The following is a 247,762-nucleotide window of genomic DNA, read 5'->3' as shown; positions in this document are numbered from 1 at the left end:
ACCTAAACCTAACTACACGAGTGTTTTTGTCATGCGTCCCCATCGGAATGAGGTCGCCCAAGTCGGGAAACGCACCCGCAACCTCGTTCTCGGCAGCGCAACGTCATGGCAGCCGAGGCACACGGCCACGTCTACGACACGATGCCTGACACTGCCTGTGTTTATTGCCACCGTAGAAAGTTTAATGACGTCGTCGCACCTAATATCATACCTAATGAGACATAACCATGCCATCCAAGAATGCCGCACCTGTTTCCCTATTTACGGTAAAGGGCACCGCGCAGTAATAAAATGCGAAAATATCCACCTCTATGTAGCGAAAATTTTGTTAATAGAAAAGCAGAGAAGTAGTAATGCTGCTATGGGGGTCTATATAGTTTGACAAGGGGGCGCGCGAACTCGCAACTTTAAAATTTAATGTCGGCTATCTTAAGCCTTTGCAGTCTAACATGCTGCGCTCCGAACTGGGAAAGGCCTGGGAAAGAAGACAACGAAATGGGGATGGATGATGACGAAAACAGTAGTTTTTTCCTGTGTTATTTATTTATTATCCAATTTATTTTATTTATTGAATCATATTACCACCCGATTCGTGGCCTATCCCCCACAGTGGGTTTGTGCCATTTGTTGAGGATTCATCATCATCATCATCAGTAGCGCGGTGAAGGCTGGATAGTATAGCTCCGGATCAGTTGTCACCACGTATCGTGAACCGCTTAGGGAACATTGAACTCTAGAAAAATGATCTAACTACACGAGGCTTTCACTGCTGCAGCAGTTAAGGGCTCGAGACTGGGTTTGCCGAGTCCGTTCTCTCCGCTACGCTGTCGTAGTGCATTTCTTCGTCGTGTCAGGTCAGCTCCTCATTGCCAGTTTAGGTGTAAAAAAAAAGACAGAGGGAAACCAGCTTCGTTCACCACCGTCACAAGAGATCAAGGTAATGGCAGTGCCGTAGCTAGCTGGGCTAGTCGGTGCATCTGCATTATTATCACTAACAGCACGCACTAAAAACACGCACGAAGAAAGGAGACGAAGCAGTAGCGCTGACTCACGGCTAAAAGTTTACTGCATCCAAACAGCCACATAAATAGGAAAACTAACCACATGCGTACACCCGCGCACCGTACATTCCCTCAATCAAAAGCGAAAGAAGACAGGCGAGCGCTAGAGTAAGAATTTCGATAACTTTAACGATTAGATGCTTCTAAAAAACCACTTTTCCTTGTTGCGCAGTGCAAGTGACGCTTGGCTTGCCCACCTGTCACCACAATTATTGATCAGGCAGGCGCCTGAAATTAGGCGGGCCTTTTCATTTCGATTTGTCCAGACTATGCAAGTGGGATCAAAAATGGGCTTGCAGTTGCAGGCCCATGTGGTGAATGCGTATGTGCTTCGGAGTGCACAGCAGTGAATCGCGCATAGCGATTATCGCTGCTGAGATATATTGTTTGGGACAACTTACGTACCATGTGCCAATGTATGTTCAGCCACCCGCATTTTTAACTACATCGCGCCAGCCCACCGTATGAAAGGGGTGTGCGTCGTCCTGAAGGGAACAGCGTGGACGCTTACACCGGAGAGTGCTTTGTGTGTCTGTGGGCACTTCTGCCGGTCTCGCTGACTATAGCTGTTGTAAGGGTGACAAAATGCGCGTGATCAATGCTCGCGTGATAAAGTTCGAAAAAACGGAGATGCTGTACTTGTCGAAATATGACATTTGTCTGTACTACCACACGTCAGCGATGCGTCTGATTCACTTCGCAAAAGTAAGTGAACATTTCAAAATGGCCGCGGCCGGCCCCGGAAAAGAACATGTCTTCCCTCCTCTCCCCGGAAGCTAATACTCGGTACGGTTATGAATGTAGGTTGCTCTTGAGAATATGGCGGTGATGTGTGTTGTGACTGACGGGCTGCTGCTATCGCGATGAAAAAAAAAAAGGAAGAAACATAAGAGCACAGTGTTTGACTCATGCGGGAGGCACTGCAAAGCGTGATGTTGTATCGATAGCAATTACCTCTACTATAGAACGGTAGGACTATAACAGGACACTTAGGACAATGGAGTAGTTAGGCAAAAAAATCGTGCGGTAGCGTACACCTGGTCCAATAGCTGAGCGGTTATTGTGCGAAGGTTGTTCAGTAAAGACGTGAGACTGAAGCGCTGAAACATTTATTTATCAAAATTACTGATCGGCCCTTTTTATCTCTTTCTATATGGTCCTCAGTAAGCGAAATACTCGAGCTCCAACGGTTCTACCGAGCCTATAGATAGCACGAGTCTTTTGGCACCTACTTACAAATTTCCCCCAATGTCTTAACTACGCCTTGTTCTCTATCAGACTTCCGCCCATTTTCATTGCGATGGAGGTAGTGCCATCGGGTCTGTAAGATGGGAAACAGGATCGTTGTGATGCTTCGGGATGATGGTCAAGAAAGATGGCATTGCTTTGACACGGAACAAGACATGGAAGCAGGGAGGCGTAATTACCATACTGGAGATTTTTTTTGTTTTCTTCTTTTAGAAAGGGCGCAAAAGATGGCTTGACTCATGTGTTCTGAGCGTGGTAGAAATATGGAGACGTGCGTATTTCACTAAAATGGGGCCATATAGAAAGAGATAAAAGTGGCGATTAATAATTTTTATAAATAAGGATTTCGGAGTACAAGTCTCAGCCTTTAGGGAACCCGCCCGTTTATAGAGTTCTGCTGCTTGCTCGAAGTAGCGTGTTCGAATCCAGACGGGGCCGACCGCATGCGCTGCGATGGCAGGCGGAATGCAAAAACGATTGGTCGCGTGTTCAATTAAGTGGATGCGTTAAACAACTCATTAACAACATAGTGTAGGATTCAGATAGCTTTGAAATATTGATTCAGATATGACTATAATCCGAGTAGTAAGACGGGACAGGATTAATCCGGATAGAAAAAGGCAGAAGATATCTCTAGGTGCAGTTAAAAGAGCACTGACGTGACATTTTCGGCTTTTCGTAGTTGCATGTGCCCTAAATGAAGGATCCTCCACCTTAAATCCGTAGTAATATACCGGCATCCCTGAGAGCACCTTAGATAACTTATTACAACAGTTTTTCTGCACCCAGTTTCGGTTTCATTTTTCCGGATAACGTATGTGTCGTGATTGTAGGTGGCCACGGGGAAAAAAGGAGATCGCGACGTTTTCGCTTACTCACTCGATATTCTTCTACTTCGGGCCTCGCAACAAAGTAGTAACATTGCAGACCACCGAGAAAGCCTGAACGAGTGTCACAACGTCACGATGTCCTACCCACAGGAGACCACCCCCTGTGTCATGACGTCACAGAATATAGACCCCCCCGCTGGGAAACGAAACCAAGACTGACTGTAGGAAAGCAATTATAGTAAATTAACTAGGGCGCTCTGGGGCTTGCTAATATATGTTACTAGGGTATTGAGATCCAGGATGCCTATATTAAGGCTAGAAAGGAATAGTCGAAAATATCATTTTGACAGTCCTTTAAGAGCCAAGAAACAGCCGTCGCTTTCAGACATCACAGCCTCTGTTTTCTGACCTGAAATTAAGCCAGTCGGCAGAAAGCTTAATGTGTCCTTTCAGACGCTATGCATATTATTTGTCGTAGAACAGTAACAAAATGTCAGACTAGCAATCAGTAATGGCAGCCATCTTTCTTTCAGCTAAGCAATTTCCTTCGCAGTGCGCCTACTTGGAGCTTCGGAGACGGACGTGGAGCTGTCATCCCGTTTGCTTTAGTCAAAAATTCAGCGGAAACCATCCCGCTATGACTGTGGACGGTAATGCGCCTATCATTGAAACGACACGGCGACACAACGCATTGCCACCGCCTAAACAGTACATGCGTGGGGCATGTACTGCAGCGAGACTCCACTCTCGGGCTTCGCCATGAACACTCCGCGCCATCTAGCGGTGGCGCCGCGAAGCCTGCGTGCGGCCTCCTAAATGCACGGCGCGCCGGTGCAGAAATGCGTCATGCGGCAGCGGGGCTCCTACCTCTCGCGCTTTTTTTCTGGACACGCTGCGCCATCTAGTGGTGCTGCCGAGAAGTCCGCGGTGGCCTCCGAGACTAGATGCGCGGTGTGCCGGTGCGTGCGAACGCTGAGAATGGTTCATCCTCTGGCCGCGCACACCAAGTTTTACACACTCGGTCACCCAAGTTGGCGACAGGTTCACTGAGGAGCGGCACATGCCACTGCATTCACGGCGGAAATCGCTAAAGCATTACGACCCCGTAACGATTGCATAGTCAAGGAAGTTGGCGTTAAGTGCGTTCGTTGAAGAATGGCACACCCCTACTGGAGCGTGCCCAGTGAGCCAAATTGGTTATCAAAGAGGTTGAAAGGCATTGAAGGGCAGCACAGATAGGGTGGCACATACGCAGTGCTCCTAGTCAGCGTGAAAAAGATTCATTGAAGCGCGGTATACATACCCATGCCACATACCCGGTCCCGCATTCCCAGTGACACCATGTCGGCATCAAGGAAGTTCGCTGAAGAGTGCTACACAGGTAAGCAGTGCAACATAACCAGTGACCCAAGTTAGTGTGACGGCCGGTTTCGAACCATGGTCTCGGCACAGCAGCCCGACGCGCTACCCATCCGACCCTGGACAACCCAGAGACTCAGGCTTGCGGGAAAACGGTTGGAGATATAGATAGATAGATAGATAGATAGATAGATAGATAGATAGATAGATAGATAGATAGATAGATAGATAGATAGATAGATAGATAGATAGATAGATAGATAGATAGATAGATAGATAGATAGATAGATAGATAGATAGATAGATAGATAGATAGATAGATAGATAGATACACAGTTAGCCCCCGGAAAGTGCGTGAAGTACCCTAAAAATGCTAATCGCATTATTAATCCGGTAGCACATGGTTAAAATAACGTCATTACGGCACCAGTTCTGGCTCAATCGATAAGCAACACTCATACATATTTCCGCTCGTGTGCATGTTTGCTCTGTCACAATGCCTTGACGTAAGGCGGCAAAGCGACCTTGTAAGTTGTCTTGTAGTGCGGCCAAGCCAGCATATACAACCAGAAATATTGGACTAGCTCTCCTGCTGCTGAAAAACTACTGTTCATGATAACAATAAATAAATAAATAAATAAATAAATAAATAAATAAATAAATAAATAAATAAATAGCAAGCTAGCCTCATTAGAAATAGTTCATGGTGAACCGTACCAAACGCTTTCTTTAGGTCTAAAAATATGACAACAGCTGTTTCTTTGTTACGCAAAGCATTATATATCGTGTTTGCAATAGATGTAATGGCTGCGTTCATTGACCTGCTCGACAGGAATCCGTGCTGATTCGGTACTAAGATGTTGTATTTTAATAAAACGCTTAGCATTCGTCTTTGGCTAAGAGTTTCTCAAATAATGGAATTATTGTAGAAAAAGCCGATATTGGCCGGTAATTATCTGAGATCAGGATTTCCGCACCTTTAAACACAGAGAACCCCCTTGCCTTTTTAAGAATAACAGGGTACGTACGGGAGTGATAAGCGATGTTCAATATCTCCTCTAGAAATGGGCAAAACATGTCTACATTCAATTTTAGATGTAACAGCGTCACAACCGGCTGCTTTACCGGTGGACAACGAGAGAAACAAAGACTTAATTTCGGTGGCTGTTATATTAAAGGATACAAATTAATGCCCATCACTAAGAGGAGATCTGAAACGACTGACCTGGGGGATTCGCAGGGCAAGATTACGGCCAAAATGAATAAGATACTCATTAAAATCATTTGCCAGCTTCCGTGTTGGATATTCATACGGAGAAATACAAATTAATGCCCATCACTAAGAGGAGATCTGAAACGACTGACCTGGGGGATTCGCAGGGCAAGATTACGGCCAAAATGAATAAGATACTCATTAAAATCATTTGCCAGCTTCCGTGTTGGACATTCATACGGAGAATAAATAACACGGGAGTTTCGGTAGGTGCGTTTTCCCCCTTGATGACTGAGTTAATTGTCTGCCGTAGCTTTCTCGAGCTTTGTTGGTTATTCAAAATCACTAGATTGTAGTGCGCCTTTCTGCTACTGCGTGACACCTCTACTAGTTCATTGCTGAAAAAAAAAACTAGTATTGATTTCTCTAAAAGCGGTTTACGTTGTTTCGTTTGTGCTTCTTGTACTAGTAATCTTTCTTTTTACTGGAAATATTTAAAGTGTTTCGCGTTACATATGGCTGAATCGAATGCTCATTCTTTTTTTTTTACGGAATGGCGTGGTTATTATAGATTGCGAAATAGCATTGCCAAAGCAAACATACATGTTCTTTACTTAACTGTCCCTATCCAAATGCAGTGAAGTTGTCGCGCAGCAAGTTGTAGTCAAAACGGATAACCGAGCGATATGCAGATTTCGCTACACTATATAAGAAGGAAGCCAACAAAAAAAAAATTGGAAGGACGATCGGTTATGTCGATATCTATTACTCCGAAAATTGTCCGAGTTGAAAATGCATGAAATGTGGTCAATAAGTGTGGCAGATTTGTCATTAACGCGAGTAGGGTGTGTAATGGCATTAGAAAAGCCGTAAGAACCAATCAGTGTTTTATAAGCATAATTAGTGCTTCCAAGTAAATCTAAATTAATGTCACCGCATACGATAAATGTGATATTCTTTAGCAATAGCTGTTCAAGAACGGTTTCCAAGCAATCAAGAAATGTGGTTACGTTAGAACAGGCAGGCCGGTGCAATACTGCGATATTGATTACATTGGCTAGCTCAATCAATAACTTGTCATGTTCCTGTCGTATGTGATTGCTCATTGGGGAAAACGTTCTATATGCAAGTTCTTTTTTTTTATCTATAACAACACTCCCCTTATCTATGTTTGCCAAGGCGAGGAGTCGAGACCACGTTTTATCCAGTTGTGTTAATGTGTTCGTTTGGTTTTAACCACGTTTCTGTTAAAGCGAGAACATCGTATGGAAATTTACGTTCAGTCAATAATAAAGGCATGCTATTTACATTTCTATTAATGCTACGAATGTTACAATGTAAGAGCTTGTAGACATGGGTCACTGTACGAAAGTTATTTCTTGTACTGGGAACGTTTGAAGGTTCATTTTTTAGGTTAAAGCTTACCCGATTTTCGTGAGGTCATTCTCTCGTGAAATGCGAATCACAGAAGACGTTTCTGCCTTGCGAACGAGAATCTTGCCCGGCGAGACCCACGAAAATTTCCTCTTTTTTTTTCCTTTGCGAAGTTTTCCAGACAAAGCTGTTGATTTGTGTAGACAGCGTTTGCGCCCTCGAAGCCAAAATCAGCGGTATTTATCCTTTTCTTTGCTGCCTGGAGCACCCTGTCGCAAAAAGAACGAATGACAAACCAGACGATAACATCGCTCTTTTATTTTTATTTTGTAGGCACCCTGTGGACGACATCAATTTCGTAGGTTTTAATCTCGGTCTCCAGTTTCTCACCAAAAACTACTGCGATGGGCCTCAGGGCACTATGATAGATCATGTGGCAGCCCTTTAATTTCAATATTGTTCTGCCTGCTGTACTGTTCGAGCTCGATCAGGTCTGCTCTAGCATCAGCCATTTCCCTCTTCAGCAGCTCTTCGTTTTCTTCTTTAAGCGCAATATGATCCTTCTGTAGGTTCTTGAGTTCTGCGCAGACTTCAGTAAGTCTCGGCTGAATATTATCAAATTTACCACTCATACACTGGATTGATGTTTTAACATCTTTAACATCCTCGCCCAGCGTTCCAACGTTAGCCGTAAGCTCATTTATGACCTTAGCAAGCTCTTTGATTGTGGCAGGGATCCCCACCAGCCGATTTTGGTTGCTAACCAAAATCGGCTCCACAGCAGCGTGCGACTCAGCTTTACAGCAGTATGCAAGTAAAAAAAAAACTACGCACCTATAAGTATACACTCAGGTAGAAGTTCACAGTTGACGCGCCTTAGTCGCCCGTTACTATGATTAGGAGTGCGGCGCCGCTTCTTCTTATACAGTCTTTGTCGCCGCCATGCCTCCTTGAGGATCGGTCTGTCGCAGGCCCCTTGTGTCGGTGGCTGTCAGATACCGTGCGATTGACCTCAGCAAGTAGGTGTAGCACGCTGACTCGGCTGTTTTACTTTCTGCAGGTACACACGTTGCGGTCAGGTAAAAGTTCGCTGTTCACGCGCCTGAGTCGCCCGCTGCTATCAAAACCATTTGATCGAGTGAACCACGTCGCCCCTTTTAAACTCTTAGAATACGGTAATGTTGGCGCCGTTGTTTACAAGGGTGTTCGCATGTGCTGCACTAACTGTTCTACCAGCATCGTTGTTAATGGTAACCTGTCCGAGCCGGTGTCTATTCTTTCCTCTGTAAAACACGGCTGTCCGGTTCGCCACTTCTATTTACCCTTTACATAAAGCCATTCTGTGTAAACATTCCAAAGTTCAGCGGCATTCACGGTTTTAGCATTTTCGGCAACGTGCTGAAAGTACTGGCTTACGCAGATGATCATGCCTTTTTATGCTCACACAAAGCGAGCATCGACAAAGTTCTATCAATGACAGGAAGAAACTTGGAAGACGCTTAAGAGGAAGCTTTAGCTCGGGACCGACTTTGACGCGGCCTATTCAAATACATGTAAAGCGCAAAAACTTTTTCTGAGATAACCCCTCGGTCGATTTTAATGAAATTTATTGCATTTGAGAAAGAAATTTTAATTCTAGTGACTGTTGGAAGCGGAATTACGCTTTAGGTCCTGTATTTTGTTAAAAATATTTTTAATGATTCAAAAGCGTGAAAAAAATAGAAGCACGAAGTTTACAAATCCATAGCTCTGCATCAAGAACAGATATCGCGGTTCTGTAAACGGCATCCATTAGATCACTGAAAGCGGACAAATTCGCTGCGTGATTTTATATCTTACGTGATGTTGTTACGTTGTGTACAAGGGTTCTGAAAAAGCTTTATTTCCATATTACTGAATCTTCGGAGATTCATGTGTAACATATCAATTTTGTGCGCTTTCGATGCACTATTAGATGCAATGCACAGCATTGTATTATCATCTTTCCTTGCTTAGTTATAGAGTTGTAAACTTGATAGTTATGTTTTTTTGACAATTTTCGATGTTTGATAACTTTTAATAAAAACTTGACAACCTAAATCGAAAATTCGAAACCAGCAGTCACTAGATCTTAAGGTTTTCTAAATGCAACAAACCTCGTAAAATTTGGTGCAGTGGTTGCCGAGAAAAATGATTTCTCATTTTACATGTATTTAGACAGGAGCGCCCGAGCTGACAGTGACTCACCAGTCTCTCACATCCCCCGTAAACAAGGAAAATGGGGTTTGCGTTTGAGTTTCCGCGTAGCAGAAGTAGGTTTTGTCGTCCATCAAAATTTTTTTTCCTCGAGTATTCGAATTACAATCCGACGCTACCATGTCTGTAGATTGCGTGTAAGTCGGATTTAACGAATTTCCTGACGCATTTTACTTTGAGAAATTCAATTAGTTGAGCAACGCCTGTGCGCCCCGCGAAGGGCCTGCGTGGTTGTGGTTCGGGATGATTTTTTTTTCTCACGGACAACGCCACCGACACCGGGTTTTCTGCCACACGGAGCCCTTAACGCTATCGCGCTAAAATTTGGCATGGCTTCTAGTGCCCAGATGAATAGCTCAAAAATCTCAGGCCGTTTCTATGGCGATGCGCACCGACTCACTATGCTGGTATAAAACGGACAACCATACAACCTAAATACCTTGGTGTCATTTTTTTTTTATGCATGTAAGCTTAGCGCACATTTCTGGCAAGAACGCGTCCCGCCACTTCAAGGCCATGCGGTTACTTTTACGCCACACCGCCTTTCTATGTTTCCTAGGGCGGTGGCTTGTAACTTCTCCCTGGCTACGAAAATATTTTACATACTGCACATGCTTCATTGTGCCCGGACTTACATTCAACGTTTTCATAGACTATTCGCTACTTTTGTGTTGTCTTCTACCTATGAGCCTAGGAGACCCTATGAGGCCCGTATGAGACCCGTATGAAACCCGTATGAGACCCGTATGAAACCCGTATGAGACCCGTATATGAGACCCGTATGTGCTGGTGGACTTGGTGTGGCGCATCTATATGTATCTACAGGTTCGAGACTCACCACCGCTAACGTATTTCCTTTGGAATTGATTCTGTTCGTCTTTACGGAGCACCCCGTGTTGCGCGTTAATGACGTACATATTTCCTGGATGAGCCGCCTAAGAACGCTTAGCCATTATAAACCCAGCGTTCCTCCACATCAGTATGAAGCAACGATGAGTGAAGCGACATAGGCATGTCTGTATAGGGAAGGCTCATTGAAGCTTGAGACACACATAAACTAGAAATGAAACATGTCGAAAGGTACTGTTGCGCCTGTGGAGTACGAAATCACGTTTTCGAAGGGGTTGCGCCTGGTTGCGCGCACTGCAGGGCAAAGGCCTCTCCCATACTTCTCCAACTACCCCGGTCATGTACTAATTGTGGCCATGTTATCCCTGCAAACTTCTTAATCTCATCTGCCCGCCTAACTTTCTGCCGCCCCCTGCTACGCTTCCCTTCCCTTGGAATCCAGTCCGTAACCCTTAATGACCATCGGTTATCTTCCCTCCACATTACATGTCCTGTCCATGCCCATTTCTTTTTCTTGATTTCAACTAAGAAGTCACTAACTCGAGTTTGTTGGCTCACCCAATCTGCTCTTTTCTTGTCCCTTAACGTTACACCTATCATTCTTCTTTCCATAGCTCGTTGCGTCGTCCTCAATTTAAGTAGAACACTTTTTGTAAGCCTGTTTCTGCCCCGTACGTGAGTACTTAAGACGAAGCTGTTATGCACTTTTCTCTTGAGGGATAATGGCAACCTGCTGTTCATGATCTGAGAATGCCTGCCAAACGCACTCCAGCCCATTCTTATTCTTCTGATCATTCGGTGAGGAGTAAGGTAGGCCAAATCTATGTAGCTTACTTAGCCTCCCTCATCCGTTCGATTAATAGAGTTGTCACTCAGTCACTTCCGGCGGGCAGGCGGGTGTTGTTACACGTCCTTTTATGCCTGTTACACCGAAATATTTCGGAACGGGAAGGGGGCACGTGCCCGGTGCGCATTCCCCGGCTACGCCCCCGTGTTAGGCTGTTTCTTGTGTCCCGTTCTTACAAACGGTGTCAGGGCACACGAATTTTCGCCCTTCCTTTTCTGATGCCGTTTGTAACTTAGAACGACGGGGTGGGCTTGTGAGCCATGCGCGCCCAACAATTCGTGTTCTGAGTACTACGTATCTTTTGTGCGTTGTTGTCACGTGGCGACATAAACTTCAGGAAAACACGTGTTACGAACAAATGCAGTTGATAGCGCACGCATCGTGTAACATGTGCGCCTCGTTTCGACTCAAGCAACGCAATTCGAACGCAAGCTACACGGTTGCAGTGCGCTTCCAAGCCCAGACAGAGGCTATCAAATGTGCCACGTTGTCAGTGCGTCCTCCTGATGTGTAGCCGTTGATCGGCGTGTTCATTTAGCGCGTGTGTGTGTTAACGCCACCTGGTGGCGTACACCGTTGCGCTCAGTTATATTGCGTCATTGTTTTAACACAGAAGCGTTTCGCGGGTATACGGCCTCCAAAGCAAGCTTTGTCTCGAACACGCGTAAAGGAGCTGGCGTCAGAGTTGGTGCATACTTAATTTGCTGTACTTGTTGCGAAAGTATGATAGCTAACCACTATCAAACTATGCCTTCGGCCGCCACGAAAATGGCTGAATAGGCGCCGGGTACATCAGATATAGTGATAAACTTTTTTTTTTTCGGAATCAGTCGCTTTCGCACTGTCAAAATCCGAAAGTTAGATATCTATACGTGGAGCATGCTCAATGGCGCATACATGAGGTGCGCATATCGGACGGTCATTTATTTCAATAGGACGCCCCTGCAAACAAGCAGGCTCCGTTTCAGTTGCCCTTACGTTGGTAGCTGGGAACTTTTCTTCGCGTGCGCTCTGAAGGCGTTCCTAAGCAGACACCAGCAAAGCGACAACCGTCTAAAGCGTGTGACGAACGAGGACGTCGTCTCGCCGGAAAAAATCCCGACAAACATGGATACGGGAGGTCCACCGAAGCCAGTGGACGACACTGACATGACTGAAGACGATGCCGAGATGGAATGCGTTTCGGACGAAGAAGGAATACCTGGAGGCGCAGGCGCTTCGAGCACTTCGGGCACAGCCACGACCGAGGCAGATATGGAAGAGTCCGTTGAGTCTTCCGAACCAGTGGCTGAGACCGAAGTCGAGATGAAAGACTCCGCCGAAACTTCACCGCGGACGGCCGAGACCGAAGCCGAGATGAAAGATTCCGCCGAAACTTCGAATTTGACGGTCGAGACCGAAGCCGAGATGAAAGATTCCACCGAAACTTCAAAGCTGACGGTCGAGACCGAAGCCGAGATGAAAGACTCCGTCGAAGCTTCACAGCGGACGGTCGAGACCGAAGCCGAGATGAAAGATTCCGCTGAAACTTCACAGCCGACAGCAGAGAAGAAAGACTCCGCTGAAACTTCACAGCCGACGGCAGAGAAGAAAGACTCCGCTGAAACTTTACAGCTGACGGCTGAAACCAAAGCCGAGATGGAAGACCTTCCCGATACTTCCCTGTCAGCGGCCGTTGCCGGTCCTTCACGTACCAAGCAAGTGGCAGAGTCATCGTCATCGGACGCAGAAACAACAGAGCAACGCTCTAGCGACGAGGGCAGGATGGTCGTATCTCCGTCGCAGCCATCCACGTCGCGGGGTCTGGGGGCCGCAACACGCCCGCTCGATTTGCCGTTGAAGTCACGTCGTCGCAAGCACCCCGTGACGCCGGACGAAGAGCGTCAAAGTGCAAGCTCCACCTCCGTTTCTCCAGCAGCCAAGCAGCCCAGGCACTCGACGTCCTCGGACACCGAAGATGGACCGACGCCGGCGGAGAGAGCTCTGGCGGAGGCGTGCGCCCTAGAGCGTCCGAGCGCGAATGCCGAACTTTCCTACTCTGACTTGTCTTCCAGCGGCTCGGCGAGGCCGCGACCTTTGTCGCCTCCGTCGCTCGCCGCGAATAGCACGCCCGATGTTAGCTCGGGTATCTACAGCGATATGTCCACGCCCTCGAACGTTCCTGACGAGGAAGAGGGGGGCGAGGAAGCTCCAGCGATCCGACCGGATACCCCGAGTGAAGGCGAAGGCATGGCAGCAGGCGAAGGCATGGAAGTAGGCTCCGCATCCAGCAGCAGCGATGGTAGCGCTCGACAACCCGGGGACCCGAGGCCCGAGGAATCGCCACACCAAGACTCACCGGTGCCGTTCGCCGAAGGCAGCAGCGCGCTCCAAGCGTCCTCATGTGAGTCCCTCGGGAAACCGATAGCGAGGAGGCCCGTCCTGCTGTGTCCCGACAGCAGCACCACGACTAGCAGCGTCTCCTCACCTTCGGACAGCAACGCGGGAGGAGGGGTTGGAGTCTTGTCCAGGACCACCTCGTTCCAAGAACCTAGAACGTCGCAGCCCGAGCCTGCAGAAGACCTACCCAGATCTGAGACTTTCGCGGGACCCCTGTCGTTGCCGACAAGCCCTGACGGAAGCAAATCGCCTGCTTCTTGGACCTTGCCGCCGGCAGAGATCTTGGGCCGAGCACCCGACAGCGACGAGGCCCAGCAGCAGCAGGAGGGCACGTCTACGTCCATTTCGCCTCGTTTACGTAGTTCCCAGCAGGAAAGCAAGCAGCACCCCAGGACTTCGTCGTCTTCAGACCCACACTCGCCGGGACCGTCCCGTGGCCGGGTTCTTGAAAAAGAAATGTCTTCCCCGACGGCCGGGCCATCTGGGGAGGCAGGAACGTCCGGCCACGGAGCCCTTTCCGGGCCTTCCTCTCGGGAAGAAGGTAGGGGCCAACAGGAAGGGACCACCGCTTCTACCATTAGTGGACAGGCGTTCGGTTCGTCCACAGGGAGTGGTCAGTCACCCCAGCCTATGCCCATGGAGGAGGAGTCTGAGGATTCCGAGGCGCACCTCCGCCGCTACAAGCAACAAGCTTCCGTGTTCAGCCGCGAACTAGTGACGCCCTTCAGGGACCCACAGTCCCAGCGCACTATGACTGTTGAAGAGTGGGACGCCGCGAAGCGTTCTACTGGCAGTACTAGCGGCCAGACTTCGCAAGAGCACCAACCGGGACACTCCACCGGGCAGCCAGGTGACGACAGCAATTCCTGAGCCTTGCTCTCCAAGTGCCGCTGCCCATTACGCTACATTTAGCACTCGTTTATCAGTTTGTATGGCTGGCGTTTTAGAAGCAATAAAGACAAGCATGCCTGGGTTTATATATGCTCGCCACAAATTTCACAGCGTATGCCTAACGCTCCTTTCTGGAGACTCGCTCTGCAACGTAGAAATAGCTGTGCAATAGTGGACGCAGGATAGCGTTCGGCGTCTTACTACCGCATGATCTGCGACGACTATGGCGTAACAACGTGTCGTCGTAATTTGAATGGAGACAAATAGTTGTCCGAAATTTTCTCGCGGCTTGTGTGTCCTAGTAAGCATGCCTAGTATAAATCTGGCCGCCACTTGCAAAACCGAGCATTGAAAACAAGACTAAGCCAATACTTCAAGTTGCTAACTTTCATTACGTGGTAGCATACTTCGAATGTGATGCTCGTACCATAGAGAAAGATGGTCGTACCGTCCAGACAGCTATGCGCCCGTATACGTCACGGCCGGGCGTACTTGTACTCCCGCTTATCAGAGCGACGTCTTTGTACTTCGTATCTCTTGCGATTTCGTTGACGTTCTCGCCCACCACAGCCCGAGTTTTCTGTCAGATGCAGCTTGTAGGGCAACTCACCCGGTTTTGCCAATTTAAACAAGGGCAGTGTATACGGTTGCGTCTGCGAAGTATTACAGCGCTGCGCCAAGAATTGGAGGGCGCGTAAGCTTCGCCTTTAATAAGAGCGGAACGCGATAGCATTCAATGATCCCTGACTGCTACTCGCGTTTCCCGGCAACTGCAGCTTATGTAAGCGTGATGTTTACCGAGAAACACCGGCGGCGTATGTTACGCGCGAAGCGAGCTTCCTGCAGTAGAAACGCGGCCTCTTGTGTGGACCGATCCCGGAGGTAGTGCTCAGCCGTGCCAAAGAAAGGTATATCATTTCCAGGTTTTTGTTATTGCTTCGCACTTTTAATGTTGAAGTCTGAGAAGATTTAACATGAAAGGCATGCGCTGTCAGTGTTTTGTTTCGTGGCACTTGTTTGTCGCCTGTCATTCTCGAAATTCCGAGGAATAACTTTGTCAAGAACGCGAGACAAGTTATGAGCAACCTCACCGATAGAAAGGTGTAGCAATTTATTCCGCATGTAAGTCATGTGCAGCGGTGGCGTAGAGGTAGAACACCCGCCTCGCGTGCAAGAGGTCCGTGGTTCGAATCCCGGTGCCGCGCAATTTTCCACCGGATTAAAAAAAAAAAATCCGCGTGTTGATAAAATTGCATAAAGAGGCCTGGAGTGTGGCCTGATGCCGGTGACCAGAACCGGCAACACACTCCCTCACCAGAGCAGGATTGGCCACCCTGGTGCAGCACTTGGCCACAACCTCCTATATGAACACAACAATCAAACCCCGGCCCTCAGTTCCCAGCAGCTGCGAAGCAACTGACCACGGCGGCGGTCAGACCTGCGACGCTGCAGAGGGTGCTAAGAATCCCTGGCTCCGGACAGGCCGCCATTGGAATATGAACCTGGCAACGTTTAACGCAAGAACATTATCTAGTGAGGCGAGTCTAGCAGTGCTATTGGAAGAATTAGAGGGCAGTAAATGGGATATAATAGGGCTCAGCGAAGTTAGGAGGCCAAAAGAAGCATATACAGTGTTAAGGAGCGGGCACGTCCTGTGCTACCGGGGCTTAGCGGAGAGACGAGAACTAGGAGTCGGATTCCTGATTAATTCCTGATTCCTGATAAGAATATAGCTGGTAACATACAGGAACTCTATAGCATTAACGAGAGGGTGGCATGTCTTGTTGTGAAACTTAATAAGAGGTACAAAATGAAGGTTGTACATGTCTACGCCCCTACATCCAGTCATGATGACCAGGAAGTCGAAAGCTTCTACGAAGACGTGGAATAGGCGATGGGTAGAGTGAAAACAAAATACACTATACTGATGGGCGATTTCAATGCCAAGGTAGGCAAGAAGCATGCTGGAGACAAGGCAGTGGGGGAATATGGCATAGGCACTAGGAATAGCAGGGGGGAGGTATTAGTAGAGTTTGCAGAACAGAATCATATGAGGATAATGAATACCTTCTTCCGCAAGCGGAATAACCGAAAGTGGACATGGAGGAGCCCGAACGGCGAGACTAGAAATGAAATAGATTTCATACTCTGCGCTAACCCTGGCATCATACAAGATGTGGACGTGCTCGGTAAGGTGTGCTGCAGTGACCACAGGATGGTAAGAACTCGAATTAGCCTAGACCTGAGGAGGGAACGGAGGAAACTGGTACATAAGAAGCCGATCAATGAGTTAGCGCTAAGAGAGAAAATAGGGGAATTCCAGATCAAGCTACAGAACAGGTATTCGGCCTTAAGTCACGAAGAGGATCTTAGTGTTGAAGCAATGAACGACAATCTTGTGGGCATCATTAAGGAGTGTGCAATAGAAGTCGGTGGTAACTCCGTTAGACAGGATACCAGTAAGCTAACGCAGGAGACGAAAGATCTGATCAAGAAACGCCAATGTATGAAAGCCTCTAACCCTACAGCTAGAATAGAACTGGCAGAACTTTCGAAGTTAATCAACAAGCGTAAGACAGCTGACATAAGGAAGTATAACATGGATAGAATTGAACAAGCTCTCAGGAACGGAGGAAGCCTAAAAGCAGTGAAGAAGAAACTAGGAATTGGCAAGAATCAGATGTATGCGCTAAGAGACAAAGCCGGCAATATCATTACTAATATGGATGAGATAGTTCAAGTGGCTGAGGAGTTCTATAGAGATTTATACAGTACGAGTGGCACCCACGATGATAATGGAAGAGAGAATAATCTAGAGGAATTCGATATCCCAGAAGTAACGCCGGAAGAAGTAAAGAAAGCCTTGGGAGCTATACAAAGGGGGAAGGCCGCTGGGGAGGATCAGGTAACAGCAGATTTGCTGAAGGATGGTGGGCAGATAGTTCTAGAAAAACTGGCCACCCTGTATACACAATGCCTCAAGACCTCGAGCGTACCGGAATCTTGGAAGAACGCTAACATAATCCTAATCCATAAGAAAGGCGACGCCAAAGACTTGAAAAATTATAGACCGATCAGCTTACTGTCCGTTGCCTACAAAGTATTTACTAAGGTAATTGCAAATAGAATCCGGAACACCTTAGACTTCCGTCAACCAAAGGACCAGGCAAGATTCCGTAAAGGCTACTCAACAATAGATCATATTCACACTATCAATGAGGTGATAGAGAAATGTGCGGAATATAACCAACCATTATATATAGCTTTCATTGATTACGAGAAAGCGTTTGATTCAGTCGAAACCTCAGCAGTCATGGAGGCATTGCGGAATCAGGGTGTAGACGAGCCGTATGTAAAAATACTGAAAGATATCTATAGCGGCTCCACAGCCACTGTACTCCTCCATAAAGAAAGCAACAAAATCCCAATAAAGAAAGGCGTCAGGCAGGGAGATACGATCTCTCCAATGCTATTCACAGCGTGTTTACAGGAGGTATTCAGAGACCTGGATTGGGAAGAATTGGGGATAAGAGTAAATGGAGAATACCTTAGTAACTTGCGCTTCGCTGATGATATTGCCTTGCTTAGTAACTCAGGGGGCCAACTGCAATGCATGCTCACTGATCTGGAGAGGCAGAGCAGAAGGGTGGGACTAAAAATGAATCTGCAGAAAACTAAAGTAATGTTTAACAGTCTCGGAAGGGAACAGCAGTTTACGATAGGTAGCGAGGCACTGGAAGTGGTAAGAGAATACATCTACTTAGGACAGGTAGTGACTGCTGATCCAGATCATGAGAGTGAAATAATCAGAAGAATAAGAATGGGCTGGGGTGCGTTTGGCAGGCATTCGCAGATCATGAACAGCAGGTTGCCATTATCCCTCAAGAGAAAAGTGTATAACAGCTGTGTCTTACCAGTACTCACGTACGGGGCAGAAACCTGGAGGCTTACGAAAAGGGTTCTACTTAAATTGAGGACGACGCAACGAGCTATGGAAAGAAAAATGATAGGTGTAACGTTAAGGGATAAGAAAAGAGCAGATTGGGTGAGGGAACAAACGCGCGTTAATGACATCTTAGTTGAAATCAAGAAAAAGAAATGGGCATGGGCAGGACATGTAATGAGGAGGGAAGATAACCGATGGTCATTAAGGGTTACGGACTGGATTCCGAGGGAAGGGAAGCGTAGCAGGGGGCGACAGAAAGTTAGGTGGGCAGATGAGATTAGGAAGTTTGGAGGGTCAACATGGCCACAATTAGTACATGACCGGGGTAGTTGGAGAAGTATGGGAGAGGCCTTTGCCCTGCAGTGGGCGTAATCAGGCTGATGATGATGATGATGAAGTCATGTCATATAGCAAGGCTTTGCATATACAGGTACCTAAATATATGAGCAAATTTTCGCTCACGGCGACGCCGGACGCCGACGCCGACACTGGGTTTTCTGCGACACGGGGCCCGTAACGCCATCGCACACGTCTTCCGAAGGGAGCAGGGCTCTCAGCCACAGACTCGAGGTCAAACGCACAAGTGAGCTTGCGTAATTCGCGTTGCTGAACCGGCATTCACCATGACGCGTGACCTCGAGAATTATTCAAGGCTAGAGCAGTTATTTGTTCGATCTGTTGCATCCCTATAGACGATTTAAAGTTTAAAGCAATGATAAAACCTACAAACCGAATATCTGCGTCTGCGAGTCTCAGTTTTACTCTGTGCCTTACAAATAGAGACGTAGTTAAGTTTTCGTCTGCATGTTCCCACGTCGTGTGGTCGCGTGCGCAGAAAACGAAACTATCTGCCGTTTTCTGCCAGGTTCCAGTGCGCGATCGTGCTCGTTGATCCGCTTGCGTCTGCCTCAGTGCTCGCGCGGCGCTGACTTGTACCGCCAGCCAGGTGTTCCCGTGCACAGCGCTCAAAATCGTGCGCTGCGCGAAACGAGAAGAACGCAACAATTAGCACGCGACACCGCCAGTGGAAATGTGCCGCGTAGCAAAAATGCAAGAGAAAAAAAAGACATTAGGCAGATCCTACGCACTTGTGGGACTTGATGTAGGTGAAGCTTTCCGACGATGTTCTACAGTGTAGCTTTTTAATGTGAAGCTTACTTCGCCTCTTTTCCCGACTTTTCGGGCGCTGCTGCTGCTGCTGCTGCTGCTGCTGCTGTGGTCTTGCTCGTGCGCGCCGCTGGGTTTCTTGCAACACAACCAGATGGCGCTCGCCTCCGAGAATCCCGGCCGGCGCTGACACGGCAGCGTTTCGCAGTTTGTGCGTATGGCGCGTGCTGTGCTTGATTTGCTATGTGACAAAAACGCGGGTGGTGAACTGTCGAGGGGCGCGTACTGGACTATGATAGTGTAAACATTACAGTCGTCCATAGCCCGAAGAAAGCGCTTGGAGCTGCCGTCTAAACAGCGAGCTGCCCATGTACGCAGAAAGAGCACGTGAACGCGCCATCAAAATGGCTCCAAAGTGTGTACTCAGCGTCGAGGGCACCCAGGCCGGAAAGAAGTGTCGCGCGGAACAGGATCACTCTCGCTACGCAGCGGAACGTGGCGCATACCGCGAATGTATGCGTACAATGGATACATACAATTATAGTAGTTCATGGAATTACGTACAGCCCCATAATTCAATTAAGGTTTGACACTTCTGCCACGATGCTATGAGCCATTTGAGGCAATGATAACGCTCAATCCTCTCAGAGATTATGAACAATGTCGCACAAAAACACCTCAAGCAAACACGTCTCCCTGTGTGTTCCGTGGACTACGCAGACAAACTGCAGTGGCGCACGCAAGGTAACGTTTACCATCAACTCGCCCCTCTCGTACTAAACGCTGAAGAAATTACACATTCGCCACCAACATCACTCCTAATTATTGTCAATAAAAGTAAACAGCATACAAATCTTCACTTACGCCGATTAGCACACTGCGTGGGACCCGCCCATCTTTATTACGATAGCAACTACATGGACACTCCAAGCCAACTTAAAAAAAATTATATTCACAATATTTGGCAGTGATGCGTCGTTAAATGCTACCTTGCGTGCACTACCTTTGTTTTTCTACGTAGTACACAGCGTTCAGAGTGAGACATGTTTGCTCGAGGCGTTGTTGTGTGCAGTTGTTCGTAGCCCGCGAAAACGTAATCGCTGTCATTCCCTCACACGGCGCATCGCATCGTAGGTGAAGTGTTGGTTTGATGGACGGCCGCTTGCCTATAGACCTCGCCTTGGGTACGTCACACAGCGCCGGCGCCGTCATAGCATGACGTCACCGGCGCACGTGCAGTGGCTCTTGGTTGGCAAAACGCCACCTCCGCAAGCTCTCGGCAGGGTGCATTCGCTCAGTGCTTGGTGCCCTTGTGTGCCATGTGTAGGCGTTTTCTTTTACAGGGCGCAGGTCATAGGCGCCCGTTCCCGCGGCGAGCGTCGGCGTTGTCCCTCGGCGTAACCGAGGGAACGAACACGGCGAAAAATGAAAGAGCGAATGCGGAGCGCTGCGGGCGATGAAAGACGTCCGCGCATGCGCAGCGCCGGCCGAGCGGGGGGGGGGGGGGGGGAAGAAAAAAAAAGCAGAAAGCTCGCCTTTCTTTCTTGTTTTTATGCTAACCTTTACGATGCGAAATATATGCTGTGATGATGCGCGCAAGCAGGCAAAAGTGGATGTCCTAAAGTTGAAACCAACAACGGGAGGCCTCAGGCACAGCGAAGTTAACGCGCAAGGAAATATGTATTATTTGTATACGCTTCGTGCATTCGCATTGCGAGGACTAATAGGTAAAGTTATTTATAATGTGGGGTTTAACATCTCTAATGAGCAGAGTGGCTTGATCTCAGAATTAATCTTGAACCCTTGGAGGTTTTTCACCGTGCGCCTAAAGCACGGTAAAGACTGTTCTTGCATTTCGCCCCCATGGGAATTTAGGCGCCATCACTGGGTATGGCTGATAGTTGTAGACGAAGTTAATCTTTTATATCGTTTAACAATTGCAGTAAGTGTACGCAAACAAAGTACCTTCGCGTCAATGCAATGCATTTTTTTTCCGAAGACCAGTATTTAAAGGGACACTAAAGTGAAAAATGATTTCTTCTGCATCAGTAAATTACCGTTCTACCACACCAAAAACACCACTCTTACAACGATAAGACGTTTGGTAAGCCAGAAAAAGTGCAAGAACGAAATACGGGTGGCTACGCCTACTTAAGTTCCCGCACCTGGGGGATGTGACGTCTTGGATTTTGATGGCATCTTCTAGGGCCTACTAATTATTTATAGCGGTACAGATTCACTACATTGTGTTCTAAAGGGACCAAATATTAAACTTGGCAAGTTCCGGGAACCTTTATGCAGCCAACGCGGCCCAAATGCGTAAACATACTTTGGAATCCCTGACGTCATGCTAACGTACCGGCGCTGGGGTTTCGGTGAGAAATTCAAATACTGATACTTGGACCTTCATTTTCTCATCTAACAATCAAACTATCTTTTTGAAATGGCTGCCTGCAGGGTTCTCAAACAATGCTTCATTAGTCTAAACTGATTTATTGTTTCGCTTTAGTGTCCCTGTAAGCAAAGTGTCGTTTCGGCACCGGGAAAATGTCCATCTTCTGTGGTAATAAAATCGGTTTCAAAAAAATAATGACATTTTTGTGGCGGTTTCATCTATGGAAGAGTAATTTCTGACAAAATCGTCATATGCTGACTTTAAGGCGCCTTGCGCTTGGCAACAAGCCTACGTGGTTGTGCTAGTATATCGAGGATGGTTAATTTCAGAGCACAATTCGCAGATTCTGTCAATTCGCGAAATATCTTGATGCAGAAATTGTGATCGAGGCAATTTGGATACAAGCATCGCTGCCATACAGAGAGATGCGGCCGGCTGAACGATGACGATTTATTGGCATCGCTTTCGAGACGGAGCGGTGACAAATAGTCACCCAGCCTGCTTGGTTTAAGCGGGTGTACTAACTGTACATGTGTTTCATTCTAGCATTTTTTTTATGCATCTCCATAACCTTTTTCCTTCTCAAATCTTCTCTATCCACCTTTTATCGCTATGTATGCCTGTAAGGGATCCGGTCGTATCAATCTCTTCAATGCTTTATTTTTTTTTTCCACCATTGCTCTAAACGTCTCTTGCTTATCTCGACTGCTTACCGGATGATGCTTCCATCCACTTTAAACCCAAGCGATTCTGGAAGGTGTACGTTATCTACGATTATCTCTGGGTGAATTCCTTCTCATTCCATCACGATGCGTTGAGTGGTATCCGGATTTTCGCTGCAGCACACACACGCCTCATCTTGTTGCGAATATTTGCTCCGGTAGATTTGTGCCCTTCGGCCACCCGATCGAGCCTCAAATAGCAGGGCACTGCCCTTTGTGTTATCGTACAGATTTTCCATTCTAATTTCTTCCTTCTCATTCTTGTAAATCTTCGTGGTCTTTATCGTTTCCATTATTTGCATCCAATTCGCTCTCTCTCTTTCTCTCGCTTTCTTTCTGATGACTCCTGGTGCATTCGTTTTTTCCCGACGTTCGTCGTGGTGGTGCAACATTTTTCTTTTTTTTTTTCAACCAGCGCCCACTTCGGAGGAGCGGCGCAGATGGGAGGGGCACTTTCAGTGACGTCATGCTGTTTGCAAAGAGGGTTTTGACTCTGATGTATTTAAATGCGGCTTCGCATTTGACGCGCGCCCTGCGTCAGTTGTCCGAATGGACGAACGTTGTACGGCTCTTATTTTTCAAAAATAGCGGGAACGTGCCGTAGCGCACCTTGAATTGAATGTTTACAGTTTGTCTTCGACTGGTTGCGATGGCTATAGCAGCGTTTTTTTTTTCTTTTTTCTATTTTATTGACGAGACCGAGAAATTAAGCATATGTTTATTCATGGCGCCTTTCTCTTCTCACGTGATCCTCCCATGTATGCACGCTGCGGCGAGCGAAAAGTAGCAAAGCTATTATTCACTCATTTCGGCATGGCGTTGGCTTTACGCATTCTCTTTCTCCTCTTTCTACCCTGACACCTCCCCTCTGGGTTGTTGCGCGTGAAGGTAAACGCTGCAGCTTCTGCAATGCTTTAGCTTGGGTCCCACACAAAATCACAACCGTCCGACATTGTGTCGACGCCCAGGAAGTTCCAGAAGGCATTGTGGTAACGGTCAAGTAGCTCCATCGGGCGTTGTGGCAACGGCCCGGTAGCTACAGAGGGCATTGTGGCAACGGTTACGGAGTTCTCGTTGAAAAGATCTCGTAGACACCTCTCCGTTGCTCCGGCTATGTGCATTGTACACCTTCTCAGCTACCTCCCGACGCTGCGTGCAATACAACAGCAGCAGCAGTGCAAAAGTCGAAGGAAGAGGCAAAGAAAGCCTCGCTTTAAATCTGTTACGTATGCATATAAAGCCGTTACGTATGTGCCACGCGATCCTCCAGCTTCGGCATGGGAGAATTCAGGGAAGGACAATCATGAGGACCCTACTGTGACGCGCTCGGCAAGGTGCGCTGTAGTGACCATAGGATGGTAAGAACTCGAATTAGCCTAGACTTGAGGAGGGAACAGAAGAAACTGGTATATAAGAAGCCGATCAATGAGTTAGCGGTAAGAGGGATAACAGAGGAATTCCGGATAAAGCTACAGAACAGGTATTCGGTTTAAACTCAGGAAGAGGACCTTGGAGTTGAAGCAATAAACGACAATCTTATGGGCATCATTAAGGAGTGTGCAGTAGAATTCGGTGGTAACTTCGTTAGACAGGACGAGTACTGTATATGGACGAAATGAGTACGATAGCAGAAGGATGAAGGCATGATGGCGACGGTACGATAACAGTGAAATGACGACGGAGGTCGTGATTACGAGAACGGTGAAACTACCACAAGATCATGACGACGGTATGACCACGAATGTATGCCGACGACGCAGTTGACGACAATGAGACGTCCACACCGCAATGGCGACGGTGGGTTGACGACGATGGAACCAACACGCAGGCACGACGACGACGACGAAATGAAGCCGTTGTCGTGACAATGGGATGCCGGCAGTGCAATGACTACGATAGAATGTCGACAATGGAACGGCCGGGACGGCACGACGACTTTAAGATGAAAGAGCGTAAGTTTGGGCATGTTGGTATTCCATAACTTTTACGGTTTTAGCGCACGAAAAGGGACTAGAGACAGAAGAAGTGCGACGCGGACACAGCGCTGTGTCCGCGTTGTACTTCTGTCTCCCGTCCCTTTTCGTGCGCTAAAACCGTAAAAGTTACTGTAAGATGACGATGGCATGAAGACGAAGAAGTGATGAAAATGACGACGACAGCGGCATGACGACGATGAAATGATGACGGCAGCGTGACGACAGTGGGATGACGAGGCTGGAATGATGATGGAACGATCGTGGGGGCATTACGACTACGGTATGACCACGAGCGCATGACGACGACGCAACGAAGAATCGAAACATGATGACGACGGCATGATTACGGCGGCGTAATGAAGACGACTGTATACGACGGTGATGGAGTGATGACAGCGGCATAATGACGACACAATGATGATGACTGGCTGACAACGGAGGCGAGATCACGACGAAGCGACAACGCAGTAACGACAGAGTGAAGGCTGCGGAACGATGACGGCTGCATGAAAAGAATTATTTGATCAAATAATGGGGTTTTACGTGCCAAAACCACAATCTGATTATGAGGAACGCCGCAGTGAGGAACCCCGGAATCATTTCGACCACCAGAGGTTCTTTAACGTGCACCTTAAGTAAGCACACGAGTGTTTTTGCATTTCGCCCCCCCTCTAAATGCGGCCGCCGCGGTCGGGATTTGATCCCGCGACCTCGTTTTCAGCAGCCCAACGCATAGCAACTAAGCAACCACGGCGGGCGAAACGAATGAATGATAGCAACATAATGTAGGCGATGAAATTACGACCACGGCATGACGACGACGGGTCGACGGCGTGCTTGTGTGCTCACGTTCGCGAGTACGTATACATCACCTGCCGCTCCGGGCCACCTCAGTTTGCATTACATCGAAAGCCGATTTGCAATATGTGCGATACCAGTCAATCGTACTGGAATTTTTATATATATATATATATATATATATATATATATATATATATATATATATCAGCGACAAACTGAGAGCCATGCCAAACCCGGGAAGATAGGAAAAGACTAGTGGCAACGCCGCCGTGAAGTTCGCCACTGATCGCCACTGCTCTCGCCACTGCTCTGCCACTGATCGCGCGTTCGCGCAGTTACGCCGAGGGACGCAGACGCTCAATCCAGGAACGGGCGCCTGAGAGCTGCGGCCTTTTTTTGTCCACGCTGTGGCAGCAGTGCATTCATTACCCCAGAAAACATTCGGTCATGCATTTCTGACAGTCGAGTTAGGCAAGAAAAGGGAAGTATATTGCGCATAGTTTACTGTAGGCCCACATTCTTGATGAGTTCAGATATAAAGAAAGTGCGGCATGTGTCGATCTCACGTACGGGCTTTTTTTTTGTTGCACTGAACAATAAAATTCACTTGCAGAACATTCCAACTTCACAGCAAAGCTGATGCCAGCTTGAGGGTTCTGTACATTTATAGGCTATTATAAATTGTGCCGTTCTGGTGGGCTTAACCGTAAGTTCTTTGGGGAGGCCTGTTTGTAAGCATGAAAAGGGTCTTAAATAGAGAAGAAAATGCACACGCTACCGCAATGCAGCGCGATTCAGTTTTCAGAGTCGGCCAATCAAGCTACAAGTTCTTGCGTATCGGAGCTATGCGTTTAGAGCCCTGTGCTAATTTGAACCTTGTCCAGACCAGCGTCCTCGGACTCTCTCCTCTGTGAAGGGGCAGTTTGTCAGGCACGGTGGAGAACGCTTTCATTACCGCAGTGTAGTGGGGACAATCACAGAGGAGGTGTTTGATCGTCTCTTCGCAGCCACAGTTGTCGCAAGCAGGACTGTGTGCCGTCCCAACGCGGAACGAGTGGACATTCGTGGATACCACGCCGAGGCACAGGCGACACAGAAGCGTTTCGTGAGCTCGTGGTATCTCTGGTGGAAGACAGAGTTCCAGGCGTGGATCTAAACTGTGGAGTCGTGCGTTGGAAAATTCGTTTGAGTTCCACTGAACCAGTGTAGCTCGCGCCCGCTGACATAGTGTAAGCATCTGAACTCGACAGTGGTACATTGATGTACAGTTGACGCCATCGCGAAGCTCATCGGGCAGCTTCATCCACACTGTCGTTACCAGAAGTTTCGCAGTGACCCGGTATTCCCTGGTAGAAAATGTTGCGTCCCTTGTCGGTTGCGTGGTGGTGAAGTAGTCGGATGTCTGCGACTAGCTGTTTGTTTTAGGTCGGTGATGGAACGGTGACAGAAGACACTGGAGAGCTGCCTTCGAGTCAGAGAAGATTGGCCGTAACTCTAAGGATCCCTGAACAATGAACGCCAGAGCAGCGAACATAGCTGCAAGTTTGGCAGCCATCGATGACGCAATATGAGGCGTCTTGAAGTGGATAACGATAGATTTCACAGCAACTACGCCGCTACATCAGCTGAGCTTTTAGGAGGAAACGGAACGATCCGTGTGAATGCGGAGGCGTCCACTGTGCTTTCAATGCCGGAACGAAAGTACGGTTTGTTTGAGGGAGAAAGATGACGTCTACGCTTTCTTTCCGATGCCAGCTAAGAATGTAGAGAATTGTTTGAAGCGGGTGCAGGCACCACGTGTAGCGGTAGAGATGGCCTTTCTACAGGCCTAACTTTCGATGGCAATGTTCCCCGGTTGACAGAAATAATTCTGCTAAATCCTGAACGTGGTCTTGCCGCAGGAATGGAGGCGAGGTGAAGTCGGGCGAAGTGCTTGATGTGCATTCTAAAGCTGTCTACTTGAATATACGCAGTGAATCTAATGGTGGGAGGATCGTGGCGCGATGGATAATTGTTGCTGTCGTGGATGCACACCTGGAAGGACCAAGACGTGTTCTTCTTAGAGCATGGGCTTACACTCACTGGAGGGCACGGATGTTAGTCCTATGCATAGCCTACCCAGTACAGGCAAGCTGTAGCTTAGGAGACCCAGGTAGAGTGCGTTGTCGAGTTGGAACATCGCTTTCACAGACGCAGCCCCCCCCCCCCCCCGACTTTCCCGCGAACAAAGGTTCACTGATGGACGGCCCGTACGCCATGACCAAAGTTGGCGTGAGAAAGGTTCATTGAGGAGTAGCACAAACCGAATACCCAGTGACCTAAGTTGGTCCGACGGTTGGTTTCGAACCCGGCTCCCTCAGTACAGCAGAGCATTATTTCATGGATTACCCAGTGACCCAAGTTGGCTCGACGGTTGGTCTTGAAGCCGGTTCCCTCAGCGCAGCATGTCATTATTTCATGGACTACCCAGTGACTCGACGGTTGGTTTCGAACCCGGCTCCCTCAGCACAACAGGTGATTATTTCATGGATTACCCAGTGACCCAAGTTGGCTCGAGGGTTGGTTTTGAAGCCGGTTCCCTCAGCGCAGCATGTCATTATTTCATGGACTACCCAGTGACTCGACGGTTGGTTTCGAACCCGGCTACCTCAGCACAACAGGTGATTATTTCATGGATTACCCAGTGACCCAAGTTGGCTCGACGGTTGGTTTTGAACCCGGTTCCCTCAGCGTAGCAGGACATTATTTCATGGACTACCCAGTCACCCAAGTTGGCTCGAGGGTTGGTTTTGAACCCGGTTCCCTCAGCGCAGCAGGTCATTATTTCGTGGACTACCCAGTCACCCTAGTGCCAAATACCCAGTGATTTAAGTTGGTCCGACGGTTGGTTTCGAAACCGGTTGCCTCAGCTCAGCAGCCCATTTTACCACGGACTATCCAACAACCCAAGTTGGTGGTAAAACGGATGGCGTGGACAAACGGACCGACTTCCGCAAACTGGGTTTGGTTCGCAAGGAATTCTAATCGCATTAAAAAATTATGCAGATTCAACTGCAGTTTACATGTACGAAAGGCAAAGCTTGTTTAGTTTGGAAGACAATGACTGTTTTGACTCATATACGCTTATATAAAGCCAGATGTTTTGAACAGCCAAAACACACAACACATGTAATGCACTGCAAGTACAGAACAGGATTATACATATTGCCTAAAAGTTGCGATTACCACATAAACCAATTGTGAACCACGAACAACGTTTGTGTTACTCATTTAGCGTATTCGGATCATCTGATACCTAATATTTTCCCAAAATGTTGGTGTCCTCTAAAGACTTTTTCAGAGCAAGAAACGCTCTTTGTTGAAGGCCCGCAGTTGGCCATGGGCCAAGTATCTTTTTTAGAGTGAATGGTCTTCTGTCTAATATAAACAAATTAGCTTGCAGTACCGTTCTTTGTGTATCGTATTTCGTGCGCTCGAGAAGAAGATGATGCACATCTTCGTCTGAATGGCCACAAGAACACTGCGGACTAGAGACACGTTTTATCCTGTACGAGAAGTGTTTTGTAAATGCAGTACCAAGACGCAGGCGGTGTACCAATGTTTCAAATTTTCTGTTGTCTCTTAGATTTTCCGGCATTGATAAGTTTATACATGGGTCTATAGAGTATAACTCCGAGTTATTAGTTTGCTGATCAAACCAGGTAGTTTTGCTGAGGCGACAAGAAAGCTGTCTCAGGAGCAGACGCGTTCTTTTTCTCGACGGCGTCTCGAGGCTCACTGCACAGAAGAGGTGGCATGCATACAACTGCTTGCAAATTTTCAAGCCAATCTTCGTGCTAGGTAAGATGAGCAATGCCACGACAGAAAATTCGAAAGGCTGAAGTAGTACCGTACAACATGCCCGCCAAATGCCCCAAAAAAACCCTGTGTACAGCTTGTCCTCATACCAGCCTGACGGCTACGAGATGGCAGTTCTAAATATCGGTCTCAACTTCAACACGGTACCTGCCACGGACACGAAGAAAATAATATGTGCCGCTGAGCGCGCTGTGAACTTGGTCGACCGATCCCGCCGTGACGAGACTCGCATACGCGCGTTGTAAACGTATTGTCGAAGTTGTGCGCCCAACCCACAGTGGACACCTTGTGCAAGCAAGAACGTGATGCCGTCGAGAGGCTGCAGGAGAATCGGGATATTGTCGTGCTTTGGAACGCTATCGTCCATCTAGACAGGAGTAAATACATCGAAAAAATGTGCTTGCTATTGAGTGATGTTCACACGTACGCCGGCGTCGCAAGAGACCCGACACCCAAGCTTCAGAGGGACCTGCAGAAGCTGCTGGCCGACGTCTTCCGTGTGATGCCGCCTCAACACAAGTTGCACTGCGCGGAACGACATGGAAATTAAAATTAAATTATGGGCTTTTACGTGCCCAAAACACGATCTGATTATGAGGCACGCCGTACTGGGGGACTGCAGAATAAGTTGGACCGCCAGGGGTTCTTTAAGGTGCGCCTAAACATAAGAACACGGGTGCATACCACCCCCAACGAAATGCGGTCGCCGTCGCCGGGATTCCATCCCGCTACCTCGTGCTTAGCAGCCCAGCACCATAGCCACTAAGCAACCACGGCGGGTACGAGCTGCAACACCAGCTAGACCAGTCTCATCATACCCTGCGTGAAGCACCTGGTGTCGTGAGGCACCTGGTGCGAATGACTTTGGTTTGGGCGCTTTTTGCAGCTAAATGCACTCCCGCGTCTCTTTAAAGGCACCGGGCGTCCTTGGTAAGGCGCCAGCAACGCGTCAGCGATGCATGGATGGATGGACATTATGAGCGTCCCCTTTGGAACGGGGCGATGGGTTGCGCCACCAAGCTCTTGCTATTATACTGCCTAATGCCCTACCTAGGTTAAAAAACAAAAAGAAAAGGAAAATAAAGAAAAACCCCACGATGAATTTATAACCAAATTTTCTGACCCCTTATTGTGAACTTTGTTTTTGTACGTCTCCGTTTTTTGTCTTTTCCCTTCTTCCACAAATCTTCCAATCGCCTCTTACTAATCTTTACTGCGGACATATTTACTTTCCCCCTGCTCTCGCTGAACGCAAGGGCTTCAAGGAGGCCAGTGGTGTCTAAATCGACCGCTGGGCAGGTATCTTCACGTTCCAATAAAACATGCTCCATCGTTTCCCTAGCTTTACCGCAGCAAGCACATGCTTCTTCTTCCTTCTTATATTTCGCTGTATAGGTGCGTGTTCTAGGGTATCCCGATCTCGCTTCCAAAATTAATGAGCTTCCCTTTGAGTTATCATAAGTTGTTTCTTTCCTGATTTCGTTTCTTCCTCTTAAGTAGTTACTCATGTCAGGTTTCTTTTCCATTGCCGCCACCCATGAGATTATTGCAGCCTCCCTGACTTTCCGCTTGACGTTCTTTGTTGCTGTGTTGCTCACCCTACAGGCCGCATACTTGCTTGTAAGCTCCCTTGTTCTTTTCCTTCACTCTGAGTCAATGTTCTTCCTTTATAAATACACCACACTGGCCCGGCATTGACTAGTTCTTTTTTATGGTCATGTAATATTCACATTGTACTTTCTTTTGCCAAGCCGGTAATAATAATAAAGAAACTCGTGGCTGAGTGGTAGCGTCTCCGCCTCACACTCCGGAGTCCCTTGTTCGATTCCCACCCAGCCCATCTTGCAAGTTGTTTTTTATTTATGAAGTGCCTCCCGGGATTTATCGCTCACGGCCAACGCCGCCGACACAGACGCCGACGACAACAGCTTTTTTCTGCGACACGAGCTCCTTAACGCTGTCGCGTTAAAATGTGTAAAATACATACCGCTGGGTACGTATCCATGAGGTCGCTGAGTGTGTGCCACTGGGTGTGTATGTGCCCCAGGGGCCAACTGGCATCTGCCGCTTTTCAATAAATCATTCTTGACGTCAACTTTGGTCACTCCAATTATCACAGCAGCATTACATCTACACAGTGACCTCACGTAATGCGATTTTTCTTACAAATGAGGGTTGGCGTCAACGTTATGGTTCTTTCCGGCACTAAAAAAAAGCGCGTTCTTGCCAAATACTACCCTCAACATTGCGTTTGTGCTCTTTAAGGGCTTTGAATGAGAGATGATGAGATAAGAGGCTTTCGCTGCTACCGAAGCGGTTTATGAAGACTTTTTGGTTTTCTCGTTAATCATATATAATGAAGAAGTATTTGTCAGAAGAATACAAAGGTCACCAGAGCGACTGTGGTGGTTATGAACGATAACGCGCAGGCTTTTGCGTGTTTTCTGCGGATCCAATAGCTAACACAGAATTCGTTAGGCAATCTTTCTCTCATGGGCACAGCAGTACGATGTTCAAACCGAACGCTGGCTTCTCTCATGCCGACGCCAAGTGCCGTCGAGCACCTCTAGAGCGGAATGATCTGTATAATGAAGCACTCGTGAGTAATCTGGTATTTCATATATGGATGGATCGAACACATGACACCGCAGGCACAGCAGCGCGATGTTCAAACCGTACGCTGGCTTCTCTCATGCCGACGCCAAATGCAGTCGAGCGCCTCTAGAACGGAATTATCTGTATAATGAAGCACTCGTGTGCACGCTGGTATTTCATATATGGTTGAATCGAACCCCTGACACCGCAGGCACAACAGCACGATGTTCAAACAGTACGCTGGCTTCTCTCATGCCGACGCCAAGTGCAGTCGAACACCTCTAGAACGGAATGATCTGTATAATGAAGCACTCGTGTGCACTCTAGCTTCCATTCGGCCACTCTAATTACTTTCGTCCTTGCGTTACGAGTGGAAGCGTGTCAGTTTGTCCCATTCTCGCCTCGTGGCAGATAATGCTTTGGGACGCTGGGTTAAGCTGCACCCCTGCCTTCGTGGTTGGCTCTCATTTCCCAGTCATTTTCTCGTAGCTGAACGCTACGAAGGCGATGTGAGACATTGTACCCATTTCGGCACTGGCCCAGGTTGTACCGTTTCTTTCTAGAGTAAACAATTCCCCGACGATTACGATATTCCCTAATGCGAAATCTACAGGTGTTTTCGCAATTATTCACTGGCGCTGACAATCTGTCTCGTGCGGAACACTGCAAACGGAGCGAAGTGTGGCCCGACTAGTCCGCTAATCGGGAGATCGCGAGATGCAGCGCGTGGGTAACGCGTGGGCGCGACTGACAGCAGCCGCCACAGACAGACCTCCGCTCATACAGCGCTTTGTTTCTACATATGGTATCGGTGGACGCACTCTCCGCATGCCGTCGGTGAACAAACGACGGCACCCTTCTCTGGCGCCATCTCGTAGCGGTCGTCGCCGCAGAGCCCGTCTTTTCTTCTACTCTCTTCTTCTCACGCTTTCGCTATACCCTCCTCATCCGCTTTGCTCCTCCCGCTCTCTTCGCTATCGCCGTCTTTCATGCCCCGCTGCGCTCCGCGTTCGCTCTTTTGTCCTTCGCAGTGCTCGTTCGCTCGGTTACGCCAACGCCAACGCAGGAACGGGCGCCTAAGTGCTGCGCTCTAAAATTATGAACAAAAAAGGGGGGAGGTACGTCTCCCTTTTTGTTTCTTGAGTTGTTTCGCCGATCGCACATGTGTCGGTAAGTTCGCGTTCTTCGTCTGTTGTAATTATTTGTATCTGTGCGATGCTTCGTCATTCTTAAAGGCACCCTGAAACGATTTTGTACAAACGTACTCAGTCGTTAGAGTAGGTCCTTTTCATCATTAATTGATGCATCTATGTGCTCCGCGTAAAGCGTGTAATTTAGTATAAGGTTTAAAAAATGTACATCGCTGCCGATCGTAGCACACTGCTCGGCGGAATATTCAGCCGCCCCTATCCATAAGACGTAAATCACCCAATTGACGTCAGTAGGGCCGGCTAGCCTATTGGATGCCCAGGGCGCGTCATCGATAACTTTACCATCTTTATGGTGAACAAATGAGGTTAGTGATAGTTGGAATGTTAGTTAATTTGTTTCTATAAAAAGAAAGTAACAGAAAGACAATGCGCAAGAAGAATTTTTCACTACGCTTAAGAACTTCCGGCACACAGCAAGCGTCGTCTGCTTGTGTTAAAACGTGCTCCATGATGACGAGAGCTCAGCGGTCAGAGTCGGTCTCAATCGTTTCGCAAGCACTATGATTCGACTTTGTTGCGTTGTGGGCTGCAAACGTAGCGACTGGCAATATGTCATGCTGCGACATCGTGTCCCTCTGCAAGGACAGCCGACGAGCGGATTGGCTGAAGTTCATCGGTCTGCCGCTACCCGATCGGCGCCAGGATTTGCACGTTTGCGGCCGTCACTTTACACCGGAAGATTACTAACGTAATAGCGCTTCTCGAGTCCGGTATTAGGGTAAATGCAAGCGCAAGGGACAGGGCCTGGCCGTTTCACCGTGTCGTTTCACGGGATGAGCAGAAGCGCAAATGTGAATGGTCTGCATGGTGCAGCCACCTGGTGGCACAGAGCTAAACCACACACAGTAACAGTTTCGCTATATTGCTTATGGTCCGACAATGAGAAATGCAGTCTGCAGCTCAGGTGTAAACATTATTAGTACACATAAATCAACTGGATAAAAAAGAATGATTATGAACTTTGTTTGCAGTAATGGCATTTGTTATTTTCGTTCATCTGCCACGTTTGCTTTTCAGCACACACTCAAACGGCCTTATTTCTTTTGATATTGCTTAATGCGATTGCAGTGTGCATAAACGAATACTTTGAAGCACGAGCTTGCAATCTTTTATTGCAGGTGAAAAGGCAGCGACCACCGCCGAAACCCAGAGGCTCAGAGGCCGCTGCAAACATTGAAGACATCAATGGCATGGAAGAGCCAGTGTCACATTCGCCTACAAAGCAACAGTACAAACAACTGCTACATTCATCTGATGAAAAACTGGCGCATCTATAGAAGCGAGTGAAAACTCTGCAGCAGAGCAAACGATGGCTGACGAAGAGCATCGAGACAGCCCAAGAAATAGTGGAATCAATCAAAGAACAGAAGCTATTGTTTGAGGAGGGCTCTCAAGTATTGGACGCAACTTTCTCTCCTCATATTGAAGAGCTGCTCTGCAGGGTAAAGACAAAAAAAGGAGGCCAGTACCGTCCGGAACTACGTGCTTTCGCCCTAACTCTCCACTTCTACTTTCCGGCTGCCTACGAATATGCCCGGTCGAAATTCAACGACGCTCTACCAGCGACTAGGACATGGAGAGAGTGGTACAGATATGTTGATGGAAACCCAGGCTTGACGGTTGAGGCGTTCTCCTTTTTAGAAAAGCTTGCCAAAAGTCGGGATGAAAGGCTGCTCTGTGCTCTGATAGTGGACGACATGGCAATCAGGAAACATGTTGAGCTTGTCGGCTATGTGGACTTTGGGACAGGCGTACAAGGCGACAGCTTTCCTGAGGTTAAAAACGCACGTGCATACATGCTAGTTGGATTGAACATGCGGTTGAAGTGTCCTGTTGGCTACTCTTTTATTGACTCTCTCACGGGAGCAGAGAGGGCTGAGCTTACTGGGCAATGTATTGATAGGTTGGCATCCATTGGAATTGAAGTAGTCTCTCTGACATTCGACGGTGCTGCATCCAATTTTACCATGGCTAAATGTCTAGGTGCAGAGCTGCGCCATAGCTCTGGGCCTTTTTCAGCAAGTTTCAAGAACCCAAGTGACTTGTCCAAAAGAGTGCACATTATTTTAGATGCCTGTCACATGGTGAAACTGATCCGCAACTCGTTAGCAACCACAAGTCACTTGGTTGATAATGACGGCAACTTCGTGAAGTGGGCGTACATAAAGGCGTTTGATGCCTTGCAGCGCGAGAAATGGCTGCGGTTTGGTAATAAGCTGACCAATGCCCATGTTCAATGGGAAAAACAAAAAATGAAGGTACGGCTTGCTGTGCAGGCACTGAGCGCATCAGTAGCTGATGCCTTAGACTTTTGCGAGGACGTGCTGAAATTGCCACAATTCAAGGGAGCACGAGCTACTGCAAGGTTTATCAGGATTTTCGATCAGCTGTTCGATATTCTAAACTCCCGAAACCCTCTAGCCAAATCTTTTAAGGCGCCAATGCGGAAGCAAAATGAGGCTTGCTGGAAGTCGTTCTTCTCCAGGGCTCGGACATACGTAACGTCACTGAAGGATCCAACTGGTCGGCTCATCATAGAAGGACCAAGGAAAACAGGATTCGTCGGTTTCCTCGTTTGCATGGAAAGTGCTGGAAATATATTTGAACAGCTCGTGAACCAGGGGCCTCTAAACTACATATTGACGCATAAGATGAGCCAAGACCATATTGAGACATTTTTTTGTTGTTGTTGTGTGCGAGGTCGAGGAGGATTCAACAATAATCCAACTGCATCTCAGTTTATGGCCTCGTATAAGCGCCTTCTTGTGCAAACGGAAGTGAGATCTTCAAGTTCTGGTAATTGTATGCAAGACTTTGTCTCCCTCCTCAGCGGGTCAGTCATCGCTCAGGAAAGTGTCGACCAAGCCATCACTGTGGAGAGACGGTCGGTTATTCAGCCAGAAGACCACGATTACACGCACCGCATATAATTTCCTGAAAGTATCTCAGTGTTTACAAATTCGGTAGTGCCCTATATTGCTGGCTTTGTTTCCAGAAAGGATGCGGCAGGGTTTTCTTGCGAAGAGTGTGTGATGGCCCTCCAGTCAGAAAAACAACCACCTTTTGCGAGACAAAAAAGCCGCGGCGGGCTTGTTTCACCATCACAGGACGTGCTATCGATTTGCACAGCGGCAGAAAAAGGGCTGCGCCGGCTTCAGGCTGAATGCAGGAACTTCAAGGCTATCGACTCGAAGTCTAAACATTTAGTATTGGAAGTGGCAAGCCAGGCTTCATATAAGAAGTGGTTCTCTGAGCTAGATAATCACATCCTTGACTGCGATGCCCTGGACAACGACATCTACGACCTGTGCAAGAAGGTAGTGGAATTGTACATTAATATCAGGCTACACCACACGATGAATGAAAAAAAAAAAACGAGCAATATGTGCAGAAAAAGTCAGGCCCGTTCTTTCAAGGCTAATAATATTCAAGAACCAACGAGAACGAATGGCATACTTGGTAGAGCCGCACACGCGGGAGAGAGCTGAAATAAACTACATTTTCTCACAAGTGTACAAAACTGGGCTTGTAAGTTAAAATCATAGCGCAAATAAGTGAGACAAGCACGGCGTTGTGTGTGCGTTTGTCTTTTTCGTCCTTGACTGCTTTGCGCTATGATTCTGAGGTGAATGTTTGTGTCTCCCTTGACAGCGTAAAACCATGACTGTGAAGGATTTAGCGAGGGAGCGGCCGCCCCCAAGCGAGGAATCTTGTCTAAAAACTACAGAAAAGCCCACATAATCTAACATGGAAAGTAAGGCATGTATTGCGCAAATAAGACAGTCTATCGCCCCTTCCAAAAGTCGCTCATAAATCCGCTCCAGATCTGCAAGTACGACGGCTGAAAGAATCTGCCAGTGCGCTGGATAGCCTTTCTTGCCCATGGCAAGATGGCCGCCGCAAGCTTTACCTGCGCGGGTACGCTGGTATAGGCAGCCTCTACTCCAGCAAATCTATATATAACCTCCTTGGTAAGAGGCGCTTGGGAGATTGGTGGAAGTAAGAAAACGACAGAAAACGGAGACGTACAAAAGCAAAGTTCGCAATAGGTGGTCAGAAAATTTGGTTATGGTAGTTCAGAATGTTTTTCTTTCTTTTTTAACCTAGGTAGGTCATTAGGCAGTATAATAGCAAGAGCTTGGTGGCGCAACTCACCGCCCCGTTCCAAAGGGGACGCTTATTACATCCATCCACCCATCCATCCATCCATCCATCCAGCAGGTTGCCACAATTGTGGCTGTTGCACCTCAGCTACAGTGTACTAGAATCCTCAGCAGACGACAACGTGCTCTGCCGGTGTTGCTGTGTAAAGACATCTTGTTTTATCGCGTATTGTTCCGCTTCGACAATAAAACTAGTATTAAATGTTTCACTGCATGTGCTTTGTGAACGTGCGATATAGTGAGCTTGGTGAAGTAGGTGTGAGCTTCGCGTAAATATGTCAATCGATCTCCGAGTATACCCACCGTGGTTGCTCAGTGGCTATGGTGCTGGGCTCTGAGCACGAGTTCGCGGGATCGAATACCGGCCACGGCGGCCGCATTTCGATGGGGGCGAAATGCGAAAACACCTGTGTACTTAGATTTAGGTGCACGTTAAAAAACCCCAGATGGTCAAAATTTCCGGAGTCCTCCGCTACGGCGTGCCTCATAATCAGAAAGTGGTTTTGGCACGTAAAACCCCATAGTTTGATCTCCCAGTATGCCCTTGTGGGTCCGGACGCATTAGCAGTGCATGGTGTAGTTCACGCGCTTGTTCTAGCAGTTCAAAACCTAAGCCAGAGCCAGGGCGTGTTGTAGGCCCGGGCCCGGACTTTCGGGTAAGCCCTGGCTCGTGCAGTGCTCCACCGTATGCGCTCGGCGGGCGCATGAGGCCTTGTCCAGGCGACGAAGCCTTGGCTCGGGCCCCTTGTCAGCGGCGCACGCTCCTCATCGAAATGCGCGCATTCGCAGAAAATCCGGCGGCAGCGTCCGGCGTCGAACGTCGCTTCGTCAAAAAAGAATCTCGAACCACGCATACCCAATCACGCAGGCCCTCCATGTGGCGCAAGGAAATTACTGAACTGATTGGATTTCTCAAGGTAAAACGCGTAGAAAAATCGCAGAGTACGACTTACGCACAACCTACAGGCATGATAGCGTCGCATTGTAATTTGAATATACGAGAAAACATAACACTGTTACGCGGAAACTCAAACGCAAAGCCTTTTTAACGCGAGAGCGTTTTCCAGCTGCCGTTCGAGGCGTCTTCGTAGGAGCGGCGCGGCCCCCTCGGTTCATTGCACACCATCAAAAAAAAAAAAGGAACCACAATCTCGCCTTCGCCTTCGCGCATAGCGTTCGCCTCCAGTGTTTCCCGGTGAACAGTACGGTTACGTAAGCAGCAGTTGGCGGGAAGCGTGAGAAGCACTCGGGTATCTTTGAATGCTATCGCGTTCCACTATCAAAAGGCGAAGCTTTAGCGTGCTCCAAATTTTTGTCTCTTCAGTTTGTGTGCGGAAAGTAAATACAGTCGCTGACTGACTTTCTCGGACATCAACTGGGTCGCACAAATGTCCGATAACAGGGCAGGCCTGAAACAAAAAAAAGAAAGAACCAATGTTCACGGTAAAATTAACTCGCTTTTTTTTACATAACTCCATCATCGCGGAAAGATCATTTACAGGATTTCGCTCTTACAGAATTTCGTAACGGTCGAGGCCGCGTTTCGCGTTCGCCCCGTCACGATTCAGACATTGCGCAGATTTTTAAAAATCTATTTATTTAGTACATACTGAAGTCCGAAGACCAAGCGAGGACCATCGTGCGTAGCGTACGACTTTCTGGCTCCACGGCGCTGTCAATTTAAGCTGTATTCCGCAAATTCAGTTCGGATCGTCGCTTCCAGACGAGGGCTTTTGTTCGCCTTTCCTATGCCAGCACGCGCACATACAAATTTGCCATATGCGTTCACGGTATAGTTGGCGGCTGATCACCGGGGAACCCCAACTCCTCGTTACGCGCGCTCTACCGTCATTCAGCTCTTGCGCTTGATCACATACCCGATCTCTATGTGGGTACGAAAATACCGAGGGCAAGCTCACCGCAACGGCATGCCGGCCGACACGCCCACCGGCTAGGCCTAACCGACTAGGCCTAACCAGCTAGGCCTGACCGACTAGGCCTAACCGGCGCCGGTTCATCGGGAGTCGGCGAACGAAGTTGCCGGTTTGGTGCCGAGTCACCGAAAACGCTTCGCAGTGGCAGTACGGCCCTCCGAAAGCGGCAGGGGAACGACCTCGACAACGAAAGTGAGCACACGGGCAGCACTTGAACGGCGGCCGCTTGCTTAGCGCAGTCGCTATGCTTTTGGCATCGCGCCCGCGGATCAGTCCGAAAAGTTGAATCGATGGTTCGACGATAATTCGTCTGGTTGGCAGGAGGCAAAAATAAAAGGGTAAACAGCGAAACGCAGACCAAAAATGAAACAGTTTAAACAGCGAAAAATCAACTTCAAGACGTTTCGGCTTCCTGCAATGCTCAACAAACTTGGTAACAAAGAACCTGTTAACCTGCGAACAAAGAAGAACAAGTCTTGTTAACAAGAAACAAGGCTTCCTTATGAAAGCTGAAATGTCTTGAAGTTTGAACAATTCTGGGCTGTCCAGCAGGCTCACGATGTGGCCGTGAGGCTTGGCCTTCCGGTCCCGACGTGGGAGCGGCCCGCTTAGTGATTAATTATCACTACTTGCAGGACCAAATAAAGTTTTCCTTCCTTCCTTCCTTCCCATTTGTTTAAGCCATTCCATTTTCGGTCGGGGTTTCTCTGTTTTCCTTTCCATTATACCTTCTTTTGTGTGATTACGTGAGGAAACTTAGACATTCTTTTTTCATAAATTACTTTATTTGCAGCGAGTACTTAAGCACCTCAAAATAAAATGAGATCCCTGCCCCACCTATTGTCAAGCAGAAGCACATTCTCATGTTGCATACACAACTGTGCTCCCTAGGCCACACTTGGAAAGTGTCCTTCACATGATAATCTATAGCAGAAGTTTAGCTCGACCAGTAATAGAGTTGTATGCTGACATTGTGGCAAAGTAAAACAATTATTCATTTCCAAGACATAGCTGCTGGAGGAAAAGGAAAGAAAAAGTACAACACATGACATCAAAAACATGACAACTTTCATGTAGAACACATGCCATCCATTCACACAGACCTATCGACACCGTCGCTGCCACATATGTGAATCACAGGCCTTGTAGAAATGTGCAAACTTGTATAACATGCTTATCCAAAATCTCCACCCTCTTACCCTTTACACATTAGACGATAGCTTTACTATCACCCATGCCTGGCAAAGAATACAAACAGTAAACTATTTAAAGTACCTGTGACGTTGGGAATCATCAGCCTAAACTCAAACGTGAAGAAGAACAGGCTGTCAGAACAAGCAATATGTGCAATTACCTCGTGTAACTAGTTCCTATAAGCATGGTGCATCCCGAATGTAAACCTACATTTTACAATTAGAATTGGCTAAATTTTGGAAGTCGACCGAGCCAAATGCAGGTGAACCTGGGGATGCAATAATGAATTCCAGGTTTTTTCCGAGTTGTTAATGTTTGACTTTATACTCGTAATACAAATGATCCTTGTAGACATGGAAGGATAGTTTTTCTTATCTTTGAAGGGTCCCTAAACCACTTGACCTTAAAGATTTTGTATATAGTGGCATCTATGTATCAGCTTACAATGAACACACAACCTCAACAATCTTACAATGTTTCATGACAAAAAGTTAACTAAGCCCGAGACTAGTTAACTAGGCTCACAATTCATGATGTAGTGAAAACTTGAAAGCAATGTTGCCAACTGTCATTCATTCTTGTGGAATTTATGGTTTATGAAACCACTCCTGACAGTAAGAGTGGCTTTTTTATATTATAAAAGAGTAATTAACCAATACATCTCAAATTATTTTTCATCTTAGTGTCCCTTGAATTAGGTCTCGAGCTAGGTATCATTTAAATATATTACTCTGATCTGATCCATCAACCTGAATAAAGCTCTAAAGTTAGAATGCAACCCTCAATCACTCTTAAACCTTGTACAGTCTTGTTTCTAAGCCAGGGTAGATAGCTAGTTACTGTTAAAGCTTTTGGTGCTGCTGGGAGGCTCAGCAAAGGTTGATTCCAAATTCACTTTGAGTGTCCACAGCACATAGGACATTACATCTCAAAGTAGCAACACATTACAACAACATGGCTGCCAGATGTAGCAAGAAATGCTGATTCAGCATGCTAACAATGCCGAAACTTGGTATATAATGTATGACTGTGTTGCATAGCAATAAATAGGCAAGAAATCCAATGGCAAGCTAACAGATTAAAAAAAGGAAGCTTTGCATGAACACGATATCTCCTTGCAAGCACAGCATTCATCAAAGCACTTCATTCTGCAAGGAACCAAATTGCACCAATTCACCCTTCTTTCACTTAAAGGACCCTGGGTTTGATACCATATCACACAGGTCGCCAAAGAAGCCGCATGAAAGATGGAAAAGGCACAAGAGTGTGGACAAAGTTAATAATAATACAGGACCTTCCAACCCAGACTTAACTTTACCATTTGCATTAAATGGTAAAAAAAAAAGAAGAGTGTCACTCTTTGAGTAATAGGGACACAAATTCTCAAGGTTTTATCCAGCAAGAAACCAGTACACCTCTTGAGTAATTCAGGAAAAAGCACAACAGCTTAAAAGGCAGACACCCTTATGATGAGATGTAACTGAGCAACAGATTCTTTTGTCAACATAAAATGAACAACACAACAGAGCCGCAACACCAAGCTTCCAGTTTTCAACACGCAGAGCCAAGAGTCACGAAAAAAAAGCCGGCAGTGCCTTCGCCGCAAACTTCTCGCACGTCAGATCACCGCAGAAGAAACGTTGCTGAACTTTCACCATTCCCTCAGCACTTGCACGACACAGTTTGGCAAAAGGAGCTGTGTTTTGAGGCCGAAGACAGAGGTGCACGCGGAAGGTGAAGCGGACGCATCTTTGGTCCTCGGAGAGGGAAGTCTTTTCAAGCTGACTTGCTTGACAGGGCCTGCCAAGCCTGGTCTGACCAGTCTGGAATGTGCCGGTTGTTGGTGATGAACTGGTCCTTGGTGATACAGTGCACGTTCACTGCATCCGTAGAGCCATAGATGGAAGCTGCAAAGATACATGACATGTTTGTGCAACAAACGATTTCTTTTAGGAATGAAAACACATACCTTTTTAGATATAATTCCACTTGGCATTCTGCCTTAAAACTGGGTTTCCTAACAGTTCATGACTTTATGCAAGTAAAAAAAAAACGAGAGTATGTATGCAAGTATGCAGATGTGCCACAAGAAATTAAATCCAAAGAAAAGCCGAATCGCCTAGAGGGGCAATTTAATAATCAATATTAAACCAAAAAACACACATATGGCACCCTTTCTTTTTGTGAAAGTTAAATGAAGAATTTGAAAGAGAGCAGAGAAAACATATAAGAACAAGAATAAACTGAACCTCTCTACACCAATAGCACAGTCTGTGTACAGCAATATTAACTGCACTTCTTCTAAATGACTTTTCTTACTTTAGCAGCACTGCAGTTACCAAACACATGCAGCTGTAGTGCGCATCTAAAACTACAACAAAAACATATCTATTATAGAAGGGAAAAGAGAAAACAGATTCAAGTGACTCCTTGATTCCCTTAACTCAATTACTGCAAACATCAGTGCGAAACTCATAGTAATTACATGTACGATATACAATAAGCGTCGGTGATCGACGCAGTGCCACCCACCAACTCGCACCTGAAAACTGTGGAGACACTGAAACTTCTTGCATCTCCTCATATTTACACTGCGTGGCTCATGTCTCCTGGCATCCAGCTTCCTCGCATAGCACACGCACGGCGGAGGGAGTCGTAGTTACACAGCACGACAAGAGATGGTGCGAGTCTTCCGATGCTAGCGCCACATGATGGCATGGATACTCAGGTGCGAGGGGAACTTGCTTCCTCTTCTTTGTCACGTCGTGCACGTTTCCGACCGACCGCTTGTTAATCTATTCTGTGGGACCAAACCCTGGAGGGAGGCCTGATGGCTCAAAATGGTGCACTGTTCACGAGACTGCATTTGCAAACCACTTGCACATCAGTGTCCGGCACGGGCAAACACTATTCGCTCATTATGCTTGTACGGCGAGTCAGACCCCCTCGATTTCTCAGCGCGTTTCATTTCTTGTGTGTAGATCGACTAGCTGGAATTCTTGCATGAAGGGGCAATAAATGCTTTTTTTTTTCTGTTTCCAGTACAGGGTATTGTCATTCCTTTGTTTCCAAGCCCGCAAAACACATTAATTCCTCAAGCTGCCAATGAACTTCCACAGTATTTAACAAATGCTTTTGATAGTCACACTCGGTGCACTTCCAAGCTCATAACTGGCACTTATTTCAGAACTTTTGCAATTGCAACACCTTCTGACACGTTTTCAAAGAGAACACATCCGCTTTCACCCTGCTCTTCAATGAACTGTTCATGAACTTCACTGAAGTTCATGAACTGTTCTGAAACCTTTTCACTCTTTCTGCTGCTGTGCCTTGTTCTGCACAGCCTGCACTTGTGGACTTGAATATCTGTAAAATATCTTGCACACATGACAACAAAACGTGGGGGGAGGGGCAATTATAATGATGATGATAATAAGCAGTTTCCATTTTAATGGTGCAGCAGCCGTTCCAGCTATGATGCACCAGGGCTGATTTTCGCATGCTCTAAATATGAGACACGAAATACGAGAGGCTTCAAACATGGGACAGGAAGCCCCTCATTTCTTTCAACTTTAGCCTGAGCACACACTATGTGACGGCAGCACAGGTGATGAGTGTTACCGAATAGACTAACAACCAAAATACACATTCAGTGCATTCCCTAACACGTAACTGCTGTTCGCAGCAAAAGCCAGTGAGGTAACACAGTTTCGCCCACGTTACCTCCAAGCCACGCAGTGTAGTTCTCCTTGCTGGGCGGGCTGTGGAACTTGAACGTGTTCATGTTCATCTTCCGCGAGTACGCTGGGTCCTGGACCAAGCTCTTCAGCTCCTGGAGGAGGCGGTGCTTGAAACCCGGCATCATGGAGCTCCCGCCCATGACCACAATGTTCTGAGCCAGGACCTTCCGCGAATCCATTGGAGCCTGGAACAGAACCACAAAATTACAAGTGATATACCTGCTTTGACTTTCTCTCTTCAGGACCTTGCAATTTTTGTTTAACCCCACATAGTTGAATGTATCATTTGTTATACGCTTAGTTTGACACATCAAAATGCTGATTTAAACATGGGAAACTTAACACAAAATGCATAGTAGTGTTTTTGACATGCTGAAGCAAAGTATCAGTAGTGAACAGCTCAGCAAACAAATTGCTAATACAGTTACTATATTAGCATACTAATATATAATTTAGTTAACTACTATACTTGTTATCTTAAACTCAAATAAAAATCATTTCATTGTTTTAGTGTAGATATATGCTCTGTGGTCAAAAATCAAGGTGATCAAGTTGTTTTAACTTTTTTTTTCTTTAGTGTGGAAAGGCGCTTGGACTTTCTGTGACACAGTGGTGGTCCAGTGACACAGGCTGAATGACAAGAATGCGCATCGAACGTCTCGTAGTTCAAGCTTGATAACAAGCGAGTCAGTGAATGGCTGAGGGACAAATATGTTGACCTCATTTTTGGGTAGGATTCCAAGGAATCATTAAATGGGTTTGGCACTGAATAAGAAGACAAAGATCACAAGGAAACAACCTTCAGAAATCAGTTTTGTTAATACGGTGCCGACTGGACTGTGTACTTTTAGTGGCCGCTATTATACTTAGCCGCCATACTGAATATTGATGTCGAATCGAGGAAGGGAGGCCCCATATTTGGTTGAGTTATCCGGTAAGTAGGAGGGGGCACTTCATAATGAACTGTCAAAGTTGAAAGTTGATATAAAAAGCCACTGAAACATTGCTTCCTATCTACATTAAGAAGTGAACAATGTTAACAAGCCAAGAAATTCTGAATGCAATATTGATAACGGCCAACAAAGTAACACATGCTGCAGTTGGCTACGGTCTAATATTTTTTGGTCAGTATTTCACTGTCAAGAGTAAGCATTTCCGCATGCAGACCTTCTCTCGCACCATTCAATATTACGTAAGTTGCTGTCCAAACTAGCCCTTATTAAAGACTGCTAATTTCAGAGTCGAACGGAACACAAACTAGCTATGGCTTCAATCAGCATTCACGAGTGTTTCATGTATGAATGACACACAACAAATTCACTTCCATCAGCAAAGTGAGGCAACTGACGACCTTGTGGCATCCACAAGGACTTCACTTACCTTTAAAATGGAATCCAGAAGTAGTGTTGCTATGGACTTCATGTCGCCATCCAATTCAAACAGAGCTTCAGCTGCATATTCTCTGTAGAGAACAGCAAGAGAGGGAAAAAAAAAACTGCAATAAGTATTCACTACACTTTTTTACCTTCGTGCAGTCCAGACATCAAAACATACAGTAGCTTTTTCTTAAAATCAAATTCTAAGGTTTAACATCCCAAAGCACTCGCAAGCTATGATGAGGGATGATGGGGGGGGGGGGGGGGAAAGCGCTATGAATGGGTTGTTTTGACGACCCGGGTTTTTTTGGCACGCACCTAAATCTAAGCACACGGGCATCTTTGCATTGCACCCCATCTGAATGTGGCTGTGGTGGCCGAGAGTCAAACCCGCAACCTCGTGCTGAGCAGCGCAACGCCACATCCACTAAGCAATGGTCAACTCATCCCAGTGCCTATGAGTGCTTGTGGGGGAGTTCACGGTAAAAGTGAACGAACGTTCTTGGAGACAAAGCCATTCCCTTCCCGCTCCATTCGCACACAACTGGGTACCATTACATTTCCATTCAATTTCTCGCTTTCAATGACATAAGCAAGTCATGTGTGACATGAAAATACCTTCGTTATATCCAATATTCATTATAGGCAGGCATTCATTACATGCTTATGTTGGCAAGAAGTGTTTTAGATTTACTTAGGCATATCCAATAAGTCATTATATCTTCGTTTGTTATACCGAGGTTAGACTAACTGAAACGAATATGGAATAAATCTAGTTCCAGCCCTGTTGCCCACATAAAACTTTAAAGCTGTCATGTCTTGAAAAATCGTTCACCTTAGCGTCCCCGGAATGGTGATGATCTTGTCGCCGTCCAAAGGATATTTGACCTCTGGTGGCGGGGGAGGAGGATCCTGACGAAAGGCAGAAGTGCACCGAGTCATGATGACAGACAGGCAGTAAAACATGCATTAAAACACATGCATAAAAAAGGTGAGAAGGTCACAGGAGCTTCTCAAGAATTGCTACGATCCATGGCACAATCCTTTTAATGCATCATGTCTATGAATGTAGATGCCAAGATTAAACAGGCGACTAAAGAATAACTTACTCTCAGCAAGTAAAGTATTTCTTGAAAGGTTCATTCTCATTTATTTGGTGGAAAGAGCTGCGAGATTACTATTGACTAGAATGAAGGTCAAACTTTTCTTTCATGGATTTCAAGCCAAAGCCTCAATGGGGGCACGTCAGTGTGATCCCACAAATTTCATAGCATTTTTTTGTAGCTGAGCTGTTTCGCCACATGAAATTTGTCCGCCTTGAGAGGAGGTGGACAAACCCAGCCGTAGCACGAAGTTACAAAAGAAATCCAATATTGGTTTGCCAGAAAGAAAGCTTTACAGTTTAAGGAAAATTTGTCCTGCTCCGGAGATCGAACTCAGGACCAAACGCCTTTCTGGGGCAGTCGCTCTACCATGTGAGCTTAACCAGGAGGCTAGTAGGTTGTAGGGCGAGGGCCAATTAATCGACAACTCAAAGAAGAGGGACACTTAACAAGTCAAATCAGTTCTGTAGAAGTCTGCAGGGTGGACGAAAGTTCATGGGAGAGAAATTGACCATTGTCATATTTAAACAAGAAAACACACAAGATATAGAAGAATGATGCCTACCGGAATGACTTCAGCATTGTTGCTCCTTGCGAATCCCCAAACCTGCAGCTTTAGCGCCCTCTCGCGGGTAGTCACAAAACAAGTGCGGACTGCCAAGAAAAACAAAACGAAAATAAAATTAAACATTTTATTTTTGTTTTCCTTCTTTCCATTAGGATAATGAAAATTTTCAGCCTCAATGTAAAAGCTGTGCTGACACAACACAGTCGGGCCCCAGTATGCATGTTTTTTTAAAGTGAATAGCTTTCTTTGGCTCTCATGCCCGTTTTAGTGATCAGTGGCCACAGATGGACTGGCTAACAGCTCTGTTCTCTAAGGAATTACGCAATAAAACAACAAATGCTACCTACATAGTATCTTCACTACAACAAATATATGTTGTCAAAGGCAACACTCTAAAAAAGCGAATAGCTTTCCGGAAGCATTCGGCTATTTGCTTACATTGACAATCATCGTCGATGGTTTGTGCAAAACTTTTCTCGGTGCTTCTAGAATTCCAGGATGGAAGTGCAAATGGCAATGCCGGTTGTGAAATCTGATGATGCTGTGCTCAAACAGCAATGTGCTTTAATGTGCTGATGGGCAACGATTTTTGGCGGACAAAGGTATTCGCAGTACAGTTGACTTCCATCAATTTGACCTCAACTAGACAGACAGAATCGCTCAAATTACCTGGCCAGTCAAATTAAAATAAAACACAGAAAAAATATCCAAACGCACCATTGCTTCATTGGGTAGTATTTATCCAATTCTAACACATTCTGTTTTTGAGGGTTCAGAGTAGAAAACAATACGCATCAAAGTCTAATAGGCATATAATTTCATACCACAAAAAATGCAGCCAATTCTGGCAATCAGAAATGAAATTAAACCTGCCAAGTTTACCTTCACTGACTAAAAATTTATTCGCACCTAATGTCAATTGTCAACAACCTTAGACAACATGTCACTGCTATCGCACAACATATCACCCTGACTGCAGCCAATCCATTGTTCTTGGTGCTACTATTCTGCATCGCCTGACTCACTCCCCTACAATTGCAAACAGGATGGTGGCCCATGCCTAGAGCAACCATTTTGCCACTTCATCCGTCAATGTCTCCAGCACTCTGGACACATTAAACACTTCAGAGTGCTAAAAACACATATTATTGTTACTCCACTGTTGTTAATTAAACTAGAATGTGAAATAACAACTGTTGAATTAGCTTTTGCAATTAAAGACTGAAAGCGGCACATCATTGTCGCCATGGTAGACATAAATTTTTTCAGCTGCCATCATGTGAAGTCAGTGGCTTTGACAGTAGGATGTCACTAACGCCAGGAATATGGTTCTGGTTTCGTCTCAGACTTCAACTCTCAAGCAATTTACCAGGGATAGCATTCTCAGACTATAAGTGTTGGGGATGCTTTCACAAGTTTTTGCGTGACTAACACAGGAGGTTTTGGCATACACAGGTAACAGTGTTCCTTCCACTGTGCTAAGACAGTGTGCTTGGCACTGCACCACGAATGATGCCGCTTGTAGATGCCAACGCGTCTAGTGACAGTCACGTGAAATCTAGCGAAAGGGAAAGTATCCTTGTATGTGATCGTTCCTACAATATGGCCCCAGAAGTTTGCCTACTCTTTCGATGTCTACCAGAGCGAGCGCTTTGGAATCGTACGGACAAATTGGCCACCGTCAGCATTTTGATGAACCTCAAAAACACACACCTTATTTACTTCATTCTTCTATACAAAAACAAACACAACAAAACATGCATTCTTACCTTTTATGTCTTCTAGAACAGATTCCCTGATAGGATCTGCGCAACAAAAAAAAAAAATGAGAGAAAGGTATAAGGTATAGATGTAATAGTTGACACGATAAGTACAGTTCACTGAACGTTTTTATCACTGTTTAGAAACCCTACATTTGGTGAGGATTGCAGCATTGCATGCTTTCACAACAGCATTCAGTTAATGTGAAAGCATTAGCTAATTCGTTATTAGCATTCATGCCAAAACAGTGCTAAGGACACGGGCAAAATGAAGCAACACAGAAAAAAAGGCGTATGTGTTGTTTTTCTATGTGCCTTCTTTTTGTACCGTGTTCTAGTGCGCTTCCCCAATAAAAGCATTCAGTTTAGCACAACCAGCGCATAGACACAGAGAAGCAACAGAATTGCATGCACAGGATTACACAAACACAAAGTGCTGTGTGCGTTTGTGTCCGTGCCGCTGGTTGCACATTAAATGCTTTTGTGATTACACACAAATGGCCCCGAATTACAACACTGATTGCATGCTGTTTTGAAGTTGCAAAGAGGGCAGCGAAAGCGGTTATACATCCTGACACAAACGCTGATGTTTAGAAAAAAAAACCTGTCACTTCTTGAAATTCCTGAAAAATACATGTAGGCCCATAGCGCCAGTTCATAATGACATGTTTTTGTTGGCAACTGTGTGTGCAGCTCGTTATGCACTGGAACTTGTGTAGTCTGTAAGAAACTCATGTATATGTGAACAGAGGCATGTCTTGGGACTTGGCTTGGATACCAGGCCCACTATTTCGACGGAGGCAAGGCTTAGACTTTTTCCAGAGGACTATACTCACTGGTTAACGTACAACAGTTTTGCAAAGCCACTGTATGCAGTACAATCAAGCATCAATATAATGATCACGGACTTAATAAATGGATGGAAACGGATAAATCCGGAAACGGATAAATCAACAAATATGCAATGAAGTACATACGAAATGTTCCTCACCCATATCAGCATGTAACAAATGCATGCTCAAAACAAACGTCAGGCATAATGAAGATATTTTCGTGTTCGATACAAGTTCGATGTATTGAGATTCCCACATGTTTATTTCATGGCTTTCCTTTCGACTTCTTTTGGTACATATGTAGAGTGGCAAATCCTCGAACTTAAAGACAGGAATTCCAACATTCTGTTCCAAATAAAAGCATGTTAAACACCTTTGTGACCTTTCCTGGTGTTCTACAAACATTGATAACTGAATGAGCAAGTGGCTGTGGCTCACAACTTAAAAAAAATTCTAATAAGAGAAACTCACTCACCAGTAAGCACCTCTGCAAGCGAAAACTCGCCGTCAGATGAACCTCGCACTGTTGCCAGCTCCATGAGCTCAGACTCTATCCGCCTGGATGTGTTAAAGAGACAAAAACACAAAATAAACTGCAGGCATGCTTAACATTGCACTGCTGGGGCAGCTAGTTCATATTCAGCAGCGCATGGCTGCATGCAATCCACAACATGAGAAGAGGAGGAGGCAGCCTAGAGACCCTGACATCAAAATAAATTCATCTCCGCCCCATCGTTGGGGAAACGAATTACCATAATTGCCTGGTACACCTACACAAATCCTTTTTGAGTTGGACTGCAGTGTAGTATTTGCCACTCTTCAAATATACTACAAACTCTGTACCTCAATGGCCTTCTCTCTAACACAAACTTTACGCAACAAAAACCAGATGTCAATGTCTACACTCACCAGTGTTTGCAGTTTAGAAGGTTAAATAGGAATACAGCATGAAGCAACAAGCTCACCTGTGAATGGCGAGTCCCCCAAGGGGAATGGCCTGCCAGGCACTGAGGATGCAGACTCCTTCATAAACGTGAACATGACGCTAGTTAAGAAATTCAGACCAAATGAACACCTTACAGCTGCAGACCGAACTGCAAGAGACATGAGCCTTTCAACGATGTCTGCTACATTTATTTCGATGCAGACATTGAGGAACGCCAGACGTTAGAGGGTGTCAGCTACTCCGTAAATGGTAATGCATTTACGAATTACCGGGTTACCGGACAGGCGTGGGGCAGCAGCAATGTCGGTAGCGACATCTGGTGACACTGAATTTAACGTGAGAGTACACAAAGCTAATATATTGCAGTGGCCTATTACATTCTGCTCAGCTGCTGGTGCATTCACCGTACCAGCAGTCCGTTTATGCTTTACCCTCGATGAGAACACTCAAGCAACAGAAATTTTTTTCCGATGCATTGTAGCTGGACAAAGCGTCCCAAGGTGTCGATGCCACTGCTGTCCACAGCTCCAGTAACCTGGTAATCTGTAAACAGCAAAAAGCTTAAAGGGACGCTACAACTCTCTAGTGAGAAACGCTGAGATTGGCCAATCACCGTCACAAACGATAAACAGAATAGAAATGCCTTGATGGTGCTACAGAGCAGCGGGTATGTCGAAGAAATGCTCTCTCTCACCGAAAATGGACATTTTTGCCATGCGGCAGAATCTTAAACCAAAATGGCAGCCGACATTGAATCTTGCTATATTTACCCGATTCTAATGTGCATCATTTTTTCCAAGCAGACCAATCCAAAAATTGCTCACGCATTACAACTGGATACGAAACCAAATCCTCATTCACAACTGCGGCAAGTCTGTCAGAACCACTGAAATCACCACTCTCACAACAAGGTGGTGACAGAACAAGTTTTCCTTAGATACAGTAGCATAGGTTGGCCTCAACATTACAACACACTGCTTCAATTACGAAAGCTCACTCATGAAAGAAGTTATTTTACGTGTTAAGCTAGCAGCAATGAAGCCGTGTCACATGTTATCAGCACGTCAGAGCCTTGCGTCCAAGATGAAACTGGCAAAATATTTAGTTTAGGTATGGGCCACTATTCTACTTACAATGGTTGTGGAGTTGTTCAAGAAACAAGTCGAATATACGAACAATGACATGCTGTGGCCTGCAGCAAAGAGCTATCTGAGAGTGACAGCAATGAAAATTAAGCGTAAATAATACATTTTCATACTGTGAAGATAAGCTCAAGAGGTTGATGAGGTTGATGATGAGCCACAGTTACAGTAACAGCAAAGCTAAAATTCGCTAAAGAAATTTCGCTAACTTATCCCCAAGCTGTTGAGGAATTCCTTCCTCCTGAAAAAACAAGCGCCATGTAAAAGGATATCGGCAGTGAGATACTCTCGTAGTATCCGCAGTCGAGGACAAGTGCAGAGTTGATCCCAAGGGTGTACAAGGCCATGAGATGTGACGGCACGAAAACTATGGCTGGAACCTGCACAGTTTATTTGTTTTGTTTTTTTCATTCGTGACAACGAATGCGGGATGGAGAAACAATTCACAGTCATATACAAAGTGCAAGGCAGTAACAGCAATAGCCTGTGCAACTCTGGAGACCTGCCTCTTGTGAACCTCCCCATTTTATTTTCCTCAATTTGATTCCACTTTGCCATCGAGTTTCTAACATCCCCTAGGCTCTGCTTACTACATAACAAGCGACACTACGAAAGACTACTTTCTAGTGTCTGTAGAGTACAGAGGCCACCAGAATTGGCGTGCGTCTCCTAGCGGCCGCTATGCCAACATGGAAACGCCGTGATATGGAAGATAGTATAGCTGCAAACCTGGCATGGCCTAAAAGCTATCTTAGCTGCACGTTAAGCAAGCAAGCTGCGTGACAAAGTGTTCTTAGAATAAAATATTCATAAATTGTCTCAGTTCTCCCATATTTATCTTGCATTGCCGTTTACTCACATACTGTATAACTCATAAATGAAGAAATCTAAAACATACAAATGGATCTGATGTACAGTGAGCATGGACCTTCATGTCTTCTGAGCAGCTTAGGTATCCTGCTGGCGGCACTGTTCCCATTCATTATAACTGTATGGGTGCCTATGCTCTAAGGAAAAAAATTTCTTCAATCATAAAACAGAAACAAAAACGTGTTATGTTCCTTTTTCAGCAAAGACCCAGCCACTGTGGTAGATGGAACACTTTTCATGAGGTGAGTCTTTAAGGTGCTCTGGCTCTCCAAGGATTAAGCTTATCGAAAGTCCTCAGTTTCTAGTATTCCCACGCATAAATTCATAATAGAACACTAAGCAGCTCAGTACATTTTGCATTTCAACAGTGTCTTGTCCTCCCTATCAATATTTTACAGTGAAGCTGTAAAATTTTAATGGCAAGGGAGAAAATGGGTTTTGCAATGGTTTTTGAGCACCGAATGCCGGCATGTGTCAAAGCCTGAAATTTGCTTTGAGATGTAACAACCAATCTTCTTAAAATAAAACCTACCTTGCATGTATTTCAGGCAAATAGACAATTCATATGCGCAGCTTCTCTTTTTAAAGAAGTAATCTGTCATTTTTGTTTCTCACGTTCGTTATGTCGACTCTACAATAAATGTCAGCTAGGTAATTGTTTTGGCTACGCCGGAGAAAGCGGACGCATGGGTGCTGCAACGCAGCCTGCGTCAGAGCCTTCACTAAGAAAACCCAGCGCCAGCTCATTCGAATGCTGCTGCTGCATTCGAGCGAGGCGGTGAGCCAGCAAATAGCCTCCTTGTACTTCCGAATGGCGTGAGAACTCGCTTATATAGTATATGAGGCTGAGTGGTGCAGCTCAAAGGGGGACAAGGGACACAGCAAAAAACGAGGGCAAGCACTTATACAGCTTTGCTTCCTTTGATGTATCAGCTGTCAGGGTTGGCATACATCTGCGAACGATTTTTCACTTGCTTCAGGATGCCCGAGTGCTTCAACGAGCCGCAGTGCCACTCAAGTGCTAGGCACTGTCAAATAGCCCAGCAGCATGTTAGCACAAAGCCAAAAAAAAAAAGCCAAGCCGTTTCAGCGACAGGAAGGCCAGACGTGCTCAGTCAAACCTCAATTTAATGAACATAGACTTAATGAAGTAAACCTAAAACATTTTGTGTAAACATCAGCATGTAATGTACATATGCTTATAGCATACACACACAGTGAAACATACATAAATGAAAATAGGGCAGCAAAGGCAGCACTGATGCAGCTTATACTGATCAGCAAGAGAATGACGACGTTGCTCTTCCATTCTACAAGCTTGTCCTTGGCAGAGCGTCTCCAAGGGCAAAGAAACAAGAAATGAATAAACTGGCCAGAGTTGGTCAACGCAGACCTACCTCAAAGTGCTCAAAGAGCACCTGCGCAACTGTGTTGCGAAACAGCGTCGGACACAGCACAGACTCGACGACAACCACTCGCCGGTCCTTGGGGTTGACCGAGAGATGCCTGAAACACGGGGAAAAACACAAAAGTGGACATCAAGGTACACATCTGATAAGAGCTGCATTAGTGAGACGTCAACAACCTCACAAATTTGGGAAGGGGAAGTAACTGCTGCAGCTTTTCTGAAAGTGAAAACAACAGAGCACACCTGCATTGATTGCACAGACACTGGCTATTCCTGAAACGCTGTTTGATTTGTCAACCTCTTCAAAGCTAGCATGCCTGCAGCAACAGCCGCCTTCTCTTCGGAGAGCACGTTTCGCAGTAGAGCTGGTTAAACTCCAAGCACCACTTCACTCGTCTGTCCTTTACACATGGACGCACTTAATTGTGGACGCTTTGGTTCACTGGTACGGAATCAAGGTAAATTGCAGCACAGTGACGCACAGAGAGAAAAGAGATGACAGATGTGTCCCATGTTGTTTGTCTTCTTGTCAGTCTGTCTCGTCACTACAATTTGCCATAACCTCTGCAGACCCTGTGTCTACACCTGTGGATAGCAGCTTTCATAATTTCCTAAGTTATCGTATTTATTCGAGTCTAGGCCGATAACTTTTTTCAAATAATCATAAACCAAACTCTAGGGTCGGCTTAGATTTGAGGATTTTGAAAAACGCGCCAGTTTGTAATTGAAAATAATATGGTGCATAGCTAGCACCATCTAGAAAACTTAGTATCGCAGCCGCTATTAGCAGCACCAGTTGCCAATTGAATTTCATGAATGACGTCGCTATTTTGACCTGCATCATATCGCCGTGTGGGTTGGCCCATAGCGTGGCGTTATCGTAATGGCACCAAACAGGTGATGCTGCTTTCAAACGTTCAAGCCGGGCGGGACTTCAGCATCAATGAGAAAAACATCTGTCATGGGAGGGGGCAACAGGAGATGCTTCTTGTGTGTGCCGCAACAAGGAGATGATAGTGCTACGGAATAGTATTACCAATGACGAAGAGGCGAGCAGTAAGAAGATGACGACGATTGGAGGCTAGCGCGGGCTGTTGCCTCTTGGCCAAGTGCAGCGTATTACGTTGTAAATATACTTGTATATAGCTTTTCATCTGCATCTTCTTACGTAACATATCTGGTGAAGGTGGACGTTCTCTGTACCTCGTCACGGAGCTTCGCAGTGGACGGTACGTCGAGCCTAGCTTCATGGCTCCCGGCGATGACAACTCGACTCGGCCGTCTCCGATACCTGCTGCCACTTCGACGACCTATATCACTCTCCCTGCTCCTCGTGATCCTGGCGTATTCTCGGGCAAAGATGGGGAAGACGTCGAGGACTGGATTAGCCTGTACGAACACGTCAGCCGCAATAACAGGTGGGACGCTACTATCATGCTCGCCAACATAGTCTTTTACCTCGGTGGCACACCTCGGGTTTGGTTTCGGACGCACGAAGATGAGCTCACCAGTTGGAATTCGCTCAAGCAAAAGCTCCGAGACTTGTTCGGCAACACCTACGGTCACAAACTTGCCGCGCAGAAGGCGCTTTCCGGCCGTGTGCAGACGTCAACAGAGCCATATGTCACGTACATTCAGGACGTCTTGGCTCTGTGCTGCAAAGTTGATGCACACATGACTGAGTCAGACAAGGTATCCCACATCCTCAAAGGCATTGCCGATGACGCCTTCAACTTGCTCGTATTCAACAACGTCGCGATGGTGGATGCTGTTATAAAAGAGTGCCGCCACCTGGAACTTGCTAAAAGCCGACGTATCGACCAGCAGTTTGCCCGTTTGCCCAACACCCCAGCGACATCTTCCTGTGCCGAGGCTCCTCGTCTCAACAACACTGGCGATATTACCAAGATCGTCCGGCGTGAGATTGAGGCCGCCTATCTGGCTGCCTTCGACTCCAGCCCCACCAACGCACCTGCAGTCACGGTTTCCCTGATCCAGGCAGTTGTCCACCAGGAGTTCGAAAACATGGGCCTTCACACAATCTGCTCGGGCCATCGCCCTGATACCCATCCGGCTTCTTCGATTCCGTCCCGTCCCGCATCTTCTTATCCACCACGTTTCCGCAACCCATCTGAATGGCGCACTGCTGACGACAAGCCCATTTGTTTTCACTGCCGTCGCATCGGGCACATTTCTCGGCACTGTCGAAGTCGCTGGGCTTCCCCGACCCTGTCTGCTTATACTGCCTACTCTCGCCCCTCAGGTGGCCCTCCTCGTCCCTATGCCGCACGCTCCGATAATGCCGCCACTGACTCTCCTGCGCCGAACCGCCCCGATTCTCGTTCACCTTCGCCCCAACGACGACAATCTCGCTCTCCCCAGCCCCGTCGCTCCTTTTCGCCGACTCCCTTCGGATGCCGCTCCCAGCCGGAAAACTAGATGATGCAGCGCCTCGAGGTGACGCTGCATTGCTCCCTATCCTCTACTCACGTTGCCCACTCATCTGAACCTTCTTGACGTGCAAGTCGACGGTGTTCCTGTATCTGCTCTTATAGACACTGGGGCGCATTTGTCGGTAATGAGCGCTGACCTTCCTACCCGCCTGAAAAAAAATAATCACGCCCGCCACAACGCATGTTGTCCGTGTCGCCGATGGGGGAACAGCCCCCGTAATTGGTATGTGTGCCGCCCGTGTCTCCTTCGCCGATCGCTCCACAATTGTGCTATTCACAGTCATCGCTCACTGTCCCCACGACATCATCCTCGGCTTAGACTTCCTCTCCGCACATTCTGCTCTCATCGATTGTTCCGCCAGTACTCTCCGCCTTGGCCTGCCTGTTCTGGATCCCGCTGAACCACACCCCAGTCGCCTCAGTTCCGTCGACTTCGTTCGCTTGCCACCTTCGGCACTGACTTACGTTGACCTAGTGTCATCCCCACCAGTGCCCGACGGTCACTATATTGCGGCTCCTATGCAAGACGTCCTCCTTACACACGGGATCACGGTACCTCATGCCGTTTTATCTATTACGGCGAATTGCGTCTGCCTGCCAGTGGTCAATTTTGGCTTGACGACACAAGTGCTGCCACGCGGGATGTCTCTGGCCCAGCTTTGCTCATTCGAGGATCACTCAATAGCATCTATTGAGGTAGACGACAATTAAGCCGATCCTCCTCTACCATCGCCGTCGACTACTTGTACCATCGCCGACTTAAAGAAAATGATTGCACCCGACATGCCGTCCGAGCACGCTCGTGAGCTCTACCGAGTTCTGTTTTCCTACAACGATATTTTTTACTTTAACGATCGTCCTTTGGCCCAAACTACAGCTGTTAAACATCGCATTAATACCGGCGATGCCCCTCCTACTCATCGCCGCCCGTATCGAGTGTCACCGGCTGAGCGTCAAGTTATTCACGCAGAAGTTCGCAAAATGCTTGCCAAGAACATCATAGAACCGTCATGTAGTCCATGGGCATCACCTGTTGTACTGGTAAAAAAGAAGGATGGCTCATGGCGCTTTTGCGTGGATTATCGGCACCTTAACAGGGTTACCAAAAAGGAAGTGTATTCCCTACCTCGGATCGATGACGCCCTTGACTGCCTCCATGGTGCTCACTACTTCTCCTCTATTGACCTCCGCTCCGGCTACTGGCAGATTGCCGTGGACGATCTCGACCGCGAGAAGACTGCTTTTGTAACTCCGGTCGGTCTTTATCAATTCAAAGTGATGCCTTCGGTCTATGTAACGCTCCTGCCACTTTTGAACGCATGATGGACTCCCTTCTTCACGGTTTCAAATGGTCCACATGCCTGTGCTACTTGGACGACGTTATAGTATTCTCACCAACGTTCGCCACGCACCTCGAGCACCTCTCGGCAGTCCTGGACGTTTTTCGTCGCGCCGGTCTGCAACTGAACGCATTGAAGTGCCAATTCGGCTGTCGCCAGATTACCGTCCTTGGGCATCTCGATGACGCGAACGGAGTGCAACCGGACCTAGGCAAGATCCATGCTGTTACACACTTCCCTGTTCCGAAGTGTGTCAAGGATGTGCGCAGCTTCATCGGCCTTTGTTCCTACTTCCGCCGTTTCGTGAAAAATTTTGCGGCCATAGCACAACCACTAACCGAGCTTTTGAAGAAAGACGCCCCTTTCCAGTGGGGCGATAACAAGGCCTCTGCATTCTCGCATCTAATCGACGTTCTCGCAACGCCTCCCGTTCTGGCCCATTTCGATACTTCTGCGCCTACCGAAGTCCGTACTGATGCCAGCGGTCACGGAATTGGTGCAGTACTGGCACAACACCAGCGCGGCAACGACCGTGTTATCGCTTACGCCAGCAGGCTCCTCTCACCCTCCGAGCGCAACTATTCCATCACTGAGCGTGAGTGTCTGGCCCTAGTTTGGGCGGTTGCGAAGTTCCGCCCATACTTATATGGCCGACCCTTTTCCGTTGTCACAGACCATCCCGCGCTTTGCTGGTTATGCTCACTGAAAGATCCTACAGGAAGACTTGGTCGCTGGGCCTTACGCCTCCAAGAATATTCATATACTGTCACCTACAAATCTGGCCGACTACACAAGGACGCTGACTGCTTGTCTCGTTACCCGGTAGACGAGCCTGACGACGCCGACAGTAGTACCGCCAGCGGCATTTTCTCTGTGTCTGCCTTCGCTAACATCGCCGATGAGCAGTACCGAGACCTACCGCTGCGAGCACTCATCGAGCGTCTGCGCTCTACACCTACCGACACGTCCGTTCGCCGATATGTCCTCCAGGGCAGCATTCTGTACCGAAGGAACTTCCTCCCTGACGGATCTGATCTTCTTCTTGTCGTGCCAAAACATCTACGACAGACTGTGCTCTTTGAGATGCATGACGCACCTACTGCAGGACATCTTGGCGTAACCCGCACGTACGACCGCGTCCGCTTCTATTGGCCTGGTCTCGCTCGCTCCGTCCGACGCTATGTTGCTGCCTGTGATACCTGCCAGCGTCGGAAAACACCTCAGGTGCTACCTGCCGGTCATCTCCAGCCGATCACTGTCCCCGTGGAACCGTTCTTTCGTGTTGGATTAGACTTCCTCGGTCCCTTTCCCATGTCATCCTCTGGGAACAAATGGGTAGCCGTCGCAACTGATTACGCCACCCGATACGCTATCACGCAGGCTCTCGCTACCAGTTGCGCCACTGACGTCGCGGACTTTCTCTTGCGTGACATTATCTTACTTCATGGCGCCCCGCGACAGCTGCTCACTGACCGTGGTCGTAACTTCCTCTCGGAAGTTATCGCAGACATTGTACGTGCCTGCTCCACTCAACACAAGCTGACTACCTCATACCATCCTCAAACCAATGGCCTGACAGAGCGGTTAAACCGTACTCTTACTGATATGCTGTCCAAGTACGTTTCCAAGGACCACCACGACTGGGACATTGCCCTTCCTTACGTCACATTTGCTTATAATCCTTCCCGGCACGACACCGCCGGATTTTCTCCCTTTTATCTACTCTACGGTCGCGAACCGACCTTGCCCCTTGACACGACACTTCCTCCTGCTTCGATCTCAACAAGCGAGTATGCGCGCGGCGCCATCGCCCTCACCGACCATGCCCGCCAGCTTGCCCGTGCTCGACTGATGGACTCGCAAACCACTCAGCAGCGTCAGTACAACGCCCGCCACCGTGACGTACAGTTTTCGCCTGGTGCGCTCGTGCTCTTGTGGTCGCCCTCTCGTCACGTCGGACTTTCAGAAAAGCTCCTTTCGCAATACACAGGGCCCTACCGCGTGCTGCGCCAGGTGACGCCTGTGACGTACGAAATTGCTCCTGTGAGCTTAACCTCGTCATCTACTCTGGCATCAGGTGATGTCGTGCACGTCAGTAGGCTCAAAGTCTACTACACTGCTTCCGAGTCCAGCCTTTAGTCGCTCCGGGATGGCGCTTTTGCCGCCGGGGGTAGTGCTACGGAATAGTATTACCAATGACGGAGAGGCGAGCAGTAAGAAGACGATGACGACGATTGGAGGCTAGCGCGGGCTGTTGCCTCTTGGCCAAGTGCGGCGTATTACATTGTAAATATACTTGTATATAGCTTTTCATCCGCGTCTTCTTACGTAACAATAGTAATAAGGAAAATAAGCACGTGATAACAGAGAGGAACTGTTCACCGAGATCGCACCATGTTTCGATGTGTGCGAGCCGTGCCGCACTGTCTGCGCATGTATGGGTACGCGTCCGCAAGCATGCGTGTGGCCTGGGCTATATCGACGAGGCTAGCAGCAATAATAACATAGAGTGTGCTCAGCATGTTCATATTAAATAAATACTGTTTTCATTCTGTGAACGCAGTCCTCACTTTTTTTTTCGGCCTAGATTCTATGTAAGTTTTTTTATTTTTTTCTGGCGTCGGACATCTGGAGGTCGGCGCAGAGTCGGGGCCGGCCTAGATTCGAGTAAATACGGTAAGTCAGGAATGATAAGCTAAAATATTCTGGTGCAACAAATAGCTAGATGCAGGTGACCCCATATGTCAAGCATGCAATAATTTTGTTGCTGCTGGTTCTCGAAGGAATCGACATCTCTTGCAAGACATATCGCTGTACTGTCTCCGGCAATGAAAAATAAATTTGTTGTACATTTCAAATGACACCAGATGACGGAGTATACCAAGATGAAAAGTGAAGGTGAGAAACTGCCATGTAACGTTAACTAAGGGTGTGCGAACACAGAATACAGGCTGTCTACCAAGTTCACATTTCCAAATTCTCTGAGTTTTCCAGGTTTTCCCTAAGTACCTTTGCAAAGTTCCCTGAATGAACCAGAACTTTGTTTTATGTCAAGACAGGCTGACACCATGTTGCCCAATGCTGTCACTCTCTAGTAAACATGCTGAAACAAAAAGAAGTCTTAATACAGTCTGAATAATAAGGAGTAGTATCTATTTTATTTAAAATGAAAACAGAAGGAAGGTGTTAGTAAAATGCGCCGCGAAAAAACTTGTAGAACCCATTCCAAATTGAGTTGAACATTTTCAGATACGAATGAAAAGGAGATGCATACATAAGTAAATATTTTTGAATATGAACTATTTCTATCAACTGATAGCAACTTTGTCACAACTAAGATTCTCTCTCAGCAGCTGGGAAGTCAACCTCAACTGTCCTGACATACTCTCAGCCCGTACACAACATCTCAATGTTGGGTTTCACTGCTTTAAAGCGTTTATTTTGGTTTGGGTGAGGGACACCTGCATCTAGCCGTCAGCGAACACTGTTTTTTGAGCTCAAGCTCCTTCAAAGAGGCGGCGGCACGCTTGCTGTTAATTCCTCAGTGCATCGGTCATTTCTGTTCTCATCCTCCTTCTGCCACGCTTTCACCGCATGGATCATTTGAAGCATCCTTTTAGTAAGTTGTATAGTCAACGTCCGATTTGTCGGACTCCCTAGGGGCCGCAAAAACATCCGAAATATTGGGCAGTCCGAAAGAAATGAATGCATGTCTTTAACTGCCCTTAAGGGCTAAAATTGCCACAGGCACGCCCGAAAAAGCTCTTAAGGCCTGCCAGCACACTTATTAGGCACATCGGTGCTCGTACTATGACAGGAGACGGGGGCGCACGCGTGTATAATTAAGGAATACATATTGTGTCCCGTGACAATTGCCCCTTCCCATGCTTGTTATGCTTCACCGCCTAACACTGCTGTACTGAGGCGAAGCTAACTTTCGGAAACTGGCATTACGCAACGCGCGGTGCTCTGCGAGCTTCGAAGCCAATCGCGAGGATTACAAAGGCGGAGTCGGCACCATTGCTGACAGCGGCGAATTCTTTCAATGAAAAACACGGCACCGCAAGACAAGAAGCTTAACAGCGAACGTAGAAGCAGCTAGGCCTAACGTTGCTGCGGTGGTGGCTACGGCTGCCAGCAGATCTGAGTGCGAGAGTGCCGGTTCGAGGCGGCGAGATAATCAAAATGGTGGCGGTGGTGGCTTTGATTAATGCCATTTCAGACCTGCAGTCAGGGCAATATATATTGACTATATACGTTGTGGTGCCGCAAAGCCGCGCGAATTATCGGGCATGTCTGGAAAATCGGTCGTTAACTACTCTGGCAATACATCGTGCCGATGACACGGCGTAAATGACCATTCGTCGCGATTCCTCTGTTACTGGAGCCAGCATTAACACGACATTCGTTCCCTTTCAAGAAAGTTACAGTTAATGTTCCCTGATAGAAGCACAAGTTCCCTGAGTTTTCCCTGAGTATTTCCAGACCATTAAAATTCCGGGAATTCCCGGTTTTCCCAGTTGGTAGACACCCTTGAACATAAGCCCCATTCGTGATCGGTCACTGTACCAATATCGTGCCAACCACATTAACGAGTGGCAGACACTCTAAAACCAACTAACAAGAAGTTGCGGACGTGGGGAGGAAAAATTTTGTGAATACTGGACTGGTTAACGGCCAGTGATCATGACACCAAGCATGCACGAAGAAGATAAACTAAGAGAGAGTATGATGTCATGCAGCCAGCCTTCCCGAGCCACCCCCTTCATGAAGCCCTCCCCTTCAATTTTTCTCCCTCAAAAAGTCGGCCCAACACATGGCCCTGTGCTCGGCAGAATCTGTGCGTGTGAATGGTTCTCGGTAGGTTTTATTCTACACGCACTTATTCGGGTGCTCTGAAAACTGCTCTGTGCCTATTTTCTCTCAATATGGTTGTCCAACTTGAGTCGTTTATTGCAACGCATGCGTCTGTCATCTCTGTTGCAACGCGCTAGTGCAGCAGCTGTGCCAATTGACATTTCAAAGATCAAGACGTTGGAATACATTAAAACTTACCGTAGCATAATCATGTGTTGGGTCAACTATTTTTGGCTTCAATTTCATTGCATTACACTGCATCTTAGCTCAAGCTCTCCAGTACGTGTTAATCAACTTTTGCCCGCCGTAGTCTGAAGTTACAAACAATGTGTGCGAAAATAATTGCCTAGTGGTTTCATAACCTTAATGTCGATCAATTGCGTGATGTGATCAATGTAGTACACCACTTAGGCCTCATGAGATATGGCCTACAATAATGCTGGATAAGACTACGCACACCTCAATTATGTTGACGGGCTTACAGTTTTGCCCTTGTTGGTAAGCCATCCTGAAGAATGCTCAAATGCAATAAAAGATATAGATTAAGTAAGTTGACAGGCACAAGCACAAAGCGTGATAGAGGACATGGATGAAGTGCTTCCACATATCTCCACTTGCTCCATCTCTGTCCTCCATCGAACTTGAGCGCGCAATATACTGCCTCCATTCATTCAGAATTAGCATCCATAGCAACCCACCTGAAGTACAGGGTGTACATGAATTCCTTGAGCATGGTGGTGAGGTCATCCTGGGCCCAGTAGTTCCAGATGGGCTGCATCTGTGGAGGAGGCAAAGGAGGCTTGACGCGCATTTCCTTTTCTAGCTTCCACAGGCTCACACTAGCTCCATGCCGGCTAGCTGAGAAATTGCCAAGTGCCGCAAATGGTGCCACTCAAGACTTTTAATTAGCAAGACTGCACTCATTACTTGCTGGTCTGACAGGGGTCAGGTACCATATGAAGCAAGCCTGCAGCCCCTTCAGTGGGCTTGGCATTACCAAGCTCCACAAACATGATGTAACATTTACGAGAGTACCGACACACATTTTCGAAGTTGCACAAACTCGTCACATGCTTCTCGTACATAAAAAGGTGAGACTCATCAAGCACGAAGGTTAGGAAACAGTCATATTTTAATTTTATTTTAATAAGCTGTTACAAGAAAGATTAAGAGATGGCATCACCATTCCCCACCCCTTCTGAATCCTCCACTCCCCCTTGGCAACCTGCCTCCTCTATGAACTTGGAGAAGACAAAAGCATCAAGTTGCGTCTGGCCCTCCATGTAACCACACCCTTTCCTCTGTATTTCGTGCTTAATAAATCCAGTTAACACCTGTTGACAAAAGTCCAGTGTTCTATCATCCGCTATACGAGACACAACAAAACAAGCTAGAGAAAGGGTGGGGGGAGAGAGGGCTGGGTTGCCTTTTATGAAACTTCCTCCAGCTTGAAAAATGATTTGCAATACTTTAGCAAGACTTAACATGCTGCCCTGTTATCGACAACATTATCATTACGTTGCAATGGAAAGAAAAATTTTCCTAAGTCATGTAGCGATCTAAGGCTAGGCACATTTCTTCTGGCTGTGCTTGGGTGTGCCAGCTGCAGCAATCGCAGAAATGGAGCGAACCAATGTATCATGGTGTCATGAAGTATCTACCTCTGTCTACTTCCTGGGTACTAAAGATCAAACTGGTCCGTAGAAAAAGCTATTACAGTAAATTATGTGGGGCGCTCAAAGGCTTGCCAGTATTTTTTCTTGAAATTGGAGGCTTTGAACGTTCAGCCTATGCAAGATAAAAAAAATTAAAAGTTGGAATTGTCACGTCAGCACTCCTTTAAAGGGCATGTGAAGTGTTGGTAAACACTGTCGCGTGTTCCAGACGTGGTGCTTTGTAAGTGGTGCATAAAACACTGTTCCCAAGTTTTTCCTAACTAGTCAAAGGGTTATATTTGAGGTGCTCGTAAGATTCTCTTGCTACGTCACTTTACAGTCAGGATGAACGTTTCCACTGAAAAATAATAATTCAATACCTGGTTGTTACGACCCAATGGAACGCTGCTTGGTATGATCCATCGGGGGCTCGGTTCACGCGCGAAACCACACCTGGAAGAATAACCGACCAGTTTCACAAGCTGTATCCGCCAACATTAAGTGTGGGACAAACCATCACGCCACACAACGACAACGAAGTATGCTACACCGTGACAAGACATTGACACCAGAAGGCCATGCAAACACAGACGCTATCACCGTATAAAAGCGGCAACATTTCATCAATGTGGTGTTGATCTGCGGGCACATTCGACGTCGACATTCTCTTGTGGCATGGCACGTCTCGCGTTTGATGTCGTGCCTTAGTTCGAATTAGATGGCATGCATTATCAACATCACGGCGGGTATAAACAATAAGGACAACGCAATACGCTCGGCAGCACACACACGATTGAACTCCCAGCGTTCAAAAACCACGCCGGTGAAGGGTGCGACAAACCAACAACAGACGCTAGCCTTTTTTTTTTAACCATCGCTATAGTTCAAAGGTGCAGATGAACTAGCATGCCTTCGCAGCGCAAACTGCACCACCGCAAACTTCGGCTAAATAATTCAGATCGTGGGTTACATTAGGAACGCCCACAGGGAATCATTCCTCACTTTGTGTAGGCGCGTCCGAAGTCAAACACCACCGAGTTTTTTTCGGCCACCATGCCTATTCCTTCATAGATCGGCATCTTGCTTGGCGCTTACAAAACCCTGAAGGCTATGATGAGCAAGTTAACATGACCGCGAGACGGAACACATTTCAGCAATGATACACGCCCCAAAGAGTCTACGCGAGTCTACGTAAGGAACCGAAAGAACATTTCGTCGATAAGGCAGCCGACATATTGCAACGAGTGCATAGACATACAATAGCATTCTCTAAGTGGTAGAGGGTATGGTAGAGGTAACCTGTTTCTTGTGCTTGAAGAGTAGTGTTAAGCATTGACGCAGCGCCACATTTTTGCTTAGTGTCAACTGTCAGAACTACTTTGTCGTCTGCTTCAAAAAACAAAAATCTGATTTTTATGTTGAGTGAGTTTGAGCAATCTATTATTTCAAATGTACCCCGAAATCTTGATCTCAATAAAAACAAGTTGCAACCGCCGGGAAGACTCCGCTTAGCATCAAGAAAGTGTTAATAAGGAGCAGGAAATCTTTATCTTGTTTAAACAAACGAAGTAGAAAAGCAGCTGGTCAAGCCGGTGACGCATGTGAATCATGGCGGCCAAATGATATCAGACGCGAGCTGCGTCTCTCGCTGGGTTCGATGTAAACGATACGCTTCGTGCACTACATGGCGTCGGAATCGACGAAGCTAGAGCAACTGAAGGCCGTACTGGCGAAAGCAAAAAGATCCGCTGCAAGTGGAGTTAGCTCGCCTAATCAACACACCACAAATGCCAGCGATATCATCGGTTCGCCGCCGGTAAGGAAGTATATAAATGCAATCAGCCGTGTCGGAGAACATGCGGAACATGTGCGGGTGTTTGGGCATGCGAGACGTAAACACGGATGTTGATGTCGTTTAGCTGAAGCTGTCGGTTGATTGTCGCTTTTTCGATCGCGCGTGCGCTTTGTTTGCGAGACAGCGTGTTTGCTGTGAATAGCTTCATTCTCGTTGACCAACGACAGCAAACTTTGTTGGAGTTGCATAAAATGTGACCGCGCTATTGATGCTGCGTTGCTGATAGCTCTTTTTTTTTTTCCAGCTTTATCGGTAAGTTACCCAATTCCCTTTTTCATCTTTTTCAATTGATTCAATGATGCGTTTTTTCACTGTCCCTTGCATGCCTCTGTATAAGGTCAACGTTGTCGTTTGCGCTTATTTATTCTGCGAACGTAACTATATTACGATCAACTTTCTAGCATTCGTTCTTTAATTGACAATCGATCGATGGTCTAACGGACTACGTCCGTACAAAAAAAAAATAATAATGGAGATCCCAGGCATTGTGGGAATCGATGTAAGCGGAGCTTTCTGTGCTGTTTGCTCTGATTAGCGGTGATGTTGACGACGAATGTTTCGTTTCTTGAACGTTTAGTCCAACACGAGAGTGGCGAGTTGATGTTAAACGTTCCCTTGCGTGCACCACTGCTGTTAGTCTGCGTAGTTGCTGTCGGAACACACAGGGAGAGGTGTTTCCTTGGGCAGAGTTCTGACTGGTGTGGTTTAAACCTGTTGCCAGCTTTGCGGGTCAATGTTGCCAGACTGCCTGCCAAATTTGACGGGAAAAAACACCGTCAAATGTAGCGAATGCAACACGCCGTTTTCGAAGCGCACAGAGTTACGAGATCACACGCGCGCAGGCTCCCAGCTCCCGACAGTACCGGAAAGCTGCTGCATAACCCGCGCGCTTTCGAATCGCTTGCTTGTTGTGGGCCCTGTTCTCCGACGGTACGAAGCGCTTTCTTTCGCTGCACACGCTTTGGCTGGTCCGCGCGTGACGAGGCTTTCGCTGGATCTGAAACTGAAACGCGTCGCATAACGATATATCGCTGCGCGCTCTCGCTACAACGTTAGAAAAGGGTTGCATCGCCTTGATTTGCACAGGCAGTCTCCTGACGGTTACGCTGCTCGCAATAGACTTCTCTGGAACTGACACGCGTCGCATAACACTTGGGGCGCGATATATCGCTGCGCGCTCTCGCTACAACGTTAGAAAAGGGTTGGATCGCCTTCATTTGCAACAGGCAATCTCCTAACGATTACCCTGCTCGCAATACTCTGTTCGGAAACGGAGACGCGTCGCATAACTCTTGGTGCACGATATATCGCTGCGCGCTCTCGCTACAATGTTAGAAAAGGGTTGGATCGCCTTCATTTGCAACGGGCAATCTCCTGACGATTACGCTGCTCGCAATAAAGACTCTTCTGGAACTGACACGCGTCGCATAACACTTGGGGCGCGATATATCGCTGTGCGCTCTCGCTACAACGTTAGAAAAGGGTTGGATCGCCTTGATTTGCAACAGGCAGTCTCCTGACGATTACGATGCTCGCAATATTCTGTTCGGAAACGGAGACGCGTCGCTCTTGGTGCATATTAAACTCTTGGTGCAAGAGTTATGCGACGCGTCTCCGTTTCCGAACAGAATATTGCGAGCAGCGTAATCGTCAGGAGACTGCCTGTTGCAAATCAAGGCGATCCAACCCTTTTCTAGCGTTGTAGCGAGAGCGCGCAGCGATATATCGCGCCCCAAGTGTTATGCGACGCGTACGTGTCAGTTCCAGAAAAGTCTATTGCGAGCAGCGTAACCGTCAGGACACTGCCTATGCAAATCAAGGCGATCCAACCCTTTTCTAACGTTGTAGCGAGAGCGCGCAGCGATATATCGTGCACCAAGAGTTATGCGACGCGTCTCCGTTTCCGAACAGAGTATTGCGAGCAGCGTAATCGTCAGGAGATTGCCTGTTGCAAATGACGGCGATCCAACCCTTTTCTAACGTTGTAGCGAGAGCGCGCAGCGATATATCGCGCCCCAAGTGTTATGCGACGCGTACGTGTCAGTTCCAGAAAAGTCTATTGCGAGCAGCGTAACCGTCAGGACACTGCCTATGCAAATCAAGGCGATCCAACCCTTTTCTAACGTTGTAGCGAGAGCGCGCAGCGATATATCGTGCACCAAGAGTTATGCGACGCGTCTCCGTTTCCGAACAGAGTATTGCGAGCAGCGTAATCGTCAGGAGATTGCCTGTTGCAAATGAAGGCGATCCAACCATTTTCTAACGTTGTAGCGAGAGCGCGCAGCAATATATCGTGCCCCAAGTGTTATGCGACGCGTGTCAGTTCCAGAAAAGTCTATTGCGAGCAGCGTAACTGTCAGGACACTGCCTATGCAAATCAAGGCGATCCAACCCTTTTCTAACGTTGTAGCGAGAGCGCGCAGCGATATATCGTGCACCAAGAGTTATGCGACGCGTCTCCGTTTCCCAACAGAGTATTGCGAGCAGCGTAATCGTCAGGAGATTGTTTGTTGCAAATGACGGCGATCCAACCCTTTTCTAACGTTGTAGCGAGAGCGCGCAGCGATATATCGCGCCCCAAGTGTTATGCGACGCGTACGTGTCAGTTCCAGAAAAGTCTATTGCGAGCAGCGTAACCGTCAGGACACTGCCTATGCAAATCAAGGCGATCCAACCCTTTTCTAACGTTGTAGCGAGAGCGCGCAGCGATATATCGTGCACCAAGAGTTATGCGACGCGTCTCCGTTTCCGAACAGAGTATTGCGAGCAGCGTAATCGTCAGGAGATTGCCTGTTGCAAATGAAGGCGATCCAACCATTTTCTAACGTTGTAGCGAGAGCGCGCAGCGATATATCGTGCCCCAAGTGTTATGCGACGCGTGTCAGTTCCAGAAAAGTCTATTGCGAGCAGCGTAACTGTCGGGACACTGCCTATGCAAATCAAGGCGATCCAACCCTTTTCTAACGTTGTAGCGAGAGCGCGCAGCGATATATCGTGCACCAAGAGTTATGCGACGCGTCTCCGTTTCCCAACAGAGTATTGCGAGCAGCGTAATCGTCAGGAGATTGCCTGTTGCAAATGAAGGCGATCCAACCCTTTTCTAACGTTGTAGCGAGAGCGCGCAGCGATATATCGCGCCCCAAGTGTTATGCGACGCGTCAGTTCCAGAAAAGTCTATTGCGAGCAGCGTAACTGTCAGGACACTGCCTATGCAAATCAAGGCGATCCAACCCTTTTCTAACGTTGTAGCGAGAGCGCGCAGCGATATATCGTGCACCAAGAGTTATGCGACGCGTCTCCGTTTCCGAACAGAGTATTGCGAGCAGCGTAATCGTCAGGAGACTGCCTGTTGCAAATCAAGGCGATCCAACCCTTTTCTAACGTTGTAGCGAGAGCGCGCAGCGATATATCGCGCCCCAAGTGTTATGCCACGCGTGTCAGTTCCAGAAAAGTCTTTATTGCGAGCAGCGTAACCGTCAGGAGACTGCCTGTGCAAATCAAGGCGATGCAACCCTTTTCTAACGTTGTAGCGAGAGCGCGCAGCGATATATCGTTATGCGACGCGTTTCAGTTTCAGATCCAGCTAAAGCCTCGTCCCACGCGGACCAGCCAAAGCGTGTGCAGCGAAAGAAAGCGCTTCGTACCGTCGGAGAACAGGGCCCACAACAAGCAAGCGATTCGAAAGCGCGCGGGTTATGCAGCAGCTTTCCGGTACTGTCGGGAGCTGGGAGCCTGCGCGCGTGATCTCGTAACTCTGTGCGCTTCGAAAACGGCGTGTTGCATTCGCTACATTTGACGGTGTTTTTTCCTGTCAAATTTGGCAGGCAGTCTGGCAACATTGACCCGCAAAGCTGGCAACAGGTTTAAACCACACCAGTCAGAACTCTGCCTTTCCTTGAGGCGTTGTTGTGCGCCACATTTCATAATCTCTGAGAAGGTTGAGCATTGTCTTTGCCTCGCATGACACATCGCATCGTGGGAAAAGTATTGAGAGCGTAAACTTTTATTTTCAAATAAAAAAGATTGGAGTCCGGCGTCTTTTGAACTTTAATTGAATTATGGGGCTGTACGTGCCCAACCACAAGCGCATTACGAGGCACGTCGTAGTGGCGGACTCCGGATGAATTCTGACGCCATGGTGTCCTTTAACGTGTCCCTAAATCTAAGTGCTTGAACCTTCTTTATTTCGCCCCCGTCTAAATGTGGTCAAATCCGCGACCACAAGCCGCAAAGCTACCGCGGTGGGCACAGAAGTCTTGATTTGACGTAAGACCGCTTCCGTAGTGTCACCTAGACTCTGCGGTGCGCTTTAATTAATGCGGCAAAGAAAGCAAGCTGTGCGCTGTCTGTTTAACCTGTTTAGACCGACAGATCTTCAGCGCAGACATAAGTGGTTCTCAGCCATATTTGTTAGACGTGCCGACAGGTGCATGTTGTCATCGGCATTGCCCGTAATTTGCACGTAATGACACATTCCGTGATCAGGCGAGAGTAGGATGTGTAAAACCCAGGAGCAAGGCAGAAAAATAATTATGTGGATCCCCCAATAAGGTTGTTTACTACTACTACTACTACTACTACTACTACTACTACTACTACTACTACTACTACTACTACTACTACTACTATTTGGATCCCATGCACTGTGGCAACTGATGTAAGCGATCGCAGTTTTCTATGCCATTTGCGTCAATTGACGATAATTGGCGGTGCTGTTACTGTGAATGTTTACGTTCTTCGGTGTTCAATGCAATATGAGAGAAACTGAAACTACCAGCGCTTTTCGCACCCAGGACCGGCAGCATACAAAGCTGTCAACCGATAGAATCCAGGCTGTCGCAAACAGACAGTGCAGGGGAACACGACCAGCGGCAAGAGACAATGCGCGAACTCTCGAACACTGAGCAGGGTGGCGGCCTCAGCAAGCTCGACCGGCTCAAAGCCGTGCTCGAGGAAAGCAGGAGGAAGAAGGCGGCTAGCCCACAGGACGTACCGCCACCTCTGATGCCGGCTGCCCTGCAAGGTGCTTCCTGCAAAGAGGTATGTTGTGTATGGCCTACCTTCGTTTCATTCCAGTTCCTTTAAAGGCCAACTGCAATAAAATTTTTGGGTGCCTAAAAAGCTTAGTTTCAGATAGCATAGATATAAGGCACCCTCTGTTTAAATTTTTACGTTTGATATGCAAGTAGATGAGTCGCATAAGGATTGCAGAAATAGGAGTCTTTTTTTGTACCGAAAAGAAAAAAAAGTACCGCCATTACTGCTTGCTGGAAGTGATGCACGACTCGGAATGCACAGCTCTTTGGCATGGCCTCTGAGATCGGGGTGCCTGAGGTGTACTGAAAAATCGAGGAGGCAACGTGCTGGTGGAACTTGCATGTCATATCTGCTGACCACCAGGTGCACGCATCGTATGTTGAGGCACTATTGAAAGGCTACTATACTAGGAAAATTAAACAATTACCAGCCTGGCAGCTTTGCCAAGATTTCTTCAGTATTATATATTGCACATTTATAACCAATTTAGCCAAAGCGAAATTTCATCGCAGTTTGCCTTTCAGTCCTATGTCAACATAAAATGCTTAATTCTATCCAGGCACTGCCAAACTGTGCCGTACCAGTGGCCAGCAACAACTGCAGTGAAAAGGACGCAGTTCACAATATACCAGTCAGAACTACATCACCAGAACAGACATCGGAAAAAGCAAAGGTCAGTGGTGTCATATCTGTGGTAACTTGGATTTCTTGTCAAACTGCATATGGTAGTTTATCGTTGCTTGCAACTGGCAGTTTAGTCGCTTTTCATTAGCCACCTGTTAACACTGTGTGCACAGAACTTTTGGGGGCTACCTAAACCGTTCGCCTTCAGCGTAGTAATGGTAAAATGTTACTTTACTGTCGTACGCCAAGTTTTACAGTGTTGGCTTATTTGTTGAGCTGAACACTTGCGGATCAATGGTGTTTTAAAGTACTGTACTAACTCGGGATACAGGGATACGCAAAATACTGCAAATACGCTTGAGGTTTCTTTCGCGAGATTTCTCAAGACTTGGCATTAAACATATGTGCACAAGGACTGAGGAAATACAAGGCACTCGTTCGCTCTTGTAAGTGAAAGTGAAACGATCGCCGAAAGTGATCGCCCAAGGATACCGCCCCAGCTGTATTAAAAAATTTTGGCAGTCGTTATCGTCGCATATGGCCGAGCTTACCATACCTAGCGACGTGAGAATTCAGTACAAGCTCTGCCCCTCAAACCACAGTGAAACTTCACCGTGTGCCTCTGCCCGAAGCATAATTTCTGACAGACAATGATGTTGAAAGAAATTCGCCTCCACTACGACACGTCTAGACAGACCGTTGGAGCCAGACAGCACTGTTATTTTTGTCGCTGCGTTCATAGGTGGTCACAGAGAATAGATACCTTCATTCTGACAGTCTTTTGACATTTCTTTTCCTTGGCGCTTCTGTTCATACACAATCCAATAAGAAAATGCTGCAGAATTAGCTTTCATTAAGTTGTTGTTTCTTTCGTTTCTTATATATATTTGTTTGGTGCAACCTGACAGCGGCTAAAGGAATTGCTTGAAAGGCAAGCCCGAAAGAAAGCAACCATGCATTTGCTAAGCTCGCCAACACCCCCGGTTCTGGACCAGGTCTCGGAGCATGGTGAAAAGGTAACACTCTTTTATTTCTTTTAGCCTGAGCAGCAGTCATGGCTTAGGAAATGACTGGTAGTCATTTACTAGGTCATGACTGTACGTAAAGCTTTCTCTTGAGAAGCTTTACTTCAGGAGCTACTGTCTAAATACATAGAAATGAAGAAATCGTTTATCTCTGCATCCACCATACTGAATCAGATGAGGTTTGTTGCACTTAAAATAAGAGGTCACAGCCTACTGATCATAGCAAGCACATTTTTTATTGAGATCATTTTGCAACAATTGTTGAATATTATAAAATTTCATGAGAATAATGCCAATGTTATACTAATTCATAAGGGAGACATTGCAGAATTACAGGCCCATTAGCTTGCTTTCAGTATTGTGCAAGATATTTACCAAGATCGTTTCCAATAGAATCCGGGCAGCACTTGACTTAATCAACTAAGAGAACAGGTTGGCTTCAGGAAGGGATTTTCTAGAATAGATCACGTCCATGTCACCAATCAAGTCATTCAGAAATTTGCAAAGTACAATCAACCTCTTTATGTGGCTTTCATATACTACGAAAAGCCATTTGATTCAGCAGAGATACCAGCACTCGCAGAGGCATTGTTAGGAATACATGAAGCATATGCAAATACAGTAGAACCTCATTCAATAAACTTGAGCTGGTGGGTGTGACGCTGGAATACGATGTCTGCAATGCCACCAGAGTGAAACATTGATCACTTCGCGCTGCCTGCAGCAGGTAATGCTGGTGCATTTCGATTATCGCGTATTCAAAGCACGCAGTACGCTTACAACCGCACTACACCCTATGCGCTGTGAGACAGATGGGTGAAGATGCTCATCGCAATAGTGTTGGCGGCGATAGCAGTGAATGTGGCATGTAACGACCCGGGAGAAGTGTTACTGGTACCGAAATGAGAAAACTGGGTGCGCGCTGGTGTTTACACATTACCCGAGAAGTCGCGTGTATTGTAGGGAAGCTGCTGCAGCGGGTGGCTGTTCAATCACGTGTGCGCCTCGTACCTTTTGTTTGTTTGTTTACATGGGATGTAGCGACCGGAAAACGTATCGTGCAATCACAATCTGGCAATTTACTGAATGATGGCACCGAAAGAGTTTGTGTTTGAGAGACATGCACTATTAAGAAGTGCATGCGCATGGTTTCTCAGATGCATGGTGAATTTTCAAAGGGTGGTGAAAACTCGTCGGTGGCGCTCCCATCCTCGGCGCTGCCCTCGAAGAAGGACAGCGAGTGCAGCATTGGTCAATTTCCGTGTTCAAGGCTTCCACTTGGCACTCGAGTTCCAGTTGTCTTCCTCAGGCTGGGAGAGGGAAAGAAGGTGAGTCCTGTTGCAAGAATTTCTTTCACTTATTGCTTTCCTACTCCAAAGAAAGAGAGCTTCTTTACATATTCCTAGGGGTGGGCAGTGCAACCCAGACGAAGGACAGAAGGAAGTGCACGATACAAGTGCAGTATCGTGCACTTCCTATTGTCCTTCGTCCTGGTTGCGCTACCCACCCGTAGGAATATGCACAGTCACCAACTCGCCCAGCTTGCCGTGTTAATTCAGCGAGCTTCTCTAACCATATAATCTGAGGGGGGGGGGGATTCTTGTGGTTGGGTACTGTCTTTGGTTGGGTATTCTCTTAAACGTTGATAACTGTCCTTCAAGGAACGTTGCGATCTATGCAGGATGTTTTCAAGCATAGTATTGCTTTTCTGCAGAATTTCTATTTGTTTACTATACAACACCTTTATTTGCCCCAAATAGCCAGTCAGGGTCTCAGTGCTATAGCCAATTGAGTTGGGTGATTACAAATGCTGAGTGTTGTTTCTTTGGTCACCTTTACATGTTAGGTAATCTACCTGCAAGAGATGTCGGCTCTGCGGGACCTAGTCAAAATGGTGAAGTGTTTAAACGCTGTGGCCTCCAAGGAGAGCCAACACATCGAGGAGCCCGTTCCAGGTGCCCTCGTTGCCGTTCTGCATGAAAAGGACTCGACATGGTACCGTGGACAAATTGACCCCGTTCAGTGTGACAAAAAGGATCCAGCAAGCGGCGATGGGTACGTTTGGCACTCCAGTCTGTGTAGAATAGAGGGGCAGTATTTCTAGGGATACAGGATATATAGTATTTCTAGGGATACAATCATATTTGCATTACTAAGCACTGGACTTGACAGTATTCTTGGCACACTACCAGGAACGCTTACGCCTATAGAATGCCAACGCATCCAGTGCTAATCGCTCAAAATCCCGTAAAAACATTTTATTCCCTTAAGTTGTCAACCGAGAATACTGTCCCAAAAGATTGTATTGCAAGTGCAGCCGATGGACAGGACATTGAGCGGGCCAGCCTGCATTCGTGGTAAAAGGCGGCATGATTAATAACTTAAACAGTGCTGGTATTTAATATCGTATTTTTGCACACATGACCTATACCTGTGCGTCACCCCACTGATTACAAACCTTGCAATATACAAAAAATTGTAGATCTAAGCCACCCCTATTGACTTGCATCTAATGTGACCAGGTTCCTCTGAAGCCTAAGCAAGATGGCAAGGGGCGGCGAGCTATTGAACAATATTCAACATTTATTCCAATTTTTGTTGATGTGAAGGGAAACTCTTTTTTAAGCTTTTCAGTAAATTTGCACTTGCATTTGGGCATTATTCTATGTGCTTCTAATACCACATGCCTGAAAAGCAAGATCACGAGTTCATCGCACTTTGGCTTGGCTGCTGAATGTATATGACTTTATTACCAGCTGGGCTTGTATTGTGTAATATTAACATGTGCCTTAAAGTGCACGATCAAAAAGTTAATTAGTGGAACTTTGTTAGTTACCTTGAGCATTGTAATGTTCACCTATTCAAGGTGTGATGTGCTCAGAGGGAGGGAATTGGTGATGCCTGCCACAGAAGGCAGTATATGTATGTATTTGTTCGAAGTAAAAAAGCAAGGAGAAGCATTATACATTGTCATTGACACCTTGTCATATCGCAAATGTCGTCACTCGGTTTCTGCACAGGTCAATAAAGAAGGTGCGGGTGTGGTTCATCGACTATGGGCGCTGGGACGACGTACCTCTGGACTGCCTGCGCCCGATGCCAAACACTTTCGAGCGGCTTCCCGGTTTTGCAATTCCGACTACCCTGCACGGTCTGCGCAAGGTCCGGCTACCCAAGGACATCGCTTTCGAAGGGAGTTTTTTCGATGCCGAGGTTGTGACCGACGGTGACCAGCAGTCAGTCCGACTCTACATCCGCAATGACGACCTTTGTCTGAACGATACGCTCGCTGTGTACGCAGAGTCAGCCAGCGGGCCGTCTGCGGCGTGACTGCTATATTCGAGGTCTGCTTAAAAGCTTAACATTGCAACACTTTCAGAATTGTGCTTAGGAGAAGAAAACGCAGTACTGTGAAGAGTCTTAATGCAGTGTAAATTATCTCCTTTGGATTCCTGAAAAGTGGTTGACTGTGTTTTGGTGCATGTTGCATTAACACAGCTTCTTCCTTTTACTTGCAATAGTGAATTTTATACTTAGTGGTTGCACTGGTTTGTAAATATTTTCTGTCAAGTGCCTCTCGGATGTCTAAGCACAATTTATGTTGCGATAATCAATGTTTGCATTTGTTCGTGTCAGCTTGTCTGAAGTCTATATTTTGTCTTGTGTCTAATTGCAAAAAATTAATAGGGGGGGAAATTTACAATGACGGGCACCAAAATCTCGGTGGCAACAGCCATCACTCACAGAATGCATGCAAGATGGCGCCACAGCCGACACAAAGGCTCGCAGCACAAGTTTTACCTTGTGACATCGCGCTTGGCAAACTGTTGCGCTACAAAAAAGAAGTGCCAGCTCACGCTGTCGCAAATTGACAGCTGGTACCATTCCACTTCCTGTAATTGTGTTGTATTGTGCCACTGTTTGTGTTTTAGTTATTGAACCAGGTTTTAGAGCTAGAGTGGCAGAACTAAAAAAAAATCGGGTGAGTATGTCCTGTTTAAAATGCCATAATTCTTGTTCTGGCAAAACACGGGGAAGGCTGTAGATGGAAATTCAAGACGATGAGCGAAACGAGAACAAGGTGAAAGCAGGAGCCAACGTTTCGACAAGTGGACTTGTCTGCTTCAAGGCGACATATGCAAAGCAATATATGTTGCCTTGAAGAAGACAAGTCCACTTGTCGAAACGCTGGCTCCTGCTTTCACCTTGTTCTCGTTTTGCTCATCGTCCATAATTTTTGTTCTGTCACTCTTGTCCTAATATGCCTTTAGTGTAGTATAATTTAAACTTCTTAACTCTTTCTTTACCACTAGAAATGTGCTCATTTTTGGTGCCTTTATGTTTGAAATTTTTATTTCATGACGCAGTTGTTGCAACCTATGCTGCGACACAAATTTATGGCCTGATCATTGGTGTTTTGAATGGATGCGTACCAGTAATAACTTCCCAGACAATTTTTGAGAATCCTTACGCGAAAGTTCAAAGAAGCACCTCAAGGAACACGATTGAAAGTAATAATTTGCTATTTTTAGTACAAATGCTGAGCAAACAAAAAATTGGAAATATGCAAAATGTGCACCTTGTTCCTAGTTCCCGACTTTTGCAAATCTTATCGCTCATTAGAATTCATATGAAGATTTGTTGGCATCTGTACTAGCTGTAGCGATGTCCATGCTATGCGGGCAAGCATTAGCTTCACGAATGTGAAAATGGGCACGTTCCTATTTGTTTTTACTCATAGCATTTGTTTTTATTCATTGCAGCAGGCACCTGCTTTCTTTTGTACTGCATGCTTTAGGCTCGCAAAGCAATGGCTGCCAGATTAAGGAGCATGCAGAAGCCTCATGCTTGATTATTGAGCTCGATCACCTTTTCTGTGTAAGCAGGGTGTTACAGTGCGTTGCACTGGCACTCTGTAAGGTGCCACTGTGTTAGCAAGGTGTTACACTAGTACTGAAGCCTCCCTATGCTCTGTACAGTGCTGTACAGTAATGTGGCACACTGCACAGTACTGTGCAGTAATGAATTCCGCTTTCACATGCAGCATTCAAATTGTAAGAAATCGGACAGCCATTCAAGTGTCAGTCAAGGTTGGTCTGAAATAGACTGAGTGCTGGGACGGATTGCTTGTAGTAACATTTACATACACTGTCAAAGCGCTGATGGATCAAGGTAAGCCATGATGGGGGGGGGAAAAATAGTTGCACTTGATATTGGTCTAACACAGTTATCAAAATAACATGCACTCATGACCATCCACTGTTGTTGAGACATTGTTAAAACAGCCTATATGTTGGATCAGAAAATGCAAAACTGGTAACCCAAGAGAAGTTTCTGTGTATTCACTGCTGCTGTCATTTAAACATTGCTGCTGAGTCAACCAAAGCGCAAGTTTCAGATCTGTTTGTTTGAAAAAGTGCTAGGAGCACTGTAAGCTAGTTTTGACGATACCTCCAGTCGAAACTTTATTTTTCCGGAATCGCCAATGTGCCAAATATTCTCAATTCTGGCAAATAGTAAGAGTTCAGTCATCATTTCAGATGGCGCATAATGTTGCAAGTAGAATAATTCCAATAGAAATGTTTAACAACCCATTGAAAACCTGCATAATATTGATCAATTTCTATAGGCACTGTAACAAAAGAGTTCATTCTTGCTGTTATGCTTATTATGGTGCACGGTTGTTGAGTGGTTTTGCCATTTTGATGATGCATGCTGAATGATGTCAGTGTTGAGTATGATGCATGCCCCTTCTGAGAAATCTACACCTTTTCTTTTCCTATTACATTTTTTTAGATGCATGTTAAATCAGAGTATAATGTGATATACTGTGACTGCTACACATCAATACAAGCACACTGAAGTGACAAGTTGCTATGATCTGATCAACTACTACAATCTGTCTAGCAGTAAAACAGTGCTTTTTAATCGCGTGAAATGGAGTCCAGCCTCTCATCTCGTCATTGCCCATCTTTCGCACTGCCAAGAGTCAATGACTAAACTTCTGACAGTTCACTCATTTCTCATGCAATTAGGAATGCACTGTTTATGCGTAAATGAATCGTATGATTCAACTGCAAAAACTTACCTTCCCAGAAGTAGAAAATTCCAGCATCCTTAAGTGGTGGCGGTGAATGTATAGCATTGGAAATAGTTAAACATATGTGCAATAATAACCGTCCTTCAATGGCTGACCTGCGAGCAGTGTTCCTATTGACATGAGCACACCAAGGCATTTCTTAAAGATACCTAGTACTTTATATTTGTCAGTGGTACTGTTAGTGTTGTTGAATATCCTCGTCCATTTGTACAGTCAGCATGAATCTGTGAATGTAATGTACTAGAACGAATTAAAAAAAAATTGTAGAACTTCTTTCAGCATACTTCCTTTCAGCGAGTAGCAGAAAAGTAGCACAACACTTGTACTGCGTGGAGCCACTGATAATTTCTCACGACGGTGATGTGGATTAATCGATTGCACTTAGAAAACTTGCACAAGGAGACATCAAGCAACAGTGTTTTACCTCTACTAGTAATCTCGTAAATGCCAATGTGAGTGTACACATAAACATGTACAGTGCCATCCACTGCTGTTTAGAGCGCGTGAGCGGCCTGCTTTGCTCTGCAGGGCGACACCTGGCAGCAGTTTCTGGGTCTGAGATAGTGTGCCCAGGAGCATGCACGGCCTAACAGACATGCAGAACTGCTTTTGACGAGTGGCGGCATTGAGAAGCGCCTTTGTTTAGCCCAATCTGCACTCAGTCTGGCGTGCTTGCAAATGCCATAAAATGGGCTGACAACGCGCGCCCGTCTTTCCGCAACAAAAGAAACACGCTCATGGATTGTTCATGATAACGAAGGCGCTTACGAACATGCATGCTGGTTAATGCAATACGCGCAAGTCTGCTTGTTTATTAGGCCGCACATGCTCCTGCGCACGCTTATCACAGGCCCAGCAACCGTCACCAGGTGTCGTCCCACAGAGCAAAGCTGGCTGTTTGCACGCTGTACACAGCAGTGGACGGCACTGTAAACAATATTCCCTTGACAGCAGCATAGCAGGCAATTGAGCAAGCCAGAGCAAGAGCCAAAAGGTCGCGATGCTCTGCTACCTCATGACCACCTTCTGCAGCATTACATGTGGACATCTCTTGGGAAGGTCCGGGACGTTCATGTAATACGAAAATAAAAAAATGGGAAATATAATGTTGGTACTCCATTAAGGTCTGTGGATACAAAGTGGGATATTAAAGTACTTGTGATATGACGAAGTGGTAACACAACTGTACCAAGAGCGACCCTTTGTGCCATCCGACTCAAAAAACTTATTTTAGCGAAACATATAGCCAAGCCTGCGTCAAATGAAACGTAAGAACGAAAGCATCCTGTTGATGCTGCCTCGGTAGTAAAGCAAACCAAAACCTAAAGCATGCCGTCGCAGTCATTATCCTGAAAGTCGCCGGAGCAGCACTAACCTCTATATAGCCAATGGCGTAGCTTCTTAATTTGCTGTTGCACTTTCTATTCAATTTTTCTTCAACAGACATTCTAATGTACTGCCGCTGGACGTTCTTCTTGTTGGTGTCGGTTGTGCTGCAGTTTCAAGGAGGATGCCTGCAGGGTGTTTCACTTGAGCCAAACTTTAAAAATATACATATGCTACGTAGCTGGACACAACCAAAGTAATGTTGTTTGCTGTCGCTCTGAGGTACTCTGAGTATTTCTTGCATCCCGCCTAATTAAATAATTAGCCTCAGTTAATAAACTTCTCAATTATTATAACAACATGAAAAGTGCCAATGAGGAAATTGTGGAGCAACACGAATTCCCGATACAGCTTTCTGGTGCTCGATACGTGCTATATAATTGTTTTTCCGAGCATGAAAGGAGCCCGCGAATACACGCAAAGTGCCTCGAGCGGCTAGTTGCACAGCTTGTGTGTATTCGCTGGTTTACGAGGGCACGAATGTGAGGGCACAGGCCAGCGAGCTTACATGGTGTCAAAAAAGAAACCAATGGTATGCCATAGCGGCCGGCCACCTTCTTGGCATTATCTTTTGAACATAGGGCTCTACATCGATGCTTATCTCTTTTCAGACTGAAATGGCCTCTATATAGATGGTGCCCCTCCTGCATATGTTACCCACTCACAATACATTTTCAAAGGGGCACTGGCTCTACTTTTTTTATTTATTTTAAATGTACACGGCTCTAGTATAATGGACCTAATGTAGCCTAGCAGCATGCTTGAGTTGACTTAGTTGCAATGAAAAGTGACAAAATGTTGAGCTGCCAATTTGAAATCTGCCTTGTATTTATCAGAGTCTAAATGCCTCGTTTAGCAGCGTACAAGGTGCACGAAGACACGACACAGACTGTCACTATACAGCAATTTACTTCCACATAAAATATTTAAATGATCTACCAACTAGTAAACGAATCGTACCTCGAATGAATTGCGTTGAGACACATTCTGACGAACCAGCAAGTTATTGAGAAAAAATTTTGTACACGTAGCATTTTTCCCCACTCTTGTACGATATGTTACGAATGAAGTGTCATGGAAACACAGGCAGATAATCAAACTTAAAACCATTTTGGCTTCACTGAAGCTGTACATGGCTGTGCTGCATCATCTGCAGACGATGCTCTTCAGGTCCAAGAAGCAAGGAGTGGCGGAACCGTCACGTGGACCACGTGGTCAATTCCTAGACGGCTAGTCTTCCACAGAACCATCACGATCGATGCACATCTTGCGCTGCATTATCTATGAATTAGAGTGGCGCTGCAGTGCGCGTGCGTTCTTCAGTACGGCCCTTTTACCGAGGCTCGCGCGATGCAGATCACCATGCAGCATAGCCAAATCAGGAACGGCAGCACAAAAGCGACCACCGGTATGAGCAGCGCGAGCCTCTCTTCGACACTGTACGGCCTCGTCCGGTGATGGCGCCTACGACTGGCGCCGCGCGAGTCGTTGACGAACTTGGCTTCGATCCAGGAGATGCCCCCGTCGAACGTCTGCAGTGCCACCAGCTCGGCCATGGACGCGTCGATGTGGCGGCTCATCACTGGCTGCTGGTGGGACTTGTTATCGCCGCTGCCGCCACTGTGGTAGTGACCGGTGGCGTTGTCCGTCGCGACCAGCTGCAGGAGCCTACCGACGTCCAGGAGGCGCGGCCGTCGCTTGTTGGGTTGTGCCGATGTGCGGTTCACTCTGGTGCCGGCGTCGTCGCTGCGCGCGGCAACTCGGAGGCCCGCGATTGGCCGTCCGCCGTCGTCGTATCCGCCTCCCGGCGGCCGGGCGCGCTTGAAGACCTCTCGCCGGCTTCGAGCGCTCGCAACCCCTACGAAGCACATGCAGCTGGGTAACGCCAGCGGCAGTAGCAGCAAGAGCGCCGCTAGGGTCTGCCATGATGGCGCCTTGGGCATACCCGTGCGCTGGTACCTCTCCGCAAGGGGTGTTGCGAGACGTAGCCGAACACACCGGAGGCAGGCTTACCGGCGCTTACGTCACGTTGGCCTCATGCTCCGCCGCCGCGTACCGCCCGGCGGTTCTGTCACAACGGCGGAAGACGGGGACGCGACAGCGCCGGTGGTGGGGTTGCGACGGGACCAGCCGCGGTTGGAATGTGGCCACGCTGATGGCGATGCTGATGGCATGCCAGATGACATCGTCTGCATGGCACGTGCGGGATGAGCGGAACTGACCAACAAAGCGCGTGACGAGATATAAGCACAGCTGTAGTGGATAGAGAAAATATGTAAGGGAAAGATGAACATTGCCTTTTTGGTGAAGGGAGAAAGCGACAGGAAAGGGGGGTTACTGTTGTGGCCTCAAAATATGGCTCGTGCCAAAGATGCGAATTGGTCTCACAAAATTTGGGACAAGAAGTGCACGAAGTCGTAAAGAACGAAAGATGAAAAAAAGAATTTAGGTGGCACAATGGCAGTAAAATTTGGTTTGACTTAATGCTCAAGAAAAAGTACGCCATTATTTTCACCCCCAGCAGCACAACCTTGCACCAAATGACAGTTGGTTTGAGGTCGATAAAGGTAAACAAATTACATTCATGGTCTATCCGCCAGAGTGGTTTGCGCCATTTCACTAGGGAACAAGGACTTGCCGGTAATACGAGGAACAATTTAAGGATAGAGGGCATAACCTACTATGGGGGATTGGTGAGTCAATTGCACCAGGACATACGCAACTTATGATGTACGCATGAGCTGTAGGCATGATAGCCTCGGCTTGCACGAGTTGACCATATGAGAAAACGTTCTTCTGTCGCCGGGAAACCGAAAGCCAAAGCCTCTGAGAGAACTTTTCACATGTGAGCCGAAAGAAAGATGCAGATACGATACTAATTCTTGAAACGACCTCGATAGGATATCCAAATTTGGATGTCCGGCGGATGTGCTATTTCCCTCCGAAATGGCGCACACATATTAGGACATTATTTAATTGGTTGAAACATGGACGAAGTGCGTCCACTGGGAGAGACTAGTATATGTTTGTCACAGGTCATGCGCTGTATTAAGCATGCTTCTGTTACGTCTCAACAGTCCAAAGACGTCAATTAGACGTTTGCCATTAGGCAAACACCCGCCCATCCATCAGCGCCTATTCAGACGTGCCTATTCAGACGTCCACGCACCGTGGACACCGACTCTTGACAGGTCCAATATAAGCCACCACCCCACCATTACCTGACAGCCTGAACTAAGGATGAAGGGGGGCTCCATCCAATGCTACCGAACAACGACGGTGACCTGGGATTCGCAGTTAATTAAACGTTTGCCATGAGGCAAACCCCCATCCAATGCTACCGAACAACGACGGCGACCTGGGATGCGCAGTTAGACATTTGCCATGAGACAAATCCCCATCCAATGCTACCGAACAACGACGGCGACCTGGGATGCGCAGTTAATTAGACATTTGCCACGTGGCAAACCCCCATCCAATGCTACCGAACAACAACGGCGCCCTGGGATGCACAGGTTGCTATCCTGCCGCATATTCCATACCATCGGGCTTCAGAGCTGGGGTTACTGCGGAGCGTTGTGAGCACGGGCGTGGTGTCACAACGCATTCGACGATTGTGATTTCCTGCTGGACAGTCTTCAGATCCCCTAGTCGACTCGCCTAGGAAAGACGACTGTACTAAAAGCGGAGACTTTTCGAGCAGTGGGACAGAGGGTCCTGATGTGAATTCGGACGTTTAACTTGCTCCTGCATGGAGTGGGCTTCCGTTAGTGGAGCCGTGTAACTAAGCAACTAAACCATTTTTCCTTCATTCGTACAACCGACGTAGCCGTAGATGGGCTTGGTGGATTCCTTGCCCTAACGCCACTCTAAGCCGCAACAATTTCTACACGTTCTAATATGCTTGCAGAATTTTTGTAGTGTTTTTTTCTTCAGTCCTAGCGATTGTGAAACATTTTGATTTTTTTTAATATTGTTCTCTCGTTTAGTGTGATTATTCCCAGGCTGCAACTTTGCAACAGCGGGCTCTTCAATAACCAAACTTTCTGTACTGTCGCTGTTATAAGTAATAAATAACAACAACGACAAATTGAACGAAATATGGACTTGCTTTTTATTATGTGCTGTAGGAGTCGAGCATGCACGTCTTCATATCTACCCGCGTCTTCTTTTCACCTGTATACTGGCTTGTACTCTCTTCCTGCATTGAAAGGAGTCATCATAAAGATATTTCGTTCTCATTTAGAACACGCACTAAGACATTTAAAATGCTCGAGCGCTTATCCTATCCCCAAAAAGCAATCGTCATTCTATCTAGCGCACACTTCCTTTCCTTAACGCTGGTTCCCAGTGCACATTTAGGCCACGAACGACAGGCGCGTATCACCGTCACATGACATTCGTGACAGGAAAGTATCTGGGGTGCACAGCGCTAAAGAGAGGTAGTGGCCGCCGCAGCTTCTGTCTCGCCTTCGGTACCCTCTCTATCCACGAGCTGCTCTCTCCTCCACGTGCACTTCTCTGTACTCCGTCCATGCGGTGGACCTCTTCGGTTTGTCCTCCCGGACTGTCCAGGACTGCCCTGAGACGCTGCGTGCGCAACCCTCATTGGCTGAAAGCACTGCCTGAATGATTGCATGACACACATTTGTATGCCCTCCCCCTTCCCCCCCCCCTAGGTAATGCCCTCCGGGCCCTTAAAGATCAATAAATGAAATGAAATATGTGTCAGTAGCCCTCTCCGCACCGTCGCATCACGGACAGCGTGAGGACTCACGGATGTCGCAGGCTCTTCGGCACTCGTCGAACGTCTCGAATCGGTTGGCGTTGCCGAAGCTGCCGTTGTAGTGGAACTGGCGGCACTTGTTGGACCGTCTGTCCCAGTAGAAGCGCTTCACGCCCGTCAGGCACATGCCCGGGTGGCTGCGGAACGAGCAGTACTTGGGCACCGCGTCACAACCTGCGAGTGCCAGTGCACATATATCGAGAAAGTCGCTCAGTCTGGCGAGTCCTTTTACTAGCCATCTTAGCGACGGCTACTTGTGCCAACTGCTATATAAAGTCGGTGTCGGTTGAGAACGCGTTCCCAAATACTTAGTTGGGCCGCTGACAGCACGGAGACGCAAGCAAGAAACACATCGAAGCGCATGTCCATCGAAGCGCACAGAGTATGATATTGAATTGGAAAGGCTTCGTCGCGTCACGTCGTCGAGATGAAAGGAGGCACAGGCTCATGAAGTCAATTCTCGACCTCAGAGTAGCTACGTGCATTCAAAAGAAGACACAGCGCCATATGGATAAGTTAGAGGGTCGAAGATGTAAATGCTTTTGTTAGTCACTGGAACCTCGCAAGCAACTGGCCCATGCACCGAGAACCCTACGGGGTCTTAATTCGCCCATGTCGCCAGCAACGACACCCATTTGGCGCCCTTGCTCTCTCTCTCTCTCTGCATATACATTAAAACGCGAGATATACGTTGCAGATGAATTTTGTGCGAAAATCGCCCGAGGGACAGTTTTACTCACTGACGTGGTTTTATGCGGCATTCTTGCTCCACGAGAAAAAAGTATAGACGCTCCATTAATCTATGGAAGGAGCTAGAAGCTGCTATGGCGCTCCATAGGCAGTCCTCTTCAGCAGGACCCGACGGAATAACATAACGCCGATTTGCGCAACCTAGGTGAAGAAGCACGTTACGCAACCTAGGTCAAGAAGCACGACGAGAACTGCTAAACCTTTTCAATAGGTCATGGCGAGATAGCGTCGTTCCACAGGAATGGAAACGCAGCCGCCTGGTACCGCTGCTAAAAGCAGGAAGGTCACCGGCGGAACTGGTATGGTATCGACCTACGGCACTCGCCAGCTGCGTCGGGAAGCTCGTGAAACGTATGATCCTCAAACGTCTCGAGTGGTACCTTGAAGAACACGAAGTTTACCCTGATCCCGTGGCAGAATTTCGACGAGGCCGTTCATCGATTAGCAGTGTCATCGATCTAGTGTCATCTGCAGAGCAGCAAAAATCTGGGAAGCGATTATCAGCAGCACTCTTTGTTGACGTAGTGCTTACGACAACGTATGCCCATCAGGCCATCCTATAGACGTACTTTCGGCAATTGAACTATAGGAGGGCGAGTATATCGATGGATCCGAAGTTACTTGACACCAAGGCCGTTGTTTGTACGTACTGAAGAAGGTGCGATTACCGACCACTACACATGCCGTGCCGTTCGCCCAAGGCGGTATACTAAGCCCTATTCTTTTCAACGTCGCGCTTCTTGGCCTGGCCGAATCCCTACCGGAAGCAGTCTGTATCTCAATCCACGCCGATGACACCAGCGTCTGAGCATCAGCAGTGACTCACTTGCAGGTTCGAGCAAGACTACAGAACGCAGCGACGCAGGCATCCGACTACCTTCGCACACAAGGTCTAACCATCTCGACAGAAAAATGGGTGTTAGTCGCTTTCGAGCGAAAAGTGATGACTGGTATGCATAAATGACCAGCTTATCTTCCACAAGAGAAATAATCGGTTTTAGGATGTCATAGTTGACCGGGGCCACTCCTGGAGTCCTCAGATTGCCCACTTGAAGAACAAGCTCACACCTATACTGCCCATGTCTTCAGATTCATCGTCGGCAAAACATGAGGATCATCACTGGGCTCCATGCTATAGTTGTACCGAGCACTTTTTTTCGTATTTCTACGCTATAGCTCTCCCGTTCTTAAAAAAAGAAACTAAAGCTTGCTGTCAAGACTGCAAGCACCTCAGACCGTGCAAGCACAGCCACTGAGCGTTTACCTTGGCCTTCCGCGGAGGGGCTCAACAGCAGGAACAGTTATAATGGATCGCGACCATCCGATCACGACTTACATTACCACCGACACGATGGAGGTGCATATTCGCCACATTTCCCGAATGCAATCAAACCATCCTGCTTTGCCTGTCAGAACGATGACCATGGGCGTCATTCTCCAACGCAGTCAGCACTCATTGTGCTTCACTACCGTCGAGCTTCACGCTCTCGATACGTTGACCGTCAGCCTTACGACGTTTACAACAACCTGACGTGCGCCTTTCCGTTCAAGGAATAAGAAGACTGACCTGCCTACCTTGACCTTGAAGCAATCAACTCTGGATTTTTTGCATACTTTCTGCTTTGACCGAGTACTACGGATGGCTCTTCCACTCAGACCAGCTCCACCGACGCAGTGATTATCCTGTTACGATCAATAATCATCAGACACAATATTTCGGTTCGGAGCTTGTTGCCCTCTGAGGCGCCGTTGATTATATTAACCACCAACTGGCTAATCAGTGGACAATACAGTGCGACTCAAGGCGGCCCTACCATGTCTTTTGTCAGCTCTTCATCGCGGGTCCTGCGAACGATTCATGTCGGAGATATGAGAAATGCACTATTGTGTGATCGCGAAAGGACACAACGTCGTGTCTCAGTGGCTGCCAGGTATTGCGGTATCTCCGGCAACGACCTCGCCGACGGAGCTGCTATATAGGTATGCACACGAAGTAACAAACCTTATTTCTGTACCTCTATCGAAGACTGACGTAGCCCAATACTTACAAGCAGGCTAGGGCACCGTGTGACATTCGAGAAGTACGTGGCACACACCTGCAATTCACTCACCATCCGTTGCATTCTCTCTTTTTGTAACTCTAGCAGGTCAGATCTTTGGCGTTGAAATCTCCTACAATCACTAGGGAGTTTGTTTTGGCTAATTTGCTCGCTCCTGCAAAAAGTTTGCGGAAGTCCGCCTATTTTTGGCTCGGAGGACTATAGAGATTTATGACAGACACTGATGTCTTTTCTTTTCTTTTTTGTAATGATTTCGACAATACCGTTGTCTATGTCTGTATCGGCTATGCTGTCGTGTGCTATGGCGGTGAGGGATTTACTGATTAGTACTACTGTGCGTTCTTTTTTATAGCACGTGTAGCCTTTTAGCGTTGGTGTGGTTTTCCCTTTCTCCTGTAGGGCTATGATATCTGGTGGTGTGAGTTGTGTGTTTATGTATTGTAGGAGTTGTTCTTGTTTTTTTCGATAGCCCCTGCAATTCCATTGCCAAATTTCTATTGTTTCGTGCCTGGACATGATTAGTCCTCGGCGTTAGACGCGTTGTAGTTTTCGAGGCCCTGCCTTCTTAGGTTGAATTTGTCTTTAGCTTAATGTGAGATTTGTTGTTTGCGTTGGTTTCGGATCTCCTGATCCATTATTGCCATTTTGTGTTCTATTGCGTTTGTTTTCTCTTGTATAAGCATCACAAATTTTCTCATTTGGTCTTCGAAAGGTTCTGGTTGCTGTGGTTGTTGTTGCGGTGGAGTCTGCGGTCTAGGGGGACTACCGGTTCTTTGATCCTGCAGGGCTTTAATTAGCTCCTCCACCCGTCTTTCTAGCTGTTCTAGTGCGTTTTCGATATGCTTAGTTTTCCTTTCTAACGTTTTTAAGTTCCTCTCTGTTATTATTACCTTTCGCCGAGTGCGGAGGTGGTGTTTTCGGTGGTTCCCAGCTCACCTTAGCGTTGTCTTGGGTGCTGTTTTGTACGCTTTGCGTAAAATGGTGTCTGCTTCTTGCATTTATTTCCTGTTTGGTGCAGTTGAAGTACGGGAGTGAGTATGCGACCCTGCTGACCACCAGGTTGCCAACCAGCTTAAGTGTGTCTCCTTCTTTCATATTATATCTCTTTTGTGGCACCCGCGTGATCATGCATGCTATTTTGGTTGTTAACTGCTTGAATGTTTTCAGCGTTTGGGTGCAGCGCTGGTTGGATTGCACCCACGTTCCAGGGATCCTGATTTGTTGGCTGTCCGGTATCGGCTGCCCCTTTAGCCGCATGTTAAGGCTTTCTTTGCTTTTCTTGCCCCGTGTAATTCTCAGAAGCTCGGATTTCTCCGTTGAGCACTCAAGGCCTCTTTCCCCGACGTATTCTTCCACGCAAGTGGCTGCTTCTTGCAGATAGCTTTCTTTTTGGCACAGCGAGCCTTTAGTGGCCCAGATGGTGATGTCATCTGCATACATGGCGTGTTGTATGCCTTCGATTTTGCTTAGTTTATTCCCTAGGCCAATCATTGCGATGTTAAAGAGTATCGGGTAAATTACTGAACCTTGAGGTGTCCCCTTGTTTGGCGTGGGGAATTTTTGCGATCGGATCTCTCCCAAACCTATTGTTGCTGTTCTGTTGGAGAGGAAGGCTTTGACGTATCCGTGTACTTTCTTCACGCTGTTAAGGCCTTCCAGGATTGCCGCGTGGCTGACATTGTCAAAAGCTCCTCTTATGTCTAGTGCCATTAAAACGTGTTCTCCGTTGTATGGTATGTTGCTGAGAACCTCATGTTTAATTTGGAGAAGGACATCCTGAGTTGAAAGCTTGGATTGGAGCAAATAAAGTTTTTCCTCCTCCTCTCTCGACCCATCTATGAAACTGCGGCTGTTACCAGGGCTTCCGCAAAGTGGGGAAACAATGCTGTGCCGCTTACGCCTGGGCGTTGCATTCACCAATGCATATTCATTTTTGATTGGAATGGCCGATAGCGCCGAGTGCAATGCTTGCGGTGTCGAGCAGACTCTGAAACACTTCCTGTGCTGCTCCCATCATTTGAAAACGATAGAGAGGACACAGCTCTAAATCAGTTGGACAGAAAACCATTCACCTTGAACAATATCTTGGGACCAGGACCTCGCATATCGCCACAAAAGCGCTGCTGCGATTTCTGAAGGATATACAGGCCTGAGTGACCGACTGTAGTCCGGGCTGGGTGGTCGTCAGTTGACACAGAGCAGAGAACTGTTACTACGTGGGCGATGTCCACAGCGGACTTTCTCTTCTTCTCTCAATCTTTCCCTCCCCTTTCCCTTCCTCCATTGCAGGGTAGCCAACTGGGCTCTGTGCTGATTAACCTCTCTGCCTTTGATTTATCCCTTTCCTCTATCTCTGACAGCACAGTTATCTCATGGCTCGATACTGACAACGTTGGACTACTTGACTACTACTGGGCTCTAATGGGCCATGTGTGTGCTGTGCTATGTGCTCTCTCTCTCTCTCCTTTCCCCATCTTTCATCCCCCCCATCCGGCTCCCATGTGCAGGGTAGCAAACCCTACAGCTAAACTGGTTAACCTCCCTGCCTTTCCTTCTCCACTTTTTCCTTCCTTCCTTGGCGCCGCGAGTGAAGCGCCCTCTACACTGCAAAGCGTCAAGCATGAAGCGATCGAGCGGCGATCGCTTCATGCTCGCCCTACGGTGAGGCGAAAGCGACTCCCGTATGTCTGTCTGAAGCGGGACACGGTTACGTTGTTCGGCAGTTATATTACGGTCTTGTGGGCGAAATTAGCCGCAACTGACGAGAAATTTCAGAAATTATGGCGGCGTCAAATGACTGGTCGCGTATATGGAAGCGATTGTACACTCCTTCTGATGAAGGGTTTCAAGTATTGCATTGGGGTCGGTTGTCTGGTTATTTCTGCTAGTGAGATATTTTTTTCTCGCCTACCTACATCCTTACTTGTGTAATTACTACATCGTGACATTTTAAATTTTATGCATCTGTGATCAAACAATACCGCGGTAAGTGCCTGATTATCACATCTCCAACACCCTGCATTTTAGTTCCTTAATTGGCCGATCATCGATAAAGTTATTTGTACTGCTCCTCTTCCCATGAAGGAGTTTAGTGTTCGGTTCGATCGTTCGAAGGGAGAGGGGGCAGGTTTTTTTCCTCCGAATAATTATTGTGTCGTTCGAAATACCGACATTTTGAAAATTACGAATTCAGTTTTGGCATCCCGAACAGCTCTGCAGTGTTCTTTAGCTGTATCTCTGTAAACAAAGAAACAAAAACAAACAAACATACAAACGAGCAAAGTACTTAAAGGACCCATGATAGAGAGTGCAAGCGCGACTATACGATGACGTAGAAAGAAACAGATACACTGAGAGAGCGCTGTCTCTGTGTATGTTTCTGTCTACCTCCTCATTAAGTCGCGCTTACGTACTCTATCATGGATTCAAACCAACCAGCCCGCCAACGTGTTTTAAATTAAAGGGCGCTTTTGAAGCCTGCACAACCACGCGCTGCAATGTGGCATTTCGACAGATACAAGAAGGTAACAGCACTCACCATGGAGCATAATCAGGAGCACAGTAATTACGGCGGGAAGTATGGTGTTCATCACTAAGTCTTTTAAGGGCAATACCTATCGCCGGCAGTTTAAAATAAGATCGTGATAATCGCGCGAATCGATGGGGATCCGGTGGCCTGCCTGTAAGGCATTTCTCTACAGACACCCTAGTCTTTTCTAGCATCGGGGATCCAGGCTTCTTTGGAAATCACAGCTATTCAGTTACGCACATCAAAGTTCTGAAGCCTAGACACCTGTGTTTTAGCGTAGAATACAACCACATCCCACCCATTCTTCCTTACAAAGACTTCGTTGAAATGCCTCGCCCGTACGTCGTTTCCCGTTTTATGTGTTCTACCTCGCGATCAATTGTTGCAGATCTTTTTTAAAAGGTACGTATGGAACGGTGGGCAGCTGCCAGCTGAAAACACACACACAAACACACACACACACATTTATATATATATATATATATATATATATATATATATATATATATATATATATATATATATATATATATATATATGAGAAGAAAGGGGGTTAACCGAGGGGCCCGATTTTTATTAGTCATATCATAAGAAGCCAACACACACTGACACCAAGGACAACATAGCGGAAATTACTTGTGCTTAATAAATGAAATTAAGAAACGCAAACTTAATGGAAATTAAAGTGGATGAAAAAACAACTTGCCGCAGATGGAAACCGAACCCACAACCTTCACATTTCGCGTGCGATGCTTTACCAATTGAGCTACCGCGGCGCGGTTTCCCCATCCACTTTCTTGGGTATTTATGTGTCCTAGTAGAACCCTGGGTGTGTTAGCCAGCGCCACCACTCACAGACCTTGGCGGCGGACGTGGAACGTCCTTCTTGCCGCAGGCGTCACGAGAACGTGATCTTTTCGGGTGAAGGCAACTGGTCAATAAACCCACAACCTTCGCGAAATGCGAAGGTTGTGCGTTCGGTTCCCACCTGCGGCAAGTTGTTATTTCCTCCACTTTAATTTCCATTAAGCTTGCGTTTCTTAATTTCATTTATTAAGCACAAGTAATTTCCCCTATGTTGTCCTTGGTGTCAGTGTTTGTTGGCTTCTTATGATATGACTAATAAAAATCGGGCCCCTCGGTTAACCCCCTTTCTTCTCGTTTATTACATAACGAGGGTCTCGAATCCGGCAACATTGATGCCTTCAGGTAGCATATGTGGGTTTATTGACCAGTTGCCTTCCCCCGAAAAGATCACGTTCTCGTGACGCCTGCGGCAAGAAGGACGTTCCATCGTCCGCCGCCAAGGTCTGTGAGTGGTGGCGCTGGCTAACACACCCAGGGTTCTACTAGGACACATAAATACCCAAGAAAGTGGATGGGGAAACCGCGCCGCGGTAGCTCAATTGGTAGAGCATCGCACGCGAAATGCGAAGGTTGTGGGTTCGGTTCCCACCTGCGGCAAGTTGTTTTTTCATCCACTTTAATTTCCATTTAGTTTGCGTTCCTAATTTCATTTATTAAGCACAAGTAATTTCCCCTATGTTGTCCTTGGTGTCAGTGTTTGCTGGCTTCTTAAGAAATGACTATATATATATATATATATATATACATATATATATATATATATATATATATATATATATATATGCACTTTAAGGAACTTCGTATGACCTCGAAGAATTGAGCACTGAAGTCACGGCGTTATATGAGTATATACAACACCTCATAGTGGGAGACAGTTCAATTTCACAGCCTGAGTCCTCTCGGTGGTGTAACCTTCCTTCGGGTAATTGTCGCATATGTGGCTATCACTAATACTGCTTCGCCTTTCCCGAGAAACTGCCGGCTCTCTCTCTCCCTCTTTTCTTTTTCTGTAAGTCCGAGTATCAGAGCTGCTGCGCATGACTGCAGTTGATTCTGATTTCGAGTGAATCCGGCTTGGCCTCATTTTGGTTGCTTAGTGAATTATACCCTGTTCCCCCACTATCATGCGCCAAGACTTAAAAAAAGAGCACTTGCGTTACTCGAAGAAAGCCTAGTGCTTATTGGTTCCAGTACAGTGGAGTAGCCGCCAGTAATTATTTCGTTACTGAGAGTTAATACGGTAATTGCAATTAATTAACTCGAGAAGTACTCTCCTAATTTTCAAAGTGTCAGTGATGCATTTGTAGGCACCCAAAACGACATCAAACTGCGGTTTTTTTTTTTTTTTTAGCGACGTACTGGTTGCGTACAATTTTTACAGACTGGCAAAGAAACCTCGCGAAGTACGCAATATACCACGTGAGTGCGCTCCCACCCGCATCATGAAGTAGCGCCCTCAGATACGCTGGTTGAAAGCAACTGCATTGCCTGTCGCAAAACCGAAGAGACAGCGCATCACCTTGATAATGGTACGGAAGGAGCACCAACAGCAGGCTTCGAGGCTTCGAAGCTATTCCTTCCTTCCATTTCTACGTCACATTTATCCGTCTGTCAAGGCCGACTGATCACATTGATAACAAAAGTACCTTAATAACGCGGCCGAAGCGCCGCTCTGACCACGCATGAAATGCGAAAAGAAATGTAATAGGGAGTATTTAAGTGACGCGACGTACGCCATATTGTAGTCCTATTCACAGCTTCCACTGTGCTGCTGGAGATAAGCGGATTTAGATAACACGCAGGCTTTCACCGTGCTCGCTGTACTACAATATGGCGACCTCGATGACGTCAGTGCATACCCCGTATAGGCATAGAATGTTTCAAGATCACGGCTTCACTCGCAACGCACCGAAAGATTTCGCGGGAAGCTATCTTTTTGCGCCAGAAACTTGCTTCGGACCAAAGCCAAATTAAAGTGACCGCTTTATTTTTCATGCAAGTGTATACATGCTGCAAAAACAGGTTCGCGTAAAAAAACAAAAGCGAAATAAACAGACCGGGAAGCGACCCACATGTAGAGAAAAGGCAAAACCGATGTGTTCAAGAAAGTAAATAACTTCTAAATTTGCACCCATCTATTTCCTCTACATTTGCACTTATATTAGTTTCCGCGGGTTTCCGTTTGTACTCCTGTAGATCACGGGCGCGTATTCGCAAATGCTAAATTACAATTATTGCAAGTGCGGCGGTAAAAGGGACATTCAATAGATTCCCCGTGCGACGTGTACAAACAACGTCTGACCGATCGCAGACGCGTGCACTGTAGCTTAAAGGAGGCGCTTTCCAACCATAGGGCAAGGCCGCCTTGCGAGAACGCCTTTCTTACGCGCGCCTCAGCACCATTGTTAGCGGCCCCTCTCCCCTCTCGGAGGATTTGCCCTTCGAGCGAAAGTCCCTACCACGGAATCCTTCTCTCGTTTGGCGCCTCAATCTTGGGCGGCGATTCGGTATCAGTTCCACCTCGTTAGGAATGACTTCTCAGATACGTGAGACAGGCAGCCGAGACCGTGAGCTGTTTGGGGTACCCCCGTCAATATGCGACTAGTAAATTCCCGGTAAGCGCTGAAAAGTTTTGTTTCTCTCATTTATTTTTTTTTCTACACTACGCTTAAGTATTGTTCACGTTCGCCGAAAATGTATCGTATATCTAGCCGCGTTCATGACTGCATGCGTACGGGTGAATCCGAAACCACGATGTTAGAACCATTGAGGAATACTATGCCGTGTCACCTGCTGCGGAGGGAGGAGGGAGGAAAAGAGATAAGAAGAAGGCAGGGAGGTTAACCAGAATCATGTCCGTTTGGCTACCCTACACCGGGGAAAGGGAAAGGGGGAAAACAAAGATAACAGGGAGAGAGAGGAGGGAAGGAAGATCAGCAAAGTCCCTATTGCGCGGATAATTCAAGCATGTTTTCAAGCATTTGAGATATGCGAAAGTGATTTGGACTGACTCGAAGGCGAGCGCATAGTGCACAATATTATTATTTTTAACGCGAGTCGGAGTCGGCTGTATAGTTTTCGCCTATAGCCGAATTCACGATCGCCTGTGCATGTGTTATTGCGCGACTACGAAGCCAGAACCGCTTAGAAATCGTTCTATATCGAGTTACCCATCGCGCTCAGCAAAGCACATCTACAGCGGACATATCAAAGAAGTTTTTAGGCTTGTAGACCCTCTGGGTTTCACTTGTCGACGAGACGATAGCCTCGCCGCCAACGGGATTATCTGACTCAACTATTTCGAACGCTCGGTTGCCTTAGTCGAAAGTTCGAATCCTCTTCCTTTTTTTTTTTTTTTTTAATCTGACGGCGGTGAGCCTCAATTTCACCTGCCCCCAGCACACTACATCTGCCGGCTTGGAGTGGCGCCTGACACCGGCAAAAAATGCCGAGAGCGAGTGGGGCTATACTAATCCACGTACAACCAAATTAAGAAGGCCCACTAAGCTACAAAAAAGACACGCCCTCACCAGAACAGGAATTGGCCTCCCTGGTGCAGTATACGGCCACCCCCTCCCAAATGACTCCAACAACGAAACCATGGCCCTCAGTCCCCAGCAGCTGCGGAGCATCTGACCAAGGCGGCGGTCAGGCCTGCAACGCAGCAGAGGGTGCTAAGAATCTCTGGGTCCAGACAGACCACCAATGGAAACTGACCCTGTCAACCTTTAACGCCCGAGCTCTGTCGAGTGAGGCTAGCTTATCAGGACTCTTTGAGGAACTACCAGACATTGTTTGGGATATTATTGGCCTTAGCGAGATTAGAAGAACTGGGGAAACTTATACAGTGCTGGCCAACGGCCATGTCCTCTGCTGTAGAGGCCTCCCAGATAATAAGCAATGCGGGGTAGGATTCCTAATCCATAAGGACATAGCGGGCAACATTGACGAATTCTAGAGCATTAATGAGAATGTAGCAGTAGTCGTAATCAAACTTAATAAGAGGTATAGATTAAAGATAGTTCAAGCCTACGCTCCAACATCCAGTCACGATGATGATGAAGTAGATCAGTTTTATGAAGATGTTGCATTAGTGATGAGAAAAGTGCAAGCTCAGTATACTGTAGTAATGGGCAACTTCAATGCAAAAGTCGGGGAAAAGCAGGCTGGGGAACAAGCAATTTGCAACTACGGCGTCGATTCTAGGAATGCTAGAGGATAGACGTTGATAGAATTCGCAGAAAGAAATAAGCTTCGAATAATGAGTACCTTTATCAGGAAGCGTAGCAACCTAAAGTGGACCTGGAAAGGCCCAAATGGTGAAACAAGCAATTAAATTGATTTCATGCTTTCTGCCGATCCCAGCATAGTGCAGGATGTAGAAGTGACAGGTAGGGTAAAGTGCAGTGATCATAGATTAGTGAGGGCTAGGATTCACCTCAATTTAAGGAAAGAAAGAGTAAAATTGGTCAAGAAGAAGCAGGTCAACATAGAAGCAGTAAGGGTAAAAGCAAACAAATTCAGGCTAGTACTTGCCAACAAATATGCAGCCTTAGAGAGACGAAGATGACCTAGAGGTAATGAATGAAACCGTAACCAGACTGGTTTCAGAGGCAGCAGTTGAAGCGGGAGGCAAGACACCAAGGCAACCAGTAGGCAAGCTCTCCCAAGTAACAAAGGGAGTAACAAGTAACAAAGTAACAAATAATGAAACGACAAAGAATGAAAATGTCCAGCTCAAGAGATAATATAGAACACGCGGAACTGCCAAAACTGATCAACTAGGCGAAGATAAGTGATATTCGAAACTATAACGTGATAAAGACTGAAGAAGCGGTAAAAAATGGACGCTGCCTGAAATCAGTGAGAAGAAAACTTGGCAAAGAACAAACAGAGATGTATGCACTGAAAGGTAAGCTGGGTAATATCATCAGCAATCTCGGATGAACCGCCACACAAGTGGACGATATTCTGCGATTCAAAGTCGGCACTGCAGTCTCTACCTGTCACCTTTACGACGCGGACCCCACGAACAATTAATATTTCACTTTGCAGAGACGTTACACCATATAAGTGGTGCAGGACATAAAATAACTTTCCAATGACTTCCAAGTCATTGCGGGATTATCGGCAATGAACGGGCGGATCAAGCTGCTCGTTCAGTCCATACCGAGGAGCAGCACGTACCAGTTCCACTTTCTAGAACTGACGCAGCGCGTCGCACCGCGTCGCAATGCGTCGCACCGCTTTCCATTGCGACGCACCGCGTCGCAATGGAACGACCCCTTTTTCAGAAATTATCGACTGTACTCCCTTGATTCAACATTAAGTCTTCGAGCGCCATCGCCGCTTCGCCGTGGAGACGCCACGCTTTTGCATCGACTGTGGTTGGGCGTTACCTTTACCAAAGCCTATGCGTTCCGCATAGGCACGACCGACACTGCAACCTGTGACCACTGCGGGCATGAAGTATCGACTGACCATATTTTGTGCGCCTGCCGCAGTACAGTCCACAGAGGGAATGACTTCGCCACGAACTTGACCAGCTGGACGACCAACCGCTATCGGAAAAAAGAATTCTACCCCATTGAAAGGACCTAACGTCACATGCAGAAGAAGGTAGTGCAAGCGCTATTGCGCTTTTGCGATCTAACGGCCTTTGTGAACGTCTTTAACTGAAACGCCTTTTGTGTGTGTGCCTCCGTCTGTGCGTGTTATTTCTTTTTTTAGTGTTTTCCTCTCTCTCATCTTTCTAACCCCTATCTCCCATCCCCAGTGTAGGGTAGCAAACCGGAGACTGATATCTGGCTAACGTACTTCCCTGCCTTTCCTCTTTATCTCTCTCTCTCTCTCTCTCTCTCATAGTAATGTGCATTATGCAAATTTACCTGGGCATTTCAGTGAAAATTGGCTCCATCTGTGCACATGATGTTGCTCGAAAAGTCCGGTGACTCATCGGCTTTTGTGAGGCCCCAATTCAAGAAATCTCTAGACGATTCTACAGATCCCTATCTTCCAAGCATTGGTGCTGGTCAAGGTGGTACGGGTGAAAGGCCGTCGTTTAGAATCCTCCAAACTGATGATTTGGAAATAATGCTTAACGCTTCCGATGCGGGTCGGCCCGGTATTGCACCATCTTCCGGATTGGCTCACGTATGGGGAATGCTTAACGCCTGCTTCACCTCCGCTGCGGATCGGCCCGGTATTGCTATATCTTCGGGATTGGCTCACGTATGGGGAATGCTTAACGCCTGCTTCACCTCCGCTGCGGATCGGTCCGGTATTGCACCATCTTCGGGATCGGCCCACGAGCGTCACCGACCGCATATTCACACTAACGCGGAGACGGTGCTGCCACCTATAATCCGCTCTCGCAACACATAGTTTGAGCATAAAAACTTGCTTACAACGGTACATGTAGAGCCTACGCCTTCCTGAAGAATTTTTGTACAGGTACATAGTATACCACGGTCACGAGAAAAAAAAAAGCTTCGCTTCGTTAGGGCCTGTTAGGAATGGCCGGACGGGGTGGCAACGTGCCAGCTATTTCAGCCCGCTGCACGTATTCCCAACCAACCGGACGGGGCGCACTTCAGAGAACTGCGAATAACCGGCAGTCACGTGGCGCGGGGTCAGCTTAGGAATGTGCTACCCGCCAGCGCCAGCCTTGACGGAGCAGAGTTCTACGAAGCCCTCTGACGTCGGCTCCGGACCTTTACACCTGTGTGTGTGTGTGCAACACGATTATGTGAGCCCGCCTCCTCCAAAAGGGCGGGTCATCTTCGGTGACGTCGAACGATGACTGGACGAACGTTTCCGTTCGCTTGGAATCAAGGGGGGGACAAGTGCTTGTAAGCAGCGATTGTCGGCTGCGTGAGTGTGCTCGTTGTCGTGCTCGAGATGTACTAGTGAGCTGTGTGCTCGTAAGCTGTTTGCTGTATGCGTCGTCTCGCGTGCTCCATTTGGGAGTCACGCTGGGCTGTCGATGTATATCTTGTTTTAAATGTAAATCCTGCAAATAAATCCTGCTCGCCTAGTCCTGTCGCACCAAAGTCATCCCGACAACTACGACCGCTCCAATCCCCACAGACCATATACTTTGACGATCGGTCAATGAAGTCAACCCTATTATCGGCGTCGCCTAAGGTCTATATTTGCCACCCAAAAAACTTCTCTAGGTGTCTGCGGGTCTTGACTAAATCTGTAAAATCTTTTTCTAGAAGATGCACTCACACAAGTACACTGTTCGAAAGAAATACATCGGCAGCGTTGGACTTCTAACCTAGAACGTTGATCGGGACTCTCGCAGAATCTCGAACCACTTTCCTGAAACTGCTTACACATCCGCAGCAAACGGGACTTATTTACGCACAGCGTGCACAACAACGCGCAACGCTGGCACGCGCACTCGTATTGGTTATGCCGATGTTGGCAATCCACACCGCAGCATAAAGTCTCTTACAAAAATTGGCAGTGGCTTAGCTCGGCTATGCCAGTAAATACGTAGCGAAAGCTAAGGCATAGCATGGTTAGCCTTGGTTAATCTTGATTGCAAGTCCAGGTTAGTCTGGTTGTCTCGCTATTTTGCGGCGTTTAGGCAGTCGTTTGGCGCGTTGTTTGTCTATTTCCTGGGCGATTCGTTTCCTCTTCATCTCGTTCCGATGTCGATGCCAGGCCTCCTCCTGCTTATCAGAATTATCGCCGTCCATACGGCCGCCTCAACTGTGATTGCGGCGCACGCCAGCTCTCCTTTTCAATCCTCCGACATGTTATCAGGCATGCGACGCAGCTGGCGAAGCGAGCGGAGGCGAACGCAACGACGAGGAACTCGGTGTGACGTCATGTGCCTCCTCGGAGCACGGCCACGGCGAAATCCCAAGCTCGCGGCCAGTAACGCTTTCGCTTTAAAAAGCAAGTCCTCTGAACCCTGACGCAAGCTTCGCTTCGTATGAAGCCCTATGCATGCCCTACGCTTCGACCTATTCGTCAACGGAGCCAACTCTATCATCGGCGTCGTCTAAGGTCAATATTTTACACCCAAAAAGCTTATCTACGTGTCTGCAGGTTTTGACTGCAATCTGTTAAATATTTTTCTAAAAGGTGAGCTCACGCAAGTACACCGTTCAAAAGAAATACATCGGTAGCGTTGGACTTTTAACCTATAACGTTGATCGGAACTCCCGAAAACTCTCGAACCACTTCCCTGAAACTGCTTACACATCCGCAGCAAACGGTACTTATTTACGGACAGCGCGCACAAACAAACCGCAACGATGGCACTCCCACTCGTATTAATTGTGCCGATGTTGGCAATCCAGACCGCAGCATAGAGTCTCTTACAAAAACTTCCATAGAAAGCTTTGGTGAGGTGGTCGATGAAATTACCATGGTGTAGCGATGGTGAGTACATTAATTTATCTGATCTTCGTGTTTGTGGCTTCAAACGTTCTTGCGACGTCCTGAATTGGGTTTCGTCTTTTCTTACTTTGAGACACTCAGTTTTCTTAAAGGGAAATTATTCTCTGCATACGTGCATACTCCTCGCGAATTGCTGTACTTATTACGCTATACTTTCTCGAAACTTGTGAGTTTTTAAGAAAATTACTGCCTTTCAATAGAAACACTGCTTTGTGGATCCGGATTTCTATAGAAATCGCGGTTATTCAATTACATATTTACAGTTACGCACTTACGACTACATATACAATTAAAGCGTGTTGGGACGCTTGGCCTGACTGAGGCGCAGTCCGAACGCAGGCGAGAGCTTGTGTGGACAAGGAACACGTGAACAACACGAGCTTTCGAGAGCAAGGGTGACGTATAGCGTAAAAGCCCTTATACTTCGTAAATTAATGCCACGCTTTGAAGACTGCAGCCTCCTCCTCGCACGCTCTGGCCGAGACCGACGCCGCGTTGCTATTGGCCTAATAGCATCACGTGGGCCCTCGCACCATGCATCAGCGCCATTTTTGCTCGAGAAGCGTCTACGGAGTGGCGAGGAGCGCATGTTGGCGCCGTTGCTACGCTCCACCAGTGTAGGTGGCGCCACGGTCGAGGAGGGAGGGTGAAAGAGGAGAAACGAGGAGTGAAGGTGGAGGAGGGAAGTGTCGCTACTTTACGAAGTTTAAGGGGCTTTAGTATAGCGTCCCCTCTCCCCTCACGCAATACCGCGGCAGCAGGTGTCCCCTTTCGCCCGCTCTGCGCCTCTTCCTCTTCACAATCACACACACTCTCTCTCGTCGAGGCCCGAGCCAGCAAGCGCGAGCCAGCGTCACGTGCATGCGAGGCATCAATATGAAACCCGTGTTCACATCTCAGTATATTTGCGAAATTAGCGGGCCCCTGTGAACACAGTGGACATTACGAAGCGTTGTTTATGAGAGAAAACAGAAATATTGAACTAGGAACAAATAAACATGCCGTTCGCGTACTGGAGGACTCTTCGGTGACTGAGAATGACAGCGGTTGAGTCGGACACATCTGGCTCCCAGAGCAGCCTGTATCGTGCCCCACCACCCAATTTCTCATGTTTTACGTCTACTAATACGGCTGCCAAGATGTAATTAATTGCACTTTTGCTCCAAGTTGCTTTCTTGATTGCGCACAGTTGACGATTTAAAGTAATAAAGGTTGCGCGAATACGCGAAATTTCGAATATGGATCGAATAGTCCTTGCTATCCGACTTCCATTTGAATCGAGAATTCATTGTTCGAAATAGTCGGACAGTCGTCTTTTATTTTTTATTACCCCAAATATATAAAGGTAGAGAATGCTGAAAGCCAGAACTGTTCCGAAAGATTATGCATGCAGCAGAGCTGCTGGTGCTGCAGTGGGACACCAGCTCCGTGTAGCTAACGCAGGGAGCAGACAATTTGTGCTTAATAATCTTCAGTCATTCATATTGAATGGCTCACTCTTGGGCAGCCTGTACGCAAGTTTGTTGTGTCGATTTAAGCAAAGCCATTTATTATTTGGTCATCCACACCATGTTTCCATACCTTCAAAACAATTTGCGGTGCTGTGGCATCACAATTATCTCCACGGGCGAACTCAGCACTTCTACGTGCATATGGTGATGTGCTGATAGACACTCTAAGTGTATTTTTGCCGACAGTGTGGTGTCCCCTATAAAGTCCAAGGGCGATAACACCGTCGCCGCGCGACGGTGTTATCGACGTTATCGACGGTGCGCCCCGTATGCTGTATGTGCGATCATTACGATTTTATAATTAGATGAAAAGTGTCAGTGAGAAAATTGTAGAGCGACACGATAAACTTCCGATACGGCTTTCTGTTGCTCAGTACGTGCTACATAAAAGTGTTTCTCCGAGCGTGAAAGAAGTCCGCAAATGCACGCGAAATTGCCCCGCGACTGGCCGCTCGAGGCACTTTGCGTGTATTCGCGGGCTTCCTTCACGTTCGGAAAAACACTTTTATGTAGCAAGTATCGAGCCGCTGAAAGCTGTATCGGGAGTTTTCCATGTCGCTCTACAATTTTCTCATTGACACTTTTCTTCTATTTGTAATATTTGAGAAGTTGATTAATTAGTGAATACTTATTATCTAATCAGGCGGACTGAAAAAAAATATAATTTGGGTATCACCCAGCGACGGCAAGCAACATTACCTTGGTTCTGTCCAGCTATGTGGCATGCGCACATATTTAAACTCTGGTAAAAGTTAGCTGGGATATCCTGTATATAGTGATTATACATAAGCGACTGGAAAGAATGCTTACGCACTAATTGACAAGCACCACTAGCGAGTTTCTGCACTAATTTTTTTTATTCAACGATAAGGCATTACAGTCGACAGACATCGTGCAATGGGTACTGCGACATATTTTTTTCATTTCACTGTTTTGAGATAGGAGCTTGTACAGAATCTCAAGACATTTCTGGGTGCTATATATTGTGAGCCGATATAGGTGTCCGCGTCGGCCAAAGAGTATGGTAGCGACGCCTCAAGTTTCTCTGTCTTGCTAGAGTATTTCCGTGAAAAGACTGCTCGAACTTTCCGGCGAACTGCGGAGTTCAAACAGCATTTTAATGAAACCCGTCAACAGCGTAGACCTTCTAACCTCGACGCTATGCTCTTTGCTGCAAATGTAGTGCTCACGCGGGTGCATACTTAATAAAGGGTCAATGAGACATCCACCCAAACGTAGCTAATTGCTACAAGGGAAACCCATACGGGTTCCTCGAATGAAAAGCTCGCAGTTGAAGAAAAATTCGCCCTGGTAGTTTTTCTTCAACTGCGAGGCTTTTCTTTCGAGGAATTCGTATGGGTTTCTTTTGTAGCAATTGCTACGATTGGGTGGATGTCTCATTAACCCTTTATTGATTACTTCTCTCCATCTTGCGGGTTTCCGCAGAACTATTATGTGTGTGTACGTAGCTTGCGGCTGGGCTTGTTGCAAGGATGACAGCCAAGGTTAGCTGATGGCGATATATTTGATGACGTTAGTAAATCGCGTAAGCTCCTCGATCCACGATGCACTGCACGTGGTGGTTAGCGAAAAAAAATTTACCTTGAGGAGGTTACTTCGCAAGAGTAAGTTGTGATGCTTCTGAAGGATGGCGTTAACATTTGGTAATGATGCCGAATGTGTTAGAACTAGGTCAGTACGCGTGACGGTTCCACCGAATGCTTGCGTGGATTAACAAGCTCATTGCGGTTTATTCCGTCGGCACGTTCAATAGCACCGTCAACAATTTCAGGTGGATGTGTTCAAGCGAGGCTTGTATACGCTACTTCACGATAGGCTTTATGAACGCCGCCCCCTACCGCTCTGTAGTGTGCGCGGTTTGCTCGCGTTCGTCTCTGTTTCTCTCTATCTCGCCCTTCCGCTCTCCTTCTCTTCTTATTCCCCTTCACCCTTCCTCCCGTGCAGGGTAGCCAACCATAACTGCCTCTGGTTAACCTACCTGCCTTTCTATGCATCCTCCTCTCTCTCTCTCTCTCTTGTATACGCTAGCTAGCTTGTGCCGGCGATGTAACGCTAAAAAAGACCCAGCTGCTCTCAGAGCTGCACAGGTGCAGGGATTGCTATATAAAAAAAACAAGCAATAGACCCGTTGAACGGAGAATCCTGCCGCGCTACTGACGTCATTCTCTCCGCCAATCGGGGTCGTGTGTCTAGGCAGCGTAAGAGGAACGAATGTTTCTCGCGTCAGAACGCTAACGGAGCTGCGATTGGTCGGCCGCGCGTCGTGCGTTCGGCCGAAGAACAGGCGGCGTTTGATGAACGCCGCCGGGAATTAGCTTGAGAAAGGGCTCGACGTCGACGTGCCCACCTCGCCGTGAGGGAGCGCGAAGCCGAGGCGTTACGACAACGAAGAGCCGCAGATCCCGAGCTGAGGGAGCGCCAAGCCGACGCCAAACGTCAACGAAGAGCTGCGGATCCCGAGCTCTATATAGACCTAACATTTGCTAATGGAATGTGTAACATATACGGATGATGCAACCTCTACCTGTGTACCATAGTGATCAGAAAGTCATCATGTTCATTTGCAGAGTCAATACCGTGTAAAAAAGAACAATGAATGGAAACCAAAACAAGTTACCAGGGTTGTGTTGTGATGCTTTTATACTTACACAAACAAGAGTCACACAGTTCATCACACGCTGTAGTAACAAATAAATAAGGTTACACTAAACTTACACGTACACATTAAAGGAGTACTGACACAAAAAGTTGAAGTCGAGATAACTTGTGAGATCGATTTAGTTGGTCACACACACATCGTCTATAAAATATCAGCGGCCAATATCGCTTAGAACATATTTACAATCAATTTTAATATACGTGCGCGCAGCCAACCGCAAAACAGAGCACCTCGCGACATCGACATCAAGCGGGATTGTAAATAGCCAAGAAAACGATACGTCATATGGCTACGTCACGAATTTTCGTAGGCTGCCGTACGGCTCACATGTGCTCTTCTCCTCTGTTGTTGCTTGTTCTAGCGGTTGTACTTGTAGTGGGACGCTCTCCGTGTCGCTGCAACTGCAGTTTTTGTCGTGCCCATCGGGATATTTCCAACGCTATCAGCTTGACTGCGCTACCACAACGTTCAACGCCGATTTGTTGTGTCTTACCATTGATCGTGGCCGATGCGAAGGTTTTGTTGAGGTTCGTCCTCGCCATCGCCGGCCGCAACATCTGAGTCGCTAAGTGACTGGCACGTCTAAAGCGCGAGACACATGGTGCGATTTTCCGTGCGATCTGTAGTACGGCGCGTCGTGTGCGACTTGCCGCATGCGGCGATTCGGGACACATGGTACGAATGAGCGAACGGCGGGTATACCTCCGCCCAGAACCGGCGCCCCTGCGTGGAAGTTCGGAATGTTGCGTAACTTCGAACAGAAAGTGAAAGCAACCGTATTGCACAGCTATCTTGTTTGAAGCAAACGATGACAATATAAACACGTCTGTGCGAGCACTGTAGACGTGTTTCCGCAAGGCCGCGTTAGTAGTATCGGATCCGTTGACAGCCGCCGATGACCAGGAGCCGGCAGGCATAGCTCGCTGGGCCATCGATTCCGACACCGGTTGCGCTTGTGACACGATCGCTTGCAGCTCATATAACGAAGCGGCTATGTTAGTCGGCACAACGTGCACACAGTTATTTCATGCTTAAATTGCAGCACAGTTGATTTCATTGGCGCCGACAGAAGCGAACGAGCATGCCAAGCGAGCTTGCGATAGCCCGCCGCCTGGCATATAGCCCGCCGACCGTCTATCCGGGGCCGAGGGTCCTTGCGATGCGTTCGCAGCTCGCAATAAAGCGCCTAAATTCGTCAGCACGATCAATGCCTGAACATTTATGTTTCTCTTAAGTGAAAATACGGTTAGTTTTCCCGGTGCCGTTAGTAGCAATGAGTAAACACGCCAGTCAGGCGAGCCGCTTCGTATACAGACGATTGCTGGCGCGTCTGCGCTTACCGCGTCCGAGTAGAAATCACGCCAACGATTTACTATTTCGCACAACGTTTTATAACTCGCACTCCTTCGAAGTCACTTTATTCTAGAAGTTATTTCGTGTCAGAAACAAACTGTAGCCGATTTATGTGCCGCCATCAGCGGCGAAAGAGGCCCGCGTTTGGACCAGGGAGAGAAAGAAAAAAAACAGGAGCGGCGAGGCGCCCGCTCGCCGGCCCCGCCCCGCCGGGTCTACCACGTGGCCATGACGTCACGCTAAAGGCGCTGTCATTGGCTGCGGTCGCGCACGCTGGCTGCGCGTCAGAGCATACGTCATGGCTTTTTGCGAACACGTGACCACTTTGTTTACATTCCCCTTTCTCCCGTCTCGTTGCTCTCTGGAACCGAAACTTCGACTGGTTGCTACAGAAAGGACTGCAAATAATTACCTGTCGTGCTCTGAAGTAAATTAGGTTTCGTGCCGTGATTACTGGGTCATTACCTACTTATTAAAGCAGAAAAAAACCACGTGGATTTTTTTTGTGTCAGTACTCCTTTAAAACACAAGCATTAAACGAGTCAACACAAGGTTAGCTTGCACCCCTCTTAACAATAGTGGAAGGGCGGTCAGTTTGTTTGGTAAGGGCATTTCGTCGAAGTTTGTTGCAGTTATAAACAATATCGGAACCTTCGGAACATATCTTCTTAAAGCGGAGTGCTTGGCTGAAGGGATGCCGGACCCCGGCCGAAACGTCGGAAAAATAAAATGTCTTCGTTTCGTGCATACGATTCACTATATATATATATATATATATATATATATATGTTTCTTCTTGACAGCAAACACACTCGCCAAAGCTTGAAAACTTTGGCGAGTGTTTGTTTGATGTCAAGAAGAAAATGTATACCCCACGCCAGCCGATGTTCCGTCGAACCCGGGACTAAATACACGTTGTTGTTGCTGCTTTTAGTGATGTTGACGCTATTTCGTAGGCTTTCACGCATGCTCGTGCGGCAAGGACCATATCCTGATCCGCAGTTTGAATTGAGAAAATAATATAAATGAATCTAGGCATCCGTTACTTGATATATTTAATTGTCGTTAATTGCGTACTGTTTGTTACTCAGACCCACAAGACCTCCGACTCAATTGCGTCGGAACTACAATCTCGGAGTAATGGTGGCGCGCCGTTGCCATTACCATTCCACCATTACCATTCCTCGGTAACCATAGCATTACAAAAAAGACGTAGCGAATAAATTCGCCACGTAAGCTTTCTTGCTCGCCGGAGGGTACGGTACACTGTCGCTTTTGTGCCACAATCGTTGATTGATGCGGCCTTCGTATTAGTATAGCTTCACATCCCGCACATAACTCTGCTCACCTCGGCGGCGCGGATAATAAATCTGTCGATGGATATATCCTCGCCGCATTATTCTAGCTTAACCATCATTCTATGCCCACGGTGAGGAAAGAAAGCCTCGCGATCTGAGTTACTGGCTCACATGCCCCAAATGTGCTAACCTATAACGGCAAGGAACACAGATTTACGTGCGCCGCATAGCCCGAAACGAGTGAAGTGCTCGTAAACCAGACTGTCCGTCCGTCCCTCGCAGTGGCCTAGAAAGCGATCCACAGCTAGCGCAGCGAGCCGGAAAACATACTTCTGCTATTGGTCAGCACAGAACGCACTTGCGGATCGCGCAAGCCGACGAGTCACCTGAATAGGCCTAACGGAAGCTTTGAACTGACCTAAGCCACCTTCCAGCGCCCTGTCGTTTGAACCTCGCCTGCAGAAACGTACGTATCACTGGGAGCGCTTGCGCGATGTCACCGCCGCCATATTGTCCTGTCCAAAGATTCCACGGTGTCGAGAGAGGAAGGGGGGGGGGGGCGTGTTTCAAGTACCATTCACCGGCTACCGTTGGCAAAAAAAAAATCAATAATAAAGAAGAGCAATAATGCAGGACAGGCCTTGTAAGGAGACTAACGCTCAGGTTTGCAGCTTTGTTATTTGCCTGTGGACATTTTATCTGGATGTCAGAGTTGAAGCGGCGCTCTGACGCCCAGTATCTACCAAGCTAAAGTATTACAATAGTGCTGAATATTATCAGTGCCAGCTGTACTGATATGAGAATGTTTCGTAAACCAGAGAGCGACGTAAATGCGGAATAAAGACTGGTGCTGCTAATTTGAAAATAAGAATCCATACCCGCTAATCTTTCCGAGCCTTTTATACTTGGCCAGTTAATGGCAGTCAATAAGTGAAATCAGAGCGGCGTTACGCGTAAACACAGTCCTAGCTCTTTTGCCTGCTTATAACAGTATTCGTGCGTTGCTTTCAGCGTTCCGCGTACGTCGGCCGAATCAAGCAGTCTCCAAAATGATGGTAAGCCCATTGACGCCACCCAGGCTAACGGTCGCGCAGCGTGCCATCCTGATGAAAGCCAGAATGCAACACGGTGTCCACTTCATGTTCTCCGTAAGTTAGAACTTCAAGCTACATAAGTTACGCGTTACGCTTTCATTTTGATGCGAAGCAATCATTATACACTTAAATTAAATTGTCGGGTTTTACGTGCCAAAACCACTTTCTGATTATGAGGCACGCCGTAGTGGAGGACTCCGGAAATTTTGACCACCAGGGGTTCTTTAACGTGCACCTAAATCTAAGTACACGGGTGTTTTCGCATTTCGCCCCCATCTAAATGCGGCCGCCGTGGCAGGGATTCGATCCCGCGACCTCGTGCTCAGCAGCCTAACACCATAGCCAGTAATCATTATACACTTAATTCCACGCACGTTGCGACAGCTGCGGCTGGGTGCACGCTCTCTGGCTTCGGGCGTAGTACGGCGGGCGGCCGCAAGAGGCGCCACTTATCAGAGGGGCGTAAAACCCCTTAAGCTTCGTAAAGTGTAGTGCCAAGCTTTGAAGAATGCCGCCTCCTCCTCGCGCGCTCTGGCCGAGGCAGACGCCGCGTCGCTATTGGCCTAATAGCATCACGTGGGCCCTCGCGCCGTGCATCAGCGCCATTTTTGCTCGAGAAGCGTCTACTGAGTGGCGAGGAGCGCATGTTGGCGCCGTTGCTATGCTCGAGCAGTGTAGGCGGCGCCACGGTCGAGGAGGGAGCGTGAAAGAAAGGAGAAACGAGGAGGAGTGAAGGCGGAGAGTGTCGCTACTTTACGAAGTTTAAGGGGTTTTAGGGGGGCGCATAGGATGCCTCGTACGCGAGCTCTGAACTATGGACCGTATCTGAACTGACCCAAGTCACCATCCTGCGCACTGTTGTCTAGGCCTCGTCTGCAGAAACGTATACGCATCACCGAGAGCATTCACGTGATGTCACCGACGCCAGAATGTGCTGTCCAAACATACCATAGCGTCGAAAGGGTCGGGAAGGAGTGGTTCGATATTGAGGCGCCCTGTAGGGGGCGCGCACACCATTTCACCGTTTCAAACTGGATGCCAATAAAGCACCATCATCTTCATCATGCGCAGATGAGGACACGGGTCGCTAGAAACATGACCTTGACACAGCGGGACGATCTTGGCAAGACATCGGATGCCGTGCACGTATACCGTCCCGAGGACCAAGAGAGACGGCGGTGTACGACGCGAGGAAGGGCGTTGAGCAAAATCGTTTACTGAAACAGAAGCGCGAATCGAATCCGTCTAAGAGTGTCCCGCCGCTGAAGCGTGAACAGCACGAAACGGAGTTATCGTAAAAGCGGTCAAGTTTTGAACGGGTGACTGCGCCAACGCGCGTCATCTAAGCGCCGGGAAGAGTTTTGCGAAGCAGCGTACAGTTAAGTTCGCAATTTATCCTACCCTCGTGATGTTTTCACTCGTTTCATGTAACATTTGATCCGCACGGGGCACGTGAACTGCGAACTTGTATATTATTTTCTTCTTTTGTTCCCCAAGTGCTTCAGGGAACTGTGAACAACACTCTCTCAAGTTCTCGCGTTACTTGAGTTACTATATATATATATATATATATATATATATATATATATATATACAACTACTTTCTGATTATGAGGCACTATATACGCTCGTATATGAAAAGAAGCCAACAAACCATGACGACATGGGCAGCATAGAGAAAATTATCTGCAGTTCTTAAATGAATTACAGAAGTGACAAACAAATTTAAATGAAAGTGGATGAAGAAAGAACTGGTCGCAGGTGGGATACGAACCCACGTCTTCGCATTACGAATGCGATGCTCTTACCAAACGAGCTACCGCGGAGGCGTTTTCCAAATAGGAAAAAAAGTCCGTGAAGGTTTGCCAGAATTTGGAGATAGAAATTAAAAGGGAAAATCTGTATGATAACACAACTGCCATTTGAGGCTCGATGTGGTTGCTCAAGGACAAAAACACAGAGGAGCAAATATTCGCAACAAGATGAGGCATGTGTATGCTGCAGCGAAAATCCGGAGGCTATTCGGCACACCCTAATGGAATGCGAAGGGATTCAACCAGTGAGGCCCGTGGTTAACGTACGCCTTCCAGAAGCGCTTGGATTTAAAGTGGACGGAAGCATAAACCGGCCAGCAGTCGAGATAAGCAAGAGACGTTTGGAGTATTGGTGAAAAAAAAAAAGCTGGGAAGAAATTGATACGACCGGATCCTTTACAGGCATAGGTATAGCGATACAAGGTAAATGGAGAAGTCTTGAAGAAAAGAAAAAAAGAAAGAGTCACTATGATAATAATATTACTAATAATAAGATCTAAAAAAATATTTTTTTTCTACAAGTGCAAAGCGCTGTGTGCTCACGTAACGAAACATAAGGTCGTCTTAATTCGGCTTCACAGACCGATCAGTTTTCAGTTCAGTTCAGTCTTATTACCGTTTTACCGACACGGAATTCCAATCATGGCTACTCCAATGTCTACCGCGGCATTTGGAGCACCTCTATCACAGGCTTCGACTAAACGTTGCGTACGCGAACAGTGGTCCTTTTCACAATGGCGGGACCACAAATCCATACTGTGAGAACTGTGGAGCCATATATGTATAGTCTCTAGAGTACATCTTGCTTGAGTGCCCAGCTTACAGAGAAGACCGAAAACGATGGTGCAAGAACTTGAGAAAAGGTCGCCGTTGTCTTTGAAGTCGACGCTGAGTCCCATGTCATGACCACCGAAACATCGCGAAGTCGTGATCTTCGCTGTCATCGTACGTCAACTCGATAGGCTGGCTGTCTAAACTGTGACCCACCAGTTTCATTTCATCGAGAATTTGTTTCGATTAACCGTCAAGAATACACGATTACCTGCCTTCATCTCCTGGGGCGCTTACTTTGCCGATAAGAACACAAGAACTACACATGTTTCTCGTTATTTCTTTTTTAATTGTCTACCAACCATGTTCTACCAGTCTTTTCGCAGAGCAGCTCGTAGGCCGATATACGGTGGCTAAATCGCTCTGATTTTCAATGAAGAGGTTTCTCTCTCTTTCAACTTGTACGTGTTCTGCATGTTCGACACTTTATTCTTTTAGTTATTTTCTGATACAGCACACTGCAACTGCTAGAGAAGGTCATATGTTTCTCGAAAAAGAGGCCTTGTCCGCTAAAACTTGAAGCTGTTCAAGCGCTTATTATCAAAGTTGACGCACGAGGATAAAGTTAAGCGGACAAAAAACCATGATGACGTGGCCCGATAAGAACCTCTAAGACCACGTGGGACATTTATCATCGCACAGAGAACATCCCGTCCGGGATAAAGGGGCGGCGACTTTGGCTGCTCAGAAGAATCAAATGGATGCGACATATCTCTGTCTTACAAGACGCAACTGCATTTAGTGCGATGGCGTTATGCAGACCCGACTTTGGCATTCGACGATGTGGCGAGGTATGTCCGCGACGGAGCAACTGGACGAACGAGAGCAGCGGCGCAGAGAAGGAAGAAACAGCGGAGCGGTGTGACATAGAAACGCACGTGATCGGGAAGTGCGGCAGCGATTTTGGGGCGGAGTGCTGCATTGATCGCTGCTCTCTGTAGAGAGTTGCTCCATGAACTAGCGTTACCCACGAACTAACTCTACACGGGGGACGTGGATGTCGACACCACCTATTTCGTGCTAAAGGTTGGTCTCCTAATGAGCACTGGGCCGACCCAGTGTCGTCGACATCATCATGACGTCACGGCCAGAGCAAGATGCTCTGGCGTCGCGCGTAGCGTTGGACGCGATGACGTTATTCATAAAATAAGAGCGCTTTCTTCTGGCTCAGCTCGTGTGTGGCGGCCGCTGCGATTCGCATGATCGCGATCTGAACCGGTGTGTCATAGCGTCATGACGCACCCGCTTGCATGGGTACCGAAACGAAGCGCGGTTCGCTGAAATTATTCGCGAGTCTCCGGCGCTTACCGGCACATTTTCTAAAGTTTCGAGAGCTTCGACCTTCGTTTGCCCCCAAGGAACGTCTAAAATTTCACGTCAGTACTTCTTTATGGTTTAGTTCGTAATTTCGCGACGACTAAACAATTCGGATCCGCGTCGCATATGCCAGGGCAGATGTATGCCGATGGAATGTTCCGTCAAGCAGACGGCAGAAATGATCCCCAAAAGTTGGTAGGAATTTCGTGAGAGATGGCAGGTATTGCGGGCGAGGAGTTACGGAGTCGCCATCTGTCGGAAGCGCCTCCCTTGCGTAGTATGAGGATTCACGGGGCGCGCTCCTCATAGATTTCGCTTACGGCGCTCAATAAAAACACCACGTGGGAGCCCTCCGGGACATTTATGTAAGTCCTCTCAAAACGAGGGAAGGTTTTGACTGTCGATATAATAATCTTGGGCAAACTGAAAGTACAGAATCATTTACAGACGCTACGCAATCTCTTTACCGAGTACGTAGAGTGAACGCCACTGCGAGCGGTCGCCGCGATGGAGTCTCCCGAACCGGCTTCTTGCGTGAAAGGTAGGCAAACACTGAGAGTAAACTATGTGAAATATGTTCTTATAGAGGGCTGTCTGTATAAATAAATGGGGCATAACAGAATGAAGCCTCATTGCAGCGATCGCACGGGTTCGCGGCGATCGACTGCACGTCTGCATGCATGTCCGCGCACAATGTTTTGCTTTCGCTGTGAGCGCGTTTTCGCACCGTGCCGTGAGCTTTAGGCCGCAGCATATGAGCATTTGACAGCACGCTAGCAACCATTGTTGCGTGGACGGTATCAGAACTGTTCAAAAATAATTTCATTGTAGAGACTTCGACGCCTATGGCGACTGTGATGTGCCGTCACGACGATTCAATCTTTTCTTTTTTTGTCTTCTAAATTCTTGGACATTTCAATATTATTTCTCAAGCTGTGTCACACTGTATGCTTATAGGCCTTCTCAGCGTGCGATTTCCTTCTGCTTCTTCTTCGTAATCCAGTGCATAAATTGATAACACAAACATGACCATATGCCATGCCTTTGTTTAATGTGCGTCTTACCGCTACCTTCCCGTTCCAGTGAATTTGTCAGTATCTAGCATCAACAAGTTCATAGACCAAACATTAGCCGGGCAGCTGGCGCGGGCAAGCGTCTCAGTGCGCGTTTTCTGCTACTCACCGAACATCGCGCATCCCGGCGCCGTAGCAGAAATCTTCCTCGCGTCTGTGCTTGCTTAATGCCAGAGTTGCAGCCGATGGCTGTCTGCCGGTTCTAAGTTTTGCCAACCAAGCTTCACGCGGCTCCTTGTCCTGCGGCTACGTGTGAATAAGGCTGACACCGGGCTCCGTTGCGTACGTCCGACACTGCGGCACCGAGCAGTGTCGCCTACCATGTTGCACGCCTCCAAAGGCAGCCACTACCTGTTATAGTACTTTCAAATGTTGTCAAGCAGACACCCAAGACGGTAAAGCTTGATCGGAACCGCGGCGCAGGTGGGACTTTAAGCTTTCGCTTTCAGCTCGATTCGGCGCTTCCGAAGCCGCCGACGCGGCCGCTGTGTCCACGTGATCCCTCATGCCACGTCACGCCGACGGTGGCGCCAGCTCGCCCCCAATATTAGGCTTATGCATTAGTGCGAAAAAGAAAAAGAGTCCGGTTTTACTATAAAGTAAATAAAGGAAAACAACACCGCTGTCACAAAATATGGGGCGCTTTAGTGTTATCATTACCACCATCGTTTATAAAACCCTGTAAACCCTATAAAACCCTATAAAACCAATCATAAACTTGAACTGTGGGAAGACCACTTATACTTATTACGTCTGACTCCGCCATCTGAAGCATATATTTAGTGCCTCCATAATGTACTGTAGCAAGGTGTGCCTCGCCTTTACTGCAAATAGTGTGCGGTACAAGAGCTGCCTCATACCAAGCTTTATTGCGTTTTGTCCTTTTCTGTTAATTTGCAGACGCCCGTCGACGTCCTAAAACGAAAGCTGAACTTTGAGTTCGCCAAGGGGTTCATCAAGAATAGCATGCTCAGGATAGTCGTCGAAGTCCAACCCAACAAGGCGTAAGCATGTACTCCCATTCCCCTCCCCACGTGTAGGGTAGCAAACTGGACTCAGTCTGGTTAACCTCCCTGCCTTTCCTTCTTCCTCTCTCTCTCTCTCTCATGCACTGCCACGCAGACCGCAGAGGGCGCAACATGTCGACGACCAATGACGACGCGTTATTCGTGTAAGGCAACGCGCTGTAAGAAAAAAAAAAAGAAGTGTATCATGGCCGTGCTTTACAAAGCGTGGTACCTCGCTACGAAAAAGCAAAAAAATAAAAATAAAGCAGGCTTGTGCGATCTTAGAATCACAACCCAATGCTCAGCGAAGCTTCCGCTTTCTCCGACAGCCCTAGCTTTCAACATTGCCTAGACATCACCCTTAAAATGCCCCATATTTCCACGAAATAAAAACAAAGTGGATCGCTTGGTTCACCCAGGACGCCGCAAAAGCTTCGTATAACGCACAAGAACCGGGGGGAAGCGAGGGTACAATACTGATTTTCGAAGCTCATGTTAACTATGAAAAAAAAAAACTGCAGACAGGGGACGCACCCTTAAAATGCCCCATATTTCCAGGAAATAAAAACAAAGTGGATCGCTTGGTTCACCCAGGACGCCGCAAAAGCTTCGTAGAAAGCACAAAAACAGGGGGGGAAGCGAGGATGCAATACTGATTTTCGAAGCTCATGTTAAAATTAACTATGAAAAAAAAAAACTGCAGACGGAGGACGGAAAGAATATGCGAACACAAGCGTTGACTTCCTACTAAGGATTTATTAAAATGGTATATTTGTAAGAATACTCGACCACGTGATCACAGTCGAACTGTCACGTGGCCAAGTTGCTGGCAGAGCTAAAACGAGAGAGAAAAAAAACTAAAAGCAACAAGAACCACTCATCATTCGTCATCATCATCATCATCATCATCATTTTTAATATTGGATTACTAACTAGACCGGTCACACACATTGCTCATGATAAACCAAGAATCGTTCAAGCTTCACCATGCATTACACTTAACCTGGCCTGAATTTTCTTTTAAACGTTAACGTGGTGAGTCGTAGAGTAACTGCGGGATAATGGGAAACAATTCGAATAAAGGCCGTATCACGCTTTTTAGCACTTGCTTGGGGAATTTTTCGCAAAGGCCGTAATTAACTGACGCTCCTTAAGATATTGCCTAGGCATCACGCATAAAATTCTGCCCATTCTATCAAAATATAAACTTTGTATCACGAAGAGTTTTCTCAAGGCATTGAGCAAGCTTTCTGCACAGCTCGTAAAATACGCTTGTAAAGCTCCGAAATGCTTGTATAAGTAATGTATTTTTTTTTTACAAAAGCTGCAATAAAATTGCATGCTTCAAACTTGCGGTACACATTACTCATAACATATCGCCCCCATTATCTGCAAACATACGATTTGTAACTTTTTGATTCTCCTGCGGGCCTGAGGGAAAATTTTCGTAAGCGTTTCTTATAATACCGCTATAATCGGACAAGAAAAGACGGTTGTAGCAACATTCATTTAACCCCTACATAACCCGCACATTTCAACTCTTTTGTTTCTTTCTTCATATTACTCCTAACGTCCCCGTCCCCCCTCCCTCATTCGCTCTAACGCAGCATGGGCCGCTATTTTGTAGCGATGCCTTATGCCTTATTCTATGCTATTGTTATCATCCACCACACACGGCCGCCTGATCCCGTTGATAATGTGGGCAGACCGTCGCTCTGACCACTGGCCAAACGCGAAAAGCCTGAAAAAGCATAGAATCGGAAAAGGCATCGCTACAAAATACCGGCCATGGACACCGACTGTTGACGGGTCCACAAAAGGCCACTATACCACTAACTGATGGCCTGAACTAATAGGTGTAAACCCGGTGACACCGCAAAACCACCCATTTAACGCTTTCGGAAGCCTCTACAGTCGCACTTGCAGCTTCGCTGTAAGAGAATAAATGAGGCAAGAAACTGTGAAGAGCCGCTCAAGGGAAACGCCAGAGAAGGAGGGGAATCGAGGGACCCGATTTTTTGTTAGTCGCAATCGCATGAAGCCAACAGGCGGGAGGAAGTTTGTTCGATCAGAGTCTTGGAGAGTAACAGAGCACCAACAGGATCAGGGATAGCCACTTTTGGTGACACTTCCTACCCATCAGAGATTAAGGTTATGGCCCCTTGTATTCAGAGTAGAGCCGCTATAGCGCCGCGCCCGCTTCAACGTCGCAATTGCTGGATGTTTTGGCCATAGCATCGGCGGATGTAAGTCGAGCCAACGGCGCTGCATGTGTGAGGAAAGTCACGCTCCAAGCGATCGTACTTCCCAAAAACCAAGCGATGCTGCCTGTGTGATGGAAACCGTCCGGCTGATTACTCGAACTGTTCTGTGCGTGCCAAAGAAGTAAGGGCACTTGCAGTTATGGACAAAAGGCGTTGCTCCAGAATAGGAGCTAGAATACTAAATTCCTTTACTTAGAGAGAAGGGTTTTCCCGCCCCCTCACTCCAAGCTAAGCAGGCCGCAGGCGGTCACACTCAGACTACTGCAAACGAACTCCTACCCGAATCCGGCGTCCCTTAACAGCATAAATCCCGAGATTTATCCGACTTGTTCTTGCGTGGCCTGTGGTGAGGGTGCTACTTTGCCTCATATGCTCTGGGAGTGCGGGTCGCTGGGCCCGAAGTTCAACAAGGAAGAGTGGGACGCGCTCCTGCGAAGTCCCGGCTTTGAGGACCAAATCCTGGCCGTCCAGCGCGCCCGGGATCGGGCCGGCAGACTAGATCTGTGAGTCCCGTCGTGGGATTAGCCGGGTGCGCGTTTTATCGCGTTTTGCTGGACCAAATAAAAGTTTATTCACTCACTCACTCATACTCTAAAAAAAAGAACATTTGGAGATGGTGGAGTTGCAGTGAAACAGAATACAGTACCTGACTTATCCCTGACTACAGCCATAGAAGATGCTGTTCAAAAGGCCGTGGCCAAGGCAATGGATCAATGGTTGGTGAGTCTCGGTGAAAGCATCGCGCAGGTTATCTTTTTGCAAATGAATGCGATAATGCAGGCTACTGGTCTATGCTTTGTGGCGAATCAACTCATAGGTTCGGGACAATAGTCTGGCGATGGAAAGAGGGAGACAACTAACTCTATAGATGGTATAGCGTCTCCCCTCCCACTCACTCTGCTTCTGACAACAATACAAGATTCTGAAATGAAAAACGCAGAACATAACGCTCGGGCTCGAAAAAGAGCTACGTGGACTATCAGTGAGGATTCTTCTTCATTTCCCCATTCGAAGCCTAAGAAATGCCAGTCGAAGTTTACTTTGAAGGATAGTGTATGAAGGGCTGCAGCACCTCCTCCTTCATAGGATCGCTGAAGGTGCTTCAGTGGAACTGTCGCTCAATATTATCCGCTTCTGTAGATTTGTTTTCTCTTACTAATCAACTTAATCCAGATATAATAATATTACAGGAAACTTGAATGACAACGGAGAAAGGTTCCCATTTAAAATTTTACAGATATTTTCGACTAGACCGCCATACGAGAGGGGTGCACCAATTATATTTATTTCTGCTAAAACATGGCATAAAGCTAAAATTTTATTTTAATTGATGGATCCTGAGTGCGAAATTCTGGCTATAGAACGCATTCTTCCTGTATGTTGCCCACTTTCAACTTCAGCTTCAACTTTATTCATTCTTCTAGTACAAACTATAGAAACGTCCTCCTGGGCTAAATACTTATTTTCCGTCCGGTGTGCAGGACACTCGCTCTGTTGACAGTGTTCTAGCTAGCTGTGGGCGTGATGTTTTACTTACTGGGGATTTCAATTCACATCACGTTTCTTGGGGCTTAAAGACAGATCCATGCGGTAACCGCTCGTGAAGCTGGTCACTAGAGAATAACCTAGTCTTGCGCAAATTCTGGATCAAGTACATTTGTGCGTGGCCAAAATCAGTCTGCAATTGATCTCACATTGTCTAGTCGTAGTCTGTCCGCGTCTTCGCGGTCAACTGTTGATTGTGCCTCTAATAGTGATCATCTTTCGTTATTCTCTGAAATATCCCGCTCTATTACAACCATGCACGGATGAACACGTTCGAACTTTCATAAACTACAATATCTTTAAGAAGTCCTTGCAGTCTGTGATCCCGTCCCTTTCTGATGCTTCCAATGAACAAAAAAAAAAAACGAAGAGGCTCTCTTGACTCAGCTGCTACTACTAAATGAGTATTCGCCCAGCAAAGCACTTCTCCAATGTACAAGTGTCGGGACACATTCACATTTTCATGCAGCGCTGAACATGCTTCGCGCGTCAAGGCTGTGATTCTCGAGACAGAGGCAAATGATAGGGCCATGTCCTGAGTAGTCGAACATGTTAACCTGCCGCTTAAGCATACCGAGACAGCATTCAAAGAACAGTGTTCCATCCGCAGAAGCGAAATCCCTCGATCTGGAGCCCTTGATGACTAATTACCAAAATCACCTCGGAATGTATACTCGGATGGTTCCGTCAAAGCGGAGGCCGACCGCTGCGCAGCAGCGTTTTGCATGCCCTCTCTGCGAGCTACATGGTCTGGCCGGCTGGACCACGTGGTCGCATCGACAGTTGTCGATGGTGTGGCAATAGCTGCTGCCTTACGAAAGCTACAAAACTCTGCCTGCATGCACAAGATGATGTACTCCTCGTGGACTCGAAGGCGGCATGTATAGAAGCCAATCACTCGCGGTTTACCATTAAGCAAGTTCCCACGCAAGTCACCGTCATTCGCAAAAGACTTCGGCGAGAAAGGCATCAATCTAATGTTTCAGTGGATCCCTTCTCACATTGGCATTGCTGGAAATGACGAAACTTGATCATCACGTCGGTTGTATGAACCAACAAGTTATGCGCCACTAATTCGGCAACAGTGGCACCGCTTTTCTTTCTTTTTTAAATCTCGAATGAGTCGAAATGGATTGTTTGAAGATCGTAACCATGTATATCGTCGTGATTCTGTAATTACTCGAGAAGTCAGAGAAATTTTCATTCTCTTCCTTACTTTGTTTTTTCACGTCGGAACTTCTCCGTGTCTAAATAATCCCACCTCCATTACTATGTGCCATAGCTACGTAAGAAGTACACGTATGACATTGTTTCGCGGACTAATTGTTTCTTCCAGTTGTTTTGATACCTTTCATGCCCCTAACGCTCAGTTCAATTAAAAATGCACGCAGCATGGAGATCCAGTACGAGAGCACCGGCCATCAGAACCGCTACATCTACTTCACGCGGCAAGCGGACGACAAGATAACGATCGGCACGAACCACCTCGTTTACAAAGTACACCACCGCTACGACATCAAGCTGAAAGGCAGCCCAACTTTAGGTAGCGGCGTTCATATCATTACACTCGCGCACAAGAGCAACGGTTACTTCATGGTACGTGAGAAAGATTTCGCAAATTTATTGCTCACTCGATATTTCCCGGCGAGAAAGGCCGTCGTTCACGTGTGAAATGCCGTCGCGTGGACGTTGGGTTTATCGTAACCTCAAATGAAGGGGGTGCGGGGCTGAGCGAGCGAGCAGGGTGTTAAAAAGGAGTACTGGTACATGTCGTAACCTCGAATGAGTGAACAAACAGAGTGTTAAAAAAAGTTGTAGTTTCGCGCGAAATAGGAAGCACCGATTGCGACAGCAACTTAGTGGATAGCTGTGCGAAGTAAGGATAGTAGTCTTAGAGGCCGTATAAACGCGTAAACATTCGCTTACTAACTTAGTTAACAATGATAGAATGTTTCAGCGTGACTCAACGAGGACGTACAAAGAAACAGACACACTGAGGCAGCGCTGTGTTTTTGTGTCTGCTTCTTTCCACGTCCTTCATGGTTCAGTCGCGCGTACACGTTCTATCATAGATTCAAACCAAATAGCCCGCGAACGTGTTTTAACTAAATTAACCAGCACGGTGCCACGCGCGCACAGGTAAACACGAACCCATCTCGCGCGATGAGCGCGGCAACTCGCTGTCAAAATTCTGGAGTGGGGAATCGCGGCAGTAGCAGCGAGCGAATTGACCTTCATTGCAAGTGACAGAAGACATATATGGGCCCCGGGTGCCAGATGAGCTAGCTACGCCACTGCTAGTATAAGGGGCTTCTTTTTTAGCGTCGTGCAGTTGTTCAGGTTGGATGCCATTCGTTTTCCCATTCGATTCAGTTCATTTTGCCCCGCGCTGCTATAGAGGAATCGTCTTTGGAAACATTCACTGGGAAGCCAGCGTATTTCGAACACCTCACAAATGTGTTCACAAATGTGTTCACAAATGTGTTCATGTGTTCACGCAGGCGTTCATTGACGGTAATTCGGACCTGGTAAACGAGCAGGTCGCCTGCTCAGCAATGGTCGAGTGCACCCGCGTCAGGCACGGCGTGCCATTCTTCGACGACCCAAACTCGACCGAAATGATGAACTTCAAGGTTTACGAGCTCCACCACGTCTCCGACGATCCTAAGGTTATGTTTGAACAGATCTCCAAAAACGAGGTGAGCGGCCAACTTGCTCGCTTCTCCCTGTGTGTCTATGTCAAGGTTGACCAGCCCCGAATTCGGGTATACAGAGTTGATAGGCTCCCCAAAAGAAATTCGACATGCCGTATTTACCCGGTTCTAACGCGCACTTTTTCAAGAGTAAGAATTGCTAGAAAGCAACATACGCGTTAGAAGCGAGTAACAAAGCAAAGTTACGATAGTGACAAGCTATCGTCATGGTCATCAAACATTGTCGTAATTCAATACAATCCATATACGGCGCTACAGCTGTAGGAGCTGTGGAGTTCGTTAGACCATAATTTGTTCTTATATAAGGCGTCTTCTTTAGCTCCACCAAACTATAAAAGATTTCCTATGGCAGATAGCACAATTCTAACCTTCGAGCTAAACTATATTCGATGAGGCAGCCATTACTTCTACAAGAAACCAAATTTCTAGTTGAATAATTAACACGACTTGATTAATTAAATTTTATTTATATTAACTTCACGGCACGTATATTTCAATCTACGAATTGCGGCTAGTGAGCTTGCAAGACATATCAACTTTGAACGAATTCTGAGGATGGCACTGGTTTCGGGATATGCGCCGGCAAAGGGCGGTAAAAACGCGCTGTTCAACTTACTTTTTTAAAAGAAAACATGCATTGAAGTACAAAAGTAACTGAAACGCCAGTGCATGCCGTCGGACACTGTGAAAATTATTATGTTGAAAGTGGTGGAGTCCTGAGAATTTGTTTCGTGTCGATATGCCATTGCGTACTCGTAGATTGAACCAAAAACAACTGGTAGATTGAAATAGGTGCCGCGAAGTGATTAAAACGTTATTTCGCATAATTATGTTTATTAATCAATCAACCATTTTGATTCCTCGCAGAAGTAATGGCCACCTCATAGCGTAATTTATATCAAGGGCTAAAACTGTGGCAACTGCCAGAGGCAATGTTTAAAAAATGCGGTGCCGCTAAAAGAACACCCTGTATATGCATGTATATGTATGTGTATCTTCAATCAACACGACTTCAACCAACCAAGAGGACAGTCTGGCTTCACGAAGGGATAATCTACCATGGGTTACATCCGTGTCGTCAGTCAGGTAATTAAGAAATCTGCGAACCTCTCTATATGGTTTTCATAGATTATGAAAAGGCACTTGATTCAGTAGAAATACCAGCAGTCATGGAGGCATTGCGTGATCAAAGAGTACAGGAGGCATAGGTGAATATCTTCGGCACTACCTGCAAAAGATTCCACAGCTACCTTGGTTCTCCATAACTAGAAAGATACCTATAAAAGAAGGAGTCAGGTGGCGAGACACAATCACTCCAATGCTATTCACTGCATGCTTAGAAGAAGTATCCAAGCTATTAGACTGGGAAGGCAGAGGACTGAGGATCAACGGTGAATATCTCAGTAACCTTCTGTTGGCAGGCGATGTCAAGTTCAGCAACAGTGGTGACGAATTACAACAAATGATTGAAGCCCTTAATCGAGAAAGTGTAAGAGCGGGGTTGAAGATTAATATGCAGAAGACAAGGATAATGTTCAATAACCTGGCAAGGGAACAAGAATACAGGATTGCCACTCAGTCTCTAGAGTCTGTACAGGAGTGCGTTTATATAGGTGAATTGCTCACAGGGGTCACGAGGAGGAAATTTACAGATGAATAAAAATCGGTTGGAGTGCATACGGCAGGCATCACCAAATCCTGATTGGTGGCTTACCCCTGTCGTTGAAAAGTGTATAAGCATTGCATTCTCCCGGTGCTAACATATGGAGCAGAACCTTGGTGATTAACAAAGAAGCTCGAGAACTTGATGCAAAGATCGCTGGAGTGAAAAATGTTAGGCGTCACGTTGAGAGACAGGAAGAGAGCGATGTGGATCAGATAGCAAACGGCGATATAGCCAATATTCTAGTTGATATTAAGAGGGGAAAATGGAATGCGTAGGACAGATAACCGGTGGTTAATTAGAGCTACAGAATGGCTGTGAAGGGAAGGGAAGCGCAGTCGAGCACGGCAGAAAATTAGGTGGAATGAAGAAATTTGGAAATTTGTAGGTGCAAGTTGGAATTGGCTAGCACAAGACAGGGGTAATTGGAAATCGCTGGGAGATGCCTTCGCAGTTCAGTGGACATAAATAAAAAGAAATAAAGGATCGTGACGATGATGAATACGCTGAAAGAGCTGCGTTCTGGTCAGGCATGTTGCAGAAAAATAAGTAACCGATTACAAACAAAATTATTCCTTTGGATAATGTAATTGATTAGAGTTACCGATTACGGTCTCACAAAAGTAACTCTGCAATTCCTAAAAAGTAATTGGTTACTTTCTTCCCCTTTTCATTAAAATTGCACGAATACAGAAAATAGAACGAGTTGTCCAGGCTCTTTCAATGAGTCCACTTCAGAACTTCACACGTTGTCTACGTTCACTAAGAATTGCGTTCCAAAACTTCTGCAATCTTCCCTCGTTTTCTTGTGATGACATCCGCAGCGACACCCAAAGCTCGCTCGACATTTGCGCGCTAGAGAGAAGGGCTGTGTTGTAGTGGCACGAACAGTTCGCTCGCGAAATTGCGCATGGTCACTCAATGCAGCGGTGACGTGCTCGGGCATGCGCGACAGTGACCGACTGTGATTGTATGTCCTATGCTCCTTTCTTTCTTTATCTCTACTTTATCACTTTACCTCCCCCTCCCTCTCTCCCCAGCGTAGGGTAGCAAACCGAATCTTCCCCTCTGGTTAACCTCCCTGCCTTTCCCCTTTCCCCTCCCTCCCTCCCTCCCTCCCTCCCTCCCCCTCCCTCTCTCTCGGACATGGGACCTTTACGAAGCGCCACTCTTCTTGTTGCCGGGGTTAGGGGAAGGCGCTTCCGATGTAGGCCAGCGAAAAACTGAAAGGTCGTGCACAGCCGATCCCCTGGCACCAACACTGAAGCGACGACCATCGCTATCGAGTCACGAGAAGCGCCGTTTCAATTTGTCGGCAAATTTCTGGTGATCACTCCACCCGACGGCCTTCACTCGTTAGCCGTTTAGTCTTTCAAACGATTATTTGTAACGAACGGCAGCAAACGTTCACGTTCCTGGAAAAAGGTGGCCAAATCTGTAATGTATAATTTATCATAAAGCTGCACATTACTCAGCCCTAATGATACCGTTCGTGTGTTACACACACACACAGACACACACACACACACACACACACAAATTGGTGTGTGTCAGTCACGTGCATAACATCAAACAAATAGAAACATATGCGCTTAAAGACCAAAAGCTTCTGTCCTGGTCAGAGAAACCACAGACTGCACTGAACGAAGTATAAAAGCAGCAGCTGCTCTTAGCGCCTATGAAGGCCGCCTTAAATAGCGCTTCCAAGATATATATATATATATATATATATATATATATATATATATATATATATATATACATATATATATATATATATATATATATATATATATATATATATATTAGAAGAGAAAAGCTGAGAGGTCAGACTTCCAAACGAGTCGTGAAAATCTGGGAGCCTGCCGTGTTGGGGTGATTCAGGCGCAGCTGCTGCGCGCTAAATGTGGGAAGAAGGCACAGCCCATGTACCAGTTTTCATCCCTTTGGACCTTAGTTCCCGCCTAATTTTAAGTGCTCGAAGTTGCGCCGTTTGTTATGGCTTGTTTTTGTCAGAAATGATTACGCTAAATTAACTACCGAAAAAAGTAATTTATTTACAGCCATCGTTACTGAGTAAACAAAGTAATCGTTGAACTAAAAGCTACCAAAAGTCGCTTAATTGATTACAAGTGATTAACTACGGGTAATTCGTTGCGTACAAGTCTGGTTCTGGTACACATGCCGATTCTACGATAACTTAATTGCACACTGCTGTTATCCGGTGCGATAACGAGATATTTAACCGCAAAGAAAGATGGTCGGCAGAGCTACTTCGGAGGTTCTGATAGATAGCTGCAGCCATAGGCCACGGCTTGCCCGCGAACGCTATCCCCGCCATCTTCCTACTTTTTTTGAAACGGTCGCGACACGGATGGCGCGTGAAAAAACTTCGTTATCTCCGCAGAGTCGAACGCCTTTATAACGAAGTGCTTGCATGGTGCGCCTCTGAAATCATTCGCTTTAAAGGCTTAAATTCATTGTAAAAGTCGCGCAACGCACAACTCATAATGTGGTAGAACCGGCAAATATTTATTCCCTCGTTATAAAGGTAATTTTGTTGTAGAGGCGTTCGTCGCATAGAGGCATTCGAGTTGCTCAGAAATGCGCCGTAACTCGATGCCCCATGCGTGACTCGGTCAAAACAACGCCTAACGTGAAAGCGCCGAAGGAAACTCAATAAGCGTCTTGAACACGTTCACGCGCCAGGCATCGTCTAGCTAGATCAAGTCAAGCATAGTGTCCCTGTATACAGGAACACTAGTCAAGCATGGGCTTCAAGTTAAGGGCAAACTTTAGCTTCTAGGCTCCCATCTATATACATGGGGATGGAAAAAACATTTTTATCGGCAACCACTGCACCGCATTTTGATGAGGTTTCGTGCAGTTAAAAGAAAAGCTAAAATCTAGCGACTGTAGGAAGCGAGTTCTTGGTCTGATTCTTGAAATTTGCGGAAAACGACACTATCAAGTGTGCAGCTACGTAACTTGGCAATGAAAAAAAATTCACCGACGATTACGGTATACTCCCTAACGCGAAATTTGAGACCGACTCTATACGTGTTTTCGTTTCGCGATATAGTTCGCGATTGGCTGACGCAGACAACCTGTCACGTGCGGCACGTTCCCAAACGGAGCGAAGTGCGGCGCGTCCGCCTCCTCGCTGATCGGGATATCGCGAGAGGCAGCGCGTGGATGTCACGTGGGCGCGATTCACAGCAGCCGCCGCCGACAGACGGCGCCGCGGTAACTCAATTGAAAATCAGGAAAGAAACAATTTATGATAGCTCAAAGGGAAGCTAACTACTTTTCGAAGCGAGAGCGGGATGCCTCAGAACACGCACCTATAAAGCGAGATATGAGAAGGAAGAAGAATCATGTGCTTGCTGCGGTAAAGCTAGGGAAACGACGGAGCATGTTTGATTAGAACGTGAAGACATCTGCCTGCAGCGGTCGATTTAGGCACCATTGGCCTCCTTGAAGACCTTGGGTTCAACGAGAGCAGGGGAAAAGTAAACATGTCCGCAATAGAGATTAGTAAGACGCGATTGGAAGATTTGTGAAAGAAAAGTAGGGAAACGACAAAAAACAGAGACGTACGAAAGCAAAGTTCGCAATAGGGGGTCAGAAAATTTGGTTGTGGGAGTTCATAGTGTTTTTTTCTTTTTTAACCTAGGTAAGACATTAGATGGTATAATAACAAGAGCTTGCTTGCTTTGTTGCTTGCTTCCTTCCTTCCTTCCTTCCTTCCTTCCTTCCTTCCTTGCTTCCTTCCTTCCTTCCATCCATCCATCCATCCATGCGTCCGTCCGTCCGTCCGTCCGTCCGTCCATCCATCCATCCATCCATCCATCCATCCATCCATGGTAAGAGTATCGCACGCACAATGCGAAGACGTGGGTTCGCGCTCCACCTGCGGCCAGTTGTCTTCTCACCCATTTTCATTTTCCATTAATTTATCATTTTTTTAATTTCAATTAATAGGCACGATTGATTTCCCGTATGCTGTCCTCGGTGTCTTTGCTTGTAGGCGTCTTATGATATGACAAAATCGGAACCCTCAGTTTACTTTCTTCTCGCTCATATATTTGCGGTGCCGGGTGATACGAGATAATGATCACCATCGTCGTTAGTACCACCACCATCATCGTAAGCCTATATTTATGTCCAGTGCCGGGACGAAGGCCTCTTCCAGCGACCTCCAGACAGGGGTAACCTTCTCTTGCGCTAGCTGATCCCAACTTTCGTTTGAAATTTCGTAATTTCATCACCCCACCTAATTTTCTGCCTCCTCGACTACACTCATTCCCTTCCCTCGGGACCCATCCTGTAACTCTAATGGTCCGCCGGATATCTGCCCTACGCATTACATATATTGATAGTAGAACTGGCGGTGATCTGCTGCGGACCACCGCCAATTGCACTTGGCTCCCCGAAGAGGCAAGATGTGTGTCGAGTGAGCTCCCGAACAAGCCGTGGCAGTGTGTTGAACGCGGTTTAAATCATGTATCCGCGGAGCCTCAAAAATGTACGCCGTAATGCCCTAACCTATTTCTCTTGCAGTTACCGCCAAAATCGTCACTTTTTCTTTCTTCTTTTCAATGCCAGGGCGATGATTACACTCTACCACCGTTCGTGTTTCTTGGGACAGGCGGCGAGGTCATCTTCAGCGGAAAATTCCACGGACGCTCTGTCGCCACCGACAAGTAATCACATTATTTTTTTTTTCTAGGGAAAGGTTACACGTGTGTAGTATGATATGTTTTTCCTCTAAATGAATGTAATGAAAGAATACACTTCACCAATAGTACCCTACCCATACACATTCTCGAAGTTGTGGACGCTCTACAGCGCGCTTCACACCATTGAAACCTTAACACTTAGTATGTATGAACGTCAAGAGAACCTGAAAGATATTTGAAATTGATATTAGCCCCAGAAAGCTTAAACAGCTTTCCTTGTGCAAAGGGATTAGGACAAGTAATTTCACCTTATTCCTAGCCATTCTATACACTCGCAAACACACAAAGGACAATATGTTTGTAGGGTAAATAAATAATCGGTATAGTAGTTAATAATTCTTTGGTATAGTGAACTACTCACAACTGAAAGCTTCCTTCAGCATATAAAAAACATGAAGAAAACGGTGTCCGGTTTTGTGTTTGTTTTTATTTTAGCCACACCGGCTTCATGGAGTATCTACCAACAAGTCCAAGACAAGTTAGACCCCAAGATATCATAAACTCTTCGCATTAACTTTCCCGCGCGTAGATCGGAGTTTGGAGGTGTCAAATTTGGCGCATAAAAATTACACCTTGGGCTATGTCAATAGGGTTAGAGCTGGTTTCAAAATGTCGTACGTCAGCGACATTACCGCGACGTCATGACACCGAGAACAAAATTGCTGACGTCGTGTACCAATTCGCGACTCCAAGTAAATGCCCGCTACCTAGCGTCCACGCCGAGAAACAGCCGATCCAGGTTCAGGTTCAGGTTTGAAGCGAAAGAGGGTGTCCTATCACGACTAAAGCCCCTTAAACTTCGTAAAGTAGCGACATTCTCCTCCTCCGCCTTCACTCGATCCTCCTCGTTTCTCCTCTCTTTCACGCTCCCTCCTCGACCGTGGCGCCGCCTACACCGCTCGAGCGCAGCAACAGCGCCAATATGTGCTCCTCGCCACTCCGCAGACGCTTCTCGAGCGAAAATGGCGCTGAAGCACGGCGCGAGGGCCCACGTGATGCTGTTAGGCCAATAGCGACGCGGTGTCGGCCTCGGCCGGAGCGCGCTAGGAGGAGGCGGCATTCTTCAAAGCGTGGCGCTACTTTACGAAGTTTAAGAGGCTTTAATCACGGCATGCGCTGAACGCCTGGTAGTTCTCTATCATCGTGATATCACCGCGTACACAAGCCCGAAATGAAAAAAAGACCGATGTCGAAATATTTTGTTTTGCACTATTAAGCGTGCCATTGCGGTGGAAAGACAGCAATGTATGATTTAATCGTTTCTAAAATGAAGCAAACGACGCGCATCGAGAGCGACTTGGATGAGAAACTTTCGCATTGGGAAAAGCTAGCCGATGTTATACGGTTATCGAAGCACTTCACTCGGGTCGACTTCTTTATTACCGACGAGTAGACCATTGCGTTCTTTTAGCTTAATTTAAATATCTTGCTGCCATTTCAAATCACAGAGTATACTTTGTTTAGGCAGGCGCTTTCATAAGTTATAGCGGTGTACTCTTGAGCTTCATTTGGCTTGTGTTCACTTACAGTTTTCTGCGCTAGCATTAGTGTCACGAATGCTTTAGGCGCAGCAGGATTATTATTACTGATGTACTTTTGTCTGCGGGCTCGGTAGCAGGAATTATAACTGCCTCAGAACGTCTCAAGCTGATCATGACTCATGTTATGCCGCGAAGCGACACATCGTTTTCAGAGCACGATTTAGTTTGGCGATACAAACAGAAGGAATTTAGAAGAAAGTGTACACAGCACTCGTTCAAGCTTTGTAGCGTTCGACCTGCGCACAACTAGTTTGCGTTCCGACACTGCGCACACTTATTCCATTACAACTGGTTCAATTCGTTTACAACTGATGCATTTAAACTGATACAACTGACTTTGTCGAAAGGAAGCCCTCGCTAAATTTTTGGAAACCTGTTGAAAGAAACTCAACTTTGTCCGATTGGTTGTCATTCACGTTTCACCGGGTTTGAGAATTTCTACGGGCGGTATGCGTCCGCTGGGTTCCCAAGGCGGGCCCTACCTCGAGCGCTGCGTACTGCGAGCACTTACAAGCGCCAGAGTCGTCGGACGCGTTGTACGTAGTAATACCTCGTAGCAAAGACGTATTATCGCTAGTAACTCGCTTACTCTTGTGGACCGTCACGAAACACTCAGCTTCAACCGTTCGTGCGATATCGGTGTAGTATATTCTTGTGTGCGCCCGTTCCCTTATTGACACGTTGGCGATAGCATGGGCGCAAGTTTTTCGTGCCAGTTGGGGTGGATGTGTGCAGATACTGTGCGCGAAACTAACTATGACAGGAAGCGGCGCAACTCCTTTTGTCATTGTTTAACGAGCCGTACTCACTCTTGCCGACGTTCCGGGGCTGAAGCACTTCCTTTGAAGGCACATGACTGGCGGATGAGCAAAGTTCCGTATCCTCGAGGAAAGCCGTACACATCTCGGAAGTGCCGGTAACACAGCAGCGGTCCGCGAACTTGGCCACACAGGCTCATTCCATTCCTTAACATGCCAGTCACTATTCTTCACTGCACACGCGTCTTCGTTCCATGTCATTCAATCCGGCACGATTGGAGCACAGTGAGTTAGCGAAAGCTCACTTGCATTACCTACATATGATCGTAGAGAAGCAAGGTGGAAGCGGTAGTGGTTTCGCATTGGTGCGCTGTTGCCGAGGCCACGTGGCGGCGCGCCGCCGAAAGCGCCATCTCGTTTCTCTAGAACAAACTGCTCCGCGAAAAGGGTGTTTCGGCTGGCGCAGAGCGCAGGCGCCGTAGCGTGACTACAGAGGCTAGTAACTTTCTAGCTGGCCGCAAGTGACACTCGCCCCCTCGCCCGAAAACGTTAGACTATATAAAAGCGCCTTTTAACAGCGGGGCAATCGGCTGTCGTCGCTGCGCATACGCACAAGTGCGCGGCAAGCGAGCGCTGTTTGGTTTGGCGAACGCGCGAACTCTGCACGCTATCCCCAGTCTAAAGAGCGAGCTTTGCGCTTTTGTGGCGAGACGTACTTCGGCATGCGCGCGACAAGGATGTGGCGAATCTGCCCCGATACATTTCTGCGTTCGGAAAACTTCTGTTACCTATTTAACATTCAAGATATGTGCGAGGTAAGCGCTGCTTCGCTTATAGCTATGGGTATTGCAGCAAGTTTTGCCCGCTGTTCCTCTTCTAGAGAAACAGAAACGAGAAAGAAGAAGCCGAAGTATCTGCTCACAATATTAACAAACATTTGCGCAACGTGCACAAAACACACATTTGCACAACATGGTGCACCAGGAAAGACTTCGTCTTTCCATCTGGTTGATCAACACTGCAAAACGCAGCAAAATTGCTTGGCCGTGCGGAGTTTTTTAGGTGGCGGCTCCGTAGTTTACCAGCACATCCGATAGCAGTACTGTAGCTACGGACGGAGTGTCTTCTCCGACCTTCGTGCAATATCCCCTGTACTCGTCGCTAGATGTCGCATGAATTGCTGGAGTCGCGGATGAGGCAGGTGATATACCCCTCTGGCGTCATGTCGCCATGTGAAGACTAGTGAAAGGCTTGGAGAGGAACGAGCGAATTAAATTTTTTCGCGAACATAATTTCATTTAGTAAGACGTGCCGCAACGTTCGTAAAGCGAGTGAGAACTCGTAAACTAGATTAAAAATTCGGTAGTGTGGGCACGTGCGCGTGCCACTACTCCTCTACTTTACACAATATATATATATATATATGCCTTAGGTGTCCACGACATGCCGGACGCTGCCGGCTTGGTCACGCATCGTGCCGCAGTCTCTCAAGGCAGGGCAAAAACCCCGCCGCGGAACCTACGGACCGCTGGCACTGAAAAGAGCACAGGCAACCCCGTCTCAGCGCCAAAAGTTGACAATCAAGTATATGCATAGTACCCTGTATCTTCCTAACATTGCTATTGGAAATGACAAATAAAACTTCAGTGCACTAGAACTTACAACTTCAATGATATTGTGAACAAGCACTAGGAATAACTCAGAAGCAATATTATTTGTAACTTGTTTGGGCAGTACCTAGCGTATGTAATGTGGTCCTGTACAAATGGTTGGGGGCCAAAGACCACATTTTCTTACGTTTTGACTGGTTGCCCCCAATTCTTTTTTATTCTCGCTTTCGCTGCATAAAATCCATACTTGGTAGGCCCCTCTCGGCTTATTCTTGTGGGAGATTTCAACTGTGTGTTATAGCTAGTAGATTGTGTCTGTCGTAGAGGAGCTTCAAACTTCAAAGATAGGGCTGGAAATGCTGTGCCGCAAGAGCTCGTCGATGGGCTGGGACTGGTTGATGCTTGGCGCGTGCTTCGCCCTCGAAAGTCAGGAATGACTTGGACAGGAAGGGGCATGCAGAGCCGTGTCTATCGTTTTTATGTCTCATCGTCACTGGCTTCTAGTATGCATTCATCATGGTTGGTTCCTTCTGCTCTTAGCGACCACTGCTTCCTAATTCTGTGGTTCGCCGAATCGAATATAGTCTCGCAAGGGAAGAGACCGTGGCATCTAAATTCACGGCTCCTAAAGGACAGGCAGACAACCGCAGAGGTATCATCCATTCTCTTTCGATCGCTGCCCAATGCTGCCCGGGGTCAATGTACAGAGAGAATCTAGATGGCACAGAACGGGATGACGTGATGGCCAGAGTGTGCGAGTGCTTCAGGTCTTCGGTCAAGCGTCGAGCGCGCGAAGAACGCGAGATTAAAATCGTCTCCAACGCCATCCTCCTGCTCTCGGAGCCACTGTCCTGCGGGCCTGGTGTTGCTCCGGCGCTGGCCTCACTCCGAAAGGAACTTCAGATTCTCCTGCAGCGACACTGGGATGACTTGAGAGCCACACCCGAGCACAGCAGTCGGAAACGGAAGCGTGGTGCAGCAGAAATGTGCTACGTAGATATCTTTCAAGGAAGAGCACAACTCTCTTTTTCCTAGTAGATCCAAGTGATGGAAGCATAGTCGATTCACCAGATGGAGTTCTTGCACTGGCGAGGGAGTTTTCCACGAACTTGTATGCCGAACCAGCTGCCACTCCAGCTGTCTTTCCATTCGTTTCACCAGCTGAGCCGCCGGAAGTCTGCGACTCAGACTTAGTCGAGGACGAGCTATTCTTGGCTTTGAAGTCTATGAAGCACAATCGCAGTCCAGCATCCGATGGTCTGACAGTTAAATTTTATGTGAAGCTTTGGACACTGTTAGGGAAGCCGTTCACATCATTGGCGAACAGGCTACTCAGTGAAGTGACTCTGTCAGCGTCTCGGAGAGAGGGGCTAATTAATCACTCTCCTTTGTAAGGATGAGTCGAGAAGCACCGATCCAAGAGCTTCGCGTCCAATCACACTTCCGAAATGCGATTACAAGCTCATAGCAAAGTGTCCGTGTATGCGACGCACTCCAGTACTCAACACTGTTTTGGGTCCATACCAGGCACGTTGTGTCCAGGGACGTTCCACTCAGCTTCACGGCTTAGCAGTCAGGGACCTTCTCTTGTGGGCAAGTATTACTTCCAGGTATTATGTGCTCCTTCGATCAGGAGAATGCTCTCGATGCCATAGGTACCTGTTACGGGTTTTGGAAGAGGCTGACTTTAGTGTGAGTTTTCGGCAGATGGTCCAAGCTCTGTATTCTCGACCGGCTTCTGCTGTTCTCATACAGGATCGCCTCTGGGAGGCATTCATTGTGGGACGTGATGTACGGCAGGGGGACCCTCTCTCGCCTGCCCTCTACGTGCGCGCTTTTGAGCCCCCTGCCCAGTCAATCCGGGCTGGCCGCCGTTGCTGCCGCCTACGTCTGCTGTCGTATACAACAGCGCGGCAGTTGTGGCGGGAAAACACGGGATCTGCGCCGCGGTGTGTAAGAGCCGGATTGTGCATTTGCAGAGGTAGACCATTGCAACAGTTGCAACTCCAACGAAATCGGTAAAAGTGGGAAGACCACGTATTGTGCACACGGCCGAAGAACCAGCTGTGATCGGAATCGTGTCGAAATAAGATAAATAAAAAGTTACATGTCGTATACGTTTGTGTGATTGTATGATTTGTAATGGGGAAACCTAATGGCTTAAACAGCTTCGCTGGCTATTCTGCCACCATGTATAAATGGTTCGGCCCGAATTTTTTTTTCTAAAAGCAAAGGCTATAGAAGTATCCGTGCACTTGCATAGTCATTGGGAGTTGCCGCATTTATAACGCGAGATTTCGTTGAAAATGATCACAATTTTTTTTAACTCGAGACTTTTCGAAGTAATAAGGGTAAAGCTTAGGCAAATCCATGCATACATACGGTCGCTACAAATTTGTAAGGACCTTATACAGTCGTTCCCATTCTGGCCGAACCAGCAGGCTTGCAGCTTCCATAGACATAGTGCCATGGACTGTTCCCTCCAGTGATTTCTTTTGCAGGAAACGCTGTGGATCCGACATGTTTCGATGATTCTGATGAATGCTTTGCAGGATTGCCGTGTTCTACGGTGGCAAGCTGGCTGCCGAATTGGAGGGTGCGCCGTTCGACCGCCAGGGTTGGCTGGTGCTTAAATTCTACGGCACCACGATCACCATCTCCCTGGCCGATTCGACATGGCAGGCGCCCTGGGTCATCTCGCGCTTCATCAAGAACGACGACGGTAGAGTCAATCCGAATGATAAGGGGCAGGTCAGAGCCATCGGCATCGGTCGCAACTTCCAATTGGACAACGTGTTCGTGGTTAGTATACAAGCATTCTTTTCAGATAAAAAAAGAAAGATCACCCGGATGTGTCCCGCACATTTAGCAAAGCCGTTTGTGTTAAGTCCGGTCATCTAGATTCCCCAATTTCTAGAAACCTTAAAAAAAATATGCAGTATACACTGTAATTCACATCCTTACAAACTAAAAAGGGTCAATCTATCGACAACTCGCACGCTTACACCATTTCTGGGTTCTAATGGGGTGGGTTATAGACAGATTTACACCTTATTCAGCTTTAAAGGTGTAAATGATGTTTGTGTTGCTTTCAACACTCCGTCTGCGTTTACCGTGCTTATTATTTTTTCCCGTGTGTATTCCGCACTGAAGGCTACTGTGGATTCGCAAGTCCCAACTTGTACAGATGAGCACGTAATCCTGAAACGTCTGCCTTGCTGACGTTTCATCTAGCAGCGTGGTGATACCTGGCAAGTGCGCCGCGTTTGATAAGCTACAATCTCAGGCATGGGTCTCGGAGATAAGAGGAGGGGAAATAACTATCGTGCGACAGTTTCGAAGCCTAGTCATCAAAACAAAGGAAATCCTCAAGAGAAATAGGACTTCACCATCAAACTAAGGAAATTTACACCGTCTAGGGTGAATTCGGTGTCGGAACACCCTTTTTTGCATCCATGGTTTCTCTGAAAATTACACAAATGGGGATAGTCACTAGCAGAACACCCTTAGTGCACTATTTAATTTTGGGGTGATAAAAGGGTTGCCATTTGTTGGGCGTGTTGGCAAACTGACTTGGAAAGCATATTTAGCGCCAGCGAACAAGGACAGAAGGGAGACGACAGCGATAGCGCATTGTGATGTCGTCTCCCTTCTGTCCTTGTTCGCTGGCACTAAATATGCTTTCCATAATAAAAGGGTGTTTTGTGCCAAAGATACACCTCACAGAATTTAACCTGATTTATATTTTGCCTGAAGAAAAACACTTGAATTGTAGGTTAAGATATTTGTATGCGAGGTAAAAACATCCAAGGTTGCTATCACACCAGTTACTTCCTCGGGTGAGATATGTAAATTCACCGCCAGAGTTGCTCATACCAGGTCTTAAGTTTTTTACAGAAATGTTCCCAAGAATCTTTCTGGAAGTGCAACAGGCAAACGAAGTTATGAAACATTTCATTCAAAGCTCAGGCCCTTTATTTTAAATCTTCTCACACTATTAGAAAGTGCAAAACAATGCTAATGCTCACACTGTGAAAGCGATGCAATTCCCCTGAATTCGCTCTTCACGAGCAGCACAATGGCGCCCGTGCGATGCCATTACAGACCCTACACAGCATGTTAAAGCTTTCAAGGGTGCGGAATTTTGGCGTATGCCACATCCCCATATAGTCACACTGGCGCATAGTGAGAACACTGCGTAGTTCAAACGCAAAGTTAACCCTTGCCATCGCTGTCAGTGCTTCGACCTTTGGGCAAAACTGCCAATTTTTTCACAACATAGCAACTTTCCAAGAAACCAGGTAGTGCTGCATGAACGAATATTCCTTGCAGATGAAATAAATAAATAAGTAAATAAATAAATAAATAAGTAAATAAATAAATAAATAAATAATTAAATAAATAAAAAATAAGAAATAAAAATGGAGAGGCTGACACGGAACTCTGGACTACAGTTGGTGACAATGGCAAAGGGAATCTGTGTATAGATGCGCCACCCATTTACTTTCGCTCTATTCCATGAGGTCCCGGCAGAGGGAGCTCCTTTCAATACCGACGTTCATCGTGAAAACTTTTGGAGAGTAGAGGTACCATAGAGTGTCCTACTAAAATTACTAGAGGGCTGCAGAAGGGAACGCATTTGGGCTGGTTTGTTCATGATTACGAGCAGAAAACAGCGCTAAACGACAGGACGCAGAGAAGGCTGTCTGAACCTTCTCTTTGACAACCTCCTGTCTCCGAACGACAGGACGAAGTGGTCTGCATCCTTCTCTTCGTCCTGTCGTTTAGCACTGCTTTTTGCTCGTTACTAGAGGGAATCAACTCTGGCGCTGCTATTGTTTTCAGTTGGCAAAGGGAATGGAGGTTTGCACATGGATACGTCCAACCTTCATGCTTGTAGCTTCAAACATTCTTACGGCTTCATTTACTGCACTTTTAGAGCACAACTCTTAGGTGCGTGATCCTGCGGCGAGCGTTGGCGGCGTAACCAAGCGAGCGAGCACAGGGAAAGATGAAACGGCGAACCCAGAGTGGGAGATGAAAGATGCGAGCTATGAACGGTGGAGACCAATAAGAGTGGTGCCTTCAGTGATGCGCTTGCAGAAAACTGGTGTTATGCGGACCTGCTCGATGCATACTTGTATCTGGTTCCAGCCGGACTGCTCGTTTCTTACTATCGCCTGCTCATGTCAGCTCCACTCATGCTTGTTTGGTTTGCTTGGTTTAGCCTCACTCGCGCTTGTTTTGATTGTCATGGTTTGCGATTGTTTTGCAATCTAATTGTACACACGATGCGAATTATGCACTACTTTCTGGAAGCCCTGTGGCACTAACGATTACACTGGGACCTTGGACGAGTCATGTATAAAAGCCGACACGCTTGACCCGCAGATCAGATTTTCGATGATTGCCGACTCTGCTACATGTATCTCAAATTCTTTGCCTCAATACATCGCGAAATCGAAATGCATACAGTAGAGCTGTGTTCAAATTTCGCATTAGGGAGTATGCAATCGTCGCTGAAATTTTTTTTTTGTGCCTTTATTCGCCTTAATTTCGACGTCAACATCCACATCATGGCTACCGACTACCTTAGCCGCCACACTGAAATAAAAGTCATGCCCAAAGGTACTGCAGTCAAAGCGGAATTCTTCATTGAGAACATCTTGCTATGATATGGTGCCCTAGAAGTCCTCATCACCAACAGAGAAATGTCAACTACAACGGAGTTTGCTCAAGTGAGCTTGCGATACGGCCGCACAAGTGACTTCAGGACAACCGCCTACCACTCGCAGAAGAGTGGCCTTACAGAACGTTTAAATATTAAATCAACCACAAGACGTGGTCAATGTAACATAATGGATGCCGTTCTTCCATATAACATTGGCTTACAACACGGGAGTACAACAAACAATGCAGATGACATCGTTCAGGCTGGCTTACAGAAGCAAGCCGACGATGACGCTTGACACGTACCATGCTGGCAAACATCAGTGTCGAAGACTATCTTGACGTCGCTGCCTACCTCCAGTGCATTGGAAAAGCCTAGCAACTGGCCTGCCTAAGCATCAAGAACCAGCAAAGGACATACATACGACATTTAATCTTTGACAGTATCTGAAATACCAGCCTGGCGATAGCATCAGGATTTCAACACCAATACGCTGGCATGAACTCAGTGAAAAGATACTGTGACATTATTTAGAGTTGAACATGATACCCAGACGTTTTGCCGTAGGACTGCAAGGTCCTGCCCGAAGGTGTCGCGCAATCGTAGCGGCGCTGTACGCCACCTGAAGTCATCCGCGCAGTGCATCCTAAGCTGTTCTACGTGTGCTGATGCACTGTAGAAACATTCTTATTTGCTTTGTTAGTGTGCTTTTCTTATACATTTTTATTTTTCTGCATTCATGTTCTGCTTGCGGCATTGGGACGATGCTTTTTTAAGAGGGGGGCATCAACATGTGTTCACTGTTTATCTTTTCCTGGAGACTATTTTTCACTGGCTAACCACTGTTACAAAGTTATCGCTCAGTACAAGACCAACTTCTTATATCGTAACTTTCTCTGGTGTTGTCGCCAATTGGAGAGCCTTCAGATTAAGTGCGCAAAGTGAAAAGTGGTGCAAATTCTGGAACGTATGCGAGAGCCAGCTATAACACTAATGCACGAAGAGCTATGTATAAATTGTGGACAAATTTGACACATAGATGAGATTTCGAATACAGACGACTACTCACCATACAATGCTGCTTTTTTGGTGGGCAAAGGTTCACCCAATAAATAATTTCATTTTTAACTAACGGTTTTAGCAGTTCTATTCTTCAGTTACTGCAATGTGACAACACCATGCAGTGCAAGATTAAAGTCTTTCTGTATGTATTTCTCAATGTTTTTTTTTTCTTTTCTTTTCCAGTACAGTGGCATGACCCTCACACCTATACAGCCACGGCCATCACGTCGCACAAGCTCAACCACTCGCACCACAGCGCCCAATACATATTTGCATTCCACATTTTCTAATTTTGCCAGCAGAATGCCCGGACTCACTGATAGCGGAAATAAATAGTCCTTGCACCACTCATCAAAACAAACTGAGCAAGTTGATTAATACTTGGGAAAGTCATTGTAATGCAAATGAGATGGGCACATTACAACAGAAGCCAGGACAGTGCCTAGCCAGGCGCTGCGAGGCTTGCCAGTATTTTTTTCTAAAGTTTCAAGGTCTACACGCTCCATTTAACAGCAAAAAAATGTAGAAAATATGTCACTACTCCTTTCAGCATCGACTTCATCTTGGGACATAGGTAGGCAAGAAATAGTACAATCTGGGCTTTGGTGTTCAACTCTTTATTAACAAACTCCAATGCGATCTCCACACTGATTCCAAGACGCCTGGAAATGTGTCAACAAATGCAATGGCAATGCATAATGTGAATATTTATACCTGAGAATGACGATGCTTGGCTAAAGTGATCACAGGCTTGTGACTACTGGAATGACAACAAAACTAAAACCGACTGTGGCTTTCTACCACGTTTGTGTTCAGACTGACTGTATGCGCATTAATTTGGATGAGCAGCAAAAGCTGGCAACAAAGCCAGTTAACAGAGATACAAATGTCACTGTAACATGTATGCGATGAAAAGAGCATTGAACTAACAAATAAGAAAAGACTAAAACAGAGACTAAAAATATGTCGTAACAAACTGAAGCTAGATAGTTCCCAGCGACAAAGTGATCTCCAAATCAGTGAAGTGCCAAGCTGCCTCGTTTCTTGCACAGTCATTGAGAAATGAAAATTCACGTATTGGGTGTAGTATTGTCTATGCTGCCTTACTCATTTCTTTCCCATAAAAAATGATAAACGAGCTACATAATGCAGTCATGTTCCAATAGTTAATATGTACTAGCTAAAGCTACTTCTGGAAAGGGGTTTATTTATAGTGGGTTGTACATAGAATATTTCGCAAGACAAAAGCTATAACATAGGAGTCGAGTACGATGGCAACGAAAGCTTGCGCAGAATTTTATTATTCAGAAACACCTTTATGCTGGAAAAACCCGCAGTCGGCTTTCAATTAAAAGCTAATCATGAAGCACTTGTAATCTTGTAATATTCAGGTACTGTACATGTTGATTTCAAACATTGAGTCCTAGAATGAGATGGCAAGTCAGGCTAGCTGATTTCAAGTTCATCTTGTGGAGCAACACGGCATAAACAAGGCAACAAGAAAAAGTATTTAGTGCTATCGGCAATATGTCTTTTCTTTTTTTTGTGCATTTGTCTGGGATTTGTTGCGTTGCTCTACAAGACGAGCTGAATCCCATTACAACAATGTGCGTCACGAGTCAACAATGACCTCGGCAGCCAAACAACGAGAAAGAAAAATGAGCTAAGCACACTGTTTTCGCAGTGAGCGCTTGCCAGCAAGTAACCGTGAAAAAAAAAAAAAAGTCAGTGCGCACGTGGGTCACATTTGGGTACAAAAAAACACATCTACACATATGCGCACACATGCACAAACCATGTGCAAAACTTATGCACATTATTGTTTCAGTACAAACACGCCTGTACACTAAAACCGAAACAAACAAGGTTAGAACATTAAGCTCTGGAGGGGCACTGCCCTTACAAAGGCAGGGCACTCCTGTTAGTAACACCGCACTGCATGCGGAAGCTTTAAGTCAGAATTTCAAAATTCTTTTCAGTTACTTGGCAGGATGAACTGCACTACTATGGGCCGACGTCCATAAAGACTGAGGGTCAGTGAAAACTTATGCATTGCACTTCAATGCTTTAATTATTAATGTAATAACCAAAGGCTGTTACACTATCAAAACAACGCGGTAACAGAAAAATAATGCTGTGCATACACCTCCACGTCGCACGAAATACAACACCGTCTCCGACATAGCACTTCACAGAAGAGCTCGTTTTAAGGGACTTCCAAGTGTCCGCCAGTTTGCCTAGCGAACTAAGCGTTGGCTGCTGCAGCAGCTTTGAAGACCATCTGGGGATGCCGATTCATCCTACTTGTGCGGTAAGGGTTCTCGCTCTGCCTCTGCAGTGTACTGTTCGAAGAGTTCGAGCACCTGCCGCTCCTTGTCCAAGTGGCTCTTGGTGCGCAGGTGCTGCAGCAGGTCGTACGGGTTCAGGGACATCACATCGCACACGGGACAACGAAGCATGCGCTCAGTTGAGGTGCGACAACTGGAAAAAAAAAAAAGAAAGGAATGAAATGGCTTCATGATGTGACAGTCTTGCAGGGTGAAACTTAGATTACAAATAACTTAATTGTGGCAAATTATGATCCACATCAAAGATCAGTAGATCTATGAACATCATATCCTATTTACAGTCCATGACCGATTTTTCGGACATGCCCGATAATTCGGAAACCTTAGTGGCACCACCACGTAACCCCCAGAGCCAATGTATAAGCTAATCTGAAATTTCGGACGCTGAAGCCCTTTGCTGTCAGATTTTCCACTCTTTGGCATGACCTATGGGCCGAAACAGCACTTATAGAAGCCCCACCACCGCCATATTGATTATCTCACAGTGCTGAACCAGCACATTTGCAAGCCGATCCGCTGGCAGCCGTAGCCACGGCAGCAATGCTAGGCCTGGCTGCTTCAATGTTCGCTGTCAAACTTCCTGCTGTTCAGTGCCATGTTTTTCATTTACATAATTTGCTCCCGTCAGCAATGGCGCCGATTTCGCTTTTGATATTCGCGCAGACAGCTTCAAAGTGCAGAAATTACAGCACGGGTCAAGCAGTGCATAATGCCGGTTCCCAAAAGGCCGCTTTGCTGCAACACAGCGGTCTTAAGAGGTCAAGGATACCCAATGTATTGCGGTGAAGCATACCAAGAATGATGAGTGGCCACTGTCACGGGGCATCTTTAATTTTACAGGTGTGGACCTGCCATCTCCTGTCACAGTATGAGCCCCTATATGCCCAATAAGTATACTGGTAGGCCTTCAGAGCGGTTCTGGACGTGCTTGTGGCAATTTGAGCCCTTGGGAACAGTAAAAAGCAAGCACTTATTACTTTTTTTCAGACAGCCCAATTTTTTCTTATGTTTTCACAGCACCCAGGCAGTCCAAGAAGATCGGACATTGACTGTACTTACACAAGACCCTCCATCGTGCAAGACCAGCACCCCCAACTTCAGATGTCATAAAGTTGAAAAAGAAAAACAGTTTCACCAAGGACTGCATTTTCAACACAGATCAGCAACACAGTTTCAACACAGTTTCAACACATTTCAACACAGTTCAGCATCAGATGAAAGTCGATAAATGTTTCAATGTTCCTGGAATACGTAAGAGTGCGGGTCGCACTAAGGACTACCACCTTTGGGAAGAAGTCTGCTGATGAACTCTCAAAATGGCCCTCAACCCCCCTCCAGCTTAGCGAGAAAACATAGTCTGCGGATAGCATACGCTGCTGTGAACATCTGGGCCAAGTTTTGAAGTCGTGCCCGTCGTGTGGAACTTGCAAGTGGAGCAACAAGCCACATTTCTCTCAAACGCTCTCTTTTCAACAGGAGCCTGCTCCTCACTTTTTTCTGGATGTGTTATTTCATAATATAGTGGATTCTCATACATGGCTGCTATTGGCCAAGAGCTGACGTCAATCAAGAAGGGTGTTTGGATCAGTGAGCTTCTGCCTACTGTTACTGTGTACATTTACTGACAGAGTTTCGCGCAACACTTCGCATTATGTAGATGTGAACTACAGTTGAGTCTGTCAAATTTTTGAATGACTTCAGATCACACATTTTCCTTGCTAGTGCGTTTTTTTTTTCTCTCCAAATGTATGAACAAGGTTACACTGTACATCGTCCCTGATCCATCCATGGTTTTGTGGGTGGTCATATGTCTGACTCGCATGAGCCATACTCTGAAGGAAAAGTGTGGGTCTCATGTGAGTAAATCTGGTCCATCTTATGATTAAATTAAATTCTGGGGTTTTACATGCCAAAATCATGATATGATTATGAGGCATGGCATAGCGGGGGGGACTCCAGATTAATTTTGACCACCCAGGTTTCTTAAGCATGCACCCAATGCACGGTATGCTTTTTTTTTTTGTATTTCATCCCAATTGAAATGCAGCCAGTGCGGCCGGGATTCAATCCTGTGCCACTGGATTTAACAGCATAATGCAAAAACCACTATGCCAACATGGCGGGGTGGGTCTATCTTATGATGAGCTGGTTACTGTAAAGGAAAATTGTCATCCGCCTGAACGTAGCACGAAGCTAAACACAAAACCCGTACGAGTTATCAAGAAAGAAAGCTTCACAGTTAAGGAAAAATTCGCCCTGGTCCGGGATTTGAACTTGGGACCAACACCTTTCCAGGGCAGTCACTCTAACATCTAAGCTAACCAGGAGGCTAGCAGACCACAGCGTGAGGGCAGATGTAGCTTCGTGCTACATTTGGGTGGATGACCAATTTTTCCCTTCATGAAAATTTATCTACCTTGTGGGAATTCCACAGAACTTATTTGACATATTGAGATCGTTGAAGGTTAAGACTGACAATAAACAAGGTATGCATTGGAAAGAGCAATGTTGGAAAAAGGTTGTTTCTCTGACTTTACTGATGCATAAGCAAATAAAAAGGTGGTGGACTTGCATGACACATTACTTTTTCAACAGACCAGGTGTTCCAGTAACAATTCCAAGTAATTTGCTGCAGAGCTGACGATGTTTGCGGTGGTCGTCACAGTGAGCTTGAGAGACTCTTTTCATAACGTAACAACTTCAGAGCACATGTCGTGACACGTGCGATCGAGAGCAATAGGTGCCCGCCACAGCAGCTTCCCCACGGTACAGCTTTTCCACGGTACAGTTTCTCCACGGTACTCACCACTTGTGTCACACGAAAATGCTGGCATAGACTCAGTTTCCTCTTCTGGTGCCACCATCTCCATGCTGGTCGTCGCACATTGCATTCGCAGCTATTACCGCCAACCCTATTGCGATAAGCATCTTCACCTACCTGTTTCACAGCGCCTGTGGCGTGCCATTTCAAGCATACTGCACATGTAGCAGGCGCCATGTTTCACTCTGGTGGCATTGTATTCTCAATTCTCAGCGAGTGGGCATGTCAATATGTCCCGCCAAATATGCCTTGCCCAAAGAAGTTGCTGACTCAAACTGAATTCAAGGAGTGCAAACATAGGCTTGCAGAAGCTGAAAGAACAAAAATGTGCATCTCGGGCTGCTCGGGAACCTAGTGGCATCTCGTGTTGCGATGACTGGTGTAATGCTTCACATTACGTGGATGTCAACTGTACTTGAGCCCGCTAAATTTTTTTTTGGACTTGGGGTCGCACCTTCTCTTGGCTAGTACATTTTGGCTCACGTCTCCTTGCAAAACATATGAATGAGGTGGTTCTACTGCAGTTGATATACGAAACTTTCTATCGAGTAACTCTCTTGCATAATACTACAACATGTGGACATCAAGTTACGTCAAATCATGCATTACTCGTGCCCCTTTGCGCTTGAAGTACGAGACGTTTTTTGTTGCAAGTGCAAGCGCTTCGCTGTGGCTTCTGGTAACAGGTACTAACAGGTAACAGCAACTCTGCCGCTGCTGCTGACTTTCCCTGCTTCAGGAACTTGTTTGCTTAAGCTTACTCATTTTGCCATCATGTGACCTCCTACGAACGGTTTGGGGACTAATAAGCAAAACATTTTTCGCTAACAGGATTTATTAACGTGAAACATTCTTTATGAACTTAAGGCACTTCGAATGTATTTGTTTAGCTGCCTACGCTGCGAGGCTGGTAGTGCCTACCAACTTGGGTGCTGGGTATATGCTTATGTTCACATTGCTGGCACGGTCGCAGCACTGTTGTCATTCGAGTTCCATCATACGACTCTCGCCCCCGATTCTCGTGTACTACCTGCACCGAGCCAGGTGGCGCGCTTGGGAAGATCGGGAACAACACAGAAAACACAGGTTGCCTGTGTACAAACAGCGACTGAGAATTAAATTTCCCACCCTGTGCACACCAACTGGCTCCCGACACTCACAATGAAGCTCTTCGTTGAGAAGTGTGTCAACTTGGACATTGCGTTCCTCAGTGGTTTACTTGAGCAGCTTAAGGATGGCAAACTATTGGGGTACTACTCGGCGCAAAGGAAGACGAACGTGTTCGAAATGATTGAGCGGCTAGACAAGCCCACATTCTTTCAGACCTTCAGCATGTCCGAGCTGCACAAAGAGCGCCTACAAAGAGCCGGTCGAGGTGCGCCGCCGCAGAGACTATGCCATAACCAGCTACTTGCAAAAATGCTTTTCGTAACTTTGATTCCCACAGTACGTGGGATCTACATAATTTTTTTTAACGTAAGATTTGACACATGTAAAACAGGCCAGAACTTTGAAAACCTCGTGGAAAAATTCAGGAGAGAGTAATACGAAATGACAACACCCACTTGCTGGCTTCCACGTGCAGGTCTTGTAGCTTCTTGCGGAGCACGCGCAGGTTGTTGAGTGACGGCTCCAGTGTGACCCCGTCCAGCAGGGGCAGCACGTTGGCCTCCACTGCCATGATGCCGTCCACGACGGCGTGCACGCGCCACTCCTCCCGCAGCAGGTTCCACGTGTGACGCCGTGGGGGCAGCCGGGGCTCGATCGACTGCCGCTTACGGCTCATCAGGCTGCGTGCAACGGCAAGGGGCAAACCACGCGTAGCGCAGGCTGGCATATCGATCGGCTGATTTGTTTGTGCTATAGTATTTGTTCTTCACAACACACACATAGCCACATCTGTAGTGCGCTTGAAGATAGTGATAGAGACAATGCCCGCAGTCGTCAAGAAAAAAAAAAAAGAAAGTCCAAAGAAGAAGTAGTTAGCATACGGCATTAACCCTTTAAAGCAGCAGTTTTTCTATTTAAAAAACATGCTGAGAAATTACGAATATTGTACTGCATATCTTTATTGCATATACATAACAGAACACTTTATTCCAGATGCAACTACAGTAAACTCTCATTATTATGAGAAGGCACTTGAATTATCGCACTATCTGAAATTTCTCTCAGTCCCAGCTAAAATGCATGCATTTTAAACCTTGATTACTTAAAGCAAACTGATAAGCTGCTTTGTTTAAGGCGAACTTTAAAAGGGGCCCGTGCACATGGCCGCCGCCGAGCAGAGCCTTTGCGCCGGGTGAACGAGTGGTCTTCTTCATCGGCAGCTATGCCATCCGCACCACGTGCACGTTCTTTTCTTCCGTGCTTTCACGCCTAAGCCCCGTGAATAAAATAAAGGTAGTGACGGCGACATCGTGGCTGTGGTGGCCACGGTGCTGAGGAAGTAGTGCGTAACAGAACAGACAAATGTTACTTCACGCTGCCTTCTGTGTGTCCAAAGTCACCCGAACCACGACCACGTTGACTCCCTCCCACAGCATGTGCAAAGGAGCCAAGTGAGACCGACAAGTTCGATTCCAATCTGGCTTGATCGCCATTGAAAATGCGCCACGCAACACCCGTATTAGACTTCCACAAAGTGGCGCTATTTCATCTCTTTGTTCAGCCTTTACGCAGAAGTCACTTTTATCGAGTTACAAGTTGTACCGAATTTTCCGATGTCCTGCTGACTTCGTTATAACAAGAGATTACTATAAAAAAAGATAGGATTGCTCAATAAAGAGACTAATGTTATCAAATCCTTATTTTCGAAAATTATTAAAAGGCACTTTTATCCCTTGCTATAGGCTCCCTAGTAGGTAAGCACACACAAAACATACAAGGCCATTTCTACCAAGCCTAGATAACGTAAGTGAAGCCATCTTTTGCCACCTTCCTAAACATCGCCTCCAATGTCTTAAGTACACCTTGATCTATGCTAAAGCAATGTCTTTCCTTTTACTGTTCCCTGAAGCATCCAAACAGTTCCCTTACCCGTCCTATAGCCCAGATATGGCGATCCCCGACTTCTTTGTCCCTCACAGTAAAAGTTGTCCTAAAGGCTGCATCTGCAGCTTACCGCGCGAGTTCTGTGTGTTCTGGGCAACTTCTTTATTTTGAATTCTCGTCAGTCAGTATCATCAAGCAGCTTCAAGTAGCACCAACCCCACCTTTGATGTCCGTGCCAACGAGGGCGGTAATTAAGTTAGGGAAGTGCTGGACGATGACTGTAGCAGAGAAAAACAGTGATCATTTGGTTGTCACAGCATGGTTGACTTCTGTTATGTTACCAGGGAATGGAGACTCACGTAGCATGCATTTAATGTGCTTTTGTATATCTGTAGCGACAGCGTGACGATGGTTGAAATACAGACCGTCCAGGTCACAGGCAAGTGTGTGCAAACACAGTAATGTGCATTGAGAATGCTTTTTCTGGCCATTTGTGAAATAAAGTCACTTATTTTCTTAAAAATCCGATATCTTGAATTCCCGATTATTCAGACTTTCTGGCAGTTCCTGTAGAGTCCATATTTATAGATCGGTGACTGTCAACACTGAAACACTTCGACAGCCATGAAGCCTCTAAGTATGGTGGAGCTCGAGGACTTTGGAAGCTGCCAAACTAGCTGGCACTGGCCCAACGTTTGTAGCAAAGACATGCCGTGTGTGCCACATCGATGTGTACTCACTCGAGAAGGTACTGCCGCGCCCTGTCCTGGCAGTTTGCAAGACCGGCGCCATTCCAGCTCACGACGGACATGCCCGGGTCAGAGCGCAGGACCATGTTGATCATCATGCGCACCTTGTTGACCTGCAAGAGCCGAGAGCAAGCAGCTTATGCTACACGTAAATTTCCATGCCACTGAGATGAATGATGATTGATGGGTTTTAATGGCGCAGCTGAGGTGAATGAGATGAGGCCTATGAGATGAATCAGTTTTATCACCACTGGCCTATTCAGTGTTCACTGCAGGATGAAGGCCCCCTCCCAGTGATCTCCAATTTCCCCGTCTTGAATCAGCCGACCCCATCCTATACCTGCAAACTTCCCCAATTTCAGTGCATCACCTAGTCCTCTGCCGTCCTTGACTGTGCTTCCCTTCTCTTGGCACCCATTCTGTAACTCTAATAGACCACCAGTCAACATACTATAACGTGGCCCGCCCAAACCACTTTCTTCTTAATGTCAACTAGGATATCGGTTGCCCACATTTGCTAGTCTAGCCTAACACATCTGTCTTCCTGTTTCTTAATGTTATGCCTATCGTTTCTTGTGCAGTACCTAGCTTCTTAAGCTTCTTTGTTAACGCCCCAAGTTTAAGCTGAATAGGTTAGTACCTGTAGAATGCAATGATCCTAAATATAATTCCCATGAACCATACCATAAAGAGGTCTTCGTCAGTGAAGCCAATGTCGAAGGACACCTCAAGGTCATGCTCTGGGTAGAGCGCCAAGTTCGACGCCGAGTCGAACCCCAGGCCGCAAAGCGCGCCCGTGTACTCAGATCGCTCTGCATTCACCCTGGGCAGAGCAAAGTGTGCAAATGCAAAACCAAAGTGGCAAACCTGCAACAGAATATTCTGAGAGGTGAAACAGCAAAACTGAATGTTGAAGAGATTAGGATGTTGTGTACAGCCTATGGTGAATGAGACAGACATAGTTCGTTTGGGAGAAGGCTGCTCAGTCGAATCCCTGCATACAGACCACTGGTTGACTGACATTTTTAACACAACAAAGTTTTTATACTCCTTCAGTTCAAGAGGAGAAAGGGCGGCACTTTTTCGTGCATTTCAGTTTGTGTACAGTACATTCATTCTACCATATGAGCTAACTAGGAGGCTTGCAGGTCGTAATGCGAGGGCAAATTATAAACGAACCCACTTATAATGATACTGGATATACCTTCAAACCTCGATTTAATAAAACTCATGATGTAGCGAACTATTTTCATTTCCCGATTTTAGTTCGACAGAGAACAGTATTTCTTTTATTTGCAATTAAACGAAGCAATTTTGTGACACAGTTCGGAGTTAACAAAGTTTTCAGCCATTTCAAGCATATACTGGAGCCTGTATGGCTGGCAAATCTAGTAAAAGGCTATCAAAATGTAAGTCGCAAAAGTTATTTGCAAGCATCCTTCCATATAAAAAGCTTTAGCGGCAAAAACGTCTCTACCTTTGCCATGTTCATAGGCGAGCCATGCGCTGGATCTTTGAGGTAATTTACACCAAGTGCAAAGGCCCAGCCGAGATACTTGGAGACTTGAAGCGCATTGTGTTCCCGCATGTGTTGTGTTAGCGTTCGGGTAATATCAAGATCACAAGACACGACACGAAGCATTCGCTCACATTGTGGAGCGAGTGTTCATGGTCATTGAGTGAGACATGTCCATGTTTGCCTGAGCACACATGACACTGATAAAACTACAAACCTTACTTGGCGTAGTTGTCCCCCTGCTGTTGCCATCAATGCCCCGCCTTCCTGGCGAAACTGCAACTTTTTGTTTTTCAGGAAGAATGCCTATCTTTTCCCACTTTTGGTTTTAATTTGTGGGTGCAATTTTGTGACGAATGTGGGCACTAAGCGTGATCCGCCCTGGCGTCCAAGATTTACGGTGCCACATGACACAATACTCGCGTGTCTTGGATGCCTTGAGCTACGCTGATGCACTGTTCTTGGTGCTATCTGTACCGCTCATGCTTGTGCTCATAACAAAGTTATTATCGACTGCCCTTTTTGTGATACTAGGTATTACAAGATACTATCCCCTAGGAATGTCCTGGGAATTTGTAAAATTATTTTTACTGTTGAAACTTTAAAATCTCAAATTAACGAAATTCACGATTTAATGATGTTTTTCTCTGAAGGTACACAGTGGTTATATTGAGGCTTGACTGGTATAGCCTATAACAATGAGCAGCCACAGTGCCATGAACGTCTGTGGGTGTTCTGCGGTAAAATAAACTGCTTACTACAATATTCTCATGCAGTATTGTCGGTTATAGCAATTAAATCTAGCTACCGGGTGTCTGCACAGAAACAAAATGAAGAAAGAATGGAAAATCCTCGAAATGAAACTAGTGGGCAGCTGCACCTCCCCGCTTGCATTTCCATTCCACACTCTCGAAATACGCATCTGAAGGCATGCACTGCATGGCTCGCTTTTTTCTTTTTAAGGATTTTTAATTTTTTAATTTTTGGCCTGAACAGTTAGGAATTGTGGTTAGTGGTGGTTTGAGACAGCGCCTCTCGATGGCTCAAGTGTATGCTGGCAACGCAAAGGAAGAGCCAGCATCCGGTGGAGGAAATAGTTTTATTCCCGGAGCAACGCGTCTGCCTAGATTGTGCTCGGACAAATACCTCCGTCTCATCCCGAGCGGCCGCATTTAAAAGCTTGGTCTAGCTCAATCAATCACCTAGTCAATCTCCACACACTCCTGCAGAGTCACACGACAACCGCAACCAACAAGCATAAATTTTTTTATTCGACTGTGCCTGCTTTCCCCAACCCCAGGGGAGCGACTCCTCCCCCCCAACATTCTGCCAAACCTCCAAGCACTTCACGTTATGTGCTGCCGGTAGCCACCAGTCAACACCCGCTTGAACGAGTAGTTATCAGTCGTCGGTCTTCTGCAGCAGCACAGGTTGAAAAGCAGCACCCAGCAGAAATTTCTTTGCCTCTTAACCAAGATCCCACCACCGCGGCAGGATCTCATTTTTACATACGAGTATTGTTAAAACCAGCAATTATTTAAGTGGGTTCTAAGCCACTTCTTTCTGTCTGATTAGAATGTTTGACGTCAGTCCCGCTGTATTTTTTGTGCAACCTGGTTATAACAAATATCAGTTATAGCAACAAAATTTTTCTGGAACTTGAATATTGTTACAGTCAAAATCACTCCTGACAATATTCAGGTGCCATGAAAATTCCAGTTATAACCGCCAATTGTTATAACCAGGTTGCACGAAAAAAAAGAAAAAAAAAGAAATATAGGGGGATGGCAGGGGTGTTGACAGAGAACTATAATGGTTCGCAATGGCTGCCTCATCGGTTAGAAGTTCTTATGCTTCTAATGTGTCGTCGTCATGTAAAAACTCTGAGAGTCCTGAAACCTCCTCATTGACTGCGGACCAAAGTTAAGGCACAAAGAAACCACTCAGAGGGCTTGTTCCACCTCCTTATAGTCACCTTGTCGAACGCATCTGCACCCATGACACATATGCAATCATCAGCTCGGCCAGGTTCGCACCCGATTCCACAGAACCGACTTGGCAAACATTTATTCGCGTCTCTTCAAAAAAAGAAAGCCGACGAACGCATACCTGAGCTCACAATAGGGAGCAAACAGCAACGGCATGAGGCAGTGGAGTCCAGGCACGGAGGGCATCAGGGTTGTGTTACGCAGCGTAACGTGGTCGCTCGAAGCGCTCTGGCTCACAGTGCCCGCGACGAGGAGTCTAGGGTGCCGGTTCTGGGGCTCCCCGTTCAGCAGCACGGAGTTGACGCTGTTGCGGTCGACGTGTACGCCCCTGGTTGCAAGTGAGAGAGAGAAAAAAAAAAGCAACTTGCTTGTGGCAGGATAACGATCAACATTATACCGGCGCACACGAGGATGTCACGGCAGGCGATGCTTACAGGGGCACAGCCTAAATGGCTGCCGAGTCAATAGTCTGTTGTGGCGATGGAGTTATGTGGAGCTCTACTGAAACTTCAAACACCTTTGAGCAGTGTGCGCAGGCTTCCAACCCCTTGTGAATCACTTGTTTGCACTAGAAACACCATAAACAACTTGTTTGCAAGAAAAAGAATAGCGTGAAACTGCTTACCCTGTGAAAATTTTAGTTAGCAGCAGCAACAACAAGCACCGCAGTATAGAGATGATAAAAGACCATCAGGAATATGTACTACAGCAAAAGCTCGTTAATTTGAACTTCAATAATTCAAATTTATGGATAATTCGAACTGTACGATTTGGTCCGGGGAAGTTCCATACAAGTCAATGAATGAAAAAGCCTGTTAATTAGAACGCGAGTAGGTTCCGCCACGAATAATTTGAACTAAGCGCCATTGCAGCAGCAGCTTGGCGTCTGGCACACGGCCAGAGAAACACATCCGCGATAGGGCGGCTGCCTAGTCACAAGGCTGCGTCGACCTGGAATGGAGAGAACAAAGAGAGAAGGTAAAATCAGGTAAAACTAAACTGCCATGGAAGCCAGAGGGCAGTGGCGGCTGCCTCCTCTCCGCCCTCGTGACCTCCAAGATGTGGTTCTTTAAACGCCAATCTCGAAGGCTTTGCAAATCTTTGGTAGCTGTTGCTCTTGAGCAAAAGATGCCACGACCAACACAAGAACACAGCGAATCATGTGCGTCGCAGCTTCGCCTGCACTCAAGAACCAACGAACAGGAGGCTTCGCCAATGTTACGTTTAACACCTTTATCTTCGCAATCTCCGTCTCGGGTGTGCCTCGTATGGCTCAGTTTTCAGTGTCAAAAGCACCTTCTGTAGCTGCAACTTGAAGATGGCTTGTGCCCGCGGCAGATACTGCGCCGAAACACTATGAGAGGAAAATGACATCGTGCGGGAAGTGGACGCCAGACTCTTGTCTAAGCAAGAAATCGTAAAGAAGCATGCAATACCGAAAAACTCACTATTCACTTACATAAAGAATAGGAGGGCTATTGAAGGTGCCTTAGAGACAGATGTTGTCAGCAAAAGAAAGAGGTTGCAGCCCGCAAAGTATCCCGACCTCGAGAAAGTGCTGCTCATTTGGATTAAGATAATGCATGCACCTTTGAGCGGCACCGTCATACTGGTGAAGGCAGCGGACTTTGCCCTGCTGCTGAGCTACAATGACTTCGCTGCTTCAAATGGGTGGTTGCATCGTTTTCGCAAGTGTTACGACCATGCTGTGTCAGGAGAAATGAAGACCGTGAACATGCAAACAGGTAAAGTTTGGCACTTCGAGGTGCTTCAAGGCTACAAGCAGAAATATTGTCTGCAGGGCACATTTAATGTAGACGAAACTGCCTTATTTTTCAAATTGCTGCACGCCAAAACCATCACGTATAAAGCCGACAAGTGCATGGGAGGGAAAAGATGTAAAGAAAGAATAACAGTGATGGTTGCAGCAAACATGACTGGAACTGAAAAGTTGCCACTGTTTGTGATAATCAAGAAGTCCTCGTTGCTTCAAGAACATCCAGACCCTCTCAGAGGACTATGCAGCCAACAGAAAGGCCTGGATGATGGGGGAATCATTTGCACAGTGGGTAGCAAAGTGACAAAAAGTTTGAATGCCAAGGGCCGCAGAGTCCTGCTTTTTATAGACGAGGAGGACCTTGAGACGAAGGCGACTGAGCTGGCTCTCCTTCCAGCAAACACAACAGCGGCACTGCAGCCCATAGACCAGGGTATCATCAAAAATGTTAGATCGTTTTATTGGCGCCACATGTTGGAACGAATAATTTTATGCAATGACTACCAAGTAACAGTCCTAAGTGCGCTACACATGCTTGTGTGTGCTAGGGAGCAAGTGACGGCGGCTACGATAGAAAATTGCTACCGCCACTGCGGCTTCGGCACGCAAGCTCTGCAAGCTAACGAGCCACTCGCGCTCGAACGTGGCGTCACCACCCCCATAACGGACGTTTTGGAAGACGTTGGCTTTTCGGGCTACGTCGATGTCGACGCAAGTGCAGTGGTGTGTGGTGCGCTCACGGATGAAGGCATCTCTCAGGTAAGAAGCTCAGATCCTGTCGCTGCCACTGATGACACAGTTGCTACAGGTTTCGTTTGCGATACAGACGTACCGAGTTCGTCACGTGATAACATCGTCCTCGCGTGCCTTAAGCTGAGTGTGCAAGTGAAAGCACGTGACAGTGAGCCTACGACAGCGGCTCAATCTGGCGTGAGCAAAGGAGGAAAGGAGAGGGGGGGGTGTTGTACTTCAGTAGTGCGGGCTTTATCTTGAACCCAATCTGCTTTTGGGGCACAGTGTAGATGGGCCGATGGCTCGTCGCTTTGCGTGAGCTGTGTTCTCGCAGCTGCTGTCGCGATTCCTCACGCCAGCTTTTTGACACTATGCTTGTTAATGTAGTTAGTAAGCGAATGTTTACAAGGGGGCGTTCTACTCCGGCAGCTGCTGCGTATGGCACGGCCGTGTGAGCCCTATTTTGAATGCGATCTGCGATGCGGACAGTCTAGGCGCACCAAGGGCCAATAGCTTCACATTCACGAAGTGAAATGTCACTGTCTCTTTTTATTTCTTCCTCTTGTTTTCGCCTCTGTCCATGGCCAATGTGCGCCGCAGGCCTGCAGTAGGGTGCCTGGATGCGCGTGCCTCCAGGATCGGTAGTGGTGGCGGTCACTACAATTGTTCATCTTAACTGAAGAGCACGTCTGAGACGGTTCGTCTTATGCGGACTTTTTGTTTTTTTTTTGCATTGTGTCAATGGAAAACCAAACAAACATTCCCATGTTTTTCGTTATACATGAGAATTTGGCTTAACAGAGTTCGTCTTAATGAGAGTTCACTGTATATTGCAAATTGATGGACAGTTTCGTAAAATCAGCTTTGGTGCAATGTATCCGTGTTATATGGTAAAGCATATGAATGCTGCAAAGGCAATTCGCAACCCAATATTCATTAAAAAAATAATTTTTAAAATGTTTCTGATGGGACATGACATGTTCAACACATTTACTGCCCCCCTAAGCTCTGCCAAGACATATGCTGCCACTAAAGGCGTCACTACTGGGGTTACAACTGAAGGCAGGTGCGGGCTGACTGGTCAAGTTCAAACATTCTGGTGAAGGACAATTTTAGGATCGAAACAACAAAAGTTTGGGCCCACAGAAATGCTTGGGTGCTGGCCGGGACCTTTGTGAGAGATTGAATTAAGCAATATATCAAATAAACCGGAGTCGAATTGACGGAAGTCTACCGTACTTGTTACTTTAGGCAATATTTAAAATAACACTGTGTTATAGTTAATACCAGCATTGTGAAAACTTCAATGTAAATATATTCATTGCAGTTGCATTAACACAATCAATCGTCTGAAGTCAAGACAGCATTGCATCCAAAGCAACTAAGGAAGAATGGCAATTTCCATTACGGATATCTACAAACGGCTTATAACTAGGGGTGTGCGAACATCAAAATTTTCGAATACGAATTGAATATGCATACTTAGCTTCGAATATCAAATAACGATATGCACATTCATTTATTAGCAAGTTAGGTTAATTTGTTATGTTGGTACATTGAAATTGCACTGTCAATGGTAAAAAATGACTAGTAAGCCGTTACATCAAAATATTGTGTACTCTCAAGTTAACTTGGAAAATTTAGTAATTCCCACCAGCTGTCCTCACCAGCCTGTGCCTTATTATACCGCATCAAATGCCCGTAAGTAAACTCGGAGGCATTTGACCCTGTATCAATCGTCACCCATTGCACTTGTCAAGCAATAAGCTCAGAATTGGAGGTGGGAGGGCGCTGCAGGAAATAAAAAAAGTGCTCTCTCGCTGTCTACAAGCCCGTGCTCCTTGCCACTAAGAGGCTGGCTTTTCCACAAAATTTAGACGTTTAGTGGCTAAGTGTGCTTCACAGGCAAAATTTTGTCAGCAGCACAAGATTATCACAAAACACAGCAGAAAATCATCACGCTATTCTTAGATTAGATAGAAACAAATGCTAAGAACTGTGTTTGCTCTCGCTCAGCCAGCAATATATTCGATTTGATTCAAATATTCGCATCCAACCGAACATTCCAACATTTCTGTACATCAATTTTTCTAATCGAATACGAATACAAAAAAACGTAACATTCGATAACATTCAAACTTTTCTAATATTTGCACACCCCTGCTTATAACATGAAATTGCACACAACAAAGTGGTTCCACAATTTGGACCATCCCTGCCCTTTCTGCTATCGAGGCTACACACTTTGACGCCACGAAGCGATGTTCGACGAACACATACTTGCAAATGAGTATACTTCCAACAGCAAGTGTCACTAACCTTTCCATGTGACAGTTTGCAAATGACACTGTTTAGGTGCACTCTGCACTTTCGTAAGCCGCTACTAGACAAAAGAAATTACTGCCCCGCCGACAACGGCAACGTCACCATCATTATAATCCCAGTGAATTGCAATCATACCAGTATTGGTTGTTCCAAGGAGTGCTGTTATAGCAGGTTTAACTGCGCTGTGCTTTCGGGCACACCAAGAGAGCATTCGCTGCAAGAAGTGTGCATGTGAATTTTTAATGCGCAAGCCCATGGTTTCATTTGAGACTGTCGTAGAGAGCTTTAAGGTCACAGGAATCCCAAATAGTAATGGAACGCATGGCAGAAGGGAGCCAACAAGGCTATGGTCGTCAAACGACGAGGGCAGCAGGACCGACAGGGGGCAACTGAAACAGAAGTGATCCCAGTCGGCCGCCAGCGGTTGCGTTACTCTGCGTAGCAGTCCGGCCACAGTTCGAGGCTTCAGAGTATTCATAAGCCTGCCTTGCGTAAGGCTTGCACCTAATAGAAAGGAAAGCGCGGGGCTTACGTGAGTAAATGCGGTACATCTGCTCACCTGAGGAAGCACAGCTTCGACATGCCGACGAGCCTTGACTCCAAGGGACTGAATGGTCCCTGCAATTTTGCCTGCCAGAGAAAAAGAAGTGTGAGGAACACAACATTACTGCTGTTTCCATTACAAAATTTCACAGACCGTGATTTAGGTCTGTTAATGCCGCTTTTTAGACATCCCAAACTTCTGATTTCTTTCATGCTGCTAAAGATCAGCTTATCCCAAAGGATCAATTGAAGCAGTTAAATGAGTCACTAAAAGCATTTTATTTCCAATTCATAGAGTAAGAAAATAATATTTTTTTGAAAGATTACTGGCATGTTAATGTACAACACATTGGCTAAGTGATGCTTCTTTAAGTCCAAGAAGTGTGCATTACAGATTTTAGAACTTTGGCAATGTGTATCCCTACTCCTTTAGATTTGAGTAAGCGTGGCACTCTATTGTGAATTCAAATGGTGCATTCAACTGCGGTGGTAGGGCTGGGCGATTGCTTTTGGGAATACTTTTACTTTCCTAAGATTTAGAGTGACAAGCAAACATAAAATGCACGCTTTCTTTAGCATAGTTGGTGCACTGCTAGAAATGCTGTTGTCTGTAGGGGCCGGCGCCTCTGGTGCTGGTCATATCAAATCTTGCGAAGTGAAAGAATCCCTGAAAGCGATTACCCAAGAATATTGCTCCTGGTTGTTTCAGTGCCCTCCTGCAGCACTAAAGAAAGGTAATGTAAAACAGTAACAACGCTTTACCCCAAGCGTAAGCGGGATCCAATGTAGATAATAAAGCCAGATGAGGTTATCAGCTACTAGACCCACTTGTTCTTGTAATACGGCTTTAAAGGAGTCAATTTAAAGCAGCACATTCGTACCAGTACCTGTGACCAGTCTCAAATATGCCATCACTTGTCGCAGGCCTGAGATACTAAGCCACAGCACCACATTCATGGTCATGGCAAATGCATGCAAACACACGTTATAAATAAATACCTGCCAACATAAGAATTTGTGAAAAAGAAAATAAGACTGAAGACACGAGGACAAAGGGGGAGGAAATAACATGCAATTTTTCAAAATTTACCTTAAGCAAATACCTTTTGAGGGATATATACACACATTATTAACCATAATCTACTATTATATGCAGCCAACTCAGAACAGCACAGGTTGACAAGCAATGCAGTGGTGTTCGATCACGACGACTTTGCCGTTGCCATTTTTGCCTGCTAGCTCAAAGAAGGTGCCCCTCTAACATCCTTTCACCGACTTCCAAGGGCATGGTTGGAGACCAAGGAGCAATAATTTTTATAAGCCAGAAATTTTTTTTTTTTAAACCTGTAACATCTGCAAAATTGTAGTGCGAGGGCTGCGTGCATACGTCGTCTTCCTCATCTGCACATATTCACCATCACTCTGTGGGGCCACAGTAGCAAGCGGTACACTTGCTCAAGCAAAACAGATCGGTGACCTGACCATTACCGTTTCCTCACGTTAGTATGAGCTTTAGGGAACTTTAGGGAAAATTTAGGAGAGCTGGCAGGTATGTACGCAGACGAAGCCCGGTGCTTGCTTGCAATGCAGGAAAGATGGCCTGATGCTTCCGACAGTGCACTCACCTTGCGCGACGACATCTGCGGCATGCCAATGTCCAGCTTGGTGGAGTCAACTTCGTCCATTGTCTCTATGATGCTCGGGTCAACCGCCTCCGACGTCAGCGACTGGTGGTAGGACTCCACCCTCTCCCGCAGTTGGTGGTTTCTCTGTCATTGCGCAACAACCAACAAAAACGAGAGTCATTTGCTGCCTAGCGGAAGAGACCTGGTCGAGAAAGTTAAAGGCCAACTGCAACAAAACTTAACATTAAAAATGAGTAGTACATAAGCAGTCACAGCAAAGCCGGAGCAGGCAATCGTTTTAGCCTTTATAATGGTCGAGACTTCTGAACAATAATGAAGATGACCATAGGGCAGGGGAAGAAATAATAGGTGCATTTGAGTCGACTGCGCCACTGTGAACCAGTTACACGTGATTGTGCAGCTCGACTTCAGCGATGGAGGGTCACGACACGACACTTCAAACAAATGCCGAGATGCAGATGTAGTGCAGACGTTGTTTTGTCTGCCTAATTTGCACCGTCTGCGTAAGTTTCAGAGGTTGGCAGCCACAGGTACGATTGCCTTCCGAGGTGTAAGCCCATTCCGCCTTGCGTAGACACGGCAAACAGATGTAAGCGGGGCTTCAACGGCTCTTACGCTGTTGTGCTGTGTCATCTGCTGTGCTGCTGCTGCTTTGAACCTGCACGTCTGCGCCAAGTTGACAGTGTCACTAGGAACAGTGCAGAAAAATCGCAAACCAGCCCTGCACCTTTCCTGAAGTTTTTTAAAACAAATAACGCAGTTCAGAGGGTGCCAATGCTGACCCGCTCAAACGAATGCCAGGGTGCTGCGCCTTGTGAGCTGGTTCAGGTGGTGCAGGTGAATCGAACAAACTTAATAAAATGGTGTTATCACTGCAAACCACCTTGTGCAAAATGAGTTTTAGAAAAATTTACGAGAGAAGCAGCAAGGCCATCACGCAGCAGCTTTCTTCAAATAATCATAAAACTGTCGATTTTAAAATATCATACAAATTTTCACTTTCCCTAAATTGACTAAAATGGGTAGCGTAATATACTATCAAAGGAACCTTGGCAAGGCCGTAGGACTGGTTTTCCAAATTTTCAATTACCGGGATGTTGCCAGCTGCGTCTGCACCATTTTGACCTAAAGGTATGGTCCCGTCGACCTCGTCAAAATTGCAGGGAAAGAAAGAGAAAAAAAAAAGTGCAGTCCTTGCACAAGTCTATTTAGTACGAGGCACCCCTTGGTGGGGGACTCGAGATTAATTCTGACCACCTGGGGGTTCTTTAACTTGCATCTAAGTTTAAGCACACAAACGTTATTGCATTTTGCCCCTATCGGAATGCAGGCCCCATGGCTGGGAGTGAACCCATGACCTACCTCGAGCTCAGCAGTGCAACACCAAGGTGCCAGAACATGGCCTTGGTGTTTAGAAATGCTACGAGTGTGGCCCAATCTCAAAAGTTTTGTGCATTTGACGTTTCGGGCTCCGCATTACTTCCGGTGGTCAATAATGGCAGCTTTTATGTCTCCATTTCAGTATCGAAAATGTCTATTTTTTGCAAGCTTTTTGCAATGCGCCTGCTTGTGTTTCCGAAGTAAAATTTTGTACAGAGGCTGCTTTGAATCTATCCCTTATCAGAAACTGGGGCATTTTAGCTCATCAAAAATTTCGTTGCAAATTGGTCCAGCCCTTTTAAAGGAATGATAACAAGTACAACCAATACCCATTAGAACAGACTGTGACAATCTAGTGGAAAAAGGTCTGTTCAGATATATCCAAGGTCTGTTATAGGGTTGGGGTAAGTTGTGATACAGTGAAACTTCACGTACAGTTAAACCTCAATACAGTCGAATCTCGATAATTCGAACTCGAAGGGGCCCGAAAATTCGTTCGAATTAAAAGAGGATCGAATTAAAGGAAGCTAACTGAATGGAGGACTCGCCTGCAGTGGTGGGTGTGCACTGAGCTAACACACGAGTGGGAAGTTCCACAAGATTTATTCACACGCGTTTACAAATTGCAGTCCGTTATTAGGCGTATCGGCGCTTGTACTGTGATAGGAGGTGGCGGGTGCACGCGTGTTTAATAAAAAGGAAACATATCACGTCCCGTGATAATTGCCCCTTCAAACTATTGGTATGCTTCCCCGCGTGAAACTGCTGTGTTTGGGCGAAGTTGACTTTCGGGAACCGGCATTATGCAACGCGCCGTGCTTCCCACGCTCCGAAGAGATTGGCAAGGATCACAACGGCGGAGTGGGTGCCATTGCTAACAGAAACGAGTAGTTTCAATGAAAAAAAAAATGGCGCCGAACAGTAAGAAGCTTGGTAGCAAACGTCGAAGTAGCTCGGCCTAGCGTTTGCCGCGGTGGTGGCTACGGCTGCCAGCGGATCTGCGTGCGAGAGCGCCGGCTCGAGGCGGCGCGATAGTCAAAATGGCGGCGGTGGTGGCTTCGATTAATGCCGTTTCGGACCTACGGTGCAGGCAAAAAGTACGGAAAGTCAGACGGCGAAGATTTTTTGCGTCCAAAATTTCGGACATTCTTATACATTGACTCTATAAGTTACATGGTGGTGCCGTGATACAAACAGAAGTGACTAACCCATCACAAACAGAAGTAATAGGCGATGCTCGCCTGCCCACGCCTGCGCACAAATTTCCGCCACGGCTTCTTTTTTTTTTCTTCGCACACGGCGTTGAGAAGTGTTTCCTAAGCTTTTCCTCCTCTATGGCGGGGTCAGAGGAATGCTAGCCGGAGGCGATGCCGCGTGATTTGGCACACTGCTGAGCATTGTCGGAGTGCAGTATGTTTGAATTAACAGTCGCAAATGCTTGCGCGTTCGAATAACCGGGCGTTTTCATACACTGGAATAAACATAGCTTTGACGGGACACGAGCGTCAATTCGAATAAATTAAGAGCTCGAATTAAGCATGTTCGCATTAACGAGATTCGACTGTATAACAAAATTCTCAATATAATTAAACTTTTCATAACTTGTTGCCCATAGACCACATAATTGAACCTCAAAATAACAAACGTGTTTACACACAATTTCCACATAACGAGGTTTTACTGCCGTAGTGAAAGAAACCAGGGGCCTTAAAACAATCTTTCTTTTTTGATACATTAGTTTTTTCAGACATTCGATAGTTCAGTTTTTTTTTATGTTTCCCATGGAGTCCGAATTATTGGTTGTCGCCTGTAACCATCAATTACATGTTAGCCGAACGATCAGGGTGCCAGAGTTTCTTCTAGTAAGTTATGTAAGAAACTCCATGCACTTCATATCCACTGCCGGAAGAAGGGCTCTCCCGGTGATCTACAATTACCCCCTCTTGTGCTAGCAGATTCCAAGTTATGTTGGAAAATTCTACAATTTCATCACACCCCCTATTTCTCTGCCGTCCTCGACTGCACTTCCCTTCCCGTGACACCCATTTTGTTAAGTGTTAACATTAGTTGGTTATCTGGTCTAGATAAATAATGTGACAAGCCCAAACTCCAGAGGCAATCTGCTGCATAATTGCCTTTCCCCTGCTGCAAAACTTTACACAATCTCTTCTGTTCCCCTATGCAACGCTACTAAAAGGCTTCTTGCACAAGCCCTGCAATGCCCGAGTATATCTTAAGTGCATGCTTGAAGACTGCCATTAATTCGTCTCTTGTGAGAGCGCTAGATTTGGCCGAATTATCCAGAAGGTCAAATTATCTAGTGGCAGCAAAACGAACAAATTCAAATCTTTTTCAAGATCAAGAAACAGATCCGGAAGAATTACTTTGATCTCAGTGGACAGTACTGTGTAATTTCCAAGTGATGCCACGCTGAACGCCGAACATGGGGGCATAACATGACACGAGCAAGTGGGAACCAACGGTTTCAAAAGCAAGAAGAGCATTGGGCGTTAAAATGTAAGAATGAAACAGCTACGCGTCAAGGGAACAGTAGCGCAGCCTGCTGAATTTCTTGTGTCTCCAGCTTTTAGTAACCACTGCAGTGTTGGTGGGGGTGGCCTGCTCAAAGTAAACGAATTTTCCTTCAATAGCACCCCCCCCCCCCTTAGTGTATGGTTTCTCGCATAGACTCTCATGTGCATTCAAGTTAAGCAAAAAGTCAAATTAGGAGAGGTCGAATTCATGGGAGTCGACTGTACAAGCCAAGTATAAAGATGAATGGATAAATCAGCACCTTGGAAAGGAAGCTCTCCTCGCAGTAGTCGGCGAAGCCACGTTTCACTAGCTCGTCGTTGACGTTGACTTGCGACGGTCCACTGCCCACAATCAGATGCAGGCGGACGACATTATCAACGACCGAGTACACCTAGGAGTAAAAATAAAAACACATACGTTTTGATGTGACCAAACCTGTTGTGATGGTGACAGCACCAGGTTAGTTGGCAATCCTGAATCTAAAGGTAATGCGGGGAAACTAGACACAAACCTGCAGAAAGGATCACAAACGTGCGTACAGTTAAGCTTTGTTAATCCAGACTTTGCGGGACAGAAAAAAAATATGGCCAAGTTAACCAAATGTTGAATTTTCTAGGGTATCAAAGAAAACAAATGAATAGTTACTACGTCAACATGCTTTTGTTACTGAATGAATCAGCAAGTCCCGTTTCTATTTCGCACTAAAGCAGTGCAGAAGCTGCAATTCTCGTCATCTTGTGATTGATTAGTGTTCACAATGGCGAAGGCCTCACGACTTCCTTCACGGCATGGCTACGGCATGAATCTTCATTGGGGATTCTTTTCACTACCACGCACGCATCCCGATGATTTTTTTGCGAGTGAGTTGGTCCAATATTGGCTATATCACAATATCCATTGTGATATAGCCAATGCTCTTCATCCTCGATGCTTTGCACCGATCTAAGGCGGACTCGACTACTGTTTGCCGCAACTGCTGCTGACAAAACCGCGGCCACACGCGTACCAAGTGAAACAAAAACTAGCATTTGCTGCAACAACTGCAGAAGAAAATGTGGTTGCTGCAGACACGATCATGGATGGCAGTTATGAAGGCATGCGGCCAACACAGTGTTTTGCATGGCAGTAAACGCAAGAATAAAGGCTTTAAAGGCAGAAATAGGCACAAAATGTTCTGGCGTTACTGTCATTTATAAACAACTTCCGCTGATGCTGATGACTATGAAGATGTGGACTCCATCACTTCGTTTCAGTTGGGTGCTAGTGCCATTTTTGGTCTCTCGTGGCGCTCTTCCCTTGCTGAGCTCCAAGAGTTGTTTAAGTTAACCGATGTGCAGCCAAGTAAGTTCAAACTAAAGAGAGTTTGATTGCATTGAACAACGCATATGCCTGCAGGGACCAGAGGACGCGTCAGAATTATCAGTTTTCTGAATTATTGATGGTGGAATTAGCAAGCTTCTGGTTTATAATTAAGGAGCACATTTTACATCTCGTGACAGTAGTACCATTGCATTCTGCATATGCTTCACCGCAATACATTGCGCATGTTTTACTGCATAAAACCGCCGTATTACGGTGAAGCTGACTTCTGGAAAAGGGCTTTTATGCAACTTTGACCCCACTGGCAAGGATGACAAAGGCAGGGCGGCGGCAGTGGTGGCTTCAATTAATGCAGTTTCGGAACTATGGTCACGACAGAAAGTTAAAAAAATCGAATGGCAAAGGGTTTCGGCGTTTAAAATTCAAATGCCCTTATATATTATATTGCTTCTATGGGGTACATGGCAGTAAGCTTTAATAAGCATACTGTAATATCACCAGAAAGGTAGAAGTTAATGAAATGGCACTAAGAACATTATTGGGCCAATATTAAGTTTAATTATTTCAAATTACTTAAGAAATGCGTTTTTCATGAACAGCCGTAATTGCAGACTCGCGAACACTTACCACTTGACAGCACTTGACAATAAGCACTTGACAGCAGAAAGAGTTCTGAGAATGCAATGCGCTGCAAGTGGAATTAAGTTTCAATGACATTTAAGCATGTCTGCATGGCGCAGCGTGAATGGCACTCAAACTTAGGGCACAGAGGTGTTAATGTCATTTCCCATCACCACACGGCCTGGTTATTAGGGCCAAGCTGCCGTGGAAAACAGACCAAAGGCGATGTTGAAACCCAACAAAAGTAGGTTCGCACGACAAACTCACCCGGCCCACGAGGTACTGTTGCATGACTAAACGGCTGAACATCTCCAGGGCAGCCTTCGTCCACTGGTCCTTCCCGCTGGCCAGGGCTGCAGGCCGCACTTCCGCCAGCTTGCATTCGAACGCCTGGTTGCAACATGGGGGCACAGACACATTATCAAGAGATGTGGTCACTTTGGCAACGAAATTTTTAATTTGCTAAGCTATACCCGATAATCTTGTACATCTGTGTTGGTTACTTTGCAGTCTGACTACAGGACAGTAAGTGAAAGCCAAAAGTGCGCTTTCCACAAATCTCGTCTAACCCTAACGGAGATGGTAGACCTCGGGCTAGTAATCGTAGACAAGGGCTCAGTCTTTCTCCGTTTCGTTCCTCGAATCATCCAGACTCTTTAGACGTGTCTCTCAGCTGCAACAGCGCTGTAGATTAGCAGGAGCATAGCCAGCTTGGTTAGGGCGACAGACTTTCCTACAGGGAGCTCTGGCGCCAATGTCCATGGGAGCTGCAAGCACTGTGGTGCAGCCAGCATGGAAATGATGGCCTCGATGCATTGTGCAAGCTTACCGTGGCTCTCGAGATTTCGCAACCTTGGAAAGTGGCAAATTACGCCGAACCTGACGAAACGGCTCCAGACGGTGCCTGCTCTTTACCGTCGGCACCGGCTGCATGCGGAGCGCTGATCGAGTCGCACGATGAGCGGTCCTTTCGTTTGTCGCACAGATCGGCCTTACAATAACCCCCTCCCATAAAGTTCGGGTAGGCCTTCTGCACCCTGGAGAAAAACTGGAAAGCAAATCTCTCCGTGCAATAAAAAGATTGCCACAAGGCGCAGGTCCACTATTAAGCTGAGAACCTTACTGGTGTTCAGTACAACAGAACACCACCAATTCATTAATTTCTGAGGAAAGAAAGAAAGGATTAATTCCATTCAACACAAATTCTAAGGATTAAAAAAATATTTTCTAGACCTTCATATATATTAGAACTGAGCTGTAATCAGCGCTGGAATACTAATTTGGTGTTCCCTTCAATAACAGTACACCGCACAGTATAACCTAATTTCCATGTACCTAAGTTACTGATGGCTTGCTACATTCTTGTTATGCAATGCTAGGAGACTCCGAGCCCGTGGAGCACCATATTTTTTTGCCCAATATGTGAAAGCATTAAATTTTGTGAAAAATTCTGATATTTGATATTCCATGTGAGAATTCTTTACAGGAGCGTCAGATATGAGAACACCAAGTACACTCGAACATCGTTATAACGAAATTGAAGAGGGAGCCGAAACTTATCTCTGTTACTTTATTGTATCCATTGCTGCCATTTACTGCAAGAGTACATGTGGAACGGGGTGCACATTTGTAAACATGTAAATAAGTAGATGGCCTTGCGGCCTGAAGAGGCCACGCCCAGCTGCCAGGCTGCGTAACGTGTCGGCCGGGAGAGGGGGAGAAGTGAATACACGGCCTGGGTGTGCCCCCGAGATTGAGTTGGGATGGTCTCCGAGGCCAACCCAGTTGCAGCTGCCTGTGCAGCGCGCATTAGACAAATAGAGAAGTGAATGCACTCGTGCTTCGCACTGCCGCACGTAGCCGCACAGCATGGCGCAACTCGCGCAGGCTTGAGCGTGACCCTTCAAATTACGCCGAGGAGATCTTGGAGGCCACACTCAACTGCACCTGCCTGCGCGGTATGCCGCACCGAAGTGAATGCACTAATTTTTCGCACCACCGCGCGTAGCCACGCATGCACAAGAAAGGTCAATGTAGAAGTACGATAGTACATAGTCATCTGCTGCTCGTGCGGTGGTGAGAAAGACCAGCTTTGCTCAACGACGCATTCCCCACGAGACTTATGAACTGCCGCGACAAAACCGTGCCGAATCCTGCGGAAAGCAATGTACTCGGTGTGCAACAGTAGGGTAATTTTTGGTTTCAAAAACAAATCTAGTTCATTATATCCACTGGCCGGACAATTTCACTTCGTTAAAACGAGGCTTTAAATACATGGATCTCTATGGAGATTTCAAAGGGAATTTCATTTACACCATTATGTCCATTATTTCGTTACATCCCGTTTCGATATTTTGCATGCACCCATCTAGCCACTTGAAAAAAGAAAACCAGCTGTAAATACGCCTGAAAAGCAACGAAAGTAGTGAATGAGCTGGGTGACGACATGCTGGCACTGAGAGTAAAAACAAAGCCATCTGCCTTCTAATTTGCTTTATTAGAACCCTTTACACATATTATTCAAATTTCCAGCACAGGTCCAATCAGAAGTGTTTCAAGATGGAGCGACACATCTTAAACCAAATTTTTTTATAATGTACGAAATTCTGCGATATCACAGCTTTTGCGTCTGATGCGCTATCTTGGCATGCGCAATTGTGCGTACGGTTTCTCAGGGCGTTAAAGAATGACACAGCAGGCAAGCAAGAGTAAGCACGCACTGCAGTGTGCCTCACCTGAGCTGGCGTGATGAGAACGTCCACGTGAGTCTCCGGGTCAATGTTCCTGAGCGCGGCTACGCCGACGTTCTCGGTATTGCCGTAATCGAGGAAAAATACCTGCGAGGAAATGAAGCGATACCAGCATCACACACTGTTCATGGCTTGGCACCAACCCTCCAAACCCGCACGACACGTCACCCCACACACACGCACCAAAACGCAAAAGTAATAGGCAGCCACATCACCAGCTCTGAACCACGGTGCTAAAATGGTAGGAGGTGGTACAAGTCCGCAAATGCATGCAGAATTGCCACGTGACTGGCCACTCGAGGCACTTAGCGTGTACTCATGGGTTTCTTTCAAGCTCGGCAAAACACTTATGTAGCATGCATTTGAGCAACAGAAAGCTTTATTGGGAGTTTTTCATGTTGCTCTACAATTTTCTCATTGACACTTTTAATTTAATTATAATATTTGAGAAGTTGATTAATTAATTAGGACTAATCATGTAATTAGATAGAATGAAAAATAAAATGGTCTGAGTATCCTCAAGCGACGGCAAACAACATTGCCCTGGTTCTGTCCAGCTATGTGGCATTGGCATGTTTTTAAACTCTGGCTAAGGTTAGCTGGGACACCTTGCATATATACAGTCGCCGAGTGATGAATCGGACACCGATAATCCGGACATGCTTGGTAATTCGGACAGCTTCGCGACACCGCCAATGGCCCCATAGACCTAATGTGCAAAAACGACCAATATTTCAGCAGCCCCGCTAGCTCTACATTCACTTATCCGGACTCCGTCCGTGGTTGTAGCGTATTCCAGCTCGGCCGCCATCATCTTCTCTGGCAACCTCGACGAGACACGAAGTACGGCCTCAGAGATTACGCACTAAATGGTAATTTCTGAGGCCTTGTCTTGGTCGCCATCACATCACATCACCACATCACATCCTTTTCCGGCACCCCTGCGCGTGGCCCGCTATCGCCATTCTGTTTGTTGCCCAGAGTTACCTTCAATATACTAGAGGGAATGCTAGCGCTGCAATCGCTCAGCCACAATGGGAATGACGGGAAGCACATGGATTTGTCTGATCTTCATGCTCGTGGATTCAGACGTCCTTGTGGCTTTGTATATTAAGCTTTACATGCCTTCATTGTCGTAAATTCCAGAGCAATCTATACCCTTCGAAGTGCACAACACGCTGCGAACACACACAACCGCTACTAATTGCAATGATTGAGCTTGTCGAGGTGGCCAGATCGAAATGCACCAAGCGTCTCAAGGCACTGGCATGCGCGCAATAAATTCATATGGGCGTTTCAGATTGCCTATCGATGCATGCGTCCGTGGCTTAATGGTTTCAATATCAGGCTTCTCTGCTAGAGGTCCTGTGTTCACATTCTGCCGTCGGACATTCTCAATAATGGTTATTTAATTATTTATTCCGCAGTACATTGTTGAAAATGACGAGTTTACAAAGTCATGAAGCCGTTTGAATTCAGAACGACAAAGTTTAGGCAAACCTATGTACTTCCCGTAATTACCATGCCAGCTCAACCGCTCCCATTGCAGCTTCCGTAGACAGTAGCACCAGAATTTCCTCTAGTAATTATTGTATGAAACTCTATGGTTTGTTGAGTTTGCCTTGTGGACAGCGTTCTGCCGTGTTGTACTTGTTTGTTTAGTTTACGTTCGAGACGGCGCTCTGCTGGCTCCAAGAAGTTTTTCTCGTGAAGTTATAGATAGGCCGTGTCAAATGGCACCAACAGTGCCCTCACAGTCTGAATGAGCCCGACTTCGCAACTGAAGAGGCTAAATTGACACCTACCACAATGAGCTAAAATGCGGCCATCAATGATGACCTGCTAAGCTGTGGTGAGCAGATTCCTGCTGCCGTTAAACTTGAAGACTTTGCAGACGTCGACAGCGCAGTATCATCTTGTGCCAAACTGAACGACGACAAAATATTTGAGCAAGTTCTCCCACCGTCAAACGGCGACTCTGACTCGGATGATGATGTGCCGTGTGCTCGGGAGCCTTCCACGTGCAAATATGACTCGAGCCTTTGCAGTCCTTGCGTCGACGTACAGCGAAACTCAAAACTGGCTCAAACTCAAACTTGGTTGCATGTAAGCGTAAGTGCGTGCAGCAATGCATCGACCAATTGTCCCTTGCACAGGGGCCTTACAACGTCAAGTTATATTTTTTGAACACATTCGGCCTTTTTTTTGGGGGGGACATTCGATAGTTCGGACTTATTTACGTTCCCTGTGGAGTCCGAATTATCGGTCGTCGATTCTATTGGTTATCATGCCAACAGTAGTTTTGGGAAAACAGTAAATAGTACTGTTTCTGAATAGTCGTACATGATAATAAAGGATTTTTTATTGATATCGTAATGAGGAAGAAGAAAGATGTACAGTGGTATCATGATACAGTAAAACCTCATTAAACCGTACCCGCTTAAACAGTAGTTTCGGTTTAAGAGTAGTAAAGTCAATTCCCCGACTCAGCAGCCATTGAACATAATGTATTTTGTATCCGCATAAACCGTACCAGCTTATTGCGTACACATCGGTTAAAACGCAGCGTTTCCACTTTTCGTCGCGCAAACACGGCGGTGCGTCGTCTCCATCCGGTGGTCCGGCAGAACAACAAGCCTCAGAGATCGGTACCACGGCCTCCAAGCACCCTGTGCGTTTGCACGTGAAGCCGCATCAACATCATAATTTCGACGCCGTGCCAGAGAGCTTTGTGGCGTCGTGCAAGCGAGGACTCGCGTCATGCCGAAGCTCGGATAAAAAAGACGCCGGGTGCTCAGCATAGAAGAAAAATTAGACATCGTCCATGCTATCGAACGTGACACGAAGAAGTCGGTGCTGGCCCGCGACTTGGATCTGCTGTTGACTACAGTGTGTGGCATTTGGAATGCGAAGTTGCTCGGCAGCGCTGCTGCGACCGCGAAGAGATGTCGGCTACGAGGTTCGACTTTTCGCCATCGTTGCCTCTGTTGTTGCCAAAGTGTTGACTAGCGACAGTGATGAGGACAACACGGAAAGCGACAGCACGGGCGATTCAGGCCCGACACTGGCAGAAGCTGCGCGTTACGTCAGCCTCGTGAATGCAATCGTCGCAACGAGAACAGGGGCACGATAACGTAACTATTCCAAACGAAAAGTTTCCCGAACTCCAGCACCCAGCAATGAAAAAGGCGCCCCGGGACTTATGCAGCACTAGTGCGCGCATGCACGGAGAATACGTAACGACAACGAGGAATCTGCCGTGCGAGTGTTTGCCGAGAGGAGGGGGGCTGACTGAGAAGCTGGCACGCAGCTTGAGTAAGTTTGAGGCTGCTGTCGTCGTGCTAGGCCGCCGCGGCATCAAACGAAAATAACACTTATGTCGTGCGAAGTGAATAAATACTGCATGTTTTTTTCCCCTTTCATCTCACTCTCTCCGAGTTCTGTTTTCGGCAGGTAAGTGGGCAATCTCATGCTATTTCGGTTAAACAGTACTACCCTTTAGTACATACTTTTTCCGAGCTCCAGCCGACTACGGTTTAACGAGGTTTCACTGTAAACAGAAGTTGCTTAACTGGAACTGTTCCTTAAACAGAACACCATCCTCATGGTTGTTGGTTTTGTATTCATGCAACGCTCCCTGTAGTGTCTCTCAGTAAATGGAACTCCTGTTAAAGAAAACAAATTTCCCTGGTCCCTTGAGGTTCTGTTTAAAGAGAGTCTACCATACTCGATCATGAACATAGTAAAACGATAATCATTTTGAACACTGATTCATTTGGCAATGACACATTAGTCACTGCATGGTTTTCTGAGCCACTCTGTATCCAGCAAAATAAAGAAATATAGCAATCAAATAAGCAAGGAATAAACAATGCGTCTGAAGTCACGCAGCAAGTGTAAATCTGCGCAAAAGGTCCATTTTCAGCAACGTTAACAATTCGGCGTTATTGAAGACCTTTCAGGTGTACGGCATTACGATGCGAAGCTTTTTCTCAGAAATCATAGACGTAAAAATGCAGTTTAAATGCTCACAATGCCCACCAGCTACGTACTTCCAAGTACGGTGGAGCGGAGAAGTGAGCCCAGACTACCCCTGCTGTCAACTTACGCAAAGCGGCAGGAGCTCGAGAGCCGTCGCGTAATGCATGGCGCACATCGGCGAAGTGGCGCCTTTTGGGCCACTTCTCCCATTCTACCGCCACGCTCTGAACCCATTTACAGGGTGTCCATTACGTTGGCATTTTCAAATTTCCTTAACTGTTTTGGAATTTCCCCTAATGTCTTTAGGAAAATTCCTTGATAGTCTAAGATGCTGGAAGCTCAGGTGCAAGGAAAAATTATAGGTCCACAGCTTGCCAAGTTACTGTCTATGCCATCCCATAAACTACTACCCGTAGGCTGTAAATCAGGTGGGATGCACCATCATATTTGACTGAATGACGCATGCCATGCTGTTCCATCCTCCTGGCCATGTCTTACACTCCCAAAACCAACGAACACCAGCATTAGTTTCCGGATTGCACGGGTTCTGTCGAAAACTTCGCTTCCTTCTGACATACCACTACTGTGGGGCAGCTGTTGCAGTGAGGTCCCCATGAAAAGCCCCTTACCAGGCCCCTTGCAAATAGGGGTGTGCGAGGCCCCTTGCAAATAGGCGTGTGCGAATATTTGAAATTTTCAAATGATGAATTGGGTAGCGCCCTATTCAATTTGCTCTTCGAATTGAACAGTCGCCATATGTAAAGACGGGCTAAGCCACAACCATGCCCATTCACCAGTGAGGCCGTCGCCCTTCCACCCCTCAAAACACAAACGGGCTGTGCCCATATCTCTATGCCGTGCCACCCCTCAAAACATGAACGGAATGCACCAACTGTGCTGACACAGCTGGGCGCTGCTTCCAGATTGTTTGCTGGCCCCTCATTCTGTGCAGTTCTGCCAACTAATTAATCCACTCGTGCTCATCTTTGTTCGTTGCGCCAAAGTCCTTCCTGGCCTAGTGGTTCCTCAGCCTCATTTGACTGGCCGCCAAAACGGAACATGGCTGATCCCCTTGCTCATCATCGGCAATGCACGATGTTGCCAGTGAAAAGGCGGCGCGCTGCTACAGATTCGGAAACGAAGTGCTTCCAACTAATGAGGCGTTCATCGCGAATGTGCTTGCATCTGACAGCGACAGTGACAACGGCAGTGATGACATGGTAGGGCAGGCTCCCTCGAAGTTGTCCTCACAGGAGGCCCTGCAGATATTCAGTCCCTCCGGGGCTTTGTTTTTCATGAGGGACATTCCGCTGCACTACCTGGAGCACTGGATGCCTTAAAGAAGGATGTCGGCAAGGTTTGCGTAAAGCATGCAAGGCTGACGGACATGGGGTTTTCTCGTGCAAGCAGGTGAGAAGTATGTGGCAAAATGCTTGTGGCGATCTCGCCTCAGCGTTTCGTCTGTACTTCTCAAGCTGACAGGCTGCCACAGCAACCTTCTTGCATTTTTTGAAAGACCCCTCTTGGGGCCCCCAAAGTGATGCCTCGGCGGAGCTCGCATATCGCTTGCTGCCCGTGACCCCTCCTAGCATCTGTTATAACAGTGCCATTCTCGGATGGTGACAGCCACGGCTTGTTTCACACAATCGGAGCACGCAGGAAGCAGAGGTAAACAGTTAAATAAGTCAACGCTATCAGCAGCCGGATGAAGGAAGGTGCTCCCCATCATTATAGTTTTCATGGAATAGTTCTGCCATTTCCTTATTGCAATTTTTTCATGCAACCTGGTTATAACAATTACCCGTTATAACAACGGAATTTTCGTGAGAATTGCATATTGTTATGAGTGGGTTCAACTGTATCGTTAATGTATTGCATTGTGCATGTATTATGTGCATTGTAGCTGTTGTGCAGATTGTGTAGTCTCAAGTGGCATCCTCCTTTCCTAATGCTGGTCTTGGGAGATATATTAAGTAAGTAAATAAATAAATGGCCACTCACCTTCACCAATTTGTTGGTGAGTGTCTCCTCGATCCTCGCCCGGAAGTAGGCTCCCCGGTATGGTGCGAGCACCAGCATATCGGGGGCTGGCTCGGTCGTCAGGGGCTGCACGGAAGTAACCATCAAACTGTGCAATCATACAGTCAAATCTTGATATAATTAATCACACAGGACTGCTGGAAATCATTCGTTATTCTGAAAGGTCGTTATAGTGATAGCCTAGGGGCGCGTGAATATAAAAATTCTCGAATACGAATCGAATACTTAGCTTCATATATCGAATAAAATGTTGAATAACGATATGCACATGCATTTATTAGCAAGTTCTGTTCATTTGTTATACTGGAACATTTCAATTGCATTGTCAATGCTAAAAAACGACCAGTAGGCGGTTACACTAAAACAGTGTGTATTTGGCTCACGTTAACTTGGAAAATATAGTAATTTCCACTAGCCGTCCTCACCAGCCTGTGCCTTATTATACCGCATGAAATGCCTGCGCAAACGATGTCTCTGTTGAGAAAAACACATGTTTAAATACACAGCTTCTCAGCGGGAATGGGTGGAGGACAGGCTTTGTCTCTGCAGAGGATGCACACGCGCTTCCTGTTCGGCGGTGGGTGTGCGCTACGATGGGATCACGGACATGCGCAGACCTGGTGTTGCACGCAGGAGATGCCAGGTCGCATATTGTGACCGAACAGTGCGGCCAAGCTGCCTCGAATACAAATGTCCGTAAACCCGGAGGCATTTGACCCTGTGCCATTCGTCACTTATCGCACTTGCCAAACAATAAGCTCAGAATTGGGGTGAGATAAGAGAGAAGAGCGCTGCAAATAAATAAATAAATAAATAAATAAATAAATAAATAAATAAATAGATAAATAAAGTGCACCCACAGTGTCAACAAGTCTGTGCTCCTTGCTGCTGAGAGGCTGGCTTTTCCGCAGCACAGTTTAGACGTTTAGTGGCTAAGTGTGCTTTACAAGGGAAATTTCGCTAGCAGCACTAAATTATCACAAAATTCAGCACAACATCGCCCCAGTATTCTTAGATCAGATAGAAACAAATGCTAAGAAACGTGTCTGCTCCTGCTCAGCCAGCAATGTATTCCATCTGATTCGAACATTCCTATCCAACCGAATATTCGAATGTTCTCGAACATACATTTTTCAAATTGAATGCAAAGACTAAAAATATAATCAATAATATCCTAACTTTTCACATGTTTGCACACCCCTACCATCAGCCCATCAGTTCATAAGTTAACACCATGTGAGCTATCCACGAAAACATCGTTCTTGGCTATAAGCTGGCGCTGTTGCTATTTTCTATAGATTTCGCGGCCACGCACCCCCGAAGCACCATATGATAAGAATGACGTGCACAAAGAAAATGCTGATGCCGAGAAAACTACTGACAGAAAGGATGCTCCATGTCGCCTCCAATGCGCAATGCTTCTTCTTTTCTTGTTTGTTTTCTGCATTCCTTGCCGTGGACATCGCAACTGTCTCATTCTAGGCGTACGCTCGGCGTGCGCAAAGTGCAACGTAACAACAAAAACGGCGCTAGCGTTGAATCAAAACGAAGCGGTGAAGTCTACATTGTCATAGTCATCAGCAGAAAGTCATCGCCATAGTCATGAGCGTGTCTCCACGTGCCTTTAGAACTGCAAGATCACCATCCACGATCGTGTCGACAGCGACTGCAGTTTCGTCTGCAATGGTTATAGCAAACATTAGTTTTGTTTTGACTCGGTGGCGTGTCAGATGCGTGCCTTCATAACTGCGTAGTTGCCACCATGATTGTGTCAATAGCCACTGCTGTTTTGTCCACAGCGGTTGCAGCAAACAGTAGTTTCATTTTGACTTGTTGCAATGCTTAGGATGAAGAGCAATGGCTACATCCTGATGGACGGACGATCGGTTTGCGACCAGCTCACTGGCAAAAGAAATGATAGGGATGTGAGCGTGGTAGTGAAAAGCGCAAATGAAGGCACGCACCGCAGCCGCGCTTTCAAGCAAGTCGTGAGGCCTTTGCCGCTGCGAGAGCCAATCAGTCACGAGATGACGAGAATTGCAGCTTCTGCACAACTTTTGTACAGAATAGCAACAGGATTTGCTCATTCATTTAGTATATAAATGCGTGTTGACGTAGTAAGCATTTGTTTATTGCTTTCTTGATATCCTCGATAATCAGACATTCAGTTAATTTGGGCATTATATTTGGTCCCGTGAAACCCAAATTAATGAGGTTTTACTTAATGCGCCGTCCCTTATAGTCCGAAAATTCGCAACTCCGACAACTAACGCTATCAGCGGTGTGTGCTGTAATCGTGATAAAATGAACTGACAAGACATGCACATAACACCCCTTGACAACAGCTGTCTGTCGAGATGGGCAAGAGCACCAGTCAACCACTATCAATCCTCCGTGTACTGACGGCAGTAGAATAGCACATGCTTCATAGATTCATGCACATGGCACAGCTTAGAATCTGGAAACTCAGTGCATAGCATTAAGTTATGTTGAAAATATTGTTAAAGCGATGTTTCAATGTTTTTTGACAACAAAAAGCTCTGCACACTTCTGAACAGTCCTGGCAACTGATACTGATTTATGCTATATGCACTACATTTTAACATGCGCTGTTTCTCCTGGGAAATTGGCCCAAAAATAAACTGTGCTTTTAAAATCGAATGTGAAACCAAAACTGTGCTCGCGATGTTAGCAACTGCCTGTCACAAAAAAAAAAAAAAAAAGAAAAGAGAGAATCCTTGTATCCACACAGGATGACAGCACTTGCTGGGCAACAAAGAGTTGAAAAATTGGCAGATTTTTCAAACATACAGAGAGCACTGCCGTATATTTGTTTTTGACCCTCAAACGGGTTAATGGAGTTTACTGTACACAGTAAGCTTCTGCAAGAAAGAAATGGCAGTGAGGGAGTGGTTTAGCATACAGCAATACGCAACCTCTATCAGCAAGGTTTTGTCTATGTATGCACATCTGTATTTTTGTGCGTATAACCAGCACCAAAAGTTTTAAGAAATGTAACAGAAACGTCGAGATGGGATTACATGCGAATTTCACCTTCAAGTGCGGTTTCACGGCAGCGTGTGCCGCGCTGCCGTGAAGCCATATCTCAAGGCAAGATTCACCACCATTCAGTTTCCTTATTTTCTAGGCAACCCCCTCTCCCCCTCCCCCAGCTGCATGTTGGAGCTCCTTCCTCCTCCCCTCCATGATCGCCTATTCTCCTCGTCTTTATGGGTCACTATATTGTGTTTGTTTGTCTGTTCTTGCAGTGGTCCCTCAGTCCACGTCAAGCAATTCGTGATTTGGTGGAGAACCAAATCACAGTTCAGATTTTCGGCTCTGTGGTGTTTGGTCACCATTGCGCATGCGAGGGCTGCTCCGTCAACGCTGTCATGCTCTGTCATGTGGCTGATTAGTCCACAATCATGTCCACTGTGACTCCAGCGTTATCAGCGTCAAAGAGAGGGGGGGGGGGGGGGAGAATCAGAGCCGTGAGCCAAAGATTCAACATTGACAAGTCGTACACGCACGAATGGAGATGTTGGAGAGATTAGACAAGGATGCAATTTTTTCCGGGGGTTATATATGGATTCCTTTTTTTCTTTCCAGGAAGCTTTAATTAGGGGTGCAGGTTACACAAAGAAAAATGCGGTATGCATGCACTGCCTCTTGACAATGCATGTTCTTGCACAAAGAAAAAAAAAGAAATGTGCACGCACACGCACACACGCGCGCGCGCACACACGCACGCACGAACGCGCACTCACACACACACACACACACACTCACTTTTAAGTTCTTGCCAGAGTTGTGGTTGATTATCTGGTTCATGTGTTGCTCCACAAGCTGGGATGACTGGTCCGAGTATCGGGCGTAGAAGTGGCCACAGTCCACCACCTGCCAAACGCCACAACGAGCATAAGACATGCTCAATGGTGCTGTGACACTCGGTTGCAACCAATTACTCTTTTTTTTTCTTGTCCCTTTCTATCTATCTTTGTGGACAGCATACGGACCATACGAACACAAACTCGACTGGAGTCGTCAACTCGCAGATCAATATAGTACAGAGAAAGGTGGTGGACAAGTAAGCGCGACTCAGTGGCACGAAAACTTTGTGCAAAGTTTTCAGTTGTCGTGGCGACTGTAGTGGCACTATCACCGTTTCAGACCACAACAGGCCAAAACAGTTGTAGAAATATGCAGTTATTCAGTTCAATGTCAGTGAAGATAAGATAAAAGCACTGGAGTAGGTCGAGCGCCTGTTGCGAGCTGGAAACTTAAATCGTCTTCTCCGAACCTTCGGTTAATAAATGCCTGTTAAGATGCACTGTTCTATGCTCTCAAGGGTATCGTCTTTTGCCAAGGCGTGTCCTAGTAATGTGGCAAACATTTCAGGCACCGCTGTAGAAGCAGCAGACCTCCTCATTCGGGAAGGATAAGCTCTGGGGCTGACAAAAGGCGCCACAAGAAATGGCAGTTTCTTTCCACCCACATTTTTTTTTTTTAGTTCTGAGCTGCACAACTCGTGGGCCCGCTGCAGTTAACAGAACCGATGCCAAGGTATCGAGACGTGGCTATGATCTGCAGGAGGATCACCGCATAGAGCAACACCCTTAGAAGGTTTGTAAGTGTGGAGGGTGTTTCATTAACACAGCGCAGGAGATCTTCAAGGTTTTGAAAAGTAGCCAATGTCATGCGGTCGACATTAAGGAGCAGGAGGGCCGATGAGTTTCCAAACACTGCCATGGCAAAAGAAAAAAAAGAAGAAAGAAAGAAGGTAAAAAGCAGTGCTCACGTGAGTACAGTACATGTTGACTGTTATCTGACTCGCTGGTGGCAGAGGGACTTTCTTGAGGGTATCCATGCGGGGCACCACGATCAAGCTGCAAAAGAAACACGCTACATCATCCCTCAACAATAACTTTGGCATTGCTTGGAAAGGGGAGGGGGGGGAGAAAGAAAACAAATTCATGCGGAGGACTTCCTTTTCTTTTATCTTGACCAAAAATGCACAGAAGGCAGTTCAATGGGTGCAAGGTGCCCCGCAGTCTCCCGTTCGGGCAACGTGGGCTTTTAGAGTTAGCGCTGCGATCGGCAGGCCACCTTGAAGCATGCGTGACTCCACTAGTGTGCAAAAACTTACTCGAGTAAACTTTTGCATGAATGACACAGCCTTGGAGAAGCAAACACATAAATTCACGATTGCTTTTATTGATCTCACAAAAATTGGCTAAAGCCTGCCAAGGTTTCAGATATGTGTATATAAAATTTTTAGTTACACATCCATGTCGAGCTATTTTGTGATCACCTTCGAGTTTGATATATCCGGGCTCAACTGTAGTACAGTATGCCCAACTCATGCAAGAGCCATCCCCCGCGAAAAGGGAAGAGAACATAAAATGCAGCCCTCGCACGAATAAACGCAGTATGTACGCATTTTCTTCACTAAATGGTTGTTGCGAGTACCGCTGGCGCCTGTCCGGTTCTGCATGCCTCGTTTGTTGGTGCCTTGTTCTTACAGCCTATGCATGCAATCACCGCACCACCCACCGGTTGGACTTGAGCCGCTTCTCGCCATCGCCGTTGCCGTCGCTGCTCTCCAGGCTGCGCAGCCTCTGCAGCCGCTCCAGCTTCTCCTTGGCGTCCTCGGGCCGGAACAGGGCCAGCTCGAGGGGCAGGCGCAGCTGGCGCATCTTGACGGCCGTGTACACCGCGGGCAAAACGCCGTCGCGGCGCTCCTTCTGCAGGAACTCGATGGCGGCACGCGACTCCTCGAAGACTATCTTCATGCGGCTGCTGCAGGGTGCAAGCAAGGAGCGCAGGGCATGGTCGTACAGCACCCCCTGGTTCTGCGGGATGCCGTGCACCATGACCGTGCACAGGGGGTCCGTCATCAGGCCCCGACAGCAGGTCATCTCGTCCAGGTCCTCTTGGTAGAAGTAGTTGGGGTAGAATGCGCCGCCGATCACCATCTGTGCACAGGAGGCGTGCCGGGGAAGCCCGCAAACTAAGTTTAAGTCCAGAAACATACCATGCCACTGCCCGTGCCCAGCTTTCCAGCTGCATCGGCATACTTGCGTACCTCCTGTCTATCTTCCACCCCTCTGAAACACGAGTCTACCGTGCCAACAGCTCCCCAATGGGTGTTGTTGAGGGTGGTTGTCAGTGCTGTCATGTTTTGGAGGGGTGGAAGGGAGATGGGAGAGAGGGGCACAAGTATGTCGATACGGTGAGAAAGCTCGCCATATGATGAGGGTGATGACGATTTTTTCGAGGTGAAAGCACCTCCAAACACTCAACCTGAGTATGGCACTCTGAAAGGACCAGCCCAACGTGCTCCGAACTTTTGATTTCGACCGGCTAAAGCTAAATGCACAGTGCACGGCCGCAGCGCAGCACCTCAAAGACGACCAGCTGAATGTAGCGTGTCCGTAAGGAAGCCCACCCGGAGGATGACGAGGTGCTGGTCAGGGTCGAGCGGGGGCCGGTTGGGGCGGTCGAGGTAGTGGATGTTGAACTTGGTCAGCCGCATCTGGATCTCCCGGACCAGCTGCTCCACCTCGAGGAGGCGCTTAAGCTGGAGGAAGTTGCGTGTTGCCCACTCGCGCTCATTTAGGCCATCGCGTCTGGAGAACACGCCCTGCAGGCGCATGTTCTGCCACACCTGCGAGCGTGGGAGACGGGAGGGGTGGATGTGAAGGTGCAATGCAATAATTTAATTGTGAATACTACACCCAATAAAGACCAACTGCAATGTGAAAACCTCGGACTAAGTGAAGAGGTCAGTTCCAGATATCACTGACATAGACCAACCTCTGCTCAAAATTTTACATTTGAAATATGTACGGATGCATCACGGAAAGCTTCCAAAAGTAAGCATTTTGATATCAAAACTGGAAAAAAAAAAAGGTCACCATTACTGCTCACCAGAAGTGACAGACAAATCAGAATGCACAGCTCTGTGGCGTGATTTTTTAAATTTGGCGGAGACTGCAGCTGCATCTGACTCAAAATGCAAGGACAATTCAAGGATTCCGCGGATGCCAACGGAAGTTATTCTAAGGGGGGAAACAAATCTTACTCATACACATGCGCTGAAAAATAGTGACATCTTCTTAGCTGCAATTTCTCGTAGCTAAGCGGATGCCGAGTTGAACACATGCTTTAAGCTCTTCAGGTCGCTTTTCTAAGTTAACTTTTCCAATGTAATGATGTTGATCGCCTTCTCACATGGTGGTTAGTATTGTTTAACTTAAGCCAAAGATACTTATCATGTCAATGACAAATGGTTGAAAACTGCTCTTCTCCAGGCATTTCTAAAGAGCCAAGGTACGAAAACAGAGCCATGATAGCTGCAGTTTGAACCAACCAGCAAAACAGCAAACTGGTAGCACAGCTTGGTCGCTTGATCTGTCCATCTTGCTCCACGATGGCAACGCTAACACAAGCCTGTCTTTGATGGCTGTGGACATGCCACATCGCAATCGTTTAGCGACACTTCCGAAAGAAAATAAGCTGGGACTGTTTCCCGATTCACAGTGCCCATGGCATAGCCTCTATGCGGATTCTGTTAGAGTACAATGTTCAAGTCGCCCCCAACCCCAGTTTTCAAGGAGTCCAAGAAGCACATTCATTCTTATTTCCAAGGGTCCTTCAATCTCCTTTTTCCAAATTCAACAGTTTTCAAGGATTTCAAGGAAGCTTACGAACCCTGATCATAACCACTAACTGCCAGGTGCTAGGTCTTCTTAGGTGTTACTTCAAAGGTTCCGGTAAGAAAATTAGACAATTACCAATGCAGCACCTCTGCCGAGACTGCTTCAATAGTATGTGTTACTCATTTATGACAACCTTAGGGAAAATGAAATTCTGTTGCAGTTGGCCTTCAATTGCCAGAAGTGGGAAAACAAAGCAAAACACACACACACACAGACAAATAAAATATCATAAAAGTGGTGTCAAAAAGCTTTAAAATACAAGATCTACTGGATTTGGTAATGCAAGGCCTGCACTTGCATTTTTCTTCAGAATACTTTTACAGGGTGCGGGCCTCACCCGATCCAGACTTATGGCTACTGAATGAAGTCTCAAACTATACAAGCACTGCTATGCAGAGTAATGCAAGAATTTTTACAATATGATTTTATAAAATTGTCTTGCTGCTTCCACAGCCCTCATCAGATGAGAGCTCGCCTCAGTGTGCTCACCCAAAGCTGGTTTGCGGCGTCCGTACTGATTGAGACTCCCGCCGCCTTGAGGCTTTTGACAGCCTCGAATGAAATTGTACACTGGGTGTCAGATATCCACATGCACACTTTCTGTCTGCCCCCAAAAAGTATGATGCAGCTGAACAAGTCCAACCACACATTTGATGCCCACGCAAGCACAGTCATACCTTGTAGGCCTTCAGCATGGCCAAGCAGTCGCTGAACGATCCCTCGGCCCATGCCATGCGAGATCTAGGAGGAGGACAGACAAAAAGTCAAGCCCAACTTGAGAATTTCCACAACAGTTTCGATGTTCAAGGCAGGCTGCTGATGGCACTTATATTTCGGCATGAAATTAAAGACGAGGGAAGCTTGGCTATCCTTTTCTTCGCTAGTAATGAAAACTTGTTCCGCGAAGTGAATGAATATAGAGGTTTAACACTTTCCTGTCTGCGCCTATGCCCATTGATAGCCCATTATCAGTGGTTTCAACTCCTGAATAACTTCAACTCCAACTTCCCGAATGAGCGGAGTCAAAGTGCAAAAGACCACAGGGTACCGGAGCGCCGTAACCGTAACACGAGTCACAAGTACATCGAAAATGGCGTCGATTCCAACAAAAACAACTTATGACTGCGGTCGACTTGTCTATGGATTGATTCAAGAGATGAAGGTGCAAGTTGGCAACGTAACGCTAAAAACAGCAGAATTTAAGATACTTGTTTTAAAATTGTGAATTTTGCCGTTATCAGAATGTAACACAAGGGTTGCGTTCAAGCAAAGAAAATCATTAAAAGCACTCACATTACAATCAAGTAAATACGGTAATCACTGTCCCCTAAGCTCTGCCAAGGCAGATGCTGCCAGTAAAAAGGTCACTACTGGGGTCACCATAGGAATCAGGCATATGCATGCCAACTGGTTAAATTCGAATCATCCGGCTAAGATCAATTTTAGGTTCTTGTCGAAACACATATGCGCCTGCCGAGACCTTTGGTAGTAATTGAATTAACCAAAAAAAAAATCTAACTGGAATTGAATTAACAGAGGTCTACTGCATACAAACGCCAAGGACGTCACCAGAGTACCCAAGGCATGAAAAAAAAAAAAACTACACGGGATAACACATGGAACGATAGGGCAACAGACTAACGCGAAACTACAAAGGAGATCCAATACGAGTTTCTCAGAAAGAAAGCTTCGCCCAGGAAAAGCGCAGGAGCAGTTTTCCTTCAGCTGCGAAGCCCTTTTCTAAAAAAGCTGCTTGGGCTTCCTTTGTAGCTTCATGCCACAGCTGGGTAGATGAACATTTTTCCCTTTCATGTCATTGCGCATACGAAGGTGCAACTTGCATCGCGCAAGGCTTGTGCAGAGTTTGATCAGTCTTTTTTCCAATAATCGGCACACACCTTCCAGCATCAAAGTTTCGAAGCACAAAGTTTTTGTAAACATTAGGTGATAATACATGTGTGATGGGGCTCAAGAAACTTGCATGTGTGTGTGTGTGCGCACATGGTTATGTCAGTCTGTATGTGCACGAATACTTACTTGTATGCTTCAAGCATTTTCTGGAAGGGCCTCGAAAACATGGACTGGATTGAGAGGCAAGCCGCTGCACATGAGAAAAAGCAGAAAAAGGAAAAATATAATAAACTGGAAGACAAAATCTGAGTAACTAAAAGGTAAGCTGAAGCTACACTAAAATCTGGCAAGTTTGAGATATTGCATTTGATGCTTGCTAACTGTACCTAAATAAAAAAAGATAAAAAAAGAAGGTGTCTGAAGATTACTTGCATGTTGCAGTTGTATAGGGGGGAATCCAAAACCTCATCTGAGGCATTGGCAACAGTACACCATCTTAAGCAGCGTCAGGGCATTTGTCGCATGATGGGGACAAAAATTTTTTGCTTAGGTTGGCGACAACAGGCTGCTTTTATATCAAAAGCTTATTCAAATAACTGATTTTATGTGCTAAGCTAACGAAAATGGAGCAGTATTGCATGTTTTGTTCTTCCAGAGACTTATGCCAGTCATTGGACGCGCTAGCAAAGTGTTAGTTGAGGCACGGGCCATCATCCCATTCGTGATGGTTGCTGGGTTGTTCAAAAAAATGCAGAAGACACCAATCACAGTGGACCACATGAAAATACCAAGTGAACCACAAGCCACAACAAAGTTTGTCTGACAGTGACAAGGATGGCCATAAAACGTATATAGATAGACATTTTGTGAAGGTAAATTCTACAGGTTTCATGTTCTAGACAGCGAAAATGGGATGGGGGGCTACAGGCGATACGAGATGGGGTGCATATTATATTTAAGCTCTGCGCACGTTGCATACAGGGACACATTAGACACTAGTAAATACGATACATTCGAATCGATAATCGAATCCACACACACCCATGATGATGCAGTCATCCATCACGCCAAAGACGAACCCAAACAGGATCATCTTGCTGAGGCAGACGTCCATGGGAAGTTGGGCCATCACCTTGCCCACAAAGGTCAGCTCTCCATCATACGGGTAGAAGGTGCCGCCAATCACAGTCGTCAAGGCACTCACCTACAAGGTTAAAGGATGTCATGGAAAAGTCTGCAAAACCTGCCTATCAAGCTTTCTATACACTCGAAGCTCGTTACAACAAAATTGAAAGGAGGTCTGAAAATACTTCATTACATCCATTATTGCAAGTTATTGCAATAAAGAAAATTAAATTATGGGGTTTTACGTGCCAAAACCACGATCTGATTATGAGGCACACCAAAGTGGGGGACTCCTGATTAAAGGGGTGGAGACATGGAAATTTTCGCTCCCACATTCTCTGATTCAAGCGTTGCATACTGCTTCAGAAAACATGATACACACCGTGGGATTCATTTATATCCAATAAATAATTTAATAATAGCATTATTATACCTAACGATTTCGGTTTCTGGGCTCCAGGTGACGCTATGACGTCGTAGGAGAGGAAACGCAACATGACTTGGTCACGTAGGTCACAGGAAATAGTGACGTACAACTATGCAGCGCCGTCTGCTCATGCATACGCATGCTCCGCCAGCAGAGGTAAACAACTGGCGACTCGAAGTGCATGTCACTATTATAATTATTGTGAAGAGCAACAACAACGGTAAGAAAATATTGAGGCTTGTGAGCATCGGTGATTCATTCCGAAGCGTCGTCAGCTTCAGCTTTGAAGTGAACCGGAGGAGGCCTAGCGACGATATCGGCGCCACCGAGCGATCAGCGGCGGTGAGGCTGCCATCGGTGCCAGCGTGACCGCTCCTCGGTCGCTGATTGGCCACTTTGCCGTACGGCTGCCACGCAAATGGGTACCGGATCTCATCCCCTCTACAGCAAGGAAATCTTGCCATTTGCGAGCAAAACCGCCGTCGCACGGCGGCCCGCAAACGGCAAACGGCATGCGGCGAGTTGCCGTGCCGGTAACGTAGACGGGCCTTTACACGTTGAGAAGCGCCAAGCGAACGAGAGACCGCTCCCAACTGCCGAACTATGCGACTCGCAGATGCTAAGTCAACTGTTCTTCGCGACAGCGCTGTGCATGTCTCAGTTAGCCAGGGGCCAGGGTTAGCTCGGTTACAGTGTTCTAGAAGCCTGTAGAATCGAGAAAGGATTTCTATATGCCTGTAGCTCGGTCATAGTGGAGACTATGCTCGGTCGCTCGGTTCAGCCAGCTTCTTAATCGGCATTTCATCGCTGCATCACTGCTCATCATACGTCGCGTTCTTGTGCTAGTGCTACGGCGTCAATATTTTCGTTCCTCCATTGGCAGGTCATAGTAGCCGCGCTAGCAATGGGTCTCGACCACGAGACGGAGCGTTTAATGACATTTTCGAGCTGAATTAAAATTACTTTCAAATGCTTGCAGCGTCCAATACCTTGTTGTGGGTGTCCTCGCATACAGAAGCAGCCTACAACAGAGTTTTTATAGCCTCAAGATTTGGTGTCTCAACCCCTTTAATTTCGACCACCTGGGGTTCCTTAAGGTCCACCTAAATCTCAATACACAGTGCTTTTGCATTTAGCCCCGTCGAAATGCGGCCGCCGTGGCCGGGATTTGATCCTGCGACTTCGTGCTTAGCAGTGCAACACCGAGGTGACTAAACAACCATGGTGGGTCAATTTATTGCAATACTATATGACCAGTGCAGTGCACAATCCCAAATACGGAAATAAGAAGACCGCTTCGTGGTACATGGGACCGTTACACGACCACATGTGTGATTAAATTTTAATAAAAGAACACATAACTCCTTAGGCCCCGACTGTTACAATGTGATGGTCTTTCGCTTCCGCCTTCCACTTGGCTCGTCGTGGTCAAGCAGCATGAGGCACTCAACACAGTGTGCCACTGTGGTCAAGGAGGCCATGGAGGAAGGAAAAATATAGGAGGGGGCATTACGTCACACAGCCAGGCTTCGCAAGCGAATGCTCCGTGAAGCCACAATGACGGCCCAACATGTGACCTCTTGCATCGAGATTGTGGAGCAAGAATCAAGATTTGCCAAGACGTTTGGTTCCCAGTAGCTATGCCAGCAGTTTTTATTCGGTACGCATTTGTTCAGCTGCCCTGCCGTGGCTCTGCCTGCAGAGCGGGAACACGAAAACCAACCGCGCACTTTGATGTGCGATCACGTGCTCGGCCAACAAGTTGGGCTTCAATCGCATTGTGGTATAATACTCTCTTCTATCATTTTCCTTCCTCCATGAAGGAGGCAGGCGAACTTCACCGTGACGGCTTGTGGCCTCCGTGAATGCACCGATGTCAATGCAATCTCAGAGGCCACGCCCAGCCCGGGCGGTCTGCCACTGTAGAGAGACATCAGCGGAGTACAATAGTGCGCTTCTGCTTATGTGCAGCTATGCGCAGTGGTAAGAAAGACCTGTGTTGCTGGACAGCGTATTCGACGCGGGGACGCACAAGTTTTGAACTGCCACAACAAACGAGTGCCGAACCGCACCAAAAGCAATGCAAAACTAAAAAGCTAAGCGTATAAATGAGGTTGTCTTTTGCGGCTTATTTGTCTTGCATCGCCTAGCGACAAGCAAATGACACGCCAGACGTGCGCCAGATGTATGCGCCATGCACCAGACACGCCTCCGAAGCAAGCGAGGCCAGCAGCGCATGCGAGTTTTCGCCTGTTCGGCATCCCGTTTGTCTTTTTTTTTTTTATATGTAATTCTGGCCTCTTGGGCTCTCGGCCTATTTTTGCATCCCTGCTGCACTTTGACACGGCACTTCTGTGCTATTCGATCACGCCAAGGTGAGAAATTTTGTTTGACAGTCTGCACAGCATTTCAAGCGATTTAGGCATAGGGCGTGCTAGCCGCACTGGGTGTTGCGACACAATTAGCAAAAGAGAGCTTGGTCGTTGTGGTGCAGTTTGTTTGGCGAGCACTATATCTTACTTCTTAGAGGACACTGAAATTATTTTGAAATCCTGTAGAAATCACCAACAAGAGTTCACATCTGGCTAAAGTACAGATACAAACACCCAAATGCTAACTTGCAGTATTTGAACACCCAGGAACATACCTGCTTAATTTTGGCCGTCTTGTTGCAGTACATTTTTGTACATCACATCCCAAATTCTTAACAGAAGAAGAATCGAAACAACTTTTCTTCTTATTGACCTCAGAAAAAATCTAATTGCATATTTGTAAGCAGCACACAATATTGGACACGTCCTGAAAGTTTCATGTGTCTAGAGTGAATATCAAATATGGTTGTTCTAAATGCAATGTCCCCTCATATATAACACTTTGTTTTTTGTACTTTTCTCAAAACATGAATTTTGGGCTCCATGTAATATTCAGGCCTCGATATCTGAACACCAAGAACAGATAGAACTAACATTTTTTTTTGTAGAACAGAGCCTAATGTACAGCAAGCAAATTTTTTTATTTTCACTTCGTAAATGAATTATTTTGCTACATTTCCTGCCACATGGTTGCCAGATTTTGTGAACTTGTATTCAATGGGGTGTGAAATATCTATTAATAATCAGACTAAGAAAAGTGCTTGCTATCCTTCATTCCTTACTCTTCATGCTATCTAAACATGCCTTACAAATAATTTTTATTGTGCTATTTATTTTCTATTGTGGTCTTAAACAATGGAAATAAAATGTTAATTATCGTAGAACTAATTGACCTACAACAAAAATAATACCATATTTAAAATCGGCACAAAAATCTCAATAAGACTGCAAAGTTTCATTAATATTGATGAAAACATCATGAACATTACTTCAATAGCAGTGCACCCCCCTAAAAGGGTGCAGTAAGCTTCCTACACCGCATGCGCTGTGAAACAGACCGGTGAGGACGCTTAACGCAATGGGTTAGCTGCGATAGCTGTGAATGGCGACCTACAACGACCTACGAAGAGATCTGTAGGTGCCATGGTGCCATTTTCATGTGATACAGGCAGGAAAACACTGCGGGGAAGCTGCCATTGCTGGCACCTTCTGCTCTCGATCGTGCGTTCCGCAGACCTTTCCTGGTTTAAATGGGATCTAGCAGCTGGAAACGTATCATATGATCGCGGTTTGGCGATGCACTGAACGCTGGTTCCAAAAGATGTGTTTTCACCAGTAAAACGGATTATATTTTTACGCGCATAATCTGCACCAAAATTTCAAACAATTTAACAGTAAAGTGTAAATGCGGATGATATGCAAATTTCACCTTGAAGTGTGACTTCACGGCAGTGCATGCCGCACTGCTGTGAAGCCACACCTCTAAGCAAGGTTCTCCGCCATTCAGTTTCAATCGCCTGGGGAACCCCACCTCCTCCCCACACCTGCGTGTGGAAGCTCCTTTCTCCCCTCTTTCACGGTCGCCCATTCCCCTCGGCTTTACGGGTCGCCATTTTCGGTTTAGTAGTTAGTGAATGGTGCCTGCGGTGCTGGCAAACTCGTACGTCAGGTGTTCCTGTGGCGGTCCTACAATCTGCGCGACACACTTCACGATGTGGCGCTAAGCAAAATCATCACCGCGATTTTCAGCTCGGTTGCATTTGCTCCGTAGCCATTGCTGATGCGAGGGTTTCTCCGTCCGCACTGTCATTCGCTGTCGTACGAGTGCTAGCTGCGAAATGATCCGATTCACGTCAGATATTATGTGACTTGTCCGTCCACGATAACATCTCGCGTGTCAACCCTGCTTTGACAGCATTGTCGAAGAATAGGGCAACGGAGCCACTGGTCGAAGATACAATGCAGACGAGTCGAGCATCCACGAATGGAGAATTTTTGTAAGGATTTGAGCAGTGTTGTGTGCAGTTACTTCCATTAATAATGCGCAGGGATCCTTTCTTTTCTTTCTGGGATGCTGTAATTGGGGGTGCAGATTATACACGGCGGCGGGTTATACGTGCAAAAATACGGAGGGTCGTTTCTTGCGTTCTTAATCACGAACGCTGGTGCTTGGAAATCGTACGAAACTGCATCACATTGACTAGGTTCTACTGTAAATGCACGTCGATTTAGTTTGCACTTGTTTGTTTGTTTGATACCCTTGAAAATTCATGATTTGGTTAAGCCGCATATTCTTTCTGATTTCGTGAAATCCGAATTAATAAGTTTTTACTGTGGTACAAACGAACCTCCTTGAGAACCAGAATGGCTCGCTCAATGTCACCCAGGTCTGGCGGGTCCAGACAGAGGCCCAGTATAGCCCGAGGCTCGTCCAGCGCCAGCTTCTTCACCTTCAGCACAGTCAGCTCCAAGGGGCAGCGCTGCAGTAGAAACAGAGCAACACAACATAATGCAGCATAACATGAGGCAGCGTAACGTAAGAGGACAAGCAAAAGATGCAACTCTCTTGTGTAACACTGCAAGTGAAAACGGGCATAACCTATGCGCCCCTAGAAGACCGGCAATGCAGGGCAAACAAAAAAAAAAGTTTAATATACTATGTCTGAATGAAGACATACAAACACCACACACTCTTTGTGCACAAGTCCATAACATGACTTTGCTACAGCCTTTGCGTCATATTTGACACCGTAAGGTTCGTAGCAGCGTTTGAAGAAAAGGCAATTACAGGATTTTTCGAGGTCTTGTGAGGTCCTGACAAAGTATTTTTGACAATAAAAGCATCATTATGGTTCCAAAGCTTTGAAACGGAACATTTGTGCTCGTATTGGGTTGGCACACTGTGCACAAGCGAACATAATTTCGCACAAAAATATACGTGCCACGCCAATAAAGCGAAGCCTGGCGCAAGTCTTGAAGAGGCCGGCATTGGCGCATTGCGGGTATGAATGGAGACCGGAGCATACATCTGTGCACATATGGCGGGGAACGACTAATAACCATCTGCGGCCATCAGAAGCGTAACTTCGACGATAGAGAACACCATCCCGTAACTCAAAATGAGAAGCTTGGCGGCGGATAGCGCGTGAAGGGCGTGTCGCTGTGCAAGCACGGCACCAAGTCCTACGCCGCTGGCGTCGGTGTGGACTTCCGTGGGGGCCGTGGGGTCGAAATGGCGCAGTACGGGAGGCAAAGTGAGCAAACGCCGCATTGTTTCAAAAGCATCGTTGCAAGCTGCGGTCCAAGTAGAAAGTCGTGTGTCGTCGCGAAGCAGCTGAGTCAACGGAGCAATGATAGAAGCGAAATTCCAGATAAAATGACGAAAGTAGGAGCAGAGCCTGATAACGCTCCAAAGTTCTTTTAGGGACGTGGGTTTCGGGAATTCGGCGACGGCGCGAAGTTTGGAAGCATCAGGTAGTATGCCATCTTTCAATACGCCATGTCCAAGTATTGCAAGCTGCTTGGCTCCAAAGAGACATTTCGTCAAATTGAGCTGGAGGCCTGCCTCGGTGATGCACTGCAGGACTTTTTCAAGACTGTAAAGATGTGTGGTAAAATCTGGAGAAAGGACGACGACATCGTCAAGGTAACATAGGCATGTCTTCCATTTTAGCCCACGAAGGAGATTGTCCATCATTCGCTCGAATGTAGCAGGGGCGTTGCAAAGACTAAACGGCATAATGTTGAATTCATATAGGCCGTATGGGGTCACGAAGGCTGTCTTCAGGCGATCGGCAGGATTCATAGGCACTTGCCAATAGCTTGTGCGTAAATCGAGCGAAGAAATATACTCTGCACCTTGCAAACAATGCAGAGCATCGTCGATGCACGGTATAGGGTAGATGTCTTTGCGAGTTATCAAGACGGCGGTAGTCAACGCAAAATAGAATTGAGCCATCTTTTTTCTTAACCCTTTGAAGGTTTTTGCCGTACATGTACGGTGGCAGTTTTCTGTCCCGTAAGGTTTTTGCCATACGGGTACGGTTTCGACCCTCCATTTGAAATTTCGCGCCACAATGACGACGCGTGCTCACTGGGAAGTGCTGCCACCTCTTAGGACTTATAAGAAGCACTTGAAATGGGTGCTACCTTCTTGGGGAGATAAACGGAACTGATTTCTAGCTTCAGCGCGTTGTGCAGACAGGTTTCGGTTTCGCCGCGTGACCGCAACGGAGGCGCGCGAAACGTCATTTTTCTTTTTGTCAGCACTCTCTTGCAGAGGCGGTGGAAGTTGATTTCTATCTTGATTGGCGCTGCTCTTAGCTTGTTTATCACTGCTGCTCATGAGGTATTCTCGCTCTCAGCGGCAACACGCTTTCGGTTCCTCCACGTGATCGCAACAGAGCCGCGCGAAACGTGATTTTTCTCTTTGTCGTCACGCTATCGCAGGGGCGGCGGAAGTTGATTTCTATCTTGATTGGCGCTGCTCTTAGCTTGTTTATCACCGCTGCTCACAAGGTATTCTCGCTCTCTGCGGCAACGCGCATACGCGAGAGGGTGCCTCAGACCTCTGCCCAAGGCAGCCGCATGCGCAGAAGCTGCGAATGCCACGTAGGGCTCACGAGGGCATCTACTGAGCTATGGAAGACGTCTTGCGTAAGCTGGGAACAAGGCAAGCTATAAGTCAATGAGCTCACATCTGAACAGGTATTGTAAAGAGGTGCGTCAAAGATGGTTACTGAGTCGACAGGCTGAAGATGTCCAAGGTACTCGCCACGACGTAAGACGAGGGGCGTGGCCTTAAAGTTGGAAACGAGCAGTCGCATGCAGCCACCGCTGACAGTTAGGACAGCGAAGGTAAGGAAACATCGTCGGCGAACAAAAATGTCCGATGGGAGAAACAGGGCAGTAGTGTCAGTGGCAAAAGTAGAACAGGCATTCGCAATCACAGAAGAGTGCAGAGGGGTCGTGGTGTCTTCTGTAACGGCCAGTTTGTCACCAACATTGTCAAGGTCATGTAAACGGGTATCGGGAAGCGGAGAAAATTCAACTTCGGTGCGAGAACAATCAATGATGGCCTGATGATCGGAAAGGAAGTCCCACCCCAAGATGACGTCGTATGAACATAATGAGAGGACGACGAACTCGACTGTATACGCGTATCCTTGAATGACGATGCGGGCGGTACATGTGGCAACAGGGAGTAATGCACTGGTAACTTGCTGTCCGGAGTGACAGCGCAGATAAGGGCGTCATTACTCTTTGAAGCTTGCGGCAAAGTTCTTCCATAACTATTGAAACGGTGTCGCCTGTGTCAACTAATGCCAGTGTGACGACTCCTTCTACAGATACTTCAATTACGTTCGCCGGAAGAAAGCAAGGCTTTGTGCTGTTTGACTGGAACGCAGTTCTCGCCTCTTGAACTGCAGTAGCTAGTTTTCCTGCTCCGTTGGGGCCGGACGCCGCCGCAAGGGGGAAAGTGAGCGGCGACGAGGGGATGGCGAGCGACGATCACGGGCAGAAGGGATGACGTCGCTTGTAGACGGCAAGTGCGAGTCATTTGGTGGCGAGAAGGATGAAGTTGGCGAAACGTAGGAGTGGACAGGTCGGTCATTACCCTGAAGCCACAAGCGACGGTGACAGTGCCGTACCACGTGACCAGGGATTCCACAGAAGAAGCACAGAGGGCAATTGTCAGCTGTACGCCAGGGTTCCGTGCTAGCTGGTGATCTGACGGTGTACACTGGAGGGAATAGACGTGGCGGTGCAGCAAACGGTGGTGCTGAAAAAGTCGATGGAGGTGGTCGTGCTGCAACCTCGGTGTAGCTTAGAGATACAGGCAATGGTGGCGCTGCACGAGGCGACTGAATACCTTCGGACACTTGCTCCTGGAGCATCTGACGCAACATAGGAGCCAAGGACGGTGTAGGTCCTGGGACGGCGGTGAGTAGGGATAGCTGGCGAGCGACTTCGAAGCGAATAAATTCCTTGATTTCACCGAACAGATGGTCATCGTTAGTCACAGTGGCTAAACTTGCAATGGAAGTATCGGGGATCGAAGAACGTCGAGTGAGTAGACGTTGCCTCCAGAGTTCGTCGTAGCTTTGACAAAGTTCAGCGACTTCGACCACGGTCCGCAGGCTTTTCGAGAGGAGCATTTGGAATGCGTCGTCTTCGATGCCCTTCATTACCTGACGGATCTTGTCAGACTCAGTCATCGACGGATCGACGCGCTTGCAAAGGTCCACAACGTCTTCTATGTACTTGGTGAAGCTTTCACTGGGTTGCTGGGAACGGCTGCACAAGCGCTCTTCGGCACGGAGCTTCCGCACCTCAGGGCAACTGAAGACTTGCGTAATGTGCGCCTTGAAATCTGGCCAGATGCTGAGGTCGGATTCGTGGTTCTGGTACCACGCTAGCGACACCCGTGAGATAGAAGTTCACGTAACTGAGCTTTGCAGCATCATCCCATTTATTGTGGGCACTCACCCGCTCATATATCGAGAGCCAATTTTCTACGTCGTATTCATCGGAACCGCTGAAGATGGGAGGTTCGTGTTGACACATTGAGCCAGGGCAAATCAATGTTGGTGATGCCGGAGGTGTTGTTTGGCTGGCGTCGTCAGGCATGATGGCCGGCAGCGTCCGATTACGTAGTTCCATGGTGGTTGGGGAAGTACTACCCAACACATCTCCACCAACTATGTAACGCGGTTTATTGAGTACTCAGAAACGCGACCATCTCAGTCGAGCGTCAGACACCGAGAGCGCGAGCCACTCTTCGTCGGCGGGCCGATGATCATAGTGCGTCCATAGGGCGTGCCAGTTTTCTTCGCTACAATATCTATATATCTATATATATATATATATAGAAGTGTCTATGCAGAAGAGAAAGCCATGAGGCTGGTACAAACCTGCATTTCAGGTATGCCATATTCTTGCAGGACGTTCTGGTAGAAGGACTCGGGTATCATGCGATAGAGACGACCTTCGGACACACGACCGGCACGACCTGCATTCGAGAGAACAAAGAGAGGGAAATGAGGATGCAAGACTACCCCTCTGGGTCTTCTGTACAACAAACATTTCCTATTGAGTTGTCTTCAAAAGAACGAAACAGTACATGATTTACAGTGAACAGCTGCCAAGAAAAGCAACCACAATGACTGACCACTGGAGAGGCGAAAACACAACATAAGTTCATTCATGACCGCAGCATGCAACGAGCAACCATGCAGGGGGAGCATAAGAAAAAGTATTTTCCAACAGTCAGAGAAACGTATTTCATTCAGACTTATTGCATGTTTTATCAGACACTGCATTGTACTATGCATCCACTGCTTTAGGCTTTGGAGTCTGACATGAGCAGACATTCACTCAGAGCCCCTCCATGGAAAATCGAGCATTCTCAATTTGTTAGCCTGTTGACTTTGAGCAACTAATGCTTGTGTTTCTGTTGGCTGCCATTACCACATAAAAAAGGCAAATACTACTACTATATAACATAACTATATATAACAAACTTCAATATACAGAAATTCTCAATATTATGAAGTTTCTCACTTTTCATAACCTCTCGTCTATAGAACACCATGTATTCAGAGCCTCAATATAACGAAGTGTGTTTGTATGCGATTTCAATATAACAAAATTTCACTGCCGCCGCAAAGGAATGCCGAGACAATAAATGCAAACTTCCGCAGATGCAGATGGCCAAATGATTGAATTACAAGCAGCTACTTGCAGACCCATCTCTCAAATCATGCGCCACACAACAATAGCGACCGCCGAAGTGGAGCCGCATCATGTTCAGTATGAACTCCAAGTGCGACGAGATCCCATCGCGCCATGCATACTGTGTACGAAGGTGAGACAAGAAAGATGGCGACTTTACGAGTGACGCCTTCCCGTGAGAGCAAAGGGAAAAAGGGGGAGGGAGCGAGCTCACTGTAACGCGATCAAGCGCGAGCAAGTGGGCGGAGTGGGGGTAAGTTGGCGAGCGTCTCGATTTCTGGCCCATGCTTCGGCCATGGCTGGGCATGGCTGTGAGCGCAGCTGAGCACATACACAGCCGCTGCTGCCTGTGCAAAGAGTGGGCGTGCCAAGATGGCGTGGCACCATGTAAGCTGTCTACCCGGGCGTCTAGCATTGGAAGTTGTGTAATGTGGAGTTTCAGTGACCCGTTGGAGTGAGAGGCAGACGAAGCATTCGCTCCCCGCTGCCGGCATTTTTCCTGATAGCGTCGTTCCAGTGCGGGCAACGCTATCGGCCCTAGGGGCGGAGTGGCTGCAACAGCGTGGCTGGCTTGGCTTAATTCGTACCGCCAGTGTGAAGATATCGTCGACGTATTTTGCATGAAACTGTATCAGGCATCGCCGACTCCCAAATTGATGAAAATGAATTATTTTCTCATTCAAACTTGCCTTTTTCATTTGCCCAATCATTTGGAAAATTCTGCGGCCTCTTTCCATGCAAAAAAAATCGATCAGCGACTATTTTATTCAGCAACTATAGTTATTTGCATTTAAGGTCGAACATCAAAACAATGAAATTCCGATATAACTAAGCAAATTACCGACCTTACCGACTTCCTTATAAAGAGGTTTAACTGTATTTGCCCTTTGTTTTGTGCACATTCCTGTCCTGTTCCCTTTGTTTCCGAAAGGGTGGTCAAACATGTTCAGCTTGTGCTCCACGTGCTAAAGTGGTCACAGACTGAGGTCAACGACTTGATATGGGAGAGCTTGCTTACCAGATGAGCTTCCGAACCTAAAAATAAAAAGGTCCTTTACTTTTTAATGATCTTATAGCACACTGAGCGTGCAGCAGCTATCTGTCCACCAGCTTGGTCGTGCTGAGCAGGATGCTAACATTTTCTTCAGATCTCAGACTGAACATTCTGCATAACAGAAAAAGCGTGAACCTAGCACACTTTGGCGGCAAGCTCACACAGTTTATTTTTTTTTTAGCTCTCTCTCTCTCTACTTTAATAGACAAACCACTGCTGGATACCGACCTTGCCTCTGCTTGCAATTGGCCTTTGATGCCCACTCCATCTTGAGGCACGAGTACTTCGTTTCCGGGTCACACACCAGGCACTTGGTCAGGCAGAAGTCCACAACTGATGGGAGGCAAAATATACTGCATGTAGACGCAGTGTAGTTTTGATTGATTGTGTAACAAGGAGCTTTTATGATCAGCCATTACCAGCTGCAACGATAAAGAAAGCCAACTGGTGCCAAAGACTAAGACATGAAACACAGTGATGATATTCACAGATGAGGAAGGTCAAACTCAAATCTTATGCGTGATGATATGTACAGACGAGGAAGGTTGGAATTCATATATTGTACTAACACTGAGGAGAAATTAGTATGTGAGCAACACCAAGCCTACCTACCGTATTTACTTGCATAATGATCGCACTTTTCTGTAAAAAAATTGACGCAAATTCGGGGTCATTACGCGGGTCAAATTTTCCATGAAAAGAAACGTTTTCTTTTTTCATCCCACATTTGCTGTGGGATGACAAGCAGGCGGCTGCCGCTATCAGTGCAGGACAGCTAAAGAAAAACGGCGGCCGGCGGAGCAAGCCGAACGTGCCGAACGCAATTATTTTTCACCTCGTGAGTACATTACGCGCATTGAAACAGTTTCTTCCGTATCAGTAATGAATAATATCGTTAATATCCGCAAGTTTGCGGCAATAATGTAGCCATGTCAACTTTGGGGGGACAGAAACAGATGGGCACGCTTAGCTGCGAGTGACATAGAAACAGAAGGCAGGCATTCTGCGGAAACTGCGGCATTGGTCTTCACTGCTATCCTAATACAACACGTTTCTGCTAAGGGTGGGCGAGTATCTTAGCTGCGTTACAAGTGTCGGCGTATGAATAGGGTACACTTCTAACGTATCAGTGTAAAGGTGGCCACCATCGTTGCCGCTCGCGATTTGTTGCATGCCCACGAGTGCAGACGAGAAGGATCGAAAGGTGTACTTTATGTTCTTCTTGTTGACCAAAACCACTGAAGCCTAAAAATAATAAAGCCGAGGCAAGTTTGGTTGTACCTTTTTTTTTTCATGGAAGTGCGGAAAGTGATGAAATGAATGAAATGGGGCACCTGCTTAAGATTGTTGGGTGCGTGCAAACCGCTTCATATGACTTCAAGAGTTGTCCTCGTAGCATTTGACAGATGGTAAGCGCGATCATCATTAGCTAGACTTGGCACATGACATAGTGCTGCGACAAGTTCAGGGTGCGATCATTACACGAGTGCGATCATTATGCTAGTAAATACGGTAAATTATGTGATTACAGTAGCTTACACTCGAATTTCTCAGGATAGTTTCAACATTTTGTTCTTTTTCGTGTTGGAGGTTCCTTGTTGTGCACTACAATTCTTGCCGAGAGAGGGTTAAGAAGTGCTCATATGCGCTAACCGATTCTTCCTGCCTCCAGTGCATGCCACACTGTCTGACCATGACAGAGATTGACTGCTGCAAGTGTACAGTCACCAGTGTATTGCTCGCATCTTGCTTTGAGCCTTGCTTTTAAGCTCTTGGCGATGGCTTGGCTTATCAGTGTTTCGTTAGTGCACCAGCGGAGTGCTGCAAGCATTCATTCACGTACGATGCTCACCCCCAGACAGTTGCAGACACTTTTAAGCGACAAAAAAGTGGTAGCAAGGTTTAACATTGTGCTGAAGCTGTTTGGACAGTGTTAAAACAATACTGCAGGGGCGGTGACATGTTGGCGTGACAGAGCATGCAAGGCAACTGCTTCTGCTCAGCTGAAACAGCACCCTGGCAGCCGTACCAGGCATCTCAGAATGCTGTCGTGACGAGAAGCACCAACATTGACGTTGCTGGTGTCCTACCACAATGGTGGACAAGATGAAACCAAAAAGGAAATTGCAGCCTTTGGAGCTTGACGTTTACTGTCCATTACGCTAAGACACAGGGCTGAACAGAGCTGAACAACAGGAACACTAGAGTCTGTAGGCACAATGCTCATGCCAGCTGTGGAAGGTGGAACCCTGCCCTGGCTCCACTGAGCCAATTGAGCAGAGCATGACAGTGTGTCCGCTTAGCTTCATCGTTTTTGCAGATAAACTCACTGTTCGTCCATTGCGTTACTAGAAACTTTTTAGCCCATTATGCTTGAGTCAAGCACGTGCAGTTCGTATCGTGACAGCACGACAGCCCCGATGGCGAAGGCAGCGAAAGCTTCGAGTACAGTAGAACCTTGTTAATTCAGGAAAGAAACCATGAGAAAAAACATACTAACCGTGAAAACACACAATCCGAAGTAACTAAAAAATTTGACAGACTCAACTACTGTTGACGCAACTCTGAACGCCCGTGATGCAGCCTGATTTCTGTCCATCTCCGTACACGTGATCATTCTCCATTTAATTGTGGCATATTGATGAACTCGGCTTTGCAGTCAGCAAGCACTCCCATGTTGATAGAGCAAATGCAGAAAACGGGAAGACCGGGAAGACAGACGATGCACTAACCTAAGCACACATACTACAGCACACGGAGGAAGCTACGGCACCTAGGCTCGAAGCGCATATGAGGCAGCCATTTTGAAATGCCTATGACGATAGGGTAACGCAGATTTAGGGTCGTTCTTGATTTTAACGCGCACACAATTTTTGGACCCACTTTATCGGGAATGAAGTGCGCGCTAGATTCGAGCAAATGCGGTTATTGCTAATAAAAAAGCAATTTCTTGACACTGGTGAGCAGTGAAGAGCGTAGCACGAAAACAGAGGCCAGCAGTCGTTCAGGTACTCACCGTACTTGATGTCTGGAACGGTGATGGAGCTCTCGGCTATGTTTGTTGACAGAATGATCTGCAGAGAGATGGAAAATAAAGTGTGTACAGTGGAATCTCAATAAACAGAAATCACTTAAAAGGAACTGCCCCTTAGACGGAACATCTTCCTCATGGTTGGTTGGTCTTGTATTCGTGCACTTGTATTCAGCTTTGGCTGTTACTAAATGGAACTCCTGATAAACGTAACCATTTTCCCTGGTCTCTTGAGGTTCCATTTAAAGAGAGTCCACTTTAGTACCAGCACACATAACTTGCTCCCGCATATACTTTGTACATTTGTGTAAAGGCCCCACTTTCTTTTTTCTTTTTGCAATCTTGAGAAGGTGTGGAACTTGCACGAGTGCAGGCTATTTCCGCCCAAGTTTTCTCACCATGCGCAATCCCTGTGATCCCTTTTATACCAAAAGAGCGAATGCAACTGTTTCTCTGATGCATTAATTTGTTCAACGCAAACGCCCGCCGCACACCAGGTGCTTGTCTGGTGCTCAGGTCTGGTCCGGCAGTGCGTTCGCGCATACAGTTGGGCTCCATGCCATCCATGGTGTTGGATACACCTGGAACTTAAACGCTTTCCACAACAACTTCCAAAGACAATGCATGCCACGGGCAGTGCCATCGGGCATTTTTTTTTACTTTCTTTTCCTCAAGCATTCATATTCTAGAGAAGGAGGGGGGGCTACTAAGTTGGGGCTGTGGCTCTCGAGTGTGCGCAGTAACCTGAACTTTCGATGATAACTGGAACGGAAAAAAATTAAATGTATCCCTACAAAATGAAAACACGCAGCAACATTTCAACCTTTGCAAAAATACAAAGCAAAACAGACTCCTTTCCTAATCTGCAAGAACACTTCTCTGCTTCGCATGCAAATTAGAGCAGCAATGGTCATGTTTGAAGTTGAGACAATGTGGGGCTGTTTCCTGTGCACAGTTTCACCACGAGTGCCACAACTACTTTTCTAGTGTCATTAGAAAGCAAAGTGCATTACAAAAACAAACTGCAAAATTTGCAAATTTGACTATGCCCCCATTAGTTTGGCAAACTCCTTTGCGGGAATTTACAATAGTGAATTTTTTGTACATATAACCACATTGACCCCTCTTCATCATCGTTCCATCATTGTTCTCTCAGTTACAATGATGAACTGAGAGTAGAGGACAACCATGTCATGGCCCTATTTAAATAATCTTTAACCAGAAGTGTTTGAACAGTGAATTCAAATGGAATACAAATGTTTATTCAAGAAAATGACCCTCAAATATCAAATTGCATATTTCTCATTTGTGAAGCAACATCAAATACAAAGATTGCATGGAGTCCGTTGGGTAAAAGATCAGAAATCGGGCTTGCACACTTTGACATATGCATGTAATACCATTCACGATAACAAGGCCAATTCACTGAAGAGCTTGAAAATTATAAAAGGCTTTATTACCTGGAGCCTCTCGGCAATGTCAGCAATGAAATATGGAAACAACTTGATAGTAGGTCACATAAGGTGTTGTGTTTACTGAGAGAGAGAAGCAACATATATCATATAGGAACAGAGTAGCAGAGACTATTCAAATAATTTATATTTGAAATTTCACACATTCACAGAACCCTAGCTTTAACATTACGCAGTTACAGCTGTTCTAAGACACAGCATAGTGGAGGGTGCACCACCAGCTCAAGAGCAGCTATTCAGCGTTGTGCAACTAGCGCGGAGGTCATTGCAAATGAGTGTTCTTGCTTTTTGTCAGAGTTGGTGACAGTGAGATACCAAACCAACAAACCCTGTGCTCAGCCTCGACCGAATAAATAAGCAAATAAATCATTTCAATCTTGCAAGTACCTTTCGGTGGCCCTTGGCCGGAGAGAGAAAGACAGACTGCTGTTCCTGCTGAGTCACTGTGGAGTGGAGGGGAAGCACTGTCCACCTAGAGAGGAGCACATTTATTGAAGTCGGGAAAGGAAGAAACTGAGGCAAACAGCAAAAAAGCAGTGGCGTTATTCCGCAATGCTTGAGCAAAACCAGAGCATTTTGAGCTGGAGTGCCAGAGCATTCTGAGCTAGATTAGAATTTCGAGCTACAGTAAAATCTGTTTGACTCTCGTTAATTAGATCATTTGGATAATTCGGGCCCGCCCTCTGGTTCCAGCAGTCTTATGCATCACTTAATGGCATCGAGCATTCATTAATTCGGATGCATTTGGCCATGCACCAGATATCTTGGACAACCTTCGGAGTGTGCCGGGCACGGGGCACCACAAATTTGCGACGCATGAGAGCGTATGCAGCACTAGCGTTCGACCGAAACAAAGCGGCCAAGTCAACACCGTGCTCGTCAGCACGAACCGTATTGGAATGCCATTTATAACACTGCACCTGTTGATTGTTACGTTGGTACGACGCCACGCTGGCTGCAAATTTTCAGAACTGAATGGTCAACAGTGATCGTGCAGATAGCTACCACGGATTCATCTTCAATGCTTTCGGCAAGAAATTTTTGATTCAATGCACAATGTGTGCAATGTCATGGCAGAAGCCGTTGAGGATGAAAAGCAACTCTACTGTGGCCCGATTGCTGGCGTCAAGCGCACTGGCTACGTGGTAATGAATGATCAGTTGCCATCTGCTCACTGACAAGAAATAATTGTGAAATCATGCCAGGAGAGTTTACTGAATTAACACCAGTGTTTCAAGCTGCTGTTACACTGCGAAGGAAGTCGTGAAACCCTCACTGTTGTGTGTGCCTATCCGAGACAAGATGACAAAAACTGCACATTCAGCCTTGATTTTGTGCAAAATGTAAATGAGAGTTGTGGGCTCTTGCATAAACAAGGGGGCGCACTAATGTAGTAAGCATCTGTTTAACGTTTCCTCTACGAATTTGATAAATAAATGTATGGTTAATTTTAACATTGTTTCCAGTCCCAGGATATTCGAATTATCATGGCATTACTGTACTGTACCTCAGGGAAATACAGTCCTCCCGAAGCATGTCGGTGAACACAGAAATTTCTTCATAGCCTGGGAAAAAAAGAAAAGGAGGCAACAGGTAAATTACTTCAAAAGGAGGAACAGTAGTCATATCACCTAGCCACACCTATTGACCAAATGATAAAATATGAAAGCCAAAGCCAGAAAAGCTTAAGATCTAATCAAGATATAGTCGCCGACTGATTTTTCGGACTCCAAAAATTCGGACATGCTCGATTATTCGGTCAGCTTCGCGGCAGACCGAATAATGCTTGGAAGTCTCCTAGCATTGCATAACAAGACTCTAGCAAGCTATCATTAATAATCAAGACATACAGTATGGTCTACTCTTAAAGGGAACACCAAATTAGTGTGCAAGGACTGATTACAGCTCGGTTGTAGTAGTATACGAAGGTTTATAAAGTATTCTTTTTTTATCAATACAATTTCTTTTGAATAAAATCAAATGCTTTTTTTTCCTCTGAAACTAATGAATTAGTGATGCTCTGCTGTATTGAATAACAATGAAGTTTTATGTTTAATAGTCGACCTGTGCAGCGACCTTATTTACTGCATCGAAAGTTTTGCTTTCCAGTTTTTCTCCAAAATGCAGAAGCACTATCCCAACTTTACGGCAGGTCGTTTATCGTAAGGTCAACCTGCGCGACAGGCGAAAGGATCGCGCATCATGTGACTCGCGTTGCCGGCGCCTACAGTAAAGACAAGGTGCCGCCTGCTTTAGGTTCGGCGTGATATGCCCCCTGTCAAAGATTCCGCAATCTGCAGACTTGGCGCGACCCTGCAGGTAAAATTTATTGATGTGTCAGTTGATTGACAGACTGATTTATCAATTGCCAAAGGAACATTCGGGCTATGAGAGGCGTCGTAGGGATCGAAGGCTGGTTTGGAGTCCTTTTACTGTGCACAAATGTCACATGTCACAATGCTTCAGAGAATGGGGCCCAACTGCTGCAGGGGATAAAACCCATGACAACTCGCAACTTGTCGTTTCACAACAGTTCTAAGGCACTATGCAATTAAAGAAATGCTGCCAGGAATAAAGTTGCCATCGTCATTGCTGCTAGCAGTGAGATGTTTCTGGACTTTCAAAACACACTCTGTCGTGCCACTCACCAGGAAGGAAGACAAGGACAGCCCCACGATTTGGAGCAAACCTGTCCTTGTTCACATCAACCCTGCGAGGAAAGAAAAGAATTGAAGAAACCAAAATAAGATAAAACAGCAGATTCCAGTGACTGTAATGCACCTTAGCTCATTTACTGCAACAGCAGTTACTTCGATGATTCGTGCCAGACCCCAAGTTTATGCAAAAATCCTGCATTTTTGTTTCAACTCCCCCACTGTATACAACAGTGAAAACACGAAGACAGTTAAGGCATAACAGCGACGGCAACATGACAATGACGGCACAATAACTTTGATGGTATGACAACCATGGCACGGTGACCATGGCATGATAATGACAATGATGGCACGATAACATCGTCGACAATGACAAGTATAACAATAATGATAGTGACACGGTGACGGCAAGACGACATTGGTATGATGAGACGTTGCAGTAAAATGCTGTTGCTATCCATATCCTATACAAGCAATGCATGGATCAGGGCCCAACTCCGAATGCTGCAGTGTAACCGAACCAGTTGGACAGGCAGACCTAGCAGACCTAGCTCCGAGTGCTTAGCCACAGCCACAGTAGAAGAAATGCCATGTTTTCCATGTCATGCTGAAATTAACCAAGCAGCTGCAGCATTGGATGCCATGCTGCCACAGTTTGCAATACCAAGTGTTTCAGCAGTGACTCTCTCCGATTGTTAAAGGGCCCCTCACCAGGCCACATAGCAAATTTCGGTTATACGCTGGAAGTTATGTGCCCTCTAGGCAGCGTTCTTTCTGCTGCAAGAATTTTCCAAATTGGTTCATTAATAGCCGAGATAGAAATATTTCAGTGCCATGAACCCATGATTTTAGGAGGCGAGGGCCACTGCCAAGAGAGACACTCTCTCCACTTGCACCGTAAAGCCCCCCCCAAGCGAAATTCCTTCCCTGCATTCTTCCACATCGAAGCTCGAAGATTGGGTGACGCATACGTCACGGGCCATGCCTTCACTTTTTCTTTTTCCCCTCACTTTTTTCTGCGTTGTGCACTTGCACTGACGACATCGTGCGTGAGCTGTCGTGTTTGTCACGTTTCGCGCGGCACACGATTTAGCGCGCTTTGCACGAGAACACCTGACCAGCGGTATAAGTCAGTGCTCCACAAATACTGAGGCAGACACAAGCGGTTCATAGAGCGCGATGGTGCGCTGGAACACGGTAGAAAATGGCATACTTTCGAAGGTCCGTGCACGCGACTGCACGACATGGGAACAAGCAGACAAAGCAGAACTACATTTCTCTTGCTGCGGTGGAAAGTAAAACAACATGCAGACATTTGGTCTGCGTGTTTTATTATTTCTATAAACTTTTATTATTTCTCTAAACGCCACCTGCAGCAGGAAACGGCAGCGCATTTGGGTTGTGGCCTATCAGATGCACGCAATATGCTTCCAACGGTGCTATGCCGGATGCGTGGTCACACGGCTAGGTAAATGAAGATGCTCATCAGGGCGGGTTCACGGCGACAGCTGCAGACGCAGCGTGCTGCAACACATGAGATTTGCTAGCACCAGAAGAGGAAACTGACGGCGTGCAGGCATTTTCACGTGACACGGGCAGGCAAGTACCACAGGGAAGCTACCACAGTAGGCACCTGCTGCTCTTGATCCCGCATGCCTCAATCCTTTTCTCGCTTACAAGGGATCCAGAGACCAGAAAACGTGTCGAATGATCGTAGTGTGGCGACTTACTGAACGTTGGTGCCAAAAGGTTGTGTTTTTCAGAGATCTGATTCCCTGGTAAAAAAAGCGTAACTGTACTGGGACCCTGCCTTTGTCATACCTCGCCGGTGGCTTTGAAGCACAGAAAGAATGGTAAAGGTTAAATGTTGCATAATTCCCGTTCCCATAAGTCAGCTTTGCCGCAATACAGCGGTGTTAAGCGGTGAAGCACACGCAATGTATTGGGGTGAAGTATACTAAGATTGGAAATGGGCCACTGTCACGTGACGCAACATGCATTCCTTAATTATACACATGTGCAGCTGCCGTCTCCTGCCACAGTACGAGCATTGATACTCCTAATGTACCGGCAGGCCTTTAGAGCTACTTTGGACGTGCTTGTGTAGATTTGAGCCCTTGGGGGCTGTAAAAGGCACACATTCATTAATTCGGACTGCCCGATTTTTGAGACGTTTTTGCAGCCCCTAGAGAGTCAGAAAAATTGGTCGTTGACTGTACGTAAAGCTCTAGAAAAAGAATGGCAGCCGCAGCGCTCGTAGTTACAAAATGGCAGGTGATCGGAACCGGCCAGGTGCCATTTTGGAAGAGCTACAACACTGCATTTCCTTCTTTATAAGGCATTCTTAACGGAAGCTTTCAGCTAGATGCGGAAAACTGCCGGGAACAGAAATTAAGATGCTGTAACCAAGATATTGAGACCAAAGTGGTATTGAATCATAACTGGTGGCACCAGGTTTAGTGTCCTGAATTTTCGCACAATTTGAAGGGCGAGTCCACATATAACGGGCTACTGATACAACGACCAATTTTTGCAGAACTATCGAGTTCATTGTAAACATGTTTGACTCTATCCTATTCGTATGCAGTTTGGCTTTAAAAATTAATATGTGCATACCTCTACAGTTTGTCATGGACGAAGTACTAAGGAATTTATAAACTTCACAAAAACAATTATATCATACGTAAGGTATCAAAATCCTGTTGCAGGCGTGAACTTACTTTTGCTCCACCGCTTCGATCCTGTCAAAGACCTTGATGAGACGGTGGGCAATGCGAAATGACTCCGGTGCAATACCAGGGTCTTCCGGGACAAACTCTGGAAGCTGTTGGCATGAGCCAGAGAAAAACAAAGTATGTCACTGTACAACGAAGCATGCAGGCTATACAAGAATTACTATTTTGCTTTACAGATTGCAATTGATAGTTTGGACAGTGATCAGTTGAACAGCTTCTGAACACAGTCAGTGGCCTGATATGTGGAGTTAGGCCGAGTGCCCGCAGATTCCTTCAGACAATAATCTGCACAAGTGGAAGGTTTCTAGAGTTTAGCAGCTTCAAGAAACACCAACAGCCAATATTAAATCGAGATAGATTGAAACATTAGGCTTCTGTAACAAACAATTTTTCCTTGATAGCGAGAAAGGAGCTTTTGTGAGGAAGAAAATGAAAAAAAAAAAATCGCAGTAGCCCCATTTACTCTGGACTAAGGTATCCCTCATGTGACGTCGGCCTTGGCCACACAGCGGCATAGAGGGGAGGTCGCGTGGAGATTACATCAATTCGTCTGTTTTAGCATGGACCATTCAAACTGAGAAGCAGCAGCGAGGCCTTTGGTGGCAATTTTTGACGTAAAAATGTCATATATTGGCACAGAGTGAATGTCGGTACGCTTCTGGACAAATAACGACTCGATCTAGCTCAGCTTCATACTTTCCTTTGGTGGCCCTTCCAAAACACCAAAGTGCCGACTCCACCGGAAATGTGGGGTCAAAGTCTGGTGACAGCACCAGAGTGCTTACCTCGCCCAGCGTCCGCAGGCTGTCAATGTAGTACTCCCTGACCTCCTTCATCTTGCCTGGAATTTCAATGATTGGCGCCGGCTCCAGATGCTCAAACAGCGACGACGAGAAGTACTCCGCAAAGTAATCTACGTTGATCGTGGCCGACATAAGGATAACCTGCAATTGATGCACCGTAGACACAAGATTGAAACAAAGGTACAGATTTGTGCTTAGAGTCCTGTGAAAGAAAAAACGAAAAAAAAAAAGGAATTGCTACATCTTTGGATTTGGTGCTCATTAGGTGCAGTACTGTATCCGCAATTATACTGTGCACCTTCTTCCTGCCTATTCGTTACAAGTGGATGCAAAACAAAAAAATGTGTTGGCACAGTTACAAGAAATTGGCATGCTGTTTTATAGTTTATAATGAAACCAACTAAGTTTTATAGTTTTATAATGAAATCAACTAAGCTTAGCTGAAAGCTAAATTCAAGGATGTTTAAGCAGTGCGAAGGAAACTTCAGGATTTTCAACGTTTTGAATATGGCAGTTTCACATTCAAAGGTTTATCACAGCTTTCAAGGGCCGCTTTGGACCCTGGTTAACTATCGGTTCAAAGTTTTGTACACAAGCCTTTTTGCATTCCGTCCGAATCGAAATGCTGCCATCGCAGAAGGGGATAAAACATGTCGCCTTTGCACTTAGCTTAGCAGCAGAAACCCACATGCAACGGGTTAGGCTGTAGACTTATAGGAAAGTCATTAGATCGACCGACCTTGACGCCACGAGAGTTGGACCGCAGAAACTTGCGCACCACAAGCAGGAGGAAGTCCGTTTCTTGGTCTCTTTCATGCACCTGGTGGGAAGAGAGTCACGAAAAATAAGGACAAGGAAAAAAAAAAGCAACTTGTAAGCCCTAACACAGGCAAGCTTGGATAACGAAATTAGGGGACACATCAGAGCAGGCAGCCTAACATTGTACCAAGCAGTGCAGGCAGCATTCGCCTAACAGAGTGAGCAAAGAGGAAATGATCTAGAAAGATTAATTCACCACAAACAACTGAACATGCCCCAGAAGGCATTCCTTCACTTGTGTTATTTTGAATAGTGAGCCCGCAATTAAATAGAGAACTCTACTGTAGCACGAAGCGATTGCCTACTGTTCGCCATAATGCTATCTGTATATGCAGAGCTTGGTGAAAGATAATTTTTTGGAATAGCAGAATTGAGCAGATTGCAGCATCGTTTTTTTTTCATCAACAGAAGCGCATGCTGCTGACGGCAATGCTATAGCAGTACAAAAGCTCCACGAGAAATTGCAGAAGCTTCTCCACTGCCATCACCAAGCTGCTTTATTTAACAGCAACAAAACTCCTACAAGTCTGATGAATTCTGAAGGCCCTGTAATGTTAAACACAGACACAAGGCGGGTCTGTTACAGTTAATGTTGTCATCAAGAGATGGTGCCACCAGTGCACATGCAAACATGTGGGCTGTCTGAAATAAAGGCCACTTTCAGTTGGTGTCTGGCTTGGAGCACCAATATATCGTAGGGTACATTAGATGCCAAAGACCATTCCCATCGCACTAGGCTTTTTAATGTGCATGCGTGACAATTATCCACACGTTCAGCTTCCCATCGTTCAACTTTCCAGCGTCGAAGCTGCAACATCACGAGGCACAGAACACTGTACACAAAAAGCAGCTCACCTCATCTATAATCACGTGCGTGTAATCATTCATGTCCTTCTTGCCGATGAGCTTCTCCAGCAGCACGCCCGTCGTCACGTACGCCAGTCTCGTATCGGCCGACGTCTGGTTGTCCATGCCGACCTGCAAGTCACCAGCAAAAGAGAATTGGCGAAGAGAATAAGGAGATGCGGAGGAGCAGATTTTTCGCTAGTCACAATCAGGAAACAAACAATCGGCACTGGCTAACACTGCCAAGGCTCATCTTGCACACAAATACTCAAGGAACAGCCAACCCCAAGAACTCTGTGGCAGAATGCCGTAGCTGAGAGACACTCCCTTTTGAACCGGCCGCAACAGTGGTAGCCTTGCAGCGCAGCTGTGGTTCCACACCTGCTGCCGTGGCCATGAGCGCCGCTGGATCACACTCCCAGCGATAACCTCGTACGTGTAGACAAATACCCAAGAAAATGGCAGAAGGATGGCCATCTCACTAGCCTACCCGGTAAATCACCGCACGCATAATGCATAAGGTGTGGCTTCAGAACCCGTCTGCAGTAAGTCGTCTTTCAATGCGATTAGCATTCTTGGGATACTTCATGCACCATCCGATATTGATGCCTGAATCTATAACAGTTTTCCTTTCGCACCAACTTTGGTCACTGGGTACGTGCCATTGAGTATGCCCCACTGGTTCTTTGTCACTGGGTGTGTGTTGTTCTTCAACTGACTTCTTTGATACCAACTTGCATCACTAAGATAGAGTGCCGATCACAATAACATCGGCAATCATTTCCAATGGACCGTTGCGCCACCAATTTTCATCCCCTCCAAAACATACATTTGGGACTATTCCATGCTTAGAAAACGGCTACAGAGTGATTACACGTCGCACTTCCATTTAACTACACATAACAGACATTTGTTCCTGTTCACATTTGGGTTTATGTTAATGGTACATATAAGCCTACTAATCAATTGCACACCTAACTCAAGCATACTTTGAAAAAGAAACATCGCCCATGGTTTAGTACAAGTCATCATCATCACTGCAAGATAGGTTACTGCTGTCGTCCCCATTAGCTAGGAAACCAGTACCGCAATCTGTTGGATTTCTTGTGTCTTCAAGCTCTGCACGGTCATGCAAAACCGTCTCTGCGTGCATAAGAAAGCGCCGGTTGGGTGTTCACCGAAGTGACATGCTATCGTATTCTAACTGAAGGAGTTTTGCTTCTATAGCAATTTATGGTTTCCTGCTGGGACATTCCCGTGGGTTTGAATTAGGCAAAAAGTTGAATTAACAGGGGTCAATTAAGGGGAGTCGACCGCATTCAGTAATTCACCATATCGTAGTTGAACAACTATAGTGAGGGTGAAGGCAAAGATGGTGATCTGGTGGAGGAAGCGTCCCCCGCACCTGGTATCCGACAATGCTGCCCAGCGTCCAGTGACGCTCCTGGCACACGCGGTGCGCTACGCTGATGGCTGCGATCCGGCGCGGCTGCGTCACCACGATGTTGCAGTGGACGCCCATGGAAGCGCAGTGGTCCAGCACAAACTGGGGCACCTGCGTTGTCTTGCCACAACCCGTGGCTCCCCGGATGACCACTGTGGAGTATGTGTCCACCATCCGCAGCACCTGTCACAAGAAGGCACGTGGAAAGTCACCTCAAGGCATTTTTTTTTCTCTTTAGTGCAGCCATACCACCGCAGAGTGCACAATCATCAAAATGGTAATTTTCGAACCTTTTTGAAATGGGAACGGGAATAAAATTTCACCTTAGCTAAATGGCTTATATGCGAGTAGTTATATGCTGCCGAAGCATTCTGGCACAGCTTCACAGTAGGCGATTGTCTATATTTTTATAAACACCCTGCAAGCGAAGCACCTTAGCTGACAACGTGAGCACCTTGCGATTGGCAGATATGATGCGGGCCTTGGAGACGTCCAGCACACTATGGAAGTGCCGCTTAATCTCAGAGGCCATGCCCAGGCTCTGCATTCATTCTCAAGATTCTGCTTTCTGTATCATCTTTGACAAGCAGTTATGGCAGCATCTTCTTGTTTCAGCATAACAAATATCTATTTCTTCTAGCTCCTTCTTACATGTTCTCTTATATTTCATACACAAAATTTCATACAGAAGCTGCCCTAGATATATGCCATTTGGAACTAGGCATGTTACACGGTCCAAAATGTCATTGCAGTTGGCTTTTACCAAGTTAAGCTCCGGATATAGTAATTTTTTCAAATTTCCGCTACTTTAGCATCCCAAAGCTACATAGTGGGCTATAACTGTACTCCATAATAGGGGCTCCGGATTAAACTTTGATCCCCTGGGGTTCTTTAGGGTACGCACAAGGCAGGATACATGAGCATTTTTGCATTCTGCTCCCATCTAAATGCAGCCGTGGTAAGCTGAGAACCAAACCAGGAATTAGTCCAGAATAAAAACACTAGCTAGGTGTTTCGTACGCAACAAGTCATTAGGAAATTAGAGAAATACCGGCAACGAAGTGGGCTCATCAAAATTGACGATAACTCATGATGAGACGATATTGTCAAAATCCCAAGCCAACAGCAACTAAAATTTCGAATGTCAAAAAAGCGTAGCTTCTGATAGTGTGGATATAGTGCAGCCTCCAGTTTCCATTTGATGTACGAGTGAATTCACGACGAAAAGCTTACATAGAGAAACGTTTCCGCAATGCAACTGAAAAAAACTTGGCCATTTACTTAAAGTTTGCCTTGAGCATATGCCATTTTGTGAGATACACACATACTACTTTTTTTTTAGCAATGACATACCTTCAGGGGCAGCACACTAACAGCCACAAGCAGATAATGACAAGCAATGTTCTTTTTTTTTTTTTAGATCACAGTGACTTTCCCAGCAGCTCTGATGTTGCCAGTTGCGCCTTCTTCAGGAACCTACCTGTGAAAAGTTGCTTGAAGGAAGTATCCCTCTAGTGTCTATTTCTTTTTAGAGAACTTTGAACAGAAGGTGTGGAAAACTTTTTTTGTCAACAAAATTTTTCATAAGCTTGATGCAACATTAGTAAAATAAGATGAGCCCAAATTCGAAGAGTTTACGGAAAATTCCGGAGAGCTGGCAGGTATGCACACGGCAATTCATAAACCCGTTTTACGTGCGCTAAGCGTTCTTTTGGGAACTGCATGCACTTTTACATACATCCATTTGTAACTTCTTTTACGCCAACTTGGGTCCCTGGGTATGAGCCACTAAGAATATGCCGCTCTTCAATGAAAAAGAAAAAGTAGCAGAAGAGGAGCCTGGCATCTCCACAGGCCTCATCACTTCCTTCAATGAACCCTCTCCACTTGTACAACATCTGATATCACAACTCTGTCTCGTTAATTTCATCGTTATAATCACAACAAGTAAAATATGTCGTCACCAATCACACTCCCACCATAAGAGAGACTGCTAACTGCATAAACACTGTCAATAATCTCCAAAGGATGGATGTGCTGCCAAATTTTTTTTCTCCCTCCGATTATCCGCGCTATCATCTGACAGTTCCAGAAAGACAAGAAGCTTTCAACTGCCACTCAAGATTGTGGGCAGGTCACTGACATCTTCCTTGCACTCCATGATTGGCAGGTCCATGTTCGGCACGTGCGCCCGTTGGCAGTAGGTGGCGTAGATCTGCTGGGTGCTCTCCACGGCCAAGTCCGAAAGGGCCGCAGACTGGCCGGCCTGAGACCCCGCCAAAGCAAGGAGGTCGTCGCCCACAGCATCCCCAGGTCGCCTCGATGGTCCCGCCGGGTCCACTGGCTCCAACTGATTGGCAGCGAGAGAAAAGTAGGACACCGTGAACAAAGCCACGGACGCACACAAAAAGCCTTGCATCGCCATTTACAGCAGAACGCCGCCTATAAGTTCCTTAGGGGATCGTCCGCAGGAAAGAATGCATGATCAGGGAAAACAATGTCTGATAACACCCGCAGTAGCACTATAGAAGAGGAAAAAAGCTGCTCTCACACAAGACTTTATTTGAAATTCAATAGAAATGAGACCAACCTTGATAAATCTCTAAATTGAAAGTACTGAACAAACAATCGAAAACCCTGGAGGTGACTTGTTAATGGCAACATGTGATGATAAATGTAGTCGGCGCTGACAAGTGAGGCAGCATCAGTGATGCATCATTGCTGTAACTAAATGAGACTGGCATTTGAGAGCGTAAGAAATGGGAAAACGTAACAAACAGGAACATATCAACGAGCTTCTGCTGCAGTACATAACTAAAATGACTAACAGGGAACTCTGGCACTGAAATCATGCAGCTACCATGGGAGTAACCAATAGGACAAGATTTCCTCTTAGTGCTAATAGCTTATGGCATTATTTATTACACTTTACCTGTCTAAATTTCTAGGCGACTGTCGTTTTGTAAACACCGCAAGGCAATAAATTCCTGCACACATATGTAACAATTGCAAACTACTGCCTTCCTAATGCAATACATTTCGTTAGAAATAGTCCATCTGTGCAAAGTCACAGACCTGTTTGAAGTCAGAGGGCCAGAGTTAACACAAATCCGTGTACTACTACTCATTCTTATGTTGGCTGAACCGCCATGCCCCCAGCTCTCGCAAGCTAGTAGTGCTAGAGTTCTCTCCAGCAATTTTTGCAGAAAACTCTGCGGGGCACGACACCTGTGCTTCAGTCTTGAAGCACACGAAAGGAGAAAAACGCACCTGCTTCAACAACTGCAGCTCCTTCTCTTGATATTCTTTGGCATAGTGCGTTCCACTGGAGCTGCAAAAGTGCACAATTCAGCATTAGAGAAGCCAAACGAGCCGCCGCGTCCAGCAACAAGCCTCGAATAAATTATCCTCCTCGTCTGCACTCCCGTCTCGCCAACTCCATGCAATGCAGCAAGGACTTGGGGCTCGCATAAGCCAATCAATTACAAGAACCAGCTGCGTGTGCCGGAGAGGGGAGGTGGGTAAATCTACTCTGCGGTACAAATCCTTTCATGAAGCATCCGCTCGGTTAATGTTATGCGGAGGGCAATCACAGAAGGTCAACAGAGGATCCGTTCTTCTGGTTTCTTTCTCTTGCCGAGTGATGCGACTATGCTTTTGCCACACTGAACAATGCCAGTGAGATGGAGCATAGGCCATATGGAGAGTCGCCGCCTGCAGCGGCCCATCCCCCTCGCTCAACAAAAGTAGTCACTATAGGGAGTACGCACCGACATCACCGAAGCCACCACATATTTATACAGTTCTCACAGAAAGACACGTCAATTTAGGGCAACCTAATAAGCGCAAGTTTGTTTCTGCGGCTTCAAGTCCTGTTGTATCGGGGTAATTCTGGCTTTTGCACTTAGAATAGTTCCAACTACCTCTAACAACCCAGTGTGAAGAGACATGACATTGCACTCTCAAGCAATACACACACACAATCTTATCAGATCACTTGCAAAATTTTTCGGGGAATACATTCACTGAAAGTCATCGCACTCCAGTATGTTCCCAGTTCTGAAGTAAAGGTTTTGTGGGGGTTCTTAAGGAGATAGAAAGACGGCAGCTCGGAATAGATGCAAAATGGAGGTACAGTGCTCATAAATTTAAATGGGAAAAGTAACAACCACCTTCTATGCGTAAATACACGAAAGCGTGATATGTAATTGCTCTGTAGCCGGTTTAGAAGGATGTATTAGTCCTAAATGTATGCTTTGGAGTACTCTGAATTAAGCCCCCATTACAAATACTAATGCATGGGAGTAGTTTCGGAACTGTTTGCACTTGAATTTGGGAGCACTGCACTTTATTTACTGAAGTGAATTAGGAGAAAGAAATGTAGTCACACTTCAGCGTTTTCTCTGGCTCTGAACTCATTTACCGCGACACCAACACTACTGTCAAGAGGTGGGTCCTGCCATCTCTTCAAGAACAACTTCTTTGCGACACACGTCTCATCCCCGTCTGCTAATGCGTTGCCCGTGGTAACCTCTCAAAATATGCGCCTCGGATTCTCCTATTCCTCTCGCCACTGCACAGTCAGGACCTTGAATTTGGCAGTCTTGATGCCACAAGGTGACATACGAGGGTTTACTGGCCAATCGCTTGCACTCGAGCTTGTGTACTAAGGGATGCCTGCTGTTAAAAAAGAAAGGATGTTCTATGCCCACTGTCTTCGCTTTGAGTGGAACTGGCTAACACTCCCTGGGACAATACCGTACACAAAAAAAAATGGTACTCAAGTGGGCGGGAAGGTTGTTGCAACAGTAGCTTGCTTGGCAAATCACCACACCTGTAATGCGGAAGATGTGGGTTTGGCTCCCACCTATGGCAATTGTCCTTTTTGTCCCCTTTTATTACCCTTTTCCTTACCATTTCTATATTTCAACCAACCGTAACAACTACCTTCCCCTATGTTTGCTCTGGCTTCAATGTCTTTCTTTGAATGGTTGTGACTAAGAAAGAAAATCTAGCCCTTTGGATTCTTTTGCTCTTCTTGCTCGTCACAGTATGTGATTAGTTATGCGAACGCCCATCACTTACAATGCTCTTTTTGGCTGCTCGAGGGCTTTGATGTCGTCGGACGATGGCTCTGGCAGAACGAAGAGCTTCTGGTTTGACGCGACCTTCTTAACCGTCTTTGTGGCACTGAAGACTGTCAGTATGTCGTCGAGCGTGATCTGGGCTGCCGTCTTCTCGGCCATGGCGGCTGCTGGGGTTCCCTGCTGAAGCAGAAAGCGATCGCAGTCTTACGAACAGCTAAATGTTGTGCATGTTGGATTCGTTCTACGGAAAGGCGGGTGTGCAAGCACGGACACGAGAACTGAGAACAACAACTTCAGCATCAACACTTGTGTTGTCCTTCTCGTTCCACTTGTGTCCCATGTTTGCACACCTGAAGCTTTTACCTTTTTTTGCCCCTCTCTTAAACCAAAAGCCACTCCAAATGGAGCTGAAAAACCAAATCAACAGCAGCAATACAGACGGCTTCTTGTGCCTGGTGATGTGAATGCCCTTCAATTAGCATTTGGGTAAGTAAAGGGACACTGCGCATGGAACCAGTTTGGACTGATGAAGTACTCCTACAAATCTTTACTTTTGTCAATTTCACGGTAACTGGTTGATTATTAGAAGAGAAAAAGAAGTTCAAAGTTTCATTTTTTCCCCCCGTGCCAAAACCCCGGAGGTGGCACATCATTGTGACATTACGGATTTCTAAGAATTTTTATTTTTTCACGTTTGGGCTGTTGTGGCTAGGTACAAGTTCTCAAAACATGCCAAGGGCAACCTTAGGCTCCTTAAGAATGCAATGAAGTCAATCTTTATCGAAAAGAAAAAAAAAATTATCTAGGCCCGGGCAGTCACTGACGTCGCAGCAAGTTGGTGCAGCAACCTTCAAGGCAGCGGTGCCGCCTGTCCACATTTGTGTATTTCCTCTGGCTTAACAAGCCTTTCCTTATGGTGAGAGTGGCTTGCCTTGCTGGTGTAAAGTAAAATTTACTAATACAGCTGAAATTTTTTTTTTGTGTGTGTTTAATGTGCCTCTAAGTTTTTTATACAGAGCAGGCACAGCTTACTATTCTTATGGTGAGAGTGGCTTGCCTTGATGGTGTAAAGTAAAATTTACTAATACAGCTGAAATAGTTTTTTTGTGTGTGTTTAGCGTACCTCTAAGCCTTTTATACAGAGCAGGCACAGCTTACTAGAGCCTGTAGGTGCTAGAAATTGCCTTCCATAATGGCAAGGACTAAAAAAAACACAAATTCAAGCTACCCATACACGGTAGTTATGACGCTAAGAATATGCTAACATGAGTAGACACATACAAACATTAGGAGCAGAGGCGGGACTGTTTACACACACAAGAGCAGTTGTGGAAAAGAAAAAATAAAGGAGGGAAACAAGTGAAATTACAAAACAAAAACGCAAAGAATAACACCAGTAAAACAAAAGAAACTCTGGTTATGAAACAATTTATGTACCATAATTACATCTTGATGCTTATTTTTAAGTGTCTTTTTACATAGTACTGTTTTTTTGTTTTTTTTTTGCACTGGATATTGCCCTTACACCGTCATACCATGCTGAACATGCAGACTTTTTGCTTTACATAACAGGCACCTTGACTGCAACCTGCTTTGCTACAGTTTCATCGGCTTTAAAGTCTCAACTGTGCCATAATTACATCTTGACGCTTATCTTTAAGTGTCTTTTTACATAGTACTGTTTTTTTGTTTGTTTTTTTTGCACTGGATATTGCCCTTACACCGTCATACCATGCTGAACATGCAGACTTTTTGCTTTACATAACAGGCACCTTGACTGCAACCTGCTTTGCTACAGTTTCATCGGCTTTGAAGTCTCAACTTTGCAAGATGGTTAACTGACTACGCAAGTTGTTTTTTTCATCAACAAGGATCCAATAGTAGCAAAAATGATTTGAAATCTTATGTTGCACTGACACTGCAGCTGCCATTGTGGAGACAAAATTCTATAAGAGAAAATTTGGCCCTCTCTGTTAACATATCCACAAACTTCTGGAAATAATATTTATAAGAATCCTGTAGACACAACAACCAAAGAAGGGGCAGGAAGAGGAAAAGAAAGGATGTTCCTTTTAGCGCGTCTGTATACCATAGAAGGTGGATGCTTGGGGTAGGAGAGCAGGAGGTTGAGGTGAACAAGAGACGCAGAAGTACGATGCCTCTCTTCTGAACCTCAAACTCCCTTACCCCGAGTACATACCTTTCGTGGATAACGTACAAACTTCATTAACAATTAACACCTTTATACACAGCACAGAAGCAGAACCAAATGACAAGCAACGCATTATTTTTAGACAGTAACAATGTTGTTGCTGATTTCACCCGGTTGAGTAACTTAAAAAAAAAAAAAGGTACAAAGCGCTTGCCTTCGTCGTTCTTTTGGTCCCTGTCTATGTATGCGCTGTAAGTAAAGTTTCAAACCATCTAATGTCCTTTCACTCACTTGAAAGGGTATGCCAAGAGACTGATTGGTAAACTTCTCTCAAACTGAATTTACTTTTTCTTTTTGCATAAAATTGATGCAACATTTGTAAAATCATAACTTGAGCCCAGGTTCATAAACCTTACAGAAAATTTGGGAGAGTTTATAGGTATTTAATAACCAAACCATTTTCTTCAAATAAATAGAAATGAAAGTGTTGGAAGACCACTTCACCAGTCTAAAGCGGCTCTCAAAGCAGAATTCACATGACAGGCTCAATTGCCGATTTAAATCTGCAGAAAAGAGCAACATTGCTGCGCTGCAAAAGAATCTTGCCACTAGCAAGCTCGTCGGTGACATGCCTGCGTGTGGCACGATTCAGTGACACTGCGCCGCGTCACAGTCACCAACGGGTTGAATCAGCATTTCAGTCCATCATGCGTGTCTGGCTTCCGTTTAGTCCATGAAGTAAGGAAAGAAACTAGAAAGAAGCCCGATGTCACACAGAAAGGCTTCGCACATGGCAGACTCAGTCTGGTATGTTCGGTTCCCAGTAGGTTTAAATCGAAGTGCACCTGTTCAGGCGCTTTGCAACGATGCTGCACAGATTTTCTCCTTATATGCTGCGGCACTTTGGCAATTTCTTGTATTTATATACTTACCTTCTTTGCAACATGCGGGTGATGCAGACGCGTGTTGCTATGGCACCTGTTGTTTTATTTAAGAGGAGCATGTGTCGAACGGAGAAGTAGGCGAAATTAAGAGCTGCTGGGTCAGGATCATATGTTTCGCTGACTTTGGCAGGCTTCACTTTTACGTTCCCTCTTAGTTTCTTTCCTTTGTCCATGTATTAGTCCCTATGAAAAACAAGCTGTGGGTAGCACACATGAAAAATAAATAAATATATATATATATATATATATATATATATATATACACACATCAAAATCAGCTAGGCAAGAAAGAGTACGTCACCCAGCACATTGAAAGGATACTCCGTTTTATACTTCAAAGGCAACACTGCAGAAGCTATGCAAGCAGTGCGGGCATAAGTCGCACTCCGTGCATTTTGCAGCACAGCTGGTTTTGATCTGCGACACTTCCTAGGGAATGGTCACTTCACATACTTCAACTGAAACTTGTGGACCACGAAGGTTACACCAAAATCGCATATCTGTGCACCTCTGTGCATTCTGTAAGCAAGGTTGTTATGTTTTGGTCATGAGCGCAAGTGGAGAACCGTAACCACTGATCGCAGAAACATCACACCACTTGTTCAATCTGCGACGTCTTTTGTGTAGTGATTAGGTCATATTTTGTGGCACAAAAAGTGTGAGATCTAATGTTACAATGAATCACATCACGCAATACCTACATCTTGCTTTCATATACAACGCACAATTTCTTGTAGTGTTGCTTGCTCATGTATCAAATGCGAGTATGGTTTCTGGCTATGCTACTGCATAAAGAGGCTCTGAAGAGTAGGGAGATGAGTCACTGTGAGCCTCCAGTGTTCTCAAGAAATATTAACAATACAAAAGTGACCCTGCCTAACAGAATGGTATTACCTCGAGTTGCTTGAGGCTGGAACTGAGAGATTGATAACGTCAAACTTCTCAGCTTTGAAGCATGGCATAAACTGAAGGCTCTGGCATCCGAAGCTTGAGATTTTTTTCATACATAACTCTCGAGGTAAACGGTTAAAGATATGTGAACACAAAGCAAATAAGTCCATCTGCAACACAGAACATTAGTTGCCTTGCTTCATTGACAACCTTTCGCACTGCAACAATATATTTTATTGTTTCACACCTACTTACCTAAAAAACTGGAAGTGCATGCGTCATTGGTATAACGCCGCACTTGTCGCCACATCAGCGCTAACAGTCGCAGACAAAATGGCGCCATGCGTTTGCAACGCGAGCCTGTTAGTCGTCTGCTACCAACACTCATCGAAACTGCGGTGTAGAATGTTTTCATGGTACACTACTGCTAAAAAAATGGCTTCGTGTAGGCGGGCAGGGCTACACCTTTTCTACACCAGCTAAAAAGGAAAAAAAGAAGCCCTAGTGTCTAACGTAGGTTGCCTAAAAGCACAGGCACCGCCATTCACGTATAATGAATGTAGCACCTCACATGTAACATGTCACTATCTCATTCTAAAAGAGCATACCTCCACACTTTTAGGTAACATTGCCATAATACCGCGCAAGTTCTCGCCCACAACAACGTCAGGAACTGACTTGCGTAGTGACAACAAACATTCCGCGTCTTTTGACTTCAACGCAGCGATAACCGAGCAAGCGAATCCACATGCCGCGAGCATGCGGGTTGACTGACATTTGAAGCCACCACAACAACCTATCAAGTCGCTCGCTAAAGCTGCTAGCGACTTGGTAGGTTTACGAAGTGTTCCTGGTGGTTTTACATGTCATTTGACGCTTAACGCCGTAACGCTCTTTCATTTCTTGAATGCGTTGGTTAGTTGAAAACAAACCCAAGAAAACTAAAACAAAAAAGACAACGAGAAAAGGCGTAACTCGCAACCGTTTCAAGAAATCACTCTCTCGAATAAGTGAAATTATCAACATGATACGCAAAAAGCAATAAGTCGCTCGTGCACGACAGCCGCACCGTGAGCATTGTATGGAAAGCACATGTCAAACACTCTTGCACTACTCACGCGCGGTCTTGATGTCGAGGGCGAAGTCACTCGCACAGACGTTCAGTGGCGCTCACTCGTTGAATATGACACATTGGTGAACTTTCCAATAGCCGCGTTCAACACAAATTCACAACTTTTCCGCCACAACCAACGCGCACCCATGCACCATGCGAGTAACCGAACGGCCCGAACCCGACACTGAGCCCTCTGACGGAAAAACAAAAGCGAAACCCACAGTGGCGAAACCCTCCAGTAGGTACCGTACTTACCAGCGGTTTTGGTACTTACGTCCTAAAGTCGGGATATCAAGAACGTTGCGTTGTATAAGGTAGCATTATGTTACGCATAGTTCGGCTCGTTGCGCAGTGGTTACGCCACAATTCATTTTTTTTATATCGTTACGTCCAAGCGCGTAAAAGGGATGCGGGGATCAAGAAGAGAAGGGAAGAGGAGAACGAAGACTGTGCAGCGGCCATTCCTGTTGTTCGTAGCCTGCCGTTCCTGCTCTCGCACGCCTAAATAAACCCCTTTTTCCCGTGCTTGTAACAATATTACCGAACCTTTTGAAACACAGTCGGATAACAGCGGTGTCAAAATGCGAAATCGGGGCCTTACGTAATAAGTGAAAAAAAAGCACTTTTGACGTGAATTTCGCTTGTATATATAGTACATGGGCGTGCATATTTCCATTTAACTGTTCGAAAAAAAGATTTTGTGCTCACCACTGCACTGTTTTGCTGACGTTTTGAAGAAAGATCTCGTTTTGGAGTCTACATGTAACAGTTGGCAGCGTTAATCCACTGGTTTTTAGAGGCTCCCTGAAACGGTTTGGACATATTTTGTAGACGCATAGGGTACAGCCACAGTAAAAAATTAGCGCCGCAATTTAAGTGAAGCGTCTCATATTTGAAAGTACATTCTAGTTCACAATAGCTCTGTAGCAGAGCCGATCGAGTGTGTCCGGTATATAACGCTCAGCAAAACTTCCAGCAGCCAAGCTGAGCGTTTTGATGGATGAGCGGAGGCGTAAGCTAAAGCCCCTCCACACTACTACCGTTGTGACGAAGGGACTTTAGAGTCTTTTAGCCTGTCCGCTATTCCGGCAAACGGCGGCGGTTTGGGCGGATTGCCGGATTTGCGAGAGCATAAACGTGAGCGGTCGGAGCGGTGCAGCCGCCTGGTGGCGTAGAGTTCAACCAGACAAACACAGAGCTAAAACTGCAGTAACCCACTATATCCTGCTTCGCTGCTGGTGCAAATATGTGGCAGCGGCGTAATTGTGAACACGATTACGCCGCTGTCGAAAATTTACACCAGCAGCTAAGCAAAATATAGTAATTAGCTTTGTGTTTGTGTGGTTGAGCTTTGCGCCACCAATCTGGTCGCTCACGTTTACGCCCCCGCTATACCAGCAAACCGCCCGCGCTTGCCGGAATACCGGACGCACTAAAATTAGAGAATTTTAGTGCGTTTATATATATATACATATATATATATATATATATACTTTAATCGGGCATGTCCCGGGCAATTATGAAAAAGGATCGAATGCCATGTGCATTGAAGGCAACGTGCATTAGAATATACCATCAGCATATACATTGAAACTCGAACAGGAAATAATCGATCGATCACACTTTTTACGTGCAGAAAAGAGGAAGTGAGAAGTGTGATCGCTCTCATGATGGTTTCTAGGCATGGAGTAATGTGGAGTGTACGTATGTTCCGGAGTCTGAAATAAGCCGCTGTGCTCATTAACAGCCCGATTTCGTATAGCGATGCCTTGCGCTCGATTATATGCCGCTCGTACCCACAAGCGTTCACCGATAACCCCACTGATAACGCAAGCGGAGCGTTTTCCGAATAGCATCGATCGGAAAAAAATTATGGGGTTTTACGTGCCAAAACAACTTTCTCATTATCAGGCACGCCGTAGTGGAGGGCTCCGGAAGTTTCGACCACCTGTGGTTCTTTAACGTGCAACTAAATCTAAGCACACGGGTGTTTTCGCATTCCGCCCCCATCGAAATGCGGCCGCCGTGGCCGGGATTCGATCCCGCGACCTCGTGTTCAGCAGCCCAACACCATGGCCACTGAGCAACCACGGCGGGTCATCGATCGGAAAGGGCACATCGCTAGGAAGTCGCAGCCAAGGTGAACTTGCAAAAGGAACGAGTTGGAGTATATAGTTTCTGAATCGTTAGGGTTTGGATGTATGCTCATAGTATGTATACAGAGGGTCTCACGAGTATGGAAGTACCGCCAGCTGCTCCACGGTTTCCTGCGGTCGCTTTCTGGGAGTCGTGGTAATCCGAAGGCTCAGGGAAACCGGAACAAAATCGTTCGGCTCGTTGTTCTTGTTTCTAAACAATGACTCATATCCCCAGCGGGGGATGGACTAAGAAGCAGGTGGTTTTACGAGCGTTTTTTTTTATTATTGTAACCAAAACTCAGCATAATAGAGAGCGGCTGAGAAAAAGAAAATAATGTATAGCCGAGACGAAAGCTGTAACGTACCTTGAGATCAAATTATTTAAGGTCAAGGCAAAAGAAATAATAGGTAATGTTCGGCCAGTTGGTTGGTTAGTTGGTTGTTAGGCGTGAATCTCAAGGGTTAAAAAAAATACAAATTTCCAGGAAAATAAATTGAAGCGACGTTAGATGATCCAAAACTGTGAAATTAAGAGCACGACTTTTGCAGAAGTGAAATCTACATAGATGATAAATATTACCGCTGGCTTTCGGTCGTCCTCTTCGGTGCCAGAGCTCGAGCTCGCAGACATCGTGCCGTCCGACTGAACCGGTTCTGGTGGACCCTGGCCCGCCACCACCTCGCTGCGGTGGGGCTGTTGATGCTCCGTGCCTACCATTGTTTCCGGCGAGGTAAACTCTGCTGTAGAACGCCTCCTTTACCTGCGAGACCGTGTCCGTTTCATCGCTTTATTTTGTTGAGAATATTTTTTTTTGTTCAACGATCGAGGTAACGGAAGAGACGAAAGGCATCGAATAAAAGACGCTCGTTAGAATTGCTTCATTTACTTACTTTATTTATTTAGATTAGACGGCGGTTCGGCAACTGTAGACATTGAAGACCAAAAAGTGACAGTTGAGAATGATGAGAATGATATGCGTTTGATGTCATGACGATCGCCAACGAGCCCACCACCTCGAATATTTTGGTGAGGAGGAGCGCACCCAGCGCCCTTCGACGACCCCTTCCCCCTTTGTTTTACTGAGTATATGTTTATAATATCCCCATTTCAATTTATTTGGCGGGAAGAGGTTGGGTATTAGCGAACGAAGTGGATGGATTGATTTCGTTGCCTTGAGTATGTGGTGCTTTGGCATAAATGAATGATAGGATAAGGGTTGGTACGATAAGGATAAGATCATATATATATATATATATTGAAAGGGGGTTTATTGCAGCTCGTACGAGGGATCGCAAGTAGCTCTTGATCGCGAGTCCTAGCCGTTCGCATCAGCAGCCCGAGCTCGGGTCTCGCGCCGCAGCGGTGGCAGTCCGCACAGCGCCACATGCATGTTACCCACTACAATTGCCCCCGCCGCGAAGAGGAGCCATCCTGGCGACCTAAGGTGATGACACGATAAGGGGGTCGTGGTACGGCTTGAGACGACTGACGTGAACCGTCTCGCGGCCACGGCGGCGTTTGTCCGAAGATGGCGTCACCGGTTCCACCACATAATTCACCGGCGATGTACACGCGACGATCCGGTACGGACCCTGATATTTTGGAGCAAGCTTTGGGCTAAGGCCTGGAGATTGGAAGGGCAGCTGAAGCCAGACGTGAGAGTCCACGGCGAAGGACTGTGTGGGCTGCCCGTTGTCGCGGCGATCTTTGTGGATACCTTGGGTATCCGACGTGAACGAGCGAGCCAGTTGGCGGCACTCTTCAGCATGGCGAGCAACTTCGGAAAGAGGGGTGAATTCAGAGGCATCCGGATGATATGGTAGCATGGTGTCGAGGGTAGTGGATGGTTCACGTCCATAAAGAAGGAAAAATGGGGAGAAGCCTGTGGTAGCCTGAACGGCGGTGTTATACGCGTACGTCACAAAAGGGAGGACATTGTCCCAATTGGAATGATCAGACGCAACATACATGGTGAGCATGTCACCCAGAGTGCGGTTGAACCGTTCCGTGAGACCGTTAGTCTGTGGGTGATACGCCGTAGTGGCGCGGTGAATAGTGCGGCAAGCGGCGAGTAGCTCATTAATAACTTCGGACAAGAAGACACGGCCTCGGTCGCTGAGCAGTTCTCGCGGTGCGCCATGCCGTAAGATGAAATGCCGTAACATGAATGCGGCGACGTCGCGAGCAGCAGCCGAAGCAAGTGCAGCGGTTTCGGCATATCTTGTGAGGTGGTCTACTGCAACAATTATCCAACGATTTCCTTTAGCAGTGGATGGAAGAGGCCCATAGAGGTCAATGCCAATCCGATCAAAAGGACGTGCAGGACACGGCAAAGGTTGCAGAGGGCCAGTCGTATGAGGAGATGTCTTGCGTCGCTGACAGGCTACACATGACCGAATGTATTTGCGGACATAAGAATACATGCCGCGCCAGTAGTAGCGCTGACGGAGCCGCTCGTAGGTTTTCAGGACGCCAGCATGAGCTTGTTGGGGGTCGGCGTGGAAATACGTGCATATGTCGGAGCGCAAATGGCGAGGGATGACTAGCAGCCATTTGCGACCGTCCGGCTGATAGTTTCGGCGGTACAAGATGGCGTCCCGTAGCACGAAATGGGTGGCTTGGCGACGAAGGGCTCGAGGGCATGTAGCCTTTGAAGAACTGTGAAGAATGTCAATGAGAGACACAATCCACGGGTCTTTCCTTTGTTCAGACGGCATGTCAGTAACAGCAAGTGTAGCAACCGGGCACTCTACGGGTGAGGGTGGCGTTTCGTCGGATCTCATGGGTGATCGGGAGAGTGCATCAGCATCAGAATGTTGGCGCCCGGATCGATAGATGACGCGAATGTCAAATTCTTGGAGCCGAAGAGCCCAACGTCCAAGACGGCCTGACGGGTCTTTCAGTGACGCAAGCCAGCAGAGCGCGTGGTGGTCTGTCACAACATCGAACGGATGGCCATACAAGTAAGGGCGAAATTTGTTTAACGCCCAAACTATAGCCAAACATTCTTTTTCTGTGACAGAATAATTGGTTTCTGCCTTCGTGAGGGCACGACTCGCATATGCAACCACATATTCCGGAAAGCCAGGCTTGCGTTGCGCAAGGACGGCTCCAAGACCAACGCCACTGGCGTCTGTATGAACTTCGGTCGGTGCAGTCGGGTCATAGTGGCGTAGAACAGGTGGTGAGGTAAGCAGGCGACGCAAAGTGGTGAAGGCTTGGTCACATGCCGGAGTCCAATCGCGAAGGTCACCAGGGCCAGCCAGGAGCTTCGTCAGGGGAGCGATGATGCAGGCAAAATTGCGTACAAAGCGTCGAAAATACGAGCAAAGGCCGATAAAACTTCGGAGCTCTTTCAGTGTAGTCGGCCGCGGAAATTCTGCGACAGCACGAAGTTTGTCAGGGTCGGGAAGGACGCCGTCTTTGGAAACGACATGGCCAAGTATGGTCAGCTGTCGGGCGCCGAAGCGGCACTTTTTCAAGTTAAGTTGAAGGCCGGCGGTGGCAAGACAAGTAAGGACTTCGCGTAGACGAGAGAGGTGAGTGGTGAAATCAGGGGAGAAAACTACCACGTCGTCTAAATAACACAGGCACGTCTTCCATTTGAGGCCTCGCAGAATATTGTCCATCATTCTTTCGAATGTCGCGGGCGCATTGCAGAGGCCGAATGGCATTACTGTAAACTCATACAGGCCATCAGGCGTAATGAAAGCTGTTTTCGGGCGGTCGGATTCATCCACTGGCACTTGCCAATAGCCCGATCGCAAGTCCAAAGAAGAAAAGAATTCAGCACCATGTAGACAATCCAGGGCGTCATCTATGCGCGGTAGAGGATAGACATCTTTTCGTGTAATCTTGTTGAGGCGACGATAGTCCACACAGAAACGAATCGAGCCATTTTTTTTCTTAACGAGTACTACGGGCGATGACCAAGGGCTGCACGATGGCTTGATAACACCACGGTCAAGCATGTCTTCAACTTGCTCGGTGATGACACGACGCTCGGTGGATGACACGCGGTACGGACGCTGGCGTAATGGTGCGTGATGTCCCGTATCAATGTGGTGAGAGACGGTACTTGTGCGGCCTAACGATGCTTGGTTCCAGTCAAAAGACGCGTGAAACTCATTTAAAAGAGTAATTAGCCGCTCACGTTGTGTCGGCTCGAGGTCATCGGCAATGGAGCGACAAAAAACATCCGGTGGGACTCGGTTAGATGGCACATGGGGCGTCAGTGCTGTTACGTTGGCAGTATCGACGTCGTCGGCCATGGGGAAATGCACAATAGCGTCAGCGTCCACAGACTCGATGGTACCAATAGTCTCGCCACAGTGCAAAGCCAAAGTGTACGAATTTGGGTTAGAAATCAGTATTTCTGCAGCACCATGGTGAACCGTGAGGAGGGCGAAAGGCAACAATATAGGCTGGCGGCGAATGAAGACGGCAGCGGGTGTAAACATGACCGTCGCTTCGGCAAGCGATGCACATGAAAGAGGGACAAATACAGCACTGTGAGGAGGAAGGTCAGTATCTGAAGCTACACAGATCCTGGTAACATCATGAACTTGAAAGTCGTGAGGTGGCAAATCGCACAGAACGGAGAACTGAACCTCAGCACGTGCACAGTCGATGACGGCATGATGGCGCGACAGAAAATCCCAACCGAGAATGACATCGTGGGAGCAACAAGTTAACACAAAGAAATCAATGGAATACAAAATGTCTCGAATCAGCACTCTGGCAGTGCACATAGCGACTGGCTGTACTTGTTGCGCACTGGCTGTTCTAAGCAATGGAATCGAAGGCTTCATGGTCACTTTCCGCAATGCACGACAAAGCTTCTCGCTAATCACGGATACAGCAGCACCTGTATCGACGAGCGCAAGGGATTTGATGCCATCAACGCACACTTCAATAACGTTAGCGGGGGAAAAACGAGGACTTTGATGTTCCGACGATGACGCAGTTCGTGCCTCAGGAACTGCGGAAATCAGTTTTCCGCCTCAGCAGTACTGGCACTGGGTCTACGACGCATGGGTGAGAGTGAGCGCCGACGAGGGGAAGGCGAGCGACGAGTGCCGTAGAGCTGTGACTGCGGTGCCGGTATGTCATCAGCAGCGTAGACTTCTGGTGGTGGTCGTGAAGGCATACGGAAAGGTCGGAAGTCGGAGCTGGGTCGTCGCGGGGTGCCCACGAAGGCCGGCAAGCGCCGGCGGCAGAAGCGCACTACATGACCCGGGGTACCGCAGGCATAGCATATTGGGCGGTTGTCAGCAGTGCGCCAAGGATTTGGACCCTGCTGCTGTGCACTGAAAAAGGGATCCGCCGGCTGGCGAGGCGAAGGCGGAGGAGAGAACACCGGCGGGCGAGGCGCTGAAGGCGGAGGAGAGAACCCCTGTAGACGAGGCGCCCGCGCAACGGCTTCAGCATACGTCAGAGGCGCGGCCACGGGAGCCGGCTGACACGGAGGTGGAAGAGCTTCGGTCACTTGCTCTTGAATTATCTGTCGGAGCGCTGGAGCCAAACATTGAGAAGGCTTCTCCGTGGTGGGCAAAATCGAGAGCTGTCGTGCGACCTCCTCGCGCACAAATTCTTTTATTTGCGTCAGCAAAGTTGTGTGGTTGTCGCCAATAATTAATGCTGCTAGCGAATCTTCCGTAGGCGGTGGGCGCCGAGCTAAGATGCGTTGTTTCCGTAGCTCGTCAAAACTTTGGCACAAATTGATAACTTCGGCCACGGTACGCGGATCCTTCGCTAACAACATCTGAAAGGCGTCCTCATCAATGCCTTTCATAATGTGTTTTATCTTGTCCTGTTCTGACATTGACGGATTCACGCGCTTACACAGGTCAATGACATCTTCGATGTAACTTGTGAAAGTTTCACCGTGATGTTGCGCACGCCCCCGTAAGCGTTGTTCTGCGCGAAGCTTGCGCACAGCGGGGCGCCCGAACACTTCAGCGAAACTTGTTTTGAATGTGCTCCATGTTGCGAAATCGTGTTCGTGGTTTCGGAACCAGAGGTTCGCGACGCCGGTTAAGTAAAACAACACGTTGTGCAACTTGGTGACGTCGTCCCACTTGTTATGTTGGCTCACCCGTTCGTAAGATGACAACCAATCCACCACGTCATGATCATCGGTGCCGCTAAAGATGGCAGGATCACGCTGGCGCAACACACCGGAAACGATGACCGCCGGAGGCTGTGGTGCATGTTCCTGGGTGGTTTCGTCAGGCATGGTCGCAGCAGTCGGTAGCGTCCGGCTTCGGAGTTCCAGTTTCCGAGGTCTACCCCGCAGCTCCACCAAATGAAAGGGGGTTTATTGCAGCTCGTACGAGGGATCGCAAGTAGCTCTTGATCGCGAGTCCTAGCCGTTCGCATCAGCAGCCCGAGCTCGGGTCTCGCGCCGCAGCGGTGGCAGTCCGCACAGCGCCACGTGCATGTTACCCACTACAATATATATATATATATATATATATATATATATATATATATATATATATATATATATTACTTGCGCAGTACTACCGGGGACAACATTTAAAATAAATCAGGAAAAATAATTTGAAACACGGTACAGTACAATATTCATCGGTTTCATCACAGGTGTGATATCAGATCATAAGTTTAGCTAACAAGTTGAGTTACTGAAGTGTCTGGAATAATAACAGTGGGCCGACTCGCGGCGGAGGTGAAGCAGGCGTTAAGCACTCCCCGTGCGTGGGCCGATCCCGAAGATAGTGCAATGCCAGGCCGACCCGCGGCGGCGGTGAAGCAGGCGTTAAGCACTCCCCATATACGTGGGCCGATCCCGAAGATACCGCTGCAGCTGCTTTTCAGTGAAGTGGCGTAGACCGTTCGGGCATCCCGCGACATCACATCGAAGTTGGATTCTCTGCTACTTGCAGTTTGTGCGAGTTTCGCGAGCCAGCAAAACCAGCGCAGCACCACGCGATAACGAAACTACCGAAACGCGAAAGCGTGGGCGGTGCAGAGTCGAGCGCAAACGAAACCTTTCGACTGCCCACGTCGTTGCCAAGGGAAATTTCAACGAGTTCTTTTTTCTAAAAATGAAATAGAACTGAAGCAGCAGCATTTTAGTTCGTCTTAAAATATAATACAAGGATTTTTTTTTTTTTTTGCAACGAGTGGTTGAGTATCAGTGAGAGAATTTAACTGAGGAGTGCTTTCGTCATCGGGCAAATACTTCAATGTTCCGGGGGAGTCTCTAATCATGTCCTGCATTTACCTCAACTTATCGATTATTAAGGCTCTGTTCGCGATAACATTAACGCCTTAGATTCTCGAGCAATTATCTATTACTTTAGCTTGACTTAACATTTACCTTTAGTGTCCCTTTAAGCAATCCTCATACGTAGGCCGATCCCGGAGATAGTGCAATGCCGGGCCGACTCACGGCGGAAGTGCAGTTCGCCATTAAGCGGCCCACATACACAGCTTCGCTGGTCATCCTTCTTCACCGAGTGGAAGGGCACCATGTTTTTTTTTTTCTAGGTGCTTCTTGGTTTGCAAGGGCCTCTGACAGCATCTGCTGTATCTCCTGCAAGAGAGCTTGACCACTCTCGGTGGCAGAAAAGCATTTTGGCCTTCATTTACCTCGCCAAGAGCAGTTCAGCATTGCTCAACATCTTGGCTCAATTATTTTCCTTTTGCAGTCTCCACTGTTGTCATAAAATTAACCGGAAAGAAATTATGCGCTGCTTTCTTTGCAAATGACTGCACCGGAGTCTGATCTTCCAGTCACTGTAGCTGTTGTTCGCACGAACCTTTCGCTTGATCAGCTCCTTGGTCAGGGAGCTCGTTCTTGGATCCCACCCAAATCTTTCTGAATGCGAAATTATAGAGAGGAGTCCATGTACGCACGTGGCTATTGAAAAGCTGGCTCGCTCTCGCGTATCATATGCGTCTAGTTTCGTTAAAGCCCCTCTGTACATTCGCATGTCCGCGCGACAGGCTCGGAAGAGCTTTCACAAACGTTCATCGCAAGGCGTGATTCCCCGTCCCATCAGGCAACCTTAGCTAAAAAAAAAAAAAAAAATTTCTGCGAGAAGTTACTCAGCCTGTCCACGGGGGGTAGTGTCCTCCACTTCCCGTCATCATACAGGAGGCTGAACTCGTCGATCAGGGAGGAGACTTAGCGCATAGTGCAAATACTAGAGAGGTTTAGGTTAGGGGACACAAACGGCTTGCGTACGCAAGCCTCCCGCTTGCGTCCCCTGTTGTAAAACTCTCTACTAGCGGTATCTGTGTTGCAAAGTTACCCAGTGACGTTAACAAACTTTCATCTTGCAAAAGAAGAAAAAGAAAACCTAAGGTGATTGAGCACAATCTGCTATCTTGCAGAAGTCTAGAAAGCAGGTACTGAGCAGCTGATACCGAAAAACTTGTTGCATCAAGCCGGATTTTTTTTTATCGAGCAAACAAAGCGACAGCCCGCTTTGTTCGCTTTTACAATCGCTACCACAAGACCTATTTATGCACAACGCTCTGAAACCACTTCTGGCGCAGACATGGCCCAATTTTTTGCCGAAGTCGGGCTTTTGAGGCATCATGTAGCAAACTTCGCATTTTGTAGCGATTATGGCGCAATGTGGCGGGTCCCGTACCCGATAGCTAGCGCCGTTCGTCGCAGCCAAGAAAAAAAGAAATGAGTGCTACAAAGACGTGGACTAAGAGAAGAACATGCACGACGGACAGGCGCGTCCATGTTCTTCTCTTAGTCCGCGTCTTTGTAGCGCCCACTTCTTTCATGTAAACCAACTCGCCCACATCAAGCTTCTGCGTCCCAGTCAATAGGCCTTGAATGCAACTATACGGCTGTCACGTTCGCTCCCATTGCAGCCATCTCGACGCGGCCGGCCGCACCTTTCTTTTTAATCCAGCGGCCGTGACTAAGCACTTCTTACGAGTTAAGAATGCGAAATCGTTATTGTCCAATTGGACGCCGCTGAGTCGGTCATTCGAGTTGCGAACTCCTCGCGGGCAAGCGAGCGCATTGAAACGCTTGGCGCGTTCTCATTGGGACTTACCGAGGCGCAGTTTGAACGCAGGCGAGAGCTTGCGCGGACAAGGAACGAGGCTTGCGAGAGCGAGGTAGACGTGGCGTCGTGGCAATGCCCTCTCCTCTCACGCCATTCCGTGGCTAGAAGGAACTCTGGCGCTAGTGTCTACGGGAACTGCAGTGAGAGCGGTTGTACCAGCATGGGAATTATGGGAAGTACATGGGATTTGCCTAAACTTCGTCCTTTTGGCTTGAAACGGCTTTGTGACTTTGTAAACTGGTTATTTTCAACAATGTACTACGTAATAAATAAACATTAATAAAATCATCCGATGGCAGGATTCGAACACAGGAACTCTAGCCCAGAAGCCTCATATTGAAACCATTAAGCCACGAACTCATGCACCGACAAGCGAATGAAACGCCCTTATGAAGTTATCGCAGGCATGCCAGTGCCTTGAGACGCTTGGCGCGTTTCGATTTAGCCACCTGGACAAGCTCAATCACTGCAGTTAACAGCAATCGTGCGTGTTCGCGGCGCCTTCTGCACATCGAAGAGTATAGATTGCGCGGAAATGGTACGACAGTAATATTTATATAGCTTAATATAAAAAGCCACAAGAACGTCTGAATCAACAAGCACGAAGGTCAGACAAATCCACGTACTTCCCATCATTCCCATGGTGGTACAACGACTGCAGCGCCGGAGTTCCCTCTAGTAATTATTGTACGAAACTCTATGGCAGCAGGAGTTCCTAAAGCGGTTTTAGGTGTGCCCTTTCGCCCTCTCTGCTCCGCCGAGGCACGAGCCAGCGTCACGCGCTCGTGACGTGGCGTCGCGGCCAATGGGAATTTTCGCTGCTACAGACGCCGGCGGCTTTTTTCGCTCAACGGGCCATTCAACGCTTTCTCGTAGAAAACAATTTGTTCCCTAAACAAACGAAAAGTCGCACGAGAGCTTCTTTCCCCCGTTTGCCCGACCCAAAAAAGTCCCGAGAGAGAAATGTGGAAACGTATACTGCTAGGGAATCTTCACCGCTGTGGATACTATTGGCTAGGGAATCTCGCCTCTCTTGCGCCACAAAATGTGCCTCTGAGTAAATACCGAGGAGGACGAAGGGCTTTGCGACGACGGCCGCCTATAGTATATAACTACGTGCAAACGAGATCGTAGTGGCCGATACAGAGTGTGTGATGGCGAAGTGTAAGAGTTTTTGTCATTAGCGCATGGATGGCTCGTGTCACTGGAGTGCACGTAACATAAGGTTTGCCGCTTAACAGTGTACGTTTTCGGCACTCAGCCTGTGGCACGGTCGTCGCCGAAGGGAGGAGCCCGTGCCCCGCGGGCACACTCTGGGTATGCGCCACCCAGCCACGAAAAAAGGACGTCAGTATAACGTCATTCAGTTAACACTAAACGAATTAGCAGTAACAACGTGTCGTTATTTATTTGTCCGCGGCAGCTAAAGCGGCATCTAAGACTCAATCCCCGCGTTGAGTGCCGGATGGCTTCGTTCCCCTTGGCAGGAACCCTCCGTATCAGGCGTGGTGGCGAACCATACAGGAAAAAAAAAGAAGTGAAAGAAAAGGCACTGTAGAAGTGAAAGGGGTACATGATACAATAACACAGAAACATAAAAAGAAAGAAAATAAAGTAAAATGAAAGTTCAAGCATGGAAGTCCACCACAGGACCTCTCAGTCACGAGGTCGAATGCTTGTGCGCGACGCCACGAAAGCCGAATCAGAGCACTGCAATGTATCTTTCGAAGTTTCAAAGTGTAAAAGCATCAAAGGACTCTGGCCGAACAGAGAGCTAGCTTTTTCCGGAGCATTTATTCCCTCCCGCGTGTATAGTGCAGCTCGGCTAGGGACAAATGGAGCAAAGCGCGTCCTCATCCACTGTACTGCGTAGTATACATGTAGGGAACGGCACATTTCCTGGAGAAAAAGTCCCGAGATGTCTCTCGCGCAATTCACGCAGGCGCGCAATGGCCGGGAAAACGCGAGAAGGAAGGTCTCGTAAAGGTTGCACCATAGAGAAAGGTTGCGGATTCGTCGCACGTGGGCCGAGCTGCGTAACAAAGTCGGCAAGGCAACTGCCATAGTGCACTGTCCCGCAAGTGGAAAGGCAGGCATTCTTTGTTTCCTCTCGACTGCTTGACCCGACGGACTGAGATATGGTCAACGAGGACCACGTTTATGATGCACTATAAATATATCCACCAGTTGAGCCCACGAGGATTGTGTGATACGCGCTCTTTGCACATTATGCACGCATATACGGCAAGCAGTCGGTCCTGCACCGACTCGGACACAAGTTGAATTATTTGTGATCCATCTAAAAAAGAGAGAAGGAAAAAATACGGAGCTGACGTTGACTCGGTACATCACAAAAGCGTACCACACTGGTACACCATAAATAACAAACGTTTGATTGCATTTTACAAGTCGAAACATGCGTATCACATGTCAAATACTACCTAAGATGCTTATGTTATCGCAAATTCAAAGTGTTTAGCAAGTAACGAAGCACAGCCGACTGCATGCGAATTCGTTAGGGGAAATGCTGCCGAATGGAGTTCTTCGATTGCCCTTTTCTCTGAGCCGCGCTAAACACCCGTTAGCATGCGGTCTAACAAGTGCGTCGTAATAGAAAAAGAAGTAACATTTCCGTACCTTGTTTTGCCGTCTTGACACAGGCTGCAGAAATAGGCTGACGAACGCTGTATCGAACGCGTTCGCTAGCGAACGCTCGACAGGCTCTATCGTTCGAGTAGCTGGGCCGTAAACACCAATGAAGTCTCGATGACTGATTCGGCCGCCTAGACTAGTGTTTTACGAAATCTGGGTCATGACTGAACAAGATAGCTTTGTTGTTAGGAAAAAAAAGACACTTTAATAGACCGACAAGGTATACGGATGTGAGTGACGTGGGTGCATCGCATCAGAATGAAGAGGATCAGTAGTTCGCAAGTCATTCTAAAATATCTATCAAGTTGTAGTATCCCGTCTAGTTTAACAAAATACAGAATTTAGTTTCTCCAATTCTCTTTACAAATTTCTTAATACAAATTGCAAAAATGGAAGTGCAGTTAAGAGATAATGGAGAATATATGTTCTTGTTTATCAATGTACCGTTCTTTTGCAAAACAGTTTCGGTTTCGTCAAGCCGAACGCTTTCTACCCGTCGTGGCTGTTCATGTATACTGCAACACTTCCAGAGGTGATTCGCCGGCTTGACGCACAAGTTTTTTTTTGCCGACCAAATCTTTTGTCATGCAAAAGAGTGCAGGAACGTGTTGTTTCGATTGTCGATTCAGCGGATAACTGTGGCGTATGGTGAACGCTGCAAGCTGACCGTCCGTTGGATAAAATAAACACATTGCGCGCTTAAGTCCTTACGGCTGTTGCCGCTCTGAGAACTCGTTTACGGCCACAGGTAGCGAGCGAGGTCGTCACACTTGACATCACTCAATACAACTCTACGCATGTGCCGACGTTCGCTTCAGCTTAAGTTTCACGGGGAAGGTGGGATGGTGTTCGCCATCTTCGGGTAAATTTTGCGACACATAAGCTCTCAGCTGTGGGTCCAACTTCTGCCTGGGCTAGTTGGTGCATCCTTTGGATCAATCTGAGATGAAAGCAGGCAATCGGAGCACATGCATAGACTGCTAGGAACGTCTTGCGACTCTATCCAAACCATCGTTTACAAGTCCAAACCATTCATGTGAAGACGGCGGCCTCCGAGATTGGGTGGTGCGCGCCAGCCAATCTCGGAGTCCATGTCGATACGTCATTCAGTGTAGCTCTTGTGATTGACGGTTGCGGCGAAACGATACTGAATTTTGTTTCTGTCGCACGCATCCGGAGTTATAAGAAGAGGTACACCATTCTGATGTGAGACTTGGGGGCCTTCAGGCCAATTTGGCTCCGCTGTGGTACGTTACGTATGGACCGCGGGTGGACAAACACGAGACTCGCGCTTGTCCATTGGCGTATTTCTGGTCCCTGCGCGTGCTTTTAAAACACGCATGTCTGCAAATTAGCGCAAGGCGCGCCTCTTTTCTGGGTGACTTCGTTGGTAGTACGCACTTGAATGTACTCGGGAGGTAGGGACGTCAGAATTACTATCTGTAGTCGGTAGTCGGTTCGTTGATCAGATCACTTTATTCCCAGTGGTGGCATTATATCTGTGGTGGGGAATAGGGGATCATGCGATCAGAATGCACTCAAGGATGGTGCATCGCTTGCGATCACAAGAAACGGTTATGTAGTGTGTCCTTCACTGAGTTCGCGGATGAAAAGCCAGTAGCCGTTCAGAACTATCTCAAGGGGAAACCCAATGCAGTTTGTGACAGGTTTGGGGCAGGAATGTTCAGAAATCACTTCTAGTCATGAGATTCCTGCTAAGCAGACGTGAGTTTACTATTCCTCGCGGCTGTGTCCGCCGGCTAATAAGTCAAAGAAATAATTTGCGAATATCTTTAATTTTCTACCTGAACATGTTTGTTCTTACTCAGTGTATTAAAATATCAAAAGCAGAAAGCAGACCGTTGTATGTGGCCTTTTTAGACATTACAGGAGCCTACGACAACGTAGACCGCAACATTTTGTGGGATATTCTGGAAGGGGAAGGCTTAGGTAACGATTGTATACAGCTTTTGAGAGAGATTTACCTAGAAAATACCGTTTGCATTGAATGGGAAGGGATGAGGAGCGCGGAGAAAGTTCATATCAACAAGGGACTGAGGCAAGGGTGCCCTTTATCCCCGCTGCTGTTTATGATGTACATGGTGAGGATGGAGAGGGCGCTGGAAGGAAGTAATATCGGGTTTAATCTCTCATACAAACAGGCAGGTACAGTAATAGAGCAGCAACTCCCAGGTTTATTTTATCCGGACGACATTGTGTTGCTCGCTAACAAGCAAAGCGATTTGCAACGTCTGGCTAATATCTGTGGACAGGAAGGCAACAATTTAGGTTTGAAATTTAGTGTTAGAAAATCAGGTGTTATGGTATTCAATGAAAACAGTGAACAGACAGTGGAGATACAGGGCCAAGAAATACCTCGGGTAACAGAATATAAATACCTTGGTATATGGACAAACGAAGGCAATGGATATATGGAAACACAGGAAAAAACCATAACAGTCAAGGGGAAGAGACATGCAGCCATAGTGAAGCACAGAGCGCTATGGGGATACAATAGGTACGAGGTCCTCCGAGGTATGTGGAAAGGGGTAATGGTTCCAGGACTTACTTTTGGAAATGCGGTTGTTTGCTTTAAATTAGGGGTACAATCAGGACTCGACGGGAACCAAAGGTTAGTGGGTCGCCTCGCATTCGGCGCTCACGGGAAGACTACAAATGAAGCTGTGCAGGGGGATATGGGCTGGACTAGTTTTGAAGTGAGGGAAGCTCGCAGTAAAATTGAGTATGAAGAACGGCTGAGGAATATGGAAGAAAGTAAATGGGCCGGGAGAGTGTTCAGGTATCTGTACAGGCAAAACATTGATTCACAGTGGAGGAAAAGAACTAGGAAGCTTACCAGCAAGTACGCGGCCTGTGGGGTGGGCAACACAGCAACAAGGAAGGTCAAGCGGAAAGTCAGAGAGGCTGAATTAATCTCATGGGTGGCGGCAATGGAAAAGAAACCTGCCATGAGTAACTACTTAAGAGGAAAAAACGAAATCAGGAAAGAAACCATTTATGATAACTCAAAGGGAAGCTCATTACTTTTCGAAGCGAGATCGGGATGCCTTAGAACACGCACCTATAAAGCGAGATATAAGAAGGAAGAAGAAGCATGAGCTTGCCGCGGTAAAGCTAGGGAAACGACGGAGCATATTTTATTACAATGTGAAGACGTCTACCCAGCGGTCGATTTAGGCACCACTGGCCTCCTTGAAGCCCTTGGGTTCAGCGGGAGCAGTGGTAAAGCAAACAGGTCCGCAATAGACATTAGTAAGAGGCGATTGGAGGATTGGTGGAAGAAAAGTAGGGAAACGACAAAAGACGGAGACGTACAAAAGCACAATTAGCAATAGGGGATCAGAAAGTTTGGACGCGGTAGTTCATAGTGTCTTTTTTTTTCTTTTTTCATTGGTTAACCTAGGTAGGATATTAGGCAGCATAGTAGCAAGAGCTTGGTGGCGCAACCCACCGCCCCGTTCCAAAGGGGACACTCATTACATCCATCCATCCATCCACGTCACGGACCGCGCAATATGCAACGCATTCTTGGCTTAACCAAGCTAAGCCTGGCCATTTTTTGCTTGCTTCTCTAGGTTCACTTGAACTAGTTAGTGTACGGACAAGATATGGAACCCGGTAGTGGCTTCATAGATATGATTTCTGAATGTTTATCATCAGAATGTTGAGCTTTCTTTCACCGTTGTGCATCCCTATTCTTTCAAATAAATTCTATATCTCTTGCTTGCTTATGAGCCATTGATGATAGTTTTCTTTCGGCGGACGCGAAAGAATCTCGGGATCCTAGCCATATACAACTTCATATTATAGGTAGCATATATATATATATATATATATATATATATATATATATATATATATATATATATATATGTATATGTATGTATAGTTAAGGCGCTAAACGGATAAAAAGCTCGGATGCGTAGCTGTTGTGTAGTCCCTTGCGGAGTTCACAGTTGCCCATCATCCAGTATTCTCGTTTCTTCTGTTTGCGTCTCTTGCGTATTTCACACTCCCCCTTTGAACATTATATAGGTGACTTAAGCGCCCTGCCGGCCACCCAAATATTGGCCAACGCACCCTTTGTGGGTATATATGTCGCAGCACAGGAGAATCATCGTAAGCATAATCACCATCTTCGTCGTCGTCGTCGTCGTCATCATCATCATCATCATCGAGTTCGTTTACTTTGCCAAGGAGGTTTAAAAAAATCATTCTGGAGTGGAGATGGGGCCCTGAAATTGAAGCCGGCCGCCGCCATCTTACTAAGGGAATCGATTAACGTTAGGATGTGGCGGAGTAGAGGAAGCGCTTTCTTTTTCGTTTTCAGCTGTTTCGAAACGGCCAATTTTGCCACGCAGATGATTCGTGATGTGTCTGTCTGTGCCACTCGCTTTAGGATCAAAACTGAACGTCTGGACAACTTACGGGAGGTCGCGATATGACGACTGAGCCAATGGCAATATTCTAGCCGGAAACAACAAGCTCTTATTTTTTCGGTCACTCCAGAATTTATTATCACAGAGCAAGAGCCGCTGCCCTGCCGCTGTTCTCCGCCTAGTTCTCCCCGCTTTTAACGATGAAGTAAGCGCTGGCTTCACCTTTGCCAAGATTGTGGTGCTTTAGCCACGCCTTATTGCCAAGATTGTGGTGCTTTAGCCACGCCTTATTGCCAAGATTGTGGTACTTTACCCAGGCGCGAACACATGCTCTGGTCTTGCGAAAGAATTGAAGACTCGGCGATCAAGGATGCGTCCAGATGGGAGGCTGCACTTCGCATCCCGGACCTGGATGAACAATTCTGGGCTGTCCAGCAGGCTCACGACGTGGCCGTGAGGCTTGGCCTTCCGGTCCCGACGTGGGAGCGGCTCTCTTAGTGGTTAATTATCACTACTTGCAGGACCAAATAAAGTTTTTCATCCATCCATCCATCCACCCATCCACCCATCCATCCATCCACCCATCCACCCATCCATCCATCCACCCACCCACCCACCCACCTCTGCCGGTAGGAAACTGTGGGAGTTGCCATTCCAGAATTTTCTTGTAAAACCTCCTTGCAATTTGCATATCTGCTGCAGCAGCACGTGCCGACGCTGCACGCGGTGGAGGCGAGAAGAAGCAGAAGAGGCGTCCTCGGCCACCGCCACCGTAGCCACTCAAGCAGAAAAAGAATGAACTCTACCGAAGCAGGTATTTGGACCCGATGTACATATATCCCTTCCTCTGTCCGCTATTGTCGCGGAAATCGTCGTGAGAGACAGGCGAACACAGCGCGGAACGTTGCGTGTTTCCCTCTAATCACTCGTATTCTATGTTGGGTATGAATACGAGGCCTTTTTGGACAGCGCAAAGCACAACGACGTATGCCGTGTGTCTCGGCTAACTTTATACTCAAGCTGTTCAATGAAAGAACAAAAAAAAAAGATTTAGAAAACACGGTGCAAGCTACAATTACAACAGCGGCGGTGTTTTGTTGTGAGAGGTCTGACGACTGAACACCGTAGATGTTAAAATGATATCTTGCATTGTGCTTTTATCATTTATGTTGGTGTTGCTGTTGTTGAAGAGCTTCGTTAACGTCAGCCGGGACCCACCTTATATACTACATACCTGACAACCATCTCCAAATTTTATGCAATGTTTACGAATTCGGGCTCCTTCTACGATTTTGCGAATGCTGCTCCAAGTTTTACGAAAAGTAAATTCTATTCGCGAAAATGTTGTAACGCTCTTAATATTGAAATATGGGGCGACGCAAGATTGAAAAAAGGAAATGCGCGCAGAAAAGAAAATATGATTGTGCTTGCGCCACCTTCTTGTGGCATCGCAAAGCGATACAGGGTGCCCCACGTAACTTGACCCACATTTTAAAAACGAACCCCCCCCCCCTCCCCCATGTTCGGCAGGGCGTGCGTATACAGATGGACCGGTCCACGCTTGGGGTTTGGGTGATCCTTGGACATGCACCGGGTAACAAAAAAAAAAAGATAGTAACTCAGATGAAAATCATGGAGTAGGTGGCGCCCCCTATAGGTATTCCAAACATTTCTTTTTTTCTGTTTCTTTGCGTATACACTGGATAACCGCGCATTTATTTGACTTTCTTTTTCGACGGGCTATTGTAGATTGATTGCATGACCGACCGACCGACGCGAGTTTAACCTGCCGTCAGTATCTGTGAGAGGATGCCTTAGTGGGCTTGATGGAGATCCGAATTTAGCGAAGACCAGCAGTTGATGTTGTTCTACAGTCCCCTAAATATACAGAACTGCGCACACACGCGTCCTTGTAGTCAATCCCCGTTGGAATCCGCGGAATGGGATCGAACCCGGGGCTTCTTGCTTCGTTCCATGTACTAGAACATCACTGCTTGATATTTTAGTTTTTCTTTTCTTTTTCGTGCAGCATACGAGCCGCTGCCGGGTTCAATTTCGATCTTCAAGAGAGATAGGCCCGTCTTCGAGTTCAACTTCAACGACTACATCGGAACGGTCAATGGTCTCTTCAACTTCATGGAGATCGTAAGTTGTGAGCTCGCTTATATATACACCGGGTCGCAAAGTTCTAACGTAAACAGATGTTAAAAAAAGTAAAATTTCAACCATGTGATGACAGTTCCTTCGCTAGACATTCTTTCAGCATGGCAGACATTATAGATGTTCGAACAGCTGTCGCAGTCCGTTCGCTAAATAACAAAGATTCGTTAACTACATTTTAATTGTTTTGTTCTAACGTCATCATTACCGTGGTAGCATTGGAGAAGGGTGCAGCAGGGGGCAAAAGCAATTTACGCGATTGTAAGAACGCCATCTGGATATTCGTGAGCAAAAATATGCCTGTATATGCCGTGTGTCCCAGCTGACGTTAGCCAAGCTGCTCAACGAAAAAGAAAATGTTAAAGAAAAACATGGTGCAAGATACAATTATAGGAGCTGCGGTGTTTGGTCGACGGAGTTCCGACAATCGAACAACATAGGTCTTAAATTCAAATTTTGTACCGTGTTTCTTCGAGCAATTCTTTCGGTTAACAGCCTGTTTAATGTTAGCTGGCACATTTCTACATCATCATCATCATCATCATCATCATCATCATCATCATGGTTACGCCCACTGCAGGGCAAAGGCCTCTCCCATACTTCTTACTCCCATACCCCCATAATTGTTAACATAATTAAAAAGGATGTCCCGCGGCATTCAACACAACTTAGCTTCTTGAGGTACATTATTCTCAAAGGCAGAACGCACTTGCACTAGAAATCAAAGTGGTGATTTGATTAATCAGCATTTATCGCTAATTAACTGTTAAATCAATTATATTTTTTGCACACTTTTGCAATTTACGAGTTCTAGGCAGCGATTTCTAAAGTCATATCTCCTTGTAAACGGGTTATGACAATGACATCAGTTTTGAGATATATGTTCCCAAAGTTTGAGACAAAATGCGTTGGTGTTTCAGTAAGCTTAGCACTTCAATGAACGAAAAAGGCGTTTTCTTAAAACGTAGTGGGACAACAGTGCACTTCTATACCCTAAGTGTGAGTGAGCATATCTCACAACTGGCGCTCGTTTCAAAATTTGTTCCCACAAGTAAACGCGCGTAGTGAAATAACCTGCTTCAAGTCGTGCATTGCAGTATAGACACTATAATTATTATTTAAAACGTTTATTAATCAATTATGCATAATTATTTCCAGTTTGAGTAATGTCAGCCTCTTTCAGAAATTCAGGTGAAGAAGTTGATGAGCGTTACACGCGCGCGCGCGCGCGCGCACACACACACACACACACACACACACACACACACACACACACACACACACACACTTATGATAAGACAAACCAAAATCGGGCCCCTCGGTTTCCTTTCTTCTCTTAGCAGTCTCGGGAGATGGCGGCTAAATGGCCCAGTTTGCCTATCGGGGTCTGCGTCACCCACATTGCGTTTTCGCACCGTGTCCGACGAACGCTTGAAAAGTGTGAACTAAATGCAAAATGCGAAAAGGTGCCTATAACGATGCAATTACAAATAGAGGCAATAGCAAGGCTGAAGTGTCTACTGAATGCAAAGTATACGCAGCGGTCAATTTGACCGTTCAGTTCGCGGAGGGAATGAAATAGGACATTACATCTGCCGCGTTTTCCCGCGACAGCGCTGGCTGTAACACTCCCGGGGCTAATGTCGTTGTGCTCGCAAACGCCAATACTCAAGAAAGTGGACGGGAAGAATGAAAGTGATGGTCGCTCAGCTGGTGAAATGCCCCACGCGTAACGTGGAAGATCAGGTTTCCCACCTGCGGCAAGTTATCCTTTTAGTCCACTTACGTTTCCATTTATGTTATTGTTTCTGCACTTACTGCTGTCGTCACTAAAAAATAGAAAAAAAAATCGAGTCCCTCGGATTCTCTTATTCTGCTCGCTCACCCCAATACTTGATTAGTTATTCGATAGTTTCCAATATTGTTACATGCCTACACTGTAAAATAATTTACGCCCTTAAAATGACTGTGCGAATAGATGTGTAGCTCACACTATTACCCTTTATGGGGGTTAGGGTGCGAGTTATAGATTGGTTTACACACTTATCTACTTTTTTTTAGGGTGTAAATTATTTTACAGTGATACAAACGACGGTATACTTATCGTTACCACCCGCGCAGCTGGGCGGTCTCACGCTGGCCGTGTTGCTGTCCTCTTCGGACCCGAGGAGGGCGGGGGACTCGAAGGCCGAGCGCTTCCTCTGCGGCTCCGGCTACACCTTCAGCTTCAACGGCTTCTACATGATGGTCGCCAGCATGCTGAGCTACACCTCGGCCGTCTACCTGCCGGCGCTCTTCTACGTAAGTGAGCTACACTGCGCACATCACGCGTTCGCGTCTGAAGGAATAAGGACGTGGGATACATTTCCGGCTCACCCATTTGTGCGAAAGACAACTGAAAGTCAATTTTGCGCGTCTTCGTCAGCTGCCTCTTCTCGCGGTAGGTGTCTATGTGGGAGATACGATCAACTTTTGCGGGGTCTCGCCTGAATCTGCGAGCTGCAGCCTCCCTCTCCAGCTTGTACCACGGCTGATCTGAACTCTGTCTTCGTTCAAACTGCTAAAGACTGGAACCATCTAGCTGCGGAAGCGGTGCACCACTCCAGTCATTCGTCATTCAAGGCATTCATTGAAAACACGACCTAGATATGCCCACCCCTCGTTTAAAACCCCAAATGGGGATCTTGAGGTATGAATAAATAATTAAGCCGGTGCCACTGTAAGCCGCTTTATTCAAATCGGTCTATAACTCACACCTTTTCACCTCAAGGGTGTATGTGTGATTTATAAACCGAAAACACCTTTAAGGGTGTAAATTGGTTTACTGTGCACCGGACAAGTCGGCGTATGCCGCTGACAGCGTCATGGTGTATACAGTGTCATCGAAAGTGGCCGCTTGAGAATGTCGCCCCCCGAACAACTAAAAAAAAAAAAGAAAAAGCTTCACTTCCTTCTGCAAGGTATATGCCACCGTAGCTGATGACTTTTACGAGACGCGTTCGTCGGGAAAATCCGCTGTGCACTTCGTATTGTGATGCGCCGTCGTCTTACCGGTTCATCAAGGCTTCGCTTAGACCGCTTCCCACAGTGCGTGGGATGTGAATGACTTTTTTTTTCTTTTGCACGAGATGAATGGTATAAGCCCTCCAAACCATAGAAGAAAAAAAAAAAAGACGCTTGTAAATGCCAGGGTGCCCCAAATAACCCCTTTAGTCACGAAATATGGTGGACTGTCAATAAACGTGTCAGTTATTTGATTACAAGCCTCTGCAGATTCCATTGAAAGGAGGTCGAGGGGGTACGTTGATGCAGAGCACATTTTCATACATTACACATCAATTATTCATCGCTCAAGTGCACAGGCATTCATGTCGTGCCTTTTCTTAATTTTTTTTTCTAGAGAGGATAGAATTACCGACTCAAAGCACCATCAAGTGGGTTATCGGCTGGAGGTACAACGAGAAAGTAAAAACGATGTTTTCCCCATCACTTACAGAACATAGCATGTAGAGCGTACCGTCAAACATGGTAGTGCATTCACCAATACGGTTGTGGGCAAGAGTACTCGGCGCACAAAAGCGAAATGGAATTTGCACTGAGTATAAAAACGGTACAATTTGCGCAAGGCTCGATGGGGGTAAATTGGGTCAAATTGAGACAAACTTGGCGCAAACAACGTGAGCGACAGCAGTAATTTTCTACAATACTCGTTTCTGCGAACCAGCTTCGTTATTCGGAAGCCGCATGAGTCATGACATACTTACATACATACATACATACGTACATACATACATACATACATACATACATACATACATACATACATACATACATACCTACATACCTACATACATACATACCTACATACATACATACATACATACATACATACATACATACATACATACATACATACATACATACATACATACATACATACATACATACATACATACATGCATGCATAACCGCTGCAGAGGCTTAGCGACTATGGTGTTGCGCTGCCAAGCATAGTAAGAAAGCGGATGGCTTCGCGGAGAGTTGGCTTGCGAAGGCTGGCAGTGTGATATAACTATCCCTCCTAGTTTATTGCCTTCATCCGTGTTTATTTAATCTGACTAGTAACCACACACCACGCCCTCGGGGTCGTTGTTGCCTCTGCGCAGTACGTCCTGTTCCAGGGAGTGGGCACCGCCTGCTACATCATCAGCGGCCTCATGGTCGCACGGCAGACCCACGACGTGTCGCTACAAGTCGTGAGTGCAATGTTTTTTATTTTTTATCCCTCCGAAGGGAGAGCATGTCACCTACTTTAGACCAGGGCTGGGCGCTTGAGGACTGTCTGTCCCAGAGCCAAAAGTTTGACAATGCAGACTATAGATTTGTCGCTGGTGCAATGAAAGAGCTAGATGGTGCGCTGAAATTGCCGCGCGACTGGCCGCTCGAGGCACTTTGCGTGTATTCGTGTGCTTTTTTTCACGCTCGTGGAAAAATAGTTTTATGCAGGACGTATTGAGCGACAGAAAAGCTGCATCGGTAGTTTTTCGTGCCGTTCTACAATTTTCTCGTTGACACTTTTCATGTAATTATAATATTTGAGAAGTTTATTAATAAATTTAGACTAATTATGTAATTAGGTTGTGTTCATGAAATGCTCGGAGTATCTCCAGGGGACGGCAAACAACATTACCATGGTTCTGTCCAGTTACGTAACATTTGCATATTTTTATCTTTGCGCATGTGAGTTTGGACACCTTGTATTGATAAATTTATATAGATAAACAGATGAATCTATTGTGTGTGCGTACGTCGGCCATCACAACGAGTTACAGAATACGAGACGACCGAGGGAGCCTAAGCAAGTGTGAAAACGTCGCGGTGTTTTGCCACCACGTGGCCACATACTGTGTCGTGACGTCACAGCACAGTATCGTTGAAGGAAAGAAAACCAAAACTGGCTGTAGAATAGCTGTTATATTAAATTATTTGCGGTGCTCTGGGGCTTGTGCTTATTATTTTTCTATGGTTCGAAGGTATGGGACGCTCATTTAACGACGAAAGAAAAAATGAATAGTCAAACATGTTATGTCACTACCCCTTCAAGTTACCTCGGAACCGGGGGTTCGTTATGGGTGATGTGTGGTGGGCAAAGTTTAAGGCCCGTGGGTTATTTACGGCTTTGGGGAGATATTTACTAATAGAAGCGCTCACAGAGAAATCGGACAGCGTTTCGTCAAGGCTACATGAGTCTGCTGTGCTTGCTTATTGTTCTCTTATACTGCGAGAACGTTCGCGATCTCATCGCCGGGCTTCCGCGTATGTTTGCAACACACGCAACGCCAGATATACAAAACTTTTGCGGAGATATTAGTCCAAGCGCCTTTCCCTTTGTCCCGGCTGCTCTCAACCATAACCCACAGTTGAATGATCCGTATATCGTCATCGCACTAATTTATTTTCTCCCTCGAATCTCCACGCTCTCTGCAGATCGTCGGACTGTGCACGGGCGGAATACATGCCTTCCACTTCGCGTACGTCTGCTACAAGAACTACGTTGAACCCAAAGAGAAAAGATGGTTCTAGGCATACGCCAGATGCAAGGCGTGAGCGGGCTTGTCTCGATTAAAGCGTGTCGCCATTGGTATCGTTTCTGCTCGTTTGGGCTTACGAGAGCGCAAGTGTTACATGCCCGGTCTGTAATTAGAGAAGAAAAAATAAAGAAAAGAAACACTGAATCTGCAGACTTCACCGATTCCAGAGGCTCCGAACTCACGCATCCAGGAAGCGGACACCGCACATCTTCTCAAGAATCGCTTCTAGTAAAGTTAGTGTATTATCGCCATTTCTTATTATTTCGTGACGCACACAACGTTTCATTTCCTTTCCTAATTTATGCTTTTCACTTCAGTCAGTGTGCTTATAATTACTACGATTGTTCACGAGTTTGACGCACACAACCTTCGTTTTAAGCCCTTGCAGCATAAAGCACGTTTCCTGCAACACACACACCGCGCGCGCGCGCGCGCGCGCGCACGCACGCACGCACGCACGCACGCACGCACGCACGCACGCACGCACGCACGCACGCACGCACGCACGCACGCACGCACGCACGCACGCACGCACGCACGCACGCACGCACGCACGCACGCACGCACGCACGCACGCACGCACGCACGCACGCACGCACGCACGCACGCACGCACGCACGCACGCACGCACGCACGCACGCACGCACGCACGCACGCACGCACGCACGCACGCACGCACACACACACACACACACACACACACACACACACACACACACACACACACACACACACACACACACACACACACACATTTTCGTTACGAAAGGAACAGTTTACAATGGGTATGCATGTGCACTGAAACTTGTTGCCTTCGTTCTTTTAAGAAAAAACAACTATAGGTGATGTCCAAAACAAGACATCCATGACGTGTTTCTGGCTCTGCGATTGCTTCCGGCGCGTGCAAACAGAAAAGGCGTAGCCTTCGATATTGGTTCCAGTTACTCGGTGGGAGTCGTCGCTGTCGTGTGGATTGGGACAGCACCCATTGATTGATTGGACGCGTGTCAAGCCGGCAGCACGAAGATTGAGCAAATGCATGTACTCTCCTTAGTTACCATTGCATAGCCATACGATCCTATCGCCAGAGTTCTTTCAGGGGATATCAGTAGGAAACGTTGTGGTCCGCGACTAGGCGTTCACGTCTTTTATTCAGCGATCGAAGAACGACTAGAGCGACGCAAGATTTTTTTGTGAGGCGCCTTGTCCCACATGGTCCTCGCCGGGAATAACATTAAATCTTTCTGCGTACTCCAACTCACCTGAGCAAATGGACGTTAGGTTGGACCCATGGAACTCCAGCGACAGCTTATGAACCGAGAGGTGCTGGTGGCGTCTGTACAATTACTGACGGTTCTTCCCAGTGACCGCACTGACATGCCGCGGATATGATTTGTACCTCCACTGCAAGGATTTGGATATCTCGGGGATACACGCTGAACTTATCCAACGGGAGGGCGCATGATCGTTCGGCCGCACTTTCCAGGTCTTGCGGGTATCGCGTCATTTTCGTCTATGTACGCGGGAGACATCGCGGAGGACATGCTGGGTACATTGCACAGACATGTCAGGGACTTCTGCACAGCAGTTGCCATAGTAAATTTACGTTCGCTGTAGATACTGCGTGCCAGAGCAGATACATCGTGTGAACACATATGCAAACACGCGCAAGCGCGGCGGGTGCAGTGAACTCCCAACTCGATTGTCTAGGTCTTCCGCCAGACACCAAGCGGCATATTTAAGGTAGCGAAGTTTTCCTGTTAATTTGCTTCAGAAAATGCGCAACGTACATGCGCAAAAGACAATGCACACGGGAGCTGCTGACACGGCAGCTTCAAATCGTAACTTGAACATGCGAAAAAGCAATTTCGTCCCGAGGAAGCTAGCAATGTCTCCGGGAGGACAACTACATATGTTCCCGAGTAGACCGAAAAAGATCCAGGCGCGATACCCTCTGTATGTCATTGGTAAGATATGCGAAATTTCGACGCCCGGCGATGTTCTGTCTGTCCCTCGAACATTGCACGAGCCTTGAGACATTATTTTGGGTGTACGAAGTGTTTTCACTGGCATCTTGCAGATGCAGCCGAGTCAATATTAGAGAGGCAGCGCTTTCTCAGGTGTCAAAATTTCCGTGCAGGGCAACGGTTAGTCTGTCGACTGATTTGACCTTGGTTATTTTGTCTGCAATAACGGGCATCCGATTGCAAATTCCAAGCATATAGCTGTCTAAAAAGAAAAGGTAAACCAAGCGTCGATGCTAAAGAAGACAAAATATTGGCGTACATGGGGGTTCCGATGATTCGATGACGAAATGTCGATACATCTCTTTATTTTGTCTCTTTGTGCCACTTTGTCTTGTTCATTATTCACTGATTGCATATCTTAACCATATTGTGAAATTACCGGCAATTACGCGCACTTCGCGTGCAATTACATCGACCTTTAGCGCCGACACTTGGTTGACGCTAAATTCGATTGTTCAAGAGGCCAGATGGGCCGGTCCCACAGATAAATTAGTTTTGTTTTCGACTAAATGGGTTAATTACGCCCGTAACATTAATTTTGTCTACTCTGCGATTAATTCTCACTTCCTGTGGGCACCGCCGAAGCCGCCATCCTGACACTATTGCCTCGTGTGAGCCCTGCTTAGTCCAAGCAAACTCGCCCCTTTACCGAAAAGTGTGCCGTACACTGGCTTTGCCTCAACGTGTATATATCTGTGGCGGTGCACCCTTTACAGGGATATAATGCAATCTGGTTCTGTGGTTCCTTCGCTGTGCCCTGTGCCGCGCATGTTTAAAGCTGTTGTTTACAAGATGTACCAACTAGCACAAATGAACAAGCTGTCAATGTGCTTTTGTTTCAACTATATAAGCGCTAATTACGCCGTGCCGTTAATTTTACCTGCTCTGCGACAAAGCGATGACGTCGCGTTCCCGCTGCTGGACCAACTGCCGCTCGCACTGCGAAATCCCACGGTGAAGCAAGGCGAATGAAGGCGACTTAATGAAGGTGGATTGAAGTAGATTAAGGTTGTTAGAATTGAAAGCAAGGTAGATTAAGGTGGAGTTTTATTTAAGTTGATAGCTTGGACAAGTCCTCAGCTCTTCAAATCATGTAAGGATACTTAAGTGACCGTCAACTCTTTTTCTGGGATTGGTTACAAGATACCGCGATCCCAGACGC

The 247,762-nt window shown here is 46.7% G+C and overlaps 7 protein-coding genes across 13 annotated transcripts; 3 read left to right on the top strand and 4 right to left on the bottom strand.

Annotated features, from left to right (window-relative positions):
* Positions 1–39,757: 39,757 nt before the first annotated feature.
* Positions 39,758–65,483, bottom strand: Arp10 (Actin-related protein 10). The gene is made up of 13 exons (XM_050181084.2): positions 65,242–65,483; positions 64,620–64,692; positions 63,283–63,362; positions 53,924–54,032; positions 51,929–52,036; positions 50,534–50,601; positions 50,044–50,126; positions 48,745–48,780; positions 46,973–47,061; positions 46,140–46,216; positions 45,309–45,390; positions 43,912–44,113; positions 39,758–42,095 (listed from the first exon to the last, which is right to left on the bottom strand). Exons 1-13 carry the CDS (start codon positions 65,316–65,318, stop codon positions 41,965–41,967), a joined length of 1,215 nt encoding a protein of 404 aa, XP_050037041.1. The 5' UTR covers positions 65,319–65,483; the 3' UTR covers positions 39,758–41,964.
* Positions 65,484–65,817: 334 nt separating this feature from the next.
* LOC126533878 (uncharacterized) lies at positions 65,818–79,153 on the top strand. Of its 3 annotated transcripts, none has more exons than XM_055072469.2 (7): positions 65,818–66,055; positions 70,888–71,134; positions 71,691–71,804; positions 72,664–72,771; positions 73,959–74,108; positions 74,627–74,835; positions 75,801–79,153. In XM_055072469.2, exons 1-7 carry the CDS (start codon positions 66,027–66,029, stop codon positions 76,108–76,110), a joined length of 1,167 nt encoding a protein of 388 aa, XP_054928444.1. In that variant the 5' UTR covers positions 65,818–66,026; the 3' UTR covers positions 76,111–79,153. The 3 variants fall into 3 exon arrangements, with proteins under 3 accessions (XP_054928444.1, XP_050037040.1, XP_054928445.1); XM_050181083.3 differs by having other exon boundaries at positions 73,938–74,108; XM_055072470.2 differs by lacking the exon at positions 65,818–66,055 and adding an exon at positions 66,094–66,346 and having other exon boundaries at positions 73,938–74,108.
* Positions 79,154–81,156: 2,003 nt separating this feature from the next.
* LOC126533889 (uncharacterized) lies at positions 81,157–83,385 on the bottom strand. The gene has a single exon (XM_050181099.3). The coding sequence runs from the start codon at positions 82,207–82,209 to the stop codon at positions 81,586–81,588; it is 624 nt and encodes a 207-aa protein (XP_050037056.1). The 5' UTR covers positions 82,210–83,385; the 3' UTR covers positions 81,157–81,585.
* A 971-nt stretch (positions 83,386–84,356) lies between these two features.
* On the bottom strand, positions 84,357–130,166 carry LOC129385633 (kunitz-type serine protease inhibitor 2-like). The gene is made up of 3 exons (XM_055072472.1): positions 129,933–130,166; positions 85,044–85,226; positions 84,357–84,467 (listed from the first exon to the last, which is right to left on the bottom strand). Exons 1-3 carry the CDS (start codon positions 130,024–130,026, stop codon positions 84,439–84,441), a joined length of 306 nt encoding a protein of 101 aa, XP_054928447.1. The 5' UTR covers positions 130,027–130,166; the 3' UTR covers positions 84,357–84,438.
* LOC126533884 (uncharacterized) lies at positions 107,664–138,585 on the top strand. The gene is made up of 8 exons (XM_055072471.2): positions 107,664–107,984; positions 108,530–108,666; positions 114,548–114,651; positions 119,855–120,059; positions 120,965–121,162; positions 127,449–127,546; positions 134,044–134,293; positions 138,408–138,585. The coding sequence occupies exons 2-8, from the start codon at positions 108,568–108,570 to the stop codon at positions 138,558–138,560; spliced, it is 1,107 nt and encodes a 368-aa protein (XP_054928446.1). The 5' UTR covers positions 107,664–107,984; positions 108,530–108,567; the 3' UTR covers positions 138,561–138,585.
* A 240-nt stretch (positions 138,586–138,825) lies between these two features.
* On the bottom strand, positions 138,826–232,611 carry spn-E (spindle E). Of its 5 annotated transcripts, none has more exons than XM_050181072.3 (35): positions 232,408–232,611; positions 221,288–221,468; positions 213,467–213,648; positions 211,652–211,712; positions 210,525–210,731; positions 208,343–208,564; positions 206,947–207,069; positions 206,012–206,092; positions 205,255–205,413; positions 204,455–204,558; positions 201,726–201,787; positions 200,585–200,642; positions 199,465–199,549; positions 197,591–197,648; positions 194,803–194,907; positions 192,701–192,798; positions 188,135–188,266; positions 182,904–183,066; positions 182,049–182,112; positions 180,689–180,752; positions 178,739–178,957; positions 177,844–178,265; positions 177,089–177,176; positions 176,080–176,187; positions 172,252–172,356; positions 166,255–166,356; positions 163,787–163,909; positions 161,838–161,969; positions 157,643–157,786; positions 156,034–156,104; positions 150,762–150,968; positions 147,821–147,959; positions 147,128–147,249; positions 144,959–145,183; positions 138,826–140,705 (listed from the first exon to the last, which is right to left on the bottom strand). In XM_050181072.3, the coding sequence occupies exons 2-35, from the start codon at positions 221,423–221,425 to the stop codon at positions 140,525–140,527; spliced, it is 4,554 nt and encodes a 1,517-aa protein (XP_050037029.1). In that variant the 5' UTR covers positions 221,426–221,468; positions 232,408–232,611; the 3' UTR covers positions 138,826–140,524. The 5 variants fall into 5 exon arrangements, with proteins under 5 accessions (XP_050037029.1, XP_054928442.1, XP_054928443.1 ...); XM_055072467.2 differs by lacking the exon at positions 232,408–232,611 and adding an exon at positions 229,759–229,954; XM_055072468.2 differs by lacking the exon at positions 232,408–232,611 and adding an exon at positions 229,759–229,954 and having other exon boundaries at positions 213,467–213,645.
* A 4,835-nt stretch (positions 232,612–237,446) lies between these two features.
* Positions 237,447–244,784, top strand: LOC129385384 (uncharacterized). The gene is made up of 5 exons (XM_055072022.2): positions 237,447–237,636; positions 238,852–238,967; positions 241,104–241,283; positions 243,149–243,238; positions 244,470–244,784. The coding sequence occupies exons 1-5, from the start codon at positions 237,618–237,620 to the stop codon at positions 244,563–244,565; spliced, it is 501 nt and encodes a 166-aa protein (XP_054927997.1). The 5' UTR covers positions 237,447–237,617; the 3' UTR covers positions 244,566–244,784.
* Positions 244,785–247,762: the final 2,978 nt, after the last annotated feature.

The sequence above is a fragment of the Dermacentor andersoni genome, chromosome 7 (genome assembly GCF_023375885.2).
Source record: "Dermacentor andersoni chromosome 7, qqDerAnde1_hic_scaffold, whole genome shotgun sequence".
NCBI lineage: Eukaryota > Metazoa > Arthropoda > Arachnida > Ixodida > Ixodidae > Dermacentor > Dermacentor andersoni.
This window is presented reverse-complemented; position numbering and strand designations above follow the sequence as displayed.

What these genes read in the sequence shown, in the direction of transcription:
- LOC129385384 (XM_055072022.2), top strand. An exon ending in TCTTCAACTTCATGGAGATC is followed by an intron (nt 238,968 to 241,103) that starts GTAAGTTGTGAG and finishes CCACCCGCGCAG; the next exon opens with CTGGGCGGTCTCACGCTGGC. An exon ending in ACGACGTGTCGCTACAAGTC is followed by an intron (nt 243,239 to 244,469) that starts GTGAGTGCAATG and finishes CGCTCTCTGCAG; the next exon opens with ATCGTCGGACTGTGCACGGG.
- spn-E (XM_050181072.3), bottom strand. Translation starts at nt 221,425, where the DNA reads ATGGTAGGCACGGAGCATCAACAGCCCCACCGCAGCGAGGTGGTGGCG. An exon ending in TCATGGAGTGCAAGGAAGAT is followed by an intron (nt 208,565 to 210,524) that starts GTCAGTGACCTG and finishes TTCTTGTGACAG; the next exon opens with GTGCTGCGGATGGTGGACAC. An exon ending in CCATTCTGGTTCTCAAGGAG is followed by an intron (nt 183,067 to 188,134) that starts GTTCGTTTGTAC and finishes TTAACCTTGTAG; the next exon opens with GTGAGTGCCTTGACGACTGT.
- Arp10 (XM_050181084.2), bottom strand. Translation starts at nt 65,318, where the DNA reads ATGCCGATCTATGAAGGAATAGGCATGGTGGCCGAAAAAAACTCGGTG. An exon ending in TGTTCTAGAAGACATAAAAG is followed by an intron (nt 47,062 to 48,744) that starts GTAAGAATGCAT and finishes TTTTCTTGGCAG; the next exon opens with TCCGCACTTGTTTTGTGACT. An exon ending in TTCTGGATTCCATTTTAAAG is followed by an intron (nt 44,114 to 45,308) that starts GTAAGTGAAGTC and finishes GTTCTGTTCCAG; the next exon opens with GCTCCAATGGATTCGCGGAA.
- LOC126533884 (XM_055072471.2), top strand. Translation starts at nt 108,568, where the DNA reads ATGATGGTAAGCCCATTGACGCCACCCAGGCTAACGGTCGCGCAGCGT. An exon ending in GTGTCCACTTCATGTTCTCC is followed by an intron (nt 108,667 to 114,547) that starts GTAAGTTAGAAC and finishes GTTAATTTGCAG; the next exon opens with ACGCCCGTCGACGTCCTAAA. An exon ending in AACAGATCTCCAAAAACGAG is followed by an intron (nt 121,163 to 127,448) that starts GTGAGCGGCCAA and finishes TTTCAATGCCAG; the next exon opens with GGCGATGATTACACTCTACC.
- LOC126533878 (XM_050181083.3), top strand. Translation starts at nt 66,027, where the DNA reads ATGCCAGCGATATCATCGGTTCGCCGCCG. An exon ending in AAGGTGCTTCCTGCAAAGAG is followed by an intron (nt 71,135 to 71,690) that starts GTATGTTGTGTA and finishes AATTCTATCCAG; the next exon opens with GCACTGCCAAACTGTGCCGT. An exon ending in AGACATCGGAAAAAGCAAAG is followed by an intron (nt 71,805 to 72,663) that starts GTCAGTGGTGTC and finishes GCAACCTGACAG; the next exon opens with CGGCTAAAGGAATTGCTTGA.
- LOC126533889 (XM_050181099.3), bottom strand. Translation starts at nt 82,209, where the DNA reads ATGCCCAAGGCGCCATCATGGCAGACCCTAGCGGCGCTCTTGCTGCTA.
- LOC129385633 (XM_055072472.1), bottom strand. Translation starts at nt 130,026, where the DNA reads ATGTGTACGGCTTTCCTCGAGGATACGGAACTTTGCTCATCCGCCAGT. An exon ending in GCCCCGGAACGTCGGCAAGA is followed by an intron (nt 85,227 to 129,932) that starts GTGAGTACGGCT and finishes TGGCACTCGCAG; the next exon opens with GTTGTGACGCGGTGCCCAAG. An exon ending in CCGAAGAGCCTGCGACATCC is followed by an intron (nt 84,468 to 85,043) that starts GTGAGTCCTCAC and finishes CTTTCAATGCAG; the next exon opens with GAAGAGAGTACAAGCCAGTA.